Here is a 288358-nt window from a genome sequence, read left to right as displayed (position 1 = left end):
CAAGCACATATTTTTCGCAGAAGATTTCCGCTAGTCTCGTGAAGGTTACTGCTAGTCACGAGGAGCAAACATCACCATGAAGGATTTTAGTGCTTTTCTAGATACGAGGAGATGCAAGAGTTGGGCTCATAAAGTCTTCTCCTGAAAATATCTAACTATCTGAAGACATGTTCTGCCAGTTTTTCCCAGAGCACAGAGCGCCTCATTCCTAATCTCCACCCTGAACTCCTTTCAGGGGGTGTCAATGGTCAGCAGCTGCAGCAGCTCGTAATTCGATCCTTGTAGAGGTAGAGGGCAAGTGCCAATTTGTAGGTGACAGGTGGTTGCCTTAGGCAAGTCAGACTGGGAGTCAGGGAGAGAGAAGATACATCTTTATCAGTACTTTTCTGGGGTGTTTAAACTTCTTGCTATGTGCATTCATCCCTTTTGTAATAAAAACTAGTGTACAGAAGCTGTCGATGCATTGCCCGTGCGCCTTTCCCTCGGACTGTATCTTTCATCATGCTGCTGACTTCTTCCATCAGCCAGGAGGATCTGCGTCTCTGTGCTTCGTCCCGAAGGCTGCTCTGCTGGGTCAGGCCAGAAGTGCCAGGAAACGAACAGCCCCCCGACAGCCCTCAACCAACGGCTAATTAAAGTGAGTGTCTAACCACCATCCCAGGTCCCTAACTCCCTGGTCGGAATAGCTCTAGGGAGCGTGTTCTCCGCTCTCTGCCAATCGTTGCCCTGTTTCCCAATCAGTCACTGGCTTGACAACACACACTTCTGGCTGCCTGCCCTTCTCGCCTGTGTCTGCCTCTCCTGAATAAACTACATACTCCCAAACCCTTGTCCCAGGGTTTGTATTTGGGAGAATACAAACCAAGTCAACTAGTTTAGATGACAAATAATAAATAAATAAATAAAGGAGAAATGACTTGTTCTAGGAAATCAGATGGACCTGGATTTGATCCCAGCCTCCTCGGTTTCTGGTTGTGTGGTGCTGGAGGAGGCTAATTGAGTTCTCGGGCCTCAGTTACCACATCTGTAAAATGAGCATAATGAAAGTACCTATATCATGGGTCGGCTGTGAGTATTAAACAGGCATGGGAATGCATGGGAAGCATTTAGCTGAATGCCTGGCCCATAGTAAAGGCTGCGGGCAGGCTTAAGTTTAGGCAGGAGGCAGAGAAGCTGAAGCTGGTCTTGCTGTGGCCAGGGCGCCCTGCTAATACTTCTATGGCCACTCCAGTTGCTCTGTGCCCCCTGCTTCCTCCTGTCTCATTTCTCTGGTGGCCATTAAATGCCTCTGGAGAAAGGAGGCATTGATTGGAGTGCTGATCACGGGGCACCTGAACTGTCCACCAGAAGTCCTGTCCTGCCTTGGCCCGATCTTGCTTTGGGATGCGAGCCTTGGACGTGGATGGCCAGTCTGTGTGTGGGGAGGTGACACCTCCTGCCCTGGTTCTGGGCGGACCACCAGCACAATGACAATGCACTGAGTCACCCACAGTCTTTCTCAAGGTACCTTGAGATATTCTGGAGATGGAGGGGTGCCGGAAGCTGCTGTGGTCAGGGAGGGACCAGGCTTAGTTTGTGGCCACGTTAAGCCAGAGTTGGTCTGTGTTTGGGACAGTGCTTCCACCCCGGACAAAACCTGTCCTATGACTCACTGAAACTGAGTTAATAAGCTCTGCTATAGCCCACGGCTGGTATATCAAAAAGTACAATCATAACCCAAGGGTGGGAGAGGAAGCAAGCACAGGTGAGCCCTTGAGTCCAAGGGGTGGGAGGAGGAACAAAGGAGACCCACAGAACAGCAGTTCTCAACCCTAGCAGGGCTTTAGAATCAGAATCTGACTTAAAATGCAGATTCCTGGGCCCTCCCCATACGTGATGACTCTGCTGGGATGGGGCCCAGAAATCTGCATTCTTGAAGAAGTTGCCCCAGTTGGCGCAGCCACTATGGAAAACTGTACGGAGCTTTCTCAAAAATGTAAAAACAGAACTGCCATACGATCCAGCAATTCTACTTCTGGGTATTTATCAGAAAGAAATGAAAACACTTACTTGAAAAGCTATTTGCACCCCAACGTTCATTGCAGCGTTATTTAAAACAGCCAAGACATGGAAGCAGCCTAAGTGTCCACTGGAGGATGAATGGATAAAGAAAAAAATACACATACACGCGGTGGAATGTTACTCAGCCATAAAAAAGAATGGAATCTTGCCATTTGCGACAACATGGATGGACCTTGAGGGCATTGTGCTGAGCGAAATAAGATAGACAGAGAAAGACAAATGCCATCTGATCTCATTTATATGTGGAATCTAAAACACAATAAAACAAAAAATCCCAGACTCATAGATACGGAGAACAGATCGGTGCTTGCCAGAGGCAGGGGCTAGGGGTTGGGCAAGATGGGTGAAGGGGGTCAAAGGTACAAATTTCCAGTTATAAGATGAATAAGCCCTGGAGATATATAATGTACAGCATGGTGACTGTAGTTAACAATACTGTATTGTATATTTGAAAGTTGCTAAGACAGTAGATCTTAAAAGTTCTGCTCACAAGAAAAAAAAAATTGTAACTCTGTGTGGTGATGGATGTTAACTTATTGTGGCAATCATTTCACAGTGTATACATATATCAAATTATTGTGTCGTACACCTAAAATGAATACGTTATACGTCAATTGTATTGCAATTAAAAAAAAAGTAGTCCAGGTGATTGTCACGGCCAGCCAGGTTGACAGACTTTATCTACCACTCTGGCAGACAAGGGACCGGGGAGGAGAGAGGGACCTTGGGCTTCATCTGGCACAGGAGGGCCAGTTGGGAAGTGCTGACCTGGGTTAAGTGACTCAGGACCCCTGCTTGGGGGCAGGGGCAGCTGATGAGCAGAGTCTGGTCTCAGCCACCTCTCCTTCCAGGTGGCAGCTGGAGTGGCAAAATAATGTTGGGGTCATCATAAAGTCTTTTTTTTTTTAATTGAGGTATAGTTTATGTACAATATTATATAAGTTTCAAGTGTACAACATAGTGATTCACTTTTTAAAGGTTATATTCCATTTATAGTTATTTTAAAATGTTGGCTACATTCTCTGTCTTGTACAGTATGTCTTTGTAACTTATTTATTTTACACATAGTACTTTGTACCCCTTAATCCCCTACCCCTATATTTCCCCTCCCCCCTTCCCTCGTCCCACTAGTAATTACTAGTTTGTTCTCTATATCTTTGAATCTGTTTCTTTTTTGTTATATTCACTAGTTTGTTTTATTTTTAATTTATTTTTAATTTTTTATTGAAGTATAGTTGATGTACAATATTATATAAGTTACAGGTGTACAATACAGAAATTCACAAGTTTTAAAGGTTATACTCCAATTATAGTTACTATAAAATATTGGCCATATTCCCTGTGTTGTACAATATATCTTTGCAGCTTATTTTTGTTACACATAGTAGTTTGTACTCTTAATTCCCTATGCCTATATTGCACCTTTCCCTGTCCCTCTCCCCACTGGTAACCACTAGTTTGTTCTCTAAATCTGTGAGTCTGTTTCTCTTTTGTTATATTCACTAGTTTATTTTTTAGATTCCACATATAAGTGATATCATACAGTAATTATCTTTCTCTGACTTATTTCACTTAATATAATACCCCCAAGTCCTTCTATGTTGTTGTAAATGGCAAAATTTCATTCTTTTTATGGCTTAGTATTCCATTCCATTGTATGTGTGTGTGTGTGTATATATATATATATATATATATATATATATATATATTCCATTGTATATATATATATATGTATCACATCTTCTTTGTACATTCATCTGTTGATGGACACTTAGGTTGCTTCCATATCTTGGCTATTGTAAATAGTGCTGCCATGAACATTGGTGTGCATGTATCTTTTCAAATTAGTGTTTTCTTTTTTTTTCGGCTCTATATCCAGGAGTGGAATTGCTGGGTTATATGGTAGTTCTATTTTTAGTTTTTTGAGAGACCTCCATACTGTTTTCTGCAGTGGCTGCACCAATTTAAATTCCTACCAACAGTGTACAAGGGTTCCCTTTTCTCCACATCCTCACCAACATTTGTTATTTGTGTTCTTTTTGATGATAGCCATTCTGACAAATGTGAGGCGATATCTCATCGTGGTTATAATTTGCGTTTCTCTGATGATTAACAGTGTTGAACATTTTTTCATGTGCCTGTTAGCCATCTGTATGTCTTCTTTGGAAAAATGTCTGTTCAAGTCTTCTGCCCATTTTTTTTTTTTTTTTAATAAGGTCCGCGCCTGCTTGTCGGCCAATTTTTTTTTTTTTAATTTATTTATTTTTTGGCTGTGTTGGGTCTTCGTTTCTGTGCGAGGGCCCTCTCTAGTTGCGGTGAGCGGGGGCCACTCTTCATCATGGTGCACGGACCTCTCACTATTGCGGCCTCTCTTGTTGCGGGGCACAGGCTCCAGACGTGCAGGCTCAGTAGTTGTGGCTCACGGGCCTAGTAGCTCCGCGGCATGTGGGATCCTCCCAGACCAGGGCTTGAACCCGTGTCCCCTGCATTGGCAGGCAGATTCTCAACCACTGCGCCACCAGGGAAGCCCTGCCCATTTTTTAATTGGGTTGTTTTTTTGATGTTGGATTGTATGCGCTGTTTATGTATTTTTGGATATTAACCCCTTATTGGTCATATCATTTGCAAATATTTTCTTCCATTCAATAAGTTGGCTTTTCAATTTGTTGATGGTTTCCTTTGCTGTGCAAAAGCTTTTAAGTTTAATTAGGTCCCATTTGTTTATTTTTGCTTTTATTTCCTTTGTTTTAGGAGACAGATCCAGAAAAATATTGCTATGATGTCAAAGAGTGTTCCGTTTCTATTTTCTTCTAGGAGTTTTATGGTTTCTGGTCTTACATTTAGGTCTTTAACCCATTTTTAGTTTATTTTTGTATATGGTATTAGAGAATGTTGTAATTTTATTCTTTTACATGTAGCTCTCCAGTTTTCCCAGCACTACTTATTGAAGAGGCTGTCTTTTCTCCATTATATATTCTTGCCTCCTTTGTCATAGACTAATTAACCATAAGTATGTGGGCTGTCTGTTCTGTTCTGTTGATTTATGTGTCTGTTTTTATGCCAGAACCATACTGTTTTGATTACTGTCACTTTGTAGTAATGAAACAGGAGGGAAGGGGGCAGGGCACAACCTTTAAAAGAATGACATAGCCCGAGGACACAACATAAACTGATTAGAACGAAATAGGTTCAAGATGACGGATGAGTCGACTTCCACTAGACCTTGAGCCTCATTGTAACACATCAGCAAGCTAAATGACACACCCACAGGTGCCATGACAGTTCCTAGGCTGACCATAAAAGGTCCAAAAGTGGGTGGTGGCCCAGTTCCTGGAAATCCCCACCCCTTCCCCCAAATATCTGGAATACTCCCCCCACTCATTAGGCTATGAAATTACCCACCCCTATAAAAACTGACAACCCCATACGCTGGTGCCTTTCTCACCTTCTGAGGTGGTCCACACTCTGTCTGTGGAGTGTGTTTCTCTCTAAATAAATCCACTTCTTACCCATCACTTTGTCTCTCACTGAATTCTTTCTGCGATGAGACATCAAGAACCTGAGCTTCATTAAGTCCTGAGACCAAGTGTGTGATCTCAGTTAAAAGACCATGGGTTCAAATCCCAATCTGGGTTTTGGCTGGGTTCAAGTCCCGGCACATGGGTTCAAGTCCCAATCTGAGTTGCACGGTTTCAATGTAGTCTGAAGTCAGGGAGTGTGATTCCTCCAGCTCTGTTCTTTCTCAAGATTGTTTTGCCTATTCAGGGTCTTTTGTGTTTCCATACAAATTTTAAAACAATTTGTTCTAGTTTTGTGAAAAACGCCCTTGGTATTTTGATAGGGATTGCACTGAATCTATAGACTGCCAAGGGTAGTATGGTCATTTTAACAATGTTAATTCTTCCAAATCCACATCATAAAGTCTTATACTTGCTTAAAGCCTTCGAACTTTTCAGAGCTTCATCCCCTCCCTTCTCCTCCTCTCCCACTTCTCTTTCTTCTCCTCCTCCCTGGGTTTTCTCCTCTCTCCCACCAGCCAGTCTTCCTACTGGGTTCAGCAAGGCTCCACCCACCTATTGAGAGGACAACCATGTGACCATGCGAGTCCCTGCACAGCTGTCCCCCCGGTGATTGGTTCCCTCGGAGAGGCAGCCTCTCTCTCCTTCCCCATTCCCACTTCTTTCTTGGAAACAGATGTGCTGGGAGAGGTTATTGGCAAGAGGCTTGTTTGGCAGAGGAAGATGTTTTGCTGTCAGAACTTCTGGACCCATTGCAGATCTAAGTCTCAACTCTTGCAAAGCTATTTGTTCCAAAGAATTCCACAGGCTTGTTTCTCCAAGGCCTTGTTAAAAGGCAGTTATCTGGGAATTCCTTGGCCACCCAGTGGTTAGGACTCTGCACTTCCACTGCCAGGGGCCCAGGTTCAATCCCTGGTCAGGGAATTAAGATCCTGCAAGCTGAGCCGGCCAAAGAAAAAATTTAAATCTAAATTCCCAGAATTACAGGCTTATCAGTTTCCAGGAAATCCCTTCAGAATATATGCAGCATTTGCTCTCCTAAAGCTGTGTGCCTGGGTCTTTCAACCCAGCATTCCACCCAGGACACAGGCAAGACTCGGAGGAAAACGGCACTGCGAAATGACCCCAGACACCCTCCCCACCTCGACTCCTGACCAATCCCGTTTCTACTCTTGCTGCCCCTTCTTTTTTTTTTTTAATACATCTTTATTGGTGTATAATTGCTTCACAATGCTGTGTTAGTTTCTGTTGTACAACAAAGTGAATCAGCCATATGTATACATGTATCCCCATATCCCCACCCTCTTGAGCCTCCCTCCCATCCTCCCTATCCCACCCCTCTAGGTCGTTGCAAAGCACCGAGCTGATCTCCCTGTGCTATGCTGCTGCTTCCCACTTTGCCAAGGGGCATAACCACTTTCAAGAAAGCTTTTTTTGGCCTCTACATTTCCTGATTCTAGAGAAAAAATATCTTGTGACTGGCTTTCCCTGGAAATCTCACCATTCTTCTCCTGGCTTTCTAAATTCAGAATAATGATAAGCCCTATGGAAAAAGCACTTCTTGTCAGGATGCTGTGGGTATGGCCCCATCGAGATATCACCCAGTGACCGCTTTCCAAGAGTCACCTGGAGAAACTTCTCTCGGGCCTCAGAATTGGGAAGAGCTGCATGAATCCCACGCAACCAGCGGTTCATTTTCATGGTTGTTTATGTTGTGAATCTTGGGACTGATTGCACTTTCCATTCTGTATTGGCTCATTGAAAGTTTGCCAGCCCTTGCAGCCTGACACCTGCACCTGCACCTTATCTATCCAGTGCTTATTAGCCCTTTGCTTTGATGTCCTGCTTAATTGCGGGGTCATTTGGCTCCAGGACAGAGCCTGAAGCAAGTTAACCTTAAGGCCCTTTCTCAGGGTAAGGGCCCAGGGGACAGGACCCTAAGACACTCAGAGGCACAAGGCACAGGCATAAGACAGACCTGGCTTTGAACCTTGGCTCTGTCACCTGCTAGCTCTGTGACCTTGAACAAATCACTTCCCCTCTCTGAACCTCAGTTTCTTTGGATGAAAAGGAAGGATAAGAAAACCTCCCTCACAGAACTGCCATGAAGATAGATGGAGTAACTGGTAACAAACCAAAAAAGGTTTGTCTTTTTCCAATTCCTGGAAACATGTTTTCTTTTCTTGATTCCATCCTGCTTCTATTAGATCCAAACTAGGACATTTCCTACCTCCTGGGGGAGCTTCTCAGCCCTGGGGAAACCCTCCTAACACACTGTGCCTCCTTCTGGCCTCTCCCCCTCCCTGATCGAGGTCCCACTGCAACAGCAGGTGGGGGGTTCACGTCCATTTACTCAGCTTTGGTAAGGACGGGGCTGGGGTCTTGTCCACCATGCACCTCCAGAGCCTTTGACAGCACCTGGGCCCCTGGTAAGAACTAAACAAACGTTTGTGCAATAAATGGGTTCCAGACTCTGTGCTGAAGGCTTGTGAAGACAAACAAGGAGGCTTCTTACTGGTCTTCCACGTCCCCCCTTTTCCCTCTCTAGTGCATCTTCCATACAACAGCCAGGGGAGTCTTTATAAATCCCTCCTCTAACCTTATCCCCTGCTTTAAACTCCTTAATATCTCCCCATAGTGTTTAGGATAAAGAGGAAAATGCTCAACCCATGCTCTGTACAGGAGGCAGTAGAATGCAGTCAGAGGGGACTCACCACGAGGTTCTGCAGCTTTGACCTCGGGCCCCTCACTTGCAGGGTCCCTTCGAGAGCCCTGCACCTCATTTGGTAGCATTGTGTCTTTTTTAAAAAAAGAGGGCCACCAAATTGTATAAGCATTAGTTTCCACCAAACCCAGATCCGCCCCTAAGCCTGGAGGTGAAGAGCACGAGTTTTGGAGCCAGACTACCTGCATTCACATCGTGGTGTCACCACTTACAGGTGTGCCGCAGTTTCCTCGCCCGTAAAAAGAGAATACGTAGTAACAAATCTGCCATATAGGGCTGTGTTAGGAGCTCACTGGGTGAAGCACTGTAGGACAGTACCTGGCATGTAGTCAGCCCCAAGGGTTCACTGCTGATAAACAGGGTCCTGCATGATTCAATTCAATCCATGGAGAGACACAGGTCACTGCCAAGGCTATGGCCGGGCAGGGAGAGAGCAGGATGAGCAGGACCCAGGAGGCAGTCAGAGGGCCAGGAAGCTTGAAGATGCAGTCCACGGAGGTCAACCCCAAGCGCTGAGCAGGGCAGAGGAGGGTAGAGAATCATGCATGGCAGGGGCAGAGTGTGTGTGGGTGCACGCGTGTGCGCGCACGTGCTCGCAAACACGGGTGCGTGCATGCAATTGGAGAATAAGCAGCATGCTGTCCTTCAGGGTTAAGTTGCAAAGGCCACTTTCTTTAAAGGAAGAGTTTCTGACTCCCTAGCCTGGTTCACATTCCCTTAGTCTACACTCTTAAAGCTCCCTGGGCTTCTCCATCCAGGTAGCATTAAAAATCTATTGAGCAATTGTTTTCTGCTCAGTCTAGCCCCTCCACTAGAATATACACTCCCCGACAGCAAGGACGGTGTCTGCCTTGTTCACCTCTGGATCTCAGCATCTAGCATAGTGCAGAGATCACAAAAAATTTGTTGAATGAAAGAGTCAGTGATGAAACGAATGGAAAGAATTCACTGGCCAGGAAGGAGGGCAGATAAAAAGGCTAGTGAGTGTGCAAGGGATGACGATGGTGTCTGTGATTCAACGCAGCACAGTGTTCTCTGGAAACCAGGGGAGGGCTACCCGGTCCAGCTTGGAATGGAGGATGGAGGAAAGCTTCTGTGAGTTGGTGACATAGGTCATAGGTACAGAGGGGTGAAGTCTTTGCAGACACAGAATGGGGCATTCTGCCCCCAGTGGAAGGATATTTGGTCCCTACCCATGAGTCCACATGTAGCAGATACTGGGGGTGCCCAGCCCACATCCTTCAGCACCCACCCTCCCATTCTCACTGTTCCTTCTGTCCTCCATCAGCACACACCTGAGGTGCTCCACCTGAGGGCTCCCTCTTGGCCCATGTGCAGGGCTGGCCCAAGTGCCCCCAGCCAGTGGCGATGGGTGGGAAGGCTGCAACTTCCTTGCCCTCAACTGCAAGGACTCTGGTTGTAATTCAGAGGTCTGACTGAGCCCCAGTTGCCTACAAGGAACATGCTTGATAAAGTGTCCTTTCTTTATCAGCTGCCCTCCCATCTCTGTCTCACTTCCCCACACCCCGGCTGGCATTTCCTGAAATTTCCACCCCAGTATGTTTGCACTCAAATTCTTGTCTCAGGATCTGCCTCTGGGAGAACCCAACCCTAGAAACAAGGAGGAGGGGAGAAGCCTTCACTGAAGCGTGAGGCTGTGTCACTCAGCTCGGGCTGCTGTGACAAAATACCACAGGCTGGGCAGCTTAAACAATAGACATTTATTTTCTCACGGTTTTAGAGGCTGGGAATCCAAGGTGTCAGCAGGATTGGTTTCTCTGAGGCCTCTCTCCTTGACTTGTAGACAGCTGTCTTCTCCCGGTGTCCTCATATCATCTTGTTTCTGTGCACGCACATCCCTGGTGTCTCCTCCACTTCTTATAAGGACACTAGTCCTATTGGATCAGGGCCCCAACCTTATGACCTCATTTGACCTTAACTACTTCTTTGAAGACCCTATCTCCAAGTGTAGTCACATTGGGGGTTAGGGCTTCAACATATGGATTTGAGGGGAACACAATTCAGTCCATAAAGAGGGGAACTAGGAAGAAGCAACTCAGCTGAGAAAGGAGGGCCTAGAGAGGCAGCCCTCTTTCCTTCAGAGAGGCTGCTGAAGCCCAGTGCCCATGACAACAGAACAGTAGGCCTGATTCTAAAAGAGTGTCCATAGCAGTGGAAATGCAGATGACATTTCAGAACTTGGGAACCACATGGGATGGGGGCTCTGAGAAATCCCTACATATGTGCTGGGAGCCCAGCCAGCAGGTTGGAAGGTAGGGGCAGAGGCTTCAGCCATAGGAAAGGGACTTGGAGGAACAGTGGGATCCAGGGCCACCAGTCTTGGGCTGGCATTAAGGACATACTCAAGGCCCTGGCCAGATGGGCCTGTTACACAAGTACCAAGGAGGAGGGGTTTCAGCAGAAGTCCACTTATAGACATGCTCCTTGGCTGAAGGGACCCAAATGTCTCATAAATACATAATTACTAACCATAAAGCGGGAAAGTTGATAAATTGGACTACATTGAAATTTGGAACTTATATTCATTAGAAGACACCAATAAGAGAGTGAAAAAGCAATCTGCAGGCCCACAGAAGATTTTTGCAATACATCTGTACTAGGTTGAATCATACCCCTGCCCCAAATTCACATCTACTCAGAACCTCAGAAGGTGACCTTATCTGGAAATAGGGGTTTTTGCAGATATAATTATTTAAGCTAAGAAGAGGTCTTAACTTGGACTCCTGGGGTGCCCCAGATCCAGGGACTATGGCAGCAAAGGCAAACTCTAGAGGACAAGCAGGAGTCTAGAAGTTGCAGTTGAGCCATGACTCTTGGAATGGACTCTGCCAGGTTGGGGAGAGTCAGGGTTTGGAAGAAGAAAGCAGAAACAGTGCAAACAAGATGCAGACTGATGTGACAGCCAGCCAGCACTTTTCTTTGAAATGAGGAACATTCTGAATACAAAAGAAGGAGGAGGAAGGAAGAGAAATGAGAAGGTCATGACTCTGATAAAACAGTTTCTTCATTGCATAGTGATCTGTTTTATTTGCAATATCATTTCCTTTCCCTTCACTAATTTATTGAAATATAACACATGAATCCTAAGGGTACAGCTCAATGAATTTTCACAAGGATAAAAGGGTCCACTAGCACCCAGATCAAGGAACAGAGCGTACCAGCCCCCTAGAGCTCCCCCTTGGACCTTCCTTTCTTCTAGTCACTATGCCCAAGGGGTAACCCTATTCTGACTTCCATCATTATAGGTTAGTTTTGCTTATTTGGTACTTTATATACATGGAACCCTACAATATTTCTCTTTCATGTCTGGTTTCTTTTCCTCAGCATTAGGTCATGAGATACATCCACATGGTTTTGTGTAATTGTAGTTCATTCTCATTGTTGTACAGTATTGTATTACATCAATAAACCACAATTTATTTTCCATTCTATGTTGACAGATATTCAGGTAGTTTCCAGCTTGAGGCTATTACAAACAATGTCTTTTGGTGCACGTATGTACACTCTTCTGATGGGTATACACCTAGGAGTAGAATTGCTAGATTGTGGAATATATGTATGTTCAGTTTTAGTAACTACTGCCAAGAGTTTTCCACTCCCGCCAGCAGTATGTGAGTTTCCTATGTGCCATATTCTCATTGCCATTTAGTATTTTCCATCTTTTTCATTTTAGTCATTCTGGTGGGTGTGTAAGTAATATCACATTACAGTTTAAGTTTGCATTTCTCTGATGACTCATCCAATCAAGCCCCTTTCCCTTCATCAATGTTGTTTCCTCTTCCATAAAATGTTTGAGTTTTGGCCACTTTTTTTCTACTGGGTTGTCCGTCTTTTTCTTGTTGATTTTTAGTGTTCCTTATATATTCTGAACTCTCGTCCTTTTACAGATAATATGTTGCGTTCATTTCTTAGGGCTTCTGAAACAAATGACCACAAACCGGGTGGCTTAAAACAACAGAGATTTATTCTCTCATGTTTCTGGAGGCTAGAAGTCCAAAATCAAGGTGTCAGGAGGGCCACACTCCCTCTGAAGGCTCTAGGGAAGGATCCTTCCTTGCTTCTTCTCATCTTTTGGAAGATCCTGGGCGTTCCTGGGCTTGTAGCTGCATCAATCCAAACTTTGCCTTTGTCATCACGTGGGCTTCTTCCCTGTGTGTCCCTCTGCCTCTTCACGTGGCCTTCCTATAAGGACACCAGTCATTGGATTTAGAGCTGACAGGGGAAAATACTCTCTGTTTCCTGTCTACTCACTACAGCACTCTACTCTCAATACTTCACTTCTGACCAGATGTGGGAGGGTTTTCCTCACACCCGGAAATTCTCAGACACCAGCTGAGTATCCTACAATTTAACTCAATTCCGATACTATCCACACGAAGATAGTGTCAGATCTCACAGGCTAAGGGCTCAGTCCCACAAGATTGCCCCCACTTCAGATGCCCATCGAAAGCCCAGGTTGCCACCTTGTAACTGAGCAGGACCCTATGGGTCCTTCCCGGGACAGACCCACCCCACCCCTATCCTCCGCCAGCCTCTCATTTGTAGAAAAACTTTAGCCTTCTAGGCCTTCCCTGAGTGCCAAAGAATAAATTTAATCAGAGAAATGAAAAAATGCAGAAAGAAAGGAAAACAGTCAAGCAAGACAAAATAATAACAGTTCAGCCATTAAACAAAGTCAAGGACTTTTAGTTCCTCCTCAAGGTCTAAAGATAATATTCTGAGCCATATCCTTTGAGCTATTTTGCAGATACTGAGACCTCCACCAGGTGGAAGAAGTTAACTGTATGCTGCCCACAAGCACATAGACCCCACACCTGTTGGAAGCAGAAGGACTAGCTGACCAGAGATTTATGGCTCAGATAATGTTCCAAACACAAGTGAGACATGACAGCTACTTGGAACCGTGTGATAGGGACAATCATCTCTGAAAATAGAAGATTACCCCCTCCTCAGCACATAGCCCCTTCCTCTTTTTCATATATAATCTCCGAGCAAAACCTGGGGAGCTGGGAGGTGGTTCTTTGGGACATGAGTCCTCCTTCTCCCCAGGATTGCCAGCTTCCTCAATAAAGCTATCTTTCCTTTTACCCAACACTTGTCTCTCAGTATTGGATTCTTGAGTGACGAGCAGCCGAACCTGAGTTTGGAAACACCTGTGCTTCTTACAGACCAACTACAGATCAGAGAGCTTCCCATGACCCCCTCCTTGGGATTAATAATTTACGGGAGTGGCTCACAGAACTCAGGAAAACTAGATTTACTTACTAGATTACCACTTTATTATAAAGGATACACCTCAGGAACAGCCCAGTGGAAGAGATACATAAGGTAAATTATGGGAAGGGGCACAGATCTTCAGGCATGCCATCTTCCCAGCACCTCTACGCGTTCACCAACCCAGAAACTCTCCAAACCCTGTTCTTGGGGGATTTTTATGGAGACTTTATTGTGTAGGCATAATTCATTAAGTCATTGGCCACTGGGGATTAATTCAACCTCTAGCTTCTCTCCCTCCCTGGATATTGGAGAGTGGGGCTGACAGTTCCAACCCTGTAATCAATCACATGGTTGGTTCCCTTGGCAACCAGCCCCCATCCTCTGGTTATCTAGGGGGTTTTCCAAAATCACATCATTAACATAAACTCAGGTGTGGTTGAAAGGGGCTTTTTGTGAATAACGACACTCCTTTCACCTTTTTGCTCTGGAGCTACTTCAAGAACTGAGGACAAAAGACCCAATACCAAATCAAAAGATGCTCCCATTCCTCTTATTGCTTAGAAAATTACAAGGGTTTTAGAAGCTGTGTGCCAGGAGATGTAGACTAAATATTTATTTATTATTATAAATCACAATATCACAAGAATCGCCTCACACTGGTCAGAATGGCCATTATCAAAAAATCTACAAACAATAGAAGCTGGAGAGGGTGTGGAGAAAAGGGAACCCTTTTGCACTGTTGGTGGGAATGTAAATTGATACAGCCACTGTGGAGAACAGTATGGAGGTTCCTCAAAAAACTAAAAATAGAACTACCATAAGACCCAGCAATCCCACTACTGGGCATATACCCTGAGAAGACCATAATTCAAAAAGAGTCATGTACCACAATGTTCATTGCAGCACTATTTACAATAGCCAGGACATGAAAACAACCTAAATGTCCAACAACAGATGAATGGATAAAGAAGATGTGGTACATATATACAATGGAGTATTACTCAGCCATAAAAAGGAATGAAATTGGGTCATTTGTAGAGATGTGGATGGACCTAGAGTCTGTCATACAGAGTGATGTAAGCCAGAAAGAGAAAACCAAATATCGTATATTAATGCGTAAATGCGGAATCTAGAAAAATGGTACAGATGAACCTACATCCAGGGCAGGAATGGAGATGCAGATGTAGCGAATGGACATGTGGACACAGGGGGGGAAGGGGAGGGTGGGACGAATTGGGACATTAGGATTGACATATATACACTATCATCTGTAAAATAGATAGCTAGTGGGAACCTGCTATAAAGCACAGGAAGCTCAGCTTGGTGCTCTGTGATGACCTAGAGGGGTGGGATGGGGGTGGGGTGGGAGGGAGGTCCAAGAGGGAGAGGATATATGTATACATATAGCTGATTCTCTTCATTGCACAGCAGAAACTAACACAACATTGTAAAGCAATTATGCTCCAATAAAAAAAAGAAAACAATATCACAAGAGCCCACTCTAATCCAACATGATCGCCTCTTAACTAATTACAACTGCAAAGACCCTATTTTCCAATAAGGTCACATTCTGAAGTTCTGGGTTGATGTGAATTTTGAAGGGGACACTGTTCAACCCAGTACAGATGTATTGCAAAAATCTCCCCCCTTGCAGATTGCTTTTCACTCTCTTATTGGTGTCTTCTAATGAATAAAATTTCCAAATTCGAATATTGTCCAATTTATCAATGATTTATCAACCCCTTATGGTTAGTGTTTATTGTGTTCCATTTATGCAATATTTGGGTCCCCAGCACACAGTAGCTGTTCATTAACATAGAAACTGGTGTGTGAAGGTGGCCTTCACATAGGATGGTGTGGGGCAAATTGAAGGCGTAGGGGAGCTTAGTGTAGAGAAGAGGACATTTAGGGGGCAAACACTGTAATGGTCATAGCAGGTGTCATTGGGGCCCCGCCTATACCCCCTCATCATTCAACATCTGTGAGCCAAAGACTCCTCACTGGGGACACCTGCAACTCTGCCAGAGGGCCTTTTCTCTGATCACAGAGCGCGCTCAGCTTGCTCATAGGACGAGCTGGGAGTGGAGTGTGGGACAGAGCCCTTAACCAAAGACATGCAGAGAACATCCCCGCTTCCTCACCCCGCAGTTGGGCCAACCCCGGCTTATTCTGCACCCGCTCCCAGAATCCCCCAGTAGAACCGAGCTTCAGCTGCCTGTGGCCGTAACCTGTTGACCACCTGCCCCACACTGGCACCCTCCCTTCCCCGCCTCGCTTCCCCCCTCCTTGACTGGTGTCTTCCGGAATCACCTCCTGCGTGAATTACTTGCACTGGAATCCTTAGCTCAGGGTCTGCTTTAGAGGAACCCAAACAAAAGCAATGACAATCAATTTCCTCACCTTCCAAAAGAAGAGGAGAAATGAGGCATTTTTGTATAGAACTGGGTCAAAAGGTAGAAACAAAAGAAGTAAAGATTTCAGCCAAATTGTAAAAAGAACTTAAAAGGACTTTGTCACAGGGAGAGCTGTGTTAGGTTGAGGAGTTCAGTGGTGAGTTCCCCATCACTCAGAGTGGTCAAAACAGGCTGGATGGCTCTGAGGGGGTGTTTTAAAGGGTTGGGCTAGGTGAGATGTAAGGTCCCAGCTAGCCCTGAAAAACTCTATAGTTCTAGATGGGTTTTTTATAAAAGCTTAAATTCAAAATTTTAAAGCCGGGGGGCATATCAGGGGGTGAGAATGACCGAGCATGGGGTTATGAAACATGGATCTGAAAGTCCCCTGCTTCCCACTAGCTATCTATTTTACATTTGGCAGTGTATATATGTTCATGCCACTCTCTCACTTTGTCCCAGCTTACCCTTCCCCCTCCCCATATCCTCAAGTCCATTCTCTAGTAGGTCTGCGTCTTTATTCCCGTCTTGCCCCTAGGTTCTTCAGGACCATTTTTTCCCCCTTAGATTCCATATATATGTGTTAGCATACGGTATTTGTTTTTCTCTTTCTGACTTACTTCACTCTGAATGACAGACTCTAGGTCCATCCACCTCACTACAAATAACTCAATTTCGTTTCTTTTTATGGCTGAGTAATATTCCATTGTATATATGTGTCACATTTTCTTTATCCATTCATCTGTTGATGGACACTTAGGTTGCTTCCATGTCCTGGCTACTGTAAGTAGAGCTGCAATGAACATTGTGGTACATGACTCTTTTTGAATTATGGTTTTCTCAGGGTATATGCCCAGTAGTGGGATTGCTGGGTCATATGGTAGTTCTATTTTTAGTGTTTTAAGAAACCTCCATGCTGTTCTCCATAGTGGCTGTACAAATTTACATTCCCACCAACAGTGCAAGAGGGTTCCCTTTTCTCCACACCCTCTCCAGCATTTATTGTTTGTAGATTTTTTGATGATGGCCATTCTGACCAGTGTGAGATGATATCTCATTGTAGTTTTGATTTTCATTTCTCTAATGATTAATGATGTTGAGCATTCTTTCATGTGTTTGTTGGCAATCTGTATATTTTCTTTGGAGAAATGTCTATTTAGGTCTTCTGCCCATTTTGGGATTGGGTTGTTTGTTATTTTGATACTGAGCTGCATGGGCTGCTTGTAAATTTTGGAGATTAATTCTTTGTCAGTTGCTTCATTTGCAAATATTTTCTCCCATTCTGAGGGTTGTCTTTTCGTCTTGTTTATGGTTTCCTTTGCTGTGCAAAAGCTTTTAAGTTTCATGAGGTCCCATTTGTTTATTTTTGTTTTTATTTCCATTTCTCTAGGAGATGGGTCAGAAAGGAACTTGCTGTGATTTATGTCATGGAGTGTTCTGCCTATGTTTTCCTCTAAGAGTTTTATAGTGTCTGGCCTTACATTTAGGGCTTTAATCCACTTTGAGTTTATTTTTGTGTATGGTGTTAGGGAGTGTTCTAATTTCATTCTTTTACATGTAGCTGTCCAATTTTCCCAGCACCACTTATTGAAGAGGCTGTCTTTTCTCCATTGTATATCTTTGCCTCCTTTGTCATAGATTAGTTGACCAAAGGTGCATGGGTTTATCTCTGGGCTTTCTATCCTGTTCCATTGATCTATATTTCTGTTTTTGGGCCAGTACAATACTGTCTTGATTACTGTAGCTTTGTAGTATAGTCTGAAGTCAGGGAGCCTAATTCCTCCAGCTCCGTTTTTCTTTCTCAAGAGTGCTTTGGCTATTCGGGGTCTTTCGTGTTTCCATACAAATTGTGAGATTTTTTGCTCTAGTTCTGTGAAAAATGCCAGTGGTAGTTTGATGGGGATTGCATTGAATCTGTAGATAGCTTTGGGTAGTATAGTCATTTTCACAATGTTGATTCTTCCAAGAACATGGTATATCTTTCCATCTGTTGGTATCATCTTTAATTTCTTTCATCAGTGTCTTATAATTTTCTGCATACAGGTCTTTTGTCTCCTTAGGTAGGTTTATTCCTAGATATTTTATTTTTTTTGTTGCAGTGGTAAATGGGAGTGTTTTCTTAATTTCACTTTCAGATTTTTCATCATTAGTGTATAGGAATGCAAGAGATTTCTGTGCATTAATTTTGTATCCTGTTACTTTACCAAATTCATTGATTAGCTCTAGTAGTTTTCTGGTAGCATCTTTAGGATTCTCTATGTATAGTATCGTGTCATCTGCAAACAGTGACAGCTTTACTTCTTCTTTTCTGATTTGGATTCCTTTTATTTCTTTTTCTTCTCTGATTGCTGTGGCTAAAACTTCCAAAACTATGTTGAATAGTAGTGGTGAGAGTGGGCAACCTTGTCTTGTTTCTGATCTTAGTGGAAATGGTTTCAGTTTTTCACCACTGAGGATGATGTTGGCTGTGGGTTTGTCATATATGGCCTTTATTATGTTGAGGTAAGTTCCCCCATGCCTACTTTCTGGAGGGTTTTTATCATAAATGGGTGTTGAATTTTGTCGAAAGCTTTCTCTGCATCTACTGAGATGATCATATGGTTTTTATGCTTCAATTTGTTAATATGCCGTATCACATTGATTGATTTGCGTATATTGAAGAATCCTTGCATTCCTGGGATAAATCCCATTTGATCATGGTGTATGATCCTTTTAATGTGCTGTTGGATTCTGTTTGCTAGTATTTTGTTGAGGATTTTTGCATCTATGTTCATCAGTGATATTGGGCTGTAGTTTTCTTTCTTTGTGACATTTTTGTCTGGTTTTGGTATCAGGGTGATGGTGGCCTCGTAGAATGAGTTTGGGAGTGTTCCTCCCTCTGCTATATTTTGGAAGAGTTTGAGAAGGATAGGTGTTAGTTCTTCTCTAAATGTTTGATAGAATTCGCCTGTGAAGCCATCTGGTCCTGGGCTTTTGTTTGTTGGAAGATTTTTTTTTTTAATTTTATTTTTATTTATTTATTTATTTTTGGCTGTGTTGGGTCTTCGTTTCTGTGTGAGGGCTTTCTCTAGTTGCGGCGAGCGGGGGCCACTCTTCATCGCGGTGCGCGGGACTTTCACTGCCGCGGCCTCTGTTGTTGCAGGGCACAGGCTCCAGACGCGCAGGCTCAGTAGTTGTGGCTCACGGGCCCAGTTGCTCCGCAGCACGTGGGATCCTCCCAGACCAGGGCTCGAACCCGTGTCCCCTGCACTGGCAGGCAGACTCTCAACCACTGCGCCACCAGGGAAGCCCTGTTGGAAGATTTTTAATCACAGTTTCAATTTCAGTGCTTGTGATTGGTCTGTTCATATTTTCTATTTCTTCCTGGTTCAGTCTCGGAAGGTTGTGCATTTCTACAAATTTGTCCATTTCTTCCAGGTTGTCCATTTTATTGGGATATACTTGCTTGTAGTAATCTCTCAAGATCCTTTGTATTTCTGCAGTGTCAGTTGTTACTTCTCCTTTTTCATTTCTAATTCTATTGATTTGAATCTTCTCCCTTTTTTTCTTGATGAGTCTGGCTAATGGTTTATCAATTTTGTTTATCTTCTCAAAGAACCAGCTATTAGTTTTACTGATCTTTGCTATAGTTTCCTTCATTTCTTTTTCATTTATTTCTGATCTGATCTTTATGATTTCTTTCCTCTGCTAACTTTGGGGTTTTTTTGTTCTTCTTTCTCTAATTGCTTTAGGTGTAAGGTTAGGTTGTTTATTTGAGATGTTTCTTGTTTCTTAAAGTAGGATTGTATTGCTATAAACTTCCCTTTTAGAACTGCTTTTGCTGCATCCCATAAGTATTGGGTTTTCATGTTCTTATTGTCATTTGTTTCTAGGTATTTTTTGATTTCCTCTTTGATTTCTTCAGTGATCTCTTGGTTATTAAGTAGTGTATTGTTTAGCCTCCATGTGTTTGTATTTTTTACAGATTTTTTCCTGTAATTGATATCTAGTCTCATAGCATTGTGGTCGGAAAAGATGCTTGATATGATTTCAATTTTCTTAAATTTACCAAGGCTTGATTTGTGACCCAAGATATGATCTATCCTGGAGAATGTTCCATGAGCACTTGAGAAGAAAGTGTATTCTGTTTTTTTGAATGGAATGTCCTACAAATATCAGTTAAGTCCATCTTGTTTAATGTATCATTTAAAGCTTGTGTTTTCTTATTTATTTTCATTTTGGATGACCTGTCCATTGGTGAAAGTGGGGTGTTAAAGTCCCCTACTATGATTGTGTTACTGTCAATTTCCCCTTTTATGGCTGTTAGTATTTGCCTTATGTATTGAGGTGCTCCTATGTTGGGTGCATAAATATTTATAATTGTTATATCTTCTTCTTGGATTGATCCCTTGATCGTTATGTAGTGTCCTTCTTTGTCTCTTGTAATAGTCTTTGTTTTAAAGTCTATTTTGTCTGATATGAGAATTGCTACTCCAGCTTTCTTTTGATTTCCACTTGCATGGAATATCTTTTTCCATCCTCTCTCTTTCAGTCTGTATGTGTCCCTAGGTCTGAAGTGGGTCTCTTGTAGACAGCATATATACGGCTCTTCTTTTTGTATCCATTCAGCCAGTCTATGTCTTTTGGTTGGAGCATTTAATCCATTTACATTTAAGGTAATTATCGATATGTATGTTCCTATTACCATTTTCTTAATTGTTTTGGGTTTGTTATTGTAGGTCTTTTCCTTCTCTTGTGTTTCCTGCTTAGAGAAGTTCCTTTAGCATTTGTTGTAAAGCTGGTTTGGTGGTGCTGAATTCTGTTAGCTTTTGCTTGTCTGTAAAGGTTTTAATTTCTCTGTCAAATCTGAATGACATCCTTGCTGGGTAGAGTAATCTTAGTTGTGGGTTTTTCCCCTTCATCTCTTTAAACATGTCCTGCCACTCCCTTCTGACTTGCAGAGTTTCTGCTGAAAGATCAGCTGTTAACCTTATGGGGATTCCCTTGTATGTTATTTGTTGTTTTTCCCTTGCTGCTTTTAATATTTTTTCTTTGTATTTAATTTTTGATAGTTTGATTACTATGTGTATTGGAGTGTTTCTCCTTGGATTTATCCTGTATGGGACTCTCTGTGCTTCCTGGACTTGATTAACTATTTCCTTTCCCATATTAGGGAAGTTTTCGACTATAATCTCTTCAAATATTTTCTCAGTCCCTTTCTTTTTCTCTTCTTCTTCTGGGACACCTATAATTCGAATGTTGGTGTGTTTAATGTTGTCCCAGAGGTCTCTGAGACTGTCCTCAATTCTTTTCATTTTTTTTTTCTTTATTCTGCTCTGCAGTAATTATTTCCACTATTTTATCCTCCAGGTCACTTATCCGTTCTTCTGCCTCAGTTATTCTGCTATTGATCCCTTCTAGAGAATTTTTAATTTCATTTATTGTGTTGTTCATCACTGTTTGTTTGCTCTTTAGTTCTTCTAGGTCCTTGTTAAACGTTTGTTGTATTTTCTCCTTTCTATTTCCAAGATTTTGGATCATCTTTACTATCATTATTCTGAATTCTTTTTCAGGTAGACTGCCTATTTCCTCTTCATTTGTTAGGTCTGGTGGGTTTCTGCCTTGCTCCTTCATCTGCTGTGTGTTCCTCTGTCTTCTCATTTTGCTTAACTTACTGTGTTTGGGTTCTCCTTTATGCAGGCTGCAGGTTCGTAGTTCCCGTTGTTTTTGGTGTCTGCCCCCAGTGGCTAAGGTTGGTTCAGTGGGTTGTGTAGGCTTCCTGGTGGAGGGGACTAGTGCCTGTGTTCTGGTGGATGAGGCTGGATCTTGTCTTTCTGGTGGGCAGGTCCACGTCTGGTGGTGTGTTTTGGGGTGTGTGTGGCCTTATTATGATTTTAGGCAGCCTCTCTCTAATGGGTGGGGTTGTGTTCCTGTCTTGCTAGTTGTTTGGCATAGGGTGTCCAGCACTGGAGCTTGCTGGTCGTTGAGTGGAGCTGGGTCTTGGTGTTGAGATGGAGATCTCTGGGAGATTTTCGCTGTTTGATATTACGTGGAGCTGGGAGGTCTCTTGTGGACCAATGTCCTGAACTTGGCTCTTCCACCTCAGAGGCACAGCCCTGATGCCTGGCTGGAACTCCAAGAGCCTGTCATCCACACGGCTCAGAATAAAAGGTAGAAAAAAAAGAAAGAAAGAAAGAAGAAGATAAAATAACATAAAATAAATAAAGTTATTAAAATAAAAAATAATTATTAAAAAATTTTTTAAAAATAAAAAAAAAGAAAGAAAGAAGAGAGCAACCAAACCAAAAAACAAATCCACCAATGATAACAAGTGCTAAAAACTATACTAAGAAATAAAAAAAAAAAAGGACAGACAGAACCCTAGGACAAATGGTAAAAGCAAAGCTATACAGACAAAAATCACACACAGAAGCATACACATACACACTCACAAAACGAGAAAAAAGGAAAAAAAAATATATCATTGCTCCCAAAGTCCACCTCCTCAATTTGGGATGATTCGTTGTCTGTTCAGGTATTCCACAGATGCAGGCACATCAAGTTGTTTGTGGAGTTTTAATCCGCTGCTTCTGAGGCTGCTGGGAGAGATTTCCCTTTCTCTTCTTTGTTCGCACAGCTCCTGGGGTTCAGCTCTGGATTTGGCCCCGCCTCTGCGTGTAGGTCGCCTGAGGGCGTCTGTTCTTCGCTCACACAGAACGGGGTTAAAGGAGCAGCTGCTTCGGGGGCTCTGGCTCACTCAGGCCGGGGGGAGGGAGCGGTACGGAGGAGGCGGGGCGAGCCTGCGGCGGCAGAGGCGTCGTGACGTTGCACCAGCCCGAGGCGCGCCGTGCGTTCTCCCGGGGAAGTTGTCCCCGGATCACAGGACCCTGGCAGTGGCGGGCTGCACAGGCTCCCGGGAGGGGCGGTGTGGAGAGTGACCTGTGCTCACACACAGGCTTCTTGGTGGCGGCAGCTGCAGCCTTAGCGTCCCATGCCCGTCTCTGGGGTCCGCGCTGATCGCCGCGGCTCGCGCCCGTCTCTGGAGCTCGTTTAGGCGGCGCTCTGAATCCCCTCTCCTTGCGCGCCGTGAAACAAAGAGGCAAGACAAAGTCTCTTGCGTCTTCGGTAGCTGCAGACCTTTTCCCGGACTCCCTCCCGGCTAGCTGTGGTGCGCTAACCCCTTCAGGCTGTGTTCACACCGCCAACCCCAGTCCTCTCCCTGGGATCCGACCTCTGAAGCCCGAGCCTCAGCTCCCAGCCCCGCCCGCCCCGGCGGGTGAGCAGACAAGCCTCTCGGGCTGGTGAGTGCTGCTCGGCACCGATCCTCCGTGCGGGAATCTCTCCGCTTTGCCCTCCGCACCCCTGTGGCTGCGCTCTCCTCCGTGGCTCCGAAGCTCCCTCCCTCCGCCCCCCACAGTCTCCACCCGCGAAGGCGCTTCCTAGTGTGTGGAGACCTTTCCTCCTTCACGGCTCCCTCCCACTGGTGCAGGTCCCATCCCTATTCTTTTGTCTCTGTTTTTTCTTTTTTCTTTTGCCCTACTCAGGTACGTGGGGAGTTTCTTGCCTTTTGGGAGGTCTGAGGTCTTCTGCCAGCCTTCAGCAGGTGTTCGGTAGGGGTTGTTCCACATGTAGATGTATTTCTGATGTATTTGTGGGGAGGAAGGTGATCTTCACGTCTTACTCTTCTGCCATCTTGAAGCTTCTCCCCAGGAGCGTCATTCTAGAACATCCATTGTGTGGTCAGGCTGCTCTATGCTCCTGTCCTGAGACTGTCCAGACCTCACCAAGAGATAAACAATGTTTAGAAAACCAAGAAAGGGGACTTCCCTGGTGGCAGTGGTTAGGACACTGTGCTTCCAATGTGGGGACACAGGTTCGATCCCTGGTCAGGGAACTAGGATCCTACATGCCATGCGGCCAAAAAAAGAAAAGAAAAGAAAAGAAAACTCTGGCCAAGAGCCAGGAATCTATCTGCAACAACTAAGGTCAATTCTCTGGAATTCTTATTTCATTTCCTCTCCTTCTGCTTTTCAAACAATCAAGCATTGCCTCAGACCATTGCACTGGCTGGGAGACTCTCAGGGGTGTGCTGGCTCCACCTCTTCCCGCCCCACGACACCGCCTCACTTTCCAATCTCCTTTTCATGGGTATCAGGTTGCTTCCCCGCTGTAGTACAAAAGAGCTGTTTTTGTGCTCTACCATAAAATTCTCTGGAATTATCTTCAGGGACCACTCAGCCCCATAAAAGAGGGCACTGCTGAGACTGGAGGAATTAGCAAGAAGGCTGTGAAGGACCCAGCTTGTAGCACCATGAAGAGCTTCCGCATGGCTTTCCCTCTTTTCCTGGTTTTTATCCTGAGTGTTCATCTCGGAGCTGCTGCACGTACGGCGCTGTCCAACTCCCTTCCCAGGCTGACTAGGGATGGAAGCAAAGGCAAAGGGACATGTCCAAGCTCCTTTCTCTCCCTGTTTCTTTAGGTGGCAGTGATGTGGCTAAGTTCTGCTGCTTTCAATACACCCACAAGATCCCTCCCTGGAGGTGGGTGAGTAGCTATGAATTCACCAGAAACAGCTGCTCCCAGCAGGCTGTGATGTGAGTATTTCTCCTTTGGGCTTTTAGGGTCCCTTACCTTTCATGTTGTTGGATGGATGCTGGGAAGACCCCCACAGTGCCAGGATGAGCCTCAAGATGGGAACCCGGTGACTTGGGTTATCACCTTACCTCGGGCATTAAGAAGCGTAACCCTGAGCTTGGTTTCCTAGCTTGCAGACCATGAGCCCAGCGCCTGCCAGGCACTGTGCTAAGTGCTGGGTATAAAAGAATAAACAGCCCTTACAGACCTTACATCTAGCATAAGAAAGAGGGCATTAAAAGACATTTGCACAAAATAGATAATCAAGATTGTGATGAGTGCTTGAAAAAGACAGCGGGAAAGAGAGCAGGAGGGAGCATATTGTAGGGCAGGCAAAACTTTCTCTCTACCCTCTTAGGGGCTCCAGCTGGGCTTGAGAATTAAATCGACATAAGACATTAACAAGAGGAAAACATATAGCTTTTTACACGCACACAGGAGCCTCACGGGAAGATGAAGACCCAAAGAAGTGGCAAAAGCTACGTGCTTTTATACAAAACCTACATGCTTTTGAACAAGGAAGGAACTGTGGAAAAGTAATTAAAATATATGTGGGTAGGGAAAGTTAAAGATTGATAAGAGTTATCTTAACAAGGTCTGTTTTTACAGAGTTCTCTTGGCCTTGACTCTATCTCTGGCGTTAAGAATATTTCTTTCCTCCTGGTACAAGGAGGACATTTTTCACATGGGAGTTTTATCTCCTGCTTTCAGGGAAAAAAGGGGAGGTCAGAACGCTCTTCTTGCCCCTGCTGGGGTTTTTCTGTTTTGTTTTGTTTCACTGGGGTTTTTTTTTTAGTGTCTTTCGTTCAAAATAATCCTCACGTCAAAGTGGCATATTTGGGGGCGGCATATTCGGCCACCCTTCATCACAGTCACAGGAGGACCTAACTTAGTGTTGGGAGGGTCTCCTGGAGGGAGTGACATTTATACTGAGACCCCCCCCCCCAAGGCTAAGTGGGAGTGGCCCAGGGGAAGGGGGCAGGCAGAAGCATGGTGGAGGGGAGAAGGATTAACGTATTACTGACTAGGCAGACAGGTAGACAGGAGGCATGTCATGCCAAGCTCATCGGTAGCAGGAGAGATGACACAACACCTGGAAGGGTCCCTGGCAGGACTAAGTGAGGCTAGTATATGCAAAGAATTTAGCACTGAGCCTGCACACAGTAAACGTTCAGCAAATGGAAGCGATCTTTAAGTGCAAAAACACAATCAGGGGACCTTGGGTTCCTGAGCATGAGAGAACGGTGCGGAAAGGGAGAAAATGGGCTCCAGGGACAAAGCTGAATGTTATCATTTTGAGACAGTTAAGGACGGGAAAGAGGCACTCAAGTGCCTAGATATGGAGGGGCATGCTCCAGGGCTCAGGATGTCCTGGGTCTTCTCCTTTGTGTCTTGATTGGCTTTCTGGAGTTTTAAAGACACCAACACTTAACCAACAGCTGGCAAAGAGCCCTGAGCTGAGCTCAAAGCAGTGGCTCTTTCACTTATAAGCTGTGTGCCCTTGGGCAAGTCAAGTTTCCTCATTTGTAGAAGGAAGGTGAGGGGCCTATATCAGTCAACTATTGCTGTATAACCAACCACCCAAAGCTTAGTGGCTTAATCCAACAATGATCATCTTCTTATCTCTCGTGGTTTCCATGGGTCTGGAATTCCAGGAGGGCTTGGCTGCAGGGTTCTGGATAGGCGTCTCTTGTGTGGTTGCAGACAGATGGTGCTGGAGCTGGCACAGCTCAGGGGGCTGGAGGCATCTCCCTCCAGGGCCCTTCTGTCTGGTCTCTCTGTTGGGCTAGTTTGGGCTTCCTCATACTATGGCGAGCTGGGGTGGTAGGACTCCTTACGAGGAAGTCCAAAGCTCCTGCGTAAGTGCTCAGTGAACCAGGCAGAAGCTCTACGACCTTCTATGACTTAGCTACCAAATCACATAGCGTCACTTTTGCCATTCTCTATTAGTCAACCAGTCCTTAAGACTGGCCTAAATTCAAGGGGTGGGGACATAGACTCCCATCTCTCAATGGGAGCAATGTCACATGGATGTTCAAACACCCACAAAGCCCTTCCTCTCTCTTATTTCCCCATCCTTTTGGCTCTTCTCCCCTGCTCCAGGTTAGAGCACCCCCTGACCTAGGCTCTTGTCACTTCCGAGTACTCTCAGGGAGTAAAGGCTGGAAGCCATTCAGGGACATCAACCACAAGCCCCAGTCTTAATGAGCTCACAGTGTGGTCAGGAAGGCAGGAATCATATCCATATAAGCAGCCGTGGCTAACAACCCATGATAATGTGATTAAGAATTAAGTGGCACAATACATAAGAGGTTCCTTTGCGGGGCAATACAAATGTTATAAAATTGATCGTGGTGACGGTTGCATCATCTATCGATATACTAAAACCATTGAATTATGATTACACACTTTAAGTGGGCAAATTAGTGACTTATATCCCAACAAAACTGTTATATTAAAACGGAAGAGTTAAGAGGCGCGGTGCAGATTACCTGCTTCAGAGCAGAGCTGTTGTTACATCTTTCCTGGTGAAGGTGGGCCAGGAAGTATGGTTTCCAGTGGAAAACAGGGTAGCAGAGAAGAGGGAGGTCAAGGGCCAGAAGAGGGAGCAGGGACAGTGCGACAGGGGTACCGCAAAGCAAGCAAGAAGATCGGGGTGGGGGCCTGCCCCTCCCTTTCCATCCCTTTCCGGGAGGCAAAATTTTTTAGCATTGACTGTCAGCATCTCTTTTCCATAGATTTACCACCAAAAGAGGCCAGAAACTCTGTGCAACACCGAAGGAAGCATGGGTGCAAAAATACATTTCTTTACTAAGAGCCCGGCAACAACAGTGACTGCTGAATTCTCAGTCCAAAACGCCTGGATCCTGCTCTGCTCTTGGCTCTGCCCCCCTTGGTGGAGCCTGAAGAATTTCTCCAACAGAAGGCTGCATGGGTCTGGTGGGGAGGAGAGGCTATTTTTCACCAGTCTTTTTTCTTTTTTAAATAAAGATTTCATTTGCTCAATAAACATTCTTATTCAATAAAAACTGAGTTTTCTTCAAAGAAAATAAAGCAGTCGATATTTGCAGCTGACTGCCTGGCAAGTCCCCAATCCCTGAACTGACCCTGGTATTGAATTCTGCCTTATGTTTTTGTTTGGGCAAAAAAAGCAGGGACAATGTTAATATATTTTGGCAAAATGCCCATGAAATGTGTTAACATTATTTAGAGAGATAAGTTTATGTTGTATGGAAAATTAAACTCTGTACAATACCTCATAGCCTGTTGGTGCAGGGTATATGAAATGCATCCATATTGGGCAGTGTTTTCTCATAAGGCATTAATTAATAAGCATGAGTATTGTCTACCTACCAATCCTAAGATGCCTATGTCTATATAGCCTAAAGAACTTTAAAAAAAAATAATTATAGATTCACCAGAAGTTGCAAAAACAATACAAGGAAGTCAGGGGTACCTTTTACCCAGTTGTCCCCAATAGTCACATCTTACATAATTACAGTACAATATTACACCTAGGAAATTGACATTGGTACAAAGTGTCTGTATCATTCTGTTACTTTATCACGTGTACATTCGTGTAGCCACCATTGCAACCAAGATACAGATCTTTTCCGTCAACACAAAGATCTCACCAGTGTTCTCTCTTCAGTCACATCTCCCCTCCCCCACCATCCTTAAACCTTAGCAACCACTAATCTATTCTTCTCCATAATTTTGTCATTTCGAGAAGGTGATACAAACAATCATATCATATCATACGTGACCTTTTGAGATTGTTTTTTTTTTTTTAACTTCACACAATGCTCTTGAGATACATCCAAGTTGTTGTGGGTTTCAATAGTTTATTCTTTTTTACTGTTAACTAGTATTCCATGGAGTGACACACTGCAGTTTATTTAACCACTACCCTCTTGTAGGTTTTCATTTTGGGGCTATTACAAATAAAGCTAATAAGAACAATCATGCACACAGATGTTTTCATGTGGACATAGGTTTTGATTTCTCTGAGATAAACGCCCAGGCATGCAATTAACTGCTGGGGTCATAAATTAAATATATGTTTAGTTTTTTTAAAGAAACTGCCAAGCTATTTTCCAGAGTGACTGTGTAATTTGACCTTTCCTCCAGTAATGTATGTTTCCACCAGTTTTCTGTGCATCTGGGCTAGCATTGGTATTATCACGTGTTTTTCATTTTAGCTGTTCTAATAGGTGTGTAGCGATATTGTAACCGAAAGTGGGGTCCAGCTGCTCATGGCTCAAAAGCCAATAAAGAGGCCAAGTAGGTGGAAAGGAAAGTTTGCTTTATTTTGGATGCTGGCAGCGGGGGTGGGGGAGGGCGGACGCCTGTCCAAAGGCCGACTCCCCCCACTGACAATCAGGGGGCAAGAGCTTTTATAGGCGGAGGGAGGGGGCTCCATGCAGAAACAGCACAGTCAGCTCTGACAGTCCTCTTGAAATTAATCATGAAGTGGTCTGACCAGCGTCATCTTGATTGTTTTAAGTACAGTTAGTCTTCAGTTCAGGGTCGGTTTGTTCGCATTTCCTTGAGGCCAGTTCTCGGAACTGTGGCAGCTTACGTCATGGCTACAGTCTGGTCATCATGTAGTTAACTTCTTCCACCTGGTGCGGGTTTCAGTATCTACAAAACAGCTTACAGGATATGGCTCAGAATATTATCTGTAGCCTGTGGGGAGGAACTAAAGGTCCTTGACTATGCTTAGTGACTAAACTATTATTATTTGGTCTCCTTTGACTGTTTTCCTTTGTTTCTGCATTTTCTCATTTCTCTGATTAAACTTTTCTTTGGCTAAAGTTTTTCCACAGACAAAAGGCAGGCGGAGGACATGGGGGGGCAAGGACCATAGGGCCCTGCTCCATTTCAAAATCTCATTGTGGTATTAATTTTCACTTCCTGAATGGTTATCACTATTCATGTGCTTATTTGCCATCCATATATCCTCTTTGGTGAAATGTTTCTTGTGTTTTTTCTCTACTTTCTAATTAGAGTGCTTGTTTTCACTGTTGAGGTTTTTTTTTTTTTAATTTTATTTAATTTTTTTTTATACAGCAGGTTCTTGTTAGTTATCTATTTTACACATATTAGTGTATATATGTCAATCCCAATCTCCCAATTCATCCCACCACCACCACCCCCCACTGCTTTCCCCCCTTGGTGTCCATACGTTTGTTCTCTACATCTGTGTCTCTATTTCTGCCCTGCAAACCGGTTCATCTGTACCATTTTTCTAGGTTCCACACATATGCGTTAATATACGATATTTGTTTTTCTCTTTCGGACTTACTTCACTCTGTATGACAGTCTCTAGATCCATCCACGTCTCTACAAATGACCCAACTTCGTTCCTTTTTATGGCTGAGTAATATTCCATTGTATATATGTACTACGTCTTCTTTATCCATTCGTCTGTCGATGGGCATTTAGGTTGCTTCCATGACCTGGCTATTGTAAATAGCACTGTTGAGTTTTGATATGAGTCCTTTATCAGATAAATTTCAGATATGTGTCCTTTGTCAGATACGTGGTTTGCAAATACTTTTTCTCAGTCTGTAACCTGTCTTTTCATCTTCTTAACAGCGTCTTTCACAGAGTTAAAGATTTAATTTTTTTTTTTTTTGGCCACACTGTGCGGCATGCAGGATCCCCAACCAGGGATCAAACTCGTGCCCCGTGTAGTGGAAGTGGGGAGTCTTAACCGCTGGACCGCCAGGTAAGCCTCAAGGATTTAATTTTGATGAAGTCTAATTAATTGATTTTCTCCTTTTATGGAGAATGATTTTGGTGTCATCCCAAAGAACTCATCACCAAGCCCCAGGTCCCAAACATTTTTTTTCTATGTTTTCTCCTTAAAGTTTTATAGTTTTATAATTTTACATTTACATTTGAACCTAGGGTGGATTGGGTGTTAGTTTTTATATAGGTGTGAGGTTTAGGTCAAGGTTGACTGGTTGGTTGGTTGGCTGATTGATTTACATACCTACTACCTACCAACTCAATTGCTCCAGCACCGTTTAATGAAAAGACTCTTCTTCCCCCATTGAATTGCTTTTGCCCTTCAGTTCTTGTGTGGAGCTATGTCTGGGCTCTATGTTCTGTCTCATCTGTTTCATAAATACAATCAATTTTTTAAATTTATTTTTTTGAGATTAATTTACACACCATAAAATTCACCATTTAGAAGTGTACAATTCAGTGATTTTTAGTATATTCACAAAGTGCTGCAACCATCATCACTACTAATTCCAGAATATTTTCATCACTTCCCTAAAGAAAGCCCATACCTGTTAGTATTCACTCCCTAACAGCCCTGGCAACCTCTTCCCCCACCCCCCCAGCCCTGGCAACCACTAATCTACTTCTGTCTCTATAGATTTTCCTATTCTGAACATTTCATATAAATGGGATCATACAATATGTGGCCTTTTGCATCTGGCTTCTTCACTTGGCATATATTTTCAAGTTTCATTCCTGTTGTAGCATATATCAGTATTTTGTTCCTTTTTATGGCTGAATAATATTCCATTGCATGGATATACCACATTTTGTTTATCCATTCATTAGTTGAAGGACATTTGGTCTGTTTCCACTTTTTTGGCTATTATGAATGATGGTGTACACTGGCGTACAAATTTTTATGAACATATATTTTCATTTCTCTTGTGTATACATGTACAGATGAAACTGTTGGGTATATGGTAACTCTATGTTTAACTTTTTGAGAAACTGTAGAACTGCTTTCCACAGCAGCTGCATCAATTTACATTCCCACCATCAGTGTATGAGGATTCTAATTTCTCCATATCCTTGCCAACCCTGTCTGTCCTTTTGACGATAGCCATCCTAGTAAATGGAAATTGGTATCTCATTGTGGTTTTGATTTGTATGTCCCTTATGACTAATGATGTTGAGCATCTTTTCATGTGCTTATTGGCCATTTGTACATCTTTGGAGAAATGTCTATTCAAATCCTTTGTCTTTTCACTGTTGAGTTGTAAGAGGTATTTATATATTCTAAATACTGGAACCTTATTAGATATTAGAACTTCTAAGCAGGCAGTTGTGTCAACTACAGACAGGGGCAGTTTTATTTCTTTCTTTTTGATCTGTATGCCTTTTATTTCCTTTTCTTGACTTCCTGCACTAGCTAGAACTTCAAGTACTTTGTTGAATAAGAGTGGTGAGAGTAGACATCCTTGCTTTGTTCCCAATCTCAGGGAGAAAGCAATCTTTCACTGTTAAGGCTGATGTTAGTTCTAGTTGTTTAGGTTTTTTTTTTTGCTCATAATTGAGAAGGTTCCCCACTATGCCTATTTTGGGGAGTTTTTATCATGAATAAGTGTTCAATTTTGTCAAATGCTTTTTTGGATTAACACGATTATGTGATTTTTCTCCTTTAGTCTGTTAATATGATGGATTACATTGATTGATTTTCAAATATTGAGCCAGTCTTGCATCCCTGGAAGAAACCTCACTTGTTATGGTGTATATATTGCTGAATTCTATTTGAAAGATTTTGTTAAGGATTTCTGTGTCTATAGTCATGAGAGATATTGGTCTGTAGTCCTCTCTCTCTCTCTCTCTCTCTCTCTCTCGGTACTGTCTGTCTGGTTTTGGTATCAGAGTAGTTCTAGATAAAATTAATTGGGAAGTGCTCCTTCCATTTCTACTTTCTATGAGAGATTGTGTAGAATTGACATTTATTCCTCTTTAAATGCTTGGCAAAATTCTCCAATGAAAACATCTGGGCCTGGAGATTTCTTTTTTAGGAGTTTTAAATTACAAACTCAATTTCCTTAATAGTTGCAGGGCTATTCAAATTATCTATTTCATATTGTTGTTTAGATGTGATAGTTTGTAGTTTTTGAGGAACTGGTTCATTTCATCTTTGTCGAATTCGTACGTGTAGATGTTCTACACGTAGATGTTCCAAGTGTTCTTTTATTAAACTTTTGAAGTCTGCAGGGTCTATAGTGGTTTCCTCCATGTCATCCCTGAATTTTGTAATTTGCATTTTCTCTCTTTTTTTCTTTGTCATTCTTTCTAGAGGTTTGTCAACTGCATTGATATTTTCAAAGAATCAGCTTTTGGTTTCTTTTATTTTCTCTATTGTTTTTCTGTTTTCAATCTTCATTGATTTCTACTTCTTATAATTTCTTCCCTTTTGTTTGCTTTGGGTTTATTCTCTTATTTTTCGAATATCTTAAGGTAGGAGCTTAGATGATTGATCTGAGACTGTTTCTTTTTCCTAATGTCAGCATTTAGTGCTATAAGTTTTCCTCTTAGCTGTGCTTTAGCTGTGTCTCACACATTTTAATATGTTGTAGTTTCACTCAATATATTTTTAAAATTTCCCTTGAGACTTCCTCTTTGAACCATGGATTATTTTAAGTCTGTTGTTTAGTATCCAAGTATTTGTTCCAAGTGTTTGTTATCCTTCTGTTATTGGTTTCTAGTTTTATTCCAGTGTGGTCAGAGAACACACTCTGTATGATTTCAATTCTTTTTGAGCTGAGGTTTGTTTTATGGCTCAGAATATGAGTGTATCTTGATGTATGTTTCTCAGGTATTTGAAAGGAATGTGTATTCTGCTGTTGATGGGTGGAGCCCTCTATAAACATCAATTAAATCCTATTGGTTGATGGTGTTGTTGAATTCTTCTATATCTTTGCTGATTTTCTGTACAGTTGTTCTATCAGTTTTTGAGAGAGGGGTGTTGAGACCTCCAAGTATAATTGTGGATTTGTCTATTTCTCCTTTCATTTCTATCAGTTTTTGCTTCACATGTTTTGAAACTCTGCTGTTTGGTGCATACACTTTGCAGGTCTGCTGTTTAGGATTTCTATGCCTTCTTAGTAGATTGACCCCTTTGTTATTTTGTAATGTCTCTCTCTGTCCTCGGTAATTTTTCTTCTCTGAAGTCTACTTTATCTGATATTAATATAGCCCTGGCTGCTTTCTCTTGATTAATATTTGCATGCTAGACCTTTTTCCATCCCTTTACTTTTAACCTACCTGTATCATTATATTTGAATTGAGTTTCTTATAGACAGACAGCATATAGTTTGGTCATTAAAAAAATCTATTCTGGGGAGTTCCCTGGTGGTCCAGTGGTTAGGACTCAGCGCTTTCACTGCCATGGCCCGTGTTCAATCCCTGGTCGGGGAGCTAAGATCCTGCAAACCGTGCAGTACAGCCAAAAAAAAAAAAAAAAATCTGTTCTGCCAATCTTTTTCTTTTAACTGGTACATTTAATCCATTAACAGTAGGGAGCAATACCTAATAACTGCTGGGAGGGGGTGAAAGTCCTGGCTCCCTGCCTTAAAAGAATGGCTAAAGGAAGTTCTTTAAACAGAAGGGAAATGATAAAAGAAGGAATCTTGGAAATTTGTGACCAATAGTAGATGAAAAAATGCAGCATTCCATCAGGCTGAGTTAGATCTTCAAAGTAAGGGCAGAGATTAGGATGTGTTCATTCTTGGGTCACTGTATAGCAGTATGTGCCCAGCTAAGTGCAGACTGGCTGGGAGAGCCCCACAGCCACAAGAGAGAATGTGGAGGAGAGGATGGCAGTTTATAAGACACTATCTGCAAATAATGTGCAAGGTCTAATGGGAGAACCGACACGCCAACAAATAATCACAGTGCAATTTGTACGGTGCAATGAGATAAGGATTGTCAAACTAATTAACATGGGGACTTCCCTGGTGGCACAGTGGTTGGGAATCCACCTGCCAATTCAGGGTACACGGGTTGGAGCCCTTGTCCAGGAAGATCCCACATGCCACAGAGCAATGAAGCCCGTGCACCACAACTACTGAGCCTGCACTCTAGAGCCCACGAGCCGCAACTACTGAGCCCGTGTGCCGCAACTACTGAAGCCCGCGTGCCTAGAGCCTGTGCTCCACAACAAGAGAAGCCACCGCAATGAGAAGCCTGCGCACAGCAACCAAGTGTAGCCCCCGCTCGCCACAACTAGAAAACAAAAAAAAAAGTCAGTGCACAGCATCGAAGACCCAACACAGACAAATAAAATTTTTTTAAAAAAATTAAAAATAAATAAAAGAAAAGCTACTTTAAAAAAAAATTAACATTTATATTATGACTTGGCATTAAGGAAGCACTTATTGCTTGAAGTCCAATCGTCTTAACTTACATCCCAGGTCTTCCATGATGTTTTAGATTGACTTTCCCTGGAAACAGGCCTTGAGATAAAAAATTTGAAAGTATATAATATATTGTGGAAGTGATCTGAGGAGACACCGGTGAGAAATGGGGAAGTGAGACAGGGAAGGGAAGGCAACAAATAAGGGTGTTTTATTAGGCAAGTTGCCACTGTGGGCAACTGAGCTTAGTCCTGTTGGGGGACCTCTAGGAAGTGATGGTTGAACGTATGTCTCAGAGTTAACCCAACACAAGGGGCAAGGGAGCAGGGGTATTTATATACCAATTCCAGTCAGTCATGGGCTAATGGATGCTGGGGTACGGGAGGGATGCCCTTCCTCTCTGCTGTGTATAAGGGCAGAGTGGGCCACCAGAGAGACCCTTCAAGAGATGCAGATGCTGGCAGGCTGGGATACAATGGTAAGGCCTGAGGGCTTATGAGTGGGGCACTGACAACATCAGCTTCACTGGACCAGGTTGCAGCCTATTTTTCCAGCCGACTTACCCAACCAAACACACTGGGCCACTCTGTGCTTTCCTGAATAACGTAAGAGACAATCCCTAGCTCACTTCAGGCCGTCAAGTGGTAATTTCCTTCCATCTCCTCAATGCTGTTTCCTCTACAAAAGCATCCCTCTCTGTCCCAGTCTATCCCTTCAAAATTCTATTTGCCAAATGAGACCCCAAATGCCAAAATGCTTCTTCCCTTTGGTGAGAATGTTGAGATTTTCCATGGGGTGTTGGTGATTTCCTCCATGCTCCCAAACAGTAGCAGACCACCCCTGCCTTTGGAGGACACTGGCATATTTTGTTTGTTCCCCTACGGTACTCGTTTACAATTGTAACATATTTACTGATGTTCTTAGCTCTCTACAGGACTGTAGGCTCCTGGAGGTCAGGAGTTAAGTGTAAATATCTTTGCAGAAGTGAAGGACTCAGCAAACATTTGTGGACTATGGCACGAACGTTGCCAGACACCCTTTGCCTAGGCTCCAGTAACAGTGGTATATATACAGGAAGAGGGCAAGACATGCAAGCCTGCAGGACTTTTGTCTGTAGTTCCACATAGCTACCAGCAGATGGCAACAGTCACTTACCATCTTTCCAAGACTCTTGTTACCTCTTCCCTGCCAAGGGGCCAATTTGCAGAGAAGTCCATTCTATGAGTCTTTACTGAGGATCTACCTGAGATCCAGGGTCACACACAGGCACTGGAGGAGGAAGGCAAAGGAGAGATATGAGAAAAGGAAGACTTGGCTCAGTCTTCAGAGGGTACAGTTCAGGGATTGGGGGTCTGGGGAGGGTGGGAAGGAAATGCACACAAAGCAATTAAGACCGCCTACAAGATACGGGACCTGTGGGAGCTTGAGTGGAGACACAATCTCCTTGGGCCTCAGTTTCTTCATTCATAAAATCAGAAGGTTAGAATAGATGCTAAAAGAGAGATCACCATGTGCAGATCTAGCTCTGCAAGGTTTCGTGAAGGAGACTGGGGCTGGGTCCAGAAAGATGGGCAGGGTTTGGTAAGGGAGAGGCAATTGTAGAAATAAACATCTTTGTCCATGCTGCACCTGGTTCTTTCCATTCAGTCCTTTCTTCTTCTCAGCCACTTTCACAGGCTCTGTGCTAGACACTCTGCTAGGTGCTGGGGGCCCTGAGGCGGGGGAGGGGTGACACATAAAAGTGGCAAAGACTTTCCCTGATTCCTAGGAGTTCATGGTCTAACAGAGGACTGACATGCCAACAAATATTTACAGTGAAATTTGTACAGTACCATGTGATGAGAATTGTCAAAATAGCTAACATTGATATACCTATTGCCTTATCATTTAAAAAACACATCTAGAGTATTCCTCAATCCTGTGAGGTGAGGAAGACAAGGATTCCCATTTTCAAGGAAGCAGAAGTAGAAACATGAAGTACTGGGGTTGAGGTCACACTTCTGGGAGTGGTGGAGCGCAGGCTATCACCAGTTTCTCCAGATCCATATCCTGTGGTTTTGTCTACTTCCTCATGCTGCAATAAGACCCCCCGCTGGTCAGCTACAAAATCGAAAATCTTGGCTCTCAGACCAGAACATCAGAAATATCCTCCTTTACTCTTTACTAATTAGGGAACAAACAAACCTCTTGGTCCCTTGAGGGAAATCCTGGGCTACTTGGGTAACACATACTCCCAGAGTGACTGCCAGGGGCTGGTGTCCTTGCCCTGTCCCATGGTTACTGGTTCTCCAGGGACCCTCAAACTCATCCCAGGCTGATGGGAATCTCATGAGACACTTGCCCCCCCCCCTGCTGAGCCCCTGACATCAGCAGTGAGTCACTCAGTCTCCAGTTCCATTTGGTCAAAAAAGGAGTATACTCATGTAGGACCCTGGAGATCCAATGGTTGATGCCCCCAAAGAGACTTCCAGAAGGCCTCTCAGGTCCCCTTCTACGCTGAACTTTTAAGTCTCAAAATCTCAAGTTTTAGTCCTGGTTTGAGCTCAGTCACTCCATCTTTGGGGACCTTTAATTTATAACTTAGTTTTTAAATTTATAATAATCCCTCTCATTTGCATGTAATTTTAAAACCGATAACATGTTCCCACATCCTCATGATATTTTTTCATTCTTTACAACTTTGTTAGGAAATTTTTCCCTCTAATTTAGAGATAAAAAAAACTAAGGCTCCAAAAATTTATAACTAGCTCAAGTGGCAGAGCTTGAATTCAACAGATACTTGATTTATTCAATCAGTAAATATTTATTACGAACCACTGGATGACCAGGTGCTATTTGAGAATATGGAGGCCAACAAATTATGCTCCCTAGCCTGTGGCAATCATGTTCTAGCAAAAAATTTAGACACAGTAATATATTATTATGTCGCAATGTAATAAGTGCTACAGTGGAATGTTAAGGAAAGTAAGAACAGTGATTGGGTAGCTTCTATATGCTAAGCCCTGCATAAAGGGCTTGGTCACAACGTCCTTTGAGATCAGACAGGATAAATTAAGTTATGCTGCAGAACAAGTAAGCCCAAATCTCAGTTTATGTCCCACTCTAACATGGGTGGTCAAGAAGCTTTGCTCACATGGTCACTCAGGGATCCAGGCCAACTGAAGTTCCATCTTGAGCACGCTTTTGTGATTGCAACAACAGGATAAAATGAACTCTGAACCAGCAGCTAAATGTTGTGGCCCATAGTGACACCTGTCCATTCATTGTACAGATCTCCCTACAAGACCTCAGTCAACCATAAGGGGGCCTGGAAGTTGTCTTCCTTGTGCCCAGAAAGAAAGGAAAAAAATATTGGTGAGGACTGAAGTCAAATAGAGAAAGCAATGCAGTATCTATAGCATACCATTCGCTCTATCAGATTCTGATTCTATGGGAACTCTTTTACAACTCTGCAAGGTGCAGGTAACTGATAGACACGTGAATTCTGTTCCATCCGACAGAAGTTCAATTAAGCGCACTCTCTCTTTGTGGAAAAACCAGTTTGCCTCTATTTGCATATTCATTTCAATATTCTTGATCTGTAAAGGTGTCTGTTTCTCTTTTGAACCAGTCATAACATCTGCCTGGTTCCCTTATTATGAGTAAAATAAAATCTTTACCGTGTGTTCATTTTTATACCTGTATGAAGCCATGATTTTGCCTTTTTCTGAAAATTATCTTTCAGTAATATACTTTAGAGATGAGGAAAGAGGTTCAGAGAGGTTAAGAAACTTGCCCAAATTCACCAGCTAACAAGTGACAGAGGTGGGAATTCCTATCCCTTCTGTCTATCCCCAGAACCAGGACATGGCAGAAGGTAGGGTTCATTCACTATCAGGATTGAAGAAGACTGGTGTTTACACTGCGTCTTGGCAAGCAGAGAAGAGCACATGCAGAAACATCGGGAGCTGGGAAGGGCAGGGTGTGTTTGGAAAACACACAGAGCACCACAAGGGGAGGTTGCAGGGGAGCAGAAAGCGTAGGCTGGAATTGTGAAAAGACTCAAACACCCAGGTCAGGTCTGGACTCGACTGTGTGAACCACAGGGAGCATTTTGTGGATTTTAAGTAGGAGAGTAAATGATCAAATCTGTATTTTAGGAAATCGTGCCTGACGTTCGTATGGAGAACAGGCTGGGAACACGATCAAAAGCAGGGATGCACCCGTGTTCATAAGAACATCATTCACAATAGCCAAAAGGTGGAAATGACCCAGATGCCCATCAACCACTGAATGGATACCCAAAATGTGGAATATACACGCAATAGAATATCATTCAGCCTTAAAAGGGCCACATGCTGATACATGCTACAACATGGAGAAGCATTATGGCAAATGAAAGAAGCCAGACAGAAAAGGATAAATATTGTATGATTGACTTATATAAGGTACCTAGAAGAGGCAAATTCATAGAGATGGAAAGTAGAAGAGAGGTTACTGAGGACCAGGAGGGAGGAGTAGTGAGTTATTGTTTAATGGGTTCAGAGTTTCTGTTTGGCTTGCTGGAAAAGTTCTGGAAATGGATAGTGGTGGTGGTCACATGACATTGTGAAGGTACTTAATGCCACTGAATTGTACCCTTAAAAATGGTTAAAATGGTACATTTTATGTTATGTAACATATTTTACCACAATGAAAAATCATTTTTTAAAACTTGAGGGGACTTCCCTGGTGGCGCAGTGGTTAAGAATCCTCCTGGCAATGCAGGGGACACGGGTTCGAGCCCTGGTCCGGGAAGATCCCACATGCCGCGGAGCAAGCAAGCCCGTGCACCACAACTACTGAGCCTGTGCTCGAGACCCCACGAGCCACAACTACTGAGCCCTCATGCCACAACTACTGAAGCCCGTGCACCTAGAGCCCGTGCTCCACAACAAGAGAAGCCACTGCAAGGAGAAGCCCGCGCACTGCAAGGAAGAGTAGCCCCTGCTCTCCACAGCTAGAGAAAGCTCACGCGCAGCAATGCAGACCCAATGCAGCCAAAAATAAATAAATAAATTTATATTTTTAAAAAAATGGTGGGGAGACTGCTACAGAGTCCACGTGAGAAATGCCGAGGGCCGCACACAGGCAGGACGGCGGGGGGCGGGGGGCGGTATGGGGAGAGATAAACTCCCGAATCACCCAGAGCTCAGATCCAGAGGCTGCTGTTCCCATCTGGATCCTCTTCAGGGTTCACACGCTTTGATTCTATTCTAAAATTGTCTGCTTCTGTTATGCTACTGCTATGAATTATCTAATACATCTTTTTTTTTTAACATCTTTATTGGAGTATAATTACTTTACAATGGTGTGTTAGTTTCTGCTTTATAACAAATTGAATCAGTTATACATATACATATGTCCCCATATCTCTTCCCTCTTGCATCTCCCTCCCTCCCACCCTCCCTATCCCACCCCTCTAGGTGGTCACAAAGCACTGAGCTGATCTCCCTGTGCTATGCAGCTGCTTCCCACTAGCTATCTATTTTACGTTTGGTAGTGTTTATATGTCCATGCCACTCTCTCACTTTGTCCCAGCTTACCCTTCCCCCTCCCCGTGTCCTCAAGTCCATTCTCTAGTAGGTCTGCATCTTTATTCCCATCCTGCACCTAGGTTCTTCATGACCTTTTTTTTTTTTTTAGATTCCATATATATGTGTTAGCATACGGTATTTGTTTTTCTCTTTCTGACTTATTTCACTCTGTATGACAGTCTCTAAGTCCATCCACCTCACTACAAATAACCCAGTTTTGTTCCTTTTTATGGCTGAGTAATATTCCATTGTATATATGTGCCACATCTTCTTTATCCATTCATCTGTTGATGGACACTTAGGTTTCTTCCATGTCCTGGCTATTGTAAATAGAGCTGCAATGAACATTTTGGTACATGACTCTTTTTGACCTATGGTTTTCTCAGGGTATATGCCCAGTAGTTGGATTGCTGGGTCATATGGTAGTTCTATTTTTAGTTTTTTAAGGAACCTCCATACTGTTCTCCATAGTGGCTGTATCAATTTACATTCCCACCAACAGTGCAACAGGGTTCCCTTTTCTCCACACCCTCTCCAGCATTTATTGTTTGTAGATTTTTTGATGATGGCCATTATGACCAGTGTGAGATGATACCTCATTGTAGTTTTGATTTGCATTTCTCTAATGATTAATGATGAGCATTCTTTCATGTGTTTGTTGGCAATCTGTGTATCTTCTTTGGAGAAATGTCTATTTAGGTCTTCTGCCGATTTTTGGATTGGGTTGTTTTTTTGAGATTGAGCTGCATGAGCTGCTTGTAAATTTTGGAGATTAATCCTTTGTCAGTTGCTTCATTTGCAAATATTTTCTCCCATTCTGAGGGTTGCCTTCTCGTCTTGTTTATGGTTACCTTTGCTGTGCAAAAGCTTTTAAGTTTAATTAGATCCCATTTGTTTATTTTTGTTTTTATTTGCATTTCTCTAGGAGGTGGGTCAAAAAGGATCTTGCTGTGACTTATGTCATAGAGTGTTCTGCCTACGCTCTCCTCTAAGAGTTTGATGGTGTCTGGCCTTACATTTCGGCCTTTAATCCATTTTGAGTTTATTTTTGTGTATGTTGTTAGGGAGTGTTCTAATTTCATTCTTTTACATGTAGCTGTCCAATTATCTAATACATCTTTGATATAGTGCCTCGGCTAATGTCTGACATACAGTAAATACTTAATACCAATGTATTGTAGGAAGGAAAGAAGGAATAAAAAAACCAGAACTCCACAGCAGTGGCTCTCAGCAGACGCGGCAGAGAGGGGGTGGCATCATAGAATCACAGGGAAGCTTTTACTACATAAACTTGCTCCTGCCCTTCAAGGAATCCTGTCCCAGCACCACGCCCAAATTCCAATGCAGTCTCAGGTGGGATGGAGGCTGGGGGATAAGCAATCAGGTGAGGTGGACTCCTGGCAGGTGACAAACCCAGGCATACAGATGGATTGGGGCCTTGGTAGACACTGGGACCCTGAAACAGAGAAGAGAGAAGCTGTGGATGGAGAGATAGGAGCCCAGGATTGGCCAGAGTGGGGTTGGATCCTTAGAAGCCAATCACAGTTCTTCTTTCCTCTACCTCCCTGCTCTGGTCCTTAATGACCTTGCCTCCTCCATTATTAGCCACTGTTTCAGCTGAAGTTGTGACTCTGCAGGTCCATTAAGGCTCTCCTGGGGCTGTCAGGCTCCACCAAGTGCATTAGAGTGGAGAGGGTGCGGGCAGAGAGGCACCACTCACCCACCCGCCTGCCCGTCCGCTCCCCACCCCTCCCCCCAACCAGGAACCCCAGCAAATTCAAGGAGCTTGACTAAGGACGTCTGCACCAAGCAGGTTCCCAGCGTCCTACATAATAATTCCTCCCGCGCGTGAAGCAGTTTTCTCATTCCGGGACGTTCTGCACGTGATCTGCATGTTGCAGGCAGCAGAGCCGGTGGCTGGGAGCTCGGGCTTGGACTTAGGCTGCCTGGCTCGGAGCCCAGCACCACCACTTATCACTTTGCGGATCTAAGATAAGTTCCTGAACCTGAACTCTCCATTAACCCCGGTTTCCTTACCAGGAAAGTGGAGATTGTAGTGATACTAAGCTCAAGGGGTCGCCCTGAGGTCTAAATGAGGTAATGCATTAAAAGCTGAGAGCGCAGGGCCGGGTCTATGGTCAGTGATTAACTATGTCAGTTGCTGCAGCGGGGTCTTCTGTTGTCTTTATTATTGTTACAATGAGGAAGTTGGACAAGATGATCTCAGGGGCTAATATTCTGTTCATTCATTAAATGTTTATTGAGCATGTATTGTATGCAAAGCACTCTTCTAGAGGCTGAGGATACAGCTGTGAAAGAGAAAAATCTCTGCCTTCATGTTTGTAGGGGGAGGGGAGCTATATGATAAGCAATAAACATAATAAATAAGTAAACTAGATAGTACATTGGAAGGTAAGAGCTCTGAAAGAGTAGAAGTGGTGGGAGGTGCTCAGCAAAAGCCTCAATGAGAAGGTGACCTCTGAGCAAAGACTTGAAGGAGGTGAGGGCATGAGCTCTGCAGGTATCTGAAGGAAAAATGTTCCAGGGATGGGCAATAGCCAGTGCAAAGGGCCTGAGGTAGAAGTGTGCCTGGCTTTGTTAGAGGAGATAGTATAATGAAAGAGAAGTGAATGAAGTGAAGAAGAATAGCAGGTGATATCAGAGAGATAATGGGGGACAAAGCATGTAGGGTCTTGTGGCTTATTGTCAAGACCTTGGCTCTTACTGTGCACTGGTATGAAATTGAATCTGAGAGACAGTTTTGGGTGAAGCAGAAAAGAATAGCTTTATTGCTGTACCAGGCAAAGGGGGCCACAGTAGGCTAATGCCCGCAAAACTGTGTGTCTGTTGCAACCTGGGGATGAGGGTGGGGGGTGTGTGTGTGAGGAGTCTTATAGCCCAGGGGCGGGGTTGTTGATAAGGATCAACAACCTTGTGTTGTGTGCCTGCAGGGCCCACATTCCTTCAATCCAGAGATCACCTGGCATCAGTTGGTGATGGGCAAACTGTGACCTTCTCTCTGGAGTGAAGAATGCTTCATCTAGTAGCTAACATCTTCCATTTGTTGGGGGTTTTAGTTCTGCATAAGAGCTCAAAGATATTGTTATGTGTATCCCTTGAGGGGGAACCAGGACCCTGCCCCAACGCTGCACTATTGTATCTTGACTTCTCCTCCCTTGTCTCTGCATCACCTCCCTTCCCTGTTTAGCAACTGTTTGAACCTGCCCTTTGGAACTCAGGGAAGGTCGTGGAGGCTGAATGAAGTCTATTTCCTACACACAAGAAACAGGGGACACAGGAAGCCTTTTGTGCCCAGGAGCCCCACAGTGTCCTGCTCGGTTTCATTGCTAAGAGAGGAATGGGGGACTGTGGCAGCGGGGGCAATGAAGAGGTGGTAGACTCAAAGGATTGCAGACCCCACGGAACTGGAGTCAGGTTCTAGAGGCGGAAGGTGGAAGGATAAGAGGTGGTGGTCAGTGAGTGGAAAGCACAGAATCGAGTGATTGATATCTATGAAGTCAAGGGTATGAACTTGGGAATGGGTGGCTGGGATTGGGTGGAGGACAAGGAACTGAGAACCGGGGATGCGGGAGGATGATTTGCGTGCAAACGGAAATCACCAGGAATCAAGACGGAGTAATGTTGGTGAGAGTGACAGTGAGCCAGGAAGCTAGAATCATCAATGTTTTAAAATGCAGGTTTTATTATTACTCAGGTATGGCAAAGCTGACAGATCGGGAGACGACTGCCATTGAAAAAGTAGTTTGTTATACTCACAGATCCCATCAGGAGGCAGAGGGAGAAAGGAAAATGGCAAGAGCCTTTGTTGTGGTTTTAATGGGCGAGGCAGGGTCAATAGGTTTAGGATTGGCTCCTTTGGATAATTTCAGTGGGCTCTGGGGTATGATAGGGCCATCTCTAGTTGTCTGGTACCTGGCCCAGGGGTGATTAGGGCAGGTGGGTAGTGGCCTGGAATGAGCACTCCATAAAGAAGGTGGTTAAGGTTTGCATATGAAAGGTACACTCCCAGGGAAGTTGCCATCTCTAGGAATTAGCTGACCTGGGACGGGTGGTCCCAAGGGAAGTTTCCAGACCCAACATCTCCTTCCTTGTATGCTACAGATGCCTGAAACTCCTTTAAGAGAGGACAGAACCTCCCATCCCACAGCCATCATGAAAGCAAGGACTCTCCCTTGATGCTCATTGGCCACTTTTATTGTGAGTCCTCTTTCATGTGGAATTCCCTGGAGGTCCAGTGGTTACGACGCCAAGCTTCCACTGCAGGGGGCCTGGGTTCGATCCCTGATTGGGGAACTAAGATCCTGCAAGCCACCAGGTGTGGCCAAAAAAAAAAAAAAAAAAAAGAATCTGATCTGAGTTCCCTAAGTAGAACTAGCAGACATTTGTTGTACCTGGGCCCTTTTCTCTTCCCAACAGCACCCCTCTCCCAATAAGGACAACCTCAGAGGGAGGGTAAACCCAAAGTACCTGCCCATTAAGACAGAAAACTGTCAAAGGGACACCTTTGACATCCTTTCTCTAACTATCCTGCTCAGCCTGACCTAAGCTCAGATACTCTCTCCCAAGATTTTGAATCTTGAGCAAGTGCTTGAAGGCTGAAGAAGAAAGGGATGGATCCACCAGAAAGGTCTACTATAAGACCTATCATGTAGCTCCAGCTTCTGTGCTGTGTTGGTTGTCTACTGCTGTGTAACAAATTGCCCCAAAAAGTAGTGACAGAAACAGTAAATACTCATTATCTCACAGTTGGGAATTCAGGAGTAGATTAGCTAGGTGTTTCCAGCTTACGGTTTCCCATGGTTTCATCCAACGTGCCCCCAGGGGCTGCAGTCATCTGAAAGCTCGAATGCAGCTGCAGGATGGGCTCCCAAGGTGATTCATTCACACATGTGGCTATTGGCAGAAGTCCTTAGTTCCTTGCCTTGTGGGCCTCTCCCTGGGCCGTTTGAATGTCCTCATGTCATGGCAGCTGGCTTCCCTGCAGTGAGCTGCAGTGCCTTTCACCACCTAGTCCCCAAATTCACACTCTGTCACTTCTGCTTTGTTCTATTCATTAGAAGCCAATCACTATGTCCAGCCCACATTCAAGAGGAGGAGAATTAGGCTCCACCCCTTAAAGTGTGGATTAAAGATTTTGTGAACATAACTTGAAGTCACTGATGAGTCCTTTGTAGCTGTCATGGTTTTCCCATTTGCAAGCCTTATTCTCCTGCCTGCCCTGCCTGCATAGCAGGGCTGGCTTTGCTTCATGGACCTATGACCTGTGTGTGCAGTTTTACAAGGCTTTGCACTTGGAAGGGACCCCTACTTGGTTCAATGCTCTGCTGTTGTCTTGAAATTCTTGATACTTTTTGAAAAAGGGACCCTGCGTTTTCATTTGGCACTGGCCTCTCCAAATTATGTAACTAGTCCTGCCAGATAGTCTTCCTATAAATTCCCTTGTGTTTGAATGAGCCAGAATTATTAACTCTTTCCTTCTTTCTTCTTCCTCCCTCCCTCTTTCTTTCCTTCTTTCTTCCTTTCTTTCTTTCTTCCTTCGTTTTTCTTTCTTTCTTTCTCTTTCTTTTCTTTCTTTCCTTCCTTCATTCCTTCCTTCCCCCTCCCTCCCTCCTTTCCTCCTTCTTTCCTCTTTTTCTTTCTTTCTTTCTTTCTTTCTTTCTTTCTTTCTTTCTTTCCTTCTTTCTTTCTTTCTTTCTTTCTTTCTTTCTACTAAAGCTCTATGATAGAGTAACTTTTCCCATTCATATTTGTATGCAGTCTAGACCAGCATGTAGAGACACTGAGCCAGTGTTTCTTGATGAATACAAACTGACAGAAATGTAAATTATATATCAGATCCTAAGAACAGTTTCTGATTATGTTTTTCTTAAGGGGAAAGATAGTGTCTTCTGTGGTCATCCCTATGTCTCTGGACATGGATAGCAAGTGGTCATTAAATATTTAACTGAAAAAAAGAACAGACAAGAAAGGAAAATGAAAACCCAGATATGTCTAACTCCAAAGCTCATGCTCTTTTCTCTATACCATTCTATTTCAAGTGATTCATATTGCTTTAGAATCTGTGGCATTTGTGTGTCTATGGCCCTGTATTATTTGTCAGGCTGACAATACCTTGCCACCAGACTGCAAGTTCCATGCAGGCAAGGACCACATCTGTCTCTCTGCCTGTGTAGTCCTCCTGCACAAAATCAGCCATGGACATTAGCTGAATGAATGAGAAATGGGATTGGAGCCACAGGATAAGAGGCAATATGAAAACACAAGCAAAGTTCTGTTCTCCTGAGTTTCTCAACTGAACATATTTTTACAGGTATGTAAGTCCCTGGAAAGGAGGTTATATCCTCACATTAGAGGGAGAGGGTTAAGTGTTCTGAGTAGCAGGTGTGTTAGTCTACTCAGGCTGCCATAACAAAGTGCCACAGACCTGGTGGCTTAAACAACACAAATTTATGTTCTCACAGTTCTGGAGACTAAAAGTTCAAGATCAAGGTGTCAGCAAGTTGGTTCCTTTTGACACCTCTCTCCTTGGCTTGTAGATGGTCACTTCCTCCTTGTGTCCTCACATGGCCTTCCCTCTATGTATGTTTCGGTGTCCTAATCACCTCTTCTTATAAGGACAACTGTCATTGGATTAAGGCCCACCCCAATGACCTCATTTAATTTAATTACCTCTCTAAAGACCCTTATCTCCAAATACAGTTACATTCTAAGGAACTGAGGGTTTGGACTTTAACACATGAATTTGGGTGGACGCATTTAGCCCATAACAGCCCATTGCTGCTAAATGATGGAGAGATGGGTGGGGGCAAAGGCTGCCAAACAGGTCCTGTCATATGGTCAGGAGCACAGAGATGTGGTCCTGGAAAGGACAAAAGAGTCTTTCAAGGAAATGGTTTTGTAGGGGAACTTGCTTCATCCCAGAGTGTAACTGAGAACTTGGGATCACCCTTGGCCCTATTTTCCATGTGCCCTGCCACCCACCATGGCCCTGCTTACTGCCGCCTATAGAAGCCCTCCACCCTCTCTTACTCACTACTGCTGGAGTCTGGCTGGCTCCTTCAGTTCTTCCTGAAAATGACCTTAGCAGCCCTTTTTATTGATTGGAGACCATTAGAAACTACAGAGAAAAAAGTGTTACTCAAGAAAGGCTATGTTTCCCCATAATCAAGAAAACTGATGGGTATTGTAAAATGGAACCCTGGGCAAATAAGGATGGAAGTTTGGTCCAAACACCGTATCAGAAAGAAGTCTTTCCCTAGTCTACACGTGTTAGGTATCCAGATTGCAAAATTCACAGTCAGATGAAATGTACCTGTTTTTCCATAAGCGAGCTGGAGTTCTCCTTTGAGCTCCTGGTCTTCCAGAGGGCAGAGCCCATCTCCAGCAGTTCAGGGTCTCATGGTGCCTTTCTCCAGGGGACCTTATAGTGCTAAGGAATGGGGGGGGGGGAGCCATCAGGTCCTTGGTTGTCAGCATCTGTCCACACTGACACCCCCAAGACATCCTTGTGAGCTCTGTGCCCTCAAAGCACGGTCCCCACAAGTCGATGCCAGCTCCCTGGGCCACTGCCCACAGCTCTTGGGTTCATGGGAGACGTTCTGACTTCTCTGGTTTGAGGATGGGAAAGGCTGATCCTTCCTCTGTTCTTTCCTGTCTACTGTTTATGGCATAACTGTGCCCTTCCAGGCTTTGGAAACTCAAACTCTAGGCTTCTGTAACCCCAAAGCATTTCTTTCTGCTTTTCTGCTGTATCTCTCTTCCCCTGAGGCAGTAAATGCCACTGGGTAAGGGGCAAGGGAATATACTGTGGGAAGCGTGGTGAGGGAGGAGCAGACCTCAGTGATGTATTGCAAAAATATTGGGTTGGTCAAGAAGTTCGTTCAGGTTTTAACATCTAACGGAAAAACCTGAACAAATTTTTGGCCAACTCAGTATTATCCTGCCACACCCCTAGTCACAGATTTCTCCCTTCACGGAATTTTTCTTCTGATTTTGCTCTAGGCTATCTCACGTCCAGTGTGAATGGCCCCATCAACTCTCACCCCCAGTTCTTTGTCTCCTCCTTTCCCGGAGGTGATACCCGGTCCCACTTTAGAATCTCACTGCCAGATGGGGAACCTCATCTTCCCTGCAGAAATCCTTTCCCAATCCTACCCTTCTCTGGACACAACCTAAGTGTCTTCCACCTGTCTCCTCTCTCATGGCCTTGGACTCCACTCTGTGCTTTCGTGGCAGCCTGCATCTCTGCATTCCTGTAGCCCCTCGTCATCTTTCCATTTTTCTGCTCCTCCCCATTTCTCCACCTTCATTTTTCCTGACACATGATTTGGATTAGTGCCATAGAGCCACAGTGACAACTTCCCCTGCTCGTGTTTAGTTCACTTCTCAACTCACTGCAAGTTAGCATCTGTGTCGTAAAGCATTGACCTTACCCAAGGAGAGGGCTGGCTTTGCCTTCAGCTCCTGGGTGGTGATCTCAAAGCCCTTTGAGCATTCTGTCTGATAAGAGCATCTCTGTTTACCTGGGGTCCTTGGCCACACTGGACAGTCTAACAGTGTGATTTATCATGGGGGCTTGGGGCCACACAGTATCAGCTTGACCTTTGGAGGGGATGGAGACTAAAGGGCAACCACCATGTCTATGTGATGGAACTTCATTAAAATTCCACACACAAGGCTTGGGGATGGGGGGCTTCCCTGGTTGGCGATACTCCATGCATATTGTCACATGTCATTGCTGGAAGAAGTTAGCACTGCCCACACCTCCACTGGGAGGGAAAACTGGAAGCTCCAAGTGCAGAGCCCTCCTGATTTCGATCTGTGTCCTTTCACTGTAATAAACTGTAACCACAAGTCTAACAGCTTTCAGTGAATTCCGTGAGTCTTTCCAGTGAATTATCAAACCTTGGGGACCCCTGAACATTGCAGCATCCATACACGTACGCAAACTGCTGCATCAGAGGCACAACTTTCCACTTTCGAGGGCCTCTCCCATTCATCCTCTGTGACCTTTGACACTTTTATTGGACCGCTTTTTTCTTGCAATACTCTCCTGCCTGGGCTCTGATGGCACTGAGATCTGCTGGCCTCCCTTCTACTTCTCCATCCTCATTTTCTCAGTCTCCTTTTCCTTGACCATTTCTTGAGGATGCTTCTTATCACTTGTCCAAGTGATAACTAAACACGGTGGGGTGGAAGCTCAGACCCAGATCCTTGTTGTTGCAAATCCCTGACTTGGTCCCCTGCACTGTCCCCTTGCTCCTTAGTCATCCTGACCTGTGTGAATAATTTAAAACCAGGTAAACTTTAAATATGTATACTTAGTATATTCTAGATACATGTCCTTTATTGGATAAATGTTTTGAAAATATTTTCTCCCAGTGTGTGACTTGCTCCAAGTTTCTCTCTGTATCCTCCTCTCTTCTCTCATCCAGGCCCACAGCTTCCCCTCTCATCTCTATGAGGGTGACACTCAGCTTACATCTACAGCTCTGACAGCCCTTCTGAGGTTCCAATAGCCTGATGGACATCTCTGTGTGGCATTTGAACCCCGGAGTGTCCACAAGTGAACTCATTATCTTTCCCTGAATGTATTCCTCATCTCAGTCAATGGCATTATTTTGCCAGTGCAGGAGAAGATCAGCTTGCCCTGCAGACACCTGACCCTGGTCCATCACTGGGGTCAATTCAGCACTGTCCCCCCACTCCTGGTTTGCAGGCTGCTTGTCCGGCTTTAGCTGGGGTTCCCATTTTGGCTTAATTCCTGTCTCCCTGGCTTCTGACTTGACACAGCCCCAGGCTCCAGGATCAGGTTCTGCCTTAGCTCCTGATTCAACCAGGATAGGTGCCCCATTCCAGCTTACCTGGCCTGGTCAGGTGTGGGGCACCCCAGACCATTCCTGGTAGGTCTCTGCTGTCCTGTTACTGGTCACCACCCTTCTCTCCAATCTACCCTGACTCCCCTACAATACACACACACACACACACACACACACACACACACACACACACACATACACAGAGTTAACATTTTGAGTACCGGCATGAACATTTCAAGATCTGGCAAAGCCTTTGGATGATAAAGTATAAGTCACCCCTGCATAACTAAGGAAAGTTTTCAGTCTTGGAGCTCCTACTGTGCACCAGCTGGTAATAAGCTGAGAGTCTGTTTTAACCAACATTAAAAGCACTTCTTGGGGTGTGTTTTGTTGTTTCTGTGTTTATCAACTATTATGTTTACATTTTCTTAATTTTATTTTCTAAATTAAAAGATCCATAAAAGCAATAATCTCTATCTCTATAAAACCCTATCTCCGGGACTTCCCTGGTGGCACAGTGGTTGAGAATCCGCCTGCCAATGCAGGGAACATGGGTTCGAGCCCTGGTCCAGGATGGTCCCCCATGCTGCGGAGCAGCTAAGCCTGTGCGCCGCAACTACTGAGCCTGTGCTCTAGAGCCCATGAGCCACAACTACTGAGCCCCCGCCTGCCACAACCACTGAAGCCCGCGTGCCTAGAGCCCGTGCTCCACAACAAAGACAAGCCACTGCTATGAGAAGCCTGCGCGCTGCAATGAAGAGTAGCCCCCGCTCACCGCAACTAGAGAAAGCCCACGTGCAACAACAAAGACCCAATGCAGCCAAAAATAAAATAAATAAACGTGTAAATGTATAAATAAATAATAATACTTTTTTTTTTAAAAACCCTATCTCCATCTCATAACAAGTATTAGCAGCCTGGATTATGTCGTTTCATACCATTTTCTGTGTTCATTCACATACAAAAGCTTATCTACAGCTCTATGCAAATTTTGTTTGCTTGTTTCTACCAAAGTAGAATCATTCTATACATATTACTTTGCAGCTTGCTTCTTCTCTTCCTCTTGACAATTTAACACAGACATTCTTATAATTCAGTAAATACAGATCTAACTCTACCTTTTTTTCTTATGTGTTCATGCACACATATGCACACATAGAGAGATATACGTTTTACGTTTGCATAAATGGGATACAAGGGATTGAAACTGGGCCCTCGGCAGTGAAAGCGCAGAGTCCTAACCACTAGACCGCCAGGGAATTCCTTCCAATTCTTCTTCAATCCCACAAATATCTGGAGAAATGTGGCACTCTCCTACCTCTATTCTATACCTTGCCTCCTTGTGTAGGATGTGTTTTTATTAACGTGTGTATCCATAACCAAACAGTAAATTTATAACCCCATTAGTCCTGTGCCTTCTCCAGACTAGGAGCTCAACCAACGTCTGCTGAGTGAATGAAAGCTATATTGTTATTCTTCCTGGTTTACGCTGGGTTAAGAGGCTCAGAGCATTAGGTATCTTGCTCAAGAACCCACAATTAAAATTCAGTGGAACCACATGTAAAATAGATGGCTAGTGGGAAGCAGCCGCATAGCACAGGGAGATCAGCTCGGTGCTTTGTGACCACCTAGAGGGGTGGGATACGGAGGGTGGGAGGGAGACGCAAGACGGAGGAGATATGGGGATACATGTATATGTATAGCTGATTCACTTTGTTATGGAGCAGAAACTAACACACCACCGTAAAGCAATTATACTCAATAAAGATGTTAAAAAAAAAAAAATTCAGTGGAACAGCATCTCAGACTCAGATCCCTGTCATTGTAAAGTCTGTATGTCGTTCCCTACACTGTCTTCTTGTGCCTGGGTCACCCTGATCTGTGTGAACAATTTAAAATCCAAGCCATGCAAACTTTAAAAATATATACTTGATATATTCTAGTTACAAATTCTTTGTTGGATGAATGTTTTACAAATATCTTTTCCCAGTCTGTGCCTTCCTTTTCATTTTCATAGCTGTCTTTTGAAGAGCGTAAGTTTTTCATTTTGATGAAGTCCTTTTTATTGATTTTTTTTTTTTCTCTTTTTGTACTCCATGCTTTTGGTGTTGCAGTTAGCAAAGCTTTGCCAAACCTAAGGTCACTATGATTTTCTCCTGTTTTCTTGTATAAGTTTTAAGTCTTAGTTTTCAGACTTATGTCTGTGATCCACCTGGAGTTAATTTTTGTATTGATATATGGTGTGAGGAAAGGACTGAAGTATTCGGATTTTTTTTTTTAATGGTTATCCAATTGTTCTAGCACCATTTGTTAAAATAGATTATCTTTCTTCCATTGAATTTCCTGGTACCTTTTTGGAAAATCAACTGACTGTATATGTGTGGGTCTATTTCTGGGCTCTCTAATCTGTTCTATTGATTGATATATCTACCTTTTCACCAATACCACACTGTTTTGACTATTGTAGCCTTATAAGTCTTGATCTTGTAATGTAAATAGTGGAAATGTGTTCTGTTTCAAAGTCATTTTGGATAGTCTAGATCCTTTACCTTTCCATATAAATTTTAGAATCACCTTACTAGCTTTTACAAAAAAGCTGCTGGAAATTTAATCAGAACTGCATCAAATCTGTAAGTCAATTTGGGAAGAACTGGCACCTTAACAAAATTGAGTCTCAGACCCATGACCATGGTGTAGCTCTCCATTATTTAAGTCTTCTTTATGTCTTTCAGGAATGTCTTAGTTTTCAGCGTACATGACTTTCATGTCTTTTGTCAAATTTATCCCTAAGTACTTCATATTTTTGATACTCTTCTATATGGTATTGTTTTTAAATTTCTGATTGTTAACTGCTAGTGTACAGAAATACAATTGAATTTTGTATACTGACTCTGATTCCTTCAGCCTTGCTAAACTCACTTATTCATTCAGTAAAAAGACAAACAACCCATTTAAAAGATGGGCAAAAAATTTAAGGAGAAGCAGCGTATTGGCATAGCCTCAAAGTAGCTCCCCCCAACTTTTATTTATTACAAAGGGAAAAAGAGTAACTTCACAGTGGAGAAAAATGATAGACACCACCACCATCCTGCAACTCTGTCTATTCTTATTTCAATACAAAAAGGTTTTTATAATGGGCAAAAGATTTAAATAAACACTTTACCAGAAAGAATATACAGATGTCAAATAAGTATCTGAAAAGACAATCAACATCATTAGTTATTGGGGAAATGCAAATTTAAAAACCAATAAGATATCACCACACACTCATTAGAACGGCTAAAATCTAAAAGTCTATCATATCAAGTGTTGACAAGGATGTGAAGCAACTGGAACTCTCTGATGGTGGGAATGTAAAATGGCACAACCATTTTGGAAAACAATTTGGCAATTTTTTAAAAAGTTAAACATACATACAACCCAGACATTTGTTGCTAGATACTCACCCAAGAGAAATGAAAGCATATGTTCATACAAAGACTTGTACACAACTGTTCATAGCATTTTTCGGGGAGAAGGGTAATAGTCAGAAACTGGAAAGAATCCAAATGTCCATCAGCAGGTTAAGAGATAAACAAATTGTGGACTATCCACACACTGGAATACTACTCAGCAATTAAGAGGAACAAACTATTGATACATGTAACAACATACATAAATTTCAAATTAACGATTCTTGGTGAAAAAAGGGAGACAAAAAAGAGTACATCCTGTATGATTCTATTTATATAAAATTCTAGAAAATGCAACTAATCTATAGTAGAAGAAAGCAGATCAGTAATTGCCTAAGTACAGAGGTTTGGGAGGAAGTAAGACTGGATTGCAAAAGGGCATGAGGAAACGTTTGGGGTTGATGGATATGTTCTTGATGTGGTGATGTTTTCATGAGTGTATATATGTATGTCAAACCTCATCAGATTGTGTATTTTAAATATATGCAGTTTAATATATATTAATTATATCTCATCAAGCTATCGACATATGTATACTTGGGCTCCAGGAACCCGTAGGAACAGTGTGGTCAGCTTATGTATCATAAGATATTAAATCAGATCCAAACTAGGTGTGGGGTAGGGCAGATTTCACCAGTTGTGGAGAGGCAGGTAACAAGACAGTTTTGATCCCCCTATGGGTTTCCCAGAGATAGATTCCATGTCTGGAAATGGCATCCCCAGAACGTATAAGACAAGTGGTTTCAACGTTGCTGGGAGAGATGCTAAGAGTTGAAGGAAGCAGGCAGAATCCTGTAGTTTACCTCCCGGGGGAGGGTTTCCCTCCACCCTTGGCAAAGGGTTTTGCTGCTGCGGCAAGTGGGAAATCTTATTTTTAACTCACTCTTGAGTTTCACAGTGGAAGGTAACTCGCTTGAATCTTTCTCCACAGGGTGCCTCCAAACCACAAATTCCTGACTCCTACTCTGGTTGATTCTAATAAGAAGTAGGCTGATCCCTTAATCCCTGTTTAAAGGGCCGCTGTTTATTGAAGCCATAAACTCAGGGCAAAGGATCATAAATCACTCTTTAGCTGGGTCCAGAGCAGGAGGTGGGTACAGGACAGAATGGGCACAGAGAAGTAAAGCTTAGGAAGCTTGTCTGTTTTCCTTGTAGGTACACTCTTGTGAGCCCCTCCCCACCCCCACCCCAGGCTAGGAACCTCCAGATCCAGCCTCCGCTCTTCTCCACTCTGCTCTGAGCCTGCAAGGAGGGGAGGGGGCAGTACCTGACCCATCACCCTTAGCCCTCCTGCCTCCAGCTGGGTTTGGCCAGGGGGAGGCACTAGTAGGAAATGAGAGGAGGGGAAAGACAGAGACTGCGGTCTCCCGGTGACTGGTTTTCTACCTTAGGTCACAATTCTTGTCAGGTGCCTCCTCTCCCATGACTAGAGCAAAGAACCCAAAACTAGGTGACAGCTAACCCCATCCCAGAGAAACCCAAGGAGAGCCACTCCTAAGGCCTCCCCTAAAAACACAGTCTAAGAGAAGGCGAAACCAGGGTTCTTGCTATGCAAATGTAGCCTCAATGCAATTCCCCTCCATCACGATGCCACCCTTAAATCCTTCTTCTACAGAAATTCTGGCCCCGACACTCCCTCCCCGCATTCCCTTTGTCCAAACCTATTCACAGAACCTCCCACAGGACCGAACTCTCTCCGCTCCTCGCTAGTGGAGGCCCCTCGTTGTCTCACCTACTGCTGGAGTCTCCGCATTGGTTCCCTCCCTTCCCTCTCGCCCCCATAATCCCGTCCACACAATGCCAGCTGGCAAAGCCTTCAGTAGCTCCCTAGTGCCTACCGAGGCCCACCCCCTCTTCCACTTCTCTATTGAATGTGCAAATTTTTATCAAAAGCTTTTAGTTTTTTTTTAAAAAGTAACGGCTTTCTTTGAGTTTCAAAAGCATTTATTTTTAAAACACCAAAATTGGCATTGAACGGAAAACTTTTAACTTTCTTCAGCATCTCCGCTAAGGATCACACTTCCCTCCGCCTGTCGGTACCCTGGCTGACGACTGAGCAGGACGGGAGGGGTGTCCCAGAGCCGGGGATAAATATAAAGTGTCTGAATACGTTCTGGCCAGATCCAGATGATGAGAGGTTTGGAAAGGTGTCGAGAAGTTTCCACTGACCCGACCCAGCCCAGCGCTCCCTAGTCTGCGAACATTACAAAAGGGATGGGCAGGGATTCGAGGCAGGGGGAGGATAAGGGAGGAAGCAGAGGGAGCTGGGCGGGAGTCGCTACCCATGGCGGCCAGGTCTGCAACAAGCTGACCCGACCTGCGCAAGCCGGGCCTCGAGGCAGCGCATCTTGGGATTCCGGCCGCCGAGCCGGTCCAACGCGCGCTCTCTCGTCCCCGGCCCGAAAGGAGTAAATAGGCCAGTCCCAAGCGGGCCCGGATTCCCTGCGGGCGGTCCGACTCCCCGCCAGCTTGACCCCCACCCACCAAGCCGGGATCTCGCAGCGGCCCCGACACTGGGAGAGCGCTGGTCGCGGGGAAGACTCGGGCGCCGGCAGGGCGGGGAGAGCGGTGCGCGGGGCGTCGGGGGAGACGAGGGCGAGGGCAGGTCAGGACCGCCCCAAGCCCCGCCCCAGGCCCGCCCCCGCCAGGGGAGGCGGGGTCCGGTGACGGACAGGCCTCCGGACCGGTCACGGCGCGCCTCACCGTCCCTAGGGCCCAGCCGGGTAGGGCGAGTCAAGGGGCTCTGGAGAGGGCGGGGGCGGACGGGGAAGCCTCTGGGCGGGGGCGGGGCCTCAGGAGAGTAGCAGTGCTCTCAGCCAATGGGAGGCGGGAGCCGTCCCGTTAGCGCCGGATCCCAGTCGGTAGGGCGGGGCGGGCGGCGCAGTGGGGATCCCGGGGCTGCCGAGGGCCCCTCACTCGGCTCCGCTGGCGACATGGACCGGATGACTAGCTCCATGAAGCAAGTACCCAACCCCCTGCCAAAGGTGCTGAGCCGACGTGGGGTCGGCGCGGGGATGGAGGCGGCGGAGCGGGAGAGCTTCGAGCGGACTCAGGTGAGGACCGGGGGACCCCGGCTCGCGCGTGGCTTGGGGCATCCCGAGAGACGCCGTGTCCTGGAGCGGACTTGAAGGGAGTAGGGATCTTGCAGACCCAGGAAAGGACAGAGCAAGGGGGCCGCGAGAGAGGGCATCTGGTGCGCAGGTCAGGGCGGTCAGGGAAGGTCGGGGATCCCGGGGACACCCGGCTGGCCTGGGGAAGAGGGCAGGGCGGCTCCGAGGAGCTGACAGGATCCGTGCGGCGCCTTCTGAGGGGAGCCCACCCCGGCGGGGCAAGGCACGGGTCACAGGGGCGGTGAGAGGGGAAGGAACCCGAGAAGGAGCCGAATGGAAGGCTTGCCCCTAGGCTGGGGAAGCTCACTTGGGGGAGTACTGAGGGTCGCAAGTGTGGCGGCCGAGAGTGGGGCGCTGGGTCGGGGATGTGAAGGGTGGGGAGCCCTTTCCTCCCCTCTCGACCGCTTCAGGGTTGCGCTGACATTCCCCCCACCCCTAGCACCCCCTTCCTTGTGCCTCTTGCTTGGCTCACACCACCCCCAGCTGTCGGTCTCCGAGGGCCCGGCTGAAGGGGTCTGAGCGGTGAGAAGGAATGTGGGAAATGTGATGTGTGGCCGAGTTTGGAAGATGACTGGGGGCTGGAGGAGGGGGCCGGCCCGGGGGCAGGAATTGAGGCTTTTGGACCAGTGGCCCCATGCTGGTCAAGTTGAGCTGCCCTGGGGTGCCCAGAACCCTGAATTGGGGTTTTGGTTTCATCCCCCAAGATGTGCCGGACAACTAACAGGCAGACTGCCCCATTTGTCCAGCCTGAGCAGGGCTGGGGGCCAAAATTCCTCGCTGGCATCAACAAAAAGCCACAATCCATTTTTACCTCAGAGTTTTAGTGCCTTGTGTATTGACTGGACTGAATAAAGCTGACATGTTTATGGTGTTCATTGGCTCGTTTGTATGCAAAATCCATTTCCAAGGGCACAGCACCTCTTTTAATCCCAGGGCCAAAACTGTATGGGCACATTTTTTCTTCACTCTTGCTCTCAGAGTGGAACCTTCGAAGATCCAGTGGGACCTCCACTGCCAGAGGCTGGTTCTCCTGCTGTGTTCTGCTTCCCCCCACCCCCAAATACAGTACCGTGTGAGGGAAGGGCTTTGGGGTTGTAGATACAGATGGTGAGGTCCTGACTTGAGTGTTCTATATGGAGAATCTTGCAAAGAATGAAGCTTTTCATCCCAGGGGACTTCCTCCTCTTCTTTTTCCAGGCCCTTCGCAGGTGTGTCTGGGTGATGTAAAGTAGGGAGTGTCCCCTTCCTAGGTCATCATCCTACCCCAGGTGGGATGGGAGAGACGGCTGTTCACTTCTGTCTCTCAGGGCCCAGCTGGGTTTAAGGTTTATTCTCTGACTTTGTGGATTGGACCCCAGAAAAGAAGGAAGCTACCTGTCTGCTGTGGGCATTATGGCCTCAACTAGCTGCCTGGGCACATGAGGGTTCTTGCTCCAGGAAACGGTGTGAATCTTTTTTTTTTTAACGGCAAAGGAAAATAAATGGTAATTCATTCCTTCTAGAGTCTCAAATAAGTAAAAACTGGAGCAATAGAGAAATACACCTAAGACTTTGACCCATTATAGTGATAGAAATTAGGTTTATGAAAGTTTCTCTAGCTATCCAGGGACAGCCCAATAAGGAGAGTCTAGGTCAGTGTTTGCCAGTATTTTACATTCTATGGAACACTGATAATTGGCCAGATTTGACCTAGTGGCGTGTGTGTGTGTGTGTGTGTGCACGTGCATGTGTGTGTGCATGTGCGCGCGTGCGTGTGTGTGTCTGTGTGTGTGTAGTGTGGAGGGGAGGTAGAATGAATCAGGAAAAGAGAGTTTCTCTATTGTTGAAACTATTAGGGGAGTAGGAGAGTGAAGAAAAGGAAAGAGGATAATCCTAAAACCTCACCTTAGGCTGCAAAAATGTATTTTGTTTAATGACTACCTATGAAATGTATTATGAGATATAAACATGAGTTGGAAAAAAAATTTTTAATGAGTTAAGAGACCATGAGAATTAGCGGCGGTAGAATAATTGTAACTAATTATTGTGTTTGGCACTATTCTAAGTACTTTATTATATTTCCTTCTTTAATCTCAGTAAGGTCCTGTGAGGTGGTATCGATAAGGACCTATGAGGTGGGTATCAGCCACATTTTACCTGGATGAAATTGAGGCACAGAGAAGTTAAGTAACTTGCCCAAGGTCACACAGCTGGAATTGATCCCAGCCTTTAACTACTACCTTGTGTGGCCTTAACTACTACCTTGTGTGGCCTCTGAGTACTGGGCAGAGCACTGGCATGGGAGCTAGAAGAGGTTGGAGTTTGATTGCCAGGCACGTGGGTGGGTGGTGTGGCCCCAGGCAAGTTGTCTAACCTTTCTTTTTAATTAATTAATTAATTTATTTATTTATTTATTTTTTGGCTGCATCGGGTCTTAGTTGCAGCACATGGGATCTTTGTTGCGGCGTGTGGGCTTCTCTCTAGTTGTGGCGCGTGGGCTCTGTAGTTTGCGGCACTCAGGCTTAGTTGCCCCGCAGCATGTGGGATCTTAGTTCCCCGACCAGGGATCGAACCCACGTCCCCTGCATTGGAAGGCGGATTCTTTACCACTGGACCACCAGGGAAGTCCCTGTCTAACCTTTCTAAGCCTCAGTTTCCTTGTTGTAAAATAAGGATACTACTTACGTCACAGGTTGATTGTGGGGAATTCAATTAAATAATATGCGTGAAGGCATTTTGTAAACTGAGGAGCACTGTTGCAGTGATGATTGCTGTACTCTGAGGGGGAGAGGGGACCTGAAAAAAAGCCCAAGGGTAAGTACTGGGGCGGGCTGTGATTAACTCTTCAGTAAAAGGACAGAAGTGTTACTAGTTAGTGCAATAATTACTAAGAGTGTGTGCTTAAAGTACAGGCTATGGGGGTGGGAAGGGGGTGGCAAGGGGGTGGGAGCCCTCTGAGGTCTGAACCCCACCCTTCAGCCTGAGCTAGCACTTGCTGGGTGGAGAGGAGGGACAGGGGCATTCCAGGAATGGGGAATGGTCTGGAGATGGGTGTGGATGAGACTTACTGGCTGAGTGGAGACAGGAGCAGAATTGGTCCCTTCCACCTCTGAACGCCTCGCACCTGCTACCTGTCCTGTCCCCATTTCTCTGTGGCCCTCAGTAAACTGTGAGCTTCCTGAGGGCGGGACTGTGTCTTGTTGCTCTTGCCTCTGTCCTCACATGCCTGAGGCTCATGTGAGTGGTGAAGTGGCTGTAGTCAAGGGTACAGAGTGACTGGTTGGTCCCACAGGGAGGCCTGGCCTGGATGGGGAACTCAGCTCTGGGCTGCAGGGAACATCTGTAATTACTTGATGTTCTTTCCTAATGGCCCCAAGTTCCCTCCTGGTCCTGCCTTGTCTCTACAGTCTCAGTCGGGAGCCCTGCCCCAGGCCTATCAGGGGACTCTGATTTCTCTGCTTTCCTTCCGGTCAGGCCCGTTCCCCAGCTGCCTGTGCCCTCAGACCCGCCTTGTTTCCCCACCACTGCCAGCCTCTTCCGGGAAGCCTTCCCTCCTCGACTCTCCTGGGATCATCCTCACACTTCACGTGGCCAGTGTCCCTGCCGGAGTGGGGACCCCTGCCCTGCCTGCCTCAGTCCCCATCTGCAACCAGACCCCTGGTGTGTCTCCCACCCAGCCCATCACAAGCAACCTTCAGGCTCTAGGGAAATAAAAAGTAGTTCCCGCCCTCAAAAAAGCTGCAGTAATAATGGTACGTTGCCTGGAGTACTTTACAGTTTATAGATCAGGTTTTAGCGATCCTTGGGGTTGCACTGTGGTTGGGTGTTATCACCCTCATTTTATGGATGAGAGCTTGGTAACTTGCCCAGGGCCTCTGGTTGGTGAGTGAAAGGGTCAGGATTCAAACCCAGGACTCCGGGTTCCAGGTCTCAGGCCCACCACACTGTCCTCAAGTCGGGCAAGAGGGCAATTCTGGAATGAATCAGGAGGGTTTCCACTCACAAACAAAATACCCTGTCTGTATTTACTTAGCTGGAAAATGGTTTTCTCTATGGTTTACTTGTTTTTTCAACATCCATTTAGTGAGTACATACCATGAAGGGAACTCAGAGATGAGTAATGTAAAGAGAGTGGCCCCAGAGGAGCTCCTGAGTCAGCAGGGAGGTGGACCGGCCACTGCGGGCCTTCTCTGCAAGGGGGACAGAGGACCCGTCGCACCGGCATCCCTGGAGCCGTTAGCAAGGCAGGACCTGCTGCATCAGAGCCTGCATTTCAATCAGACACGGAAGTTTGAGCAGCTCTGCTCTGCGGCAGGTGAATGCTGGGATCAGAGGAGAGGATGGGGCTCTGGAAACACAGGGGAAGGAACAAACCCTTAGTCACAATCTCTTGGATGGAACCCACGATGGAGTAAAGGACCTAACCAATCATACACTGGAAAGAGCCAGGAACAGAAACAAATATTTATGCAGGGCCTGCTGGGTCCTAGGAGCATGCTAGGGGATTTGTAGCCTTTAACCTATTTCATAGCTCAGGCTCAGAGAGGCCAAGTGACTTTTCCAAGGCCACATAGCAAGTAGACAGACAAGCCAGGGCTTCAAAATCAGATGACAAGTCCTCTTCTCCACGTTTAAGTCAGGGGGTGTTTCTGCCATCTCGTTCATGATCTTCAGAAGATGTTCAACCTTCGATTAACCAGCTGAAAAATTTTAGGGTTGGGCTAGAGGGATCAGTGGGTCTCAACCCTGGCTACACAGGAATGGTTTCTAACATAAAAGGTGCTGTACCCCTCCTGTCCCCTGCTTGCTCCCTTAGTTGGTATTGAAAACTAGAAAGGATGCCGAGAGCTTTCTTTGGGTCTGTGATTTTGTCCTCTTCTGGTTTCCTCCCACTGATACTAATGAGAAAAGCCTGCACTTATCACACTTACCCTTGTGCAAGTGTAAGGGCCTTGCACAAATCTCCCCTTTCAAGTCTTACAACAAACTTACAGGTTATAAACCCTATTTTACAGATGAGGCAATTGAGGCTGAGAGGTGTTAATAACCAGCTCAAGGTTCTGAAGTGAGTAAGTGACAGCTGGGACTCAAACCCAGGAAAACTGGCCCCGATTGCCATCCCTGTGGCACTGCCTGGCCCCCTCCAGCTCTCGTCCTCCTTCCTCCCCTAACACTTGGGGTCCCCAAGGCTCTGTCCTCACCCCACTTCTCTTTTTCCTCCTGTCCACTTCCTCTGCCCTCACTTCCATAGGATGGTTTCTGTTCTCACCTCAGTGACGCCGACTCTCTGACTTCCTGGCCTGTGTGACCACTTCGCATTGGATGTCTGCCCCCTGATAAACCACACATGCCCCAGACTCTACTTGGGCCTCCCCAGCCTGTGAACGCCTGTGCCTGGTCCCCATCAGGCCCATCATCTCCTGGGCATCAGCTCTGAGCCCTCCCCGCCTCTTGCCCTCACAGCCACACTCTGTTCTGTGATGTTTCTCTTGTCCTTCCCTCCTTTGCTTCTCGCTGTCGCTGCCCTTATTTCCTCCTTTGCCTGCATCGTTGTAATCCCATCCTCCCTGCCTCCCAAAGCGCCTGATGCCAGATGGATTGTCTCTAAAGCCCAGCACTGCCCGTATAACTCCCTTTTTCCAGGAACCTTTGCTGGCTGCCCAGAGACCCCACATGATATGGCACCATCATGGTCCCTAGTCCCTGTCGTTTGCAGACCTTAACTTACAGGGCCTCCCTCCACCAGGCAGCCCCTGCCGTCTGGTTCAGGTGAGCAGGGTCCCTTAGCTACTGTATGTCCCTCCCATTCATCCACACGCACATCTTGGCTTCCCTTCCAGACTGGAAGGTCTTGAGGGCAGGGTCTGGGTTTCAGTGCCCAGTGGGCCCTTGCATGAGGCAGGCACTGGGGCCTGTTTGCCAAACATGTGAACATACAACAGTCGGAGGATCTACAGCAGCCTGGGGGCCGCAGGCAGACCTCCACTTGCAGAGTGCTTTTCCTTTGCACATTTTGGAGAGTCTCCCTCTGTCTCCTTTGATTTCCCCAATGAGCATATCTCACTAAGTGCCTGCCCTGTGTGCCAGGCCTGGGCACCCAGGGTACCATGGAAGTACATGGCCCTCTAGGTTGGAGACTTCACTTAGGAAAGAGCCTGCAGGGGCTGGAAACAGAATTAGGGCTCAAGGTTGACGGTTTGAATTTCCGTCAGGTTCAGAACACTTGATAAACATTCCCAAACTGTGGTCTTGGACTTCCCAGGGCTTCATTCTGCTTCAGGTCAGATCTTTCTGAGCTAGAAGAGGTTACAGGGTAGGGGGAGAAACTGGCCTAGTGTCCCGGGCACCTGGACGTGGCTGATGGCAGTGGCCTGCGTGCAGGTGCTGGAGTTTGCAGCAGGGCATAAGGGAGGTTAGGACAGATTTCCTGTCTCTGCCCCTGCATCTCTCATTTCAAAATGAGGAGGCTGGAAAAGATTTCTGAGGGTCCTTCCAGCTCTCAAATATTTCAGCTTATAAAACTCCTGTAAGCAGCCTTTGCCCTTAGAATAAGGACACACATTTCTTCTGAGCTCTCAATTGTTCTCTTGAAAGGGGTTTCCAGTTGCCCCCTGTATGTGGAATGGGGCCCAGGTACCAGTGACGTGGGGCTCATGAAAGGATGCTAGTGCACCTTGGGAAGGGATAGGGTGTGTCCGTGTGGTCCAGGAGAGCAGATTCCCAGCCCCACTTGGGCACTGAAAGCGTTCCTTGCTTGTGAGGCACTGATGAGGCCCGTTTTATGCTCCCCATGCATGGGCCCACTTATTCCACTACCTCGGGACAAAGTGTGGGAGTGACCTGGGCGGGGCGTAGGGCACAGCTTGGTGCAGTGGTGCCACAGGCCAGCGGCCAGTGCTTCTCCTGCATCCAGAAGGGTTGATGTCCTGGAGAGATGCCCACCTGGAGAGGGAAGTAGTCAGCCCCACCTCCTGGCAGGGTGGGGACTGCTTCCTGTTTTCCTGCCTGGGCAGGCAGGGAGGAGCCCTGTCCCAGGCTGTGGGCAGTACAGTCTGACACTGCGGGGAGAGAGCTGGGGATTGAAGGTTCCTCTGGCTTAGCCCGCGGGAAAGAGAGAAGGGATCTTCTTGGATCTGAAAGGTGGCTGCTGCCACCTCTGCTCTTAGTGCTGGGACACAGCTCAGGAAGCTGGTCGGGCCGTTCAGGAAGCCAGTGTGGCCAGTTGCTTCTGATTTAACAACAGCTACCACCATGTGCAGTTTTTAAAGTACGTTTACACATAACCTCTGTTCAGCCACAGAACAACCGTGCAGGAGGTAATTTTGGTCAGTTCTCAAGTGTGGACACTTGAGGCCCAGAGAGCTCTGTGACTTGCCCAAGAGCGCTCAGGACGTGGCCTGAGGAGCTGAGGCTTGAACCTGGTGGGTCTGATCTCAAATTGTACGCTTTCCTTTCCATACTCCCCTTTAAAACTGAAGCCTGGCCTGGGGCTGGTAACTTAGAAAAGGTACAGAGATTTCTTTTTTTTTCCCCCTAGGTCTTTTCCAAATTGACTTATTTGGACATTTGAAATTCCTCCCAGAAGATTTTTTGCAACACACGTAACTATCGAAGGACCTTTATCCAGAATATGTAAAAAAAACTTAAAAGAAAAAAAAAAGGACAACCTAATAGAAAAACAGGCAGGAGGTGCTTCACAAAAGAGGATAAGCAAATGGCCAGTAACCGTATGAAAAAGTGTGCAACTTCGTTATAAATCAGGGAAGTGAAAATTAAAATTACAGTGAGATACAGGATGGCTGAAATAAAAATGAAAAAAAAATTGACAGTGCCAAGTGTTGGCAAGCATGTGAAGCAGTGAAAGCACTCATGCACTGCTGAGGGGGGGCGTACACTGGTGCAACTGCATTGGAAAACAGCCTGGTATTATCCCAAAATTGAAGATAAGCACACTTAATAACCCAGCAAGTCCACAGCAAGCTATATACCCAACAGAAATGCATGCACATGCACCAAAAGATATTTAGAAGACTATTCATAATCATGTCTTGTAATAACCCCAAACTGGAAACAGTCCAAAAGCCCATCAGCAGTAGATGGATAAATAAATTGTGATCTAGTCTCTCATTGGGATACTATACAGCAGTGAAGATGAACAAACTGTAGTTTCCCTCAACAACACGGGTGACTCTTGCAAACATAACGTTGAGGGGGAAAAAAGGCAGACCCCAAAGGACAACTCTGAAGGCTTCCATTTATATTAAGTTCAAAAAACAGGCAAAACAAAACTGGGATTTAGGGGTGCTTGCTTAGATGATAAAACTGAAAAGAAAAAAAAGGGAGTGATTATTATAAAAGTCCAGATAAAGGTCATCCCTGGTGCAGGAGAGGTTAGTGATGGTAGGATGTTCAGAACAGGGGAGCTTCTGAGGTCCTGCCATCCATCTGTTTATTGGCCTGGGTGGTGGTTTATGATAATTCATTAAGCTGTCCATTTTTGCTTCATGCAGTTTTCTCTATTTATATATTTCAGAATGCAGAGGATTATAAAAAGGTTCCTCCCAGGGAGTAGGAGAATGTCTTAAGGAGGCTAAGTAAGAACCTGCCATTTAGATATCCACCCACCCTTTGAGGTCTCTCTCAAACACAGCCTCCCCCGTGAAAGCACTTCTGATGCTGCCCTAGAACTGGGAAATGTTTGATTTATGAATCACGCATATACAAGCAGCACACCCTGAGCCCTGCTGTAACACGTAGCCGGGAAGTTGACACCTATCATTAGCCCACACTTAGCATGGTGCCCTTGGCTCCCGTTCATGTGTGTCTTGTGTCTACCTTCCTTCGTGGCAGACGGGCCCTCATTTCTTTTTTTTTTTAATTTTAATTATTTAATTATTTATTTTTGGCTGCGTTGGATCTTCGTTGCTGCACACGGGCTTTCTCTAGTTGCGGCGACTGGGGGCTACTCTTCATTGCGGTGGCTTCTCTTGTTGTGGAGCATGGGCTCTAGAGCGCAGGCTCAGTAGTTGTGGCTCACGGGCTTAGTTGCTCTGCAGCATGTGGGATCTTCCCGGACCAGGGCTCGAACCCATGTCCCCTGCATTGGCAGGCGGATTCTTAACCGCTGCGCCACCAGGGAAGTCCCGGGCCCTCGTTTCTCACTCATCTTTTGGTGAGTTGCCCCAGTGTCTAGCAGAGGGCTTTACACCAGCGAAAGCTCAGGAGGTCTGTTAAATACGAAATAAATTAGGTGGTGAGAAGTTCTCAAAGGAGAGAATGAGAGAAAAAAGGGTGCCTCTAGGCTCAAAAGAAGCACATTTGAATAAACCAAAGACCCGGGTGATAGGCTTCTGAAACACAGAACAGGCTTGGCTCCTGTTCCAAAGATTTAGATCAAGCCAGGCACGATGAGCCACTGTGAGAATCTGGGAGCTTGGAGAATGTCACCTGGGAACATGGCAGAAACGCTGACCTTCTAACAGTGGTTCTTTGAGGTCTCCGTCTGGCTGTGTGGTCCCTGGGGCCAGACCATGGTGACAGTTCTTAGGCTAGACAGTTACTGTGTGTGTTATTATATCTTACTAGGCTGTCACGTGTCCCCTCTCCCATACTGGCCTGGAAGCAGATACCTTCTCTGTTCGGTTTTCCTTGGATCTGGCTTAACTGTTGCTATATTCTTCCCTCCCATTTCCCATAATCCTTCAGAGACAGGCATGAGCTCTGTGGTTTCCTCTCCGAGCAAGATCCAGATCAGCTTCCCTTGGAGTCACAGGTCATCCCAGGGCTCCACCTCTCTGGGCTTGGCACATGGTAGAAATTCAAAAAATATATATGTTGAGTGCCTTTTCTTTGTCAGCTCAAGTTCTTGGCTCAGTGTCTGGCCCCAAGCAACTCGTTTTTTTTAATAAATTTATTTATTTATTATTTATTTTTGGCTGTGTTGGGTCTTCGTTTCTGTGCGAGGGCTTTCTCTAGTTGCGGCGAGCGGGGGCCACTCTTCATCGCAGTGCGCGGGCCTCTCACTGTCACGGCCTCTCTTGTCGTGGAGCACAGGCTCCAGACGCGCAGGCTCAGTAGTTGTGGCTCACGGGCCCAGCCGCTCCGCGGCATGTGGGATCTTCCCAGACCAGGGCTCGAACCTGTTTCCCCTGCATTGGCAGGCAGATTCTCAACCACTGCGCCACCAGGGAAGCCCTCGAGCGACTCTTGATAAGGGTTTGTGGAATGAAGGATAAAATATTTTGGGTGAAGGACTGAATGGGCATCAACCATTTTTGGTCCCAGTTCTAAAATGTGAACCCTGATTTGTGAACCCTGAATCTGGGGTCACATGAGCACAATTGGAGCCACCAAGAGGATCCCTGAAGACACCGTCTCTCTGATGTAACCGTGGGTCGTCCTTGGGGACTTCCTATTGAATGTCAACTCCCTGACTCATGCTCGACAGTGACTTGCGATCTCCTGCTTCCCTTGAGACCCTTATTCCAGGATGGGATCTCCCTGTACAGCCAAGGCCTTGTTACTGCTGATAAGAAAAATCCGACTCAAAAAAGAAAAAAAGAAAAAAAAAAAAAAAAAGAAAGAAAAACCCAACCACCTAAACTTGGTCTCCATCTCCTGCCACAGACTTGCTCATTCTCCTTTGTTCACGGTTTCAGAGAGTCTCAGTTTATAAACCATCTCAGGCTGTTCCACCTGAAATTCTGCCAGTCATCCCAGGAGACCCCTCTGTTCTGCACCCCTGCAGCTAGTCACGGAGGCCTGTTGTTCCTGCCTCCTTGATTGCACGCCGTATCGCCCCAACTTCTCCACCACCGCCTCCGCCTTCACCTTAGTTCAGGCCTTCATCTCAAGCCCGAGCTATTTATTGCATGGCCCACCCGGCCCTCCGGCCCTCCTGCCCTCCAGTCTCGACCCTCATGAGATCTACCCTCTCCTTGGCCGTCAGAGTTTGGTTTTAAGAGGTCCAACTGTTTGTATCACTCCAGGTTTTAACAACCTCTGTTTGTTATGCGTTACTCTAAGCTGAAACCCAAGCTCCTTGTCACGCACACAGCCCAGCTTGGCCAGCCTTAATGTTAACACCCGCAGCCCTACCAAGCGCCTTAGCGCTTTCCCAGCACAGCCCACGGCTGCTTCGTTCCTGGGTTTTTCCAGGTGGCAGCATTCTCCTCTGCCTAGAACGCCTCTCCCACTTCATCCACCTGCCAAACTCTTTTCATCCATTAAGTCCCACCCTCGATGGCCCCTCCTCTGGGAAGTCTCCCTCCACCCCCACCCAGGCAGGTTTACTGACTGCTATTTCTGTGTGTTCTGTGCTACCGTGTTTATCTGGGTGTCTGTCCCACACTGGACCGTGAGCTTCCTTTTAGCTTAGCCTGCTCTGTAGGCCTCCCCACCCTGAGCAAAGGGCTCAGTGCCCAGTAGGACCTCAGCAGATGTTTGTCAAATGAACTAATGATGCATCTTAAGGACCTAATTGTATTTGATTGTTGCTGTAACGGAAAAGGGAATGGGCCCAGTTCCCACCCCAAGGCAGGTGCTTAACACCGAGGTGAACGCATCTGATCTGTGTCACATTGGACTGAAACGAAAGTTTTGGCAACACTGGTGGGTTCAAGGTGAGTGTTTTAGGAGTGGAAAATTCAGTGGGAGGGACAGATTTACAGAGGTGACTTCCGTGTGCAGGCATGGTACACCTAGAGCCAGCGGACTAGGAGCCTGATTTATGTTCTGTTGGTGGACTGATAGGTGTTGTTTCTGCAGCTCAGAAATGTGAAGTGAAATGTGGTAGGTAGAATAACGTCCCCACCATCAACATATCCACCTGTGACTATGTTCTGTTACCTGGCGAAAGGGACTCTGCAGATGTAATGAAGGACCTCAAGATATGGAGAGGAGCCTGGAGTATCCAGGTGGGCCCAGTCTAATCACACATGCCCTTAAAAGCAGAGAATCTTCTCTGGCTGCCAAGCAGAAGAGAGACATGGCAGAAGGGGAAGTCAGAGGGATTCCAAGTGAGAGAAGGATTCAATGTGCCATTGCTGGCTCTGAGATGGAGGGGCCGACGTGCAGGGACCCAAGGGAAGCCTCCAGAAGCTCAGAGTGGCCCCTGGCCGACAGCCAGCAAGGACACGGGGACCTCGGGTCTCGAATAGCAAGGAGTTGAATTCTACCAACAACTGGAGTGAGCTTCAAAGCAAATTTTCCCCAGAGCTTCCAGCAAGGAATGCAGCCTGCGGACACCTTGATTTTAGCCCAGTGAGACCTTGTTGGACTTCTGACCTATGGAACTGTGAGATGGTGAATGGGTGTTGTTTTAAGCTGCTAAGTTTGTGATAATTTGTTACAGCAGTGATAAAAGCTAATACAGGGTGGTAACAGGTAACACACGCTCCAGGGCAAGAAGCCCAGTGGAGCCCAGGCCTCGCTGCACAGACAGGCCACGCTTTTAAACCTAGAGGAACACTTGTTATTTCATCCATGCTTGTTGTGGCTATAGATAAAACATTGGGTTTCCACGCTTGGCACTTATTCACAGGTGCTTTATCCTGGAAAAAACAATTCAGCAGCCTGTTCAAAACATTCTTTCCTGCGGGGCCATGGAGTTCTCTGGTGCAATTCCAAGTTTGAGGATCATAGATGTAAGTTATTTAGCCTTAAAAAAATTTTTTTTTGATCAAGTGCTGTGCTGTCTATTAAAAAAAAAAAAAGGCAGGTGGGAAATCCCACTGTTACTATAGGATCCTGATGGTGTCTTTGCTTGAGGGAACTGACTTAAAGGCAGGAAGCACAGGTGGGAATAAATGAAGGGCTTCCCTCAGGGTGGGCCTGCTGTGTCCTGAGACTTACTCAGGTTCGCTGGTAGTCTGGAATGTTCCCGTATCCTTGGGCTTAGCTGCAGAGCAGCCAGGAGGTCCTGGAGCTCTGGATTAAGAATTGGGAAGCCTGGCCTCTCCTGGCTGTGGTTCTCTCTGTTCTGCCATGTTCCCTACCCTCTATAGGTCTGTGAAGTGAGGGGGTTGGATGAGATTGCCCCAAAGGCTTAGAAAATAGGGATTCCTTGCAAGTGTAGTTACTGAAGCAACAGCCATGTCAGAATTGGCTGCCTTCTAACAACACCTGGCCATTGTTACCCCAGCTTTTGGTTCTCAGCTTCAGACACTGAATTCTGTTTGGCTTTTCTCTCTGTGTGAGACCTTTCCTCCTGGATAACCCTGGCTGCACTTAGTTTCTATGGGTAACTTCTTCTGCGTTGGTCAGATGGGCCTGTCCCCCCACCAAAAGAACTGGCCTCCCAAAGTCACTCAGAAAACACCCAGTGAGAAGCCCTTTGCAATTGGTCACTTCTGCCCAGGCACCATCTTCTGTCTTCTGCTTAGAACTGCCAGATGCATCTGCCCAGGCTGAGCACTGCACAACTTTGGAAGTGTCTTTTGATTTTCACCTTCCCAGTGGTAGCCCATCAGGCCTAACTTTGTAGCATAAATTTTTTTTCCAGAAAAACTCTTTGACACTGAATCAGAGGCCACATGGAGTGTCTGTCATGATGCCATTGCAGTGAACTTGAGGCCCGACCTATCAAATCTATTCGATTTAGAGAATGTTAGAGCCAGACAGGATGTGCGAGATTCAAGCTAGCAGCTACAGATGTGTTTCTTTAAATTTTACAAATAAACCTGAAACCTGTGGCCAGGGCATAAACACTGATTTTCCACAGTCTCCACCACTCCCTGTTGTCTTCTGCCAGCCTGCTTCATGCTCTGACCTTACCTCCCTGGTTCCTGTTGTTATATAGATATGACCTCTGATTCAATCCAGTTTCCTAAAGGGAAATGAAGATTAGAAAAGAAAAATAGAGTCCATACTGCAAGTCACTGCCCAAATTTGAGGCAGACCCAGTTGTGTCTGGGTCTGGGTTGTGCCCCAAGACTCTGTAGACGTGATGAGCATGGGCTTTAGAGCCAGACAGTTTACCTGCCTGGGGTCCCAGGCAGCCCGCTTTACAGAGATGCTGGTGGGCATAGGTTAATCTGGATCAATGAAGTAGAGATTTGTTGAAAGAGCATCTACAGTAATAAAAATACCTACCTCATAGGGTTGTTGAAAGGATCAAATGGCATAATACATAAAAGATGCTCAATGCATTGCCTTCCACGTGGTGAGCACTCGGAAATATCAGCTCTTATAATTATTCTCTTACTTGTACTTAGTAACATCTGAGTTTGGGGGTTAGTGCACTATTTGGCACAGAGTGTAGGCACGTGGCTGTTGGATAAGTAAATGGATGGGTCTTGGTCTGGTTTGTCTGCTCCCTGATGAGGCCCGGGTTGAGGTTCATCTAGACAAGAACCTACACAGGGAAGACCCCGGGTTTTCAGGGGTGCCGTTTCAGAGGGTAGTGTGCAGAACCACAGGAGGAATTACCCGGAGATCTCGGGAGGTGTTTTCCTGGACCATGACCTGAACACATGGGCCTGCCTTTGCACAGGATCTCGGGTGAACCGCCTGCTTGGAGGAATCTGCATTTCTGGTTCTAAGGCCACAGGAAAGACATTGAGGCACAAAGCTGGCTCAGAGGTGACAGTTAAGGTGACAGAGGGCATGCAGTGAGAACTGCCCAGTCTGGAAAGACAGAGGCTGAAGCAAGGATGCAGACGGGAACGAACACAGGCCCCCAGGGCAGGGCATGGGGTTTGTGTCGAGGCTCTACCCATGACTAGTTGTGTGATTTTATTTTCCTTAAAGGTATACACATACAGGAGGTAAGGGTCAGTTCCACAGGCTTGTTACCAAAAACCAGCAGTCTCCTGGCCCAGTTCTTTCTCCCTCCCCAACTATTTCCTGCTTAAACTGCTTTCATTATAGCCATTAGTATGAACCTGCCATTACATAAGAGAAAGATCTCACTTTCATTAATGTAGGTGCCTTCCATCCCCTGACAATCACTTTCCCTTCATTATCCCCCCAGAGTTTTAACTCTGTATTCAGTGTCAACTTTATCATGACCCTGTACATGCTAGGGACAGCTAAGCCCCTCCTATATATGCATATTTTTATTAATTAATTTATTTTTATTTTTGGCTACATTGGGTCTTTGTTGCTGTGCGCAGGCTTTCTCTAGTTGCGGCGAGTGGGGGCTACTCTTCGTTGCGGTGCGCGGGCTTTTCATTGAGGTGGCTTCTCTTTGTTGCAGAGCACGGGCTCTAGGCATGCGGGCTTCAGTAGTTGTGGCACGCGGGCTCACTAGTTGTGGCGCACGGGCTTAGTTGCTCTGCAGCATGTGGGATCTTCCCAGACCAGGGCTCGAACCCATGTCTCGTGCACTGGCAGGCAGATTCTTAACCACTGCGCCACCCGGGAAGCTCCCCCTCCTATATTTTGATATACATTCCTGCATGCATTTTTGTTATTCCTGGAGTAATGAATTGTCTTTGTTTGCTTGGGTTCATCACTGATTTATCTAGGACCGTCCCTCCAGTGTGTAAATCACCACCTACTTAATACAGTATGTATTGTCAGTTTCATCATCCTAGGGTCAAGTGAGAATGCGGATGGGCAGGGGCTTGGTAAGGAGTCAGGAATCATGAAGATGACCTAGACTGGGGATAATGGCTGCAGTCCGGAACTTTCTTCGCAAACCTCCAAACTGGACAGTAATTATAGGGCAAATGAAAGGATACCTCCCTGTGAAAACAGTGGGGACTAAGGCACATCCAACCCAAGAGGCAAAATAGGCTACACGTGTTTCCAGGTCCATGAGGAGTTTGGATCAAGTCATAGATGATGTAGCTGGGACTTATGAAGGAAAGTCTGAGCGATTAAGCGTGTCCTTATGTCGTTGAGAACAACCTGCATCTCTCCCAGACCCCTGCTCCAGGAACAGCTGAGCCTAGGAGTTTTGAAAATTTATTTTCATTTATTCTGAGTGCCAGTTGAGTATATTTAGAATGTGTTTTGTCATGGAAAACGGGGAATAAAAACCAAGTGATAGGAGAGAGTCTTAAATGTCAGGGGAATTAGGCCTCAGAGTGAGGGGGCAGGCCTGGGTAATGACTGGCTGTGAGACCCCCTAAAGCTCTGTTTCCTCATTTGCAAGTTACTTTACATAATAGAACAGGCCTGCAGTCTGTTATCCCCACAAAATCCCAGAGGCTCTGGAAACCTAAAGTTCTTTTCAAAGTTTGGTACCCAACCTGTTCTTGTCTGGGCCTATTTATAGTCTGTTATTTGCCCATCTTAGAATGGATGGTCATATGATACACTGCAAAGATGTTACTGTGTTTAATTAGAAGGTGTTACCTAGACCCCCAAATTCCCAAACACACCTGGCCCCCAAGAGTTTGGGATAAGGGATTGTGCCCTGGAGTGCCCACTCCATCGTGTTGTTGGAAGGATCTGAATACGATACCTTAGATAGAAAAGATGAAGCACTATGCCGGGCAAATAGTAGGTGCTCAATAAGTAAATGTTAGCTGTTATCCTTATTATTCATTGGTTTTAGAATCACACTTGTAGAACTAGGAATAATTATATTAACATCCAAGTCCAACTTCCTATATTCAGTCAAGGTCATGATGAATTATTTTAAACTAGAAAGACTTGAAGTAGCAGCTTGGTGTGTAATAGCATGATCCAAAGACAGAACTGAGTTCAGATCCTGTCTCTGTTACTTACCACCTCTGTGACCTTGGGCAAATGCCTTAACTTCTTTGCCTCAGTTTTCCCATCTATCTAGTGGGGGTAGTAATACCTCTCGAATGGGTTTGCCCTGAGGATACAGAGAAAGTCAGAGAGGGCAGTGTATTGAAATGAATGACGGTGTAGACTGACCTGGGCACATCACCTGTGTGGCTTTCTTGCCAAAAGTGCATAACCTCAATTTAATCATGAGAAAACATCAGACAAACCCAAATTGAGGGATGTTCTACAAAATAACTGACCAGTCCTCTTCAAACATGTCAAGGTCATGAAAGACCAGGAATGACTAAGGATATGTGACAATTAATACAAGCTGGGATCCTGGATTGGATCCTGAAATAGAAAGAGGACACCGAGGGGTGGGAGAGAGGGATAAAATAGGAGTTTGGGATTAACATATACACTACTATATATAAAATAGATAACCAACAAGGACCTACTGTATAGCACAGGGAACTATGCTCAATATTCTTTTTTTTATATATATAAATTTATTTATTTATTTTTGGCTGTGTTGGGTCTTCGTTACTGTGCACGGGCTTTCTCTAGTTGTGGCGAGCTGGGGCTACTCTTCGTTGCGGTGCGCAGGCTTCTCACTGTGGTGGCCTCTCGTTGCGGAGCACGGGCTCTAGGCACACGGGCTTCAGTAGTTGTGGCTCACGGGCTCTAGAGCGCAGGCTCACTAGTTGTGACGCATGGGCTTAGTTGCTTCACAGCATGTGGGATCTTCCCGGACCAGGGCTTGAACCCATGTCCCCTGCATTGGCAGGCGGATTCTTAACCACTGCACCACCAGGGAAGTCCCAATATACTCAATATTCTGTAATAACCTATAATGGAAAATAATCTGAAAAAGAATATATATGTGCATATATATATATATATATATATATATATATATATATATATATATAAAATAACTGAATCACTTTGCTGTACACCTGAAACTAACACAACATTGTAAATCAACTATACTTCAATTAAAAAAAAAGAGGATAGGGCTTCCCTGGTGGCGCAGTGGTTGAGAATCTGCCTGCCAATGCAGGGGACACGGGTTCGAGCCCTGGTCTGGGAAGATCCCACATGCGGTGGAGCAGCTAGGCCCGTGAGCCACAATTACTGAGCCTGCACGTCTGGAGCCTGTGCTCCGCAACAAGAGAGGCCGCGATAGTGAGAGGCCTGCGCACCGCGATGAAGAGTGGCCCCCACTTGCCGGAACTAGAAAAAGCCCTCGCACAGAAACGGAGACCCAACACAGCCAAAAATAAATAAATAAATAAATAAAATTAAAAAAATTAAAAAAAAAGAGGATATTAATGGAAAAACTGGAGAAATCCAAATTAATTTTGTAATATAGTTAATAATATTGTACCAAAGTGAATTTCTTCATTTTGATGATTTTTCCTAAGATTATATAAGATGTTAGTTAATATAAGGGGAAGCCAGGCAAAGATGTACAGGAACTTTGTACTATTTTTGCAATTCTTCTGAAAATCTAAAATTATCTCAAACTAAAATGTTAAAAAAAAAAAAAAAGAATGGCATGTTGCTTGGCAAACGTTAGTCAGGACTAAGTAAGTGTGCATTCCTCTACTCCCTTGGGTCATCGTGGAGACCCCGGAGACCCCACGCGCAGAGGGACAGGACAGTGGTGTCTGAGGAGGGAAAGTGTGGAAAGTCTAGGTTGCATTGGAGGAGGGAGCAGATCTGGTGCCTTTTCCAGAGAGGAGCCGCTTTGAGTGCCCCAGGTCTTCAAGGGAGAAATGGCGTAAGACCTTTGTCTGCAGTCTGGCAGATGTACTTCTATTGGCCTCCTTCTGCTGCAGACGGCCTGGCCCACGTAGTTAAGCACTTAGCAGTCAAACAACCTTAGCTCCAGCTGCAGTTTGGTTACTTATCTTGGGGGGGGCCTTGGGAAAACTCCTCATCTGGAATATGGGGTAACGTACTGACATCTGGGCTCAGTGAGTGGGTTGAATGAGAGGGCCCGGAGCAGTAGCCAGTGCTGGTGGTGGTTTCTCCTCCCCATGAAGCCTTCCTGAGCGGCCCCCGTGGAAGTGCCCATCGCCCTCCAGGTCCCCCACAGCAGTCACTTTGTGTCCCTCCAAGGGCCCTTTCTAGGGACACCCTTCTAAGTCCCATGGATTGTGTATCTTGTTTGCCCCATGACTTAGAGCTTTGTAAACCAATGGGCTTTGCACGTGGGGAAATGCACAAATGTGGTTAGTAAATGAGTGGGTGAGTGAGTGAATGAATGAATGAGTATATGAATGAGTCACTGAATGAATGAGTGAATGAGTGAGTGAGTGAGTGAATGAATGAGTAAACTGATCTCCCTCCTGCCTCTCTGAAAGAGGACCATGTACCACATTCAATTATCGGCCCAAATACTTGCCTGGTGTCAGGCTGTTCTCTTGAACGACTTTGGTGGTGTTCAGAGCGAACACCCTTTTATTATGGTTTTTCTCCCTCTATCTTGGATGCCAGTCATCGCTCCAGAAAAAGCAGTCAACTCCTTTCTTACACTGTTTGAACATCTCCAGCTTTAAAGCTGTTTGTCAGTACTTCAGAATTCTCCAGGCCTCTCTCCTTGTTGCTGAGAACTTTTTGACACAGGAAATCAGGCTCATTTTAAGGGCCAAACAGTCACTAAATATAGCCTCCTGGCACAGATATTTAAAGAGCTGCGTTGATGATGTTATGTCTGAAGAGAGAAGACAGAGAAGAAAATAACTTTTTTTTTCTTGATAGAAGAGTGAAGTCATACCAGCTTTTCTGTGGGTCCACAGGGAGCAGAGTGCCAGTGTGGTGTCGGTGTCTTAATTATGAAATCACCGGCTTAGTGCTTGGGGCCAGGGAGTCATTTCTTGTTAATTCCTTCTCGTCTGTATTTAAAACTACCTCCTGTCCTGGAGAGTTACCTCGGACGAGTGTGCCCTCCCTGTCAAGCCCGGCATGGCGCGGGGGGCGGGGGGAGGTGGAGTGCACAGGGAGGTGTAAGAGCTGCTCTGCCCACTCCTGGGACCAGCATTTTTCCACGGACGGTGCGGGGGGATGGTTCAGGCATAATGCGAGCGATGGGGAGCGATGGGGAGCGATGGGGAGCGGCAGAGGAAGCTTCACTCGCTCGCCCGCCACCCACCTCCTGCTATGTGGCCCGGTTCCTAACAGGCCACGGGATACCGGTCCGTGGCCCAGGGGGTGGGGACCCCTGCCTCATAGCACATATCTGGTGTGTTTATCCCGTAGCATGTGGCTTCAAATCTCATTTGCCACGGTAGCTTTCTGGTACCTGGAGATGCTTTCAAGTTCATTTCCATGTTAATGATATTTTTTTAATGTGTTTTTCTCTAGTATGTCTACATATTGTTGGGGAGAGGTCATATGTATGGCAGCTCAGTCTGCTCTTTTTATCTGAGTCTTAGTCCCCTATTATTCATCTTCTGCAGCATAGCCAGAAGCTTAAAATTAAAAAACAAAACAAAACATAAATCAGATTATTTCACTGTCCTGCTTAAAACCTTCCAGGGGCTTCCTGATTGCTTAGAATAAAATCCACCTTCGTTAACTGAACTGTAAGGTCCTCTGTAAGCTGCCCACACCCTCACCAGCCTCAGCTTGCTTACCATGTGTCAGCCTCTTGCTCCTGTCTTAGAAACTTTGCATCTGCTCTTTGCTTTCCATCCAGTTGCTGCCTCTTTAAAGGGGCTTCTTCTGACTCCCCAGAAAGCTGTACCCACTCACTGTCTCATCAGCTCATTGTATTTTCTTCATGACACTTACCACTGGGTAGAGTCACCTTGTTTATTTGTTTTCGGGTTTCATCATTTGTCTCCCTCCCACTACCAATGCCAGAATGGGGGCTTCATGAGCAACAGAAGGATCTGTGTCGCTTGCAGTTACAACCTCAGTCTCTACCACAGTGCAGTGGGACAGCAGTTAACCCCGGGCTTCTCCTCTGCAGGTCAGATCAGTCAAACCCCTGCCACCTCTCTTCAGAATTCCTACCTGGAATCTCCCAGGAAAGAACGGCGGAGGTAGAGTCAAAGTCCAGTGTCCCAGTTCTGGCTGCAGGGCACGCTCCCCGTGTGATCGTGGACGAGTCACTTAACTTCTCCCAGTCTCCATTTTCTCATCTCTCAAGTGAGGACCACCGTACAAGACAGAGTTTTTGCTAGAATAAAATGTGAATGTTCGCACAGCCTTGGGAGGGGCGAAGGCAATCATTCTCATTTAGGGGCAGAAGTATTCACGTCTCAGTGAGGGGCTCCATGGGTGCTCCAGGGTCATGAAGCCCCGTGAGACTTTTCTCACCCCCTTCTTATTGGTGTCCCTCATACATCGTTTTTTTTTTTTTTTGTCTCTGGGTGGCTGTACAGGCGGTAAGCATCATGTCGGCCAGCCAATAAATACATTTCTGAGGGCTTGCTCTACGTGACAGGTGTAAAAACCAGATCCCACCCTCATGGAGGCTCTGCCTGGTCCCTGGAGGACAGGGGTGCCGTCATCCTCTTTGGCTTGCTCTACAAAGTTCCATCAGGGTTTTGGATGCGTGGGTTAGTTGGAACGCCTGCCAAGAGGAAGACCTGCCCGACGGCCTTCGTCACTCAGCAGACAAGGTTTCCCAAGCGCCTGCAATGCCAGGCGCCAGGCGTCATGCATGAATCAGACTTGATTGCTGAGTTTAAGTTGCTCCTAGACCCCAGGAAGAATGGGTGGGCTGAACGGTCACTGTGATCTGATCCGCTAACCCCAGAAGCAGAGGATGCTGGCAAGGGTGGGAGGAGCCCAGCAAGGCAGGATTAACTGTCTCAAGTTGCTTATTAAAGAGCCCGGGGCCACACTGAGTCTTGCCGTGATTCTAAAAGTGGTTCTAAACCTGACAGCTGTGGACAAGAGTAGAAAGCTCCATGCAGACTGGAGGAGCTGGGGAGGCCTGGGGGCAGGTGGGTCTGGAGGAAGACTTTGGAAAATGCCGTGGGGCGAGGCGGGGGTGGGGGGTGGGGGGGGAGGCATGGGGACGGTGTAGCTGAGGGGAAGAGGGAGGGGGAAAGCATGAGTGAACAGGGAATACTGCAAGCAAAGCAGAGGCCGCAGACTGGCAGCCCAAGGGCTGGATTCTTTTGTGGGCTTGTTTCGTTTGGCCCACACAGTGTTTTTTTAAAAATGGAACTCAGTGTCTTTACATGGAAAACACACTCTTTCCTTTACCACCATCCTTACCGTTCCTCGTTTTCATCCCTGGCCTGTCTGAACACATTTATGGACCTGCCCTGTTCACTGAAAACCCAGAAGAACCAATGGAAAAGGGTCTTAGAATTAATAAGCAAGTTCACTATAAGGAATAAAAGTGTTAGGAGTGAGATTATAAAAATGAATAATATATTTCCCTATATATTAGCAAGCAGCTTGAAACTATACTATAAAACAGATCCTATTCAGAGAAGCAGCAAGACCATAAAATATCTTTGTAAGAATCTATATAATCGTTAATCCTTCACTTATAATATATTTATTGAGTGTCTGCTATGTATTTTATTTTAAATTAAAATTTTTTAAATTTACTTGATCTTGAGGAAGTAATATACTTACTTGATTAAAAAAAAAAAGCAAAAAGTCTCCCTCCCACTCCTGTCCCCCTACTGCCTAGTTTCTGCTCAACTCCAAGAGAGAGAACCGCTCACTTACTAATTTCTTTTTGTGTCCATTCAAATATTTTATTTTTATGTATAAGCAAATATACATATACTGGAATATTACCCTCTTCCCCACTTTTTATATGAATGATAGTTCAGAATCACTTTTTCGCTTAACCAACTATCTTGGCAGTTTTTATATATCAGCAAATAAAAGGCTTCCTCATTCTATTTCACAGCTGAATAGTAAAAATATTGATTTGAGATAAGACCATGGGCTCCAGAGTAAAATTGCTTAGATTTGAACCTGGTTCTGTCTCTATGACCTTGAACTAATTATCTCTCTGTGTCTTAGTTGTTTTCATATGTAAGTGGAAATGATAGGTACCAACTCATACTGGTGCAAGAATTTAGTGAGATGATGCTTATAAAAGGGATTAGAACAATGTCTGGCATCTAGTGAGCCCCCTAAATATTAGCTGCTTTTCTTATTCTTCTTATAATGATGAATATACTATACATGCAGGGTAAGGTAAAGGAATAAGGAGTGACTTTGGGGGGGGAGGGTATATGTGATAGAGGGGTCCTGATGAAAATTATAAGACTTTACTGAGAGATATAAAGCAGATGTGCTAGTGGAGAGACGTACTTTGTTTCCAGATGGAAACTATGGAATTTGTAGAGAGGTCATCTCTTCCTAGTGTAATTTATACTTGTCTGATTTGTAACCAAAACCCCAGTAGAATTTATTTTGGAACTTCAGTTTTTCTAAAATTTATCAGGAAGAATAAATAAGAAAAATTTTAAGGGCTTCCCTGGTGGCGCAGTGGTTAAGAACCCACCTGCCAACACAGGGGACACGGGTTCAATCCCTGGTCCGGGAAGATCCCACATGCCGTGGACCAACTAAGCCCATGCGCCACAACTACTGAGCCTGTGCTCTAGAGCCCGCGAGCCACAACTACTGAGCCTGTGAGCCACAACTACTGAAGCCCACGTGCCTAGAGCCCATGCTCCGCAACAAGAGAAGCCACCGCAATGAGAAGCCAGCGCACCGCAATGAAGAGTAGCCCCCGCTCACCACAACTAGAAGAAGCCCGCGTGCAGCAACAAAGACCCAACACAACCAAAAATAAATAAATGAAGTAAATAAATTTAGAAAAAAAAAGAAAAATGTTAAAACTTTGAAAAAGATTGCAGTGAGGAGAAACTTTCCCTACTAAATATCAAAACACATTTTAATGATTAAAATAGTGACTTACTCGTTTAAGAATAAGTAGATCAGTAGAATAGTATAAACAGCCCAGAAACATACTTTATACACATGTAAATTAATTTTATGTCAAAGGTAACCTCACAAGTCAATAGGAATGGAAGGATTATTTAATAAATTAGGTGGGGCTCGTTTGGGAGAAGAGGATGTTTTTGATTCTCACCTCAAGCTGCATGCCTGTATAAATTCCAAACAGATAAAAACGTTAAATTTGAGGGGGAAAAAAATCAAACCATTAGAAAAACACTTGAAGAAGGTAGAAGGAAGTTCGGGGTAGAGGAGGACCTTTGAGTTTTAAAGCAGTCAAAAATATCACAGTGAGGACTTCCCTGGTGGCACAGTGATTAAGAATCCACCTGCCAATGCAGGGGACACGGGTCCGATCCCTGGTCCGGGAAGATCCCATATGCCGCAGACCAACTAAGCCCATGTGCCACAACTACCGAGCCTGTGCTCTAGAGCCCATGAGCCACAACTAAGCCCGTGTGCCACAACTACTGAGCCCACGTGCCACAACTACTGAAGCCTGCGTGCCTAGAGCCCATGCTCCGCAACGAGAAGCCACCGCAATGAGAAGCCTGCGCACCACAGTGAAGAGTAACCCCCGGTCGCCACAACTAGAGAAAGCCTGCGTGAAGCAACGAAGACCCAACACAGTCAAAAACAAGAAAAACAAGAAAAACACAGTGAAAACAACGCTGATTCATGCGATCACAAAAAGTTAAGGGTTCTGTATTAGTTTTCTAGGTTGGCTGTAGTAAAGTGCCATACACTAGGTGGCTTAAAACAACAGATATTTATTGTTTCACTGTTCTGGAGGCTAGAAGTCCAAAATCAAGCTGTTGGCAGGACCATGCTCCCTCTGAAACCTCCAGGAAGAAATCCTTCCTTGCCTCTTAGTTTCTGGTTGCTGGCACTCCTTGGTAGCCTGTGGCTTGTAGGCGCGTCACTCCAGCCTCTGTCTCCGTGTTCCTGTAGAGTTCTCCCTGTGGGTCTCTGTGTCTCTCTCTTCTTATAAGGACACCAGTCATATTGGGTTAAGGGCCCATCCTTAACCAGTGTGATCTTATCTCAACTAATTACACATGCAACAAGCCTATTTCCAAATAAGGTCACATTCTGCAGTACTAGGGTTTAGGACTTCAACATATCTTTTTGGGGGGACGTCATTTAACCCATCACTGGCTTCGTATGTCAAAGCACAACACAGGACTTCAGCTAAAGTAGCGGATTGGCTGCACACCTTCATCTCCCAAGATTTGCTACAATAATAGTGAAAATAAGAATGATGAAGACCCACCAAGACAAAGAATGAGAAAGGGATCATTATTAAATGAGATACTTAACACAGTTTGGAGAGGATGGAAGAGATGATGACAGGAGGAGGGCAGATGTGTTCTGCTGGGTGCAGAGGCGCTTGAGCTTGGAGACATCATGGTGGGGATGGGGGTCAGGGGGGAGGCGGGACTGAAGTCAGGTGGAGAGGATGTCCGTCTGTAAGAACTGACCACCCCCCCTGCCGCCCCCGCTGTATTCAAGCAGGCAGGCATTTATACTGCAGCTGTGGACCAGGTGGGAGAAACTGACCCAGGGGAGATCCTCACTCAGAAACTCCTTGTTGGGAATTCCCTGGCGGTCCAGTAGTTAGGACTCTGCACTTCCACTGCAGGGGGCACGGGTTCGATTCCTGGTCGAGGAACTAAGATCCTGCTAGCCCGCAGCGCAGCCACACACACACACACACACACACACACCCCAAAAAAAGAGAAAAAAAAAAGAAAAGAAACTCCATGTGGCAGAGGGTATTGAAAACAAGGGATTAGCCTGGAACCTTCACACCATCCAGATGAGTCAAGTACATCCACCTCCCAGGCAGGTGATCAGAAGGTGCTTCTCTGGAGAAATTCAAGTCCTCAGAGCAGAACTCTCCCCAGCCTGATCTCTGGGAGGCCCGGAGGGGGGCTGGCTCCCTGTGCACCCTCCCTAAAACGAAATTTGCCAGTTGGTACATTACACCCCCCGGAACTTCCACATGAAACTTCCAATCAACTTTTTAGAGCCACACAGCTAATAGAAACAGCTAATCAAGGATTAGCCATTGGGGACTTCCCTGGTGGCGCAGTGGTTAAGAATCTGCCTGCCAATGCAGTGGACACGGGTTCGAGCCCTGGTCCGGGAAGATCCCACATGCCGCGGAGCAACTAAGCCCGTGCACCACAACTACTGAGCCTGCGCTCTAGAGCCCATGAGCCACAACTACTGAGCCCGCATGCCACAACTGAAGCCCTCGCGCCTAGAGCCCATGCTCCTCAACAAGAGAAGCCACCGCAATGAGAAGCCCATGCACCACAACAAAGAGTAGCCCCCGCTCACCACAGCTAGAGAAAGCCCACGCACAGCAATGAAGACCCAACGCAGCCAAAAATAATTTAATTAATTAATTAATTAATTATTTTAAAAAAGGATTAGCTGTCGGATAAGGAAAGGCAAGCCCCTGCATGAACAAAAGAACTTAACAATCAGGAAAGAGCAATCTATAAAAAACAAAGACAATGCCAGTTCAGAAGAAAACTTCAGGAACTTCCAAGTAGTATTCTCATAGAGTTCAAGAGGGCAGTGAACTCAAAATTTCAGTAGAAGATAGAGGAGCTAAAGCTGAAGAAATCTTTCACAAAGTAGCAAAAAAGGACAAGGAGTTGAGAAGTACAGAGAACAGATGAGAGTCATGGAGAATCAATCCAGAATGTTCAATATAAACACACTTAGAGTTCTGGAAAGAGACACAGAGGCAACAGAGGTGAGGAAATCAGAGAATTTGTACAAGGAACATAATTGCAGACCACCAGTTGCCAGCATAATAAAAGACACGCCAAGGCATAACGTAGTGAAATTTTAGAACACCAGGTGTAACGAGGTTCTACAAGCTTCCAGAGAGGAAAAACAGGCATCAGGCCAAGGAATGAGAGTTGGATGGGACCAAATTTTTTCAAGAGTGACTCTGGAGGCTAGGTGTTGCATGCCCCCCGGGGTTGTGGGGGAAGAGGATTTCCTATCAATTTCATACCCAGCCAAGTGACTAACAATAAAGTGTGAAAGCAGAACAAAGATATTTCCAGATAATCTAGGATGCAAAAAATGTATCTCTGGGAATCCTTTTACTGGAGGGTGGACTTCAGCAAGACAAGAGGAAGGGGGAACGTGAGATTCAGGAAAAGTGGATCCAGCACAGGCAAGTGGCAAAGGATGCTGAGGGTTGCCTCCTGGAGATGAGACACCCCACACACTATCCGACACAGCAGAGCAGTTGGGAAACTTTCAGAACGTGTATGTAGGAAATTATGCAACTAAAAGAACAGAGGAATTGTTAACTCCCAGAAAAGTAAAAAATTGAGCAAGAATGGAAATGTAATCATCCCTTTCCACTTGAATCTGTGCTGAGTGACATTTCTTTTTTTAAATTTATTTTATTTATTTATTTTTGGCTGCGTTGGGTCTTCATTGCTGGGCGTGGGCTTTCTCTAGTTGCAGAGAGCGGGGGCTACTCTTCATTGCGGTGCCCGAGCTTCTCATTGCGGTGGCTTCTCTTGTTGCGGAGCACGGGCTCTAGGTGCGCGGGCTTCAATAGTTGTGGCTCGCGGGCTCTAGAGCGCAGGCTCAGTAGTTGTGGCTCAGGGGCTTAGTTGCTCCGCGGCATGTGGGATCTTCCCTGACCAGGGCTCGAACCTGTGTCCCCTGCATTGGCAGGCGGATTCTTAACTACTGCACCACCAGGGAAGCCCTGAGTGACATTTCTCTGTAGTCATCATTTAAACACTGATTATTTCACTAATATATTTGTATAACTATGATGAGAAGATGAGGAAGGAGAGGTGGTGGGAGGGCTAAGGGAATTATATCTTATCTGTCATAATAGGAAGTCATTAGGTAACATTTAAAATTAGTAATTGAAGAAATGGCAGCCTAAGTATATTAATTGGACATCTCGAATTCATTATGAGAAGGGAAAAGAGATCAAAAGCATGACTGCCTTTGGGAAGTAGAATTGGGAGGATGGAACAGATGATGGCTTGTTGATGATTACAAGCTGTCCTTACCACTTGATTTTGGTGGTGGTGGTGTAAAATTTCACATAACATAAAATGAACCATTAACCATTTGAAAGTATACACTTCAGTAGCATTTAGTACATTCACAGTGTTGTGCAGCCTCTACCCCTGTCTAGTTTTAAGACATTTTCATGCCCCCCTGCAAAGGAAACCACATACCCATCAAGCAGCCCCTCCCCACCCCCTGTCTCTTTCCCCCCACCCTCCAGCTCCTGGCAACCACTAATCTGCCTTCTGTCTCTACTGATTTACCTATTCTGGAAGTTTGATTTCAGTGGAATCACGCAGTATGTGACCTTTTGTGTCGGCATCTTTCATTTAGCATGATGTTTTTGAGGTTCACCCGTGTTGTAACATGTCTCAGTATTTCATGCCTTTTTATGGCTGAATAATATTTTCTTGCGTGAATAATACCAGCTTTGTTTGTTTATCCATTCAGTAACTGAAGGACATTGGGGTTATTTCCACTTGGGGCTGTTGTGAATGGTGAGGCTATGAACATTCATTGTTCAAGTATTTGTTTGAATACCTGTTTTCAATTCTTAGGGTATAAACCTAGGAGTGGAATTGCTGGGTCATGTGGTAATTCTATATTTAACTTTCTGAGGAATTCGCAAACTCTTCCACTGAAGTTACACCATTTTACATTTCCCACCAGCAGTGTATGAGGGTTCCAGTTTCTCTACATCCTTGCCAACATCTGTTATTTTCTGTTTTGTTTTTGTTTTTTTTAATAGCCACCCTAGTGGGTGTGAAGTAGTATCTTGTGATTTTGATTTGCATTTCCTTAATGACTAATGATGTTGAGTATCTTTTCAGGTGCTTTTTAGCTACTTGTATATTTTCTTTAGATAAATGTTCATTCGTGTCCTTTACCTATTTTTAAACTGGATTGTTTTTCTTGTTGCTGAGTTGTAAGTGTGCTTTATATATTCTGGATACTAGACTCTGATCAGATATATGATTTGCAAATATTGTCTCCCATTCTGTTGGTTGTCTTTTCACTTTCTTGATAGTGTTACCATCTGATTTTAAAACTATATTCATGGGTGATTTTGATGATCTTTATTAAAAAAATTAAAATTAGTAAAAGAATAAAATCATAGATATTATTTTTTAAAGATAATGTTTAAAAATGATAGCGTAACTATCTTAGTATACAAAAAACTTATACAGACCTCTAAGAAAGACACAGACTCCGATAGATAACTGGACATGAATAGATGACTCACAAAGGAAGAAAAAAATTTTAAAACACAGGAAAAATTAGTAAGAGATACAAATTAATCTAATATGATATTTGTACTTTTTTTCCTAGTGACAAAATTGAATAATGTCAGGATATACAAAATAGATACTCTTCTGATAAAGAAAGTACAAATTGGTATGCCTTATTGTTTTTTAAATATTTATTTATTTATTTGGCTGCAGCGGGTCTTCGTTGAGGCATGCGGGCTCTCAGTTGCGGCATGTGGAATCTAGTTCCCTGACCAGGGATCGAACCTGGGCCCCCAGCCCCCTGCATTGGGAGCATGGAGTTTTGACCACTGGACACCAGGGAAGTCCCTGGTACCCTTTTTGGAAAGCAATTTGGCACAATGTATTGAGAATCTTAACAATATTGTTACTCTTTGACCCAGTAATTCAACTTCTAAGAATCTACCCTTAGAAAATAACTTGAAATATAAAAACCCTCTTACATACAAAGATGTTTATCACAGTGTTAGTTTAAGAATGAAAAATTGCAAACAACCTAAACATTCAACAGATGGTAGATGAGTAATTTCTGATACACCCAGTGCTTGAAAATGCCTACCACATAGTAGGCATAAAATAAGTAGTTGCTGAATGAACCAAAACATCCATAGGATGAGATATTATGCAATCTTGTAAAATTGTATTTATATTATTTTTAATAATATGAAATTCTTAAACTTCAAGGCAAAAATGACATTTAAAAGTTTATCTGGAATATGGTCCAACCATCTCTTTTTTTTTTAATTTAATTTAAATTATTTTTTTATATAGCAGGTCCTTATTACTCACCAATTTTATGCACATCAGTGTATACATGTCAATCCCAATCGCCCAATTCATCACACCACCACCCCCACCACCCCCCCACTTTCCCCCCTTGGTGTCCATACGTTTGTTCTCTACATCTGTGACTCAATTTCTGCCCTGCAAACCAGTTCATCTGTACCATTTTTCTAGGTTCCACATATATGCGTTAATATATGATATTTGTTTTTCTCTTTCTGACTTACTTCACTCTGTGTGACAGTCTCTAGATCCATCCATGTCTCTACAAATGACCCAATTTTGTTCCTTCTTATGGCTGAGTAATATTCCATTGTATATATGTACCACACCTTCTTTATCCATTCGTCTGTCGATGGGCATTTAGGTTGCTTCCATGACCTGGCTATTGTAAATAGTGCTGCAGTGAACATTGGGGTGCATGTGTCTTTTTGAATTATGGTTTTCTCTGGGTATATGCCCAGTAGTGGGATTGCTGGATCATATGGTAATTCTATTTTTAGGTTTTTAAGGAACCTCCATACTGTTCTCCATAGTGGCTGTATCAATTTACATTCCCACCAACAGTGCAAGAGGGTTCCCTTTTCTCCACATCCTCTCCAGCATTTGTTGTTTATAGATTTTCTGATGATGCCCGTTCTAACTGGTGTGAGGTGATACCTCATTGTAGTTTTGATTTGCATTTCTCTAATAATTAGTGATGTTGAGCAGCTTTTCATGTGCTTCTTGGCCATCTGTATGTCTTCTTTGGAGAAATGTCTATTTAGGTCTTCTGCCCATTTTTGGATTGGGTTGTTTGTTTCTTTAATATTGAGCTGTTTATATATCTTGGAGATTAATCCTTTGTCCGTTGATTCGTTTGCAAATATTTTCTCCCATTCTGAGGGTTGTCTTTTCGTCTTGTTTATGGTTTCCTTTGCTGTGCAAAAGCTTTGAAGTTTCATTAGGTCCCATTTGTTTATTTTTGTTTTTATTTCCATTACTCTAGGAGGTGGATCAAAAAAGATCTTGGCTGTGATTTATGTCAAAGAGTGTTCTTCCTATGTTTTCCTCTAAGTTTAATAGTGTCTGGTCTTACATTTAGGTCTCTAATCCATTTTGAGTTTATTTTTGTATATGGTGTTAGGGAGTGTTCTAATTTCATTCTTTTACATGTAGCTGTCCAGTTTTCCCAGCACCACTTATTGAAGACACTGTCTTTTCTCCATTGTATACCCTTGCCTCCTCTGTCATAGATTAGTTGGCCACAGGTGCATGGGTTTATCTCTGGGCTTTCTATCTTGTTCCATTGATCTATGTTTCTGTTTTTGTGCCAGTACCATATTGTCTTGATTACTGTAGCTTTGTAGTATAGTCTGAAGTCAGGGAGTCTGATTCCTCCAGCTCCGTTTTTTTCCCTCAAGACTGCTTTGGCTATTCGGGGTCTTTTGTGTCTCCATACAAATTTTAAGACTTTTTGTTCTAGTTCCGTAAGAAATGCCATTGGTAATTTGATAGGGATTGCATTGAATCTGTAGATTGCTTTGGGTAGTATAGTCATTTTCACAATATTGATTCTTCCAATCCAAGAACATGGTATATCTCTCCATCTGTTGGTATCATCTTTAATTTCTTTCATCAGTGTCTTATAGTTTTCTGCATACAGGTCTTTTGTCTCCCTAAGTAGGTTTATTCCTAGGTATTTTATTCTTTTTGTTGCAGTGGTAAATGGGAGTGTTTCCTTAATTTCTCTTTCAGATTTTTCATCATTAGGGTATAGGAATGCAAGAGATTTCTGTGCATTAATTTTGTATCCTGCAACTTTACCAAATTCATTGATTAGCTCTAGTAGTTTTCTGGTGGCATCTTTAGGATTCTCTATGTATAGTATCATGTCATCTGCAAACAGTGACAGTTTTACTTCTTCTTTTCCAATTTGTATTCCTTTTATTTCTTTTTCTTCTCTGATTGCCGTAGCTAGGACTTCCAAAACTATGTTGAATAATAGTGGCAAGAGTGGATATCCTTGTCTTGTTCCTGATCTTAGAGGAAATGCTTTCACTTTTTCACCATTGAGAATGATGTTTGCTGTGGGTTTGTTGTATATGGCCTTTATTATGTTGAGGTAGGTTCCCTCTATGCCCACTTTCTGGAGAGTTTTTATCATAAATGGGTGTTGAATTTTGTCAAAAGCTTTTTCTGCATCTATTGAGATGATCATATGGTTTTTATTCTTCCATTTGTTAATATGGTTTATCACATTGATTGATTTACGTATATTGAAGAATCCTTGCATCCCTGGGATAAATCCCACTTGATCATGGTGTATGATCCTTTTAATGTGTTGTTGGATTCTGTTTGCTAGTATTTTGTTGAGGATTTTTGCATCTGTATTCATTGGTGATATTGGTCTGTAATTTTCTTTTTTTGTAGTATCTTTGTCTGGTTTGGTATCAGGGTGATGGTGGCCTCATAGAATGAGTTTGGGAGTGTTCCTTCCTCTGCAATTTTTTGGAACAGTTTGAGAAGGATGGGTGTTAGCTCTTCTCTAAACGTTTGATAGAATTCACCTGTGAAGCCATCTGGTCCTGGACTTTTGTTTGTTGCAAGATTTTTAACCACAGTTTCAATTTCGTTACTTGTGATTGGTCTGTTCATATTTTCTATTTCTTCCTGATTTAGTCTTGGAAGGTTATACCTTTCTAAAAATTTGTCCATTTCTTCCAGGTTATCCATTTTATTGGCATAGAGTTGCTTGTAGTAGTCTCTTAGGATGATTTGTATTTCTGTGGTGTCTGTTGTAACTTCTCCTTTTTCATTTCTAAGTTTATTGATTTGAGTCCTCTCCCTCTTTTTCTTGATGAGTCTGGCTAATGGTTTATCAATTTTGTTTATCTTCTCAAAGAACCAGCTTTTAGTTTTATTGATCTTTGCTATTGTTTTCTTTGTATCTATTTCATTTATTTCTGCTCTGATCTTTATGGTTTCTTTCCTTCTGCTAACTTTGTGTTTTGTTTGTTCTTCTTTCTCTAGTTCTTTTAGGTGTAAGGTTAGATTGTTTATTTGAGATTTTTCTTGTTTCTTGAGGTAGGCTTGTACAGCTATAAACTTCCCTCTTAGAACTGCTTTTGCTGCATCCCATAGGTTTTGGATCGTCGTGTTTTCATTGTCATTTGCCTCTAGGTATTTTTTGATTTCCTCTTTGATTTCTTCAGTGATCTCTTGGTTATTTAGTAACATATTGTTTAGCCTCCATGTGTTTGTGTTTTTTACGTTTTTTTCCCTGTAATTCATTTCTAATCTCACAGCGTTGTGGTCAGAAAAGATGCTTGATATGATTTCAGTTTTCTTAAATTTACTGTGGCTTGATCTGTGACCCAAGATGTGATCTATCCTGGAGAATGTTCCATGCGCACTTGAGAAGAAAGTGTAATCTATTGTTTCCGGATGGAATGTCTTATAAATATCAATTAAATCTATCTAGTCTATTGTGTCATTTAAAGCTTCTGTTTCCTTATTTATTTTCATTTTGGATGATCTGTCCATTGGTGTAAGTGAGGTGTTAAAGTCCCCCACTATTATTGTGTTACTGTTGATTTCCTCTTTTATAGCTGTTAGCAGTTGCCTTATGTATTGAGGTGCTCCTATGTTGGGTGCATATATATTTATAATTGTTATATCTTCTTCTTGGATTGATCCCTGGATCATTATGTAGTGTCCTTCCTTGTGTCTTCTAACATCCTTTATTTTAAAGTCTATTTTATCTGATGTGAGTATTGCTACTCCAGCTTTCTTTTGATTTCCATTTGCATGGAGTATCTTTTTCCATCCCCTCACTTTCAGTCTGTATGTGTCCCTAGATCTGAAGTGGGTCTATTGTAGACAGCATATATATGGGTCTTGTTTTTGTGTCCATTCAGCAAGCCTGTGTCTTTTGGTTGGAGCATTTAATCCATTCACGCTTAAGGTAATTATCGATATGTATGTTCCTATGACCATTTTCTTAATTGTTTTGGGTTTTTTTTGTAGGTCCTTTTCTCCTCTTGTGTTTCCCACTTAGAGAAGTTCCTTTAGAACTTGTTGTAGAGCTAGTTTGGTGGTGCTGAATTCTCTTAGCTTTTGCTTGTCTGTAAAGCTTTTGATTTCTCCATCGAATCTGAATGAGATCCTTGCCGGGTAGAGTAATCTTGGTTGTAGGTTCTTCCCTTTCATCACTTTAAGTATATCATGCCACTCCCTTCTGGCTTGTAGAGTTTCTGCTGAGAAATCAGCTGTTAACCTTATGGGAGTTCCCTTGTATGTTATTTGTCATTTTTCCCTTGCTGCTTTCAATAATTTTTCTTTGTCTTTGATTTTTGCCAGTTTGATTACTGTGTGTCTCGACGTGTTTCTCCTTGGGTTTATCCTGTATGGGACTCTCTGTGCTTCCTGGACTTGGGTGGCTATTTCCTTTCCCATGTTAGGGAAGTTTTCGACTATAATCTCTTCAAATATTTTCTCGGGTCCTTCCTCTCTCTCTTCTGCTTCTGGGACCACTATAATACGAATGTTGTTGCATTTAATGTTGTCCCAGAGATCTCTTAGGCTGTCTTCATTTCTTTTCATTCTTTTTTCTTTTTTCTATTCCGCAGCAGTGAATTCCACCATTCTGTCTTCCAGGTCACTTATCCGTTCTTCTGCCTCAGTTATTCTGCTATTGATTCCTTCTAGTGTAGTTTTCATTTCAGTTATTGTATTGTTCATCTCTGTTTGTTTGTTCTTTAATTCTTCTAGGTCTTTGTTAAACATTTCTTGCATCTTGTCGATCTTTGCCTCCATTCTTTTTCCGAGGTCCTGGATCATCTTCACTATCATTATTCTGAATTCTTTTTCTGGAAGGTTGCCTATCTCCACTTCATTTAGTTGTTTTTCTGGGGTTTTATCTTGTTCCTTCATCTCGTACATAGCCCTCTGCCTTTTCATCTTGTCTATCTTTCTGTGAATGTGGTTTTTGTTCCACAGGCTGCAGGATTGTAGTTCTTCTTGCTTCTGCTGTCTGCCCTCTGGTGGATGAGGCTATCTAAGAGGCTTGTGCAAGTTTCCTGATGGGAGGGACTGGTGGTGGGTAGAGCTGACTGTTGCTCTGGTGGGCAGAGCTCAGTAAAACTTTAATCCGCCTGTCTGCTGATGGGTGGGGCTGGGTTCCCTCCCTGTTGGTTTTTTGGCCTGAGGCAACCCAACACTGGAGCCTACCTGGGCTCTTTGGTGTGGCTAATGGCGGACTCTGGGAGGGCTCAGGCCAATGATTACTTCCCAGAACTTCTCCTGCCAGTGTCCTTGTCCTCACGGTGAGCCACAGGCACCCCCCGCCTCTGCAGGAGACCCTCCAACACTAGCAGGTAGGTCTGGTTCAGTCTACTATGGGGTCACTGCTCCTTCCCCTGGGTCCCAATGCTCACACTACTTTGTGTGTGCCCTCCAAGAGTGGAGTCTCTGTTTCCCCCAGTCCTGTCGAAGTCCTGCAATCAAATCCCACTAGCCTTCAAGGTCTGATTCTCTAGGAATTCCTCCTCCCATTGCCAGACGCCCAGGTTGGGAAGCCTGACGTGGGGCTCAGAACCTTCACTCCAGTGGGTGGACTTCTGTGGTATAAGTGTTCTCCAGTCTGTGAGTCACCCACCCAGCAGTTACGGGATTTGATTTTACTGTGATTGCACCCCTCCTACCGTCTCATTATGGCTTCTCCTTTGTCTTTGGATGTGGGGTATCTTTTTTGGTGAGTTCCAGTGTCTTCCAGTCGATGATTGTCCAGCAGCTAGTTTTGATTCTGGTGTTCTCACAAGAGGGAGTGAGAGCACGTCCTTCTACTCCGCCATCTTGGTTCCTAATCTCCCAACCATCTTTTTTTTTAAAGATTTTATTTATTGGTAAAAATAAAGATGAAAAGATAGCATAGGGAAAAGAAGGAAGTAAATAAAAATGTTACCTCTGGGTGGTGGGATATTAAATAATCAAAAATACACCATCTCCTTAGCTTTTGCACAATCATCCAACCTGTCTCAGCTAGGACAGTTTTCCCAGGATTTCGTCACCTGGGGTGGGGGGAGAGAATGATCAGAAAGTGGAGACTACAGCTTGGGCTGGGCTCTCGCTGCCCCTGTGTGATTATTTACGTAAAGGTTTCTGCCTTCTTTGGGGCTGGGGCGTCTGACTCTGAGCATGCTGGGAAATGCAAAATGCATGAAATTTATTCTATAGCTCTTACCAGCACCTGTTTTGCACCAGGGACCAAGGACACAAAGTTCAAGAAACCTCTCACACCAGGGAGTTCACATTCAAGATCAGATAAAATCCATCAGGGCTCCAGACCATCTTCCGTACATGCACCTGTCACAACCCACTCAGCTGACATCTCTCTACTTGCAGCCGTTTCTAAGATACCTGAGTGTTCATTTTGTTGACAGTCGTCACCCTCTATTTATTCTCGTGGTCTGTGGCCTGGGCTCCTCGTGGAAACACAGACGCAGTCACTGACTGTACTCCAAGGAGGCTGACTGCCCCCCAGTGCCATGGCACAGCCAAAATTTGTATTTATAGTATCCATTCCTATATGTATGTGTATACATAAATTTATACATTCATGCATCTATACATGTATACATAATTTTGTACAATGAGCGGGTATTGCCTTTATAAAAAATTTAAAAAGAGTCTGCTCCGCATTTCTCTTTAGGATTTCCTTCTGGGTGTTTGCTTTGTTGTCCTGCTGTCTGGGTTGGCTGCAGGCTGTCCAGAAGGCTCTGCAGAGGGAGAACAGGGGTCCCAGGCATAGCCACAGTGTGGAGCTGAGCCAGGGGAGCTCACAGAAGAGGAAGGGGGCCTTGAAGAGAGCCTCTGGTCAACCAGTCAGCTGGAAGCACCTGTCTTTTGCTTGTCACTCAAGTTGAGGACACCAGGTGCCATGGGGCCACTCTCTGCCACTGGCTGCCAGGGAGGATCCAGCAATTTGAAGGTTGCTCTTCGGACCCCGAGCTGGGAGGCCTGTGATAAACCCCCTTCCGCCTGCTGCTGCAGTGCAGCTGTCCCCGGGAGAGGACCAGAGGCCCCCGAGGGAGGGAGGGAGCAAAGGAGGGAGGGTGGCAGCTGCCGGTGGCGGGCACAGGGCCAGGCCTGGGAGAACCAGGCAGACGGAGGATTTGCGTGGAGCCTGACAGGTGGAGCTTTGTGTCCCGGGTGCCCTCATCTGGAGGGGTGGCCAAGCACATCTCCCCTCAACCCAGCTCCCTCTCTTCCAGGCCGCACCTGGCCGCCTTCCAGCCACTCACCCCTTGAGGGTCTCTGTCAAGAGCCCCTCCCCACCCCCCTCCTACAGACCCAGGAAGGTGGGCACCCCTTTGAAACCCGGGCTCCACATTCTGTGGGTCCACGCAGCATTGCCCACTCATTGTGGGACTGAGAGCCTTCTGTTTTCATGGTGGTGGGGGTCTCACTCTCCGATCACAGAAAGTTCTGTGAGGTCCCACCCGGCTCAAGGCAAGGAAGCCCTGGTGGGTTTGCAGACAGTACCTCTGGGATTGTGGCTCACAGGGTGGGGCACCAGCAGCCTGGGCACGTGCTGTTTTGGGTCCAGGATGGAGGAAAGACCCCAGCATTGCATACAGTTTCTTGTGGAGGAAAGACCCCAGCATTGCATACAGTTTCTTGGAGGAGAGACTCATCCCCAGCTAGAGTGAGTGTGCTAGCTGAGGGATGTAGGGATGCTCTAGGGGCGCTAGGAGGGACGCGAAGGACTCTTAATAGATGGGGAGGATAAGCTTACAGAGGAGGTAACCCTTGAGCCATGCCTTGAAGAAGTCTTACCGCTGAGGGCACCAAAGAAAAACTTCAATGAAGAAAACATGATGTGGAAAGACCCAGAGGTATGAAAGAGATCAGTGTTCTGGGATCAAGGAGAGTTTGGGGATACAGGTTGGGAAGGGAGTGAGGCACAGAGGAAATGAAGCTGGGAAGGAAGGTTGGGCCCAGATGGTGTGTGTTTGTCACCTTAGATTTTAAAGGTGTGGTGTGAGGGAGCAGATATGAGGCGCCAGCTGGGCTCCTGGGGAGAGGTCCTGGAGCTGCTGGAGACTTTTGGTTATAGCCTCAGAGTGGACCAGACAACCTGAAAACCCTGATGCCACAAACACTTAGAAATGTGAAATAAAGAGAACAAATATCCTTTCACGTGCATAGAAGTGCTTATCCGATAGTAAGAGAAATTCCTCATCTCACCCTCCTGACCCCCTGCCCCAGGGTTGCCTGGGGCCCCTCCCAAGTAAACTGTCTGCTCTAGAATCCTCTTCTCTTTGGAGTCTGCTTCTGTGGGAACCCAAACTAAGATGGATTCTTCAATAAATGATGCCAAAGCAACTGGTTTTCCATAGGAGAAACATAAAATAAGATTAGAATCTTACTTTATATCCAAACTAAAAAATAAATTCGAAGTATATTAAAGGCCTAACTGTAAAACCCAAGACTTTAAAACTTTTAGAGGAAACTATGAGAGAGTCTCTTTACGATCTTAGAGCAGGGGGAAAATGCTTAAATATGACACCAAAAGTGCAAAAATAAAGGAAAATATCAAAGAAAATTGTCAAGTTCGTCCACAAAAGATGCCATTATAAATAAAAAGACCGTTCACAGGCCGAAGGCGGTATTTGTAGAAATACCTGTAGAAAACTGGCAGGGAACTAGTAATGAGAAGATATAAAGAACTAGTACCGATCTACACGAAAGGAGACAGGCAACGCTGTAGAAAAGTGGACAAACGTAAATAGGTGTTTCACGGAAGAGGAAATGTGTACGGCCAACGAACATAAGAAAAACCATTTCACACCCATCAGATTGGCAAAAATCGAAAAGTCTGAGAACACAAATGATGGCAAGTAGATGGGCCCCCTGGGGCACTGTCTCCTGGTGGTGGTAGTGTGCATTGTCACCACTGTGGAGATCCGTTTGGGAATAGAGTTTAAAATTTGCGTGCCCTGAGCCCCAGCAATTTCACTTCTAGGCAGTCCACTCACGTACCGCTGAGCCTCTTTGAAACTCTTGAAGCACCACATCACCACGGTGCCCTGGAAGGAGCAGTGTCATGCATGTAGCCGTGAGACTCCCGGGGAACCACTTAACCTCTCTGTGCAGCAGTTTCAAGTGGCGAATGGGGATAATACCAATTTGCAAAGTTGTTTTGAGGACTACATAATAATACGAACGATCAACAGCACGTGTACAGTGCTTCCTGGCACCAGATGCTGTGCTGTACTTTACCGGATGTAATCAGCAACCCACAAGGTGGTTAGAGGTGATCTCTAACCCTTACTTAGAGATGGGGAAACTGAGGCTCGGGGGAGTAGTTGGTCCAAGTTCACGAGCTGGTTGGCTGCAGAGCTGGGATTTGACTCAAGCCGCACTGCCTCCCATTATGGAATAATGCCCACGAAAGGGTTTTTTAAACTGTGAAGGGCTGTACAAATGGTCCTTTGTCTCTCGTTCCTCCCTGATGAACTTCAGAGACCAGAAGAGACCCTTTAACAAATGGGGACCAGGTGCTCTTTTCTCCCAGTGCCACGTGGGCAGGGGCAGGGTCAGGATACATAGATGCCCACGAGCTCTGAGCCTCCACGAGCTGCACTTCCAGGGGCTTAGAGCCTCAAGATGCCTCTCTCCTCCATGCCTGAAAAGTAGAGGCCCCAAGTGGTCTCATTTCTTCCTCCAAGCTTGTTTTCCTCCTGCCCCTACGGCTTCCCTGAGGCACATCCACACACATGCGTGTGCACACACGCACACACATGCACATGCACACGCCCTGCTGTCCTATGCGTCTCTGCCACAAGCCTGAAGGAAAGCCTGTGCCTCCTGCCAGGCCACCTCTCTTCCAGCGTGTACACAGCTACCAAAACCATCTTCCTCACTCTGTTCCGATCAGTTCCAGCCCAGGAACCTCACAGGAACAGCCTTTTGGGGTCCAAAGGGACCTTCATAGCTCATTTGGTCAAACAATCTCATCTGATGCATGCTTAGATCCTCTCCGCAGTGCCCCACTCCCGGCACCTCCCAGTCCTTCATAAATCTTACGTGGATGATGAATCCTAATGTTTGCCGCTTGGAGTTCATTTAAATCCTCCAGCCTCACTCCTGAAGTCCTTGAATAGCATGCCGCATCCCAGGTACCTTGGCCTTGCCTGACCAGCAGAGCAAGAATGGATTAGCAGCAGATGCCTCTAGGGCAGCAGTTGGGGACACATTAGCAAGGAGGAGGTGGGTGCATGGTCAGAACAGTTTGCTTCTGTTTATGAGTTTTGTAGCAGGTGTGTTTTGGAATGTTCCAGTGTGTGTATATATGTATTTGTCAATGCCTCCTTAAGCATTCCAAGGTCAAAGGCCTGCAGAAACAACTAAAACTCTTGTGTCCTGGAAAACAGGAATATTAATTCCCTCTGGGCTACAGGATTTTTTTGTTTGTTTGTATTGGGCTGTGTGTGTGTGTGTGTGTGTGTGTGTGTGTGTGTGTGTGTGTGTGTGTGAAATGAGGATATTGATCTAGATAAACAGCTTTCAAGCCTTTTAAATTTATTTATTTAACAGGCATTTATTGCTTGCTTGCTATGTGCAGGCATTGTGCCAGCCTTGCTGGCACCTATGGTGGGTGGACAAGGCAGGACCAGGTGCCACCTTCATGGGTCTGGTGGGTGGACAGATGTTCAACATGTAATGACAAACATGTGTGGCCATAAAGAAGAACAGGTGCTATGGCGTGAATAATAGGAAAACCACCCTGGTCTGGGGATGGCAGGAAGGGAGATTCAGGCCAAGATCTGAAGGAAGAGCAGGAATTAGCTGGAAGAAAAGGTCAAGAAAATTCCAGGGTGCGAAGGCCAGAGGGTTAGGAAGATGCTGCTCATTCCAGGAATGGTGTGGCATGCCTGCAGGGTAGACAAGGAGGGGTTAAGGGGCTTAAGGTAGGGATGAAGAGACAGGACAGATGCACAGGGCCTTGAAGCTGTGTTGAGAGTGTTATATTTCATCCTAAGGACAATGGAAAACCTTCAAGGCAAAATAATGTCATGATTGCCCCTGCACTTTTTAAAGATCCTTTTGGCATATAGTTGCGACCCTATAAATTTTTGAATGAGGTGGTCGGACAGGATGAAAGGAAGGCCTCATTGTGAAGAATGGGATGGTGGGGCAAAGGGTCAGTTAGGAGGATGATGGTGGTAAACATGGACACAGAGAGACATGGACTGGAGGGGGGGGCTGCATTAAAAGACTGAATTGCCAGGACTCGGTCACTGGTTAAGGATTATCCTCAGGATTCTGGTTTTGGCCACAACTGAAAGCACAATGGTGTTGTTAGATTTGCAGGGATGGTCAGGGTGGATTTGTGACGTGTTAAGTCTGAGGTCACTGTGGCATTGCTAAGATCTGGAGATCAGCAAGATGGAAGTTATGCTGGTGTATGGGTGGTAATTGGAGGCATGGGGGTGGATGAGGCCCCTGAAGGAGAGAGTGCAGAGGGCTAAGGGGGTCTGCAACTGCCCTGAGGACCCCAACATTTAACACACAGGTTGAGAAGAAGCCAGCCAAGGAAATGAAAATGAAGAGAGAAAGGAGGGAAACCAGGAAAGCTTGGTACCATGGAGACCAAGGGAAGAGAGTTTCATGGAGGTCAGAGTGACAAGCTCTAGTTAGGTGGAACTAAAAAAAAGTGTCCTTTGGATTTTGCAGATGGAACTTATTGTTGACCTAGCAAGAGCAAGAGGAGTTCTTGAAATGAAGACAGTGAATGAATGCAGGTCTTTCAAGAAGCTTGACTAGGAAAGGGAGGAGGGGTTGTTCAAGGAGGGAATTAATTTTTTTAATTGGGGAACTTTTTTAAAAAAAAGATAGGGATAAATTAATAGAGAATGGTTGAAGTTATAGGACAGAGGAGGCGTATCAGGTAGGTTCAATCAGAGAAGCAGATTAGAGATACCTGTAATAAGAGATCTATCATAAAGATTTGACCTTGTGCAGCTGTGGGAGCCCATTACCCTGTCATTGAGAAGTTGTTGTCTCTGTGTCTGGTGCTGGACCTTGAAGGCCACAGGGACCTTGAAGGCCATAGGCCAGTTGGGAAGGGAAGAGGGATGTGAAGTGGAGAAAGCAAGAAAAAGCTGGATACCTTACAGGCTGAGCTGGGACCCGCAGAGATAGCCTGGAACCCTTGTCAATTTCTCCTTGACTCCATTCCTCCAACTTGGATAATGAGGGTGTCGTGTGGGGTACTGGTGTTTGTCACAGAGCTAAACATGCACCTGGCCCAGGAGTTAGAGAAGCTAGGGCTGGAGAGGAGCTGTAGGCCCAGCTGCTGCTCCAGGGCAGCCAGATGACCCTGGCAATGTGCATGAGCTGCAGCCGTGCCTGGTGCCCTGCACCAACTTATGAGCATAAAGGAGCATGGTCGCTCCTTCATGGCTGCCTTCCAAACCTTGGGCAAAGTCTCATACTAATTTGGAACTATACAAGGAAAGTGTAGTTCAGTTTTGCTAATCTGACAGAATACAAGTCCATCCTAGGAGGTGACTTTATTTTTACGCAAGTATTTGTTTATTAGTGGATCCAGGCACAGTTCTAGGAGCTGGGGATACAATGTAAGTTAGACAGAGTTTGTCCTCATAGAACTGAGGTTCCAACGGGAAAATCAGACAATAGCAAGTGCATACGTGATATGATGCCTGATTGTGAAAAGTACTATTTGGAAAAAAAAGAGAGAGAGAGAATAGTGAGTGTTGGAGGTGGGGGTTGGGTAAGAAGGAGGTTATACTAGAGAGGGTAGTTGGAAAACCACCTTGATGAAGTACCACTTACCCACAGACCATAATGAAGTGATGGAACCAGCCAAGCAGAGAGCCCGGGAAAGAGTTTTGCAGGCAGCAGAAACAGTACATGCAAAGGTCCTGAGGCAGGAACAAGCTTGTTCAAGAAACTGCAAGAATGCCTGAGTATCTAGAACAGAGTGAGTGAGGCAGAGAAGGATAGGAGATGAAGTTGAAAGTTAGGCAGCAGCAGCCAGATCATGCAGAATAGTCATTATTTGACCTGACTAGTGCTTCCCTTGAAGACCTCACTTGGAAGGCTTGTCCTTTTTTGACCTTACTTGAACTGTCCCAATGCTAAAAGCCTTTCCTGGGAACATTTGTCAAGGATTTTGACATCACAGCTGCCTGAGGCAATGGATAACAGTTGGCGTAAACAATAGACTAACATAAAACTAAAAAGGAAAGGCTGAGGAATGAAGTGTCCATAGGGGGCTTTAAAAAGCTCTGACATATTCCTGGAATCTATGTGCATGTGATGGCCGTGTGCTTGGGAAGGCAATAATCTGTCACCTCTGAATCCCCTTGAAGCTCTGTGCAAGCAGGACATGAAAGTTGAGGCAGAGTTATAAACTGCCTGGCTGAGTGTTAAAGGTATGTCCCAACACACATACGGAACTCCTCAGTGAAGAGTGGGCAATTTATTGTTTCCAGGAGGTTAAGGAAATATCTGCCTCATCATTCGCTGACCACTCAAGTTAACTGAGCAAAGACTTCAGTAGGTACACCTGACACAGAATACAGACTTTGCAGAATTACTTAAGGAAAGTCACTAAACAAACAACAACTGCAATAAGAAGCAACAACAAACCCTGTGGAGGGGGCAGAATCTGATTTCAGAGTTGTCACATTATATTATTTGAAATGTCCATCTTTCAACAAAAGTTATGAAACATGCAAAGAAACAACAAGGAAATATGATCCATACACAGGAGGGAAAAAAGGCAATTAATTGAAACTGATCCTGAGGAAGCCCAGAAGCTGGAATTACAAGACAAATACTTTAAATCAGCTATTTTAAATCTGTTCAAAGAACTAAAGGAAACCATATGTAAACAATGAAAGTAAAGTATGAAAATGGAGTCTCACATAGAGACAATCAACAGACAGAAATTACAAAAAGGAACCAAAGAGAAAATTAAGGAATTGAAAAGTATAATTATTCAAACAAAAATATTCACTGGAGGGGCTCAACAGCAGATTTGAGGAGGCAGAAGAAAGAATCAGTGAACTTGAAGATAGGTCAATTGAGATTATCCAGTCTGAAGAACAGAAAGAAAAAGAATGAAGATAAATGAACTTGTGGGACAGACTATGGGACACCATCAAGTGACCTGACATATGCATAATGGAAATCCCATAAAGAGAAGGGGGGCTGGGCAGATAGACTATTTGAAAAGATAACAGCTGAAAACATGCAAAATTTGATGAAAAAACATTCATCTACACATCTAAGACACTCAACGAACTCCAAGTAGGGTAAATTTAAAGAGATCCCCACCTACATGCATCATAATCACACTATCAAAAGCCGAAGACAAAGAGAGAAAGCAGCAAGAGGAAGGTGACTCATCATGTACAGGGATCCTCAGTAAGATTAACAGCTGATTTCTCATTAAAAAACAAGACAAAACACAGAGGCCAGAAGGCAGTGGGATGACGTATTCAAAGTGATGAAAGGAGAAAAAGAACTGCCAATCAAAAATTCTATATTTGGTAAAAACTATTCTTCAAAACTGAAGGAGAAATTAAGGTATTCTTCAGCCTGAGAAAAGGCACCTACAAAAACCCCACAACTAACATCATACTTAATAGTGAAAGACTGAAGGTTTTCCCCCTAAGATGAGGAATAAAGCGAGGATGTCTGTTTCTACACTTCTGTTCAAGATTGTACTGGAGGTCGTAATGAGGGCAGTTAGGCAAGAAAAAGAAATAAAAATCATCCAGGTTGGCAAAGAAGAAGTGAAACTATCTCTTTTGGTTGATGACATAATCTTACATGTATAGAAAACTCTAAAGAGTCCAGCAATGACAACAACCAAAAAAGGAAGAAAACTATTTGATTAATAAATGAATCAAACAAGGTTACAGGATACAAGATCAATATTTTAAAAATCAGTTGGATTTCTATACACTAGTTACAAAAAATCCAAAAATGAAATAAAGGATATAATTCCTTTTATAATAGCATCAAAAAGAATAAAATAGGAATACATTTAACCAAAGATGTGCAAGATTTCTACACTAAAAACTATGAAACATTGTTAAAGAAATTAAAGAAGACTTAAATAAAGAAAAGACATCCCATGATCGTGGGTCAGAAGACTTAATATTGTTAACATGGCAGTACTCCCTTAACTGATCTACAGATTCAATGCAATCCTTACCAAAATTTCAATGCCTTTTTGTAGAAATAGACAAGCTGATACAGAAATTCATATGGAAACTCAAAGGACCCCCAGTAGCCAAAACAATCTTGAAAAAGAAAAACAAAGTTGGTGGGCTCATACTGCCCAATTTCAAAACTTACTACAAAGCTATAGTAATCAAAATAGTGTGGTACTGGCATAAGAACAGAAATACAGATCAGTATTGGGTGTCCAGAAAGAAACCCATATGTCTATGGTCAGTTTATTTTCAACAAGGGTACCAAGACCATTCAATGGGGAAAGAATAGTCTTTTCAACAGACAGTGCTGGGACAACTGGATATTCATATGCAGAAGATGAAGTTGGACCCCTACGTCATGCTTTATACAAAAATGAACTCCAAATGGATCAAAGACCTAAATGTCAGAGCTAAGCCTATAAAACTCTTAGAAGGAAATGTAGATGTTTTAATGCCATCATCCTTTTGGCCTAGCATTCCCATCAAGGAAATTGGAATCCTCATACTTTGGGAATATAAAATGGTGAATTTTATGGTATCTGAATTATATCTCAACTTTTAACAAAAGATTATTCTGGCTGCATATAGGGATGGACCGTAGGCAACTGAGAGTGGGAACTGGAAGGTTGTTGTAGTCTAGTCTAGTGGTGAGCTGATGGTGCTCTAAGGCCAAGGGCGCGATGGCTTTAAAAGATAGGAAAGCTCAGGACAGGAATCCTTTGGAGAGGCTGGCTTCAGCAGGAAGAGGGACAACTCCCAACACCAAAGTAAGAGGGAAGAAGCGATGTAGACACAGGGGTAGGCATTCTAGAAAATTGAATCTGTCTTTTGGTTTGGTACAGAAAGGGTTATGAGCCATTGTGGGCAGAGGATGCCTGGAAGCTTGAAACAGCTGTGGGCAAGCGGAGAACATGGCCTTGGCTTCCAGGAAGATCGGGACCCCTGAGACTGGGTATACGGGGCTGCGTGTCAAGGAAGCAGTCCTCTTGGACCTAACAATGATTTCTGAGCTAGAATAAGAGGAAACTTCAACAGGGGGATACCTAGAGATGATCATATTAAGTGAAGTAAGTCAGGCAGAGAAAGGCAAATATCATATGATATCACTTATATGTGGAATCTAAAAAATTGATAAAAATGAACTTATTTACAAAACAGAAATAGACTCACAGATATAGAAAACAAACTTATGGTTACCAGAGGGGATGGGGGTAGGGGGGAGATAAATTATGAGTTTGGGATTAACATATACACAGTACTATGTATAAAATAGAGAAAGAAGGACCTACTGTATAGCATATGGAACTATATTTAATGTCTTGTAATAACCTATAATGGAAAAGAATCTGAAAAAGAATCTGAATCACTTTGCTGTACACCTGAAGCTAACACAACATTATAAATTAACTATACTTCAATTTTTAAAAATGTTTAAAAAAAGAATAAGAGGAAACTTGAGATATTCTATAATTATGGCTCAATAATACAACCCATAGCCTGATTTTAATGTCCATTTTATGAAATCAAAGTGACTGATTAGTCAAGAATAGGCCTTGTATTTTTACAATCACAGTTTAATTTTTTTGTTTAATTTTTTTTATTGTTGGCTGTGTTGGGTCTTCATTGCTGCATGCGGGCCTTCTCTAGTTGTGGTGAGCAGGGCTACTCTTTGTCTCTACAACAACCACGTAAAGCAAGTTTTATTATTTTCACACTTATTTTACATAAGGAAATGGAGGCTTAGGGAGTTAACACTTTTCTAAGTCGTCTGAATCCAGGTCTTCTAAATCTCACGTTCTTTCCACTATTACCCCATGAATCAAGAAGAGTCCTTCTTTTTTTGTCTATTCAAATTCTCAGGGTATGTTGCCAGGGTATCTTTTTCCAGAAAGCCTATTTTTGTAAAATGTCTTTAATGCTTGCCCACTCCAGTGATTATTTCCAATAACATTTCTTTTCTGTTAATAATATTAATGGTAACTGTAGAAAATCTAGAAAAACTTGTTTTTAATCCCACACAGATAACTACTGTTAAAAATTTAGTGTATTTCTTTCCAGTATCTGCCTATAAATAAATATACTGCCTATAAATATGTACACACATATATATACATACACACATATATATACACATACATATATATTGATAATTTTTTTTACAAAATTGTACTCATACTATAAACAGTGTTGTGTCTTGCTTTTTCACATAGTATGATGTTGTGAGACGTGGCATGGCCTTGTGGTGAAGGTTAATTAGGCCCTGAAGCCAGAATGTAATGGGCCTGTTAGCTGTGCGCCCTTGTCAATGCTGCTTAGCCTTTTTGTACCTTAGAACAATATTAGCTATTACAAACCTTAGTGCAAAATATGGTCTATCCCATGCACTCTCCTCTCAGACCAGGTGATCTCTGTTCCTGGGTTCAGGAACTGCTCTGTGTCTGAAACACATCCTCTCCCCTTCCCCTTGGCCAGCAGCGTCCTTGCTGTCGGTTCATCTTGCTCATACCCTCCGATCTGTTGCGCACCCCCCGCCCTGTGACCTCCGTAACATCCACTCCAACCAGTTGACTCCCCAGAGGCAGCTCCCTTACAGTCTCTGGACGATCTCCCTGAGACAGTCTGTGCGTCTGCAAGCTTATCGTCAACGTGGACTTGCTATTTCACTTAACAATATACATCTTGGATGTCATTTATATCAGCACATAGGGCACTGCCTTGCTTTTGTTTTGTTTGTTTATTTCGTTTTGTTTGTTTTAAATTGCCATATGGGGGAAGGCTTTTTCAAGGCATGCCATGAAACCTAGAAGCTATGAAGGAGAAGTTGATTGATCTGGCTACGTAAAAATTAGAAGCTTCCGTGTAGGAAAACATACCATAAGCAAAGTCAAAAGGCAAAACAGCCTCTACGTTCAACTGGGGCTCTAACACTGCTCCGTGACTCTCTCGTTTGCTCGGCTTGTACTTTACACAGAAAACCGAAGTCATCAGGTGCAAATGTTCTCTGCTTCCACCACCAGACCTCAAAATGTATTTGAACTCAAACCCATCCATTCCACCTCTCACCTGTTAAAACAGAAGGTGTCTCCCCTCCTGTCTGAAGCTAACGCCACCTCTGTGCTGGAATCCCATCCCATCTTGCTCTAGTAGGACCGTGGCTCTGTTAACTGCCCAAGTCAGCCTGCCCTCCCTGCTGCTCCCAGCCTGTGTATTACCCCGGCCCACTGGGTTTTACCTTCTAGATATGTCTTGTCTCTGCCCTCTGCTCGCTTGTCTCCCTCCACTGCTCCGGGACAGGCCTTATCGTTTCACGCCTGGACCGTTGCAGTAGCTCCCTCATTGGTCTCTTTCAACCTGGCCATCCTTGCTTTTTTGGCTGCGCCTCGTGGCTTGTGGGATCCTAGTTCCCTGACCAGGGATTGAACCCAGGCCCGCAGCAGAGAAAGCGTGGAGTCCTAACCACTGGACCACCATCAACCTGGCCATCCTTGATGCTGTCCCCCACACAGGTGCCAGCGGAGCATCTAAAACCCGGGCCTACTCTCGTCCCCTGCCATAGGTCAGTCTCATCTGCTGTAGCCTGGGGGTCAGAGCGGTGTGGAAGGAATCCCCTTGTTGGTGAGGGAACACCTATAATTTGGAGAAAAGCCTCCCATGCCATTCAAGTCCCAGACCTTGATAGCTTGCCATTGCAAAGCCCTCTCCTCCATTACCCCTAACTGCCCAGCTCCCCAGATTCACCTTCCTTGGACTTTAAGTCTTAGTGACACCAACGTGCCACACACCTACCCCACTCCTTCCAAGAACACGCTTACTGCCCTACTTCACCCGGCGGCTCAGCCATCCTCGGCCCTGGGTCCCAGGCTGGGGACGTGACCTCCCTCCTCCAGGTAATCCTAGCATCCTGCACATTCCTAAGTGGTTTGTTGAGCAGCCTGCTGGTCTGGATGCCTCTTAGGAGGCTGGGTGGGAGCTGACTCTAGCATATAGAGCTCATATCACCGCTTGAACCTCAGCTTTGGGTCCCAGCAGCCAATTCTAGGGCAATGGGAACCGTCCCACTTCCTTCCTTCATAGCCTCTGTCACGATATTGAAACTGTATTAAAATGGTCTGTCTTTGTGTTTGTCCCCACACTACACTATATGCATCTTGAGAGCAAGGATAGTGTCTTGCTTTTCACATGGCCTGGCACATACCCAGTGCTACAGCTGAACTGAAAAGGGACTTGGCAAACCACAGACCGAGTTTAATGTTTTCTTGGTCATTGTACTGGAACAGATGGTCATAAAGACAATTTATGAAATGTCATTAGGATAAGTGTAAATTCCTGTAGTTACATCCAAAAGTAACAAGCGTGCGCATTTTGGGTGGACCACCATGGCTTTGCAGCAGTTCATGTGATAAGAGGTGGGGATTTTCACTGGGGAAGCAGCCTCGACGTGGGTCGCCAGTGTGGCGAGGCTGCAGGACGCTGCTGGGACGCTGGCCTGCCCAGCTGGTGTCCCGGAGACGTTGCTCTGTCATTGTCCCCATTCTCTCATTCTTCAGTAATTTTCCCTCCCATCCGTCCTTTCAGCCTGTAAGCATGCCCATGTGTCCCCCAACCTTTAAAACCCACTTTCCCACCCTGCCTCTTCCTCAGGGTGCCCCCCTCCCCGTCCTTTCCTTTCACACTCTCAAAAGAAGAGATCCTCACCGCCTCCCCCTCCTCACCATCCCCTTGCTTACTATCCGAAAACCCTTTTCCCACCTTTGATTCCAGGACACCACGTTCTCTTGGTTCTTCCTTCCTTCCAGAAGCTAACTTAGCCTTATGGGAAAGATGGAGACCCTCCAATGCAAACTGCTTCCCCATTTCTGATTTTTTCCACCATGACGTCGTCAGATACACCCCGCCCTCCCCACCTCTCCCCGACCATGCTTCACTGACTCCCTGGTTCCCTTGAGCTCGCCTCCTCCTTGCTCGGTCGTCCATCTCTCTTCTGTTGCACTTCTTGCCCATTCCTTCCATTATGCCCACGAGCAGGTACAGATCTTCCCCTTCCTTACACACCCTACTGCCTTCTCAGGAATTTTCCATCCCCTTAGGAACTTCCTGGGATTCTCTGCCCTTCACCACTAGCCTTTTCCAAAGAGAAGGCCACTTCCCTGCCTCCCCCTTTCCCCTCTCCCCAGATGTTCAACATCTCACAGTCTGACTTAGGCCTGAATTCCTCTGCTGCGGCTGCTCCCCAGATGGCATCAGAGACCTAGCCAGCGTCTCTCTCTTTTTTTGGCCATGCCACACGGCTTGCAGGATCTTAGTTCCCCGACCAGGGATTGAACCCCAGTCCTCAGCAGTGAAAGCGTGGAGTCCTAACCACTGGACCACCACGGAATTCCCAGCATCTTTAATTTAGTGCCTTGCCTTCCCCTCTCCCCCTGGTTCCCATCCTCAGGGATCTCCCTGAAGGATTTGGCCAACTCCTCTTTCTAGGGCAGCCCCCGGTCCTCATCTTCTCCTACCGCGTTGTCTGCACTTTCTTGGGCTCCTGCAGTGGCCGCTCCTCGCATCCTAGATGGAGACTTTCCCCAATGCTCTGTCCTCGGTCTTTTCTCTTCTTCACACTTTCTCCATTATCTATAGTAATAAACAAGGAGATGAAGAGAGGTGCTGAGAAGACTTTGAGGATAGGGGGAGTTCTTTGAGTTGGTTTGGTGGTACTGCTGGGTTTTTGTTGGCTTTTTATTGGGGGGGAGGTTTGGGCAGAATGGCATGAGGGATTCCTTAGGGTACAGCAAAAAGGGTTGGAAGAAGACCAGCAAGCCACATGTCTGTTTTGCTATTTTCTGGACGTGCCCCAAACTTTCTTTGCCTCGTGGTCTTTCTCTACCTGTTGTGTCTTACCCCCCTGCTCATGACCTTTGTAAGATTCTGGTCATACTTCTCTTACCAGTCAAATATGGCATTGTAGTCATTTTACCACGTACTGTAGCTCATACTCTCCATGAGTTCACTTAGGTTGTCTGGAGATCAGGACTTGACTTATTTTAACTCTGGAACATGTAACAGAGACGCTTGCACACAGCGGGTACTCAGTGTTCCTCAGGAGCGTCAGCTAACGGGAAGGGCATGAGTCTTAGATGTAAACAGACCCAGATTCTGATGCTGATCCTGGCCTTGATCCTTGTTCATTGTGTGACCTCGGGCACATTGCTTACCTTTCTAATTACAGTCATCGTGAGGATGAAATGTGATATTGGATGCTCAAGAAGTGTGAGTCCCCTCCCCTTCCTGAGATGAAAGGAGCTGGGAAAAATGGAGTGGGCTGGGCACCAGCGTGGGGGACGCTAGGACACCCAGTGAGACCAAAGCCAAGCATTTTTGCAGGCTTCGAGGGAAAGCCATCTGCGAGACTGCCCTCGTTTACCATAACCCAGGATCCTCCATGAATGATCTACAGTTTCAGCCCTGGAAGTGGCCAGAAGTAGGAGGAGACAAAATGACCTAAAGCATCATCTGAGGACATGCTGATATCACAGGATGTGTCTCCACCCATAAATGACGGGCCAGTGGTTAGAATATTACTGCACTTGGTATGGCCCTTTTGGCCTTCACACCGGCTTGCCTTAGTTTGCTTTCTGGCTGTTTTTATCGTTTTTTCTCTGCGTTCCTCCCTCCCTTGGCCCCCACTACATGCGTGAATACCAGTACCCAATCCAGGTGCCCCTTTCCTTACTTTCCCTCCCTCAGAGTTCAGCTGCTAGGGTAGGACGTTCCAAGGTCTTATCACAAGTCTGACAACTCTTCAAATAGCATCACACAGTGTCATCGTGGAGCTGGACAGATGTGTATTCCACCTGCAAAATTCTTTGAAAATGAGGAAGAAGCTGGTAAGCCAGCAAGCAGATCCATTTGGAGTGATCCAGGGTATCTTTCTCTTTCTTTCTTTTTTTTTTGAGATTTTTTTTCTGTTAGCATTTTTAGATCAACCTAGTTCTTTTTGGTTACTGCATAGTATTCCTTAGAATTAACGTGCCCTAGTTTGTTTGAACTTTCTGCTCTTGTGGAAACATTTAAGTTGTTTTTGCTTTTTCCCTAGGAACAATGTTTCAGGGAATGCCCTTGAACACGGCTCATGGGAGCATTTTTCTAGGACAGATGCCCAGGGGTTACATGATATATATATTTATATGTACTTGAAATTTTATTAGATCCTGCCAGATTGTCCAGATCAAAGACTGTACTACCACAGGAAAAATGTTTTCTTTTTTGGTGTCATCATTTCATGTCTTGCATAAGAAGGTCTTCTCATTGCTAAAGGTATAAACAGATTTTTCTGTATTTTTATTCAAAGTCTGTAGTTTTGCTTTTTACATTTGGCTCCACACACCCCGCCCTGGGGAGGGGGACTTTTTCCATTGTATTGGTACCACCTGAATAGTCCGCTTTGTTTTTAGACTTGCTGTTCTATTTCACTGACCCATATGTTTGCTCCTGTACTACTGCAATCATGTTTTGAGTGTGTTTGTCCTTTAAAAAAAAAATTGTGGTTATATATAAATATATATAAAATCATAAAATTTTTCATTTTAACCAGTTTTAAGTATACAGTTTGGTGGCATTAATCACATTCATAATGTTGTACAACAATCATCACTATTTCCAGAATTTTTCATCAGTCCAAATAGAAACTCTCTACCCATTACACAATAGCTCCCTTTCCCCCTCCAACCCTGTGCCCTGTAACATCTACCCTACTTTCTGTGTCTGTGAATTTCCAAATTCTAGATTTCACATAAGTGAAAATGTGTCTGGCTTCTGTGTCTGGCTTATTTCACTTAGAATAAGTTTGCAAGGTTCATCCACGTTGTATCATATATCAGAACTTCATTTCTTTTTATAGCTGAAGAATATTCCATTGTATGGATATACTCCATTTTATACATCCGTTCATCTGTTGGCGGGCAACTTGGGTTGTTCCACCTTTCGGCTATTGTGAATAATGCTGCTCTGAACACTGGCGTACACTTACCTGAGTCCCTGTTTTTAATGCTCTTGGGTGTATACCCAGGAGTGGAACTGCTTGGGTCCTATGGTAATTCTGTGTTTAACTCTTTTCCTTGGTGGCCACAGAGGAGATGTCATTTCCTTCACTGTTAGTAGAAAGATCAGTCCCTGAGTCCTGTTCTTACTCCATTTTTACATTCACCTGCCCACATTTCCCCCCACCCCTGGAGCCAAGCACAGAACTTGGCACATGGTGGTACCAAGTAAAGGCCGGCCTGGGTGGGTGGGTGGATGGACAGATGAACTCCAGGCCACTGGAAGAGCAAGATTTTCCCTGACTGTATAACGGGACAGCAAGAAGCAATGGAAAGAGCCTGCAGCCATACTATTGGTGCATGCATCCAACAAGAGACCTGAGTTCTGTTTCTTACATGAGCCCTTAGTTTCTGTGTGTCTTGTTTAGCTCATCTGTGAAAGGCAACTGCACTCCTGCTGTACAGGATGTTGAGACATGAGATCTGGGTATGAAAGCCCTTTGCTGACGTCAAAGGCACTCACTAGCGGGAGGGATCGCAGAGTCCCGTGTGTACCCCACACTCAGAATAGAGCCTGGCACATCGGTGAACTGATTTCTTGCATGCATTCATTCCTACATCCAACCACTATCTACTGAGTGCCTGCTCTGTGCCAGGCAGTGTTCTGGAGGCTGGGCTTCAGCCATGAGCAAGAGAGACAAAAAGGCCCTGGCCTCATCAATCTGCTCAAGAACAAGATCCAAGAACAAACCCCAAGAGTCCTAACTGCCTTCCCAATGCTTTTGGTACCAACTCTAGACTTTTTAAAAACACAGCAAGAAATGCCAGTGGAGAGCTTGTATTTTAAGGAGGTGTCTCCAGCTTTAAGGAGAAAAATGGATTTGAAAATGTAAAACAAAGAATAGGCCAGGTACTTGGCAAATCAAGCAGCTTGAAATGCCATGAGGGAGGGGAACTTTTGGGGGTTTCTGTGTGAAGCAAAGGGAGAGAAAAGATTCCAGATACTCCCCTGACTGCCACCCACAGGAAAAATGTGAGAGCCTCCAAGCCTCTTCTTGCAGGAGTTTAGGGGTGGGAATCAGGGCGACTGTCACCAGGCTCTCTGCAACACTAGGTCTGCCTAGGAATGTTGCTGGTGACACTTTGGCCCTGTTTGGCCCCATGGGAGACAGAGGTTTGCTTATCTGGTTTGTTCACTGAGCCCTGCCCCTCAGGAGCCCTTGGAGGTGGCCCAAGAGCTCATGGCCACTGAGCACACATCCCATGCACTGCATATCACATTCCTGTAGGAAGATGTCCCTGGCCTTCTGCCCCTTCCCCCACCTGCCTCCAGCCTCTGCTTGGTGCTCCCTGGCCACCTGCACTGTCTTCTTGTGCAGGTAACCCTCACATGGGCTTGAAATGATCTGCGGGCTGAGACCCTGGCTTTATTTGTCTCAGTAGTCATGGCACTTAGCCCAGTGCCTTGCATATAGTAGACACTCAATAAAGGTTTACTGAATGGAACTAGAAGGGAGAGGTTAGTAAAAGCTGGGTTAACATGTAAGGGGTGTTGAGGGCAGAAGGAGCCACAAGTGAGGCAGGTGGGTGTCGGGGAGGGGGCAGGTGGAGGGTGGCCCGTGCAAATAAGGGTGACGGCTGGCAGAGAGAGGCCAGATGTGGGTCTGATTGAGTGGGCAGCCAGAGAAACAACACACACACACACACACACACACACACACACACACACACACACACACACACACACACACTGATTGATTGATTGATTATAGGAAATTGGCTCACGCTACCATCTGCAAGCTAAACACCCCAGGAAAGCCAGTGGTGTAATTCAGTCTAAGTCCAAAGGCCTGAGAACCAGGGGAGCCAGTGGTGTAAGTTCCAGGCCTAACTGATATCCCAGCTCATGCGATCAGGCAGAAAAAGAACTGAAATCTCCCTTCTTCTGCCTTTTTGGTCTATTCAAGCCTTCAACCTTGGATGATGCCCACGCACTTTGGGAAGGGCCATCTTCTGTACTCAGTCTCCTGATTCAAATGTTAATCTCTTCCTGAAACACCTTCACAGACACACCCAGAAATAACGTTTAGCCAAGTATCTGGGCACCCTGTGACCCAGTCAAGTTGACACAAAATCAGCCATCACAGCAGGCTAGGTGATTTCAGAGTCAACTAGCATTACCAAGCAGCCCCCTGTGGCCGTGCTATGTGCATCCATTTGCCCTCCAAGAGTGGGTACTACCCTACATACAAGAAGAGAAGCTAAGTCTCAGCATTCACACCTAAACAGAGCAAAGCCTCTTCCCATCCTTGGCAGGCGTTGGGTCATGACTACAACTTGCTGCAACTTTACCTCTTCCACCTCAGACCTTCTGTGGCTTCATACTCCATCCTGCTCCAATGTACTATTTCAATGATTATTATTACTGACAGCGATAACTAACATATGTGTGGTGCTGTAATAGAAACGACAGCTAACTCTTACATAACATTGGATATACCAGGCAATTCTCTGTGTTTTACCTACATTAACTAGCCTCCTTTCATCAATGGGGAAATTGAGGCACAGAGAGGTTGAGTGACTTGCCCAAGGCCACATGTGGCCAGGGTTGCAGCCCAGGGTCTTATCTGACTTTCCCAGTAAGCTGCCCAAGGCCATATGGCAAGAGAAAGCTGGAGATTGGACTTGAACCTGGGAATTTGGATTTAAAAACCTTTATTCATCCAGACTTCTGACTCTGCCTTCAGAATCCTGGGATGTTTTTACTGTGAGGGGGTCCTCGAAGACCCTCTCACTTTCCCTCCTTCTCCCGCAGGCCCTGTGCTCACAGGTGTCCCCTGCCCCATCTGCCTGTGTGAGCAACTGCCTTCTGCTAAATGGCTTTTGTACAGAGCCCATGTCCTGGCTCTTGAAAAGGAATGTGTGGGATGAATAAGCACCTAAAAATAACTCCGGATCAATTTTTTGGGCGGGGTGGGTTGGGGTGGGGAGAGGGCTGTTTTCCTTTCTCTCCTCTCCCTCCCTCCTTCTGCCCCCAAGGCCCATAAACTGCTGCTGGCTGACAGCTGGGCCAGGCTGGCTTCCTGTAAGGCTGTAATAACACAGAATTAGCCTGGCGGCTGCCCTCTCCAACACAAAAATGCCAGTGCTTGGTCACTACAGACGTCTCCGAGTTGCTGCCTTCCTGCCCTGGTCCATGCTCCCGGGACAGGTCCTTGTTCATCAGATAACTGGGCGAGACAGATCCCTGGACTTGTCCTCCCCATGGAGGAGCAGTGGAAAAACCCCTCCAAGTAAGAGGCTGGTAGCTTCTGGGCTGGGCCATTTGAGGGAGCCCCAAATTCCTGCCTCCAGGGAGGAGCCTGGAGGGCAGGAGTGGAGTGCTTTCTGGCAGCCTGGGCCCCCGCATCGAGGTTTCCAGGCCGTCTGCTGACTCAGGGCCTTGGCTGAGTGGCTCGCATCTGTCTCTGTGCTTCTAACAGGCCCCTTACCCCCACCAGCCACCCACAGGCCGCCTGGAGAGGATTTAGAAATCCAGCAGATCTTTGCTGCCCACAACCCGCCAGCTAAAAGCGGCATCCTGAGAGTGGGCTACGTTTCTTCCTCGGCGGAAGTCTTGCAGAATGGATTGGTTCTGGGGGTATGCCAGGCATTTTTGTACAGCTCAGCCGTGCTTGGAGTCTCTTTCGCCTGTGATATCAAATATGTAGAAAGGGACACTGGTGTGTAATATGGCAGGGGTGGGGGGGGGGAATGGAATGGCAATGTAAGGAGGGAAAAGAAACCTACCAGGGGCAAAGGGTTCAGAGGTCCCCGCTTATGCTGAACCTTGGCCAAGGGATGGAAAATTCCAGGTGGAAGCTCAGAAATTCCCAGTGTAGAAGTGCTAAGGGAAGTGCCACACCTCCTAGTCTCCTGCATCCCTCGGCTTCAGCCAGGACTGGGGCGGGGCTTCCTGTGCCCCAGCTATGTGGTTGGTTGGTGGTTCAGTTGTTCCCGGTCTCGGGTGCACATCAGCACATCCTGGGGGAGCTTGAAAATGCCAGTGCCCAGGCTCTGTCCCCAGGCCAGTTATATCAGCATCCCTGGGGTGGGGCCCCACCTTCCCAGGTGATGGCAGCGTGCAGCGGGGGTGGTGAGCCACCGCTGGCAATACCCTGTTTTCCTCCACCCTCCGCCTTGCTTCTCAGCTTCTGATTTCTCAAATTCAGAGGTGGGCACTGCCACACCAAGCATCATGTCCTACGTAACGGGCTGGGTAAATAATGTTGAGGGCTGCTGTCCCGTTGATGATGATGATGATGACGATGATGATGACAATTTAGGCCACACTCTAGGGACTAGAAGCATTCGAAAAGTCCTTTGCTGTGACTTCATTACAAAGAGTCCCCTATAAATACCGAAGGGAAAAGATCAGTTTGAAAGTTGTACTTAAGGTCCCAAAGGGCTCTTTTTTTTTTTTTTTTTTTTAATTTTTTGGCCACAGTGCACTTGGCATGAGGGATCTTAGTTCCCCAGGGATCAAACCCGTGCCCCCTGCAGTGGAAGTGCAGAGTCTTAACCACTGGGCCACCAGGGAAGTCCCCCAAGGGGCTTAGAAACAAAGGTTCCCCTTAGCCCACAGCCAGCAAATGACCCATCCTCTGAGAGCTTTACTGCCTTCACCTGGGCCTGGCCTGAGTTGGGTTCTCTTGTCCTGAGGACCAAGCGAGCCTCCCACATGGCCCTCCTGGCTCCCTTGACTCCCGGGAGACTCCTGGATCTGCGTCTCTGAGCCCCACCTACTCAAACTGCAGCGTGGCCAGAGGCCCTCCCTGGGAACATGGCCAGCCAGCAGGGCGGACTTAATGCAGTGACGACCACGTTCCTCCCCGCAATGCCCCGGAAAGCAGGGCCCTTGTCCTAATTCCTCCTGATTCCTCTTTACAGGACCACTTGCCCCCAGCCCCCAGGGTCAGATCTTCCTCTGCCCCGCCTTCATCCTGCAGCCGTTCCCCTTTCCCGATTGTTCCCTTCTTGAAGCCCTGTCTTCCTGGCTCCCCACTGCTGCCCTTGACCACCTGCAGCTTCCAGCCTGTCTCCTCCCTGGAGCTTCCCAGGTAGCACTCCCAGCGGCTGGCCTCAAACACAGTGGGGCAAGAGAGAATCTACAGGCTGGAGGGGCAGCAGGAGCCATCACTCAGCCCACCCTCTATGGCCCGACTCCCCTCCACCTTCACCAGGGGCTCCAGCCAGCCTCAGCCCAGCTCCGAAAGCCGAGGGTCACTAGCCCCGCTTTACCTCTTGAGTCTGTGTCTGGCTCTTCGTACACAGCAGCCTGTCTGTCTTTCTGCTGCCTACACATGAGCCTGAGTGTCCTAGCTGGGAGTCCCTCTCCCTCCCCGTGGACCTGCCGCTTCCACACAGATGCACATGGCCTGTTTCACTCGCCATGCTTGGTCACGCTACCCTCCTGCTCAGCCCTGCCGCCCAGTCTTCCTGCACGTGCTCCGATTTTCCCCAGCTGCCCGTCTCCCGCCACAGTTCCATCCACACGCTCCTTCCCCGGACCCCACAGGAGGAAAGTTCAAGTGCGCTGGCAGTTGAAATGGGGTGTAGGGCAGTCCCTGTCCGTGCAGATGCACGAGCTGCTCCAGGATTGGCAGGGGCCTGGTAGCAGCCCTGCACAGTCCTCTTGAATTGCCTGAGAGCTTCTGGTTTTCTCGATTTGAAACTGCTGTCTGGCCCACTCATACCCCAGCCCATTTATGTGTATCATTTCTCTGGAGGGAAGCACATTTCCCGGATGCTTTAGCAGCTGCAGCAACTGAAGTCCCAAAGGGAGCCACTGGTAAGCAGGACTGGAAATAGAATTCTAGATCTGGAGGTTCGCAGATGATAAAACCAGGGCTTAGGCACTCAGGCTCATGCACACTTAGTGCCAGAGTGAGAGGGGTACCCCAGACCACTGGCCCTTCCTCCTAGGAAGGCCCTTTCCCTGACCAGGAGGGGACATTTCCAGGAGCTGCACCCCTGGGCTCCCGGGTATGCGCCCGCAACTCCCATGGTCCTGGAGGGGGCTGATGATAGCAGAGCCCTTGACCTTTCCCAACTCTAAGTGGCACTTCAGGCCTCTTCTCATTACTCATTTATGCTGAGGGTCCCCAGGGGTAGCTGTGACATCTCCAGCAGTCCCAGCAGGGGCAGACACATCCCAGCTGATAGAGGGGCTTCCATGGCCTCGCTCCTGGAAGGCTGACAAGCTGTCAGCAGACAGTGATCTGAGCCCCAGCAGTGCCTGAGTTTACCCTGGGAAAGTGGGCTGTGGATACAGAGGGAAAGCAGGGAATTTGCAGGCAGACAACCTGTCATAGTCACATCTATGGGACCTTGGGAAGACACTGGCCTCTCTGTAGCTCATCATCCATATCTGTAGAACTGTGAGCTGGGGGGATGAGACAGGACAGGGTAGGCAGAGCATCTGGTCTGGTGCCTGGCATGTTGCAGGTGAGTTCCTTGCTCCCATGGACCCTGTGATGGGCAGGCCACTCACAGATGTTTATTACTTTTAATGCAGGCTCAACACTGCCCTTCAGTAGCTAAACCTTTATTGAGCGGCTGCTCAGAGGCCAGGCCAGAGCCCTTGTGCCAATTTGGTGGCACTACCTGCTCAGTGCACAAAATGGAGATTTATGGAGATTACCACCCATGCTCCTGTTTGGGCCTCTTGTGAACATCAACACACCTGAGGCTGGTCCAGGTGAGGAGGGCTGGTGGCCTGTCCACAAGGAAGCCAGGGGTTCCTGCAGACCCGGTACCTGGCTGTGGCGTGAGCTCGGGACTCCAATCAGATGAGTTAAGCTTCTGACAACCTGGCCCTTCAGGACCACAAAGGATGAGGCTTCTGGGGGCAGCTGTGGCAACTCATTGAGCTGAGTTGTTTCACACGGATGCCCACCGAGATCCAGGGCTCGGCAGAAACGTCCAGGTGGGGAACCTTTTTGCCACCAACTGCCCCTGCCAGCCGAAGGCCTCCCCAAGAGAGTTATCAGCTTCACATTTTATTGTCACCATGTCACCAGCACCTGGGTATTGCTGAGAGGTTCCTATAGAATGAAATTTGCATGTTGAAAGCAAATAACTAGGATTCCATATAAATTAGAGGTATGCTCCAAGAGGTCATGGGAAAGACTTCCCACTGGTTCCAGCTGAGAGGTTTTGGCAAGATAATGTGGGGATGGAGGCTGATTCCCTTTGTAACCTCCAGATGCTGGGGTAACATTTGTAACCACCAAGGAGGTGGGAATTTTAGTCCCTACCTAGCAGTTCACTCTCTTTTCTAGTACTTTCTTAACTCTGGGGTCTCCCTTCTGCATTCTCTGCTTTTCTTTTACTTCCCCTCATTCCCCTATGGTTAAGGGATTTTCTCGGTCATGCCCAGATATCTCATTCATTGATTAGTTTCCTGCCTAAGCTGCAATCATTTTCTCTCTCCCTGGCCTGTTATAGTCAATATTTATTTTAACTTCAGTTTCAGAATTTGGGACAATGCCAGGTATCTCTAAGATATAGGCCTGTTTAGTGTGTTCAGGGGAAATGTTTCAACTGCTTAAGGAGTCATTTCTTAGGACCCATCCTTGCATATCCACAGCAGATAAGCCTATTATACAGCAGCACACACAGCGAAGGGAGAGGGAATAAGGGTTGAAGTCCAAGAGGCAGCTAGCAGGCCCTGCATTTGAATCACTGATGCTCGGTACCTGGCACTGGGGATTTATGCCAATCACTTAGGGGAAGGAGGGGAAGGCAGCCGAATTCAGTGTAATTAATATATAATTAATAAACAAGGTTTTAAAATGAAGAAAAACAACCCCGTAAATTAAAATACATACTAACAATAACATAGTTCACACTTCCTGCCAACCCCAGTGAGGGCAGGTTTCCCACAGGTAGGGCAGTGCCAGGTGCCCAGGATGCTGCCCAGTGTGATTCAGCATGAACCCGCAATAGGGGCTACGAGCGGAGTAGGGTCTACGAGCTGGGGCTCTGGAATACACTGCCTGCGTTCAACCCTGGCTCCCCTGCCTGTTAGCTATGGGGCCCTGGGAAAGGCACTTAACCTCTCTGGGTCTCCTTCCTTATCTGTAAAATAAGGATAATAATAGTAACGCTTAGCATACAGGGTTGTTGTGGGGACTAAAAGAAATAACGCCTGTAAAGTACTTGTCATAGTGCCTGGCACCTGGTAAGAACTCAGGAGACGTTATCAGTTGCTATTATTATTCACAGCATGACACAGTGCCCCCACCTCACCTCCCACCTCCGCTGCCAGCAGCACCCCACTTCCCACTCGCCTTGTGATGCCCTGCCCTTCAGGTATCCCGAGATACGTACTAGGTCAGGGGACTCTTTATGCATCTTGAGGTTTTTTTCTTTTTCAACTTTTAAGGGTAATCATGTCCCTGCAGAGAGAGGCAGCGGAAGGCTTTTCCCACTGGGGTCCGAGTGACTCGTTGAAAAGGCCAAGTTCTGTCCAAAGAAAGACCCGTGGAAATCCTCCATGACGGAGCCACCAGGATCACAGGCAGTGCTGGGATCGAAGTCACCCTGGCCAAGCCTCTGTTTGCAGATGTGCCCGCACGGGAAGATTAGGAGCTACTCAGCTGGTGGCTGCTGGCTAATGTCCTCTGTGGCTCGGCTGGGTATAGTGGCTGTAGTTCTATATTTTTTCTCCCTACAAACCTATTAACTTACTGTCATTTAAATCAGAATGACTACTGTTATCCTTGGCTTTTTTTGTTGTTGTTTCTTTTTTCTTATGAGTTCAGCTTTTTAAGAAGAAAATATCTAGAACTTTTCAGGAACTAGCCACCAAGGAAATGGGGAGATGGGTGTGCTAAAGCCAAGCCTGAGGCCAGCCCCCCACGGTGCTGTGTGCTTTACAGGCACTGGTTTGCTTTAACTCTCAACATTGGTCCTGGGAGGTAGAATATTTATTTCTTTTCAGGGAAGAAGACTAAAATTCAGAGAGGTTAAGGAACTTACCCATATCTAGAAAGTCATGCAGCCAGATTTCAACTTGAGGTCTGTCTCACTCCGGAGCCTACATTTTCGAGAAAGAAATGTAACAGCCACCGTTTAATTTAACAGCCACCGTTATGATGCAGGTAAAATATTTCATTACATTCTCCTTATGAAATGCTAAAACACGTTAGGCAAAGCTAAAGAAGCTTTGCACCTCCCCTCCCCATCTCAGTGCCTTTTCCGGCTTTCTTTCTTCTACAACACCTCACGTGCAAAATAAGTGTTGTAATAATCATAATACCTATTCTATCTGCCTTACCTGAGTTGAATGAGATAATGGGCAAAAAGGCATTTTATAAACTTTGCAGCCCTCTGTATATGCTTACTGTTAGTGGTAGCAGGTAGCATAGTAACATACATTATATAAGGCCATTTTGTAGGGAGTATTGTTTAGTTGTTTTTTGTTTTTTAAATATTTATTTATTGATTTAGGCTGCGCTGGTCTTAGTTGAGGCACACGGGATCTTCGTTGCGGCATGCGGGATCTTTTAGTTGCGGCATGTGGAATTCTTAGTTGCAGCATGCGGAATCTTTAGTTGAGGCTTGTGCACTCTTAGTTGCGGCATGCATGTGGGATCTAGTTCCCCAACCAGGGATTGAACCTGGGCTCCCTGCATGGGGAGGGCGGAGTCTTACCCATTGGACCACCAGGGAAGTCCCTATTGTTTAGTTTAAACCTCATTACTGGGAATTAATGGAATCTCATGCCTCAGAGTACTCGAAGGCCCAGCCCTGAGCCTCTCAGTGGGGTCTTCAGTGTGGTAGTTGTAGGGCTAGGCGGCAGAATCACGGTTCTCCAGGAGGTGTCACCCTCCACCAGGACACATCCTCTGCACCTTCTGTACTGGCTTCCTGGGTCCATTTAGCACTTCTTAGTTGAAGTTAGGTGGAGCAGTGATTCCGGTGTGGAATTTGGGTTGACAAGAGGCCTGGGGCAGGTAAGTAAGTATGGGGTGGGGCACTCAGGGAGGCTCAGCCTCTGCCTGAGGGAACTCACAGGTGAGCAGAGAGAGCCCAGGGCAAGGACCACCCCCATCCAAGGTTGATGCAGGCTATACCCAGAGGCTGTCCATTGCAGGAAGGGACTCTGAGTGACTGGCTATGTCTGGATGGGTCTTTGTAGAGAAGGTGATGTTTGAGATGGGTTCTAAAAGGTGAGAAAGAATCTTCCAGGCTGAGGAGGTGGGAAGGGCATTCCAGGAGTGTCCTGAGGTGGGCCAGGACTTCACTGATGGGGTGGACAGGAAAGGATGGGAGAAGGTGGCTAGAATGGAGGGGGATGAGGCCAGGTTAGTAAGGACCTTGAGGGCCAGATGAACTGTGGAAGGGTTTTTTGTTTCATTTTGTTTTTGTTTCCATTTGGGGTCAGCCAGTAAGGAGTCACAGCTAAAGGTGTAGAAGATGAACTGGACATGTAGCGACTGGAGGCAGGGAGGCCGGTTAGGAGGCTGTGGTTTAAAGTCTTATCCAGTGCAGGAGCAATTAGTATGGGGAGGGAAGACATAGACTGGAAACTGTTGGCAAGAAAGAACTGCATGGACACGGGAACTGATTAGATGGGCTGAGAGTGGCGGTTGTCAATGGAGGAATTGAGGCTGACCTTGATGTTTCTAGCCTGATGAACTAAGTGGATGTGGAACCATTAGTGAAGACAGAAAACAGGAGCAGGAGCAGATTGTGAAAACAGAGGGAAAAGAAAATCTTATCTTTGGATTCCTTGAGTATGAGGTACCTGTGAGACTTTCCCAGGTGTTGATGTCCGGTAGACAGTTGAATATAGTGACCTGGAGCTGATGAAGAAAGGACAGCAGCCTGAGGGGCACAGCATTCTTATTTTGACCTACTGTTTCTCTTTCTATTCAGTTTATTCAAAAGAGACTCCTCCAGCCTGAGCTGGGTTTCATGCACATTTCAAATTGCTTCTCTCTGTAGTGGCACAATTAGAAATGTCTTTCCTTAAAAACCTGAGACCACAGGATGCCTCGTGGCACAGACGCTGTGGAATGGGGAATGCAAAGCCCCCATCTTTTCACTTCTTCTCTAAGTCTGAACCTGTCACCCCAAGAAGAGTTGCAGGAAAGGCAGGCACCCAAAGATGTTTGTGTGTTGGGCAGGCCTAGCAGGTGATGGGTTAGCCAAGGCAAAGAAGCCCAGGCTCTCTTAAGAAGCTGTTTGCTCCTTCCCTGTATTTGTATGTTGTGTGCGCACGTGCATCCATATGCTTGCCTGTAGGTACTTTCTTATTTGCCGGGGTGCCCCCCCCTGCCCCCCAAATGGAGCAGGAGAGGAACAGCCCTATTCGTGGCTCCTGCTGGCCTCTCTTTCACAAGAGCAGCTCCCCAGCAAAGAAGTCCAGCAGAGAGAGCAGCCCTGAGGCAGGTGCCTGTCTGGAGCGGTGACACTGGCCCTCACTGCCTTTGGGCAGTATGTTAGTTTCCTGTGTCCGCTGTAACAAATTGTCATCAACTTGGTAGCTAAAACAACGGAAATTGATTCTCTCCTGGTTCTGGAGGCCGGAAGTCCGAAGTCACATCACTGGGCCAAGATCAAGGTTTTGACGGGGCCCACTCTTTCCACAGGCTCTAGGAGAGAATCTCTTCCTTGCCTGTTGCAGCTTCTGGTGGCTGACAGCACTTCTTAGCTTGTGGCCGCATCACTCTAATCTCCACATCCTCTGTGTGTCATATCTCCCTTTTACAAGGATGCCCAAGACTGCATCGAAGGTCTACGCAGATAATCCAGGGTCTTCTTCCCACCTCAGGAGCCTTGGCTTAATCATATGTGCACATGATCTTTGCCACGTAGAGTAGTATTTACAGGTTCCAGGAATTAGGACCTGATATCTTTGGTGGTGTGTGTGTGGCGGCGGGTGGGGCGGGGGGGGGCATCATTCAACCTACTACAGGTAAGGTTTGGGAAAGATCTTTCATTCAACCCTTAACACCTGTGTGTGAAGCAGGTGTCACTATCCCCATTTTAGCAATGAGAAAATGGGCTTTGCCAGCTAAGATGTCAAGATCTATTGGGAGACCTTGATCAACCCCAGGCCTAAGGGTTCATAATATTTTTATTTTCATTTTTTCATTTATTATTATTATTATTTTGGCCACGAGGCACAGCATATGGGATCTTAGTTCCCTGACCAGGGATTGAACCCGTGGCCCCTGCATTGGAAGTGCAGAGTCTTAACCACTGGACCGCCAGGGAAGTCCCGGGTTCATAATATTTTTAAAACATGAAATCTTTTATTTTTTTTAAAGAAAAAAGGTGGTTGTCCATTTAAACAACCAGCAGATAATCCAAAACTCATTTCTGCGTTGGGTGACTCCTGCTGGCTCACCTGGCCCTGACCTCCCTCGGGTGTCCGGGTTGGAGGATGAGGAAGTGGTGGCATGCTTCCCTCCTGCCTCGTACCTCATTTGGGTTGACTCTTGTAGACGAGAGTCAGTAGCAGGGTCTATGGAGCCCAGAATACCAGAACTGACCAGGGCACCCTCCTGCCTTCCCTGGCTGGGGCACAGTGCTGGAAGAGCTGGGCTTGCCAGGGGCAGCCCTGGAGTGGGGCGGGAGAGTCAGTGTGCGGTCCAGACTCAGGGTTAGACAGAGAGACCTGGGCCCGGAGAGCCCTTTCCTGAAGCTGAGGGACCCTGGACTGGGCTCCGGAGCTGGGAAGTAAAAATAACCACCACGACAAAAAGCCCCTGACCTTCCTGTACTTCTGCTTTTATATCTTATTTATATCATCTTTTATATCATGGGGTTCTCACAACCCCCTAGAAGGCAGGCAGAGAAACAGCCCCTATGACATAGATCAAGAACTCAGCTTTGAAGGGGAGGGTGCTGTCCTAGTCAGCCCAGCAGGCCCTGGGGCCAGGATGGGGGACTTACCAGTGCTGCCTCCCCAGCCCCTTGGTGTGGGTCAGAGGGCCAGCGTTGTGGATGCATCCTGTCACCTGTTTATAAGAACGGATTTCACTCCGTGGCAGCACGAGAAGCTCTTTTGGGCTTGGGCTGCACTGTCCTTAGTGAGGTTTCTTCTGCCCTCATTTCTTGCCAGGTGTGTGACCTGGGGCAAATCACTCCCCTTCTCTGGGCCTCAGTTTCCTTACCCTGTAAAGCAGCCTTGGTGTAAGTGGACTGGGGTCCGTGCTGACTCGGCTGACCTGGAAGGCTGCTTCTTCCTGCTTCTCCGAGGATGTGAGGCAGCCTGTGTTGAAACCATAGGCTTGGGCCTCCAGCCTTTTTCTGGAGACCGTGCCCCAAAAGAGCATTTGCCAGGAGCCCTTTTCCGCCACCAGCCGCATCTCCTTGCAGAGAGGAGTCTCTCCCATTTCTCTTAGGCAGACTAGGCATTGAGTAAGGGAGTCTGGCTTGAGAGAAAGGGGCTCTGAGCTCAGGGCAGACATCATTTAGAAGCCAGTAGGCAGGTTGGCTCTGGGCTCCCTTGCGGGGGACCTCGGAGCCTTCCGGGGATACCTGTACCACTTCCTGCTATTCGTCCATCTGTTTGCGGACCCTAGACTCTTCTGGGCGTCCCCTCCGGATTAGCCACAGGCGGCTAACCACTGGGTCTGAATTCCGCCTTTGTCCAGTGAAGCCAAGTGGGGAGGGGCCGAGCAGACCCCCTGCCCCCACTGGAATGTCGGCTCGGTGCGCCCCCCAGCTCTCCCCGCTTTTCAGCCGCCTCCGCCGCTCACTTCCTGAGTCCCACTGATCCCAGCACCCAAACGCGCACACCCGCGCACACACTCACACTCACACTCACTCCCCGGCAGCCTTGCTGCGGGCTCAGCGATCCTGGCCGCGGGCCTCGGGGAGAAGCGACCTTTTGTTATTCAAATCACACCCTCGCCGCGCGCCCGGGCCGCAGGCTCCGGCCCCGGGAATCCTTCCATTGATCCCACCCCGCCCGGCATCCCCGCACCGCCACCACCGTCACCGCCACCGCCGCGGCGGCTCGGGCGCCTGCAGCAGATTTCGGGATTCCCCGGCCCCCGGGCGCTCCACCTCGCCGGGCCGCGCCTCCCCCGCCCCCGGTGCGCGCTGCGGCTCGGCGCGCGGCCCCCTCCCCTTCCCCGACTCCCCTCCCCCTCCCCTTCCTTTCTCCGGACCAGCCTCGGTCCTGCCGCCGCCGCCGCCGCCGCCGCCGCCTTCCCCGGTCCGCGGGGGCCCTGCCGGCCGCCCTCCCCGCAGCATGGCACCATCCGGGCTGAATTAGCCGTGAGCAACGTTCGGGGCACGCGGGATCTCCAAGGGCGGGGGGGTGCCCTGCAGCCTCGGTCATGGATGTGAGCAAGATGGTAAGTGAAGAGCGGGGGCTCTGCCCTGGAACCTCCGCGTCCGCGTCCCCGTCCCTCCCCGCGTCCCTCTCTCCCTCCCAGTCGGCTTGATCCATTGAAAGTTTCTGGATGGTTGATCCTGCCTGTTGGCCCCAACTCCAGGCGTGCTGGAGGAGGGAGCGGGGCCAGGATTCTGGAGGCGGGTGGCCGACACAGCTGGGCTTCCCGGTTTCCCGCCGCGCTGCCGCCAGGGCTGCCCCGGAGAGCTCGCTAGACACCAGGGAGAGAGGGCTGTTGAGCTCGCCTCCCACACTGGGGAACCAGCCTGGTGGAGGGAGGGCAGGGTTGCGGGAAGGGGGCTCGTCCTATCTCCTCCAGAGCCCTTGCTCTCACACGTATTTGAGATTTATGGGAAGATTTTTGGACTGAGCCAGTGGGCAGGAGGGCACAGGTGGGTGGCCTGGGAGAGCAGTGAGGAGAAGCCAGGGCTTTAACCATCCTACAGGGTGAGGGGACAGGGATGGACCCCTTGGCATAGAATCCTTGGAGGGGTGTTCTAAATTTACCACTTGTAGACCCCCAACTGCCTTGGCTTAGGGGGCAGCAGACACCATTGACTCTTAAGCATCTAATTCTCTGGAGGGAGCTGATTCTTCCCCCAGGGCAGCCCTCCACTCCCCCAGGGTCACAGTAGGAGCTGAATACAGTGTTGTTCATTGATTGATTGAGGAGCAGCCCTGGGGGTTGGGGTGGGAGTAGCGGTGGGATGTGATTTGGGGGACTCTGAAGGGAGGGGTTCTCTGGGAGCACTTGGAGACCTGGGGCAGGTTTGTCTAGGAGTTCTGATTGGCTCCCACTCTGAATGAAGATTTAAAGGTGTCCTTGAGCTCACTACCACCCTGACCCTGGCTTTAGACCCACACCCCAGCCTTACAACCTTTGAGGGCCGGTGCCTCAGGTTGGAGAGGTACCCCATGATGGCCTGTGCTTCATGGGGGCCCCAGGGCTTCAGAGGAAAAGACCTGGGTTGGGGGTGTGTCTGGGGAAGGGGGGCTCTGGATCTGCCTATACCTTAGGGAAGGGAAGGTACTGGAATTTCAGTTGGTCTTGTACAGAATTAGGCTAGTTTTTCCCAGAAAGTGTCCTTTGGAAGTAGCCATCTCTTTGGAGAAGACCAGTAAGCTCCGGGCCCTGCCAGGCCTTTGGCATTCTGTCTTGGGTAGGCGACAGTGGGATAGGGAGCAGAGGATGGGTGAGAGTCATTCCTTCCCGTGGCAGGAGACCACTCTCAAACTGAGTGCTGCCCCTGGGGCGAGGGGCCTCACTGGCTCTCATCTTTGTCTGAGGACACAAACCTGCCCATGGTTGGGCAATGCCAAGAGGCTGGACCACCATTCCCTATGTGTGTATCATGAAAGCTTATTTTCTCTGGGTAGCTTTTAGAAATACCCCTCAAAAAAGTCATCTATGCATCTGTGGGGGTGGGAAGGTGGAAAGCTGAGCAGCAGCCAGACCCTTTCCAAGAGATGTCTTAGCAAGACAAGAGTCACCTGTCTAGGCTATGGGGGAGGGCGGGTGGGAGGGACAGGGATCCTGAAGTTCTAGTCCAATGGCTGCCAAACCAGGTCACCTCTGAGCTTCCTTCTGTCCCTGAGCTTAGATTCTTTCCAAAGCCTGGTCTGTGAGGACCAGCTTACAGGGTTTAGGGACCTCTGTCTCTAGAGATCTGGTCCACTTCTGACACTACCACCTCCCTGCATCCATCCCCTCTTTAACTCAACAGTGTTTATTTAATTCCTGTCATTTCTATAGCAAGTGCTGTGTGAAGGACACAGAAACGTAACGTATGGCCTCCTTGCTCCTCAGGCCCTTAGCATCTGGGTGAGGCGTCCAGAGAGATGCAGGCCAACCTAACAGCTATTAGTGCAGGCCCCGATCAGAAGGCTGTGGGGTCTGCGAAGGGATGGGCTGCAGAGTTCAGAAGAAAGACGAGGCCCTAGGCTGGGTCTTCAAGGCTGAGTGGAGTCGGCTCTGCTGAGAGCAGTGAGGGGCATTGCCTGTTGGGAGTCGCAGAAAGACAAATGGGCAGAACCCATTGGGTGAGGCTGAGGATGTCTGGCTGGGACAGAAGTTTGAGATCAGAAAATGTTAAGATCGCCGGTTGGGGCCCAACCAGAAAGGCCTTGAACGCCAGCCAAGGCGTTCCGACTTTGGCCTGTAGGCAGTGGGTAACCTTCAGGGAATTTTGGACACAGGAGAGGCACATGTGTTGCCTCTTTCCTCTTTTAGCTTGGGGTCCAAACAAAAGTGATATTAGATTCTCATTAATCATTGAGCAGCCAAGCTTCCAGCCCAGAAACAATTGTTCTCAGCTCTTTGTAAAGAGCACAGACCCTGGACTGTGTAGCAACGAGAACCTTACCCACCCCAGGGAATTGGCATCTGCTTCCTATTCCTGCAAAAGGCCGAAGTTACTTTCTGTTCTGACCATGAAAGCCCCATCTCCGGTTTAAAGTCCTCATTCTGGGGGCCCTTGGCTCCAGGGTAGACCTCAAACCCAGCATTTCAGTCACATCTTTGGCAAAGCCCAACACCAGCCTTGGGGTTTCACTTGCTTATTGCTGAATGAGAAAAAGCAGATTATAGTTTATCCCTTTGAGCATGTTTCTTAACCTTTTAGCCTCGTGCGTAAAATGAGCCTTGAGCATCCTCATCAAGGTTGGAAATAATTCTTTAAGGCACAGGACCTAGCATAGTAAGTCCTCCATACATGGTGGCTATTATGATAATGATGGTCCCCAAAGTCTGATCTAAGATGACTCTGATCTCCCCGACACACACACAACCACACACACATCCTTTATTTTCTTGATTGGCCTAAAGAGCTGAACTTAGGCTGTATTTCAGTTGACTGCTTTGGGGACCAATTCTCCCAAGTCTAGTTATCTTTCTGAATGAAGGTACAAATGAGTGGAGACAATGGATTCGCCAGCTGCTGTGACCCAATGAATTTTTGATGACATCAGATATCTGCCCAAGGGAGAGCTGGTTTAACCCGGCACTCAGGGGTAAAGTGCAGATGCCTTTTGCGGGTTGATGATGGGGGTCTGTGCCTTTACTGAATACAGAGCATGAATGCACCGTGCTGTAATTAGGGGATCAGAGTCATCGCTGTCATTTCTTAGCAAAAGGACGTATAGTTTATGTAACGATTTATATTTACATAGTGCTTTACAGGTTACAATGCATTTCACACCTGTTCCTGTCCACCACAACCCCCTGAGAAAAGCAGGGCAGAAAGAATTAGCCACATTTTACAGATAAGAAAACTGAAGTTCAGAAAAGTGTAATCCTGGAGCAAGATGTGGTATCCCCAGTTCTCCACATCACCAAAATTATGACAAAGCCAATAAAGGGTACGGGAAAAGATTTAGTGAACAGATTCTAGGATGGACAGAAGCTGATCTAAAACGATGAGCTGGAGGTGGTGGCCTTTGGCCTCTGGGTCCCCCAGGGGAGAAGATTCAAGGAGAAGGGATTAGCATCCATCTATGCGGACTACGCCCCTCGTCAGTCATCTACAACTGTTTTTAATGCTTGGGGTTTCTTTATGAATCTCGGCTGCCTGCCTCAAGTGTGAGACTTCTGACCCCTGGGATCTTCCAGCTTACACAGCAGGAAGATGGGAAGAGGTCAGGAAAAAAGCAGAGAAAAGCATCTCAGGTGTTCTGAGTAAATGATGTTGATGGTGGGGCAGGAAGAAGCTTCAGGCCAGCCTGCCGCCTGCTGAGGTTCTGTCTGCTGAGGTTCGTGTGTATTTGCTGGGTCGAGGAGAGGCGTGGTAGAGGGAAACGCGAAGCCAGAGAGATCCCAGGGTAGAATGATGCCCAGGACTCTACCCACAGCTTGCATCAGCTAAGCCATGTGGAAAGGAAGGCTTAGTGTCTGAGCTAAATAACCAGTCAAAGCTGGACATGGATGACCGGCTTGGTGAAACCAGAGCAGTGTTTTCAGTTCTGGGTCACAAAATATCCGTTTAGTGGGTTGCAGCTAAGCATTTGAAAGAGTGAAACAGACTAGAAAGCATCCAAGTATATTCCATGTAAGAAGGTTCATGAAATTGGTTTGGTTGTATATACACGCGCTCACAAGCATGGACTGGCCTTGTAAGATGTGCTTTTTACCGTGGTCAGAGTCAAAGAAGATTTGAAGCCTCTGACTAGAGGCTGTCCAGAGAGCGGTGAGGAGGATGTCAGCCTCATAAAATGAGTAGTTCAGTCTGTGGAAGGGAAGACTGCAGAGAGGCTGATTGACAGCTGAGGGCTGTGGGGAGGAAGAGGTAGTTTATGTACTGGGGTAGGGGGGGCCTCTGGGAGGTGGCGCTTTGGCTGGCCAGGACCGCCCCACAGCAGAGCATCCTATGGCAGAATCAACTCCCTGAAGAGGGAGAGCACCTCCCTGGCCATTGGAGCTGCCCAGGGACCCTGGAGGAGCATGGCCTCCGAGTCCTTGCCAACCTAGAGACTCTGGCTCAGTGCTCAGACTTCGGGAACAGCCCTCAGAGACCTGTCATTCCTCGGCTAAGGTGTGGCTGGCCCCAGGTGAAAGGCAGCTCCTTTTCACACTGGGGAGCAGTTCCAGAGAAGTGAGCTTCATGCATCACCAAGCACAGTTTCTCAAACTGAGCAGAGCATCACGGACCAGCCACCTTCCCCAAACAGCCCGTGGAATAAGGTCAGGGATCAGAGATGACATTGGCCTCAGCCAAGTGCCAGTGGGGAAGGAAATCTGTTATTTGCCTCTTTTTAAAATGCTTACGAAAAAAAGAGTTTTTGATTTACCATCTGATTGCTGTCTCTTGTTGTCACTGAACACTAAGATTTTATCCTACCCGGATGAGGTTCCGTTCAATTCAGACGCATGTTGAATCCTCACTGTATGCTCAGGCCCCTGGGGGGTGAGTGTTAAGATGTTGGGGACCCAGAGCTGAGGATGGCCGAGTTGTCTCTTGAAAGGCTTAGAGTCAAGAGAGGGAGACAGATTTCCTTGAAATGCTTTGAGTGGGAGGACTCATAGACATTTGTAGTTGACAGAACACTCCCACCCGGATTATTTGCTCCCTCAAAATAGCCTTGAGAAAGAAACAGGATTTAGTGTCCTAAGTTCAGATGCACATGTAGGTTTTAAGACAACCCAGCCCACAGATGACCAATCCTCCCTGCCGACCGACCCTCCCTGCCGTCTTCCCCCTACTCCACTCCCCTCACCCCAAACCCCATCCCCCCAGACACAGCTCGGTGATTTTTTTGAAGAGCATGTCCAGGGGCTGTTTCCGCTCTACATTTGTCTTGTTTCTTGCCCTAGAGGTCCCAGTCCAAAGCCAGACAGGCACGTGGTCTGGCAGCTGCCCCTGAACCAAAGGATTTTCGCAGTCAGACAAAATTCATGTTCCCCGGGCCACCAAAGAAATTAAGCCATTTTAAGAAAAAAAAAAAAAAAATCTCCGTGTCTCCTCTAGATTCCTTAAATCCTAGTGAGTCTTTGATCTGGAGGTGATTGCTTGTGAGCAAATAGGACAGGGATTACAGGGTGGGAGGCATATTTATAAATGTGAGTGGGAGCCAGCACCGCCCCCTGCACACAGAGGATCAGGAGGTGACTTCTGTGTCCTGAGACTGCCCTACTTGCTGACCAGGGGCTTTGGAGTCACAAAGGCCAGAGGCTAAATCCTGATGCCACCACTTGCCACTCTAGGACCACGGACAGGTTAGCTGACCTTGCTATACATCAGCTAACTTTCTCAGATCGATTGGTGTCTGCCAGCTTGTGAGAGGCTGAGATGGCCTGTTTACAGTTCTTGGCACATGGAGGGGTTTCGTAAGCCATGGCTATAATTATTAGTATTTTTGCTTATTCATTTAGGCAACAAATAAAATCTTTTTTTTTTTTTTTGGATTTACAAGCAATCCTTTTGTTAATACTTTAAAAATTTATTATGTTATGGTCTCAACATGGTGTGTATAATGTTGATTCTCTGGCATTTACTGAATCTTCCTTTATGGCCTAATCCATGTTTAATTTTTGTGAATGATCTATGTGCACCCAAAAAGGATGTCTGTTCTCTGTTGGGTGAATTCTCCATATATTTATTAGTTTAACCTTAATACATCTCTTTATCTTTGTATTTTGCTTTTTGTGTTGTTTAAGCCATCATTTTCCAAGAGGGACCAAATAAAATCTTGAAACTTTAGGTGAAGGAGTAGAACAGTCCTTCTTTAGGGACCACCCCTCTGCTGGTAATCAGGGCAATCAGACATGTTATAAGTAATTACAATACATGTGATAAAATGCACAGGGTACTTTTGAGGGATGTGCTAGGGTGGGAGAGGGTGGGCTTAACTGCCTGGCACTAGAGGAAGGGGCTCACTGAGAAAACTGGAGGAGGAGGGGGAAGGAATTTGCCTAGAGGGTAAGGAAGGTAAGAGCATTCCAGGCAGAGAAAGCCACACATGCAAAAGCACAAGGTCACAAGACCACGGGATGGGTTCAGGACCCACCTGTTCTTTATACCAGAAGATTAGGTGTAGTCCCTGTTTCCGTGGGACTAGCAAAGTTCCCAGGACACGGGGTCTAAATCTTTATACCTCGGTGTTGTGTTTCCTGGAAAAAGGTGGTGTTTAAGCTGTGTTTTGAGTCTGGGGAGTGGTGATTTCATTGATGAAAATACATGACGCACAGTAGGTGCTGATTGAATGGGTGATGAAGTGATGAGAAGACATTCCGGTTAGGAGAGTGGCGCTGTGTGCAGGTGAACGGATGTTGAGTAGGTTTGTCAGGAGCAGGGCCAGAGGAATGAGAGAGGAGAGATGAGTGGGAGCAGGGAGTGAGGGTCCAAGTTAAAAATAATCAGCAGGTGTTGCATAAGTGAGGCAGTCTCCACTGAACAGTCAGACCCGAAAGTGCTATTCTGGCCAACAGGCTTACACCTGCTTCTGGTCCCAGTGCCTGGAGGTGGCCCTTGCTGGTGCCAGGATACGCGGGGGAGCTGCACACCATGGGTGGGGGAAAGTTTTTTGGAGATGAGCATTTCATCAACTTTCTATCATGACCTCTCTTTGGAGCATGAGTTCAGCCTCATTTTCTGGGACCTAAAATAGCTTTCTTTTGCTGGATTTCTCCCAGGCTGGATTCTTAGGGAAGTAGTCTTACCAAGTCACTGCCTCCTTGGCCCCCCTAGCTCAAAGATCCGTGTCAGCAGTTTTAGTGCTGGACGGCGATTTTCCCAGTGCTGTCAGCTAGGGTCCTGGCTATCATCCTTTTTGTCCTGTGCGTATGTCAGCATTGTCCCCTGAGTCAGCAGACTCTGAGTTCTTTCTGTGACAACTTTCTGCCTATGCTTTGACTTCTCAGCTCCCGAGGGGAGATGGCCATGAGTGTACTGGCCTCGGATGCTGTAATTTAGGAGGGCTGGGCTCCTGCACTTTCGGTACATTTTAATCTCACATAGCTGTAGTCATCAGCAGCTGTGGTGAGGAAACAGGTAACCCACAGGAAAACATTTAACTTATGCTAGTTTTCAGAAAATATGAAAAAGTGTAAAAAAAAAAAAAAAAAAGCAAGATCAGGCATACTCCCACCATCCAAAACTACTAATAATTTGGTATAGATCCTTACAGACTTTTTTATTCATGGGTGTGAATGTGTACACACCAACACACATGCACGTGTGCTAGGTTGAACCATATGAAAGGGCAAAGAACTTTTTAGAAGTCAAAAATGGCCAAATGTTCATTTGATTTAACAAAATACAAGCATATACACATAGACAAATACATATTTAAACAAAATGGGGCCATGTCATAATACAGTTTTGTAAACTTGTATTTTAGCTTTCACTACACTTTAGATCTAGAAACAGTTATATCAGAGTGGTGAAGGGCATCGGTCCTGGAGTTCAAATTCCGTAGCCACCACTTACTCACTGGGGCAGGGGACCGAGGCTCCCTGAGCCACAGTTTTCCCACTTGTGTAGTGGGATAATCACAGTAACCTCCGTATAGTGTTGTTGTGAAGGCAGATTCAGCAGCTGTTAGCAATTCATACTTCCAGATGAGTAGAGCCATGTATCATTTCATTGTAATCACTCTCCCACTAATAGACATTTAGCTGTATCCGTTTTCCACAGTTGAGGTAAGATCCTTATACACATATCTAAGTGTGTCTATCTGGTCACTGCTTTACACTTTAATAACTTGGACTTTAAGATTTGGGCTTGGGACTTCCCTGGTGGCGCAGTGGTTAAGAATCCGTCTGCCAATGCAGGGGACACGGGCTCAAGCCCTGGTCCAGGAAGATCCCACATGCCATGAAGCACCTAAGCCTGTCCTCCACAACTACTGAGGCTGCGCTCTAGAGCCCCAAGCCACAACTACTGAAGCCTGTGCGCCTAGACCCCGTGCTCCCCAACAAGAGAAGCCACCGCAATGAGAAGCCTGCGCGCCACAGTCAAGAGTAGCTCCCGGGGCTTCCCTGGTGGCGCAGTGGTTGAGAGTCTGCCTGCTAATGCAGGGGACACGGGTTCGAGCCCTGGTCTGGGAAGATCCCACATGCCGCGGAGCAACTGGGCCCGTGAGCCACGATTACTGAGCCTGCGCGTCTGGAGCCTGTGCTCCGCAGCAAGAGAGGCCGCGATGGTGAGAGGCCCGCGCACCGCGATGAAGAGTGGCCCCCGCTTGCCACAACTAGAGAAAGCCCTCGCACAGAAACGAAGACCCAACACAGCCATAAATAAATAAAAATAAATAAATTTTCAAAAAAAAAAAAAAAAAGAGTAGCTCCCACTCTCGGCAACTAGAGAAAGCCCGCATGCAGCAACAAAGACCCAAAGCAGCCAAAAATAAATTAATTAATTTAAAAAAAAAAAAGATTTGGGCTTTTCAGAATTTTTTTTAATTGGTGTGTTTTGGGCTGAGTGGTGCTTACAGGGAAAGTTGCTTGGACGGTTCTCTCTTCCGTTGCCCTATAACTGTACGCTAGGCTCTCTGGGTCCAGCCTCCTCTTCTCTTTTTCACACTCCGGCAACACTGCCATTGGGCACTGGCCCCCACTTTTGTGCCGGGTGCTGGCCTCTCCCCTGAATGCCCCTACAGACCCCTTCTCTAGGCCGGCTCACTGGGTCCCAGGGAAGGGCCGCCGGGTCTGACCCGTTCAGCCTGGTTCCATGCTCACCCCACCCTCCCTACAACCTGCACCCACCAACCCCTCCTCCCACGGGCTGTGTACACAATGCCACCATCTTTCTCCCCACCTAGATCACTCTCTTTGAAGCCAGAACTTAAGTCTCACTCATCTGTGAGTTAACTTAGTACAGCACCTGACATAGGTGCTCAGTATTTGTTTGGTGGCTGAATTTATTGAATGAATACAATCATGACTGACTAATTAATGGCAGGACTTAAATAAACAGAGGTGGTTTGGGGAGGATGGGGTTAATCTAGGTTATAGGGGTGGCTTGAAGCAAAGGCTTGGGGTGCAGCTGTGAGCCCCTGGATGTGTCTGGCATCGCTGGAGCTGTGCTTTATTTTTATTTATTTATTTATTTATTTATTTGACCGTGCCATGCGGCATGCGGGGTCTTAGTTCCCTGACCAGGGATCGAACCCGTGCCTCCTGCGGTGGAAGCACAGAGTCTTAATCACTGGACCGCCAGAGAAGTCCAGGAGCTGTGCTTTAGAAAGAGAGGTCTGGCCATGTCATGACCACCAGGTGCTGGTAGCCCAGAAACCAGCAGGATGTCAGGCCTGGGTGCCCAACGGGGGTTCACCCTGCCTGGGCCCTTTGGGTGTCTCCCTCTACACCCCTACACTTATCCTGAACCTTGTGGCTTTTCCCCTGAGGAAGGGCTCTCCTTCACCCCTCGAGAAACAGAAGTGAGAGTTTCTGGCTGCTCTGATTTCTGAGGAAGTCACATCGCAGCCCTACAGCTGATGACGAAATCCACCTACAGAATTAGCAACCACCCGTCTCTCCACTTTAGAAAACCGTTTAGCAAATCCACCCCAGCTCGTTATTACTCCCTGGGTCCGGGGCTGGAAATATCCTTCGGGTTTCTGCCTGCCAGCTGGGATAGTTGATGGCCTTCCGGGGGGTAACCAGATCCTGCCCTACTCACTCCACTCTCTTCTCGTTGGGTCTGACCTGAGTTCAGTGAGCCAGTGCTTTAGTTATATGTTAATAAGGACTTCGGTTCCTGGAACCTTGGGCTTGACGTTGACCTGTGTGTTCTCAGTGGAAATGAGTCAGAATGATCCTTCCCAGGCCTGGAACGATGTTGCTGGGATGGATGGGCCTGAAATTGGAGTGAGATCTTGGTTCAAATCCTGGCTCTGCTACTTACCAGCCAGGTCATCTAGCTAGTCAGGCATCACAACCAGCTGGACAAGTCACTTAACCATTCTTGAGTCTCAGTTACCCCATCTAGTCAATGGAGGTAGCAGTCTCAGTGTTACTCTAAGGGTTACATGAAAGAAGGCGTGCAAATGAATCTGGGATCTATTACAGGCCAGGAGAGGTTACTTGAAATAGAGAATTAGCACCTGAGCCACAGTGAGGTAAGTGACTCTTTAGTCTGTGTTTTTAGATAAGAAAATTGAGAACCAAAAGGAGGGAGGGGGTGACAGGAGAGAAGGAAGGAAGGTGAGAGAACTGAGGAGGGAGTCTGGATGGGTTTTTTTTTTCTTCTTTTAAAAATTGAAGTATAGTTGATTTACAATATTGTGTTAGTTTCAGGTGTACAGCAAAGTGATTTGGTTATATATAGATATATGTATATATCTATTTTTTTTCTTTTTTTAAATTTATTTTATTTTTATTTTATTTTTGGCTGCATTGGGTCTTTGTTGCTGCGCACGGGCTTTCTCTAGTTGTGGCAAGCGGGGGCCACTCTTCGTTGCAGTACGCGGGCTTCTCATTGTGGTGGCTTCTCTTGTTGTGGAGCACGGGCTGTAGGCTCCCAGGCTCAGTAGTTGTGGTGCACGGGCTTAGTTGCTCCACAACATGTGGGATCTTCCCGGACCAGGGCTCGAACCCGTGTCCCCTGCTCAGGCAGGCGGATTCTTAACCACTGTGCCACCAGGGAAGCCCTATATCTATTTTTTAAATTCTTTTCCATTATAGTTTATTACAAGATATTGAATATAGGTCCCTGTGCTATACAGTAGGTCCTTGTTTATCTATCTTATATATAGTAGTGTACATCTTTTAACCCCATGCTCCCAATTTATCCCTCTCCTCCCTTCCCCTTTGGTAACTGTAAGTTTGTTTTCTAGGTCTGTGAGTCTGTTTCTATTTTGTAAATAAGTTCATTTGTATCTTTTCTTTAGATTCCACATAAAAGTGATATCATATAATATTTATCTTTTTCTATCTGACTTACTTCACTTAGTATGATAATCTCTGGGTCCATCCATGTTGCTGTAAATGGCATTATTTCATTCTTTTTTTTTATGGCTGAGTAATATTTCATTGTATATATGTACCACATCTTCTTCATTCATCTGTTGATGGACACTTAGGTTGCTTCCATGTCTTGGCTATTGTAAATAGTGTGGCTATGAACCTTGGAGTGCATGTATCTTTTCGAATTAGAGCTTTCATCTCTTCTGGATATATGCCCAGGAGTGGGATTGCTGGATCATATGGTAACTCTATTCTGAGTTTTTTAAAGAACCTCCATACTGTTTTCCATAGTGGCTGCACCAGTTTACATTCCCACCAACAGTGTAGGATGGTTCTCTTTTCTCCACACCCTCTCCAGCATTTATTATATGTAGACTTTTTGATAGTGGCCATTCTGACCGGTGTGAGGTGATACCTCATTATAGTTTTTTTTGTTTTTTTTTTTTTTTTTTAATTTTTATTTTTAGTTGTCTTGGGTCTTCGTTTCTGTGCGAGGGCTTTCTCTAGTTGGGGCGAGTGGGGGCCACTCTTCATCGCGGTGCGCGGGTCTCTCATTATCGCGGCCTCTCTTGCTGCGGAGCACAGGCTCCAGACGCGCAGGCTCAATAATTGTGGCTCACGGGCCCGGTTACTCCGCGGCATGTGGGATCTTCCCAGACCAGGGCTCGAACCGGCGTCCCCTGCATTGACAGGCAGACTCTCAACCACTGCGCCACAAGGGAAGCCCCTCATTATAGTTTTGATTTGCGTTTTTCTCTAATAATTAGCAGCATGGAGCATCTTTTCATCTGCCTTTTGGCCAGATGGTCTTCTTTAGAGAAATGTCTGTTTGGGTCTTCTGCCCATGTTTTGATTGGGTTATTTGGTTTTTTGTTATTGAGTTGTATGAGCTGTTTGTACATCTTGGAAATTAAGCCCTTGTCGGTCGCATCATTTGCAAATATTTTCTCCCAGTCCCTAGACTGTCTTTTCGTTTTATGATTTCTTCTGCTGTGCAAAAGCTTGTAAGTTTGATTAGGTCCCATTTGTTTATTTTTGCTATTGCCTTGGGAGACTGACCTAAGAAAACATTGCTAAGATTTATGTCAGAAAATGTTTTGTGTATGTTCTCTTCTAGGAGTTTTATGGCATCATGTCTTATATTTAAGTCTTTAAGCCATTTTGAGTTTATTTTTCTGAATGGTGTGAGGGTGTGTTCTAACTTCATTGATACACATGCGGCTGTCCAGCTTTCCCAGCATCACTTGCTGAAGAGATTGTCATTTCCCCATTGTATATTCTTGCCTTCTTTGTTGAAGATTAACTGACCATAGGTGTGTGGGTTTATTTCTTGGCTCTCTATTCTGTTCCATTGATCTCTATGTCTGTTTTTGTGCTAATACCATGCTGTTTTGGTCACTGTAGCTTTGTAGTATTGTCTTAAGTCTGGGAGCGTTATGCCTCCAGCTTTGTTCTTTTTCCTCAGCATTGCTTTGGCAGTTCTGGGTCTTCTGTGGTCCCATATAAATTTTAGGATTATTTGTTCTAGTTCTGTGAAAAACATCATGGGTAATTTGATAGGAATTGCATCAAATCTGTAGATTGCTTTGGGTAGTTTGGCCATTTTAACTATATTAATTCTTCCATTCCAAAAGCATGGGATAGCTTTCCATTTCCTTGGATCATCTTCGATTTCCTTTATAGTTTTATAGTTCTCAGCATTTAAGTCTTTCACCTCCTTGTTTAGGTTTATTCCTAGGTTTTTTGTTTTTTGTTTTTTTGATGTGATTTTAAATGGGATTTTTTTTTACTTTCTGTTATTTCATTGTTAGCATAAATAAAGGCAACAGATTTCTGTATATTAATCTTGTATTCTGCTACCTTGCTGAACTCATTTATCAGTTCTAATAGTTTTTGTGTAGAGTCTTTAGGGTTTTCTACATAGAGTATCATGTCATCTGCATATAATGACTGTTTTACCTCTTCCTTTCTGATTTGGATACCTTTTATTTCTTTTTCTTGTCTGATTGCTGTGGCTAGAACTTCCAATACTATGTTGAATAGAAGTGGTGAGAGTGGGCATCCTTGTCATGTTCCAGAATTTAGTGAGAAAGATTTCAGCTTTTCACTGTTTAGTATTATGTTGGCTGTGGGTTTGTCATAAGTAGCTTTTATGTTGAGATATGTTCCCTCTATGGCCACTTTGGCAAGAGTTTTTATCATGACTGGATGTTGAATTTTATCAGATGCTTTTTCAGCATCTGAGATGATCATGTAGTTTCTATCTTTTCTTTTGTTGATGTGATGGGAGTCTGGATGTTTTGTCCTTATACTTCCCTTGCTTCCCCCAGACTCCTGCCCCCACCTCATCCCCCGAAAACAAACACATCGACCACCAAGTCCCTGGTGCCCATGTTCCGAAAGCAAGCACAGGTCAACCCCACCTCTCCTTCCTGCAAGGCCTCAGTGAAGAAGAAGAAGAAGAAGGGCACCAAAGTGACCAAGTATATCTGAGTACTGAGTCCATCAAGGTCCAAACTGTTTTAAATCTGGAAAGGCAAAGAGAAGGAGGAGAAGAGTTGGTGTGAGGAAAAGTGAAAGGGATGGAGGAGAATTGGCTGGGAGAAGAGGAGGCAGAGGGCCAGCTGAATTTCCTTCCTCGATGGGTGCTGGTGCTGCTTCCAGAGGCCTGTGCGTCCCTGCAGCCTAAGCAGCCCTCCACTTTCCTCAACGGTACTTCCTGCCTTCTCCTCTGCTGCCCTCATGCTGAGCCCTTGACCTCGCTTCCTAGTTCACTGTGAAAGGAGATGCAATCCCAAGAGAGCTCACACAAGCTGTCTCCAGCGCAGCTGCCTACCCCTGTGTCTGTACTCTGTGACCTGGCCTGTTACTCTAACAGGGTGGCTGCCTCCTGTTGTGCATTGGACCCCTTCCCCATCCCAGCGACCCTCTCCCTTCTCTCCCCTCACGCCTATACAGACAGTTTATACCTTCTCCCATTTAAAACAAGGAAACCTAGACCCTACCTTCTTCTTTCTCTGCCCCCCTTACCAGCACTTGCTGCCTCCAGTGCCCCTGTTACCCCTTTTCTCCTGAATCCCCCATCAGGCTCTCTCTTCCACTCCACCAAAAAGCCCTGGTGAAGGTCACCATGATGTTCAAGCCACTGGTCAGTTTTCAGCTCTCATCCTGTTTGATCTATCAGCAACGTCCAACACCACTGAAGTTCAAGTATGTTTCTTCATGCAGTTCCAGGAGGCCACACCCTCTCCTGGTTGCTTTTCTGTTTCCTTTACTCATTCCCTCATGTTTGTCTTTCTTGAGTTTTGGGTGTACTCAGGCTGTCCCCAAACTTCTCATCTGGACTTACTCCTTGGTGATCTTATCCATTCTTAAATCCCATCTCTATATGTGCTGATGACTATCAAATTGATGCATCTAGCATGAACCTCTCCCGAATTCCAGGCTTGCACATCCCCCGGCTCATTTACAGCTCTGTCTGGATATCCAATGGACATCTCTTATTTAACATGTCCAAAAACAAGCTCCAATCTGCCCCGCCCCAAGCCTGTCCTCCCGTGATTCTTTCCATCTTGTTCATGGCAACTCGGGCCCTCTCTTTACTCTGGCAAATAATTATGGTGCCTTCCTTGACTCCTTCCTTCCTCATACCCCACGTCCAAACAGCAGCAAATCCTGTCAGCTCTACCTTCAAAATGTATCCGAATCCCACCACATCTCAGCACCTCCACTGCTGCCAGCCGCATCTGAGCCACCATCATCTCTGGCCCGAATTAAAGCAGCAGCGTCTTAATCATCCCCCCTCCCCGCTTGCAGGCTGGTCCCTGCAGCCTCTTCTCAGCACAGCAGCCAGAGGGATCCTCTAAAACACTGAGTCCGATAATGTCACCCTTTTGCTCAAAAAGAAAAAAAAGTGAGGGGGACTCCCCTGGTGGTCCAGTGGTAAAGAATCCGCCTTCCAATGCAGGGGACGTGGGTTCAATCCCTGGTCGGGGAACTAAGATCTCAGGTGCCGCGGGGCAACTAAGCCCACGTGCCGCAACTACTGAGCTCCGCGCCTCAACGAGAGAGCCCGCGTGCCGCAAACTACAGAGCCCACGCGCTCTGGAGCCCACGCGCCACAACGAGAGAGAAGCCCGCGCACTGCAACTAGAGAGAAACCGGAGAAGACCCTGCGCCGGAACGAAAGAGATCCCATGTGCCGCAACTAAGACCTGACGCAGCCAAAAAAAAAAAAAAAAAAAGGAAAATAAATAAATAAAATAAATAAATGTTAAAAGAAAAAGAGAATTGTCTCGCTTTAATGTGAAACCAATAGGAAAGAATCTTAAAAAAAAAACAAAAACCTCCCAGTGGCTCCTGTCTCTCTCAGAAAAAAGGCTGGTCCTTAAAGTAGCCCCTTGTGATCTGGCCCCTCCCACCTCTGACCTCTCAGCGCCAGCCACGCTTAACCTCTAGCTGTTCCTCATACCTGCCAGGTGGGCTCTGCCTGCAGCTGTTCCCCCAGGTGTCTGCCGGGCTTGCTTCCTCATCACCTACAAATGCAGCCCTTTGTCTCCTAGTACAGCCTTCCCTGATGACCCTGTGTAAGGTGCTAACACCAGCCTAGTATGCGCCAGCCTCATTGTCGGCCTTATTTTTCTTCCATAGAGCACCATCTCACGTACTGTGTATTGTAATTATTTACCCTCTCTCTCCCACTAAAATATGAGATCCACAGGACCAGAGACATCATTTTTTGTTCACGGCTGTACCCCTAGAGTAGTGCCCATGATAGGCCTTCAAGAAATATGTGTTTAATGAATGAGTATGAAAAGAATTCAGAGCAGTTGCTCCCTGAGTTTAGGGAAGACTGGAAGAATCCAGTGGCCCTTAGGAATCAATGAACCATAATCAGGTAAAACAGAGAAATAGGTGACAGAGAGCAGGGCTGGGTATCTGTCTTTTGGAAGAAAAGAGGTGACCATCTGTACTGGGCCAGTTCTATAGTTAGCCGGAGTATATGGCAGGAGAGCTCTTTTTCTGAGGTTTATGCAACAGATGTGGTTTTGTATAAATCACACTTCTGTAAAAGGAATCCTATTTTAAATGTACTAGCGGAGACTGCTATTTAAAGGAATCTGATGTCAAATTCCTTTGTAAAATGACTAATCTCCTGATTTGTCCTTAGTGTCAATTCATATTTTCCGGGAAAAAAAATTATATTTACTTAAATCAAGGTATGCTTGTCTGAGCTGAGGAAATCTCTTCATTTTCCATTTTTCCACTTTATTATTATAGAAGTAAATATTATAATATAAAGTCTTTATTATTCCCTTTTTCTTTGCTCCTGCCATTCTTCCCCCTCTTCATTCCTGCTTTTCCTTTAGCTGAGCTTTTTTCCTCCCTTAGACTCTGACATAGAATGTTCTTCTGTAACACGGCCGGATTTAGAGTGTAATGAACAGTGGCCCTTTCTCAGACCAGATGAGTCCAATCCTGGGTGGAGCAAAGGAATCTGCTAGGGGTGGGTGAATGCATACGGGGGGTACAGGGGTCAGTTCTTAGGTGATATTCAGGTACAGCCAGATTGGAGAACCACTGACCGAAAAAACACTGTGTTGCTATTTGAGGCTGCTGAATGAGGCTGGACGGGCATCCCCTATGGGGCTTTTTTTAAAAATAAATTTATTTATTTATTTATTTTTGCTGTGTAGGGTCTTCGTTTCTGTGCGAGGGCTTTCTCTAGTTGCGGCGAGTGGGGGCCACTCTTCATCGCGGTGCGCAGGCCTCTCACTGTTGCGGCCTCTCTTGTTGCGGAGCACAGGCTCCAGACGCGCAGGCTCAGTAGTTGTGGCTCACGGGCCCATTTGCTCCGCGGCATGTGGGATCTTCCCAGACCAGGGCTTGAACCCGTGTGCCCTGCATTGGCAGGCAGATTCTCAACCACTGCGCCACCAGGGTAGCCCCCCTATGGGGCTTTGCAGAAGGTGCTTGATGTGAATTCGACCATAGACTGTGACCGGACTGGCTGATTTGTCTGGGGGCTGGAGTTCAGGGCTCCGGACTGTCCCCTCTCGGTACGTCACCCACCTGCGGAAATCTCAGAGGAGAGCGAGCTCCTGGGACCTCTGCCTGATGGAGTTTAGTCCAGGTGCTCTCAACAGTGTCTGCCTGCAGTGACCTTGGACTTCACAGGCCCAACATCCAATCTGTCTCCCTTCAGACTGGAACAGGTTCTTCCCGAGAAAGAATAAAACTGTGTATTATGGGGGTTTGGTGGGAGGTGTGCGAGCAACTAAGACCAGAACCTGCTTCCATGACAATAGTACAAGCTGATTTGCTTAGAGGTTGTTTGACCTCAGGGATGGTCTTCTTCAGGTACCCACGCTAGGTTTTCTGAAAAACTTTCTCCTTTTGATTCACATCAGAGGTCAGAGCAGGGGTTTAGTAAACAAGTTGGCTCTGGCTAAGAGTTCAGTTGTAACCATATAGGTTGTAGAGTGTAGAGCATGTGCCCGACTGGTGTGGCTGGACCTCTCCAAGCCCACTTGTTTACCCATAAAGTGTGCCCAGGTCTCTCACCAGGGTTTCTCAGCATCAGTCAGACTGCAAATGAAAGCTCTTTGCAGAATGTGAAGGGCTAGACAATAAAGGAGAAATGCTCTTGTCATTATTTTCCATGCACACCTTGTCTTCACACATTTGAATGAGCCAAACAGGTGAATTGGGAAGATCTAAGGTTACCGAATTCATTGTTGGAGTCAAGTAACATATCTTCCCGCAGCCGCCCTCTTGTGTAAAATGGGACCCTATTTATTTATAAATTGCATTTCTGGAAAACTGGGTCACAGTCTTGTGAAGACCACCATCTGAAGTGAGAAGTGAAGCTGAAGAAGGAGATGCGAGGGGTGTCGCTGAAGCCACGTGGGAGAGTTTGGATTTCATGAGATCAGGGACCCCTGGCTTTCTCAGCTGGGAGAACTCAGGAGGAAAGGTATTCTTGCTGCTTTATTTGGGTCCGTAGTGGTGGAGAGTAGAGGTAGGGGGTCAGTTATATAGTAATATGGGGGTGAGTTTGCTGTAGAAATAGATGGTAAAACAGAGGTTTGGGGGGCGGGAAGTGGCAGGCACTGGCATTGTCTGGGTCTCTCAAGTGCCTCCCGGCTCATTCATTTGACACGGAGACACTGTTAGGAATGGGGTCTGGGAGAGGCACGGAGCTGAGGAAGGGTGGGTCCTATGGTGTGCCACCGCCTCCCCCCTGTGTCTTGAGAGAGTCAGAGCAAAGTTGCTCTGTGCTGCTGAAAGAGAAGAAACAAAACTAACCTCCCCATTAGAAATCTGGGAGGTGGAGAGTGCTGGAGAGCATGGTGGGGGGAGGAGAGGAAGTTGAGCAATGCTGGTGATTTGGGGAAAGACACAGCTCAGGGTTTCCACTCTTGCAGACCAGCTGTCTATCTGGAAACCAAGGCCATTGCGAAAGGCCACTCGAGCTTGGCTCGGTGCCTCCTGAATGATCAAGATGCGTCTGATGGGCCTGCCCCAGCATCACTTTCTAGGCAGAGGCCTGGCCCTAAGAAGGACTCTAATGAGTTCTTGGTGCAGCCCCTGTGAATGTGGCAGTGCAGTTTGGGTCACTAGGAAGGCAGAACCAAGGCTTCCTCTGTGACAAGAGAAACAGAACGGTGGGGGCCAGGGCATGCCTGTCTGAAGCCACAGCCGCCTGCAGGTGGGGAAGAGGGAAGATGGGCCAGCATCTCCTTTCCCCTGAGACCCGGCGTCTCAGTATCTAACCCTCATGCCCTACATCCTGGGACCTTCTGAAGGCCCACGTGGGTACCCTGTGGTTGTCACAGACGCTCTCCCTTGGGGGGAGGCTGCTGGTGTGCACAGTGGCTGAGACCCACAGGAGACACTGGGCTGCTCAAGTTGGTGGGTGACCTGAGCTTGGGTTACATCGGGGGACAAAGTGCAGGGAAGATGCTGATCTTTGCCTGAGGATATGCAGGATGACCTGGCTGAAGGGGACTCTTCGGTAGTCCTGATAAATGAGGAAGGGAAGACGGAGCTCGTTGGCTTCTTCTCCGGGTCAGGAGGACACGATGGGGTCCCCCTTTCTGTAATCAGTTGCCCCTGTGCTGGATGGTCTGATTCAGAGTCTGTAGGAAATTTCTGGGGACCTTTGGGGATGCAGAGCTGGGGGGTCTCTCCCAGCATAGTGGCAGAGAAAACAAGAGGACGAGGGCTGCACGACAGCAAGGGGCCCGGGTTGCCCTGGGAAGGCCTCTCAGAGGCTTGAAGGTACAGGAGGGAGGCTGCTCCCGTCGGCTCTCTCACTCTGTCCCCACAGAAGCTGGAACCGTGGCTGAAGAGGAGCCTTGGGAACTGGTAATGAGGAGGCAGGTGGGAGAGGGGTCTTGTCGTGTAGAAAGGGAGGTCACTTCTCTGGGGATTTATGAGCATCCTGGATAGCTTTCAGAGAAGGAAATATAGGTATTTGTCTCTGGAAAAAGAGTGTTCTTTGCAGCCTCTCTACACCCGTTCTAGAAAGATTGCAGACGGGGAGTCTGTATTTCTTGTCTATGTGACCCCATCAGGGGATGGAGAACCAGCCAGGGAGCTGGTTCTAAATAGGGTCACTGGTGGGGGAGGGGGGACCTGGAGTTGAGGGGCTGTTCATACACCCCAAGAGCCCCAGCGCTGAGCCCCGGGCCCTGGGAGGGGAGGAGACGTCCGTTCTGTCCCCACTGTCTCCCACTCCTCCTCCTCCCGTTCTCTGCTCACCTCCCCACCCCCCTGCAGCGTTTCTTGCCCAGGTCACCCGTGACATCCTTGTCGTGTGCAGTGGCTAATTCTTAGTCCTGGTGCCCCCGCCCCTTCAGCAGGGGTCAACACAATTGAAGCTCCCTCTAAGCTGCCTCACTTTCTTCCTCCGGGAGAGAGGTCACCTGCTGCCTCCATTCCCCTCCTGCCTGGCTTGCTGCTTCATCTCCCTCTCCTTCCCTGGTTCCTCCTCATCTCCCCGATGCGGATGGAATGGCCCAGGGCTCCATCTGGGCCTCTTTTCCTTTTCAAAAACAGAATCAGATCCTGTTCCTCCTCTGCTTAAAGTCCTTAATGGCCTTCAAGGCCCTGCCTGGTCTGGCTGCTTCCTGCCCTCCTCTCGCTCTGCTCCAGCCTTACCAGCCTTCTTGCTGTTCCCCAGACACACCAACCACACTGGCTTCTTTCACTTCACATAATACTTTTAAGATTCATCCTATAGTTGGCATGAATCAGTAGTTTTTTCCTTTTATTTCTGAGTAGCTTTGCGTGGTGTAGCTATACCGCAGTTTGTCCCCTCGTGGAAGGACATTGGGATTGTTCCCAGTTTGGGAAGGTGATGAAGACAGAACCTGGCTTCTTTTCATCCTCACTCAAGGGTCCCCATCTGGCCCTGAGACCTTCCGTTTCACGGGTGTTGGGAACTAATATATTTGAAGACACCTGTGCCCTTTCTTCCCCACCACCACTTTCCCTGATTTCTGTTCTCTCATCTGACCTTCTGTGGTCCACCATCCTAGTTGGTTTCCTTTGCACACGCCCACTTGATCTGTAATTCTCTTAGAACGGGGTGCCCGGAGCTGAACGCATTATTCACTGCCCAGCAGCCTCTCCGCACGTGGTAGGATGAATCAGTACTCCAGGTGAGGTGGAAAGCTGTAAAACCAAGGATTGGCTCTTGTTCTAGATCTTATAATTCTGTTGATGTAGCTCAAAATGAAATTACCTTCTTAAATTTTATTTTATTATGGTGGCCACATCGTACTGTTAACGAACTTACCGGGAATGAGTTCGGTCCTTTTCACCTGGTTTGCTGTTCGCCCGTATGTACTAGGATTCTGGGCCCAGGAATAATCTGTTTTGTTGTTTTTCGCCCATGGTCATGGTCTGCCAGTATCATCCAAATGCATTTACTCCCAACATCAAGATGACGGTAGCCAACAACCAGCACCTGTAAGGGCAGACATCTACCCTCATGGACCTCCCTGTCTAGCTCAGGGGACGCCAAACTTTTTCTGCCAAGGGCCAGATAGGAAATAGTCTTGGCTTTGTGGCCAGCTTCTCCTGCAGCTGTTGTTCCTCCCCCCTCCTCCACCTCCTCCTCCTCTTTCCTCCTCCACCTCCTCTGCTTCCTTTAAAAATGTAAAAACCAGGGGAATTCCCTGGCGGCTCAGTGGTTAGGACTACGCACTTTCACTGCCGGCGGCCCTAGTCGGGTAACCAAGATCCCACAACCAATCCCAGCTCATAGGTTATTCTCAGGCTGCAGGTCAGGTTTGGCTGGCAGTCAGTAGTTTCGACCCCCAGTAGCCCCTGTTCTTTCTCATCCTTGTCAATGAGATGTTATAAGAGACTGGTAAGCACCTTGATGATGGAAAATCAGACACACACGTTGATGTTTTCCTGAAACGGTGGCCTAGAGTTTTAACCAGGAAACGAGGTCATTCGGGCCTGACTTGCTTCCCTGAACGTAAGTTGGTGCCTGGTGAGCGGCGCCGCCTTTCCTTTTGGGAATCTCTCATGAATAACAGGTGGAATTTTGCCTTCTTCTCTTTCGGTAAATCATGATTATCTTCACCCATGCGTGGTCTTTGGGCACCACTCCATTTCCCCACAATCTCACCACGCGTGTTACTCCTAATCCCTGGTCTAGGTACAAGGATCATCCCTCACAGTCTGGGAGAGGCCCACCTGGAGTTGTGTAGCATAGTCCTATAGCCTAGATGGTGGCCCTGCCCTGCAAGAAGTAGGTATTCAGTCAGAATCATAATTCCTCCGTGGTTTCCACCTTTAAAAAAAAAAATTGTTTTACACATAACATAAAATTCACCATCTCAGCCAATATAAAGTATATAATTCTGTAGCATTTAGTACATTCATGATGTTGTGCCACCAATCACAACTATCTAACTTCAGCACATTTTTATCATCGCCCCAAGAGGAAACCCTGTACCCATCAAGCAGTCACTCCCCATTCCCCCTCCTACCTGAATCTGGCAACTAGCAATCTGCTTTCTGTCTCTTATGGATTTGCCTATCCTGGGTATTTCGTATAAATGGAATCATACAATATGTGACATTTTGTGTCTGGCTTCTTAGCATCATGTTTTTGAGATTGATCCCTGTTGTCGCATAATCAGTTCCTCCTTTTTGTGTGTGGGTGTGTGTTTTTATCGTGGTAAAAATGTACATACCATAAAATTTACCATTTTAATCACTTATAAGTGTACAGTTCAGTGGCATTGAGTACTTCCACATTGCTGTATGACCATCACCACCATCCATCTCCAGAACTTTTTCATCTTCCCAAACTGAAACTCTGTCCCCATTAAACAATAACTCTCCACTTGCCCCTCCTCCCAGCCCCTGGCAAACACCATTCTACCTCTGTCTCTCTGAATGTGACTGCTCTAGGTACCTCATATAAGTGGAATCCAACAGGGTCTGTCTTTTTGTGACGGGCCTATCTCACTCAGCATAATGTCCTCCAGGTTCAGCCATGTTGTAGCAGGTGTCAGGATTTCCTTCCTTTCAGGGCTGAATAATATTCCATTGTGTGGATAGACCATGTTCTGTGTACCCATTCCTCTGTGGATGGACACTTGTATGGCTTCCCCCAGTGTTTTCCACTTTGGATGCTTGTTTCTTCAGTTGTCCTGGGTGCTTCACAGTCCTGGCCACCCTGCTCCCAACACAGGTTTGTACACCTATTACAGAGTTGATTGACATTTTTTAATCTTCTCAACTTTCTTACTCCATCTTCCCCTCCAGATCAGACTGCAGAAGAGCGAGTGCCTTTCCTTTTGCTAAACCCTTCGAAATCTGCATGACCCAGATAATTGGATTACTCACCACCTCTCCAGAAGCCAGAGGATGGTTGGGGGCTTTAGAGTGGGAGGGGAGGGGGAGATGTGATCCTAATTTCAATAGTCCTCAGCTTATGAAGTAGATAAGACTCACAAAATACTAAAAAAAAAAGAGAAAAAAATACTCTTAGTCTGTTCAGGCTGCCATAATAAAATATCATAGACTGGGTAGCTTAAACAATAGGAATTTATTTCTCACAGTTTTGGAGGCTGGGAAGTCTAAGAGCAAGGTGCTGGCTGATTTGGATCTCCATGAGGGCTCCCTTCGTGACTTGTAGACGGCCACCTTCTTGTTGTGTCCTCACATAGTGGAGAAAAAGAGAGCAAGAGAAAGGGAGCCTGCTCTGGTGTCTCTTTTTTAAGGTCACTAATCTCATCATGGGGGCCCCATCCTCATGACCTCATCTAACCCTAAGTACTGCCCAAAGGCTCCAGGTACCATCACACTGGAGGTTAAGGTTTCAACATACAAATTTGGGGGGCACACAATTCAGTCTATAGCACATGCCTTTTATAAAAGCATTTAAATGAGGCAAAGTATTTAGCCATATGGAGCCTAGCTAAGTTCTAAAGGATTGTAAGAAAGGATAACTGGATATCATTAGTTAAGACAGTTTATATTTAAATATCAGCAAGATTTTTCGTTGGAGAGAAAGAAATGTGACTTGGGAAGGGGAAGATGGAGGTTCCTAGACAGGTGAGTGGAACAAACAAGGTATCACGTGCTGATGAGGATGTCTTCTTGGAGAGGGCTGGGCCGAGCAGCCTTCTTCCTCTGTCAGCCCATCCATGTGTCAGGCACAGTGTGTCCACTGGGGGGGAACAGCAGGATCACACGGTCCCTGCCAGCACAGAGTTCACTGTCTAGTGGTGATACCGACCACAAGCAAAGGAACCAACAAGGGGATTTCAGGTTGAGATAAGAGCCTCTACAGGAAATGACCAGGATGGTTGTGTCATGATAAAGAGGTAATGCAGGCCAAGGGGTGGGGAGATGCTTTAGATTAGAGAGGCTGCCTAGGAGGTGGTATTTGAACAGCCTGGAAAAGAAGGAACATCCAGCCTTGCAAAGAATGGGAGGCAAAAATCTGACCATTCCAGGCATAAGGAGCATCAGAGACAGAAAGAATTTTAAATGTTTGAAGAACAAAGAGGCAGCCCATGTGGTCGGGGTATAACAAGTAAGAGGGCGAATGGGAGTTGATGCCGGTGTAGGGCTTTGTCCGCCGTGTGGGAGGGCGGGCTTCATTGGTGGTGGTGGGCGCTGCTCCAGGTGGCGTGATCTCAGGTGTGGTTTATCAAGATCACTCTGGCTGCTGGGCAGAGAGCCGCTTGGGGAGGGCTAATCCACTTGGGAAGCTATTTCAGTGGTCCAGTGGGGACATGATAGAGGTTTGGGCTTGGCTGGAGGCAGAGGAGATGGAGAGATAACAGAGGGATTTGGGAGGCGGAAAGGCAGCATTGCTGAAGGGTTGGATGGGAGCATTGAGACAAAGGCAGCAGTTAAGGGTGACTTCTAGGGAGACTGGGAGAGGAATAGTGGGGCATGTTGGCAGAAATGAAGAGTTCAAAGCCATGGGCCTGGTTGAGATCACTCAGGAGCAGTAGAGATCTGGGGCGCAGCTGCCGTTGGGTAGAAAGCAAGGCAGGGGACTTCCCTGGAGGTCCGGGGGTTAGGACTCCACGCTTCCACTGCAGGGGGCTCGGGTTCGATCCCTGGTCAGGGAACTAAGATCCCGCATGCCACACGGTGTAGCCAAAGAGTAAGAAAAAAAAAGAAAGAGAGAAAATCAGGCAGGTGGATGGCATTGAGGCTGCCGAGTTGCTGAAGGTAGCACAGTGTGTGTGGGGAGAGGGACCTGGGTTTGAATTCTGGCTCCACCCACGGCTGCCTGTGCTGCTTTGGGCAACCTGACTTGGAAAATGGGTCAGATTGCCTGCCCTCCAGGGGAGGGAGGATCAGAAGCAAATCCCCAAGTGCAGCGCCTGATAGAGGCTCAGCTGCTACCACTAATCAATCCGGTGACAACAATGACGACATTCTATTATTATTATTTCTGATCAAGAGAAGAATTCAAAAGACTTGATGTCGGACATCCACTTCCAAGTATCACGACCAAGACCAGACCAGTCTCACTCAGTGCTGAAGGCTATGTTCGGCCTTCTGTGCCTCGCTTGTCTCTTCCCCGAGACTCATGTGACTGCGACTCGGTTCTGAATCTGTCATCCTCTCAGGCTGCCCCCACCTTTACCATGACGTGCCCCAGCAGTCTTTTGAGTCTGTCTCTCTCCGGCATCACAGCCCACCCTCCCCCATCGCCAGCCTTGTTCCTCTCCAGGAGGAGCCGACGGCCCGAAGCATCCCTTTCTGCCCTGCGCAGCAGGTATTAACAGGAGCACCTGCCTCATCTGTTTACCCCAAGCCTCCAAACCTGACGTGGTGCGGGATGCAGCGTGCAGCCCCCGTGCTGGGCAGCATTACCAGGGCCATCGGTGGTGGCCACTTCTGCCTTTGCTGAGCAAATGCCTCCCGCCCACTGATGCGCTTTTCATTCCTTCTGTGTCCTTTCTAGCCTACTCCCTCCTTTCTCCTTCTGCCCAGCCTGGTCGCAGGTTTTCCTACACTTGGCCCGGGCACTGGGCTCTCCGGTCCCTGGCTTTGGGACCTGCCTCCCACACCGGGCACATCCTCCGTGCCTGCCCCTGCCATGGAACCTTTGCGAGCCAGCCTGGCCTTGGCAGCCCAAGCGCTGGTCCCTGCCAGCAGCTGTGTGCGTGATCTGACTGTGGCCAGCTGCCCCCGCAGCACGGGCCCAGGCCTGGCCCCCCGCAGAAGCAAGGCCCGAAGTTTTCCCATTGGCTGCAGCCTGGCTGAGGCTGTCCTGAGGGAGCAGAGGACAGGGACGGGGGTGGGGGGGGGGAGGGGGGAGCGGAAAGCCGCCCTTCCTACGGTGCCTGCTGATAATTGGCCCTCCGGAACCAGCCTGGGACACGAGGGCCAGCTGGGTCAGGAAGTGGTGTACAATGCTGCTCTTTCAGGGGGGACACTGCACGGTCTGAGGTCCTGTGTGACTCCGGCGAAATCTGTAGAACAGCCTGTTCTCAGAGGATGCTCTCTAACGTAGGCCGGAGGTGAGCAGTGGAGCCCCGAATTTCCCACCCTCTGCCCTGGGAGCGTCCCCCCAGGCATCGCCCAGCCCCGAACCCAATTATTTACTTCAGAGAGAGTCTGGGGAGGGGAGGGGAAGAGAGCAGATTTTCTCAAGACACCATGAATCAAATACCTGGTGCTTTTTAGAGGCAGGCGCACTGGGAAGCAGTCATTAAGTCCTTAATGATTTAATAATTTATTAAGACTCTGCCCAGCCTTAGCAGCTGCGGGCCCACAAGGGCAGAAGGCAGGGTCCTCGCCCTTGGGATTTTAATCTTGATGGGGAGGTAAGACAATATACTTGTTGTCAAACACACGAAGAGAAATAGGAATTTAAAAAGAAAGAAGACGGGGCAGCATTTGGGATGCAGAAGGAAGTGAGGGGCGTGTGACGCGGGGTGGCATCCCAGGCACCGAGCATTGCACAAGTACAGGAAACTCAGCCTGGCGTGGTACTTCCGCCCTGGATGTGTCCGGTGTCTGAGATTCCGAGGACCCTGGAGGACCACAGCCTGCCTTTACGGACCCAGAGGCTCAGCCCTGCCTCTGAGCCCAAAAAGCCTTGCTACAGAAACCGGGCGGTGGGCCTGCAGCTGTGGGCTGGACCCTGCCCAACTTCTCGGTAGGGAAGCATTGGTTGGAGAACTTTGGGCATGTTGGCTGCAGTAGGTGGGCACTCCCAGGAGCCTGCCAGAGCTGCAAGAGAAGGGTCTGGGGCAGTCCTGACCGGGGCAGACAAGGCTTGCAGGTGTCTTGTAGCTATTGATTTGGGTAGAGACTTCGTTCTATAGCCCAGTGCTAGGCTAGGTGCTGTGTTGGGGTCCTGGGCTCGTACTGGGGCTGTGACCCTGAATGTCCACACACAAGTTGTTTTCACACTTTCCTTTTTCAGGGCACTGAAAAGGTAACTCCTCAAACTCAGGAGGATGGAGGGGCGTTTGTATCCGGTCCCTCCCCTGCTCAAGAGCCTTCTGTTGGGACTTCCCTGGTGGTCCAGTGGTTAGGACTCCGTGCTTCCACTGCAGGGGACACGGGTTCGATCCCTGGTCAGGGAACTAAGATACCGCATGCCACAGCACAGCCAAAAATAAAAAACATAAAAACAGAAGAGCCTTCTGGGCATCTCAGTGTCCACCAGTTCACAATTTCTTGCCCTTATATCCAAAGCCCTCCATCATCTGAAGGACGTTTACAGAGTCTAACAGTGAGAAGGAACCTAAAAATCACCTAATCCAGCCTGAGCCTGTAAATCTTTTTCACAGTAACTCTAAGGAGACGTTGCCATGCCTCTGCCTGTATACTTCTAATAATGGGGAATTCTCTCTTTCATGAGACAGCTTTAAGTTTATCCGGAAACGGCCTGACTGTACTTCTACCCGTTGGTCTAGTTTTTTTTTTTTTTTTAAGTTTAATTTTTATTTATTTATTTATTTATTTATGGCTGTGTTGGGTCTTCGTTTCTGTGCGAGGGCTTTCTCTAGTTGCGGCAAGCGGGGGCCACTCTTCATCGCGGTGCGCGGGCCTCTCATTATCGCGGCCTCTTGTTGAGGAGCACAGGCTCCAGATGCGCGGGCTCAATAGTTGTGGCTCACAGGCCTAGTTGCTCCGCGGCATGTGGGATCTTCCCAGGCCAGGGCTCGAACCCATGTCCCCTGCATTGGCAGGCAGATTCTCAACCACTGCGCCACCAGGGAAGCCCCCGTTGGTCTGGTTTTGATCCCTGGAGTTATTCCTCCTTCCACATGACCACCTTTAAGAATATTGATATTCCTCTAAGTTTTCTTCAGGCCCCAGGCTTATCCCAGTCCAGGTCACTCTCTTTTAGAAGCAGTCTAGTTTGTTTGTTTCCTTCATAATGTAGAAGGTCTAAAACTGAATAGTGTTTTACCTGTGAATTTATCTTCATAGAGAATTAGAACCATCCCCTCCCTCATTCTGAACACGGTATTCCTTTTAATACATCCAGAGCTCAGACCTGCATTTTGATCAGCCACATCACAGTGATGCTTATATTAAGTTGGCAGCCAAATAAAACACCTAAATCATTTTCACAAGTGCTGCTTTGACTCATATCTCCCCTGTGCCAGCGAGTTTAGACCTAAGTATAGGAAGCTTCCTTTATACCTGCTGGATTGCATCCAGTGAAGTTTCACCCATTTTTCCAGTCTGTGGAAATCATTTGGACTCTGGTTCTGTGTCTCTGGGGTGTGGAGGGCCATGTCTCACGTGGGGATTGTGATCCAGAGCCTGAGCTGTGGAGCCCCACTTCCGAGTCTGAGTTCCAGCTCTACACTGGCTGGTAGAGCAGCCTTGGGCAATTTACATAGCCTTTCAAAGCCTTGGTTTCCTCATCTGTAAAATGAAGGTGATTGATACTAATACTCACTCGTAGGATGTAGAGTTATAAGACTTTAATGAGATAATTCATACAAAATACTTATTAACGCAGGGCTGGGTAGTAAGCACTCATTAGCTGCCATTATCTTCATGATTATAACCACTGCTACTGCTAGTTTACTTCTTCAATCTTTTAAAAATGACTGTTTCTCACCCCAAGCCCCCCCAGCCTCATTGTCCTTTGCTTACAATGTCCCCTCAGCCCCAGATGCCTGCCTCTGTTCTGCCACCTGCCCAGCTTCAAAACCTCTGCAGCACCATTGATTCTTCCCTCTGTTGTGTTCCCTGTAACTGGGAGCTCCTACTGGCCAATCCTATTGGAATTGCTTCATAGCCCACCTTGTGTCGGGTTCTTTCCATTTCACTTCCATCTTTTAGATTAAGGCCTTTATTCCTTCACTTCTCTGCTATTAATAGCTGCCTCCTTCAACTCTCTTCCCTTCAGCTGCTTCCATCCTTTCCCGCCCCCTCCGAAACCCACTGGCCCCCCGCACCCAGCGCTACCTCCCTTTCTGCCTTCATCCCCCGTTCTGCCCTTGCACACACGTGGCCCTGCAGTAGAACCGGCCCTCGTGTTCCAAGCCTTTCCAGAGCTGGGCTCGAGGATCCGGCCACCCGAATAGTATGACCTTGGGCAAGTGGCTTAGCCTTTCTGTGCGACAACCATAAGTGCCCCTCGAATCTGTAGGCAGTGTCACTGAGAGAAGTCAGTCAATGGCAGGGGAAGCACCGGGGACAGACGGGTGACCCCTTTCTTCCTTCGACAAAGTTTCCCTGAGCAGTATCGCAGTTTCACAGGATCTCTGCTTCCTTTCAACATGTAGAGTACAGGATATTTTCAGTTTTCAGACACACACACACACACACACAGTCTACAGTTACAAACTCATGGTATATTATTTTATGTGGCTTAAGGGAATTTTAAGGATTTTTTGTTTGTTTTTGTAAGCAAGGCTCATACTGACCACAGGCTTGGGCAATTGGTCTTTGGTCCATCAGTATAAATAGATATTTGTGGACCAAGTCTAAACCCCACCCATCACTGTCCTCCCTCAAGGCCCTGACGCAGTTTCTAGCACTTCCGGCCAACATGGATTTCTCTTTTTCCATCACAGCCTGTGCTACTGGCTGTCTCTACCAACCCCCTAGAACTTGACCACATCCAGTTCGCACCTTACTGGATTTGCATCTCTTGGTGTCATCTTACATACTTAGGTCCCTTATAACTCCTTATGAACGCAGGCAACCTTTAAAGGCTCGGCAAATGTGGTCACTTGGCCCAGAGGTCTGTCTGCAGCCAGGATCCCATCATTTTTCTAGAGCCAGGAGAGAAACATAGTTGAAAGCGTGTAACTCACCTGAGGAAATCTGAAGGAAAGAGGATGACGTGGGACAGGCCTGGAAGCAGAAGCTGAGAAACAAGGTCCAAGGAAGGACTTGTGAAGAGGAAGCTGGAAGCACTGGGTCTCCACAGGACACAAGTGCTGCCTCACTGGGAGATTTTAGGGGGATAAACTTTTTACTTCTTTCTTGCAGCATCTCTTATATGAGATTCCTTCTGGACTGGTCTTACCGTTGCACTGACAGCCAACAGCTGTGCTCAGTGGAGCCCCCTGCGTGTGCTGTAGGGAAGAGGGAAAGGAGTATCTGCCCTCTCCTTGTCTTCGGAGGTGACTGAGCATGATGGGGAAAGGACCCTGTGTTAGTCTCCTGGAGCTGCCATAACGAATTACCACATAGTGTGTGGCTTAAAACGACAGAAATTTGTTCTCTCCCAGTTCTGGAGGCTAGAAGGTCAAAATAAGGGTGTCAGCAGGGCCATGTTCCCTTTGGAGGCTCTAGGGAAGAATCCATCCTTGCCTCTTCCTAACTGCTGGTGGTTGCTGGCCATCTTTCGCATTCCTTGGCTTGTAGACACATCACTTTAGTGTCAGCTTCCATCTTCACATGGCTGTCTTCTTCCTGAGTGTCTGTGTCCCTGTGTCTTCATCTGGCCTTCCTATAAGGGCACCAGTCATACTGGATTTAGGACTCACCCTAATCCAGTATGACATCATCTTAACTAATTACATCTGCAAAGACCCTGTTTCCAAATGAGATCACATTCACAGGCGCTGGGGGATTTGAACTTGAACGTGTCTTTTTTGGGAAGACACAGTTCAACCCACAACAGAGCTTATGCTATTAAAGAAGTTGAGTCTGGCTCACAGACATAGAAAACAAACTTATGGGGGAGGGAGGTAGATAAATTAGGAGTTTGGGATTAACGTATACACACTACTATATATTGGGTTGGCCAAAAGGTTCGTTCGGTTAGTGAATACGTTGTTCAATAAAGTTCTTCGTGAAAATGAAAAACGTCTTTTATTTGTACTTAAGACCAAACGAATTTTTTGGCGAACCCAAATATAAAATAGGTAAACAACAAGGATCTACTGTAGAGTATAAGGAACTATACTCAATATCTTATAATAACCTACATGGGAAAAGAATCTGAAAAGGAATATATATATATGTATAACTGAATCACTTTGCTGTATACTTGAAACTAACACAACATTGTAAATTAACTATATCTCAATTAAAAAAAAAAGAGTTGGGCTTCCCTGGTGGCGCAGTGGTTGAGAATCTGCCTGCCAATGCAGGGGACACAGGTTCGAGCCCTGGTCTGGGAAGATCCCACATGCCGCGGAGCAACTGGGCCCGTGAGCCACAACCACTGAGCCTGAGCATCTGGAGCCTCTGCTCCGCAACAAGAGAGGCCGCGATAGTGAGAGGCCCGCGCACCGCGATGAAGAGTGGCCCCCACTCGCCGCAACTGGAGAAAGCCCTCACACAGAAACGAAGACCCAACACAGCCAAAAATAAACATAATAAATAAATAATAAATAAAATTTAAAAAAAAAAAGTTGATTCTGGTAGAGGAAAAAAAAATACGTGCAATAGTGGACTTAAAGAACACACCTAGAAGTTATGTAAACCAGATATAAAAGACCATATCTTGGTATAACCTATTTTGTACCAAATATACTCATACACATATACATGTACATATACATATATGACATATACATAAGTATGTATTTTTTCCAGATGAAGATTCAAACACAAACAATAAAATACAAACAATAAAACACTTAGAGGAAAACGTAAGAGTCTACCAGTATAAACATGGGGCAGGAGAAACCGTAAGTAAACATAGAAGCTATAAAAGATAAGATGAACATACTTCACTAGGTAAGGCAATCAACAACCATGAGAACATATAAGAAAATACTCAAAACTTACTAGCAGTCAGGAAATTACAAGTTCATGATGAAATGTCGCTATACCCGTAAGACCAGCAAAAATGAAAAGAAGTGATAACCCCTGTTGGAGGGGGTACTTTTGATCATCGCCAGTGGAAATGTGAATTGTTGTAGCCTGTTTACAAAGCCTGATGGCCGCCTTGTTTAGATCCTGATTAGAACAGCTGCAAGAAAGTTGTTTGTTTGTTTTTTTTAACACAAGAGAGAAATGTGAACACTAACCATTTGATGACATTAAGAAATTATCCTTAAAATTTTAGGTGTGATCATAGTATGGTTAAATTTTAAAGAGTCTTTTTTTTTTTTTTTCTTAGAAGTTCATACTGAAATATTTACTGGTAAAATGGTATAACGCCTAGAATTTACTTCAGATAATCCAGGGAGCAAGGGCATCAGTGACCAATGGTATAAAGCAAGGGTCAGCACAGTAGAGGTGCAGACCAAATCCAGACCACCTCCTGGTTTTGTAAATAAAGTTTTATTGGAATTCAGCCACAGTCTTTCAGTTCCGTATTCATTTAGTATCGCTGAGGCTGCTTTTTCCCTCCAGCAGCAGAGCTGAATAGTTGTGATGGAGACCATGTGACCTGCAAAGCCTGAAATATTTACTAACTGGCTCTACAGAAAATGTTTGTGACCCCTCACCCATAAGGATGCATGTTTGGCTGCAAGTTCATAATAATTGGTGCTGGGGACTGACTATATGAGGGCTTATTAGACTAATCATCATATTTGTGTGTGCTTGGACTTCTCCATAATGAAAAGTTTAAAAAAAAAAAAAAGTGGACCCAGTAATCTCACTCCTAGTACTCTATCCCTTGGAAACGAAAGCCTCAATTAATAAGGATATATGTATAAGGATGTTTACTAAAATAGTTTACTGGAAATAAATTGCCTCCCAATACAGGATGCTATAAATCACATCCGCCCACGCCTTGGAATATTATGTTATCTTTTTAAAGAATGAACTAGCGTTTTACCAGTTCACTTGGAGAATGTTTCATGGGATATTTTCAAGTGAGAAGAGCAAGATGTAAAAAAGTCTGTGCATGACAGTCCCAGTTTTATAGAACAGTGACAAAAATAACCCCTTCGGAACGTAGGGGGGTGTGTGTGTGTGTGTGTGCACGTGCACGCGTGCAGGATGCATAACAAGTTGCTAACATGGGTTGGGGTAGAATGATGTCTGTGGAAGGAAGCAAAGCAAAACAGAAAAAGGCTATATTTCAAAAAACAGCCTACATGATACGATCCCATGTATGTGTGTGTGTAAGTTATATTTACATGTATAACGTGCTTTGCTTACTTCAAAAGAGAGTTACGATTTTTAAAAGGACCAGAAAGGGGTGAATATTCGTCATGTCCTGTGATAGAAGTAAGAAAATAAAAGGGAATTTGGTTAGGAGCTGGAAGGTGCCCAAGAGCAGGGAAACAAGAGAGGAGAGTGACCACTGTCAACCCCGGGCCAGCTAGGGTAGGCTCCATGGAAGGTTCTAGCTGTGAGAGAGGGGTGGCCGGACCGTCTTTGAGCCACAGCCCCTCCCTGATCTCAGCGCCTCTTCCTCCTGCTCCCGGAGAAATAATGTTTCCCTGGGGGATGAAAGGCATCCCTTTGTGCAGGCTTTAATTGCCATGTTGGGCCAAGTGAATGAGTGGCATGCGGGTGCAGCAGCTGGGCACAGCCAATGCCAGGCAGCAAAGCCCGCTGCCTTAGGACAGCCCGGGCCAGCTGGCCTGGGAGTGCTGCCCACCTCTAACCCCCGCAGGGGGCCCTGCAAGGGGACAGTGGAGCAGAGGGGTCTGCGGAGGGAGGGGAAGGGGCGGGGCGTCTGAGAGGGTCCCAGCCACTGTCAGAAGCTTATTCATCTCATCCTCCTTCCCCTCCCCCCTCCCTCTTGTTTTTCAGACTGTCAGCATCAATAAGGCCATTAATACGCAGGAAGTGGCTGTAAAGGAAAAACACGCCAGAAATATCCTTTTGGATGTTGCTCGGAGGACCGACCCCAAGGGGGGTCAAATGGCGGGGGGCGGGGGGTGGGAATGAGGTCGGGGCGAGGCATCCTTGCTCAGCTTCAGGAAGGAGAACCGCCCCCCACCGGCCAGGCCCCAGCAGGGTCTGAACAGTGTGGGTTGGCAACAGCTGGCCTCAGAGCCCACAGCCCGTTGGGGTGGCAGGGACCAAAGCGGCCATCTAGCCCAGTCTCGCCTCTCTCCTGGGACTTAGCTTTTCAGAACTGCCGAGTCCTTTGAATTTACTCTCCTTTGAGAGATTTCCTCGGGGCACTGGAGGGGTTTTCACCTGTATCATCAAAGCGCTCTGGCCCTGCACCTTGCCACACTGACCACCCCCTTGGGGACATGATCAGATGCCCTTCTCTGAACATGAAAGCAAAATAGAGACCTTGGCGGCAGCGGTTGGCCTTAAGCCGACGCAAGGGCTCTACCATGGAAATAAGAGCCACTTGTGTGAACTGGTTCACCCCAAACCAGAGGGAAGAAGATGAGAAGGTCAGGGTAGACTAGGGAACTGACGATTTGAAGATTTTCGCCAAGCCCCCCACGCCAAGTTGGTGGAGGTCCTGGGCGGCCACCGTCATGGGTCTGTGGCTTTGGAGGGAAGTGCAGGCAGACTGGCCGATGGATCCCTCGGGACCTGCCCTTGAGGTCAAGTCCAGGTGCTCGAGGGCTAATCCCCAAAGCCTGGAGGAGAGGCTGCCAGTGGGCCAAGGCTTTGTCTCTGTGTGTGCTGGGGCCAAGCACAGGGCAAGGGGAGGCTGGGCTTCTGTCTGCAATGGGAAGGTCCTTCCCAGCCAGTCGGGTTGGAACAACCCGTCTTGAAGCCATCCCACCCCCGCCCCTCCATGGAGGAGACCCTCCAGGTTAGAAGGCCATGGAAGCCCGGCACTGCCAGTGCGATGCCCAGAACAGGTCAGGCCCTCCGGAACTGTTGCTAACAGCATGTACCGCTCTGCACTGGAAGGAAAGCAGCTTGTCTTTAGCAGAATATGCTTTGGTTGGAATTAGGGCTTTGCTGCAAGATGGGGCTTTAGAACCTCTACCGGGTACCCCAGAAGCCTGGCCCAACCGTGAGCCTAGCCAGACCTTGCCTTTTTATTCCCTTGATGCTTTACTGAGTCAAGAAAACCAAACCAAGAAAAGCCCTCATTATTAGTGGCCCAATTGATTTTCGCAGGGAGTTACCCAGTCTTGACCCTTCCCTGCTAAGAATACTGATCAGTCAGTCTGGTGCAAGATATGAAGTAAGAGAGACAGTTGTCACAGGGCAGTGTGCTCCTCTGGACGGGTGTGAGCAGAGAGGGCCAGGCCTGTAGTGGCCGACCCAGGTCACGCCTTGCCAGGGAGGCTCCCTGGGGCGATGGAACAGACCTGGAAGGACATTCCGAAATCTCATCTCTGGAGCTCTCTGACTTCCTCTGGGACCTCGAGTGGGCCCAGTGGGACCTCTGTGAGCCTTGATTCCCTTGTCTGTCAAATGAAAGTGTTGGCCAAAGAAGCTTTCAAAGGCCTAACATTCCAGCTCTGACATTCTGGGAGTCTCTCTGCCTCACAATTTCTAAGGGGTGGATAAATGTTGAAAAGATCCGCTCCATACAGTAGGGTTTTAAAGCCTAAAGATCTCACAGAACATTTATTCTTTATCAATACTTTTAAAGATCATCAGCTACCCTCACTACCAACTGAATGAGCATTTGGAAACCTGGCTTCATTTAGAAATGCTGTTCAGACAACCATTTATCCCGGGTGCCTGACTGGTAAACAGGTTGACACCCCCGACCGTGGTATCCGCTCCTGAAGGGCTGAGGACTGAAGTCTTATTTTCTTTATATCCCCAAGTGCCTGACACGAATTGGGTGCGTTAAAATGCTTAGAAAATTAAAGAAAGACAGAAAGGTCTGCTTGCCTCTTTCCAAGCCAGGGTGCCCAGCCAGCTCCACACGTCCCTGGCTACTGTTTCAGTAGATTGCTCTGCGGTAAAGGAGCCACAATCTGCCGTGAGAAATCATCTCAGTTGAGGGTAGGGGGCTGTCCATCTCTCCTCTCGGCTTCCTTCGAGTCCCAGGGGGCTGTGCTTGAGGTGAAACCATAAGTTATTTCAGAATCACTCGAAGACCAAAAGCTGATTTCAGCTTCTAGACCCAAAAGTCCGTGTTCAAGGCAGCCCCTCTCAAAATGCAAATTTCAGTCCAGGGAGGGAACTTTACCACACTTTCCAGCTCAGAAGCAAAACAACACGTCTTTTGGGTGAGTCCCATAGTTTCTAACCTGAGGCAAGTCTTTCCTACATGGTGCGGTGCTTCTTACCTGAGCCTGGATTAAAAAGCCGAAAGTTCAGAGGACATTGCCATACTTGGGGTTAATGGTGCCCAGTTACCGAGTGTGTGAAGCCTGTGTAAGCATCCATTACAAAGGAAATGTGGAAATCCTCTACTTGCCTCAAAAAGGGCTCCCTTAGGTCATTTCAGAGAGGGCTGATGGGACTAAATCCAGGAGCTCTTAACACTGTGACCTGTGACCAAAGATTGAGTTCTCTATTGGATATCATATTAATAGTAACTTGATAGTGCTATGTTTTCCTGATGGAGATACAAGCCACTCATCCATGACTGGTGATGTGGGAAAGTAAAAATAAATGTAAATGTCTTCCATGTTAAAAAAAAAAGTAGGGGGGGGGGCTCCCTAATTACGGAGGTCTGGAGCTCTGTTAAAGTCACTCGAGGCCAGAAGGACATTTATTACACGCAAAGCGTGGCAGCCGCTCCATGTGGCGGGTGTGTTTGGAATTGGATCTCAGGAGCAAGTGGCCCCAGGAGTCCGCATACAGGGAATTCAAGGTGTTGGGAAATGAAGGCACCCCTGAACGAGGCCAGGAAGGTTTTTAGAAGAGGTGGAGTGAAAGCGTCATTTTTTTAATTAATTAATTAATCAATTTATTTATTTATTTATTTATTTATGGCTGTGTTGGGTCTTCGTTGCTGCGTGCGGGCTTTCTCTAGTTGCGGTGAGCGGGGGCTACTCTTCACTGCGGTCCGCGGGCTTCTCACTGCGGTGGCTTCTCGTTGCTGAGCACGGGCTCTAGGCGTGCGGGCTTCAGTAGTTGTGGCTCACGGACTCTAGAGCGCAGGCTCAGTAGTTGTGGTGCACGGGCTCAGTAGTTGTGGTGCACGGGCTCAGTAGTTGTGGTGCACGGCACGTGGGATCTTCCCGGCCCACGGCTCTAACCCGTGTCCCCTGCATTAGCAGGCGGATTCTTAACCACTGCGCCACCAGGGAAGCCCCGAAAGCGTCATTTTAAATTTAGGGAAAATACATTTTAAACAAAGACTGCCGCTTTCAGGGTAAGAGCACAGTGTCTAATGGGAGAGGAGTCAGATGCTACCTGGAAGAGGAGCCAAGGGTGTCAGTAGCCAGGGGGTAGGGTCCCCAGCAGGGGCCGGGGCACTTGAAGAGCTGAAGCACACCCTTGCTTTGGAATAGTGCATAAGAAAGAATTTTGAGAGGCTGTATTGTGTTGTTAAAATGTTAGCTGTAATTATAAACACACACCACACCCTCCACCCACCTCCCCACAAAGGCCCCACCACAAACTCAGCAAACCTAGAGGAAGGGCAGAGTCTGTCTTCCCACAGCAAAGCCCTAATTCCAACCGAAGCATCTTCCCACTAAGGCCAACCAGAGTCGCTGCTGGCCCAGAACGCACTTGTGCAAACTAGGAAAAGACACCCCTCCCAAAAGACATTGCTGTCTCTTTGGAAATCGTCTAATAAAATGGATTTTATTAGAAGGAGGCACTTTTTTGCCATCTGTCAGAAAACTGCCAGGATACTTATACAGATCTGTGGCGCCTTCATTATAAGCGGTGCCCTCTGACGGGTAGTGCCAGGCGCCATGAACAACACACAGCCCCCATGGTGGCCTTTAGAGGCTTCATCCCAGGGTTGGTTGTCTTTGTTTTCCATGACCTTCCCTCACCGTGCATACTGGGCACCCACCATGAAAAGGGGGCACAGACCTTTTGGTCTGTTGTCAACCGGCTGCCCCTCTCCAGCAACGCTGTGCTCTGCTGGAAGTTCTGCCACGTGTTCCACAAACTCCTCCGGGATGGACACCCAAATGTGAGTTCCTGGGGCTGCAGGGGATGGGCAGGGATCCAGGGACCCACGTGGGGAAAGTGCAGTTGCCTGAGTCCCAAGAGCCACTATCCACTCTCGCACAGGGGATGGCATCTGCCCGCATCTCCTGGCCTGTTGGGTACCAATTTCAGAGACGGCTTCGTCTCTCTCCCATCACCCTCTCTACTCCACCCCAGACCCATGTTTCACCATCCTCTGTCTCCTCTCCTTCTCTCTCCAGGTCCTGAAGGACTCTCTGAGATACAAAAACGAACTGAGTGACATGAGCAGGATGTGGGTGAGTTTGGACACGCACCCAGGGGCCACCTGTGCCACCTTATCCTTTCCCAGAGGCCACAGAACAAGGACTGTGGAATGGAACAAATTCATCTCTTTCAGCTTGTTTAGCATTTCTCTCATGAACATCAGGGAGGGAGTCAAAGATGCCCCCAAATGGAACCATGATATCCACAGTCTTACCTGGGGTCCCTGAAAGCTGTAGGGAAGTTCTAGGGCCTGGGAGTTTCTCCTGCCGATGGAAGCTCATGTCATAATGCTCTCTGGGCATTGGGATCCTTCCGCAGTGACACTGTCACAGTTCCTACTTCTTTCCTTCTACTGGTCCCATTGGGGTCACAGTACATTGAGAACTGGCATTCCCAATCCTTAATGCCAGTGGTTTTTCTTTACTGTCTAGGGATTCTTAGTGCCTTAGGAAGAGGGAGGAGGTAGGTGGCAATATCAGAATACATTGAAAAGAGTGGTTTTGTACACATACCGGAATCCCTCTAGATTCAAGGAGTATGTGTATGGACAGGAGGTAATCTGCCTTTTGAAGAATCTCCCCAGGTGATTCTGATGTGTCATTTTGCCCCACTGGTTAAGAACTACTATGTTAGCCCTTTCCTTCAAATTCTTACCTGTGTCTGTCTGAACTCACAAAATGTTAGCAATTATGTTGTCCAATCTAAGCATTATAGATGAGAAATACAGGCCCAGAGAGGGAAGCAGCTTTTCCTATGTCACAAGACTAGCTAACCTAAACAAAGCAGAGGTTTGTCCCCAAAACTCCCAACTGTATGCTAGAGAGCTTTCTATTACATTTCTGTAACATGGAAAGCTTAGGTCTTTTTCCTTTTTTTGCTAGAATTTATCTGGTATATCTTTTTTCATCCTTTTACTTTTGACTTTTCTATATTCTTTTTAATATTTTTTACATATATATTTATTGCAGTGTGGCCAGAGAATCAATATGATACTGATTTTCAAAGTTTTTTTGAGACTTGCTGTGTGAGCTAGTTCATGGTCAGTTTTTGTTTAAAATTGAAGTATAGTTGATTTATAATACTATATTAGTTTCAGATGTACAGCATAGTGATTGACTGATTGACTTTTCTGTATTCTTTTGTCTTAGAAATATACTTGTCAATAGCATTTAGTTGGATTTTTTTTAAAATTCAAGATAGCAGTCTTTGTCTTAACTGGACGTTTACTCTGTTTACATTTATTATAATTCATAATATGTTTAGATATATATCTCCCATCTTATTTTATGCTATTTGTCCCATCTGTTCTGTTTCTATTTCTCTCATTGTTTGCCTTCTTTTGGATTGATTGGGTATTTTCTTTCTCATTCAATTTCCCCCTCATTACTAGTGGGAAGATAAAAAATAAAAGCAGAGGTTTTGTTTTTTTTTTTAATTTTTTGATAATGTTATCTAACAATTACAAAGTGCATGCTTAGGTTATCAATGTCTAAAATTCATATCAATGTCTAAATATCATATCTTTTTCCAGTATAGCACAAAGACCTTAGAATATTTTAACCCCATTCACTCCCTTGTATGTTGTTGTCATGCATTTTCATTTTTGTTGCTTTTAGACCCTAGAAGATATTTTATTTTAATTGTTTTCTTCTGCACTCTTCATTTCCTCTTACATCTCAGGCCATCCATTTGGGATCTCTTTCTTTCTGCCTGAGTTATTTCCTTTAGAACTTCCTTTAGTGAGAGTCTGCTGGTGACAAACAACCACTTTTACCTGATGGAGAATGTCTTTATTTCACCCTCATTCATGGAAGATATTTTCTCTGACTTTAGAATTCTGGGGTAATAGTTCTTTTCTTTCAGCACATGGAAGATATTAGTCAAGATGTCCTTCCACTGACTTCAGGCTTCCATCATTTTTATGAAGTCTGCTGTCAGACTTACCATTGCTTCTTTGAAGCTAATCTGTGTTTGTTTCTTTGTTTTTAAGTCCTTAGTATTTATCTAGGTGTGAATTTATTCTAGATTCTTTGGACTTTTTAAATCTGTAGATTATTATATTTTATCAGTTATGAAAAATTCTCATTGTCTCTAAATATTGATTTGCTTCATTCTTTGTTTTCCTCTGAGACTTTGGTTAGCAGTATTTTAGACTTTCTCACTCTATTCCCCATGTCTTTAAACCACCATTTCATTTTTTTCTACCTGTTTGTCTCTATACTGCATTCTGGATGATTTCAGTAGATCTAGCTTTCAGTTCACTTATTCCCTCTTCAGCTGGGTCTAATCTGTTGCTAAACCTCTCCATAAGGTTTTCAATTTTAGTATCATTCTCATTTCTTGGAATTTTAGGTTTGGTTTGGTTTGGTTTTTTCTAATCTGCTCGGCATTCTTTATAATTTATTGTGCCCTGCATGTATTTTGAAACAGTCTCTAATTTTTTTAGGCTTGTTAAATATAGTGGTTTTATATATCACTTTTTATAATTCTAGTATCTAAAGCCCTTAGAGGTCTGTTTCTGCCATCTGTTGTTTTGATGAATTTTGCTCCTGCTATGTAGTTTCTTTTTGTATTTAGTTACTTTTCTACTGTGAGCTGCTCATTTTCCTGGAGATTTTTTTGGTGGGAATTCTTTGAATTCTAACAAAGGCAGCTTCCTCCAGAGGGAATTGGCACTTGCATCCATTAAGATCACTCTAAATTAAATTCTCAGCTTAAAAGTTTTGTGAATTCTGAGCAGATCCCCTTGAGGACTGGCTCACCGGTCCAATTCTCAGCAGTAGTTTTTTCCGCCCTCTGATCACAACAGTGGTTTAAGGCAGTAGATTTTCTTTGCAGTCCTCAGGGGGGACTCCTTCAGTGTAGGAGTACATGTGTGTTATTTCCAATTGACCCTTAATTCCCCTGCACCGAGGAGGAAGTCTTTTGGCTCTTCCACTAGACTCCTCAAGTTGGGCAGGTGAGAGCCCTGCCTCCTGTTCACCACCTGGGCCTTAAGGCCCAGAAAACCAAAACTCAGGTTCACTTGGTGTGGCAAAGTGCCCCCTCCCCACCATTCCCTGACCCCGTCAAGTCATCTGCTCTCTGAATATCTGAATTACTCAGTTCCTGGTCTGAGGATTCCTTACTCTCTTGCAAGTTCATTAATGCCTTTAAAGCATTTTTAATATTTCACTCAATATTGTTAGTAGTTTTCAGTGGGAAGGTCAACCCAGGTACCTAGCCTGCCTGCCTTGTTATCCAAAATAGAATTCTTTTAGGTCTTTTTTCCTGTGTAGTCTGTCTCTTCCATTTGACTAAGAGTTTCTGAAGTTAGAAACTTCTTTTACTTTTTTTTTAAAAATTAAGACCTTATTTTTTTTAAGAGCAGTTTTAGGTTCACTGAAAAATTGAGTGGAAAGTACAGAGTTTCCATATACCTGCCCTGCCCCCAAACATGCGTAGCCTCCCCTAATGGATGAACCTACTGACACATCCATCACAATCACCAAAGTCCATAGTTTACATTACAGCTCACTTGTGGTGTTGTGCATTCTGTGGGTTTGGACAAATGTATCCATCATACAGAATATTTTCACCAACTTAAAAATCCTCTGTGCTCTACCTGTTCATCCCACCCCACCCCCCCAACTCTTGGCAACCACTGATCGTTTTACAGTCTCCATAGTTTTACCTTTTCCAGATGTCGTATAGTTGGAATCATATAGTATGTAGTCTTTTCAGACTGGCTTCTTTCACTTAGTAATATTCAATTAAGTTTCCTCCACGTCTTTTCATGGCTTGATAGCTCATTTCTTTTTACTGCTCGGTAATATTCCACTGTTTGGATGCATCACAGCTTATGTATCCATTCACCTACTGAAGGTCATCCTGGTTGCTTCCAAGTTTTGGTAATTATGAGTAAAGCTGCTAAAAACATCCATGTGCAGGTTTTTGTGTGGACTTAAGTTTTCAACTCCTTTGGGTGAAAACCAGGGAGCTCCATAGTTGAATCCTATGGTAATAGTATGTTTAGTTTTGTAAGAAACTACCAAACTGTTTTCCAAAGTGGCTGTATCACTCTGCATTCCCACCAGCAGTGAATGAGAGTTCCTGTTGCTCTGCATCCTCATCAGTATTTGGTGTTGTCAGTGTTCTGGGTTTTGGCCATTCTAATAGGTATGTAGTGGTATTTCACTGTTTTAATTTGCATTTCCCTGTTGACATAGGATGTGGAGCATCTTTTCATATGCTTATTGACCATCTAAACATCTTCTCTCATCAGGTTTCTGTGAAGGTCTTAGGCCCATTTTTTAGCTGGATTGTTTGTTTTCTTATTGTTGAGTTTTAGGAGTATATTTATATGTTTTAGATAACTGTCCTTTACCAGATATGTCTTTTGAAAATATTTTCTCCCAGTCTGTGGCTTATCTTCTCATTCTCTTGACAATGTCTTTTGCAGAGTAGAAGTTTTTGTTTGTTTGTTTGTTTGTTTGTTTTTGCTATGTTGGGTCTTCGTTGCTGCACGCGGGCTTTCTCCAGTCGCGGCGAGTGGGGGCTACTCTTCTTTGTGGTGCATGGGCTACTCACTGCCGTGGCTTCTCTTGTTGCGGAGCACGGGCCCTAGAGCGTGCAGGCTTCAGTAGTTGCGGTATGTGGGCTCAGTAGTTGTGGCTCATGGGCTTAGTTGCTCTGCAACATGTGGGATCTTCCCAGACCAGGGCTTGGACCCATGTCCCCTGCATTGGCAGGTGGATTCTTAACCACTGTGCCACCAGGGAAGTCCCAGAGTAGAAGTTTTTAATTTTAATGAAGCCCAGCTTATCAATTATTTTCTTTCATGGATTGTGCCTTTGGTGTTGTATCTAGAGTCATCACCATACTCAAGGTCATCGAGGTTTTCTCCTTTGTGATCTTCTAGGAGATTTATAGTTTTACATTTTACATTTAAGTCTTTGATCCATTCACCTTTTACTTTTTTTTTAATATAATCCATTTTTAAACTTTTATTCATTTTACTTATTTATTTTTGGTTGTGCCAGGTCTTAGTTGTGGCTGGTGGGCTCCTTAGTTGCAGCCAGCGGGCTCCTTAGTTGTGGCATGGGAGCTCTTAGTTGCAGCATGCATGTGGGATCTAGTTCCCTGACCAGGGATCGAACCCGCATACCCTGCATTGGGAGGTGAATTCTTAACCACTGCACCACCAGGGAAGTCCCCACCTTTTTGATCCTTATACATTTTCACATGAAGTATAGTTGTCTTTGATGATGAGCGTATTTTTGCTTTTTCTACTTCTCACTACTTTCTGATTTTTCTATAATGAACAAGTATATCATAAAATACGAATTTTCATAGAAAATTAATACATTATGAAATACTGTCATCTCTGGCATTGATGTTTTTAAACTCCTTTGATTACTCAACTCTCTTTGGTGCCCCTTGAGGCATCTTTCAAAGGGATTCCTCTACGCTAGAGGATGTAGATGCACTTAGAAGAAAATGTGGAAGTCAAGACTCACGTGGGAGCCACAGTTATTCAGTTTAAGGTTCTTTGTGCCATGGTTCTTAACCATTTCTTAAGTGTACAGTTGAGTGGTATTAAGTACGTTCATATTGTTGTATAATCATCACACCATCCATCTCTGAAACTTTTCATCTTGTAAAACTGGAAATCTATATCCATTAAACAATAACTCCCCGTTCCCCTCCCCACCTCCAGCCCCTAGAAATCACCATTTTACTTTCTGTCTCAAGATTTTTTACTAATCTAAATACCTCATATAAATGGAATCATACACTCTTTGTCTTTTTGTGACTGGATTATTTCACTTAACATAATGTACTCAAGATTCATTCATGTTGTAGTACGTGTCAGAATTTCCTTTTTAAGACTGAATAATATTCCGTTGTATGGGTATATCACATTCTGTTTATTCATTCATCAGTCGATGTACACTTTGGTTGCCTCCATGTTTTAGCTATTGTAAATAATGCTTCTATGAACATGGATGTGCAAATATTTTCAAGATCCTTCTTTCAATTCATTTGAGTATATACTGAGAGGTGGAATTTCAGGATCATATGGTAATTCTATTTGTAATTTTTTGAGGAGCTGCCATACTGTTTTCCACAGTTGCTGTACCATTTTACATCCCCACTAACTGTGTCCAAGGGTACCAATTTCTCCACATCCTCCCCAGCACTTTTTTTTTTTTGATATTAGCTTTCCTAATAGATGTGAGGTGGTATCTCATTGTAGTTCTTTTTTTTAATTTTTGTTGGAGTATAGTTGCTTTACAATATTGTGTTAGTTTCTACTGTACAGTAAAGTGAATCAGCAATATGTATACATACATCCCCTCTTTCTTGGATTTCCTTCCCATTTAAGTCACCACAGAGCATTGAGTAGAGTTCCCTGTGCTATATAGTAGGTTCTCATTAGTTATCTATCGTATACATAGTATCAATAGTATATATATGATTATATCTGGTGGTTAGGTTAAGGGTGATTTGTTTGCATATGTACTTTTTTACGTTTTCCAAATTTTCAACAGTGGATGTATGTAATTTTCATACTCAGAAAAAATATATATTCTTTCAAAAAGAAATCCTGGCTGTAGATCTTTTAACCCAGTGTTCTTCGTGTTGACACCCTGCTTTCTTTCCTTATCCTGAAAGGGCCACCTGAGTGAGGGGTATGGGCAGCTTTGCAGCATCTACCTCAAACTGCTGAGAACGAAGATGGAGTACCACACCAAAGTGAGTCTTTGCGACAATCCTGCTGCCACTGCCAGCCATGCACTCCCCCCGCCCCCGCTTCCCCCACCTCCCCGCCCTGTCCCCTCACACCTGGCTGGGCTTAATTGTCAGGTTTTCCAGGTAATGAGACAGCCTGGCTTCTCAGGGAGTGTTCACACCATATCCCAGCTATGTAAGAGGAAACATTTTATAGAGTGACTACAGTCAGGCCCCTGGGATGTGACAAGGGGCCTGGGATTTTGGCCCAGGTCTTCTGCACCTTTTGTTCCCCATTTTGCAAATAGAAAGAGGAACCCAATCCACCAGGTGACCTCATAAAAATACTTCAGAAGCACTGACTTGACTGTTAATAGAAACAACGCCTTCCATTTATTTATTTATTTATTTATTTATTATTTTTTTTTAATTTATTTATTTACTTATTTATTTTTGACTGTGTTGGGTCTTCGTTTCTGTGCGTGGGCTTTCTCTAGTTGCGGCGAGCAGGGGCTACTCTTCATCGCGGTGCGCGGGCTTCTCATTGTCGTGGCTTCTCTTATTGCGGAGCAAAGGTTCTAGACGCGCAGGCTCAGAAGTTGTGCCTCACGGGCTTAGTTGCTCCGCGGTATGTGGGATCTTCCCAGACCAGGGCACGAACCCGTGTCTCCTGCATTGGCAGGCAGACTCTTAACCACTGCGCCACCAGGGAAGCCCCACGCCTTCCACTTATATAGTAAGTTTCCACACAGGACCTTCTAATCAAGATATGACTTTAGCTGATATTTCTTCTTTATATATTTAAGATTTTTTTATATTTATTTTATTTATTATTATTTATTTTTGGCCACGTTGGGTCTTCTTTGCTGCACGCGGGCTTTCTCTAATTGTGGCGAGCGGGGGCTACTCTTCGTTGCAGTGTGCAGGCTTCTCACTGCGGTGGCTTCTTCTGTTGCGGAGCACAGGCTCTAGGCATGCGGGCTTCAGTAGTTGTGGCTCGCAGGCTCTAGAGCGCAGGCTCAGTAGTTGTGGCTCGCGGGCTTAGTTGCTCTGTGGCACATGGGATCTTCCCGAACCAGGGCTTGAACCCGTGTCCCCTGCATTATTGGCAGGTGGATTCTTAACCCCTGCGCCACCAGGGAAGCCCTAGCTGGTATTTCTTACACATTTAATGCATGTAAAACTGTGTGCCAAGTGGCATATAAGAATAAGAAAAAAGGGTCTACTCTTTAGGCGTTTACAGATCTGTTGGGGAGAGAAGCTTATACACTTGCAGTAGCTGTGTAATAGTGCCGGGCAGGTATGTGTGCCTGCAGAAAAGTGCCAGGGATGTTTTGAAATGATGGAGGGATATGGTATCCTAAAGGGCAGAATGAAGGAAGTGGGTCTTGAGGTGGTCCTTGAAGGGTGGGTATGAGGCAGATAGGAGGTAAGGAAGAATGGCATGCCAGGTGGGAGGGAAAATGGCCAGAATTAGGGAGCTGGCGGTGGAAATGGAGAAGGGGACCAGGTCATCATAATGTCCAGACTGAGTGAGGAAGTAAATGCGACCAGAAGGATAAAGGAACCGGCCTGAGTCTCTGAGGCAGAGGAGCAGGGGTGGTGGGCCTGAGGGCAGGAAGGGGCTGTAAGGGCAGAGCGCTGGGTGTTACAGCCAGAAAGGGAGGTGCCGGAGTGGAGGATTTCTGTCTTCAGAGCCTGAAGAACTCACACTGGCATTCAGAGCCCCCTTGGTGGCCTGGCCACCCATCTCTCTGTGCTCCCCTCCACCTGCCCCGCTGCCCTGTGTTCCACCCGCTCTAGACAGACCACACCGAGAAAGAGAGCAGGATACAGATAGTCGACAACAGATGATCCCACATAATTTCCCCTGACCGTGCGGGTGCTTGATGTAATATTTTCCAGCCTTCAAGTTTATTTTACTAATTATGTTTTGCTAAAGTTAATACGAGAATGGGTTTGCCTGCCCTGAGCTCACAATAGCAGCTTCAGGAAATGGCCAGAGGGCAGCGGGAAGCCTAGATAGTATTCAGAACATATTGGAAACAAGCAAAGGCTGCACTGCCTGCATGGTGTGGGTGTCAAGTTGAAGACCGACCACTCTCACACGCTCGGTGTCATTGCACCACAGAGAAGATGTCCGCGGCACAGGCTGTGAGAGAGCGGCCCTCCGCTGGGTCCCAGGGTTGGGATGAAGCCTTCCCTTGTGATGATGGGCAGTGGGTGTTCTTTGCCGTGAACCAATCGCAGGACCTGTGTGTGCATGTGTGAGGCTGTGAGCGCTGCCACACCTCCCCAGGGAGCATGCAGGCACCTGCGCCAAGCAGAATCCACCTGCTGAGGCCCGAGCTCAGCGGGGCTGGCTTGCTTGATGCCGACTTAGTTGGTCTGTATAGAGAGCTCTTGAGGTGCCCTGTTCTGACTTCCTCTGCCTCCCTTCCAGAATCCTAGGTTCCCAGGCAACCTTCAGATGAGTGACCGGCAGCTGGACGAGGCCGGAGAGAGTGATGTTAACAACTTGTAAGTGGCTGTCCTCACATTCTGGACTCGATGGGAGAGAAAGCTTGGGTAGATGCTCTCACTTCCGGTTAGGGTCACAGAGGGCCTGAGGGCAAGGGCAGTGGCTGGGGTGGGGACTAAAGCCCCTGAGTGACTTGACCTTGGGGCCACTTACTCCTGGCGCCTCCTCAAGAACCCTTCCAGGGCGCCTCCCACTCCAGGCCTCCCTTCTCTGTGCCCCTCTGCCCTCTTTCTTTGCTGCTGTCACTGTTGAATTCGCCCTACTTGATCCTCCAATGGCCTTAATACCCACTTAGGTCGGGGCTAAGAACTGAAGCTGGTGTGTGTGTGTGTGTGTGCACGTGTACATTGGCGGCAGTACAGGGCTTGGGGGCAGGGACAGGTGGAGCGCTGGCCTCGGGCTGTGGAGTCTAAGCTCTCTTTCCTCTTGGGTCCAGTTTCCAGCTGACAGTGGAAATGTTCGACTACCTGGAGTGTGAACTTAACCTCTTCCAAACTGGTGAGTCTCTCCCTCCCGTCCGGCCCAGGCTTTCCTGGGCATCACCTAACCCTCAGCCTGGTTCCCTGCTTGGACCAGCTGGCCTAGCCCCCGTCTCCATACAAGTTGTGCAGCTCAGGGCCAGGGAGATGGAGCTGCCCACACCGTGCCTGTTCTCTTGGCCCTGGTGCAGGGAGGGGCTGAAGCCCAAGGGCATTTTCACATGAGCGGAAAGACTGCGATCCCCGCCCTGCTGGCCTCCCCGCTAAGCCCAGGCCTCCAAGAGTCCAAAGACAGTTCCGGCCTCTGACAAACCCTGGACTGTGGCCCCAGCACTGGCTGGTCCTTTGGCCCAGGCCTGTCTGCTGCCCAGCTGGGCTGGCCCTCAGGGTGTATTTCTGCCTAGGTGGCCTACGCAGTCACCCTTTCTGCCCCGGCATCCCATGATACCCGGCTCTGTTTCCATATGCATTGATCACTTGGGTTATTAGCAATAGACGCTGAGCTCCTCCTCAAAAATCAGGAACCATGCCTGCTCACCTCTGTTCCAGCCCCATGCCTGGCATATAGCAAGTGCTCGACAACCAAGTTTAGAATGCTTGCTTTCTGGATGAACAGCAGTGAAGAAACAACAGGTGGACAGAGTTCATAAAATGTTGTCAACGGGCTTCCCTGGTGGTTCAGGGGTTAAGAATCTGCCTGCCAATGCAGGGGACACGGGTTCGAGCCCTGGTCCAGGAAGATCCCACATGCCGCAGAGCAACTAAGCCCGTGCGCCACAACTACTGAGCCTGCGCTCTAGAGCCAGCGAGCCACAAGTACTGAGCCTGTGCTCTAGAGCCCGCGAGCCACAACTACTGAAGCCCACACGCCTAGAGCCCATGCTCTGCAACAAGAGAAGCCACTGCAATGAGAAGCCCACACACCGCAACGCAGAGTAGCCCCCGTGCGCAGCAACAAAGACCCAACTCAGCCAAAAATAAATAGATAAATAAATTTATTTTTAAAAAAATACTGTCAACATCCAGCTGAATGGTCTGGAATTATCTGGGGAGAATTAGCTAGAGTTTTCTAGAGAGAACTCCCCCAAGTCTTCGCACAAACCCTTCCATGGTTAAATGGCGGTGGTTTTCTCATCCCCCAGAGAGCAGTGATTTGGAATCAAGAGCGTCCTCTGCACGTTTCCCCACCCGCGCCCCATCCTCAGTCACCTCTTGTGAGCCACAGAAGTCGAGAGAGCTGGTATTAGAAGAAGTCTGTCCAGCTTCTGAGTCCTAGTCTGTGACCCTGTAAGGTTGGGACCAGAACCTTCGGAAGAAGGCCCTGCGTTTTCAACTGTGGGAAACGTGGGCCAATTACAATTAACATTTGTTTGGTGCACTTGCAGTGATTCTCGAAGTGTGGTCCCTGGACCAGCAACAGCGGCATCACCTGAGAACGTATTAGAAATGCACATTCTCGGGTCCCACCCCAGACCTTCTGAATTAGAATCTCTGCCGGTGGGGCCCAGCCATCTGTTTTAACAAACTCCCCAAGTCTGCACTGTCCAACAGGGTAGCCACTGGCCACGTGTGACTGTTTAAATTAATTACAATTAAGTAACATTCAAAAGTCAGGGCCTCAGTTGCACTCACCACATTGCAGGCACTCAGCAGCCACACACGGCTAGCATATTGGACACACGTACAGAGCCCTTCCATCATCACAGAATTCTAATGGAGTGATCCTGTGGGGGGATTCTGATGCATGCTACAGTTTGAGAAGCACTGAGCTAGAAAATAGCTTTCAACCCTGGCTGCATATTAGAATCACCTGGGGGGCTTTTGAAACCCACTAATGGCTCAACCCTACCCCAGACCAATTAAAAAAGAAGGAGGCATGGAGGAGTTGCAGGCAGACATTAGTAGTTTTCAAATTTCCCCAGGTGATTTTAATCAATCTCAAAGCAAATGGGAAGGACCACTGCACGTTGCCATGAACTTTATAGGACATTCTCATTTAATCCTTACGAGACCTCCTTACAAGACCTTTAAGAGGTATGTGCTATTAGAACCATCTGCATCTTACAGAAAAGCATCTGGAGGCACAGAGAGGTTGAGTAACTTGCCCACGGTCACACAGCTCTAGATGCCAAGAGGCATTCCTGGAAAGCGGCAGGCAGGCCAGGAGATGGAGCAGCCTGGGATTCCTTGCCAGCGTGGAACCTAAGGAAGCCAGGAGATTTGGGGATGGCCGCCTCGCAGTGACAGCTGCTTTTAATTTGTGTCAAGAAGAAAAGCTGCCTTTTAATTAGAACCGTTGGGTTGTTTTTTTTTTTATTTCACTTGCCAGACTAAGCCTGTTAACAGGGACTAGTACAGCCAGGGAAGGCCGAACACACTGGCTCTGGGCTTTTCTCCGGGGCAGTCCCACTCGCTGAGGGACTGCAGGGAAAGTCTTTCGGTGCCGGCCACGTGCAGGGACTCTGGAGGTGGTGGGCAGCCTCTGCAGGGAGGAAATCAGCCCTGGCCAGTGGTGTGCACTCAGGGTCCACGGCCAGGCATCTAGTTGCTTGGTTCAGGAGCGAGGGGCAGGGGGTTAACGTGGAGGGGTCTGTGGGAGCAGCTTGCTCTCTGGAGCCCGGGAGAGTGGAGGGCAGTACTTCCGTTGACCGGCTCCCCCAAGGACCTCCGTCAGCCTTGATCCTGATGGTTCGTCCTCTTGCTGGCTCCTTGCCCTGGGTCCTCGCAGCCTCTCCTCCAATTGTCCACCAGGGTTCCTGCATTTCCCCCCTTGTGGTGTTCCAAGAACCCTGTGACAAGCCAGCAGGAAGCCAAGGCTGAATTATTTCCTTCTTCGTGTTCTGATCAATGTTTGGTAGTTTCCCCACATTTCACCTGTTTGTGACACACAGAGCATCTTGGCTGCCAGGGCCACAGGCTCCTGGTCTAGCCGTCGCTGGCCACAGGGGCTCTGGCTTTTAACTCACCATCTCTCAGCAAAACCGCTTCTTGGCTTTGTGACCACCTTCAAGTTACTTACCTTCAGTTTCCTCCCCTGTATGATGGGGATACTCTTAGCTACCCCATAGGAGTGTTGAAAGGGTTAAATGCATTACATGAGATCATGATTGCACAGAATAGGTCCTCGTGTGTTAGACTCCTGCCTTCTGCCGTCTGAGAAGGTCGCCTCTAATTTCCTAGCTCTGCTGCCTCTCCCCTTTCTGTCCCCTAGTGTTCAACTCCCTGGACATGTCCCGTTCCGTGTCAGTGACGACAGCTGGGCAGTGCCGCCTCGCCCCACTGATCCAGGTCATCTTGGACTGCAGCCACCTCTATGATTACACTGTCAAACTTCTCTTCAAACTCCACTCCTGTGAGTATACCGGCCTTGATCTCCGGAAGCTTCTGGCCGGAAGGAGGTTCACAGCCTGAGGCTGTCCCTGGAGGGAAGCAGCTCCCCCCCCCCAGTGCCCTTGGCTTTCTGCTCCTGATCCAGGAGGTCCTGGAGCTCCCGGCCGTCTTGAGAATAGAAGAGCAGGGCCAAGCCTTGCTGCGCTCAGGGAAGCACCTGGCCTGCCAGAGCAGTGACTCAGGATGGCCCTCACCCTCCACCTCCAGGTTGACCACGTCTCCATCCATATGTGTCATGTACTCTCCAGACCACACAGATGAGAACAGACCTGGCCTAGACCCACAGGAGCAAAGGCAGCAGTTTCCAAAGAGTTCATCAACGCAGCCTCTTCGTACAAGTGGGTTTTTGTGGAGAAATGTAAAATATGAAACAGGGCTGCTCAAAGAAATGGAAGGCCATACCTTCCCTGGCCACAGATCCTTGGGATAGTTTCGCGGAATGTATTTTGGAAACTACTGGTCTTGTGGAAGTTCTTATCCGTTTATGTGCTTCTTATTGAAAACGATGTGCGTGGGTGCGGCTTCCTCAGGGTCTGCATTGTTAAACCATATCCCAGATGAATCTGATGTGGGTGGTCCCTGGGTCACACTGTGAGGTGGCCATCGTGAAGGGTCTACACATTCAGAGTGCATGGATGATGGAAAACCGAGAAAAAATCAAGACTCAAATGGATATTAGCAAGGTTTTATTGCAGAAGTCTAGGACACGGGGTGCTCTGGAACAGGTCACTGACAAGGAGTAGATCTGGTTATTTAGACCAGAACAAGGGAAGCAGCGCCACAGTCATTAATCTAGGAGGGTTTCGTGGGAGGGAGGTTGGAATTCTATGTTCAAGGGTTAGAAGGGTTTTGGAGCAGGGGGGCGTGCCGGAAGGAAGCAGAGAGGGTAGACTAAATCCCAAGAAAAGAAGGCAGGCAGTTGCGTAGAAGCGCTGAATACAGATGAACTTGTTCCTAAGATACTACAGAACCAGTTGCACACTAGGACATCCCCACTTCCTTCTATAAAGTGGTGAGTTGTGATAAGAGACAGGTAATTATTTGGGTTTAAAGGCCTTCTTTAAAGGCAGAGCAATACACAAGACCTTCGAGAACTGTGTGGTCAGGGAAAAAGGGGTGCTCCACACAGTATATGCTTTTCTGAAAATAAACGTTTTCTTTTAGAATAGATTTAGATCTACAGAAAAGTTGCAGAGATAGTTCAGAGAGTTCCCATATACCCCTGAACCCAAGGGTCTCAGTCCTGCGGTCTTTGCCTGTCTCTGGCAGGCTCTCTGGATCTCTCCCAGACTCATGTCTGTGCTGGGCCTCACCCAGTGTGCTCAGTGCACACAACCCCTGGGAGAGAGCCCCGCTCTGGGGCCTGCCGTGGTCCACCCTGCTGCTTGGGTCAGGTCACCGCTGCCGTAGTCAGGGACGTAACTTCCATCCTGCTCTGCCGAGAGTGGCTTGCAGTCCAGGAGCAAACAGAAGGAAAGATTTGACTGATAAGTAGCCCCAGAGTCCCTGCTGGCCCCACTGGGCCCTCTTGGTTACCAGCCCCAGGGCAACTCTAGGTCAAGAATGCCTTCCTGCAGGGCTGGCCCCCAGCCCCAGGAGGGATGGTCCCTTCCCGCTGTGTCTTGCCTGCCCTCTGGTCCTCCTATTCCCTCTCAGTCTTTTCCAATTTCTTCCAGGTCTTCCAGCCGACACCCTGCAAGGCCACCGGGACCGCTTCATGGAGCAGTTCACAAAGTAAGAGGCTTAAGTGAGAGAAAGGAAGGCGAATCTAAAAGTGCTATAAAGTCAATTAATCCATGCAGGAAGCACTTGCTTTTAAATCATCGAGGGGTGAGGGTTTCTGCTTTAATGCTTTAAAAAGCGAAGGAAAAGAAGATGGCAGCAAACCTACCAATGGCTGGGGAAGCTATTGGTTCTCTAATAAATCTCACAGAGAAAGACAGTTTCATTCATTCAGTCATCCTGCTTTATTCCCAGGGCTTCATCCTCTTCCGTCTTTCTTCTCCCTAAGTTCTCATGGTTTTATACCGTATACATGCTGACAGCTCCCAAAGATACAACTCCAGCCGAACCTTACCTCTGAATTCCAGGTTCACATCCCCAGTGGTCTATTTGACATCACTATACCAAACTTACATCTCAAACTAAACTCTAAGTTTTCTTCAAAAACCTTTTTCTTTCCCTTCTATCTCGATAAATGCTGCCCACCATCCACTTAGGACAGAGATCCGGAACTCACCATTTTCCTCACTCCCCATGTCCAATCTATTAGCAAGTTCAGGTGATAATTGACAAAGAGATCTTGTCTCTGGTCATACCTCCCATCTCTTCAACTTCCATTGCTGTCTACCAGGACTCTCCGATATGGACGGGATGCTCCGGATTTCAGCTCCTGCCCCCTGCAATCCTGTCCCCACCCAGCAGTTGTAAAAACATAAATCCCTTGCTTACAACCTTTCAATGGCTTCTGATTACACTGAGAATCAAATGGAAGCTCCTCTCTGTGGCCTGCAAGGCCCCTACATGATCTGGCCCCTGCCCGCCATCTGTGACCTTGTCTCCAGTTCTCCAAGTGTTTCAGCCACATAAGGTCCTCTTCCAGTTCCCGGAACATAGCCTGCGCTCAGAGGCTTAGCACTTGCTGTTCCCTGTCTTCAGGATGCTCTTCTCCCAGCCTGGCCAGCTCCATCCAGGTCATCTTCAGTCACCTCCACACAAAGGCAGTCTCTGGCCCCTCATTTGGGGTCTTTTTCCCTACCTTCTGCTCCTCCAACCCCACCCTCATATTCTCCATCACAGCACCCTGTTTATTTCCTTCCTAGTTCTTAGCATGACTTTATTTTTGTTTGACTGTCTTGCCCATTATTGTATCTCTAGCACCTGATTCACAGCAGTCAATTAAGCCTATAGTGTTCAATCATGTTTGAATGAATTAAAAAGCTAATCAGCTAGTCTAGAAGAGGAAGAGCTTGTCTGACAAAAGGGCAAATTATTCTGGTGCATTTGGGAAAGAAAATTGGTGACGAGATGAGACTTCCAGCTCATCTTTCAATTAAGCATGCCCCAAGAAGAAGGGACGGAATGAAGGGAGAGACAGGAGGACTGCGGGGGGTGGGGGGGGGGGCCGGGAAAAGCATTAGCATGATGTTTTCCTTGTTAATTTCTTCACCCTTGACTGCAGGAAAAGCATCGCCCCCCCACCCCCACCCCCCGGATCCCAGGCTTAGGCTTCTTTTGCTGGTTCCTGAGCAACAATCAGAGAGGGCAAGTTCGGGGTTGTGCTATCCTCCCGGTTTCCTTGTTCCGTTTGAAAAGCCTCGTATGTTTATTCTATAATAAATGACTTATTAAATGCTAGGAGACAGGCCCTGGGGCTGATTTCCTGGAATGTTAAATTCCAGTAGCTTAGGAAAGCAGCAGAGCCTATTACTGTTGGCTCCAGCCCAGAAAGCGGGGAACGTATGGTCAGGTGATTCTATTTCCTTTCATTTTTTGAGCTTATAAAAGCATTTCCCATGAGTGCCGCCTCACCTTCTCTTCCACAGACACGGCGGCTGAGGCCTCAATGTCCCCGAATTCGGGGAAAGCAACAGTGATGTCACAGGAACAGTCCTAACCTTGGGGTCTGAAGGGTTATCGTGAGACCCCAGGAGTTTCGTTTATCGGGCTGAGCTGGAGAAAATTCTGTGCTGCAGAGAGCGGGTGCTGAGATCCCTGACCCTCTTTTATTACATCTCAGAAAATATGTCTGGTGCCCTCAGTTTTGTTGGCCTTCAGCGTTTAGATTCAAAATGGAGACTTGAGGAAGAGAAAAAATTGGGGTTTCTTTATTCCCATATTCATCCAAGATTAGGACACAGTATAAATGGTTTTTCTTCAACCAATGTTGCTGAGTAATTCCTCCATGCCTGGTACTACTTTATTTTTATTTTTTAATTAATTTTTATTGGAGTATGGCTGCTTTACAATGTTATGTTAGCCTCCACTGCACAACAAAATGAATCAGCCACACATACAGATATACCCTCCCTTTGGACTTCCCTCCCATTTTACCACAGTGCATTAAGTAGAGTTCCCTGTGCTATACAGTATGTTCCCATCAGTTGTCTATTTTATACATAGTATCAATAATGTATATGTGTCGATCCCAGTCTCCCAATTCCTCCCTCCCCTCCCCTTTCCCCCTTGGTATCCATACATTTGTTCTCTACGTCTATGTCTCTATTTCTGCTTTGCAAATAAGATCATCTACACCATTTTTCTAGATTCCACATGTATGCGTTAATATACGATATTTGCTTTTCTCTTTCTGACTTACTTCACTCTGTATGACACTCTCTGGGTCTATCCACGTCTCTACTAATGACCCAATTTCGTTCCTTTTTATGGCTGGCCCGGTACTATTTTAAACCTAGCTCAGCAGGGCCCAGTCTCTGCCTTCTAGAAGCTTATAGTCTAGTTGAGGAGATAACAAATAGCGCTCAAATAAGGGGAATTCATTAAAAAGAGATCTACCCTAGTAATTAAGTTCCCTTCCCTCTTCGTATCATTAGTTGGTTTATCCTCAGAAATTTATTTTAATATTACTCTAAGCCAAACATTCCTAGGAAGATACATCTGCCAAGCAACAGCATATATTCTACAGTGATGCAGAAATTAGTTTTTGGACTGTCTACTCTTCCAAAGGATTTTGTGGTTTGAATTACTCTCTCCTCAGTGAGGACTGGCTATAAATAATCTCTCCCTGCAGCATCATAATTGCATCCTAGCACCATGGAGGCCATCTCCTTGGCAGCCTGTGCCCGGGGGCTGGGCAGGCAGTAGGAAAGCAGGGTGTCCCCTCCTCGGGGCTGGTGAAGGCCCCCAGCAGCCCTCAGGCCTTTCTCCACCCTTAGGTTGAAAGATCTCTTCTACCGCTCCAGCAACCTTCAGTACTTCAAGCGGCTCATTCAGATCCCTCAGCTGCCAGACGTAAGTGTGCCCGGCCACACCCAGGGAGCTGCTGAGTCCTGGAGGCTGTCTTAGAGGCTGGCAGGTGGGCAGGGTTTGAGGATGCGTCTTCCCTTTTCAGAACCCACCCAACTTCCTACGAGCCTCCGCCCTGTCAGAGCACATCAGCCCCGTGGTGGTGATCCCAGCCGAGGCCTCGTCCCCCGACAGTGAGCCAGTCTTAGAGAAGGATGACCTCATGGACATGGATGCGTCCCAGCAGGTGAGGACCACTTAGGAGGAAGCTCAGGCCTTCCCGTTGCCCCCGGGGAGGGCGGGAGGACCCGGGACAAGTTCAGCCACCTTCTAACCCAAGCGCTGACCTAGGCTGATCACACTGCCCTGCGGTCCCTAGGAGGCGCCGTAAGTGGACCTGAACCAGATTAAGAAAGCATCCGTTCCCACGTGTCGCTCGTGAGACCCACGCAGACCTCTCTGGGTCTCTAACCTTGTCCTTACTCCTTTCTGGTCGCCGCAGAATTCATACGACAGCAAGTTCGATGACATCTTTGGCAGCTCCTCCAGCAGCGATCCCTTCAATTTCAACAGTCAGAACGGCGTGAACAAGGACGAGAAGTGAGTCCGGGCTGTGGAGTTAAAGCACATGGTGCAAAAGCTAAATTAAGCCATGATCTCACTTGCCACACCCAACCAAAGAGGAATTCTTGGGCTTCTTCGATAAATGTCTTGACCTTCGAATACTGGCCCCTTTAAAATCCCAGAGGAAAATCGAATGAGGCTGAAATACCCATGGACCTGTGGGTGGTAGATTAGTATCTGGAAACACTGACGGTCTTAGAGTATAACTTACAGGATTTCAAAGAATTGTTCCCAAATTAACATCGGCTTTTAACCTCCTCCCTGGGTCTCCTAGCTCGCATTTAAAAGGCAAGGGATAGAAGCACAGTGGAAGCAAACTCGCTCTCCTTCTGTTCCCAGGGATCACTTAATTGATCAACTGTACGGAGAGATCAGTGGGCTGAAAGCACAGCTGGAAAACATGAAGACTGAGGTATGAATTGGGCTCTGATCCGCAGCTGGGCTTCACCGGAACATGACAGCTTTTAATATAACATTTGCTTCACATCCACCCTTGTTGGGCGACACATCTTCACCAGGTCGTTATGCATTTCCAGTGCACTTACCCTTGAGAGCAGCATTTAAGCCACGCTCCAGGGGCCCTGTGATAGTGAGAGATAATTGTGATCACCAGCTGGCTATGAAGCTGTGCGGTGAGGGACCTATTCTTCTCACTTGGCGGTGAGAAGGTCTGACTTGTAGCTCTGCTGGCAGTTTGCAGTGTCTGGTGCTGAGGCTTTACCCTGGGACTGGCAAATGTCCTCTCCTTCTTCGTTCCAGCTGGTCCATCACCGCTCCCAGGCCCCTCTAACAGGACCGGAACTCCCCTGCCGTCGCCCCCAGTTGTTGTTGGGTGGGTGGCTTGTTGTGACCAGAGGGGTCCACTCTCGAGAGGCCTTGGGAGTGGGCTTGTTAGGAAGACCGAGGTGTTGATGCGGCTGGCGCTGGAGACGTGGCAGGTCGGCCCCACTCGGCCTGCCCAGCGCTCATCCCCGGGCCCTCCCGCAGAGCCACCGAGCCATGCTGCAGCTGAAGGGCCGCATCAGCGAGCTGGAGGCCGAGCTGGCCGAGCAGCAGCACCTGCGGCAGCAGGCGGCCGACGAGAGCGAGTTCCTCCGGGCCGAGCTGGACGAGCTCAAGAAGAAGCGAGAGGACACGGAGAAGGCTCAGCGGAGCCTGACGGAGATCGAGAGTGAGGGGCTGCCACTGGGCTGGGCGTGAGGGTGGGGCCGGGGAGGGCGGAGCCCAGCGAGACCCCGGGTGGAGGCCGAGGCCCGGCACCAGAGCCCCCGCCTCGAGTCTGTCCGGGAGGCTGTCGTGAATGCCAGTGTCACCAGTCAGAAGGACAGATTGGCGTCCGGCAGGTTGAGAGCCCCACTTGAGGCCCTGCTGGGAACACGGAGATGGGGATACAGAGGATGACGAAGGAGAGGGAGCCTAAGAAAATTCGTGGCATAAAAACCAAAAACTCTGATAAAGTAAATGCCGAGCATGAAATGCTCAGGGCGTTCATCAGTGGAGGGATTTGAATTAGGTGAATTGTTCATTAAAGAAGACTTCCCAGAGGACTTTATTTCAGTAGGGTTTTTGAGGAAGAAGGAGGTATATATGCTTGTGAAAAGGAGGGACGATCTTCTAGGGGTTCTGCCTTATTGGAAGGAGGGCAGAGGGTCCCCACCAGTGTAGACCCCTCACCTTGGTCCTTGACAATACAGGGAAAGCCCAAGCCAACGAGCAGCGCTACAGCAAGCTAAAGGAGAAGTACAGCGAGCTGGTGCAGAACCACGCCGACCTGCTGCGGAAGGTAGGACCCTCACCGCCCCCATCGGCACGCGCAGGCCCCACTGCACGGGGGAGACGGTGACTTGGGCCACGTGGCTTCTCCAGGGCTGGCGCCCCCACCGCTTCTTGGAAACCGCAGCTCCCTGGCCTCCTGTATCTCGAGCTCCACCTTAGGTGCCAGCCCCACTAGCATTAGCATTATCCCCCGTCTTTATCATTTTGGCAAATAGTTGAGAGTTGAGCATCTGAAGGTGACAGCTTCCTTCTAGGTGGGAAAGTGATGTCTGTGTCCGACTCTAGGGCACTCATGGTCTGAATGCCGTCATTTGTTCCGGAAGGAAGATGGCCTTTATGCTGGAGATAAGCTAGTTCGAGACACTGTTCTTCTCTTACAGAATGCAGAGGTGACCAAACAGGTGTCCGTGGCCAGACAAGCCCAAGTGGATTTGGAACGAGAGAAAAAAGAGCTAGAGGATTCTTTCCAGCGCATAAGCGACCAGGCCCAGCGAAAGGTGAGTACAAGTAGGTGGGAACTGGTGGGGGGGAGGGTGTCTGTCTGAGATGGAGGTGGGCCTTGAGCACTGCACAGATTGAAAGACCTCGTCGTCTGCTTCACGAGCAGGTAGAGCCCTGTGGGAGGGTGACAAGGGACCGTATAGGACAGGACGTGGTTACCCATGTGTAAGGGGTTAGAGGCATGACGTGCTGAAGGGTCTGAAGTTGAGTGGGGCTCATCAGCTAGGACGAGTCTCGAGGTTTTGAAGTGGAAGCAGGTGGATGTCAGAGAGGAGTGGCATTTATAAAGACCCACAGCCAGAACTCCCATGAGTTGGGATGGGGTTGGCGGCAGGTCCGACTGGAGTAAAGAGATGTCGGGTGGATAAAATGGAATGCCTTACACTTAGAGTAGTGGCTTTCACGCTTTCCTGTGACCCGAAGTGAAAAATACATCTAATGGAAATCAAAGTTTCACAGAGCAATACTTATCCTTATTATGTGAATGCATGTGGATTTTTTTGGCGGGGGAAGCTCTGTTTACTGCATTCTTTTAAAAATGTTAGCTGTGAATTCTTACTCATGGGTCACAACCCGCTCTTTGAAAAACACCACTTAGAAATCAAAGAAGGGAAATTGTTTCAAGACGGTGGGATGGGGTGAGTCAGCAATATACCTACCACCGGGTGTTGTGATGCCTGAATTAAAGATCTGGTTCTGCTTTAATTAGTATTATGGGCTCAAGCATGACATTTGGGAAATGTCCCTAAAACTCCCCCCTGCCCCCCGCTCCCTTGACATTTCCTGAAGCTGGAAAAAGAATTTTTGGAACATTCTAAGCTCTCACCTTCCCCCTGCTTTTTTGTCAGGGTAAAATTTGCTTCTATATAAAAGAGTATACAAATCTCACAAGTATAGCTTGGGAATTTTTACACGTGTTTATCCCGTGAAATCACCACCCAGGTCGGAGCGCTCCTGTTTTTCTTCTCTTTCAGACGCAAGAACAGACGGAAGTACTAGAGAGTTTGAAGCAAGAACTTGCCACCAGCAAACAGGAACTCCAGATTGTCCAAGGCAGCCTGGAAAGTTCTGCCCAGGTAAGCGTCATCTGTCTTTCCCTTCCTCATTCCTTTCCATCTCTGGCTTTGATGTTGCTGGCACCCGGCATCCATCACCATCAGCACATGGCCCACCTTGGTCCCATCTGGTATCGGTGTGTCCTTGGGAAGGGGCAGATTCCTTGTGGCCTAGTGGTGGGTTTGGACCTCTGGAAAGGGGACAGTTTAATTCTCCCAGCAACTCCCTCTTCCCACTCGGTCGCCCTGCAGTCAGAAGTAAAATGGACCGCCCAGATCGCCAAGCTGGAGAAGGAGCGGGGCAGCCTGGTGGATGCCGTGGCTTGTCGAGAGGAGGAACTGTCCACTCTTCGGGAACAGTTGGAATACACTCAGATCAAACTGTCCAGCACACAGGCAAGTAACGGACGCCCACTGGGGCTGACCAAGTCCAATTTCATACCCATGGACCTCGGCAGTGTATGCGTGGAGGCAGGGGGACTGTGAAAGGGGTTTGGGGCCTTTGGCCGGATCGCGAAGACGAATATTCTGTGGGCATAGCTCCTAATGCCAGCACACAGAGCAGATGAGAAGGGATGCACCTGGCACTCTCTCCCCAAAGGTGGAGGACGGGCTGCCGTGGTCCATCCCCATAGCCTCCTGTGCTCGGTGGCACACACCTGTGGACAAAGTTAAAGGCTTTTTCTCTGTGTCAAGCTAACTGGCTTTGGCCTCATTAGCAGCAGCTCGAGCTAAGGTGCCAGGAATCCCAGCTGTGTCACAGGTGGCTGCTGCATGGAGGCTCATTAGGGGGCCTATGGCCGACTCTCACTTCCCTGGACCATCTCTAGGAATCTGTATGCCGGCTCGCGAAGGACCAACGAAAAATGCTTCTGGCGGAGTCGAGGAGGGCTGCCGAGCAGGTGGTGCAGGAGGCCCTGAGGCGGTTTGAGGAGCCCACTCTCTTCAGCTGCGCCGGATCTGCAGGTGCCCTTCCCCTTGCCCGGCTTGCAGCTGCCAGATCCTTACAGCCCAATGCTCTTCGGCGTCGGCCTTGAATCCCGTGAGACCCTGATCTCAGGGGTTCCCAGCCCAGCTGCATGTCAGTATCACCTGGAGATGCCCAGGGCCCCCCCCGCCTAAGTTCTATTCAGTCGGCAGCTCTGCAGCACAGGGCCTGCGCAGTAGTATTTTCCAACACCCCCCCCACCCCGCCCAGCCCTCACCCCTCACCCCCGGGTGTGATAACTACTGCTTTGGTCGTGGATCACGCTGATGAAATGCATCCTGGGAGCTGAGGCCTGATAACAATTCTGAATGCCGGGAGGAGGAGGAACAGACGGGCCTCTGTGTCTCTGAGGAGAACAGTGTGGTCTGAATCCAGAGGCGGCTGCCATGAGCTTCAAATCTAGACAGGGAGTCATCATCCTTAAGCACGGAGAGGCAGAAACGATAAAATCCCCACAGGGTCCCGGGCACGAGCAAGGGCCCACTCTGCGTGCCCCAGAGTCCTCAGGGCGTGTGGTGAAGTCAGAGGAGCCCCCGTGATGAGAGGAGGGCCTTGGTGCACAGTAGATGGGAGAGCATCCAGGCCCGGGACATTTGTGAAGTCGTGGACGTAGCCGTGAACAGATCTCATTACAGCTCATTTTCGAGCAGAGGGGACAGTCTTGAGAGGTCCCGTTCAGAACAAGGCAGACGGGAGGAAACAGCTGACGGGTGATTTTTATTATCAGCTAGAAAGGTCTCGATTCAGTGAAGTGTTTCAGGAAGGACTGTGATATCTTGTTCAGCGGGGAACCCGTCTGTAGGGAAATCCAACAGTTGCAAATGAAGTAGCACACTGGGTACCTCATGTACTGCGAGAACACCAGGACATGGGGCAGCTGTGGGCGGATTCCACAGAGATGGTATGAGCTGGGTTTTGAAGGAAGAGGAGAGACATAAAGCCGTGGAGAGGAACAAGAGTGGGGAATAATAGTCATAAAAACAGCTGACATTTACCGAGTGCTTGCAATATGCCAGGCACGATTGTACGCGCTTTATGTGCCTTGGCCCAGCAATCTCACTGTGATGCCGGGAGGTGGTACTATTATTCCTCCTTTGTCGGATGAGGAAGCAGGCGCATGTGGCCTGAGAACACAGCCAGTAGTGATAGAGCCAGGAGCTACAACACGTATGCCACGAGACGCAAGAGCCCATACTTTAACTCCTGTGCGTGCGATTCAGTCTCCGTGGACCAGTGCACAGAGGCACAGCAGTGGGAATGACGGTGTTGTGGGCAGAACGTGAGTGTAGATTAGCCCTCATGGAGCCAGGGGTCTGAGCCCAAGAGTAATGAGAGTCCAAGGGCCTTGAAAGACTTAACAGGAAGGCCTGGATTTGATTCAGTGGGCAGTGATGGGAAATGAGGGGCAGAAGCTAGACCGTGATGCCATTGCCGTGGTTCTTGGCTAAAGGACCAGGTAGACTCAGAAGTACAGCCTTTGATGCTACAGTAAGAGAATCACGTACCAGCATGGCCATCGATCTCTCCTCCCTCCCGCTTCTTAGGGAAGCTCCTGCAGGGCTGGGGCCCCCCACTGGGAAGGCCATCCGTCAGGCAGCTTAACTAACAGGGATGAAGCGAGCTGAGACAACTCTGACTCTGACTTTGCCCTGTCTTCCCTCTCACAGATCACCTACTCTCCACGGTCAGGTCTGTTTCCAGCTGCATCGAGCAACTGGAAAAATGCTGGAGCCAGTATCTGGCCTGCCCAGAAGGTAAGAGAGGTGAAGGATAGGGTCTGTCGCTAGTGACAGCTGGGCAGGGGTCCGAAACGCTGGAACGTGGCAATGGCGACCAGTTCCTAGGCACCCAGAAAGGAGCGTGTGTGTCTAACTTGCAAAGCGGGGAGGAAGGAGGTATGAAAGTGACCGCCCCCCCCCCCCACCCCTCCAGCAGGACTGAGAAAGTTTCCTTTAAACTCCTGGCAGATATCAGTGGGCTTCTCCAGTCGGTAACCCTCTTGGCCCACTTGACCAGTGACACCATTGTTCATGGCAGCACCACCTGCCTTAGAGCCCCGCCAGAGCCTGCCGACTGTAAGTACCAGGGTGAGGGGTCACCACCACAGCACGGGGAGCAGGGGGCCTTTAAAAGTCTCTGTCGCCTTGCCTCTGCAGCTCTGACCGAGGCCTGTAAGCAGTATGGCAGGGAGACCCTCACCTATCTGTCTTTCCTGGAGGAAGAAGGAATCGTCGAGAATGCCGACAGCACAGCCATGAGGAGCTGCCTCGCCAGGATCACAGCCATTGGCGAGGTATCATCAGTGTTATCCCTGGGAAGGTCGTTTTTTGGTATGAGCGCTTGGGGATTTCTTCAGGGATCAGTGATGTTCTAAGCCAGTTCTTTCTGTACTTTAAACTTGACTGTGGAAAAGTAGAGTTAGAACTGTAAAACTTGACCTTCTGAATGACTTTCCAGTTATATTTAATTCACTGGATATTATTAATTGAGAGTCTTCTGTGTGATCATCACTGTGCTAGGCAGTGTCAAAGAAGGATGAGCACAGTTTTCCTGTTTTTAAGGGTTTTTATCTAGCTGGGCAGGTAACACCTAAAATGAAGATAATATATTTATTCATTCAATAACGATGTAGTGACTATGACCTGTGTACAGTGAATTGTGCCAGGTGTAGTTCTACAGGAACGAATAAGGCATGGCCTCCCTGGGGAAGAAAAATAAGGAAATCAACCTTTTTTTTTTTTTTTTTTCTTATTTTTGGCTGTGTTGAGTCTTAGTTGCGGGATCTTCGTTGCAGCATGCAGGATCTTTCATTGCGGCACGTGGGCTCTTCGTTGCAGCACACAGGCTTCTCTCTAGTTGTGGCACATGGGCTCCAGAGCATGTGGGCTCTGTAGTTTGTGGCACACGGGCTCTCCAGTTGTAGTGCGCGGGCTCAGTAGTTGTGGCACGTGGGCTTAGTTGCCCCGTGGCGTGTGGGATCTTAGTTCCCTGACCAGGGATTGAACCTGGGTCCCTTGCATTGAAAGGCGGATTCTTAACCACTGGACCATCAGGGGAGTCCTGGAAATCAACCATTTCTATACAGTGTGATACAGATCTATTTAAGGAGTACAGTGCAAGGCAGCTTCTAATTCCTAGAATAGTAGGAATATTGCCACCTAAAATAATGGGAATGATAAATTCAGAGAAGGAAGAGACCAGGGCCAGAGGTCATATCCTCATCATCTCTCATTCGAACTCCGCCGAGTGGCTTGCAGGATCTTAGTTCACCAACCAGGGATCCAACCCCTGGCAATGAAAACGCAGAGTTCTAACCACTGGACTGCCAGGGAATTCCCTCATCTGAATTTTTTTATTTATTTATTTATTTTCTTTTTGGCTGCGTCGGGTCTTCGTTGCTGCACGCGGGCTTTCTCTAGTTGCAGCGAGCAGGGGCTACTCTTCGTTGCAGTGCGCAGGCTTCTCATTGCGGTGGCTTCCCTTGTTGCAGAGCACGGGCTCTAGGCGCATGGGCTTCAGTAGTTGTAGCACGTGGGCTCAGTAGTTGTGGCTCGCGGGCTCTAGAGTGCAGGCTAAGTAGTTGTGGTGCACGGGCTTAGTTGCTCCGCGACACGTGGGATCTTCCCGGACCAGGGCTCGAACCCGTGTCCCCTGGATTGGCAGGTAGATTCTTAACCACTGCGCCACCAGGGAAGCCCTGAAGGTGTTTTTAAAGTACCTCCCAAGCAGCAAATACAGTCAGTGCTGCACAATGGTGGGGTCAGGGTCTGAGCGGCTGCAACTGAATGGCCTTGTGGGGTTCGACAGGGATGGCCTTCTGGAAAGAGGTGGGTTCTGAGTGAGAATAGAGGCGGGAGGAGCGTGGAGTTGCAGAGCTCATGTGGTAGAGAGTTACAGACAAGTCCCACCACGGCGTGCAGAAGTGTGTTACGTGGTGGGACCCTCCTACCTTCTGCCGTCATGTGGGGGTTACCTGTCCACCACAGGAGGGTAGAGAGGGGGTCAAAGGGTCATTTCCGCCTTCGTGATGCTGTTCACAGGAGCTCCTGCCCAGAGGCCTGGACATCAAACAGGAGGAACTGGGGGACCTGGTGGACAAAGAGATGGCTGCCACTTCCGCTGCCATTGAAACCGCTACGGCCAGAATAGAGGTATGGAAGTCTCTGCAGGATCACCTGAAGTGATGCTATGCAGCTACCTTTCGGCAGCATTGCCCGCTGGGTATATCTCAGCCGTTCTCTGCAGAGCCCCCTGTAAAACAAACCAAAACCCAAATCCTCTGGGATCGCTGAGGTACAGAAAATAGAAAGTTCTCCAAGGGAAAATGAGCAGTTTCCTCAAGGATCACATACTTTGGTGTCAGGCCATCCTACATTCGAGTTCCAGACTGACCGCTAAGTTACGTTAACCCCGCTAAGATTCGGCTTCCGTTTCTATATGATGGTGATGTTAACAGTACCTTCCTCAGAGGGGTGTTGTAAAGAGCTCAATGAGGTAATGCACATGGATCTCAGTGCCAGGCACTCAGTAAACCAGCGGTAACTGTTGTCTCAGGGAAAAGCTGAGCGGGCACCGTTGGAAAGGTCACGTATTACTCCTTTGATGGAAGACTCAGGCACCTGCCTTGGTGTGCTGCCTGCCTCGAGGACCTGGTAGCAGCTGCCCCTGTTGGCATGGTGCCGTAGCTCTCAGAGTTCTGTGCACATCAGCCCAGGTGCCAAAATGTCAAGACACAGACTGTAGCTCCAGCTGCCTCCCACTGAGTAGATCGGAGGTCTGGGTTCTTTTCCTGACTCTCACGAGGACATGGGTGGGCACTTCTAGGTTTCTCAGCTACAGCAGGATGTTGGACCCCAGGTGTAGCAGGACACCAGTGGGTTCTCAGTACCTGTGATGTACTGAGAAACTCTGCTTCTTTTTTAATAGGAGATGCTCAGCAAATCCCGAGCTGGAGACACAGGAGTTAAATTGGAGGTGAATGAAAGGTCAGTCTGAGCGTCGTGACACCTAGGTGGTCAGGATCCGTCTTTCCTGCACTGGATCATACTGATTAGAATAGAACATTAGCCGCCACAGGGAAGGGAAGGGCTGAGTCTATGGAATTGTCAGTATCAGTATTAATGATGACCATGATATCAATATTGCATTATAGGGGAAAGAAACCCCAAGAGTCACTACTTACCTATTCCTTATGAAGAAGATCCACAATCAAGTCTCCTCTCTCACCCACCTTTCCTTCAGAGCTTCACCTCCAGAATATTCCCTGCCTTTTTTCCCATCCCAAGTTTGCCTGTGTTCAGGAGAGAAAAAGAAAACAAGTCTTCCGCATTGTTTTTGGTATCTGTTTTGTGTCCCTGACTTTTTTGTTGTTGTTTTTGCTTATTGCAGGATCCTTGGCTCCTGTACCAGCCTAATGCAGGCTATTCAGGTCCTGATCGTGGCCTCAAAGGAGCTCCAGAGAGAGATAGTGGAGAGTGGCCGGGTAAGCGTGGGTGAGGGCCCTAGACACAGCAAACATCGGTTACTGATTCCCAGCTCAGTGAGAGGTGGAGTCTACTTGATACACATTCAATGAGGTCTAGGTGTGCTGCCATCCAGCCGTGTGTGTCCACCTGAGGGCACAGCTGCCACTCCCATGGATGTCAACAAATGCTATGGAAAGAAGCTGGGGTATGGCCAGGTCCCCAGAGGGCAGTCAGCCAGAGCCTCCAGCGGCAGGCTCATTCACCCCGGTGGACGTCACTGGAACCTGCCATGGAAGCCCAGTGTGCATTGCAAGTCTGGGCTCTCGGAGGAGGGAGTGAGGACTTTTAAAACCAGGCAAATCAGCAATGCCAACCTGGTGCTGACTCTCCACTGTAGGCTCTGCCCATGTCTCTTTCTGTGCATGCGGGATCTTGGTTCCCCGACCAGGGATCGAACCCACACCCCCTGCAGTGGAAGCACAGGATCTTAACCACCGGACCGCCAGGGAAGTCCCTGCCGTCTCTTTCCAACAACAGTTAACTCGCAATGATTCAGACAGACTCTGCCTCCGTCCCTTGTTGACATCATCACTTCAGTTATCTTGCTTCTTTGCTGGCGTCATCAGCCTCTTTTTTCCTTTCTCACATCCCTTTTTGCGGCTGCAGCTCAGGAGACAAAGGTCCAGAGAGGGGGCTATGAACCTAAAAACAACCTATAAAGAAGGAAGGTATACCATTTACCACGTGATGTTACAGTGAAATGACTGACAGCTTTCTAGGAAGCAGGGTCTCATCAAAAGTAAAATCTGCCAGCACCCTGAGTTTGAACTTGTCAGATTCCAGAACTGTTTAATATTTTGATGAGTAAAATGTTTCTGGCTCATCATAAATGTATGGTGGAGTAGAAGGACGTGCTCTCACTCCCTCTTGTGAGAATACCAGAATCACAACTAGCTGCTGGACAATCATGGACAGGAAGACACTGGAACTCACCAGAAAAGATACCCCACATCCAAAGACAAAGGAGAAGCCACAATGAGACGGTAGGAGGGGCGCAATCACAGTAAAATCAAATCCCATAACTGCTGGGTGGGTGACTCACAGACTGGAGAACACTTATACCACAGAAGTCCACCCACTGGAGTGAAGGTTCTGAGCCCCACGTCAGGCTTCCCAACCTGGGCGTCTGGCAACAGGAGGAGGAATTCCTAGAGAATCAGACCTTGAAGGCTAGTGGGATTTGACTGCAGGACTTCGACAGGACTGGGGGAAACAGAGACTCCACTCTTGGAGGGCACACACAAAGTAGTGTGTGCATCAGGACCCAGGGGAAGGAGCAGTGACCCCAGGGGAGACTGAATCAGACCTACCTGCTAGTGTTGGAGGGTCTTCTGCAGAGGCGGGGGGTGGCTGTGGCTCACCTTGGGGACAAGGACACTGGCAGCAGAAGTTCGGGGAAGTACTCCTTGACGTGAGCCCTCCCAGAGTCTGTCATTAGCCCCAACAAAGAGCCCAGGTAGGCTCCAGTGTTGGGTTGCCTCAGGCCAAACAACCAACAGGGAGGGAACCCAGCCCCACCCATCAGCACTCAATTGGATTAAAGTTTTACTGAGCTCTGCCCACCAGAGCAACAGTCAGCCATACCCACCACCAGTCCCTCCCATCAAGCCTCTTAGATAGCCTCATCCACCAGAGGGCAGACAGCAGAAGCAAGAAGAACTACAGTCCTGCAGCCTGTGGAACAAAAACCACATTCACGGAAAGATAGACAATATGAAAAGGCAGAGGGCTATGTACCAGATGGAGGAACAGCTCTACAACAAATGCTAGAGGAACGTCTCTAAGTGGGAAACACAAGAGAAGAAAAGGACCTACAAAAACAAACCCAAAACAATTAAGAAAATGGTCATAGGAACATACATATCAATAATTACCTTAAACGTGAATGGATTAAATGCTCCAACCAAAAGACACAGGCTTGATGAATGGAAACAAAAACAAGACCCATATATATGCTGTCTACAAGAGACCCACTTCAGACCTAGGGACACATACAGACTGAAAGTGAGGGGATGGAAGAAGATATTCCATGCAAATGGAAATCAAAAGAAAGCTGGAGTAGCAATACTCATATCAGATAAAATAGACTTTAAAACAAAGAATGTTACAAGAGACAAGGAAGGACACTACATGATGATCAAGGGATCAATCCAAGAAGCAGATATAACAATTATAAATATATATGCACCCAACATAGGAGCACCTCAATACATAAGGCAACTGCTAACAGCTATAAAAGAGGAAATCAACAGTAACACAATAATAGTGGGGGACTTTAACACCTCACTTACACCAAGGGACAGATCATCCAAAATGAAAATAAATAAGGAAACAGAAGCTTTAAATGACACAATAGACTAGATAGATTTAGTTGATATTTATAAGACATTCCATCCGGAAACAATAGATTACACTTTCTTCTCAAGTGCGCTTGGAACATTCTCCAGGATAGATCACATCTTGGGTCACAGATCAAGCCACAGTAAATTTAAGAAAACTGAAATCATATCAAGCATCTTTTCTGACCACAACGCTGTGAGATTAGAAATGAATTACAGGGAAAAAAACGTAAAAAACACAAACACATGGAGGCTAAACAATATGTTACTAAATAACCAAGAGATCACTGAAGAAATCAAAGAGGAAATCAAAAAATACCTAGAGGCAAATGACAATGAAAACACGACGATCCAAAACCTATGGGATGCAGCAAAAGCAGTTCTAAGAGGGAAGTTTATAGCTGTACAAGCCTACCTCAAGAAACAAGAAAAATCTCAAATAAACAATCTAACCTTACACCTAAAAGAACTAGAGAAAGAAGAACAAACAAAACACAAAGTTAGCAGAAGGAAAGAAACCATAAAGATCAGAGCAGAAATAAATGAAATAGAAACAAAGAAAACAATAGCAAAGATCAATAAAACTAAAAGCTGGTTCTTTGAGAAGATAAACAAAATTGATAAGCCATTAGCCAGACTCATCAAGAAAAAGAGGGAGAGGACTCAAATCAATAAAATCAGAAATGAAAAAGGAGAAGTTACAACAGACGCCGCAGAAATACAGCGCATCCTAAGAGACTACTACAAGCAACTCTATGCCAATAAAATGGACAACCTAGAAGAAATGGACAAATGGACAAAGAAAAGTATAACCTTCCAAGACTGAACCAGGAAGAAATAGAAAATATGAACAGACCAATCACCCATCCTTCTCAAACTCTTCCAAAAAATTGCAGAGGAAGGAACACTCCCAAACTCATTCTATGAGGCCACCATCACCCTGATACCAAAACCAGACAAAGACACTACAAAAAAAGATAATTACAGACCAATATCACTGACGAATATAGATGCAAAAATCCTCAACAAAATACTAGCAAACAGAATCCAACAACACATTAAAAGGATCATACACCACGATCAAGTGGGATTTATCCCAGGGATGCAAGGATTCTTCAATGTACGCAAATCAATCAATGTGATACACCATATTAACAAACTGAAGCATAAAAACCATATGATCATCTCAATAGATGCAGAAAAAGCTTTTGACAAAATTCAACACCCATTTATGATAAAAACTCTCTAGAAAGTGGGCATAGAGGGAACCTACCTCAGCATAATAAAGGCCATATACGACAAACCCACAGCAAACATCATTCTCAATGGTGAAAAAGTGAAAGCATTTCCTCTAAGATCAGGAACAAGACAAGGATGTCCACTCTTGCCACTATTATTCAACATAGTTTTGGAAGTCCTAGCCACGGCAATCAGAGAAGAAAAAGAAATAAAAGGAATACAAATTGGAAAAGAAGAAGTAAAACTGTCACTGATTGCAGATGACACGATACTATACATAGAGAATCCTAAAAATGCCACCAGAAAACTACTGGAGCTAATCAATGAATTTGGGAAAGTTGCAGGATACAAAATTAATGCACAGAAATCTCTTGCATTCCTATACACTAATGATGAAAAATCTGAAAGAGAAAATAAGGAAACACTCCCATTTACCACTGCAATAAAAAGAATAAAATACCTAGGAATAAACCTACCTAGGGAGACAAAAGACCTGTATGCAGAAAACTATAAGACACTGATGAAAGAAATTAAAGATGATACCAACAGATGGAGAGATATACCACGTTCTTGGATTGGAAGAATCAATATTGTGAAAATGACTATACTACCCAAAGCAATCTACAGATTCAATGCAATCCCTATCAAATTGCCAATGACATTTTTTACAGAACTAGAACAAAAAGTCTTAAAATTTGTATGGAGACACAAAAGACCCCGAATAGCCAAAGCAGTCTTGAGGGAAAAAAACGGAGCTGGAGGAATCAGACTCCCTGACTTCAGACTATACTACAAAGCTACAGTAATGAAGACAATATGGTACTGGCACAAAAACAGGAACATAGATCAATGGAACACGATAGAAAACCCAGAGATAAACCCACGCACCTATGCTCAACTAATCTATGACCAAGGAGGCAAGGATATACAATGGAGAAAAGACAGTCTCTTCAATAAGTGGTGCTGGGAAAACTGGACAGCTACATGTAAAAGAATGAAATTAGAACACACCCTGACACCATACACAAAAATAAACTCAAAATGGATTCGAGACCTAAATGTAAGACCAGACACTATAAAACTCTTAGAGGAAAACATAGGAAGAACACTCTTTGACATAAATCACAGCAAGATCTTTTTTGATCCACCTCCTAGAGCAATGGAAATAAAAACAAAAATAAACAAATGGGACCTAATGAAACTTAAAAAGCTTTTGCACAGCAAAGGAAACCATAAACAAGACAAAAAGACAACCCTCAGAATGGGAGAAAATATTTTCAAACGAATCAACAGACAAAGGATTAATCTCCAAAATATATAAACAGCTCATGCAGCTCAATATTAAAGAAACAAACAACCCAATCCAAAAATGGGCAGAAGACCTAAATAGACATTTCTCCAAAGAAGACATACAGATGGCCAAGAAGCACATGAAAAGCTGCTCAACATCACTAATTATTAGAGAAATGCAAGTCAAAACTACAATGAGGTATCACCTCACACCAGTTAGAATGGGCATCATCAGAAAATCTACAAACATCAAATGCTGGAGAGGGTATGGAGAAAAGTGAAGCCTCTTGCACTGTTGGTGGGAATGTAAATTGATACAGCCACTATGGAGAACAGTATGGAGGTTCCTTAAAAAACTAAAAGTAGAATTACCATATGATCCAGCAATCCCACTACTGGGCATATACCCAGAGAAAACCATAATTTAAAAAGACACATGCACCCCAGTGTTCATTGCAGCACTATTTACAATAGCCAGGTCATGGAAGCAACCTAAATGCCCATCGACAGACGAATGGATAAAGAAGGTGTGGTACATATATACAATGGAATATTACTCAGCCATAAAAAGGAACGAAATTGGGTCATTTGTTGAGATGTGGATGGATCTAGAGACTGTCATACAGAGTGAAGTAAGTCAGAAAGAGAAAAACAAATATCGTATATTAATGCATATATGTGGAACCTAGAAAAATGGTACAGATGAACCGGTTTGCAGGGCAGAAGTTGAGACACAGATGTAGGGAACAAACATATGGACACCAAGAGGGGAAAGCTGCGGGGGTGTGGGGATGGTGGTGTGATGAATTGAGCGATTGGGATTGACACTGATGTGGATAAAATTGATGACTAATAACCTGCTGTATAAAAAAATAAATAAAATTCAAAAAAAAAAAAGAACAAAGCTATATCTGCTTTGGTGGCGCTTTTTATCAGTCTGAGAGGTGATGTTTTCTGCCCCCAAAATAGAAAGAGGGACTGAGCAAGGAGTATCTGTAGATTCTCAGACTGTCAGGTACTTCTGAAGCATAAAAGCATTTTAAAATTCCAAGTAGGAATTACTATATTTTTCTTTCAGTTTTATTGAGATACAATTGACACACAGCGCTGTATCAGTTTAAGGTGTACAACATAATGCTTTGACTTACGCATATGAAGCAATTATCCCAGTAAGTTTAGTGAACAACTGTCATCTCTTATAGATACAAAATGAAAGAAACAAAAAAAGTTTTTTCCTTGTGATGAGAACTCTTAGGATTTAGTCTCAGTATCTTTCATGTATAACATACAGCAGTGTTCATTATATTTATCACGTTGTACATTACATCCCTAGTACTTATTTATGTTATAACTGGAAGTTACACCTTTTGGCTCCCTTCCTCCAATTCCCTCCCCCACCCCTCAGCAATTATTTTTTTAATCACTCACTGTGTTCTCACTGTCCTCTTTTGGCAAATCACAGAGAGCGGCTAGACTCCCCTCAGATCATAAGTTATTTGTATATATATATATAAATAATATATATATTCTTATATATACAATATAGAGATATTGGGATGTGATAGAAATGCTATAGGCTTTGGAGTCAGAAAAGCCTAGGATTTATTTCCATTTATTTCCTGCATGTCCTTAGGGAAAGTATTTTTGCCACTCTGAATGTTAGTTTTCTCATCTGTAAAAATGGGAATAATAATGCTCACCCCTCGAGGTTACTGTGAAGACTGCATGGGATAATATATATAAAAGCACCTGGCACATAGTAGGCACACAATAAAAGATAGCTAATAGTATTTTTCACTTCCCTAGGGTACAGCATCCCCTAAAGAGTTTTATGCCAAGAATTCTCGATGGACGGAAGGACTTATCTCAGCCTCTAAAGCTGTGGGCTGGGGAGCCACTGTCATGGTGTAAGTATCCATCCGTCCCAAGGCTCCTCACCTTCACCCTGCTTTCCAGTGATCCACCCCAGAGAACAACTAAGGGGAAAAATCTGCCCCCTAGAAATGAACTGTTGATAGGGAAGTTAATAGGACTGAAAGTTTAAAAGGGAGTCTGGGTCTGAATATAAGAAGAAGTGGTACATATATACAATGGAATATTACTCAGCCATAAAAAGGAGCAAAACTGGGTCATTTGTAGAGACGTGGATGGACCTAGAGACTGTCATACAGAGTGAAGTAAGTCAGAAAGAGAAAAACAAATATTGTATATTAACGCATATATGTGGAATCTAGAAAAATGGTACAAATGAACCGGTTTGCAAGGCAGAAATAGAGACACAGATGTAGAGAACAAACGTATGGACACCAAGGGGGGAAAGCGGGGGGTGGTGGTGGTGGTATGAATTGGGCGATTGGGATTGACATGTATGCACTAATATGTATAAAATAGATAACTAATAAGAACCTGCTGTATAAAAAAAATTTAAATAAATTTCAAAAAAAAAAAGGAGTCTGGGTCTCCTGGAGCAACACAGGGGGTGGGGCAGGCAGGCTGGGCTCCCTGTCTGCCAGGGTGATGAGAGTGGTCTAAAGGTGAGATCATTAGGGGTTGCAGCTGTCAGTTGCATAACCCGTCTGGTTGTCTCCTGACTCTCAGGGATGCAGCTGATCTGGTGGTACAAGGCCGAGGGAAATTCGAGGAGCTGATGGTCTGTTCGCATGAAATTGCTGCTAGCACCGCCCAGCTTGTGGCCGCATCCAAGGTAGGACCTGTGTTGGGCTCTCCAGGACACTGTAAGTTCTGACTGGGTTAGAAAATATACCTGGACCATGGCACTGGCCCCAAGAACTGATTATTTATCCAGCATCCAGGTAAGTTGAGTCCCAGATAAAAATTCTGTCTCCAAGGGTCCCCTAAAAGCCTTTCGGCAGGGAGCCCCTCTAACCCACCTCTCCATGTGCATGCCTTTTGGCGTCATCATTTTTATTGCAAGTGGCCTTTAAGGGTCCAGCCATGCCGACCTCTGATGAGCAATCGTACATTCAAGGAGCGCTCAAATAAGGAAAATGCCGGCCCAGTAAGCTGGTTACCTGGCTTGGCTCTGCAGTCCCACAATTAATGTCTGCCTCTCTTCAAAAGGGTCCAAATTTGAACCATTGCTCCAGCTAATCCTAATGCAAAGCTCATCACCAAAATCCATGAGTTGTAGAGTTCCCCCGGGAGTGTCCTTTTACTGTCCTTATTTATTGTTGTCCCAAAATAAGTGATAAAGCTAGAGTTCGAGGCCACCAAGCAAATAAGCCAGGAATGATTTTTTTTTTAATTTATTTATTTAATTTATTTATTATTTTTGGCTGCGTTGGGTCTTCTTTGCTGCGTGCGGGCTTTCTCTAGTTGCAGTGAGCAGGGGCTACTCTTCGTTGCGGTGCACAGGCTTCTTATTGCAGTAGCTTCTCTTGTTGCGGAGCACAGGCTCTAGGCACGCGGGCTTCAGTAGTTGTGGCTCATGGGCTCAGTAGCTGTGGCTCGTGGGCTCTAGAGCGCAGGCTCAGTAGTTGTGGCGCACGGGCTTAGTTGCTCCATGACATGTGGGATCTTCCTGGACCAGGGCTCAAACCCGTGTTCCCTGCATTGGCAGGCGGATTCTTAACCACTGCGCCACCAGGGAAGCCCCAGGAATGATTTTTGATGTTAGAGAGAGATGCCAGGAGTTGACCCCCTAGGTAGCGATTTTTGAGAAGTTGATTGGTGACCACAGCAGAGCCCATATATTTGTCAAGAGCCATCAGACCGACTATCTGATTCCATCCTTGCTGCTCTATGTTGTGTGACCCTAAATCTGCTTGGTCCTGGCAGGTGAAAGCAGATAAGGACAGCCCAAACCTGACCCAGCTGCAGCAGGCCTCTCGGGGCGTGAACCAGGCCACCGCCGCAGTTGTGGCCTCAACCATTTCCGGCAAATCACAGATCGAGGACACAGGTAGCCTTTCAGAAGCAATGCTTTTCTCATCCATCCTATGTGGCTGCTCATTACATTCTTCTCCACGATTCCGATTTCCCACAGTCCTGTTCCCAAATTCTCTCTTATTTTTCATCTTTGTACATTCAAACTTACCTTCTCAAAAGTTGAGACACCACATAAGCATGCTATTGATGACTCTGGGGACAGGCCTTAGCTAGATTTTCCATTTGGCTATTTCTCTGAATTCAGAGAAATGACTCCACAGGCCTGATTGTCCACTGGGGTGGGGTCTGACCCTAGTTACCCTGTCATTGCCTTCCTCCCTCTCCACCCCTCACTTACATTCACACGTGTGTTGGTAAATGACAAACCAAGCATTTCAGCAGAGCGTTGGCACCGGCCGCCTCTCAGGTAAGTGTCAGCTGGGGTGTCATTCGACAAGACCCTCCTATTTCCATCATTGCAGACAGCATGGACTTCTCAAGCATGACGCTGACCCAGATCAAACGCCAGGAGATGGATTCCCAGGTAGGAACTCCATCTCTAAGTCTGGTCAGACTCTACTGCCTATAACACTGACCCCAAATATTATTCCCATGGGGAGAAGTCAGAGAGAAACTCGCGGGGGAAATGAACACAGAGGTACATTGCACCCCAAGAATGAACGTAAGTGATGCTGGAAGAAACAGCGGAGGTGGACAGAGGTGATTAGTAAAGATCAGAATCTTAACTCTTGCCCACCCGTCTTGGTCTGGCATCCCTCAAAATGTTATCAGCTCTCTCCTAAGCAGACCATAAACTGGTATTTAATAGTCTTATATTGACAATTTTTTGAAAACTTTCAATATGAATTATTTGTATATGACCTTCAGGGTTTTTTTTTTAAAAAGTCAGTCCACTGTTAACCCATCAAAGGCAACGCCATTTCTCAGTTTTAGTAAAGTTATGCCATGCAAAATAGGATCCTGGAAAATACCTGACATCCTTGTTCTAGAATTTCTGGTCACAGGCCTGGGGTAAAGTCCAGATTGAGACTGGTGAAGTCTATAGGTGGGTCACTCAGGACTTTTAGGAAAAGTCATGTGCCAGATGTCTGTAGACACTGAAAGAACTGGGCTCAGGCCTGAGTCTCCTCCGCCTACACCCTCCTGCTTACTGTTCTCATCCCATCCCTCTTGACTTTAAATACCATCTATATGCCGACAAATACCCCATTCTTCTCCCCAACTTAGGTCCCCACGTTCTTCTCTTTGAGCTCTGTACTTGCTCAATTGCCTACGTGATGTCTCCACTTCATGCCCAAGAAGTACAGGCATCCAGACTTAATGTGTCCAAAACAGGTCTCTTGGTTTCCCTCTCACCCACATCTGTCCCTCCCCTGGTTTTCTCCATCGCAGTAAATGGCACCACCACCACCCACCTGGGTGCTGAGCCCCAAACCTGGGAGTCGTCCTTGGTTCCTCTCCCTCCCCCTCCACATGCAACCTACCAGCAAGTCCTGTCAACTCTCAGTCTCTAAAACATAGCCTTAACCTTTCCACTCTTCCATCTCCCTAACCTAGTCTAAGCCACTTGTCTCTGCTGAGCTACTGCAGAAGCAGCTTACCTATATTGTATGCAAGTGTGTGTTTTACAATTATCCCGTGGTGGGGCAGGGAGAACAGGAAAGAGTATTGCTGAGACAAGTCTGGCCACGAGTTGGTAGTTGATGGAATAACATGAAAGGCACATGGTGGGGTTCACTGTACCAGTCTCCATCCTTCTGTGTATGTTTTACATTTTCCATAATAAAAAGTTTAAAAAGCAAAAAATACGAGCCACCTTACTGAGTCTAGTTGCTTCCACTCTGCCCATCTTCAATGCATTCAGCCTCGACATATTGTAAAAACGTAAATGACGACGTGTCAGTTCCGCATCTTCCACTGGCTTCCTTTGGACTTGGAGTAATACCCAGACTCCTTCCCCTGGCCCGTGGGCCGCAGGCGTAATGGTCCTTGCCTGTTTCTCCAACCTCGCCTCATGACTCTCTCCCGGTCGAAAGTTACTTCCTGAGAGTAGCCTTGGCTGCTCACCCTTAGTCTTTATCACTAAGTCGCCCTGTGTCATTTGCTTTATGATCAGGTCTTTTCTTGTTCATTAGTTTGTCTCTTCCCCCCATGAGGTAAGCAGGGACCTTGTCTGTCCGTGCACCACTGTGTCCCCAGCACCTGCAACAGAGCCTGGGGTCCATTATGGGTACTCAGCAAATATTTCTTGCAATAATAAATAAAATAATTAATGAGGAGGAGGAATAGCCAAGAACCAACCCTTCCTTTAGCGAGATTGTACCTTTTCCTGCACAATAATAACCCTAAGTTATACCAACCCCTCAAAAATGCCAGAACCATTGTACTTGGTTCCTGCCTAGACTTCCAGAGAACTGGGGTTGACGGAGATGGGTTACAACTGGATTAGAATGTATCATATAGATAGACTAAACATGAGAGTTGTCCTTTTCTTTCCATTTTTTCTCTTTTTATTTATTGAAATAGAGTTGACATACACTGTTAGATTAGTTTCAGGTGTACTACATAGTGATTTGACATTTGCATACATCACAAAATGATCATCACAATAAGTCTAGTAATCATCTGTCTCCATACAAAGCTATTACAATAATACTGACCATATTCCTTATGCTGTATATTATATCCTGTGACTTATTTATTTTATAATTGGAGGTTTGTACCTCTTAACCCCCTTCACATATTTCACCCCCCACAACCTCCCCTCCACTCTGTCAACTACCTGTTTATTCTCTGTATCTGTGAGTCTCTTTTCATGTTATTTTGTTTGTTTTGTTTTTTAGATTCCACATTTAGGTGAGATCATATGGTATTTGTCTTTCTATGACTTACATCACTTTTCAAAATACCTTCTAGATCCATCCATGTTGTTGCAAATGGCAAGATTTTTGGTTTTTTTTTAATAGCTGAGTAGTATGTTTTTAGTTAGTGATTTATCAGAGGAACGTAAGATAAGCCCTACTCCCATTTAGGCATTTGGACTGTAAGTATCATTCATTTCCAGTAGAGGGTCCCAGTGAGAAAGCATAAAAGCCATTGGGATAGATGGATGAACGAGAGGATGGAGAAATTAGAGCAAAGACAAGGGTGAAAATTGAGGACTGGGTAAACTATGGATAACATAGACAATGAGTCCTGGACCACAGAGGAAAGGGATTAGGTCGACATGAGACCGTTCTCAGGTCCCTGCTCAAAGCAAAGGCCACTTTCCCCACAGGTTAGGGTGCTGGAGCTAGAAAACGAACTGCAAAAGGAGCGTCAAAAACTGGGAGAGCTTCGGAAAAAGCATTATGAGCTCGCTGGTGTCGCCGAGGGCTGGGAGGAAGGTGAGCCTGGCCGAGGACTGGCACAGCCCCCAGGGAGGGAGGTGGGGGGATGCTGTGTGACGAGGGCCTCCCCCTCCCATACAGCGGAACCAGGAACTTCTCCCTCCTCCCTTCTATTCACAGGGCATCTTTTTTCTCCAGTGGTGAATAACCCGTAAGCCCCAAACTGGGGTACATTGTGGTGAATAGAAAGCTTTTGTGGTCATCTTTCAAGACCTGAATGTTGACCAGTAGACTGAACGGTCACTCACTCACACCATTGCCTTCCAGACCCAGTTAGCCTGGTTTTTCTCCCCAGGAGTTTAGTTTCAGGCCAGCATCAAGTTGAGTAGTGAATGAATGAATAGTGGTCAGTGAAGGTCCAGCAGACAGGGCAAGTGAAATCCAAGCTTCTGGCTGCCTAGAGCCAGCGATGGGTAGCAATGGCGAGAGATAGAAAGGGTCAGGAGCTAGACACAGTGTGGAGTGGAGTAAGGTTCACCCCACCAGCCCAGGGACTCTTGGTCGCCCGGAGTCTGTGCGGGCTGCTTTTCTGAACATCCAAAGGGGCCAACTTGATCACAAGCAAGATCGTGATTCTCATTGGGCTCACTGACTCTGGGAACCCAGAACAGATGCCGCCCAGACATTCCTGGACACCTGACCCAGGAATAGGTGGTTATGATTATGTATTTTAGAGCCCAACCTGGCGGCCGTTTCTGTTGGCTAGATGAGTGCGTGCGTGCACCAAACACTATGAAACATAAGTGACTGTTGTCTTTTAGGAACAGAAGCATCACCACCTACGCTGCAAGAAGCGATCACCGAAAAAGAATAGAGTCACACCGACGTCCCACAGGTCAGAGTGTAAATCCTTGCTGCCCATCTGTGTGTGTGTGTGACTCCCCCAGTCACGGGCCAGACCCTGGGGGTCCACACCACGCCCGTCATCCAGTGCCTGAGGACCTGCCCGGCCTTCCAGAGACTCCCTCCACAGCCCATGTTCTGTGTTCTTTCACTACCCCCCCCCCGACCGCCAAGAAGAGGGGAGCCCAGGGCCACCCTGACAGAGGGGACCTCCTTCCAGGTCCTGCCTGTTTTACCCCCAACAGTTGGTGTCCTTGTTGGGGGGTGGGGTGGGAGGCTTGTTGCTACCGCTGTTGAGCTGGAGAGCGAAGATCTTACGCGTTTTCTTTTCTGTTTTCTTCTCAGCCTTTTCCGTTTCATCATTTGCACAAACTTGTGAACAGTGGGGGACTGGTGGATTCCAAACCGTGACCCGACCCTGAGGCTGCACGGAGTCGGAAGAAGAGCAGGAGTGTCCTGGCTGAGAACGCCAAGGCAGTGCCCCCCTCTTTTGGCAGTTCCATGGATTCCCACTGCTTCTTATGGTGGTCGGGTCTTTTTTTCCCAAGTTTCACTCACATAGCCAACACTCCCAGGGGATCGCCCCTGAAGCCCTGAGCTATTGGGGGCCCCTAACCACAGCAGCTCACAGCAATGGTGCTGCCTAGGCTTCGCCACGGTGCTCCCCGCCGGCCCCCCGAGCCAAGTGTCCTGCTGAGCGAGTATGGGTCGGCCGAGGCCACTCCCCGGGGTCGGGCGGAAGGAGAGCGAGTGCCTTGCCTTCTAAAGCTGGAGCTCAGCCGAAAGCCTCTGCCCACCTTCACAAGTGAGGGGCGACAGAGAGAGGGAGAGGAAGGGTGCACACAGCCCAGGTCTTCAGGAGACCACCTTTCTTGGAAACTCCTTGTGACCGGGCTGAAAAGCCTTATCCCATGCTTGAACCCAGCCGGTGAGAGTAGCCACACTCCCTCCCCCCAGAAGGAATCTTCCATGGCCCGTCAAGTTGACACCTCCCTTCATACCCAGGCAGGGCCCTAAGAGGGAACACGTGAGGGGTTTCCAATCCCTTTCTCCAAATGTCTGCCTTGGCATCCTCTTGAATCTCAAGAAGATAGTTCCATGTTCTACCTAATCGACAGACCCAGAAGATCAGGCCAACTTGCTCCCAGCAGGAAAGACCCTGGGCTTGGTTTGGTACCTTGAATATTATGACTAATCCCCATCAGCAGCAGTGCTGGCAGCAACCAGGATTTCAGGTGTGACTATGGCTAGGCTTGCGTTGCTGCCTGAGTACATCCGCCTTCAAGAATCGGAAACAAGACCTAGAGGCCATCCCGATCTGTTGTTGCCGGTTTGGATCTTGAAGCAAGAAAGTTCCTCAGGGCATCTGGGTCAGGGAAAACAAGAGAGGGGGACTACTGGCTCTGACCCCTTCCAACCACACATCCTGGGCCCTGGCTGCCTTGTGGACAGGATGAGGACAGAAGGAGCATGAACGATGTCCTGGAGATGGGCGGCCCGCCAGCACTTCTTCACCTCCAGATGGACCCCAGCATTTAAGTGACCTTCCCATCTTGGACAAACAATGTCTTCCTTTATCTGTAGCGATTCATAGGTAGTAGCCAACAAGCACTTCCCAGGACCTGTCCCCAGGGACCATTGCTGAGTGTCGCTACGTGACAGGTTGTGAGACTCTCGTTTGATCACTGTGAATCAACTCTCTCTCCTTCCTAAGCCCCCACCGCCAACTCCCTTTCTCTGCAATTTCTAACTAGGGCACTCAAAAAGCTGCGTCCCATTAGCTCAGATTATGAGACTCAGATGTGTGATCTCCATACTGGGCTAACGAGATAGCAGCAGTAGAAATTGACTGGTCTTACGTTTACTGCTTCTTTGTGCTCAACTATTTTTCCACCCAAGCCTCAGAAGGAATGATGTGTAGCACCCCTGGCCCAGCTGTGCCAGTTAAGCCAATTGGTGTGTTCTCAGAGTGGGTCAACATTTCCAAAGGTGGCTGGTCCTCACTTCCAGAATCTCAGCCATTCAGACTATTGTGCTCCAAATTACCAATGGGGGAAAAATCTAGTATATGGGACCAGATTAGGATTCCCTGAGTAACGCTCCCTCTAAAAAGAAGCCACAGTCATTTTTAAAACCTTCATGGGCTTCTCCGGAGTAATAAAACAGTTAAGAAAGCACTTAAACAGGAACACAGGCTAATTCAGTCTCACATGAGGAAATATATGTCAGAATTAGTATAATTACTTTCATAATCGCTTGACTTAGAAGCTAGTCCGTTCTCTAGCGCAAATCAAAATGTCGTACCTTGGCTACTCTAAAAATGAGTGTGCTATCCTGGGTGTGAAATGCCTTGGTTAAAACAGGAATCACATCCTCAGGCTAAAAATGAACCTCACAGCCTTTTAAATTAGTCACTGAGCATCATTCGTGACTTGAGTCTCATGGGTCAGTGTAAATGGGTCAGAGCAAGGCAGGACAACAGTGAAGTGATGGCTTAGGGTTGACGAGAGGCCAAAATACAGCCGTATCCAGTATTTTAATTGTGTAGCACAGTGTCTCATATCTCTAGAGTAAGGAAGGATATGAGTGTACATAATAAGGAACAAAAATTGAAGGAAAGACCTACCTTTGTGGGGTTATTTATATCTGAGCACGGAGTTTCAATGAGACTCGAATTTAGATTGTTTGCTGATTCTGCTGCCCACAGCAGGATCCCTAGGATCCTACCTGAATTTGAGTCCCTGACCCAGTGGCTGGAAGAACCATTGTCCAGAGCATCCTTTCTTGGAAGTGTCTGAGCTGCCAAGGCAGACAGCAGGGTTTACACCGGGTACCACGGGGATCACGAGTGCGTGTCTCCAGGCCGGTTGGTTTGCTTCGGCCTCTCACTGAGAAGCCGGTTCTGGGCTCGCACCTGGGTGCTGCTGCCTGCTTCTTGGGCAGCTCCTTAGTCTGGATCTCCTGGCTCCACTTACCTTGGTCTTTACCAAGTGGTGATATTCTCGCTACCTTCTACCACCTTTCTGCGTCTCTGGAAATCCTTTCTGCCAGTGAAAGCCTTCAGTCCTGGCATTGGCCTTCCAACCAGCCTGGCTTTGCCCTCTCTCCACCATCCTGGGTCCTCCAGAGACCGCGCTGCCTGTTGCATAGAAAACCACCACCTCGGGCCTGCCAGCCATCAGCACAGCAAACCGGGCCAGCTGTCTACTGCTCACATCTCCCAGGTCCAGACCAAATACAGGATTAGCAACCCACAGTGGCAACTTGGCCTCTCACCCCAGGAGCCAAAGCAACATGAAACAATTGGTCAAACATCGTTGGGTCCGATTCTGAGAGTAGGTGATTTCCAGACATGTCTTTCAGGTGACCCTCAACTACCTCAGGTTTGAAGGCCCTAAATTAGGCTGATTACTACTCACAGGGACAAACTGAGGGGGTTCAGATAAATCTTGGTGATAATGCAATTGTCTCAAACTTACAACAAACTCTCACATTTAGGTTTTCAGGGATGGGATTGGGTTTTTTCTTCTGTTTTTAACCTTTTCCCCAGTTTTCCATTAGAATAGTTCCTATAAATGAATTTCATTTTTCACTGAGTGCCTACCTTCCCAGGGCAGGTAGCCACTGGCTTTGTTTCCTTCCAACAGTACTTTTATTATGGTATTAAGACTTTTCTTTGTATAATACATTGCATCTGTGTTTTCAATTTTTCAATAAATATTTCAACCTGGCAATGGAGAGTAGTGGTGATAACTGACCAATCAAAGTGGTCTTGAGGTCTGGGGTTTCAGTGAAAAGCCTACATTTATATCCCAAGGTTCACTGAATCCATTTAGCTCTGCACCTCTGGGAATATGTCTTAAAAACAGGACATTTTCTGAAGCGTAAAACTATTGCATTTCCCTTGCTACTCTAGAAAAAAGAAACATTAGTTTGCACCCCTTAGCACTTTTCCATCCTCTGTACACTCTCTTGTCCTTGGGAGTGATCAAACAGACAGTGTCTAAGTGTTCAATATAGTACTGTAATTTATCTAGAAGGCCAGGTCACTGCATGAAATCTGGGGTCTTGAGCTATGGATATTCCCTTCTCCACCCTAAAGATGTAAAAATAATCTGCCATCTTAAAAATGCATGGGGCAAATTCTGCTCAGGGCCAGAAGCTGCCAATCATAAGGGGATTCGGAGCAAGCCAGTCACAGCTACCAGAGGATTTGCAGAGGGAGCTGACAGAATGGGGCCGGCTGCACGGTGACTTTCCCTGGCAGGATCGTCTGTAACCTCATGCTGCCAGTGTGTTAAGCCCAGGGGACCTGCAAGGGAGGAAGGGAGATGGGGAAGGCCTGGGGTTGGCAATCAGGAGAATTGCCCAAATGACTCATAAAGGACAGAGAGCATGAAGCAAGCCATCGGTAGAGTCTATAACTAAGGAGGTCAAATAACCAGGAAAACTGAAGGAAAATAGTGTTGAAAGTGCCCAGTGGGGAAGATGATCTGGATGAATACAGAAAATGGGAAACACTTGCCTACAGCTGTGCTTTTCTGCTCTCTCTAGCAGGATACAAAGGTGAGCCCACTCCATTTGAAGCCCCGCTGATAGAATGGACGGTTCTTGCTCACAGCCCTCTTGCATGTCACTCCTGGAGCTTGAGTGTGAAACTGAGAGGTCCAGAAAGCCAAGCAGAGGACTACCTGGAGAAAACAGGGGCCCCAGGCTTTGAAGTGCCTTCTCCCGAAACCTGCACGTGACGTTGACCAGATGCCCCAGAGGCTCTGGTACTTACCCCCTTAGGGGTCTTCCCGGGGCCCTGTGGCCAGGCCCCAGTTCTAAGAGGGCAGCCTGGGTGGCTGGTCACTCTGGCCAGTGGAGTATTTCTTGCGGGGAATCGTGAGATCAGGCCACCAGAATGTTTTATGGCTAACAAGCCATAGAGAAGGAAGGAGGGGGAGTTAGGGTTTATACAGACAGGAGCCACATTTGTTTGGGACCCAGGGGTGGCCCTGGCAAAGTGAAAATGAACAAAGGGTTGAAATGGGCAAGTGGGAGGGTAGCCTAGATGAAATTGAAGCCAAGGGCATATAGCCAAAATATCCTACCTACTATACTGTTGTGATTTAAAGCCAGTGAGGTTTAACCTTGCTCACCATGGCTGTACTCAGCCTCTAACACATTACCCAACGTACGTTTAAACATTTTGGAGTGAATGAACTCTTTTTACACCACATGCTTAGTTATACACATATTTTATGCATCCGTTCATTGCGCAGGCTCTGAAATTTCCAGTGAAGCCTTTCCGTTCCCTGTCCTTACATTAACATATTCATTAGTCGTTGTTAAGTGTCTACTCTACCAGGCACTGGGAACACGGTGGAGAGCAAAAATAGACGTGGTCCCGCCCTTCTGGAGCTTACAGGCTACAGGAGGAGACAAACAGGATAATCAAATAATCACAGTAACAAGTGTGTAACGACAACTGGAGGAAGTGCAGTAAAGGAACGGGACAGAGTTCTCTGAGAGCATGTAAGGATGCCACTTGGGTGGGGTACAAAGGGAATTTCGTTTTTACCTGGACTGTTTTCTTTTGATGGGGTTCAGGACATGCTACCCCCAAATATAGCACTTTGGCCTATGGAATATTTGAAACTGAAGGAAACTGAGAATGGCATACGGAGGAGGGACTTTCTGACCTTCCTCTGAAGCGGATCATGTGAGAGGTGCCCTCCTTGTACCCAGAGGAAAGGAACCTCCTTATCTCCACGTGAGGGATGCCGAGAGGAATCTGAGCAGACCTCGCTGTTTCCCCAGTTTCCTACGCTCAGCTCATGTCCTTTCGTCCTCTCCCATTTTCCCTTAATTCTCCGCTCTTTATCCAATCGAGCATAAAAACACTCAGGTGTGATTACCTCTTTAGGTCTTCATTCCCTTATGAAGGCTCCCACATCACATAGAACTTACATCAAAGACATTTGTGTGCTTTTTCTCTTGTTAGACTTTTGTTACAAGGGCCCCAGCTGCGAACGTAGAAGGGTAAAGGGAAATGACCTTTTCCCTCTGTTATAGTTTCTGGCAACCACAGAGGGATGGCTGGGACACCTCATTGGCTCTGGGGCCTGTATATAGGATCCTGGGAAAACTAACCAAAACCAGTGAAAGGTAAGAATGTACTACCAAAGTCAGCTCTCCCGGATCTCCATCTGTAGGGCCCAGTTGAGAGAGGAAGGTAAAAAATATCTCCTTGTCCCTTCCTTTTCAAATTCAGATTAGCACGAGAAAAACATTTGTCAAAATTAATTATTTGGATTGTGGGACTTCCCTTGGGGTCCAGTGGTTAAGACTCTACACTCCCAATGCAGGGGGCCCGGGTTCGATTCCTGGTCAGGGAACTAGATCCCACATGCATAACCCCAACTAAGAAGTCCGCATGCCGCAACTAAAGATCCCACGGGCCGCAACGAAGATCCCATGTGCCACAGCTAAGACCAGGCACAGCCAAAATAAATAAATAAATAAATATTTTAAAAAAATTATTTGGATTGTGACTCTGGTTAAATTTGGTTTTGGGGGGCCCATTGGTTATTGATCCTGCTCTCCTGTTTGTCAGCTCCTGCTTTCCTGTTGGTCTTGTTTTGTGTCCTGGGGGCTTGTCTTGGCTTTCCTCCTGCCAAAGCATGAAAATTGTCAGTTCTTGCCTGTGCAGGAGGCCAACCAGCGGGTAGGGTCCCCAAGAATATGGCTGCACAGAAATGTGGGCTGCACCTCATTTGCAGCTAACATCCTGCCAATTGTTCCCAGCTCTCTGGGGGAAACAGTGATCTTTCTTTCTTTCTTTTGGCTCTCTTTGGGAGTGGCTCCAGATCATAGGAGGACTGCACACTTGCACCCTCTGTGCGGAGGCCTCTTGTGTCCTCTGTTAAGTCATAAACAGCTTTTACTGGTTTTGGTTTTGAGTCAGTTGGCATAGGTATGACTTTGGTTTTAAAAAAGAAAAAAAGGAGGGGGTAGTCAACACTGCCAGGAATATTTGTTGTTTATCTCAGCTGATGATAAGATATTTGAAAGAATTTTTTTCGAGGGGAGTTCCCTGGCGGCTTCGTGGTTAGGACTCGGTGATTTCATTGCCATGGCCTGGGGTCAATCCCTGGTTGGGGAACTAAGATTCCTGCAAGCCGCGCCAAAAAAAAAATTTTTTTTTAACGAGCTCTGTTGTCAGAAGTTGTCTCAATTGGAAGCTGATATTCAGACCCTGATAGGAGCTGTTTTTTAAGGCGTCTCTTGTTTGTGTGGCCCTGCTGCTCCATGGGAACTGCTGTCAACTGAAACCCCCTTCTCGAGCCCCTGCCAACTGTATGGTGCACCAGACCTGTCTTCCTCCTTCTTTTTTTTTAATGTTTTATTTATTTTATTTTATTTATTTATTTGTGGCTGCATTGGGTCTTCGTTGCTGCGCGCGGGCTTTCTTCTAGTTGCGGCGAGTGGGGGCTGCTCTTCGTTGGGGTGCGTGGGCTTCTCATTGCGGTGGCTCCTCTTGTTGTGGAGCACCGGCTCTACCCGCACAGGCTTCAGTAGTTGTGGCTCGCGGGCTCTAGAGCGCAGGCTCAGTAGTTGTGGCGCACGGGCTTAGTTGCTCCACGGCATGTGGGGTCTTCCCGGACCAGGGCTCGAACCCGTGTCCCCTGCATTGGCTGGCGGATTCTTAACCACTGTGCCACCAGGGAAGCCCTGTCTTCCTCCTTCTTGTTGACATGATGCTGCTGAGGATAATTGGATCGTCACTGGATTCTTTGGGAAACATAAGATCTTCCCGAACTGGCCCCTCTTCAACCTCTCCCTTGCCATTGCTTCTGCTTCTTTTTCCCCTGTGCCTTCTTTGATCTTCCATCACTTCCCTTGAGTCCTCTGCTGTGACTCCCTTCAAGCCCCTGGCTCCTCCATCCTTCTGTCCACCTCTGCCAGACCTTGTTATACACCAGCCCCTCAGCCACTTGAACTTTAGGTCCCTGCTCTCAAGGGACTGAGGGTCCCCCAGTAGCAACTACCTGAGGCTGAAAAGGAAAAAGGCTAATTGCAAAAAGGCTGAATATTTTATCCACTCAGATGAGCTTTGGAGACATCCAGACAGCCGCTAGATGTCTCCTCAGTCACTCACCTAAGACGTAGTTCTCAGCCTCCATAAGATTACCTGTCAGGTCAAGTGAAAATCCTAGAAACTTGCTCCACAAATATTGATAAAAAGAATTAGCCCTCATATTGAGCAGATAACCTCAACTTGTCCCATTTGCCAGAAACGCAATTTGGTTAAAAACATAAAGTAGGTATAGGGACTTCCCTGGTGGTCCAGTGGTTAAGAATCCACCTTCCAATGCAGGGAACGTGGGTTCGATCCCTGGAACTAAGATCCCACATGCTGTGGGGTAACTAAGCCCGTGCACTCTAGAGCCTGCGCACCACGACTAGAGAGAAGCCTGTGCGTCACAACAAAGATCCTGCGTGCCGCAACTAAGATCCAACTCAGCCAAATAAATATTTTAAAATATATATATAAAGTAGGTATAAACCAGTGAGTGTGTATTACTAAGTTTTACTGACTCATGCTTAAAATTATAAAATGAAAGCTCTAGGATCACTGCGTTTGTCTGTATGTGTATGTCTATGCATGTATGTTATGTATAGGTGATATTTTTCGACCTTTGGATGGTATTACCAAATTAGTTATAAAATCCATTAAAGAAGTTCTATTTGAATTGGCTTAGAGATAAATGAGTGAGAAGTATAGAAACTAACCCAATTTTTTTTTTAAGTTCACATGATCTGGGATAAATATTTGGTAAATAAAGCTAGTCTTAAAATTGTTGGCAAAATAAAAATGGGCATGTCTTTGGAGTTGTCAGCATTAAATATAATGCAGACATACAATTTTTTCCTACCTAGGTTTATACTAAGTCAAACAAGCTTAAGTTATCTCTACTAGATACTTAAGATTATAAAACTATAAATCCAACCTACGAACAATATTCACAATAGAAATGAATTGCTTGATGTGTCAAGCATGGCAATTTAAAAAAAATTATGTTTAACTTTGAAGGCTCTTTGCTTCTGCGATATTTTTGATACGTGCCTGATTTGTCAACAAGAAAAATAACTTGAGATGATGGCTAGCTTTGTTTATTGTCTCATGACATTTTCACAAGCAAGTCAAGCATTGCTAATTCAAAAGTGTTAAGAACAAGAGAATTAAATAGACACGAATGAAAAAGGTTTATAAATAAACTTTTCAACAATAATTTTGTTTTCTAATATGTCTACTTAAAAATAGGTTCAAAAACCTTTTGACAACTTGAAACCTTAAAGCTGTTCTAAGTTAAGTGATATTCAAGGAATATCTAGATCATTTCCAAATAAGGTAAAATACTGAAACATTAATTGCTGACCATAAGTTTATATATTTGGGGCTTCTTAAATTCTACAGAGACAAAAGATATTCGGGTTTATTAGTGAACATGAATTTTGCCACATGGAAAATTGTACTGTGACAACAAGATCCTACTGTATGGCACAAGGAACTATCTTCAGTATCCTGTAATAAACCATAATGGAAAAGAATAGGAAAAAGAATATGTATATATACGTATAACTGAATCACTTTGCTGTACACCAGAAACTAAGACAACATTGTAAATCAACTATACTTCAATTTTTAAAAATTGAAAATTGTACTATAAGGAAGCATATACCCATAAAAAATTATGAGAGTATATTTGTAAAATGTATTAATCTTCTACAGAATGATAGTATGTGGCAGACAGTTCACAATTGCTTACTTCCTAGTGTTCACAGAAAAATAAAGATTATTAATGGGTAAAAATTATAATCAACATATGTAAATGAAACTACTGGAAACCATAAGGATGAAGTGAAACAGCTATATATGCCAAACATGCAAAGTATGAAGGGCATATTTTTGTTAAGGGAAAAAGAGAAATTCTGTCCTAAAATAGAATGACTGGTTGTTCTAGAATGAGGTGGAGGAAAAGAGTAGGACAAAACCTAAATGGATTTTTTTTTTAATTGTTGAAGATTTGTGGAAAAGGAATCTTATTTTGTGTGGTCAAAGCTGGCTAAGATTGGACAGATTTATTTATAAGGTTTCTTTTTTTTTAATTAGCTTTAGTGTTAATTGTACACTGATACACACCTAAAATTTGGTTTTCTCTCTCTGTTAAAATGACAGATTTCGTAGATTATTGGTCTGTTCTTAATAAGAAATTGTAAAAAAAAAAAAAGAAAAGAAAAGAAAAGAAAAAAGATTTATCTTTTAAGTAATCTGCCTGGGAAACCAGATTTTGTGTTTTGTAATTATTTTCTGTGCTTCATGTTGTCTTTATCAGGTCTTTGATTGAGTCTTCTCAGTATCAAAAGAGCTAAGTTTTGTTCACACCCATGTGACCTTCTGTATTTGCCTTTAAAATCTTTTATTGTCACTTTGGTTAAATAGATGACTAAGGGACATCCCTGGTGGTGCAGTGGTTAAGAATCCGCCTGCCAATGCAGGGGACACGGGTTTGAGCCCTGGTCCGGGAAGATCCCACATGCCATGGAGCAACTAAGCCCGTGTGCCACGACTACTGAGCCTGCACTCTAGAGCCCGCGAGCCACACCTACTGAAGCCCGCGTGCCACAACTACTGAAACCCGTGCACCTAGAGCCTGTGCTCCGCAACAAGAGAAGCCACCTCAGTGAGAAAGCCCGCGCGCAGCAACGAAGAGCCAATGCAGCCAAAAGTAAATAAATAAATAAATTTATATATATATTAAAAAAATACAGATGCAAAGCAGATGTAGGTGAGATCAGTTACCAAAAGTAGAGTGGGATTGAGTGGAAAGTTTGTGGCAGACCATAGGAAGTTTGGGGGAAATGTAGTTAATAGGACAGCAAGGTCACAAGAATGGATAAAAGAACTTCCAGTCTACAGTAGGAAGGAGCACAAAGCTGTGAGAAAGCACACATTTGTGGAGGAGTGAGAGCACCGTTCTTTGCTTTTCACCAGCCATGTTTGGAATCTCTGCAGCCAGACTGGAGAAAGCACACAGCCTGGTTTAGCGAGGGATGGAAACTGGCAAAAAGGGCAAAGTGAAAAATCACTGAGGTGAGAGTTGAAATAATTGGTCATAATATCCAAGCTACTCGGGGACAGAAGAGAAGCCCAGAATGCTGCTGGTTAGAGCAAGAGCGCCCTACAGGCTGGATTAAGGATGAAAGTGTATTTGAAGTAGAACTGGAGGAATGTGAACTATTCTCAATAAAATGAAGGCGCGGGAGGAGTGACAGAATCAGAGTTTGAAGGAATTTCAGAGTTTGAAAGCCACCAAAAGGGCTTTTCTTTAACCCTCAGACTAGTAGAACAGGTATTAGCTGTTCAGTTTGGGCTAGATCTTGTAATAGAACTATTGTAATGGAGGAAATCCTCTTAGCAGTTGTTTAAATAAGTGCCGGTTCTAAATGCACCGTTTTCCAGGCAGTCTTTATAACGATCTGAGTAGCTTACAAAGAACAAAACAAAATCCAGCCAGCCAACCATGGGGAATCTCCAGCTGTGTGCGGGTGCTCTCTTCCTGGCGGGGGTGGGGTGGGGTGGGGGGTTGTCCCAGAAAAACCTTGCACCTGCAAAGGGCAGAGCAGAGAGGGGATTAGGGCTCTCAAAGAGCCACAGCCTTGGAGGAACTCACACTGTAGGGAGCGTGGGTTACTGGGACTGAGTAGATGCCCGCTCCTGTAGAAAAGAGTCACTGAATAGGATTCCCCCGGTCTGCAACGTGGTGATGCAGCGAGCCTCACCAAGCGCTCTTCCGGCTTCCACCTAAGACTCTGCCCGCCCACGGCGGGCAGAGAGTGGCCTACCCCGTTGCCTGGCAACCGGCTGCGTCTCGCCCCTCAGGCGGGAGTCGCCCACAGTGACGTATGATGCGCGCAGAGCATGCTGGGACCACGCGGTTTCGGGCTGCCTCTGGGCGGTTTGGTCCCGGAGGCCGGGGACAGGTCCTCGCGGCCCAGACTGGCACACGTCGGGCCCTCGCGGGCCGCAGCCGCCTGGGCTGCCCTGTTGCGGGAGCCGTGGCCCGGCCATCACCTGGAGGTGCGCAGTCGGGTAAGCCCCTTACACGCCCTCAGGCCGCCTAGGCCCTGGGCGTCTCCCAGGCTCCTCTCTGAGCTGGTCACCCGCGGCTTCCGACTCCGACGAGGTGGTGGACGCAGAGCCGTGTGTGTGGGGGGGGGGTGGGGGGGGGAGTGGTGAAGCACGTCAAATTTACAAGGCAGTTCAGCGCGTAGTCGGTGCACAGCATTTGTTGCTTAGTGATCGCCCCAGCCGTTCTTTCTTGGTCTTCGTCACTGGTTTCCATGCTCCCGCCTTGTGGGTCCCAAGATGGTGCTCCTGGAAGACATTCAGTCTTCTGTGCTTGCTGCTCCTTCCCTGATATCTGCTCCTCAGCTCGGCAACATGTCTCTGTTCAGGGTTCTGTTCTTGGCCCTCTTTTAACAGATGATGGTCTCATGTAACATCTCCTCAATTACCAGGGTGATTTAGATGGTTCCTTAAGCGCTCTCAACTAACAGGACTTCTAAGCTCTAGGACTGCATTTTATCTGTCTGTAAGGCAGCTTTGTGTGCCTTTTTTCATACCTCAGACTCCTAAAATCTGAAGTCACAATGTTCGCTTTCTGTCCCTATCTCCCACCTCTTGTGTGTTCACTAAACTCACCACAGTCACTAAAGCACGAAACTGTCAGATTTTACTCTTAACCACCCTTGTAGCCCCATCATTCTGTGAGGTGCCAGATCCTATACAGCTGTCTCCATCGTTCTGTTCTTTGCATTCTTACTGCTCTCCCACAGGTACCCCAGGCTCTGTTTGGTTTCTTAATTTAGTTTTCTTTCTGCTCCTCAGGCTGGATAATTTCAAAGGACCTGTCTTCAAGTCTTCTGGTCTTTTATTTCTCAAATCTGCTGGTGAACCCCTCTAGTGAATTTTTCATTTCAGTTAATGTACTTTTCAGTCCAGAATATTTGGTTGTTTCCTTTCTATAATTTTTGTAATAGATATTCTCATTTTGTTCATCTTTTATGTTCCTGATTTCCTTTAGTTTCTTTGTCCATGGTTTCCTAAGCTCATTGAGCATGTTTAAGATGGTCGATTTAAAGTTTTTGTTTAGGGACTTGCCTGGTGGCACAGTGGTTAAGAATCCGCCTGCCAATGCAGGGGACATGGGTTCGAGCCCTGGTCCGGGAAGATCCCACATGCCACGGAGCAACTGAGCCCGTGTGCCACAACTATTGAGCCTGCGTTCTGGAGCCTGAGAGCCACAACTACTACTACTGAGCCCACGTGCCACAACTACTGAAGCCCGCGCGCCTAGACCCTGTGCTCCACAAGAGAAGCCACCGCAGTGAGAAGCCCGCGCACCGCAACAAAGAGTAGCCCCTGCTCGCCGCAACTAGAGAAAGCCCGTGCACAGCAGCGAAGACCCAATGCAGCCAAAAATAAATAAATAAAATAAACTTATATTTAAAAAAATAAAGTTTTTGTTTAGTTAGTCCATTGTCTGGGCTTCCTTAGGGATGGTTTCTGTCAAATTGTTTTTTTCCTTTGAATGGTCCATACTTTTCTGTTTTTTTGTTTTAAAATTTTTTGTTGAGAACTGTACATTCTAAGTGTTATAATGTGGTAACTCTCAAAATATGATTCTTACTCATTAGGGATTGCTAGTTTTTGCTTGTTGAGGGTTGGAGCTGTTACTTTTACAAACTGTTTCTGCAAAGTGTGTATTCCTTGTTTTTCTGGGGTCACTGAAGTTTCTGTTCCATTTTCTCTGCAGTTAGTCAGTGACCTGACATAGATTTCCTTAAATGTTTGACTCTAAATAGGGAGGTAGGAGAGGGGTATTCTGTCTCTTTAAATCTGATAGATGCCCCCGGGAAAGGCAAAGCTGCCAGTAGGGTCACATCCAAGGCAAGCATCTGTGCTGATCGACCTGTGTAACCGCAAACTTTTTCTTTTTTTTTTGGCCCCGCGGCGTGGCATGTGGGATCTTAGTTCCCTGATCAGGGATGGAACCGGCGGCTAGTTCCCTGATCAGGGATGGAACCGGCGGTGCCCCCTGCAGTGGGAACGCGGAGTCTTAACCACTGGACCACGAGGGAGGTCCCTGTAAGCCCAAACTTTTGGAGGACAGTGATTCCACCGTCTACTCTGGCATCAGCCAGCTTCTTCAGGAATGCAGGCTGCTATCCTGACAGCTGCAGCACGTCTGAGGAATGAGGGATATTGACTAGTTTGCACATGCTGCTCACTTGTGGAAGATCAGCAACCTTTCCCTTCATTGTTATAAGGACTCCTCTGGTTAAAAGTTTCTGGTCATGTTCCAAGTTCCAAAATAGTTGATTTCAGTCTTTCTTTGTAGCTCAATGACTGCTTTGGTGAAGGGACAAAGCCCTAGTTCCTACTCTGCCATTTTGTGTGACATCACTCTGAGTCATATTTTAAAAAATACATATTCTGATAATCTCTTTTTTCTTAATTGGTCTGTTTAGATGATTTACATTTAATATACTTTTTGATTGGCTAGGATTTAAGTCTGCCATTTTACTTATTTTCTGTTTATTCCCTCTTTTTTTGTGCCTCCTTTTCCCTTTTCTTGCCTTCTTATGGGATACTTGAACATTTTTTAGTATGTCATTTTAAGATGGCTATAGATTTTTAAAATATAGCTCTCTTTGTATAGGTTTTCAGTGGTTGCTGTTGAGATTATATTACACATACTTATGATAGGTTACTAGTATCAACCTTTTACCAGCTTAAGTGAATGTAGAAACTTTACCACCTTTAGGTCCCTTTTTTCTTCCTTTACGACATGATTGTCTTAAATTTTACCTCTACATACATTGAGAACCACGTGAGACAATGTTATAAGTTTGCTTTCATCCATCAAACATAACTTTAAACATTCAAGAGATTATATCCACACAGATATTTACCCTAAAAATTGCTTTCTCTTCATTTCTGATGTTTCAAGCTGCTGTTATTTTCTTTTCATTTGGAGAACTTTTCCTTTATCACTTCTTTCAGGGCAGATCTGATAGTGGCAAATCACTTCATTTCCTTCATCTCTTAATATCTTTATTTCACCTTCATTCCTGAAAGATATTTTCACTGGATACAGAATTATGAGTTGTCATTCTTTTCTTTCAGCACTTTAGAACTGTTTGGCCACTTTCCTCTCTCCTCCATGGTTTCTGATGGGGAATCTGTAGTTTTTCAAAATTTTCCTTCTCTGTAGGTAATACTTCGTTTCTCTCCAGCTGCTTTCAAGATTTTTCCTTTATTTTTAATTTTCAGACATTTGATTATGATGTATCTGGGTGTTGATTTATTTGAGTTTATTCTTTTAGGGTTTGCTCAGAATTTTGAATTGGTAGGTTTATGTCTTTTGCCAAATTTGGGAAGTTTTCAGCCATTATTTCTTCAAATATTTTTTGTGCACTGCACTCTTTTTCCTCTCCTTCTGGGACTCCGGTAACATGAGTGTTAGATCTTTTGTTATTGTACCATAGGTACTTATTCTTTTTTTTTTCTGTTTTGTCTCTTTTGTTCAGATTGGATCATTTCTACTGATACATCTTTAGGTTCACTGATTCTTTCCTCTTAAATCTCCATTTTGCTATTGAGTCCATCCAGTAAATTTTTTACTTATTTTAATTTTTCGTTCTGAAATTTCCATCTGGGTTGTTAGATATTTTTCTTTGATGAGACTTTCTATTTTTCAGTATGTTTCAAGAGCGTTCATAATTATTTCTTGGAATATTTTTATGACAGCTGCTCTAAAATCCTTGTTCAATAATTCCAATATCTTTTTCACCTTGCAGGTGGCATTTGTTGATTGTCTTTTCTCATTTGAGTTGTTTTTCTTGGTTCTTAGTATGAGGAGTAATTTTTTATTTTATCATGGACATTTTGAATATTATGTTATGAGGCTCTAGTTTTTATGTAAATCTTCTATTTTAGCAGGAAGTCAATATCAATATGTTTATATTCAGAATGCACACTCTGGTCCAATTTTGTGGGCTCTGGTTTGAAGATCAATTTCGTTTTCATAGCCTTTGCAGAGCGGTTCTGGCCTGCCCCACTTGCGTGCTACCTCGAGGCGGATTTGAAACCGCAGAGTATTCCACATTGTAGTTCAATTCCCAGAGCTTTTTCTGTGTTGACACTAGTTGGTTTCACACATGCACTGCTTGGGAAGGCATGACCAGTACTTCATACACATATTTAGAGAATCCCTTTTTCTAGCTCCCTACTCTCTATTTGAGAGGGGATGAGGTGCCACTTTTTCCAGTTATTCAATTAGTGCAGGTTGTGGATAGTCAACAGGGCTCCTCCCCACAGTCTCCAGTACCTGGTGGGGAGGGGAGAGATGCCACCTCTGCTTTGCTGGTACAAGATGGGGATGGTCAACAGGGCTTTGCCCCACAGTCTCTACAGTACCAGGTGGGGAGGAAGAAAGGTATGGGTTCTTTTGGGGTGTTTGCCTAGAGTAGGGTGGCTGTAAGCATCCTGCAGAGCTACCCTCCTCATGGTCATTTGCTGGAGAGAGTGGGCTTTTTTTTTTTAATATTTGTTGATTGATTGATTGATTGATTGATTTAGCTGCGCTGGGTCTTAGTGATGGCACTCGGGATCTTCGTTGCTACGTGCGAGATCTTCGTTGTGTCATGCAGGATCTTTAGTTGCGGCATGTGGGATCTAGTTCCCTGACCAGGGATCAAACCTGGGCCCCCTGCATTGGGAGTGCAGAGTCTTAACCATTGGACCACCAGGGAAGTCCCAGAATGGGCTTTTTTTAGAGCTTGGTTTTTATGGTTTGTTTTGTTTTGTTTTGTTTCGGGAGGGGCTTGTTGGCATTTTTCTAGTTGCAGACTTCTCTAACACCCAAGCCAAAATATATAGGAGGCAAAACAAACAAACAGACCACCCAGGGAACTCACCACTGAGTTGTCCCTTGAGGCCCCAGCCAGTCTGCCTTCTTTTCTCCACCTTTTGAGAGGTTTTTTGATAGTTGTATCATGTATTTTGAACAGGAATTTTGGTTGTAATTAGCAAGAGGAAGATGATGGAATGTGCATACTCCATCTTCTGTGGAACTGGAAACAACATAAAGCATTTAAAATTGTTTTCTTGATAAGTTTTAGAGCGTAACTTCTCATTTTAGTAACAGTACATTTGTTCCTGTGTAATGAAGAATCGTACCCATTTTGTGTATTGTGTCTCATGGTCTCATACTGCAGTAGCCAGTAAAAACCTAACTCCAGTATACAGCCCAGACCATCTTCCTAAAGAACTCTACTCTTCAGCCCCTCTGCCTTGGTACTCTGGGCTCATGAGACCTCTCCAGATCTTCTTCCTCGTTTCATCTGTCCATTTGGGCCCTCTTCTCCAGGTGGCCAGCTGTAGCCTTTCAACCCTTGATGAACTTATGGTAGGACTGTTGGGAAGATTAAATAAACTAATACATGTCAAGCACTTAAAGCAGCAGCAAGCATAGAATAAGCAGTCCTTAAATCATAGTAGTGGTTGTTATACCCTCAATTTGGCATAGCCTCAGCTTTAAGAAACCCAAACTGTCTATGGTGTCCCACCAAAGTAGGGAAGTCAGATTCTTGTCAGCTTCAGTTTGAGGATGAAATTCACTCATGCAAACATTTATTGAATGCTCACCATGTTGAGTATCAAAAGATGAACAAATAAGACACAATCCCTGTCTTCAAAGAGCCCAGAGACTAGAGTGGGGAGTAATGTATATGTGAATGAGCACAATTATGTGAATGAGCACAATTAAATAAATAAATGCAATGAGGGTCTTCCCTGGTGGTGCAGTGGTTGGGAATCCACCTGCCAATGCAGGGGACACAGGTTCAAGCCCTGGTCTGGGAAGATCCCACATGACGCAGAGCAACTAAGCCCGTGTGCCACAAGTACTGAGCCTGCGCTCTAGAGCCTGTGAAGCCACAACTACAGAGCCGCGTGCCACAGCTACTGAAGCCTGGGCGCCTAGAGCCCATGCTCCGCAACAAGAGAAGCCACCGCAATGAGAAGCCCGCGCACTGCAAAAAAGAGTAGCCCCCATCGCCGCAACTAGAGAAAGCTGGTGCGCAAGCCCGCACGCAGCAATGAAGACCCAATGCAGCCAAAAATAAATAAAAATAAATAAATTTATATAAAAAAATAAATGCAGTGAAAATAGTCTGTGCAAGATAATGGGGACACCAGGGTGGGAGTGGCCATGTGTTTGGGGCTGAGGAAGGGTTCACAGAGGTGGTAACACTTAGGCTGAATCTTGGAAGGTAAGTAGATTTTGCCTGGGTGAATAAAGGCATTTCATGCATAAGCAGGAGGAACAAAATTTCAGAAGCTTAAATCAGTGTGGCTGGTGGTTTAGTACCCACATAATCTGTCATATGTCTGCAGTTGGATTGAAATTGTGCGTTTAGAGAAGCACACAAGACAGACTCTAACCTGATTTACAGTGTCCTTCATGATCTAGTCCCTACTTAATTTGCTAGCTTTTTTTTAATCTATTCTTTTTGTTTTTCTTCAATTGAAGTATAGTTGATTTACAATGTTATGTTAGTTTCAGGTGTACAGCAAAGTGATTCAGTTTTACATATATATATATATATATATATCCTTTTTTAGATTCTATTTCAGATAGTTCCCTATGCTATACAGTAGGTCCTTGTTGGTTATCTATTTCATATATATCTAGCTTTTTCTCTTGTCATGTGCATACAGATATTTATAATTTCATCTGATATAATGTATTAATACCTGCACAGTGATACACAGTGTCCATTCTTTACAAACCTCTTGGATCTGACTCTTGAGACAAGACCAGCAGCTGGAAACACATTCAATCCAAAGTATAAAATGAGAAAAAATAAATAAAACATTCAGTCATTGATCTGAATTGAGGACGAGGGGAAAGAGTACGGGGCAGCAGATGCTTATGGGATGGCAACTTAAGTCTTTAACGGTAGTCTTGCTGGATTTCCCCACCTCCATTGTGTTGTTGACATGCCCTGTGCGGTCTCTTTTTATCCACAGATACCTCAGGCATAGTTATTTCTACAGACTTCCCTTACTTTATCTGTATGAGACTTGGGCAGATTCAATTTTATTTTCCATGATGGGGCTGCTGGGGTAGGATAGTTACTAAAGCATGCAGCTTTTCCCCACTTTTCACCAGTTTGGGAGCAGCCAATGCCTGCTCTGTCCTCTCCAGTCTTTTTCCTAAGACACTGCTGACTGGAGGCTGCTTCTCTTCTCAGGGGATCCAGCACGGAGGGCATGAGCCAAGGCACATGGTATCTCCTGTCTGTATCCTCCCCTGCAGCACTTTTCCCTTGCCCTCCAGGCTCTCATCACTCCAAAACGCAGCATTCAAACACACCAGCCTCTTTGGACTGCAACCTTTACACCTGTTGATTCCTCTACCTAAAGCTCTTTCCAAGGCTCCTCTTAGCACTTCACCCCCTCAGCCAAAGACAAGACTTCCTCACAGAGGCCTTTGCTGACTGACCCCCTAGGCTAAGTTATACCCCCTTCCTATGCTATCATGACAGCCTGTGGCAGATTGAATTTTCTGAAGATGGCCACAGTAATATTTCCCATCACACATGCTCATCTTACAATATAACCTTAGAGCTTCTTCCATCGAGTGGTGGGAGGTATGTCTCTTCCCCCTGAACCTATGCAGATCTTTATGATTGCCTTAACCAAGTAAGGTAGGACAGAAGTGACTCTATGGTACTTCCCTGGCTAGGTCATCAAAATGCTGTGCACTTCCAGTTTTCTATCTGGGAATGCTGGCTCTTAGAACTAAGCTGCCATACTCCAGGGAAGCCCAAACTAACCCACGTGGAGAGACAGCATGGAGAAGAAATGTGTACATGTTCCCGGCCCACAGTTCAGCAGATGTCCCAGCTGACAGCCATTACCTATGTGAGTGAAGATGCCTCTAAGTGATTCCAACCCCCTACCATCAATCACCCCTAGCCTTTGAGTCTTCCTAGTTGAGCTCTCAGATGTTGCGGAGCAGAAACAAGCTAGAATCAAAGAGTCTCTGAGGATAATAAAATGATTGTTTTATGCCACTGCATTCTTTATTGGTTTCTTATGCTATTAGTAACCGAAACAGTCTTTACTACTTTGGTAGTTTCAGTGCTTTTCTAACTATTTGTTTAATGTCTGACTTCCCTGTCAAAGTACATCCTCCTTGAGGGCTGGTACTATGTCTGTAGCCCTCATTGCTGTATCCTGTGTAGTGCAAAGTAGGTAGTGGGTGCACAGTAAATAGTGGACTAATGACTAGAAGGTATGTGTTTCTTCTCTTCCTGTGGCAGACACCAGGCACGTGTTTCTGCTCCCAGAATTGCTTCTGGCCTGCGGTTCTGTGCTTACCAGGTTGATCCATCCCTCCCCGGGAATCACTTCTTTCTCCCCACCCTGACTGATCTATTGGTGAGAGATGCACCTGATTGTTTCAGCCACATTTTTAACTTACAGGTGGTGCCTATAATGGTTCACGCCACCTCTGCAGGGAACAGGATGGAAATGGTGAAGAAACAGGAGGCTAGGAGTTCCAACGACAAACTTGATGCATTTTTTAATTCTGTTAACAACAGTCTTGAGAGAATAAATACAGCTCTTATGTAGTTTGGTATTTTGTCCTTTCTGACAGTTCTTCACTGATAGTACTGTTGGTGGAGTTAACACGACTTCTGCGCCATTGTGGACGAGCTTCAGGCTGCCCTCTAGTGGGAAGCAGCACAATAAAGTCCTATATGTATTGCACCCTGAGGCAACCTGGACCTCTGCAGTGAAGAAAATTAGTGTAGGAACCAGCTCTGTCTTGTTGACTATATATAATCAGCACTTAATGATATTACTTGGCGTTTAGTAGGAGCTCAACTAATATTTATTGAACAAACTAACCAACACGCACTGTTTATGAGCACTAGCACGTTTCTTGAGAGCCTACTATGTTTAAGACATTAAGCCAAGCACTGTAGATGATGTAAATCAGGGCCAGGTAATAAATATTTTAGGCTTAGAGGCCATGTGGTCTCTATCACAACTACTCCACTCTGCTCTTGTGGTGGAAAAGCAGCCACAGACAATACAAAATCTAATGAGTGTGTCTTGGTTCCAATGAAACTTGATTTTTAATGAGTAGAATATGATAGAAATGGTGGTGTGAGACACAAGATTAAGGCCTAAAAGGCACTGTGGCTTCCCCCTTTCTTGCTCTCCCTTGGATTACTTGCTCCGTGGGAAGCCAGCTGCCATGTGGTGAGGACACTTAAACAATCCTATGGATAGGTCCATGTAGTGGGGAACTGAGGCCTTCCGCCAACAGCTGGCAAGGAACTGAGGCCTCCTCCAAATAACCAGGCGAGTGAGCTGTCTTGGAAGCAGATCCTACACGTGGCTGCGGCCCTCACTGATGTCCTGACGGCCGCCTCATCATCCTGAGCTAGAACCACCCACTTAGGCCACTCCCAAATTCCTGGCTCTGTAAGAAAGGTTTGTTGATTTAAGCTACTAAATTGTGGGGTAATTTGCTATGCAGTGACAGATAAATACACCCAGTGTTCCAGCATCTTCCCCATTGGATTACAGTGGTGCCACTATAGAACATCAGTTGACCACATGTCTTTTTCTGGATATTCTCTTCTGTTCCATTAAGCTATATGTCTGTGGGGTTTTTTTCTGTTTTTTTTCTTTTTTTTTTAATTGGAGTATAATTGCTTTACAATGTCGTGTTAGTTTCTGCTGTTCAACCAAGTATATCAGCTATATGTATACCTATATCCCCTCCCTCTTGGACCTCCCTCCTGCCGCCCCCCGCCCCCATCGCACCCATCTAGGTCATCACAGAGCATTGAGCTGAGCTCCCTGTGCTATACAGCAAGTTCCCACTAGCCATCTGTTTTACACATGGTAGTGTATTTATCTCAAACCTAATTTCCCAATTCGTCCCACCCTCCCCTTTCCCCCCGTGTCCACATGTCCATTCTCTACGTCTACATTCCTGCCCTACAAATGGATTCATCTGTACCATTTTTCTAGATTCCACATATATGCATCAATATACGATAATTTGTTTTTCTCTTTCTGGCTTACTTCACTCTGTATGACAGACTCTTGTTTATGCCAACATACTGTCTTGATTACTGTAACTTTTGCTGTAGTCTTGAAGTCAGGTAGTGTAATTCCTCCAATTTTGTTATTATTGTTTCTTTTGTCAAAATTGACTTGGCTATTCTGGGTTCTTGGCATATCCATATAAATTTTAAATCAGCCTGTCAATTTCTAGTTAAAAAACCTACTGAGATTTTCATTGGGATTGTACTGAATCTATAGATCAATATGAGGAAAATGGCTATCTTCATGTTGAATATTCCAATCCATGAACATGTATCTCTCCATTTATTTAGATCTTCTTTAATGTCTCTAAAAAATTATTTGCAGATTTACTGTAATGTTTTAGTGCAGAAGTCTTGCACATATATTGTTAAATTTATCTCTAAATACTTCATGTTTTATTGCTATTATAAGTTGCTATCAAATATTGGCTATATTCCACGTGCTGTACAACATATCCTTGTAGCTTATTTATTTATTTTAATTTATTTTATTTATTTATTTTCGGCTGCGTTGGGTCTTTGTTGCTGCACGCGGGCTTTCTCTAGTTGCGGCGAGTGGGGGCTACTCTTCGGTGCGGTGCGTGGGCTTCTCATTGGGGTGGCTTCTCTTGTTGCGGAGCACAGTCTCTAGGCACAGGCTTCAGTAGTTGTGGCGCGTGGGCTCAGTAGTTGTGGCTCATGGGCTCTAGAGTGCAGGCTCAGTAGTTGTGGCACATGGGTTTAGTTGCTTCGCGGCATGTGGGATCTTCCCGGACCAGGGCTCAAACCCATGTCCCCTGCATTGGCAAACGGATTCTTAATCACTGTGCCACCAGGGAAGCCAGTAGCTTATTTATTTTATACATAGTAGTTTGTACCTCTTAATCTCCTACCCCATCTTGCCCCTCTCCCCACTGGTAACCACTAGTTTGTTCTCTATATATGTGTATCTGTTTCTGTTTTTGTCAGGTATTTTCTGAGCATGTGTCTTGCCCTGGGCATTCACGTGGCCTTCTAAATTCTCTCTTATACATAGATGATTATAAATGCTCTGATTACCCAAAGAAACTCTCCCCAGCTTTTCCTCCCAGACTTTAAGCAGTCTGCATTAATCTGTTAGGGGGTTGCCATAACAAAATACCAGAGACTGAGTGGCCTACACAATAGAAATTTATTTTCTCACAGTCCTGGATGATGGAAATCCAAGATCAAAGTGTTGGTAGGGCTGGTTTCTCCTGAGTCCTCTCTTCTTGGTTTACAGATGACCACCTTCTTGCTGTATATTCACATGGCCTTTTCCCCGTACACACGCATCCCTGGTGTCTCTACCTCTTCTTGTAAGGACACTAGTCATATTGGATTAGGGCCCCACTCATATGGCCTCATTTAACCTTAATTACATCTTTAAAGGCCCTATCTCCAAATACAATTACATTGGGGATTGGGGTTCAATATTCACATTTTGGGGGAACACAATTCAGTCCATAACAGCAGTCCATTCTGTGTCTCAACTGTCATATTTTGCCCCAGGCATCTGTGGTTTGTTCACCTTGTGATATTTTCAAGCAATGCCCACTACTTTTCTGGCCTGAGTTCCAAGTTCCGCAAAACAGAGATGAGTGCCTGCATTATTCCTTCAGGTAGCTTCCATACAGGTTGGAGCAGAAATACATGATAATTTGCAAATAAGGTATGCTCTGCTCCCTATGGAACCAGGGATCAGGTTCCCACACTGGGAATGCAGGTTTCTGTCTTCAAGATTGCTGCCAAGCCTGGGAATGGGTGGGAGAAAAGCAAGTAAAAATGCCACAAAGCTTTCTAACACTTTTAAATTGCTATTTTTTTTGATATAGCATTTGTTTGGTTTTTGTAAACTTTTGTTTTCCAGAGTTCTGATAAAGTTGGATTCTAACAGTCACTGCTTTGTTTTTTGATGTTTCTGGGGGGGTGGGGATGGGAGCTTGAAGCTGCCTACTCTGCTGTTTTGTTTTGTTCAATCATGTTTTTAAAAGATTTAAATAATAAGAAAAAAAGTCATAAATATTTACCTTTGTAGTTACCATTTCCAGTGCTCTTCATTCCTTTGTGCAGATGGAGATTTCCATATGGGATCATTTCCTTCTGCCTGAAGGACATTCTTTAACATTTCTTGTAGTTAGTCTGGTGGTGATGAATTCTTTTAGCTTTTGTATGTCTGAAGACACCTTATTAAAAGATATTTTTTGCTGGGATATAATTCTAGATTTACACGTTTTTTTTTACTTTCAGTACTTTAAAGTTCTTACTCTACTGTTTTCTCACTTGCATTGTTTACAACAAGAAATTTGGTATCATGTTTATCTTCTAGTCCAAGTCCAAGTCTAAAAGCAGGAAAAGACTGATGTCCCGGCTCAAAGACAAGCAGAGAGAGAGAATTCCTACTTATCCCTTTTGTTCTATTCAGCCCTTCAATGGATTGGTTGAGGCCCACCCACTGTGGAAAGAGCAATCTTCCTTACTCAGTCTACCAATTCAAGTGTTTATTTCATCCAGAAAACACTCTCACAGTAGTTGCATCTTAAATTTTTGTCCATTTGTATAGTTGTTTATGGCAGGAGGACTAGTCTGGTATCACTTAATCATGGCTAGATAGGCTGTTAATTTTCAGCTGCTTTTATAGTATTTTATTATATGAATTATACCACTGTTCATCCATTCTTGTGTTGGTAGACGTTAGACATTTAGATGTATTCAAATTGTCAATTATACAAATGCTGCTGCAATGACTATCTTTGTACCTACAGGGTTATGAGATACATTATTTCTTCAACTTTGTGATATTGCCAAATTGCTCTCCAAATTATATCATTTTACATATCCACATACAGCACACGAATTCCAGTTGTTCCACATCCTTGCCAAAATTTGATCTTGTTGAACTATTACATTTTTCTACTTGTGCAAATGAATGCAAAATGTTATCTTGTTACATCGATAAACCATTCCTAGATTACTGGTGAGGTTAAAATATATATGTATGTGTATGTACATATATATATACACACATGCATATACATACACAATTCTTAACAATTGGGTCATCTTTTTGTTATTAATTCTTAGGAGTTCCTAATAAATTCTAGTTACTAATCCTTTTTTGGTTAGATGAGTTAGAATCGTGTTTTCCCGGTCTTGGCTTATCTTTTAGCAGCCTGTGTTGTCTTTTCCCATACAGAAGTGTTAAATTTTAATGTAGTCATATTTATCTTTGTTTTGCTAAATGATTTGTGCTTTTTCTGCATCCATTTCTTTGACCTCTAAACACTGAGTGCCCCATGGCTCAGGCCTTGGACCTCTTTAACTACACTAATTCCCAAGAAATCTTACTTAGTCTTGTGGCATCTGTACACTGATGGCTTTTACATCTAGCTCCTCTCTTGAACACCAGTAGTATATGATTATTTAAAGGACCCTTGCTGAGCAAGATACTATCTTCTTTCTTCCCTTATTGAAGTTTCTTGAATGGTACGTCCACAGCCGCTGCCTCCATTTCCTCATCTTCTATTCACTCTTTAACCCATTGCACCTTGGCTTTGTCCCACTATTCCACTGATACCAGTACTGTTTGAGATTTTTTTTTTTTTTTTTGACTGCGCCGCGCAGCTTGCAGGATCTTCGTTCCTTGATGAGGGATCGAACCCAGCCCACGGCAGTGAAAGTGCAGAGTCCTAACCACTGGACTGCCAGGGAATTCCCAAGATTTTTTTCTTAAGGAACACAGCCCATACCCTTTCCTTTTCGAATGAAGTTTGATATGAAATTACAGTCTATTGAACAGATAGAAGCAGAATTGCCCTGGCAATGTGTTGGGGAAGAGAAGAACTGTTTGTTTTTCTCATCTCTCCCAGTTGCTCCAGAGGCATCTTTTTCTGAGCCTTTCCTATCTTTCCAACCTCCCTATTCCACCAAACATCCTAATCTCCAGCCATATCGAACTGTTTGCAGACTCTTGTGTCATACTCCTTTCCATCTCTGTGCTTCTGCAAAATCCTTCTTCATCTGCCTTGAACCTGCTTTAAGCCAGTTCTCTTAGCTCAAGTAGCATCTCCCAGCCCATCTTCCCCTTTATCATTCCTTCCCTTTTTGTGCCTCTGTTATCACAGTTAACACGATGAATTGTAACTTTCTATTTACACATCTTTCTTCCCTACTAAACTCAGGGCTTCTAGAGATCAGAGACCCTGTGTTTTCCCCCATTACTCTCTTTAATGTGTATCAGTAATAGAATGAGTAAATCAATGAATGAATGGCCAAGGAAGCTGAGCTAGGCCAAAGCCTGAATTAGCAGACCACCAAGTTTTTTTTTAAACAGTTTTATTAAGATATAATTCAAATACCATACAATTTCATAGGGTTGTGCAACAGTCACCATAATCTAATTTTTAAACATTTTTGTCCCGGCCGAAAGTAAACTCTACCCTTTAGCAGTCACTCTCCATCCCCCGATGCCCAACACACTCCCCGGACCTAGACAAACACTAATCTACTTTCTCAGGCCACCAAACTTAACAAAGGTAAATTGATCACAAATCCTAAAAATCTACCCGATTCTGGAGCATAATGTGAAATTTGGTAGATAATTGCCCCCCTTTATCAATGTGTACTGCAGAAACGCAAACTTCTATTGCAGCTTCAGGTCTGATCTGCAGTTTATTAGACTATTAGGCAGTTTGATAGGGAATTTATTAGTACCAGATCCACATTTAATGAGGGTGGATAGTTTGGGTTGGTCTTGATTTTTACTATTGCTGTTGAAGTCAACTCCCTTTAGCAGTTTATAGTTTGGCAGAAAACAGAGTAACAAAAAACTCGCAGCCTCAGGTAGCAATTGTGAAAGTGCCTGATAATCTCTTCTAGGGTGTTTAGCCCCCTAGAAAATAAGCATTACGTGAGTAGTCGCTTTCCGGAGCTTTTATTTCTAACGCGATTCTTCCAAGAGGCTCACCTCTGGATGGGTGCTGTGCGGGTGTACACGCGGGACAAGAATCACAACTCGGCGTTTAGCGAGGCGGCATTTTCTGAAAGGGGTCGGGTCTAGCGCGTCGCCAGGTAGTAGCGTTTCCCTTCGCTGTCGCGCGTACGAGTCGCTTTGCGCAGTGACGCAGTCGGCGCGCGGCGACGCGGCGCGCGGCGCGGTGCACGCTGGGATATTTAAGTCTTCTCCGCGGCGCGGAGCCGCGATGTCTCCGCCGGCTTCGGCGGCTGGAGGAGGTGACCGGCGGCGGCCGTTAGCGAGTGTCAGGGACGGCCGGGGCCGGGGCTGGGGCTGCGGCGGGCCGGCTGGGGCGGCGCTTCTCGTCCTGTCGCTGCTCGGCCTCGTGCTGTACCTGGTGCCGGCGGCGGCTGCGCTGGCCTGGCTGGCTGTGGGGGCTACCGCGGCCTGGTGGGGACTGAGCCGCGAACCCCGGGGTTCGCGCGCCTTCTCGCTGGTTCGGAACGCCAGGCGTCAGCGAACACTGCTCGCCTCGCCTCCGGCCAAGTCGGCAGTAAACGGAAATCTTCTAGAGCCGCGGAGCCTGCTGGAAGGACCCGACCCCGCTGAACTGCTCCTCTTGGGCAGTTACCTGGGCAAGCCTGGCCCCCCGCAGCCTGCCCCCGCCCCGGAGAGCAGGGACCTGCGGGAGAGGCCGGGCCGACGCCCACCCGCCCGCACCGCGCCGCCCGCTCAGTCGGCGCATCCCCGTGGCGTTCAAGTTCACCCCTTCCTCCCCACTCCTCTCCTCCGATCCTCTAGGAGGCCTTCCCACCGGTAAGATAACCGTGATCTTTCCCACACCCTTCTCTCTGTCGACGGGCTTTGAATTGAGGACTTGACTTTCAAATCCGATTTTCTTTTTCATTAAGTCCAAAGTGGATTCTGTGTCGTTTTGTCATCTTAAACACCTTGATCCGTGTCAGTCGTCTCCTGCCCCCCTTTACGCTTTGGAATGAGATGTGATGCCACAGCTGTTCCCTTCCTTTTAGTTCTTAAACCTGTCCGAATTTTCATACAGTATAGATTTAGCAGAATACTTGATAAACCATTAAGTATCCCTACTTCTAGTGAAAATGTCTTTATCTTTCGAGTGTAGTCATAGAGTATGTTTTGTTAGATTTTTTTTCTTTGGACCACTAAGAGAAATTCTATGGTTAGCTGAGCTCAAAGAGGTGTTCCCAGGAAACACCTCTTTGATTGATAAAACTTGGTAGATAAAGATGATCAAATCAAAGAGACAGTTTCATTTAGTCCCAATAGCTGAGTGATACAAAAGAATACAAAAATTTGGTGAAAATATTAGATTCTTGAAAAGTACATTTATTTGAGAAGATGAATGTTTAGGTGTTATTAGGTGTTAAAAATGTTTAACTTTGAGTGTATGGTACTGATGGATTAGCATACAAGAGTGAAGCATTCTTGAAAAGTTTCTCCTTACACATCCTAACACACACTTTTCTTCCATCGTAGTTTACTTGTGTGGGCAAGGTTTTCAATTTCCCTCTCAAATTGTTGAAGTCCATTGTAGGGACAGCTGTTAAGCAGCTGTCACTTTCTGCCCTTAGACGAAATGGGGGAAAGTTGCCATAAAAATACCATGTGTTCTTTGTTGCTTAGAAAGAGGTTTAAACTCTCTGGAAAATATCTGAACCCACGTGGTTCTTTAGTCATTTAAATTTTCTGACATTCCTTTAAGCTTCTTTGGTATCTCCCATTCTTCACAGGGATTGTGGGACTTTATCACATCGGTTTGTAATAACACCTCGAAGAAGATATCCAATTCAACAGACCCAATACTCCTTGCTGGGGGTGCTTCCCACTGTATGCTGGAATGGTTATCACAAGAAGACTGTGCTGTCTGCTCGTAATTCCAAAATGGTGTGCAGTCCAGTGACAGTGAGGATTGCTCCTCCAGATAGCAAACTGACTCGTTCTCCGATGTGAGTATTGTCGTTAAAAGAATAGACTCCTGTTTGTCCACTTTATCCTTTGGTTATTCCTGTGACAAAGCAGAAAAAGAAGTAGCTGTTTATTTGAATGAGAAATCCCAAATTCTAGTAATTGAACCATCTTTTTGTTTTGTTTGCTTTGGACTGTAGCTTTAATTGCAAAGGGCGATTTCTGTGAGTGTATAAATTATACTTTTGCTTGTTGGTTGGCTTCTGATGTCCAGTGACTGAAGTCTGTGCTGTATGGCATGGTAATTAAAATATCTTGATGCCGGAATCTTATCTTTCATTGTAGACGAGAGCAAGTTATCAACTCAACACTGTCCTCACCATCAACTAGTGCCCCAGACCCATGTGCAAAGGAGACCGTACTGAATGCCCTCAAAGAGAGGAAGAAAAGGACAGTGGAGGAGGAAGACCAAATATTTGCTGATGGCCAGGAAAATAAAAGAAGGTAACAGTCCCAACAGTAATAACAGGCCTCTCACGTGGGCTCCTGGGATTTGTTGAAATATAGATCACTCTCCAAAAGATGTAGAGGCCAGCTCCAGTTTGTGACCCTTAGTAGGTCCTGTTCTTTGGCTTTCATGGAAGAGCTTGGTAACAAGGGTTTTAATGCTGTTCATTTCCTAAGACACATGTTAGATAAATTTTGTAATTTACCTTTTCCATAAGTACTAGAGATACGCCAATAACTATTAGCCATGTTAGCTTCATACTTTTGATACAAACGTGTTAAATTTTATTTGTGAGAGAGCATGCTTAAAGTCTTCCCCTCACAGTCTCGTGTTGTTTAATTATTTGGGTGACCACCAGCTGCAGTATTGTGATCGTGCTGAGGGGAGTGCTTGGCAAAGAAAAGTGAGGACTAGGGTACGGTAGACTTATCAGTAATGAGAGTAAAACCAATTTCATTATTTTGTTTTCGATAACTTAATGAAAATGGGTGTTAAGGCTTTAACAGGCTGCAAAGGAGTCAGTTAAGGAGTCCAGTCATTTTTCTGATTCAATAAATTGAGTACCCACTATGTGCCAGAGCCTATTCTAGGTACAGCGGAGAGAGCTTTGAACAAGACGCAGTCCTCATGGGACTTGTTTGAGGAAAAGAGACCAAAAAATAAGGATAACAAAATAAGCAAGATAATTATCAATTATAAGTGTATAGAGATAAAAAACAGAGTGATATAACAGAGGGTAATGAGAAGGGGGCTTCTTTATATAAGGTGGGCAAAGAAGTGCTCTCTGAGGAGACAGTGGACCCCACACGTAAAATCACTGGCCCCATTACCTAGAGAAGATTGTTCATATCCTATAGGTTCAAAATTGGTCAGCTTTGATACTGTAGGTGACACAATTGAGTAGGGAAATGTTAATCAGTGCGAGTGCATGTATGTAACGGGAAGATCACGTAATCATGACTAGAGATAGGATTGACAAGTGAGCAATTTGAGCTGATGTCAACTAGCTAAGTAGGAGTGGCAGGGGGTGGGGAGGTGTGGAGGTGGGAGAAGAAATAACTATTTTTATGGTGCAGATAGGTTTCTCATGTTCTGCAGGGTGGTAATTTTGCTTGACCCCAGTGAGCCTATAACTGAGGATTCTGTACTATCTTTCCCATGATGGGAATAAGCAATGATTATGTGCACCATGCATAGGCCCTTCTTGTATGTGATATGTAAAGTTTTTCCTTAATAGACTTGCCATATTAACCTCTAGAGCACTATAGGATGTGTGGGTTAATCCCTAAAGTGTTGTTTTTGTTTTCAATTTGGGGATGGTAGGATGTTAAATTTGTGATTCTGATACTTTGGTGAGAAGTTAGCAAGTAATTGATACACCTGAAGAGTTCAAAAGGTCTTGAAGTATTTTCATACTTTTCTTATTGCCTGGACGCTCTTAGCGTAAATTTACCTTTTGGAATCTTTGGAGTTGAAGCATCCCTCTTCTTGTCTAGCATGGAACCTGTGTTCCATAGGAAGAGTATAGGGTCCCAAGAATATGGGAGTGTGATTTAAGGGGAAAGAAAGTAGCTTCATTTAATTGAGAGTTTTTTGATTTGTCTAGGCGCCATGATAGCAGTGGGAGCGGACATTCAGCATTTGAGCCCCTGGTGGCCAATGGAGCCCCTGCTTCTTTTGTGCCTAAGTAAGTGAGAATCCATGGGTGAGATACAGACTGTTGGAAAAGGGAATTATCAGAGTTACTGTCCTGTAGGCTTTCTTTGCTTTTCTGCGTTGCTTTATTAGTTCAGGTTCAGATCTTTGAAGTCAGAGAGGAACATTTTGAGTAACTTGCCACAATAACTATCTTCTAATTCCTTTTAATATTTTTTCATTAATGTGGATAAAACACACTAAGGCTAAGAGGGTTTATAAATATGTTTAATAACCAAGTATATAAACAGAAAGATCACAAGGTTTGTGCAATGGATAAAATGCAACAATATGAAATTTAAGATAAATATTAAATCGCTACATTTGAGGAGGAATTGGCTGGGAGGAAAAGTGGCTCAGAAATATGTGTGAAAAGCCTTGTGGTAACGTATATGCTTAATTTGAGTCAGCAGTATGATATGGCTGCCCAAACAGCTAATGTGCTCCTAGTCTGTGCTGATGAAGAACAAAGACTAGAACGAGGCCGGCGAGTGGCAGTCTTGCTCCTCTTAGTTCTTCTCAGATTGTCTGTGGCGTGCGTTTGGTTTGGTGTACTACACGGTAAGGGATGTACACAAACTGAAATTCATTCTCAGTGGAGCAGCTAAGATTTTATGGGCTGGTGGTGGGTAAGGCAGTTTTGAAGGGGTATGAATACTAGCCCAGAGGAGGAAAATCTCAAGGAGAATAAGGAAATTTGGATAATGGTCTCCAAAATATGGAAGGACTGTCACGTGAAAAAAGAAAAACAATTTGCTCAAGTTTGGCTCCAGATAGTATCCATGGGTGAAAGTTAGAGGAAATACATTTTCATCCAGTATAAGAATAAACTGGTCTGTTGTTGAGTATCATAACAGGGGTTGGATGTCTTTTTCTACAGGAAAGATGTACAGGGAATTTCTGTTTCAGTTGGAAGCCGAGAAAAAATGGTTGGTTTCTCTTAACTCTGATTTTTTTTAAAAACAGTTGTATTGAGGTATAATTGGCGAATAATAAACTGCCTGTTTAAAGTGTACAATTTGATAAGTTTTGACTTGCATACACCTGTGAAACCATCACTACAGTCAAGATAATGAATGTAAATATCACCTCCAAAAGTTTCCCCATGCCCCTTAGTAATACCTCCCTCCATCCTGTCCCCATCTCCAGGTATCTGCTGATCTGTTTTCTGTCACTGTAGATTAGTGTGCATTTTCTAGAATATTATATCAGTGGACTCATATATTTGATTTTTAAAATATTTGGCTTTCTCTTCCTGACTGTCAGATATATTTAGCCAAACTGTTAATAATAAAATTAAGAGCATTATGCTCTTTTATTAAGTTTTTTTTTTTTTTAAGAAAGATTTTGTGTCCATGGACGAAGCCTTAAAAGAATGTCTTTAATAATACATCTAACTGTCTTTTCCCCTTTTTATTAGGCCTGGGTCTCTGAAGAGAGGTCTCAATTCCCAGAGCTCAGATGATCACTCGAATAAGAGATCCCGCACCTCTTCTATGAGCTCCTTGACAAGCACGTACACAGGTGGCATCCCTAGCTCCAGCCGCAATGCCATTACCAGTTCCTACAGTTCTACTCGAGGTCTCTCTCAGGTACATTTGTCTTGCGCTGTGGGAGAAATGGGTTCCTAGCATTAATTAATCGATCAGCCAGTGTTTACTACCTGGTTATCTGTAGATACCGTCTATCTGTCAGATATTGGGATTATCACTAACAGAAGATACAAACCCTTAAGTGATAACTATAGCCCAGTGGAACAGAATAGAAAGCCCAAAAAGTAAAGCAATCATATGTGGGAACCTGATACAAGACAGAGGCATTTTTGCAGATAAATGGGCAAAGGACGAATAATTCAGTAAATGATATTAATTTAATCAAAAGGTAGATTGAGTCCAGATTGCATTGGATCATAAAAGAAATTTATCCTATAGGCATTGAGAATTTAATGAAAGTTTTTAAAATAAGAAGTGGTTGTAATTCATTTTTAGAAAGAGGATGTAGTATAGCCTAGGGAACAGAGCAAGCTTTGCTACAAGACAGATGTGGGTTCCAGTCTTGGCTCTGACACCTAGTAGCTCTGGGGCCTTGGGCAAGTAAATCACTTAAACTCTCTTTGTCTCATTTCTAAATCATTATTGTAAAGACTGAAGGTAGTGTTTGAAAAGTACCCATTACAGTGCCTGTTAATAAGTGGGTACCCAATATATAGTAGCTAGGAAAAAATAAAGCATGTGTGGAGGAAGATTTTCGAGGGGAGAAAAATTTTGAGATAAGTTAATCAATCCAGAAGGCTCTTACAGTAATATAAATGAAAGATGAGTTTGATAGGTGAGGAATAGTATTTAATTTGTGTCTCTTATGAGTGAGTTTGAGCAGTTTTTCATATACAGTACTAGAGAAACATATTCCAAATGAACTAAAGATTTAAATGTAAAATAGAAACCATAAAAATAAATGTTTGCAAAAGCAGGCTTCTTGGAATTCCCTGGTGGTCCAGTGGTTAGGACTCGGCCCTTTCACTGCCGGGGGCCCTGGGTTGGATCCCTGGTGGGGGAACTAAGGTCTCACAAGCCGTGCAACCCGCAGCAAAAAAAAAAAAAAAAAAAAAAAAAAGATGCTAGTGGGAGCATCAGTTGGTACAGTTCCCTAGAGGGCAGTGTGGCCATTGTTATTCGCGTTAGAGATGCACATGCCCTTTGATCCAGCAGGTTTACTTTTAGGAATTAACCCTACACATATACTCAAAGACATACAAGGATGTTGATTGTAGCATTATTTTTGCAGAAGCTTGGAAACAATGTAAACATACCTTTTTAGGGGGCTGGTTGAATGACTTACAGTATTTCCATAAGTTGAAATACTGTGTAACTGTTAAAAAGAGCAAGGCAGCTTTAATAGGCACTGATGTGAATGAGCTCAAAATATTATATTTAAAAAGCATGGTACAGAACTGTGTGTATAGTGTCCTCTATTCATGCTGCTGGTTTCTTTAATCTTTTGATGTGCATAGAATAATGTTGACAGGATATATTAGAAACTGTAATAACTATTGGATAGGAAGGAAACTTTTTACTGAATTCTTGTTGGAATTTTGTAAACATGTGCTACAATATTACCTTTCCTGGCTTCAGAATCTTTTTTAAGTATAGATAACTGTTAAGTAAAAATTCCCCTGTCCTGGCTGTCTCAGTGTCCATCCCATAGGTACCTATTGTTAACATTCCTACTATGTATGCAAACACAGATGATACACAAGATTTCTGGTCTGTTTAACAAAATGGAATCATAGCATATATGGTTTTTCTGCATCTTTTTTAATCATTATATATTGTATAGCATTCGATGTCATGTAATCTATCTAATGGCTGTTTGAAAATTAGAGTATAATGTGCAGAAAAACAAATATAGATGTACAGCTCCATGTAACCACCACCCAGGTCAAGTAATAAATCATTTTCAACATGCAGAAGCCCCTCTCATACCCACTCACAGTCACTACTTCTTCCCTCCTTCCTTCCTCAATATTAGCATCATATATAGTTTTCCCTGTTTTTGAATTTTATATAAATGGAAACAGAATATGCTTTCTTTTGTGTTTGGCTTCTTTCATTCAACATTTTACCTGTGAGATTCATTCATGTTGTTGCATGTGGTCGTAGGTCTTTCATTTTCATTGCTGAATACTGTTCCATTATATGAATATACCACAATTAATTTATCCATTCTACCATTGGACATTTGAGTTTCCTGTTGGGAGCTGTTATGCATAATGCCGCTATGGACATTCTTATATGTCTTTTTTTTTTTTTTTAATTTAAGCATAGTTGATTTACAATGTTGTGTTAATTACTGCTACACAGCAAAGTGATGATTATACATACATATACATCCTTTTTTAAAAAAATTCTTTTTTTGTTATGGTTTATCATAGAATATTGAATATAGTTCTCTGTGCTATACAGTAGGACCTTGTTGTTTATCCATCCTGTATATAAAAGCTTCCATCTGCTAACCCCAATCTCCCACTCCATCCCTCCCCCAACCTCCTCCCCCTTGGCAACCACCAGTCTGTTCTCTGTTTGTGATTCTGTTTCTGTTTCATAGATAGGTTCATTTGTGTCATATTTTAGATTCCACATGTAAGTGGTATCATATGGTATTTGTCTTTCTGACTTCACTTAGTATGATAATCTCTAGTTGCATCCATGTTGCTACAAATGGTATTATTTCGTTCTTTTTTATGGTTGAGTAGTGTTCCGTTGTATGTATGTACCACATCTTCTTTATCCATTCATCTGTTGGTGGACATTTAGGTTGTTTCCATGTCTTGGCTGTTGTGAATAGTGCTGGTTTGTATAAGTCTTTTTTTTTTTTTCCCCGTACTGCACAGTTTGTGGGATCTTAGTTTCCCGACCAGGAATCGAACCTGTGCCCCCTGCACTGGAAGCACAGAGTCCTAACCACTGGACCACCAGTGGTCTAGGGTTATTCCCTGTATAATTCTTTTTAAGGTGATGTTTCAGTTGATTCTCCTACCAGTGCAGTATGAGATTTTGTTCCTGTGTTTATACATCTTCACTAACACTTGGTGTTGCCTATCTCTTTAATTACCCATTCCAGTGAGTGTGAAGTAGTAGTAGTAGTAATTTGTATTTCTCTGATTAATAGTGAAATAGAGGTGTGAACTGTTCATTGGCCATTTGTATGTCCTTTTTTATGAAGGGCCTGTTCAAGTTTCTTGGCTCTTTTCTATTAGGTTGTCTGTCTTTTTCTTACTGATTTATGTAAGGTCTTTATATATTCTAGATACAAGGTCTCTGTGAATTATATGTGTTGCAACAAGTAAGTGTCCTACTCTGTGGCTCACCATTTCATTCTTTTCACTCTTTTCACTTATGGTTAGTGTATTTTGTGTACTGTTGAGGAAGTCTTTGCCTGCCTAAGGTCATGATGATATTCTCTTATGCTACCTTCTAGAAGCTTTATTATTTTTCCTTTTTACATTTAGATCTATAATCCTCTTGAAATTGATTTTTGTGTATGATATAAGGTAGGGATCAAAATTAGTATTTTTCCATCTAAATATCCATTTGACTCAGCAGCGTTTATTGAAAGGCCCGTCCTTTTCCTATTGCTCTGCAGCACCACCTTTGTCATAATGTGTCAGTATATCTGTAGATCCATTTCTGTTGATAGATTCTGTTTTGTTGCACTGGTCTCTTTTTCTGCCCTGTGCCACACAGTCTTTAAGTTTTGATATCTAGTAGAGTAAGTCATCCAACTTTCTCATTTCTCTCATTCCTCTTCAGAATTGTCTTGGATCTTGGCCCTTTGCATTTCTATATAATTTTATCATCTTGTCAATTTCCACACCAAAAAATTTGCTAAGGTATTGACTGGGATTGCCTTTAATCTGCCAGTTATTTTGGAGAGAGCTGACGTTTACAATATTGAATCTTCCAGTCCATGCACATGGGGTGGTCTTCAGTTATTTACATCATCTTTATCTGTGCAGTGGTTTTACATATTTTTTATTACATTTATTCCTAGGTACATGTTTTTGATGCTATTATAAATAGCATATTAGAAATTTGTTACTGATGTATAGTAATACAACTGATTTTTGTATTCAGAAAATTTGCTAAATTCTGAATATTCATCTGTATATTCTTTAGGATTTTTGTATGTACATCATGTTGTCTACAATAATAACAGTTTTTTTCTTTCTTTTTAATTCTAGTATTGTTTTTTTCTTTTTAGTTTTTTAGAAATTAATTTTTTAAATTTATTTATTTTTGGCTGTGTTCGGTCTTTGTTGCTGCACGCGGGCTTTCTCTAGTTGCCGTGAGCGGGGGCCACTCTTCGTTTTGGTACACGGGCTTCTCATTGCGTTGGTTTTTCTTGTTGTGGAGCGCGGGCTCTAGGCATGTGGGCTTCAGTAGGTGTGGCACGTGGGCTCTAGAGCGCAGGCTCAGTAGTTGTGGCGCACGGGCTTAGTTGCTCCGCGGCATGTGGTATCTTCCTGGACCAGGGCTTTCACCCATGTCCCCTGCATTGGCAGGCAGATTCTTAACCACTGCGCCACCAGGGAAGTCCTTGAATATTATCTTCTTACATACGTTTTTGTTGTTTTGTTTTACTGTCAGACATTGGGGGGGTGGGGGGACAATGACTTGAAGCTCTGAATGGTAGTATCTTCCTCCAGAGAGGTCTGTCTTTTGCCTCTGGCAGGCAGCTAGGATAGGGACAGATTACCCCTGTACAGTTGGAATTGACATGATTCTGAGTTGGTTGTCAGTTCTTGTGAGGGCTGGTTTATTTCTGATTTGCCCTGTACCCTACTGTGTAGCCTTTGGGATTCCAACCAAAAGCCTCAGGTGTATATTAGGGCCCCTCTACTTTGGAAAGCCCTGAATTCCGGTTTTTGTCTTCCCAGCCCTACAGGGCTGCCAAAAGCTTTTCTCAGCCTCTCAACTGCAGCTTTTACTTTTGGAATGGGCAGTCGCCCTGAGGCTTCTCACCTACTGGCTCCTCTTCTCTGTCTTACCTCCACAGTGTCTCACTGCCTTGGTAGCTCTCCATACCACCGTACCTTCAAACATATGTATTTTATATTTTCTTCAGCACTTTTTATTTGTCCTCCACAGCAGGGTTGGTCTGAAACAACGTAGTCAATATGTAATAACCTATAATGGAAAAGAATCTGAAAAAGAATGTATACACACACATATATGTATGTATAACTGAATCACTTTGCTATACACCTGAAACATTATAAATCAACTATATATCAATAAAAAATAAATAAATGGTGCTTATGCATTAAAAAAACAAACAAACCCATAGCCTGAAACATGGTCAGATTTTGTTTTTAAGCACCCTCACCCCTGGTAGAGCCTGTGACCTACGGCAAGTAATATACTCACTGACACTAATAGCTTCTGGGTGTTTTATTGTAAGTAGTTACCAGTCCCGTTTGTGTGTGATATTTAAATATATAATGCTCTCAGAAGGAGAAGTTCTAGAACGGAGAGCATAGTGTACTTTCAGTTTTGATCATAATTATCTTTGAAATGGTCCATGGCATGAGTTATTTTAAATTATCAGGAAAGTAAGGAAGTCTTTGGAAGCGGAGATTAGAGTAATATGAAAGTTCTTTATGTTGAAACTTCTCTTTCAAAGAAATGTGTACTGAAGCAGTAAACATCCCGAGTAGTCAATAGAGATGACAGCCCTTCTGTTTGGTGCAAGTGGTAGTAGAGATATTTGACTTAATTGTATTTTTCCAGAGGAGCAGTAGTATATACCCAACGCACAGCTGCCCAAACTAGAAGTTCTAGCTTTGATATTATAAAATCATTACAAATATTAGACTGGTGGCAATTAGAGAAAGTGAACTGTCCTTAGATCTCGTTGTGCGTGACATTGATATCTTCATAAGTCTTATATAAGACTTGTCATTTTCCAAAGTAGGAATAGTAACCCTGGCCTTCAAAACCTCAAAACCCTAGCTTGCATTTCTGACCCTGTCCCTTATTATTCCTTTACAGATACCCTATATTTAAGCCAAAGCAGCGTATTTGTTATCTTGTAAGAGTACCTAATTCCTTCCTGCTTTGTTTCCTTTTCTTGTTCTGTTCTCCACCCGGAATCATGTGTCCATCCTACTGCAAGCCTATAAAGTTTGTCTTTCTTCAGGTGTTTTTGTCAGATGATGAAGGACCATCACAAATGTCACCTTCATCCTTTATTATTCTTCTAACCGAACTCTGCATAATCTCTCTCTTCTTGGACTCCTTTTTAGAGACTTCGTTCATCTCTTGTCTATTATAGTCAATTTGTGTATCGTCCTGTCTCTTTTCTAGATTGTAAATGTCTTGATGATGGGAATGGTCTTGCTTATCCTTGTGTTCTTTGTAAAGTATAAAGGATAGTACCTTTATGAAGTAGGAACTTGACAAAAATTGAATTACAGTGCAGAACTAAATTGACTGCTGGATACATAGATTGACTGTTTCTTTTTATGACTTGCCTTGGTATATAGCCTTTGCCCACTTCTCATTTGATATGTTTATTATGTTTATATGGAATTGCAAGACTTTCACTTTTACATGTTAAGGATATTAACTTATCACTTTAGTTGAATATATCTACCTTTTAATTTTGTTTCTAGTTATGTTTTTGTTTCATTTTGGAGTGTTTTTGTTTCCTGTCCACATACATTTTATTTCTGGTTTATGGAAACATTACTGTGGTTGAAAATTCAGATGGTACAGAGTATATAGTAAAGTCTCCTTCCCACATGGAGACATTTTTATTTAGAGAGGTTCTTAGTGGTCCTATGACAGTCTGTCAGTTTTCTTTCCTTTGTTTCTGGAATAGAAAGTCTTTTCCCTACCCCAAGCTATTTAAGAGCTCATTTGGTTTTTTCAGTAGTTCTTTATGACACCTGGACTGTGTGTGTGTTTAGTCTGTGACGTGGACATAGAGCGTGTTCCTCCCGATTGTTGAACCAGGTTGTCTTCCACCCCGGCTAAAGGTTAGAATCACCTTTGGCACTTCATTAAAAATACAGGTGTGAGGCCTAAGCATTTGTTGTTTTTTCAGATGGCTGTCCTTTCTCGTTATTTACCTGAGCATAACATAAAAAACTATTATTGATTTCAGCTTTTTTCTCAAGCTCATTCTGAGTCTTGGTTTCCTGACATTAGTCTTATGGAACTATTCTACTGCTTTACCACCTGTCTTTGATTTAAAACCCTCTTTACCTTTTTAAAATTTTTATTAAGCATTGTTGCCTCCCTGTTTGTGCTATATGATGCAGTTTTACTGAGTAAGAAATCACTAGAAGCTTCTCAATAGGAAAAATGCCTATGGTGATAGTTCAGTATCTTTGTAAATAGGCCAGAGACAGTGAACCTATTTGCAGAGAGCTTGCTCTTTGTCAAGTACTTTGCTGCTAGGCCCCTTCGAAGGAGGCAGAGATGAAAACAGACTACCTTTGCTATCAGGGGACTCCACTTGGTGAAGAGACAGATGCATGGATAATTATAACGATAAACACCACTGGTGCTGCAAAAGTCATAGATGTCATGATCGTATATTTTAAAAAAATAAAGTTAATAAAGTAAAACTGAAAATTTAGTGAGAGCAAAACTAAATTAGTTTACTGGCTTATCTCCATTGGAACAGTTTAGTTTACTTTTATCATTTCCACAGACAATATAGAGTAAACATATATGCACATCATAGCTCTAAACCATTACTGAATGTGACAGTCCACTTTTTAATATACGCCAAAAGTACATTCATTCCTTCTACATTTATTAGTTAGCATTCCATTAGTTTTTCAGACTTTTTCTCCTGTAGTTAATACTGGCAATTGACTTTCTTTTTAGGAGCCTTCCTTCACAAAGAAGTATTTTTTTAGTTACCTAAAAGGAGATTTTATATGCAGTGATGAATAGAACCACAACATTATATTGAAGGTCAGATGATAAACTATCAGCTAGGGTCAGTCATGTTACTTCTGTTTGACTTTTAGCTGTGGAAGAGGAGTGGTCCCAGTTCATCTCCCTTCTCTAGCCCAGCCTCATCCCGCTCCCAGACACCAGAGAGGCCAGCAAAGAAAATAAGGTAATCCATTATTGTTTGCTGTGTGGATTAATGAGAGGTCAGGAAAAGAGGGACATTTACTTGGCTCTTAGGCTTTCTGCAACTCTGATTTGGAGGATCAAAGAAATTAACATCTAGAGGACAGTGAAGTGCCCACCTGAATCGCTCTGATCTCTTACAGTTCTTTTGTACCAACTGTAGAGGCCTCTGGCTCTCTTCCTCACACTGTAGCGTGAGTGACGGGGGTGCAAGAGTAGGGGCCACACACAATAGAATGAACAGAGTGAATGATGTCATCGGGCAGCGGACCTCATGTTTTTGACTCCAGCTGACCTTCTAGGTGCCTACAGTCAAGTTGAATGTCATTCTGTTAGGGATCAGATCTGTGACTAGAACTTTCAGGAACTTGGTGGGTTGTAAGTAAGGTTTTGAAGATTATTGATCTGTGCTTGTTGTAAGACAAAGGTTTCTCCTTGGTTTCCATGAACTGCCTCCATTCTTTTCTGTTGGAATTTTCTTTTGACTTCTTTTATTTTTTGTCCTGGCATACTGAGGTCTTATATCATGGTTGTTCTAGACCAGTTGGTAGGTAAGCAGGTACAAGAAGTTACCCAGTACTTTTTGCCAGCAAGTCTTCCTTAAACTTAATTCTGCCTTTTCCTCCTACAGAGAAGAGGAGCTTTCTCATCATTCTAGTTCTTCAACTCCATTGGTAACAGACAAGGAGTCCCAGGGAGAAAAGGGTAAGTTGATGAATGCACTAGAGTGGCTTTTGGTGGTGGAAGTGTTGAGCATTGTCTTGTGAAGGGCCTGTTAGATACAGAGATAGGAGTTTCTGTCCTTCAGAAATTTATAGTCAGGTAAGGGAGAAGGGTGACACAGACAGGTACAGTATAACGTGTGGTAACAGTGGGCTACAGACAAGCTTAGGCTGAGGTATCTGTGACCAATCCGGGTAATTATTGTCCAGCAAGCAGTTGTATACCTGCATTTGGAGCAATTCTGCCTTTATATCCTCTTGACTATATAATCTTGCAGATACCATCCAAGAGCCCAAATCACGGAAGATCGAATCTTTCAGAGATAACCCAGTGAAAACTCAATGTTAAAAACGGGATAGACAAACCTATCCATTTCTGGCAGAGAGGAGGAAGAAAACAAGTCTTTCTTTTTTTAGTTGCAGATAAAACCACATGGAAGAAACAGAACTCGTGGAATTCCCCATCAACACCTGGCAGCTCTGGGCAGCGTAAACGGAAGGTTCAGTTGCTGCCCTCCAGGCGAGGGGACCAGCTGACCTTGGTATGGTCTTGTCCATCTACCTCTGCCCACCCCAGCTTAACTCTGTCTTAGGAAGGCTAAATATAGGATTCTTCCAGTTTCTCCTGATTGACAACTTCTTTTTCTCTTTGGTAGCCTCCACCTCCCCAGCTTGGTTATTCAATCACTGCTGAAGACTTAGACTTGGAAAAGAAAGCTTCTTTACAGTGGTTTAACAAGGTCTTGGAGGATAAGACCGGTAAGGAATGTAGATCAGTTTCACACCCCAGAGAGGGTTTGTTTCCTTTGGTTTTATTTTGGTCTTTCTCATCTGGGAAATCCATTTGGGTCCTCAGTGGAATCTGGAGAACAGTGAGCATTGAGATTGAAGGGAAGCCTTTCTAAATGAGTTGTCCTGAGGCCCTGAACTCCCCATGCTCCATGATATGCCACTGGAAAGGATTCCCAAACAAGGGAGGACAATGTCATCTTTTCTTTCTTCCCTAGATGCTGCCTCAGACTCTGTCACGGAGAACCCACCTACCAGTCAGTCTTCTTTCACTTTTACCCTGCCTGCTGCTGGGACTGCTTCATCCCCAACCTCCCTCCCAGCCCCAAGCACGAACCCACTGCTGGAGAGCTTGAAGAAGATGCAGAATTCCCCGGGCCTAACATCCCTCCCCGGTGAGTGGGAGAGCTTACTTTGGAGCACGTAATGACATCAGCCTTTGTTTAGGTGGAAGTAAAAGCACCATGCCCATCAGTTGCTGGAAATTGCCGTAAAGATTGAACCTATTCTAACTTCCCAAGCCTGAGCTGGTGCAAGCTTAAGAGCTTTAGAAATCTGTAATCAGGACATTTTAGGGAAGGGCTGCAACACTTAAAGCTGGGGAAGGCAGCTTAGCTTTGGTAGTCAAACAGCTCTTGATTTGAAACCCAGTCCCTCAGCTGCCCTGAGCCTTATTGTCTTCATCTGTAAAATACGAACAGTGCTCACCTCATGAGGTGTCCCTGAAGTATAAACGGTCGCGTGGTTAAGGTGTCTTGTCATATGCTTGCTAGACCGCAGGCACAAGGTAACAGGCTTCCAAGGACCTGCCGGCTGTTCCAGCGCCTTTGCCTTCTTGGCACTGCATACATACACACTCCTCTACCACGCTTCATCCTAGTGTAGAAAATATTAGGTACTCAGCCTCTCCCAGGCCTCATGGGCAGAGGCCATTCATTCATGGTCATATGCTCTGTACTCAGCGCCTGGTGGGTGAATGCCATATAGTACATCTTTGTTAGATGAATAAGGTATATCTACATAATTAATTGGACTTGAGTTCAGGTAATTGGATTTTTCTTAGTTTCTACACATTTAACCCCCAACTGGGCCAAGTTTTATCCTCGTCTATCTTTCTTATGAGCTGTGAAGGGTAGAAATTATGAACACTTCCTTGACTTTCAGGAATGAACAGTTTAAAGGCCTGTGATATAGATTTAGTCATAATTGTTGACTGTTGAATCCCTAGCACTGTGCTAGGCATTGAACACTGCATCACGTTTGAGATATTCCAAATTCACCTTCTCTACTCTTCTTCCCAGAATCTGCTGGCGTGGCAACCACTGTGGCCCATTCGCCTCCGAAGACACCCAGCCCTCTGGCCCCTCCGGGCTCTTCAGAGTCAGCACCCCTTCCAGGCACCTCCTCAGACTCCAAATCCACCACCACTTTCTTGGGGCTGACCCCTGCTTCTTCCCCAGGACCAGTCACTGACGCCACCAAGTCACCTCCAGACCCTCAGGCTGAGACATCTGCCAAATCCCAAGCCCCGTCCGCCCCGTCTCCCAGCCCCAAGCAGAGTATTCTGTTTGGAATGCTGAGCACCCCACCTGCTAACCCTCCTGCCTCTGTGGCCCCTGCTGTGTCTTCAGCATCTCCCATGTTCAAGCCCATTTTTGTGGTCCCACCTAAAAGCGAGAATGAGGGCCCCTTGCCCTCTAGCCCTTCCAAGGTCACAGCCGCAGCATCTTCCAGCTCAGCCATCCCCACGACGACCAGCAGCCCACCCCTCACTTTCAAGCCTATCTTTAGCAACATGGGGCCGCCTGCATCCATGCCCATGTTAACACCCTTCTTCAAGCAAACAGCTACTCCAGCCACTAGCACGAGCGCCCCTCTCTTCAGCGGCCAGGCCAGCGCCACCTCCGCAGTGGTGTCCATGACCACAGCCAGCACCTCCGCGGACTCCGCTCCGAAGCCCGCGTTCAGCTTCGGTGTGTGCACCGTGACCAGCACCCTGGGCAGTGTGACTAGCACCACCGCTTCCGCCTCCCAGCCCTTCCTCTTTGGGACTCCCCCTGCTTCCGGTGCCAGCTTCGCCCCCGCCGTGGGCCCCATATTCCAATTTGGCAAGCCTCCCGCCATGCCCGCTTCAACAGCAGTCGCCACCTTTGGCCAGTCCCTTCCCAGTGCCGCCCAGACAGCCCCCAGCGGCGGCAGCAGCAGCACGTCCAGCTTTAGTGGCTTTGGCGGCACCCTCACCGCCTCAGCCCCGGTCACCGGCAGCCAGTCCACGCTGACGTTCAGTAGCACCACCGCCCCAGCGTTCAACATTCCCTTCGGCTCGAGCGCCAAGCCGCCTCTCCCGTCCTACCCAGGAGCCGACCCCCAACCCGCCTTCGGGGCTGTGGAGGGGCAGCAGCAGGGGGCTGCCAAGTCGGCGCTCGTCCCCAGCTTCGGCAGCTCTTTCACTTTTGGAAACTCTGCAGCCCCGGCCCCGACTGCGGCCCCAGCGCCAACCCTGGCCCAGCCAGCCTTTGGCGGCACCGCGCAGTCGGCCTTCAGTGGTCTGAAGGGCACGGCCTCTGCCTTCGGCACCCCTGCCAGCACCCAGCCAGCCTTTGGCGGCACCACAGCTGCCTTCTCCTTCGGTGCAGCCACCACCTCTGGCTTTGGCGCTACAACCCAGACCGCCAGCAGTGGGACCAGTAGCTCAGTGTTCGGCAGCACGACACCATCGCCCTTCACGTTTGGGGGATCGGCAGCCCCAGCCGGCGGCGGGGGCTTTGGGGTCAGTGCGGCCACCCCAGGCACCAGCTCTGCCTCTGGAGCGTTCGGCTTTGGAGCAGGACAGAGTGGGACCACTGGCAGCACGACCCCTTTCGGGGGAGGCTTGAGTCAGAACAGCTTGGGCGCGCCCAGCCAGAGCACACCCTTTGCCTTCAACGTGGCCAGCACGCCGGACAGCAAACCTGTGTTTGGAGGTAAGGTCAGGGGTTGACTTGGTCTGCTGTGCAGCGTCTGCTCTTGTGGAGCTTTACATTGTGGTAGTGAAGAAACAGGTATTAAATGTGTAAATAGAGTGTCAGGTAGCAATAAATGTCTTGATAAAGTATGTGATTAGTGACCGTGGAGGAATGCCTTTCTGAGGAAGTAACAAATTTAATCTCCGAGACTGTTTGTGACAAGAAGAGTTTGGGGTGTGGCTGCGGGGAGGTGTGTGAGTGGGCACCGCAGGGCCTGTTGAAAGTAGTCGCTTTGGAGCTGGGGAGAAGATGGGATGGGATCGCAGGCAGCTTTGAGGCTGGAAAAGTGTGCTTGTGAAGTTACAGTGAGGCTAGTCAGCCCTGTTCTTTTTCCCCAGCGACGTTCAGTTACGAGATACAGGCCTAAAATAAGTGGTAGCCGGCAAGGCCAGCCTGTTGAAACTCACCAAGTAAAGCAGGAGGGGCAGTGGCCGGGAGGTCCTCTGAGGCTGAGGAAAAGCAGAAGCAGGAGCCGGAGTTGCAGCGATGGCGAGCGGGGAGCCAGTGTAGTGCCTGCAGGGGAGGTGGGGGAGCTGGCGCGGCTGTGGGGACGAGGCGGGAGTGGGGAGTAGAGCGAGAGACGGGGGGCAAGGCCGGGCCCCAGGAAGCGAGAAAGATGCCTGCCCCACCCTGGCCCCCGGGACGAGGAAGAGCCGTGAGAGAAGGCAGCCCTCCCCGCGGGGCTGCGGCGGGCACAATGGCAGCACTCAGTGAGGGCAGGGCGTTTGCCCCGGGGGGAGATCAGGGGACCCACAGGGTGGAAGGGAGGAGACAGGTGAACAAGGAGAAGAGGCATAACGCTTCTAGGCCTGGTGGAAGGGAGGTAACCCGGTCAGGCTAGAGGTGGCGGTCCACTGATGGTCATCTGCTGCTGTGTTTGGTGGCCAAGGGAATGCAGAGGCCCTACTCCGTAGGTGGTCAGAAGGCAACCTGAGGGGCTTGTCTCCACTGCGGCACAGCTGTTAGCAGGCTGGGAGGCCCACCTGGGGCAACGCGTGTTAAGGCCTCCTTCCGGGGGGCTGAATGGGAGCTAAGGGGTCCTGCGGGGAAGGCCCTGCCGGGAGCGGACCTCCCCACTAGGCTCATTACCCTCTGCTTTGAGGCCCTCTGCTCTCCAGCCTGGTGTCTACAGTTCTCTGCTGTCTCTTCTTCCTAGGCACCTCCACACCCGCCTTTGGTCAGAACACCCCTGCCCCTGGGGTGGGCGCATCAGGCAGCAGCCTCTCCTTTGGGGCGTCCTCAACACCCGCCCAAGGCTTTGTCGGAGTTGGACCTTTCGGTAAGCGGCCAGTCTCCTTGTTGCCAGTGTGACCTGCGTGTCTCCTCTCTGAAGAGGGGTGGGGTGGGCTGGCAGCTCCGGCTCTCCGAGGCCCGTCTGGGAGTCCAGCACAAGCCAGGTTTGGAGTTGGGCAGCGGAGACGAGAAGGAGCCAGACTGCTGGGACGCCAGGTAAACATGCTTTCCTGGGCCTTGCTCCCAGCCTATCTGTGGTCTTGGGATTTTGCCTTTTTAATCAGCCCTCCCCTGGAAGGACTGCTAGAGCTTGGCGAGGCTTTCTCCCAGCACCCGGTGTTCTTTAGAGACTGCTCTCAGGTAGCAGCTACCCTGATGAGATCTTGTTGAATCTTTCCAGGATCGGCGGCCCCCTCCTTTTCCATTGGTGCGGGATCCAAGACCCCAGGGGCTCGACAGCGACTGCAGGCCCGAAGGCAGCACACCCGCAAGAAATAGCGTTTGCCCCTGCCCCCCACACCCCCGCCACCCTTGCCCAAATCTGGACCTCAGCACCTGCTAGGAAGAGCCTCTGACCCTTCCAGTTCCGTAACGCAGACCTGCCCCAGACCTCTGGCTTCGGCCACCAGGGAGGTGGTGGCAGCCCCAGGGGCTGTTTCCCTCTTCCAGGAAGCAGAAGCCTCTGGCCTCTCGAGGGAGGGGGAGGCAGGATGTGGCAGGGCAGAAGCCTATTACTACCTTACTTGAACAGTTCCACTGGTGAGGCTGGAGAGAACTAAAGAAACATCTGTACATATCGTCCACTGCCTTCCCTGACTCTCGTTTAGTGTATGAGCTTGGTCAGGCGGCCTCCCTTCCCGCCTTTTCCCTGAGAGCCATCTTTGCCGGAGGGTAGCAGGAGGAGCCCTCGCCCACTTGCATCTCTGATATGCATTTGATGGGATTGGGGGATGGATTATCCCTAAAACTTCACCTTGCTTGGCTTGGCTATAAAAAGTGGTTCTCCCCCTCTGGTCCCGTTAGGGGACCCTGTTTCCCCATTTCTTGCTGCTTCATCCCTTACTGGTTCCTCGCAGGGTCGATTCCTTTTAAACTGATCCTGACTCTGGCTTTGCCTTTGGAGGCCCCAGCGGGTGCTGCTCCTGCCGTTCCACTTCCTCCCGCCAAGTCCGAGCCGGTGTTTCCTCCCCGACCCTCTGCCAGTTTGGCCCCTAAAAGCTTGGTGGCTCAAGACTGTTAGCCTGGCAGACCCAGGGGTGATACCTTCCCCAGGAGAGGGAAGCTCCTGGAGCAGGCAGGATGCCCCCGCTGCTTTCAGCTGCCTCCTCGCCCACCGCCCCCGTTGGCCTCATTGGGCTCGTCTGCCTCTCCGGGATTGTATGTCTAAAGCCTTGTCCTGTGTTATTTTGTCTGATGCTCGCGTCTGTCTATTGCTCTTTGAATCGAGTTTGGAGGAAGAACTGAATTGTATGAGTGGCGGCATGTTGGTAGTGCCGGACTTAACTGTTTCTCAAGTTCCTGGGGCCTCGCTAATTGAATGTGGAAAAGTAGCACCACTTTACGGCTACAAGTGCCGAGTCTTGAATTTTCAAATGGTGTTTTGACTTTAAGGGCTGGCAGCCCGAGGAGGATGGGTCTGAGGGAAAGCAAAGGCCTCTTCCCTCTGCTGTTTGTTTCCCACCTGCCTAACTTCGCTGTAGGCTAGATCACTTGTAGTGTATGTTAGAAAACCTAAATTAATGAACCACATTTTAAAATTGTATCTTACTTGCTCCACCCCTTCCTTCCTTCTTCCTCAGTTCCAAAACCACATACCCCAGGCCCAAAAGCCTTGCTGCCATGCCCATCCTCTTTGGAAGAAGTGTGAATGCGTGTGTCTAAATTAAAAGGAAAAATATTTAAACATTTTTTAACAAAATAAAAATTTATTTTTGTATTTAAGCTAAATTGCCTTTTAAATTCCTTCAAGCTTGGTTCATTGAGGTGGTTAAGTGTAAATGCTATTGACTAGAAATTTAGCTGTATAGTTAAGTTATGCCTGTGTGAAGAAGAGGCTCAAATGCTGTCCCAGGCAGCTTTCCTGAGGGACTAGAGCTCCTTCCGGAAACACAAAATGTAATTCTTATTTTATAAATAACGTGATGTAGATGTAACTAGTCCCCCTCCCCTTGGTGAACGAGGGTGAATGTTTTGTGGCAGGGACTGCGCCCCACCCCCGCCCCAAAGGAGAGCTCTGTTAGTACTTAACTGTTGTGTGTGGAGCTGAGGAGGGACCCAAGCCTCAGATACCTGCTGGGATTGGAGGGGGGTGGGGCGCGGGTCTAGAAATCAAGCTTCTACCTATACCTTACGTAAGGTAGCCCCTCTCAGCTTAGTACTCGCAGCTAGTTTACCTCAGTTCCACAGGCAGGACAGTTGATCCAGGAGGCCCCTGAAGCGGGCGTCCTGGCGCAGCCTGAGTGTGAGCGCATGAGTGCGGGTGTGGACGTGTACGTGCACTGGACAGGGACGGGAGGCTGGGACTTTCCATTACAAATAAAGACTGAATTCCTGTGAGTCTAGTTGGAATTTTTAGTATGAACGTGAGATTGTTCTCACGTATGAACGTGAGATTGTTCTCCTTGCTTGTGTCATTAAAAAAAACTGTGATCCATCGTAGACCATGTCCTGCCTTTTATTTTTGTGGGAAGCAGTGCGTCTCACCAGCAAGAACAGAGCCCAGGGAAGGGACCCACAGCACAGGGATATCCGCTTTTTCCAGCTGGAGAAACGGGGTTACTGGTTTTCTTTCTCCAGCCATAAAAAGAGCCCTTTCAAAAAAAACTGCTGCCTGGGGCTGAGGGCCCGAGACTAAGCTTGAGAGGAGGACCTGAGGAGTCAAAGCTCCGAGCACCTGCTACATGTCAGGCTGTGAGCTGGGGGCAGCTGTTGCCTTTCGCCGCCTCTTCTTTCTCTTTGGGGCTGGGTTGGGTGTAACTTCTGGGGCCGATGCTTCAGCCTGTGAGACGGAGCTGGAAGAAAAGAAGAGTGAGTTAGATGTGCCCCAATCCTCCAGCGTCTTCCAAGCAGGCCCCCTGCTCACTCACCTTGGCACCTCTACCCGTTCCAGTACAGCAACGAAGAAGCCGCCAGTGAGCGTGGTCTCAGGGGAGGCCCGGAGGCAGTGCTCAGCGCCTGGAAAAGTGCCAAGGCCTCGGTGCGGCCAGGAGGGGAGGACAGGAGCCAGCCTGCAGAGAGGAAATGGAACGGGCTTCTCGGTAAGAGGGCGGCCCCCGGCCCAGACCCTGGTGGACACCCACTACCTGAAGGCTGCCGGGCTCCGCTGCAGGGCGGCTCGCACCACGTCTTCGTTCTCCTCCTGGTAGAGCGAGCACGTGGAGTAGACGAGGCGCCGCAGGGCGGGGAACGTGAGCGCGTGGCTCAGCGCCCGCTGCTGGAAGGCGGCCAGCGCTCGCAGGCGCTCCTGGCTCGGTACGCCGGGCCCGGGCTCCTCCAGCTGTCTGGTCAGCATCCCTAGGGAAGAGTGCTTTCACCACACGCTGCCTGACTTCGTATGAAATCCCCACATACAGATGAGCACGTCTGACCATTCACAGGATAGTCTGAGCCAGAACCAAACCCGAGGCCAAAACGAACGACGACCGCCACACGCCCCCATCCCCGCTCTAAGGCTGCTCTGGATCTGTGGGGCCCTCGGCCGCGTTTTCCCCCATCTCACCAGAGCCACTACAAGAAGGATCCAGCAAGATGTACTGGACCCGACGATAACGCTGGTCTGAGGGCGAGACCTCCAGGAAGTCCCGCTCAGCCAGCTCGCAGCAAGAAACCCCGGCCCGGGCCAGCAGGGTAGCCGTAGAAGCCAGCCGCTTGGCATCCAGGTCAAAGGCAAAGATCTTCCTAGAGAGGAGGGCAGAGTTGAGGTGAACTGAGAATTTACGCAACACGTTAAGAGCCCACAGGTCTGACACAGTAACACGTACTTGAAGTCAGGACACACAGAAAATCATACTTAAATGTCTTTAAATTCTCAATTAATATTTAAAAGGGTCAGTGGGGGGCTTCCCTGGCAGTCCAGTGGTAAAGATTCCACCTTCCAATGCAGGGGACGTGGGTTCGATCCGGGGTCAGGGAACTAAGGTCGCACATGCTGCGGGGCAACTAAGCTCGCGCACCTCAACGAGAGCCCGCGTGCCTCACACTGCAGAGCCCGCGCTGCAACGAAAGATCCTGCACGCCTCAACCAAGACCCCGTGTGCCGCAACTAAGACCCGACACAGCCAAAAATAAATTAAAAAAAAAAAAAAAATTAAAGTGAGTCACGTGAAGTTTAAAACAAAGTTAAAAAAAATAAAGGTCAGTGGTTAGAAATAACCGCCCAGGGCAGTGTGCCCCAAAGGGCTAAGGGATTCACATCTCACACGTGTAACCCACTGGGAAGCTTAGGGAACTGCCCTAGGTCCAGGAGGAAATATTTAAAGGGGAGGCCTCCTTTCAGCCTTCGTGACCTACTGGAGTTAAGAGTTCCTTATTTCTTCTTACAAAATATAGGGTCAGACCCCACCCCACTCCTCTGTCTGACCATGGCACTCACCCTTGGTTCTTCAGAAGAGCAGCCAAGTGACTGGTCTTATTGCCTGGGGCAGCGCATGCGTCGATGACATGGGAACCTGGAGGTGGAGCCAGCAGCATGGCCGGGAGAGAGCTCGCCTGGCGGCGCAGAGCACAGGGGCTGGCTGAAAGGGACCCCAGGCTGATCACTCGCCTCCCGCTCCTCCCTTTTCTACCCATCCACCCTACCTTGTCTTGTAGGATGAGGTGACCAGCTTGGTACAGTGGGTGTTCATGCAGATCTGTTCGGGCAGGAAACACAAGCAACTCCGGCAGCAAGGAATCCAGAAGAAAACACTTCCCTTTGAGGGCCCTTATGTCCTCGAGGCTGCCAGGGAATAAGAACTGTTCATTCCACATTTTCTGAATCCCTCCATGCCAGGCAGCAAGCCAGACATTTCACATGTCACCTAACTGCTTATTTATGCAACAAACGGTTAAAAAACTGCTATGAGTAAATTAACAAGCTGATAAGATAGAGGCAGCAGTTAAGAGAACAGGCTTCTCAGGCCAGACTCTAGGTTCAGGATCCCACCTCCATCATTTACCAGTGGCGGGAGCATTGGCACTTCAGCCTCTGTCTACACTTCTGGAAAACGGTAGATGTGAGGATTAAATGACATGCAAAATACTTAGGAAAATATTTTGCACAAATTAGACACGCACTAGCCAGTACTATTAAAACATAACCCTGGGGAGAGGGGCCTGGTTCAGGGAGGTAAATGCTGAGCTGATTCCTGATGGATGAATAAGTAACCTGAGGAGGTGAGGTGAAAACTGTATTCTCCACACTGCAAAGGAGCATTGTTCATTCACATGACCCACGTAGAAAACAGGCCTAGAGAATAACAACTCAGAAAGCTATGAAGTAGCAGAGCTGGAATTCAAACCCAAACACAACCATTCTCTACCACCCTGGTCACTAAGCAGCATGCTAGAGGCAGTTGGGGGAGCATCTACTACAGATGGAGAGAAAGGGAGGGAGAAGAGGCAGCTTCCCAGAGCTGTCAAAGGACAGACCAGGAGGTAGGTGAGTGCAGGGAAGCCTGGCGTGAGGAGCAGCAACCACTGTGATAACACAGGTGCACAGAGTGCATGGCAGATGGGCCTGGAAAGGAAGCAGGGGGCACGGCACAATGGAGAGCCAAGGGTTTTCAGTAGGGTAGTAAAGCATCAGATCTGGTTGCAGATCTCTCTGCAGCCAACACAAGGAGGACAAACATGACAAGAAAGTCTGGAAGCGGGGAGACCAGTTTAGGAGATTCTTCTGCCAATCATGATAGGATATGATGCTTAAACCCAGGCAGTATCCAGGAGGACAAAAGGAAAGATGCCGAAGGCACAGTAGTAAATCACTGGAAGGAGAGGAGGGAAGCATCTATGATGACTCAGTTTCTGCCTTGACCAAATGGGTGCATAATGGTGATTATCTGTTAGGTTAAAACAGGGAATGCACAAGATGCCAATGTCAGGGATGCAAGGATGGTTCAACACCCACAAAGTAATCAATGCGATATACACAATTAACAAAAAGGATAAAAATCACATGACCATCTCAACAGATGCAGAAAAAGCATTTGAAAAAATTCAACATCCACTCATAAAAACTCTCAACAAACTGGGTATAGAGGGAACGCACCTCAACATAATACAGGCCATATATGACAAGTCCACAGCTAAAATCATACTCAGTGGTGAAAAGCTGAAAGCTTTTCCTCTAAGATCAAACACAAGGCAAGGATGCCCACTCTCGCCACTTTCATTCAACCTAGTATTGGAAGTCCTAGTCAGAGCAGTCAGGCAATAAAAATAAAAAGCATCCAAATTGGAAAGGAAGAAGTAAAACTGTCACTATATGCAGATGACATGATTTTATATAAAGAATCCACCAAAAAACTATTAGAACTAATAAATTCAGTAAGGCTGCAGGATACAAAATCAATATACAGGGAATTCCATGGCAGACCAGTAATTAGGACTCCGCGCTTTCACTGCCAAGGGCGCGGGTTCAATCCCTGGTCAGGGAACTAAGATCCCACAAGCCATGTGGCTTGGCCCCAAAAAAAAAAAATCAATATACAAAAATCTGTTACATTTCTATACACTAATAATGAACTATCAGAAAAAAAAATTAAGAAAACAATCCCATTTACAATTGCATCAAAAAGAAAAAAATACCTAAGAATAAATTTAACCAAGGAGGTGAAAGACCTGCACACTGAAAACTATAAGACATTAATGAAAAAAAAAAAAACTGAAGATAACACAAATAAATGGAAAGATATTCTGTGCTCATGGATTGGAAGAATACTCTTAAAATGTCCATACTACCCAAAGAAATCTACAGATTCAACACAATCCCTATCAAAATTCCAATAGCACTTTTCACAGAAACAGAACAAACAATCCTAAAATTTGTATGGAAGCCCAAAAGACCGTGAATAGCCAAGGCAATCTTGAGAAAGGAAGAAAAAAGCTGAAGCATCATGCTCCCTGATTTCAAACTATATTGCAAAACCTATACTGCAAAACCACAGTAATCAAAACAGTATGGCATCAAGGAGAAGATCAAGGTGGCAGAGTAGGAGGACGCTGAGCTCACCTCCCCCGCAATGAACATATCAAAACTACATCTACAATGTGGAGCAATTCCCACTGACAACAAACTGGAGACTGGCAGAAAGACTCTTATACAACCAAGGGTGTAAAGAAAAATCCACATGGAATATGGGTAGGAAGAGAAGCAACCAGATCAGGACCTGTGCCCCTAGGAGGGGACAAAGAAGAGAGGGATTACACAATCCTCCTTGGGTTTCAGGATGCTGGCACCATCTGGGTGGCATCACCTGAAGGACCACATGGAAACTGATTCCCCGCCACAGACACCCTCACTATTCATTACCAAGAGGAACTCCTATTGATACTGTGGTGTAATACTTGTAGACTTTTAAAAAATCAGTATTTATTAACAACCAGGGAAAAAATGGAGCTCATACTTAACATATGACTCCATGACTTGTTTTCCCATTTGCTATATTGTCAATAAACATTCACACCATCAATGTAAGCAGCTCCCTGATATTTCACAGTCTGGATAAAACCAAAATTTACTGAACCAAATACATATTGTTGGGATATTTTAGAATAAATGTAGATTGATCCCAATTTTCCCCTATTCAAAACAAAATTATGAAGAACATTTCAGAAGCGCAATCTAACGATAAATGACTAAAAGCAAAATTGCTCAAAAAGGGCACACAGGGCTTCCCTGGTGGCGCAGTGGTTAAGAATCTGCCTGCCAATGCAGGGGACACGGGTTCAAGCCCTGGTCCGGGAAGATCCCACATGCCGCGGAGCAACTAAGCCCGTGTGCCACAAATACTGAGCCTGTGCTCTAGAGCCCGCGAGCCACAACTACTGAGCCCACATGCCACAACTACTAAAGCCTGTGTGCCTAGAGCCCGTGCTCTGCAACAAGAGAAGCCACCACAATGAGAAGCCCGCGCACCAGAACGAAGAGTAGCCCCCCCCACTCACCACAACTAGAGAAAGCCCGTGCGCAGCAACAAAGACCAAACGCAGCCAAAAATAAATTAATTAATTAATTAAATTTTAAAAAAGAAAGGGTGCACAGGTGAGTGGTTCAAACCACATTATTAGGCACCGCAGCCCTAGGGTCTGACACCAGGAAGATGAATCCCCTTAGCTGGTTTGAAAACCAGTAGGACTTAGAGAACAGCTGTTAGAAGCCTAGATTCCACTCATGAAAAACAAGCACATGCTTGCTTACTCCAGGGAACAAGGTGCAGGAAGCTGACTGAAACAGCCTGGGACTCTGGCTGGTTTCCTGCAAATGCCCCAGCCCAGTGCACACCCCAGCCCACGTCAAGCAGCTGCACTGATTCCCTGGCTCTGGCACAGCTCCACTCTAGGGAGAAGGCTGCTGGTGCCAAGGAGAGTGCACAGTTTGGGGGTGGTGGGGGTGGGGATGAAGCCAGCTCAGACCTGGCATGGCATCCAGTTGGGGCAAGGGCGGCCATTACTGGCATTCGCAGAAGCAACAGATCAGGAGTGGTCTGGAGCTCTGACTGGCGTGCCAGGACTGCCCCAGAGTGTGCCCCAGCCCATGCCAAGCACCCACTCCAGCCCCTCTTGCTCCAGCACTGCCCCCTCTGGGGCAAAGGTGCCATTGCTGGGAGCAGGGTAGAAAGCACACTTAGAGGAAACAGAACCAGCTCAGACCCAAACCTCGGCTTCTGCTCCAGTATCCTGGGACCAGACGCCACTCTCAGTAGGGCAGTGACAGCCACTGAGAATAGGAGAAGCCCTGGCTCACACCTGGCTCTGGCTCTAGCTCTAGCCCCTCCACCTCCAGCCCCACCTCCCACCAAGGTGATAGCTGCCAGCACACCCTGGGGAAAGATGACCTGTGCTTACTTTAGATCCAGCTCTCCCACCAAAGGCACTGGGCACACAGAGACTGCATAGTGATGCTCCCACACAAGGACACCCCTTCAAGACTGGGATAGGTAACTTTTTCACCTAATTTCATAGAGATGAAATCAAGCAAAATAAGCAGAGGAATTTGTTCCAAACAAAAAAACCAGGGAGAAAACCTGAAAAAAACAACTAATGAAACAGATAAATAATTTACTAGAGGGCTTCCCTGGTGGCGCAGTGGTTGAGAATCTGCCTGCTAATGCAGGGGACACGGGTTCGAGCCCTGGTCTGGGAAGATCCCACATGCCGTGGAGCAGCTGGGCCCGTGAGCCACAACTACTGAGCCTGCGCGTCTGGAGCCTGTGCTCCGCAACAAGAGAGGCCGCGATAGTGAGAGGCCCGCGCACCGCGATGAAGAGTGGCCCCCGCTTGCCACAACTAGAGAAAGCCCTCGCACAGAAACGAAGACCCAACACAGCCAAAAATAAATAAATAAATAAATATTTAAAAAAAAAAAAATTTACTAGATGAAGTGTTCAAAGCATTAGTAGTAAGAGTGCTAACTGAACTAGGGGAAATAGACGGACACAGTGAAAATTTTTACAAGGAACTAGAAAATATAAAAAAGAACCAAGTCAATGCTGAAGAATACAGTAAGTGAAATGAAAAACACACTAGAAGGAATTAACATCAGATCAAGTGATACAGAAGAACACACATTTGATCTGGAAAACAGAATAATGGAAACTACCCAATCAGAACAACAAAAAAATCTTAAAAAAATGAGACCAAGGGATCTCTGGGACAACATCAAGTGTACTAATATTCACATTATAGCGGTCCCAGAAGGAGGGGAGAGAGAGAGAAGTCAAAAATGTATTTGGTGAAATTATGGTTGAAAACTTCCCAAACCCGAAGAAGGCAACAAATATCCAGGTATAGGAATCCCAGAGAGTCCCAAACAAGATGAACCCAAAGAGACCCACACCAAGACATCATAATTAAAATGGCAAAAGTTAAAGATAAAGAGAGAATTCTAAAGGCAGCAAGAGAAAAACAAAGAGCGACATACAAGGGAATACCCAGAAGGCTACCAGCTGATTTCTCTGCAGAAACTTTGCAGGCAAGAATGGAGTGGCATGATATATTTAAGGTGCTGAAAGGGAAAAACCTACAACCTAGGATACTCTATCCACCAAGATTATCATTTAGAATTAAAGAAGAGAGAAAGAACCTCTCAGAGAAGCAAAAACTAAAAGAGCTCATCACTACTAAACCAACTCTAAAAGAAATGTTAAAAGGTTTTCTCTAAGTGGAAAAGAAAAGGCTATAACAAGAAGTAAGAATTTATAGGAAAGGAAAAATCTCGCTCGTAAGGACAAATATATAGTAAAGATTGTGGATCAACCACTTAAATAAGCCAGTATGAAGATTAAAAGACAAAAATTGTAAAATCAACTATAACTACAATAAACAGTTAAAGGATAAACATGAAGATATAAAACATGACATCAAAAACACAAAACATAGGGGAGAACAGTGAAAAAACGTACATCTTTTAGAATGTGTCTGACCTTAAAGGGCTATCAGTTTAAAACAAGTAGATACAGTTACAGATCAACATATATGAACCCCATGGTAACTACAAATCAAAACCTACAGTAGATACACAAAAATCAGAGAGAAAGGAGCACAAGCGTACCACTTAAGAAAAATCATCAAACCACAAGGGAAGAAACTAAGAACAGAGAAGAACTACAAAAACACCCAGAAAGCAAGCAACAAAATGGTACATACCTATCAACAATCACTTTAAATGTCAATGGACTAAATGCCTCAATCAAAAGACATAAGGTAGCTGACTGGATTTAAAAAAAATAAGACCCATCTAAATGCTGCTTACAAGAGACTCACTTCAGAGCTAAAGACACACACAGACAAGTGAGGGGATGAAAAAAGGTATTTCATGTAAATGGAAATGACAAGGAAGCTGGGATAGCAATATTCGTATCAGACAAAGTAGACTTTAAAACAGTCTGTAGGGCTTCCCTGGTGGCGCAGTGGTTGAGAGTCTGCCTGCCAATGCAGGGGACACGGGTTCGAGCCCTGGTCTGGGAGGATCCCACATGCCGCGGAGCGGCTGGGTCCGTGAGCCACAAATACTGAGCCTGCGCGTCTGGAGCCTGTGCTCCGCAACGGGAGAGGCCGCGATAGTGAGAGGCCCGCGCACGGCGATGAAGAGTGGCCCCTGCTTGCCACAACTGGAGAAAGCCCTCGCACAGAAACGAAGACCCAACAGAGCCATAAATAAATAAATAAATAAATTTAAGAATGGTCCACATCAAAAAAATTTTTTAAAAAACCAGTCTGTAACAAAACACAAAGAAGGGCATTATATAATGATGAAGGGATCAATAAGAGAATATTGCACTCAATAACATATATGTATCTAATATAGAAGCATCTAAATATATAAAGCAAATATTAACAAACATAAAGGGAGAAACAGACAGTAATACAACAACAGTAGGAAACTTTAGCACCACACTTACATCAAGGGACATATTGTCCAGACAGACAGAAAATCAATAAAGAAACAGTGGTCTTCAATTACACATTAGACCAGTTGGACTTAATCGATATCTACAGGACGTTTCATCCCAGAACAGCAGAATACACATTCTTTTCAAGTGCACATGGAATATTCTCCAGATAAATCACATGCTAGGCCACAAAACAAGTCTCACCAAATTTAAGAGACTATATCAAACATTTTTTCCAACTACAACAGTATGACACTAGAAATCAATCACAGGAAGAAAAATGGGAAAAACACAAACACATGGAAACTAAACAATACACTACAAAAAAGCCCCAATGGGTCAATGAAGAACTCAAAAAGGAAATCAGAAAATACCTTAAGACAAACAAAAATAAAAACGCAACTTTCCAAAACCTACGGGATGCAGCAAAAGCAGTTCTAAGAGAGCAGTTTATAGCAATACAGGCCTACCTCAAGAAACAAGAAAACTTTCAAATGATCAACCTAACCTATCATCTAAAAGAATCAGAAAAAGAAGAACAAAGCCCAATGTAAGCAGAAAGAAGAAAATAATAAAGAGAAGAAATAAAATAGAGACCAAAAAACAAACAAAAAAAAGTAGAAAAGATCAATGAAACCAAAACCTGATTTTTTTTTTTGAAAGGATAAAATTGATAAGCCTTTAACCAGGCTCACCAAGAAAAAAAGAGAGCAGACCCAAATAAAAGAAATGAAAAAGGAAATATTACAACCAATATCATAGAGATTAAAAAAATTTAAGATCCCATTTGTTCATTTTTAATTTTCATTACTCTAGGAGGTGGGTCAAAAAAGATGTTGCTGTGATTGATGTCATAGAGTGTTCTGCCTGTTTGCCTCTAAGAGTTTTATAGTATCTGGCCTTACATTTAGGTCTTTAATCCATTTTGAGTTTATTTTTGTGTTGTGGTGTTAGGGAGTGTTCCAATCTCATTCTTTTACATGCAGCTGTCCAGTTTTCCCAGCACCACTTATTGAAGAGGCTATCTTTGCTCTATTGTATATTCTGGCCTCCTCTGTCGTAGATTAGGTGACCACGGGTGTGTGTGTTTATCTCTGGGCTACCCTTTTCCATTGATCTATATTTCTGTTTTTGTGCCAGTACCATACTGTCTTGATTACTGTAGCTTTGTAGTATAGTCTGAAGTCAGGGAGCCTGATTCCTCCAGCTCCATTTTTGTTTCTCAAGATTGCTTTGGCTATTCGAGGTCTCAAAGGAAACCATAAATAAGACGAGAAGACAACCCTCAGAATGGGAGAAAATATTTGCAAGTGAAGCAACTGACAAAGGACTGCTCTCTAAAATATACACGCAGCTCATACAACTCAATATCAAAAAAACAAACAACCCAATCAAAAAATGGGCAGAAGACCTAAATAGACATTTTTCTAAAGAAGACATACAGATGGCCAACAAACACATGAAAAGACGCTCAACATCACTATTAGAGAAATGCAAATCAAAACTACGAGGTACCACCTCACACTGGTCAGAATGGCCATCATCAAAAAACCTACAAACAATAAATGCTGGAGAGGGTGTTGAGAAAAGGGAACCCTCATGCACTGTTGTTGGGAATGTAAATTGATTCAGCCACAATGGAAAACAGTATGGAGTTTCCTTAAAAAACTAAAAACAGAACTATCATATGACCCAACAATCCCACTACTGGGCATATACCCACAGAAAACCGTAATTCAAAAAAACATATGCACCCCAATGTTCACTTCAGCACTATTTACAACAGCCAGGACATGGACGCAACCTAAATGTCCATCAACAGAGGAAAGGATAAAGAAGATGTGGTACATATATACAATGGAATATTACTCAGCCATAAAAAGGAATGAAATTGGGTCATTTGTAGAGACGTGGATGGACCTAGAGAATGTCATACAGAGTGAAGTCAGAAAGAGAAAACCAAATATCTTATAATAACGCATATATGTGGGATCTAGAAAATGGTATAGGTGCTTGCAAAGCAGAAATAGAGACACAGACGTTGAGAACAAATGTATGGATAGCAAGGGGGAAAGGGGTGGGGTGGGAGGAAGTGAGAGACTGGGATTGACACATATACATTATTGATACTATGTATAAAACAGACAACTGGTGAGAACATACTGTATAGCACAAGGAACTCTACCTAATGCACTGTGGTAACCTAAATGGGAAGGAAGTCCAAAGGGAGGGGATATCTGTATGTGTATGGCTGATTTCATTCTGTTGTGCAGTGGAGGCTAACACACATTGTAAAGCAACTATACCCCAATAAAAACTAATTTTAAAAAATCAATCTGAAAAAACAACATAAGAGAATACTATGAACAAACAGTTACATGCCAACAAAAGACAACCTAGAAGAAATGGATAAACTTCTAAAAACATACAATCCTACAAGACTGAATCAGGAAGAAACAGACAATCTGAAGAGACCAATCACCAGTAGTAAAATTGAATCAGTAATCAAAAAACTCCCAGCAAACAAAAGTCCAGGACCAGATGGTTTCACAGGGGAATTCTACCAAATATATAAGGAAGAGCTAATACCTATCCTTCTCAAACTATTACGAAAAACTGAAGACAGAACACTCCCATATTCATTCTACAAGGTCACCATTACCCTGCTACCAAAACCAGACAAAGAAACACTCCAAAAAAAAGAGAAAATTACAGGCCAATATCTCTGATTAATATGGATGCAAAAATCCTCAACAAAATATTCGCAAGCTGAATTCAACAATATATAAAAAGGATCATACACCATAATCAAGTGGTATTTATTCCAGGGATGGTTCAATATCCCCAAATCAATCAATGTGATACACCACATCAACAAAAGGAAGGATAAAAATCACAAGACCATCTCAATAAATGCAGAAAAAGCATCTGAAAAAATTCAACATCTATTCATGATGAAAACTCTCATCAAAGTTGGTATTAAAGGAACATATCTCAACATAACAAAGTCTGTATATGACAAACCCATTGAGTATATCATACTCAATGGGGAAAAGCTGAAAGCTTTTCCTCTAAAATCAGGAATAAGACAAGGATGCCCACTCTAGCCACTTCTATTTAACACAGTACTGGAAGTCCTATCCAAAGCAATCAGACAAGAAAAAGAAATAAAAATGCATCCAAATTGGAAGGGAAGTAAAACTATCACTATTTACAGATGACAAGATAAAGAAAACCCTAAAGTTGCCACAAAAAAACTATTCATTAGAACTAAATAATGAATCCAGTAAAGTTGCAGGGTATAAGATTATCATTATACACTTTTCTGTGCACTAATAATGAACTATTAGAAAGAGAAAGCAAGAAAACAATCCTGTTCAAAAGTGCATCAAAAAGAATTAAATACCTAGGAATAAACTTAACCACAGAGGTAAAAGACCTATACTGTGAAAACTATGACACTGATGAAGGAAACTGAGATGACACAAAGAAATGGAAAGATACCCATACTAAGGGATTGGAAGAATTAAAATTGTTAAAATGTCCAGACTATCCAAAACAATCTCCAGATTTAATGCAATCCCTATCAAAATACCCATGACATTTTTCATAGAACTAGAACAAATAATCTTAAAATTTATATGGAACCACAAAAGACCCTGAATAGCCAAAGCAATCTTGAGAAAAAAGAACAAAGCTGGAGATATGAAGCTCCCAGACTTCAGACTCTACTACAAAGCTACACTAAGCAAAACAGTAAGGTACTGGCCAAAAAACAGACACATAGATCAATGAAACAGAACAGAGAGCCCAGAAATAAACCCACAAACTTATGGTCAATTAATCTATGACAACAGAGGCAAGAATATACAAAAGGGAAAAGACAAAGTCTCTTCAATAGGTGGTGCTAGGAAAACCAGACAGCTATATGTAAAAGAATGAAATTAGAACATTTTCTCACACCATATACAAAAATAAACTCAAATCAATTAAAGACCTACATGTAAGACGAGAAACCAAAAAACTCCTAGAAGAAAACATAGGCAGAACACTCTTTGACATAAATTGTAGGGGAATTTGCTGGCGGTCCAGTGGTTAGGACTCTGTCCTTCCACTGCAGGGGGCACGGGTTCAATCCCTGGTCAGGGGACAAACAAAGATTCTACAAGCTGCGTAGCACAGCCAAAAAAAACAAAAAAAAAAACAAAAAAACAACTAGCAATTTTTTTTTTTTGATCTGTCTCCTACGGCAAAGGAAACAAAATAAAAAATAAATAAACAGGACTAGTTAAACTTAAAAGCTTTGGCACAGCAAAGGAAACCACTGACAAAATGAAAAGACAACCTACTGAATGACAGAAAATATTCACAAATGATATGACTGATAGGGATTAATATCCAAAAACATATAAACAGCTAAGACAACTCAACATCAAAAATACAAACAACCCGATTAAAAAAACGGGGAGAAGGCATGAATAGACATTTTTCCAAAGAAGACATACAGATGGCCAACAGGCATATGAAAAGATGCTCAACATTGCTAATCAGAGACATGCAAATCAAAACCACAATGAGATATCACCTCACACCCATCAGCCGTCAGAAAGGCCATCATCAAAAAGAACACAAATAACAAATGTTGGCAAGGATGTGGAGAAAAGGGAACTCTAGTACACTGCTGGTGGGAATGTAAATTGGTGCAGCCACTATGGAAAAACAGTATGAAGGTCACTCAAAAAACTAAAAATATAACTACCATATGATCCAGCAATTCTACTCCTGGGTATATATGTGAAGAAAATGAAGTAACACTAATTTGAAAAGATATGTGCACTCCAATGTTCATAGCAGCATTATTTACAATAGCCAAGATACTGAAGCAACCTCAGTGTCCATCGATAGATGAATGGATAAAGAAAATGTGGCATACATACACAATGGACTATTACTCTGCCATAAAGAATGAAATTCTGCCATTTGCAACAACGTGGACAAACTTGGAGGGTATTATGCTTAGTGAAATAGAGAAAGACAAATTCTGTATGTTATCACTTACATGTGGAATGTGAAAATAAATTAACAAATACAACAAAACAGAAACAGATTCACAGATATAGAGAACACCACAGTGGTTACCAGTGGGGAGGGGGAAGGAGGGAGGGGCAAGATAGAGGTAGGGGATTAAGAGGTACGGTACAGATAATGTAGCCAATATTTTATAATAACTTTAAATGGAGTATAATCTATAAAAATATTGAATCACTATGTTGTGTATCTGAAACTAATATAATATTGTAAATTGACTACACTTCAACTTAGGAAAAAAAAACCAGTACGGTATTGGCATGAATACAGACACAGATCAACGAATCAGAATAGAGAACCCAGAAATTAACCCACAAATATATGGTCAAGTATACAGTTAAGGAGCCAAGAATATACAATGAGGAAAGGACAGTCTCCTCAATAGATGGCATTGAGAAAACTGGACAGCTGCAAATAAAAGAATGAAACTGGACCACTATCTTACACCGCACACAATAAACTAACTCAAAATGGATTAAAGACTTGAATGTATGCAGCATATTACTCAGCTATAAAAAAGAATGAAATCTTGCCATTTGTTGACAACATGGATGGACCTAGGGGTTATTATACTAAGTGAAATAAGTCAGACAGAGAAAGAAAAATACCATATGATTTCACTTATATGTGGAATGTAGAAAAAAAACCAAATGAATAAACATAACAAAACAGAAACAGAGTTACAGATACCGAGAACAGGTGATTGCCAGAGGGGAGGAGGGTGGCAGGGAGGAGAGAAATAGGTGAGGGAGATTAAGAGGTACAAGCTTCCAGTTACAAAAAAAATGAGTCGGTCTTCCCTGGTGGCACAGTGGTTAAGAATCCGCCTGCCAATGCAGGGGACACGGGTTCGAGCCCTGGTCCGGGAAGATCCCACACGCCGTGGTGCAACTAAGCCTGTGTGCCACAACTACTGAGCCTGCACTTTAGAGCCCACGAGCCACAACTACTGAGCCCACATGCCACAACTACTGAAGCCCGCGTGCCTTGAGCCCATGCTCCACAACAAGAGAAGCCACTGCAACAAGAAGCCCGTGCACCGCAACGAAGAGTAGCCCCTGCTTGCTGCAACTAGAGAAAGCCCGCGTGCAGCAACGAAGACCCAATGCAGCCAAAAATAAATAAATTAAATAAATAAATTTTTTTAAAAAATGAGTCATGGGTATGAAATGTACAGTATGGGAAATATAGTCAATAACTATGTAATATCTTTGTATGGTGATGGATGGTAACTAGACTTATCAATTGTGGTGATCGTTTTGAAATGTATAGAAATATCAAATCACTATGCTGTGTAACATGAATTACACGTGTTTTTGAATTACTTCAAAAACAAACAAACCAACTCATAGAAAATGAGATCAGATTTGCGGTTACCAGAGATGAGGGGGAACTGGATGAAGGTAGTCAAAAGGTACAAACTTCCAGTTATACAATAAATAAAGTATTAGGAACGTAACATACACCATGATAAATATAACTAATACTGATATATGTTATATATGAAAGTTGTTAAGAGAATAAATCCTAAGAGTTCTCATCACAAGGAAAAATATATTTCTTTTCCATCTCTTTCATTCTGTATCTATGTGAGATGATAGATGTTCACTAAACTTGCTGTGGTCACCATTTCATGATGTATATAAGTGAAATCATTATGCTGTACACCTCAGACTTCTACTGTGCTGTATGTCAATCACATCTCAATAAAACTGAAAGGAAAATAAAAGACTTGTATGTAAAACCTGAAACCATAAAATGCCTAGAAGAAAACAGGTGTAAGCTCCTTTACATCATTCTTGGCAATGATTTCTTGGATTTGACACCAAAAGCAAAGGCAACAAAAGCAAACAAAACAAACACAAAAACCAAGTGACACTACCTCAAAGCTTCTGCACAGCAAAGGAAACCATCAACAAAATGAAAAGGCAATCTATGGAATGGGGGAAAATATTTGCAAATCATATATCTGATAAGGGCTTAATATCCAAAATACACAGCGAACTCATACAACTCAATAGTTTATAAAAAACACCCAATTAAAAAATGGGCAGAGCCTCTAAAGAGACATTTTTCCAAAGAAGACATACAGATGGCCAACAGGTACACTGTATGGTTGTTAGCTTAAGTGACACCATCATAAGTCAGGACAGTCTCTCCTGTCCTGCTGACTACTCAGGACTATACTGTGCAGTAAATCTTCTCTGCCGTCAAGGGCTTTGTAGTTAATAGATAGTGTTTAATAATCATTAGGACCAGGTGGCCTCTATGCTCTGTTAGTCCCCAAACAATGATGAAAACCTTCGCTGGTGTATTCCCAGCACCCGTGAGACTCGTTAACGATTTGTAAATCTTGACTTAGGAATGCACGCCCTGTTTCCAAGGACCTACCCGCATACCCTAGGTTAACTATAAAATTGTCCCACTGGCCCCTCTGCTGTGCAGAGTGCAGCAACGAATGCTTCCAGATTGTTGTCTGACCAATCCCACCCTGTAAGTTACCCTATAATAAACTGATCCATTGATTATCTAGACCTGCCGGCCTCATTTTTTGGCCTCAAGATGCCTTCTCAGTTCAGTGGGCACTTTTCATTCCCTCCATCCTCCAACAATTGGCAAGCCAGTCAGGAAACTGAAAACGACACAGGAATGGGTAAAGAGGCAGTAAAGCCCATTGATGGTAGGGGAAATCCCAGTCTGGCCAGCCACTTCCACGTGCAGTGATCTGGCTAGGCTTAGGGAACACTTCCAGCCAGTGTGAGCACAGGGATGCCCCCCAAACACCAGAGGGCTTATTAGATGTATCAGCTGAAGCGGTGGGAAAGCAAAAAGTGGAAAAACAAAGTAAGCTATTGCATTGCATGACCTTTGTTATGCACTCTAAGGATTGGCACAGAAAAAGAATTACAGCTCAACAGGGAACTAAAGACTAAAGAGGCGCCGGCATTAGAAAGGGATGTCCAGATGGCATGTTCCACCACTTCAGACATATGTTAAAGAAAATACAACAGGAAGAACATGTTGAAGTGATAACACGTAAGATGCCTAAAATGCAGGGCCACAGGCTGCTCCATTCAAACGTGAGGACCTTTTCACAGGAGAACTGGGACTCCAAGAGGTGGGATCCTTGGGATAACTACATGTCAGAAGATGTGGACATAACTCTAGAGGAGGAAGACCTGCAGGCACAATCTCTGATCCAAACTACAACACAGGCCACTAGGGAGCCAGGAGATAACCGAGAGGAGATCCCTAGAAGCCAAGACACAACTGTGCGGGGATATTTCTCCACTGAGTTAGAATTCACTGGCAGGTTTAAACAAAAGAGTAGGAAAGGAATTGCAGCCTGGGTGCTCTGCTCATGGGATACTGGGAGAAATGGTATTATGTTAAATGAGTCAGAAATGTCAAAAATGGCCTTGGTCACAGCACAGCCCACCCTCCAGCAACATCTGTGTGCAGCTGGGTTGGGAGAAACCCAAGGGTGGCTATAGCCACCTTGATTGACTAGATACATGCAGGTATACACAAGGCTGGGCCAAATGAGGGGGATGTGCCGTCCCCACCCTGAAGATGGGCATCTACGCAAGAGTTACAAGAAATAGCGAGGGGAATTGGGAACAAAGCATGCTATCTATGCTCCTAATTTCCGAGAACTTGATGAGGAGTTATTTACAACAGGCATAAAGGATGGTATCCTGCAGTCTACTCTAGGAGCTTGGTACGGGACCTTAGTTTCAGTTTTGGCCCCAATGGTGAATCGACTCATTCAGACGGGGCGGCCATGATAGCTGATCTAAGCAAAACTGAAAAGATCTGGCATAAGGGAAATAGAAGGGGAGATAAAGGCAAAGAGAAAAAAACCAAAAAGTGAGGAAACAAAGGGGCCCAACTAGAATTTCCCACAATTATGGCAAGACCTGGTACTAGTGGAACCCCTAAGGAGAATATAGATAACCTAATCCGATCCTTTTAACCTCATGGAAAGCATTACTATTCTGACAGCAAAAGAAAAAGAGGAACAGGCTTAAGCCTATGCTCCACAGGGGCAGGAAGATAAAGAACAGGGGTGCATACCCCCCACTCCTAGGGGTTAGGGGTGAAGTCAAGGTTGCTCCTTGGTGCAGGCCACAGGGGGCAACTGGAGGTCCCATATTGAACTATTTATTAGTCCCGCACCAATAAACAGACTGTCCTGGCTTTAACAGACACTGTGCCAAGTGCACCCTGATTTATGGGAATCCATCCAAGTTCCAAGGGGAAATAACGAGCCACTGATAGATATGGAGGCCAGAGGTGAGGATGAAACAAGTGAGCCTGTATCTATAAACTGGAAGACCCCCCACCCCCCGGACCCTGCTCGTCCCTTTCTGGTTTATATTTTCCCCATACCCGAGTATATTTTGGGTGTGGACGCCCTACAGGACCTGGACCTCATAACCACCATGAGCGAGTTCCACTTATGGATCCTAGCAGTCAAGCATGCAATGGTGGATCACGGTAAACGGGACCCTGTAAAGTTGCCTATCCCGTGGAGAGTGGTGGCAATAAAACAATACCACCTACCTGAGGGACAGGAAAAAATAACAGCTACCATCAAGGAATTAGGGAAGGTGGAGGTTAAAAGACCGGCACAAAGCCCGCTAAATAGCCCCATGTGGCTGGTGGAAAAACCAAACCTGGCGCATGATAGTAGATTACAGAGAATTAAACAAGGCAACACCCCCCTATCTATGCAGCAGTTCCAAACAGCCCAACTCCTGGATCCAATTCCTCTTCCCTTTAGACAGATCACTGTGTCTTAGGTTTGTCTAATACCTTTTTCAGCACACCCTTAGATAAGGAGTCCCAGGACCAGTTCGCCTTCACGTGGGATGGGAGACAACAGACTTTTACTGTCTTACCCCAAGGTTGTCTGCATCGTCCTGCTGTATGTCATGGGATGGTGGCCTGGGATTTGGAGAACTGGGCTTTCCCTCCCTCTTTAGTTCTCTATCATTACATCGATGACATGTCAAGCTGTGATGTCTTGCGCTCTCTTCCCCAAGCCACTACGCCTCTTCAGGAACATTTAAAAGCACAGGGATGGGAGGCAGATGCCAACAAGGTGCAAAGACGGAGACAGTCAGTAAAGCTCTTAGGAGTTACCTGGTCTGGCAAGACTAAAGTGATGCCTAAGGCTGTTTTGATAAAACACAGGTGTATCCCATGCCCTGACATGTAAAAGAACTACAGGTCTTTATAGGTCTGCTAGGGTACTGGCACCCTTCTATTCCCCACCTTGCCCAGATATTAAAACCACTATATGCTTTAATGAAAAAGAGAACAATCTGGGACTGGAATACCCCACAAGAGGCTTCTGCAAAGGCCAAGCTGATTGTCCAAGGACTGAGGGTGTTAATGCCAGATGCAAGTTGCGAATTGGATTTAAGTATATATCCAGATGGGTTTGGGTGGAGGCTCTGACAGCAACAAAATGGGAAATAAGTCCCACTAGGAGTTTGGTCTCAATAACGGAAAGGGGCAGAGAACCGGTATGGTCCTAAAGAAAAACAACTGTCAGCAGTTTATCTAGCCTTACGACAAACCAAGGGTCTGACCACCGACCTACCGGCTGACATACAGAATTCCTGCCTGTGTGCGACTGAGCACCTTACAAAGTGCAAGGCTACCTTCAGCAGAAAAGCACCCTCTCCCGGGAGGTGCATGCCTGATTAGGGCCAGTGACCTACAGCGACCCACCAAAGACCCCCGCAACATCACCTGCTGCACCCCCTCTACCACAGGTACAGGGAGATACCGGGATGCCCCCTGCTAATACATGATACACGATGTCAGCTGTAGGGCCGAACCACTCGGTGGTCCTCCACAGCTGTTTGTTTGGCTCCGGATGTCATCTGGTTCAAGACACTGAACAAAGTAGTCAGTGGGCAGAACCCAGAGCCGCGTGGCTGGTGATTACCCACAAACCCATGCCCCTCAAGCTTGCCACTTGGCATAAAAATAATCGGAAAATATTAAATAAACCTCTGTGGGGGGCTGAATTGAGGGCTGATATCTGGACTGCCTGCGTGCAACCAGGTGCCAGTGTGACCTTATGGCACTCGTCAACTCGGCCTGGTCATCACGAAGCAGCTGCATTAGCAAGAGCTTTGTTGCTGGAAGAATTACAGACCCCCTCTGACATGGCGGACTGGCTCCATCGAAAGTCGGGACACAGAGGCCCCAAAACTTGGGAAATAGTAAAAAAGCGGCATTTGCCTCTCCAATACACGGACCTCCAAGTCACAGATAAGGATGGCCCTCAGTGTCCTTTGAAGTGCCACCCTCTTCAACACACCCCAGGGTACACTGGACTCTCTGACCGTCCAGTTACCAGATGACAAGCGGACTACATAGGGCCTTTGCCAGTGTCAGAAGGACATAAATATACTCCAACCTGTGCTGACACAGCCACTGGATTGATGCAAACCTTTACCAGTAAGAAAACCTACTAGGCTGCAATAATCAAAGGCCTGTCAAAATTGGAAGTTATGTATGGAACACCAGCCCAAACTGACATGAACAAGGAATCATTTCACTGGACGTGAAATACAAGAGTGGGCAGAAACCCCGAGAAATACTTTGAATTTTCCATCTACCATACAATCCCACCGCAGCTGGCCTTACAGAGCATGTCAATGACATGTCAGAAGCCACGTTAAAAGCCCCATCTCCTGACTGCACGTGAAGAGGTTGGTCCCTCCCCACCCCCTCCACGTTGAGGTCTGAAACTATCAGACGATTAAATGCTGCCCCCAGGATGACAACCTGCAGATGAATGGCTACCTGACCAGAAGCCAAGAGCCTGAGAGTGCAGGCTCAGCAGGGAGGCCTTAAGCCTACCCTGGAGGAAGGTCTCCTTTCGCCACTGCCACAGGACCTCTAACCTAGTGTTACTGTAATTCATTAGCATTTAAATTGGCCTCCCCCTCCCAGGTGGCTTGGTATCCTAATCCCTTGGGGCATGGGACTTGCCTGGGTATTGCCTTCCTTCAATCACGCCTTTTATATGGGAATGGGCCCCACACAGACCCAAATCTCCTCTCCAAAGCATTAGCACAATGAGCTGAAGTGGGTTTGCTCATGTGGGTTCCTGCTGAGGCCCCAGGTACTGAAGACATTAAAGGACAAAATGTGTCATACCACCTGCCAGGAAAAAGGCCAAAACCAGGGGTGGTTTTGGCCAATGGTGATCAAACAGCTACAGTGCTACTCACAAATGAGGATCTGCCTACCTTTCACCCCTGAAACATCTGTCTTATCACTCATAGTGTTTGCCTCATAGACTCCCTGGATCTGGTTACCGGAAATGTCCTCCTCTCCTGGGCCTCAGCATATGCGAAGGTCCACAATCGCTCTGAGTGCTGGGTCTGCGGCCTGTCTCCAATGCAGAGGAGATGCTGCGGACAGTTCATCTGTGCCACAGGACGGTACAATGGCTCGGTGACCAAAAATCCCCTTGGTGATCCGGTTCCTATACATGAAAGTTCCTTTTGATTATAGTGACTCTAAACAATATGTTTTTTCCCTGGTGCAAAACCGGTCAAGTAATCCCTGGATTCCCACAGCTTATATTGGGATGGCTTAGTGTGGCTGGGAGCTGCACACAGAGTCTTGATGTCCAGAGCCCCCACCTGCATAGGAAGGACCAACCACACCCAAACAAATCACAGACGTATGGGGGGCTTCCCTTTTAAGTCTGCTGAGGAACTCACAACATATCAAATGATGAATGGACAGGAATGGAAGCAGCTTCCTACAGAACAGGCGACTTCACGGCTCCCAAACAAGGGATCTGGAAATGTGGAGCTTATTTGTGGCCTTACTTGCCCTATGAGTGAACGGGCCAATGCGCCTTCCCTTCTGGGCCGTACGTACACCTCTTTACCAGGAGTTCCCTATAACCTTCCTGCTATTAAGTCCAGGTGGTGGGCCCATCATAGTATGTCATGGTGGGAATAGCAGACAAACAAGAAAACCAGTGTAAGTGCTAAACTAGAAACCCAGGTGTTAGCAATTTACCCCATCAGCTTTGAATGACTCCCATCTCTCCCTGAAACCAGGAAACCACTCAAACGAGAAAGGTGGTGCTACAAAACCATATGGCCTTAGATATGCTGACAGCCTCACAGGGAAGGACATGCACCTTAACTGGGCAGGAATGCTGCATTTACACCTTCACTTGAATCCAACATAACTGATTAACACTCCCATATGAAAATAGTCATTAATCGAATGGATGAAATCCCCTTTGCTGATGCTTTACCCACTGGCTTACTTCTCTCCCAGGTAAATGGAGAACCATAGTTCTTAGTATACTTTTGTTTATTAGGAACCCTTTGTTCTTGCTACTTCTTATACTGTTGCTTTGGGCTAGGGATACAAAAGCCACCTCTCGATATCTAGCCCTAGGGTCTACGCGGAAAAATGAAGGACAAGATTATACAGGCCGTCAAGATGTCAGGGGTGGAGTATATGGCGGTTAACATAACGGCCACAATCTTGGGCCCTTACAGTTTCTCCTGTCCTTCAGCTGATCCTACCCAGAACTGTACTGTGCAGTAGATCACTTCTATGTCATCAAGGCCTTTGCAGTCAATAGTGTTAATCATCATTAGGACCAGGTGGCCTCCGTGCTCTGTGAGTCCCCAACGATGAAAACCTTCACTGACATATTCCCAGTGCCCACAGGACTAGTTACCCGTTCATAAATCTTGACGTAAGAACGCACGTCCTGCCTCCAAGCACCTACCCCCATACCCTAAGTTAACTATAAAATTGTCCCAATGGCCCCTCGGTGGTGCACAGTACAGGTGTGAATGCTCTCGGATCGCTGTCTGCCTGATCCAGATCCCATCCTATGAGTAAGTTACCCTATAATAAACTGATCCATTGATTATCTGGAGCTGCCTGCCTCGTTTTCAGTCTCAAGATGCCTTCTCAGTTTGGCGGGCGCTTTTTGTTCCCTCTGTCCTCCAACATATGTGAAAAGATATTCTACATCACTAATCATCAGGGAAATGCAAATCAAAACCAAAATATCGGAGAGGAACTAAGGTGGTGGAGTAGAAGGACGTGCTCTCACTCCCTCTTGTGAGAACACCAGAATCACAACTAGCTGCTGGACAATCATGGACAGGAAGACACTGGAACTCACCAGAAAAGATACCCCACATCCAAAGACAAAGGAGAAGCCACAATGAGATGGTAGGAGGGGCGCAATCACAGTAAAATCAAATCCCATAACTGCTGGGTGGGTGACTCACAGACTGGAGAACACTTATACCACAGAAGTCCACCCACTGGAGTGAAGGTTCTGAGCCCCACGTCAGGCTTCCCAACCTGGGGGTCCAGCAACGGGAGGAGGAATTCCTAGAGAGTCAGACTTTGAAACCTAGTGGGATTTGACTGCAGGACTTCGACAGGACTGGGGGAAAGAAGAGACTCCACACTTGGAGGGCACACACAAAGTAGTGTGAGCATCAGGACCCAGGGGCAGGAGCAGTGACCCCATAGGAGACTGAACCAGACCTACCTGCTAGTGTTGGAGGGTCTCCTGCAGAGGCGGGAGGTGCCTGTGGCTCACCTGGGGACAAGGACACTGGCAGCAGAAGTTCTGGGAAGTAATCCTTGGCCTGAGCCCTCCCAGAGTCTGTCATTAGCCCCACCAAAGAGCCCAGGTAGGCTCCAGTATTGGGTTGCCTCAGGCCAAACAACCAACAGGGAAGGAACCCAGCCCCACCCATCAGCAGTCAAGTGGATTAAAGTTTTATTGAGCTCTGCCCACCAGAGCAACAGTCAGCTCTACCCACCACCAGTCCCTCCCATCAGGAAACTTGCACAAGCCTCTTAGATAGCCTCATCCACCAGAGGGCAGACAGCAGAAGCAAGAAGAACTACAATCCTGCAGCCTGTGGAACAAAAACCACATTCACAGAAAGACAGACAAGAAGAAAAGGCAGAGGGCTATGTACCAGATGAAGGAACAAGATAAAAGCCCAGATAAACAACTAAATGAAGTGGGGATAGACAACCTTCCAGAAAAAGAATTCAGAATAATGATAGTGAAGATGATCCAGGACCTCGGAAAAACAATGGAGGCAAAGATCGAGAAGATGCAAGAAATGTTTAACAAAGACCTAGAAGAATTAAAGAACAAACAAACAGAGATGAACAATACAATAACCGAAATGAAAACTACACTAGAAGTAATCAATAGCAGAATAACGGAGGCAGAAGAACGGATAAGTGACCTGGAAGACAGAATGGTGGAATTCACTGCTGCAGAACAGAATAAAGAAAAAAGAATGAAAAGAAATGAAGACAGCCTAAGAGACCTCTGGGACAACATTAAACGCAACAACATTCGCATTATAGGGGTCCCAGAAGGAGAAGAGAGAGAGAAGGGTCCAGAGAAAATATTTGAAGAGATTATAGTCGAAAACTTCCCTAACATGGGAAAGGAAATAACCACCCAAGTCCAGGAAGTGCAGCAAGTCCCATACAGGATAAGCCCAAAGAGAAACACACCGAGACACATAGTGATCAAATTGGCAAACATTAAAGACAAAGAAAAATTAGTGAAAGCAGCAAGGGAAAAACGACAAATAACATACAAGGGAACTCCCATAAGGTTAACAGCTGATTTCTCAGCAGAAACTCTACAAGCCAGAAGGGAGTGGCATGATATACGTAAAGTGATGAAAGGGAAGAACGTACAACCAAGATTACTCTACCCAGCAAGGATCTCATTCAGATTCCATGGAGAAATCAAAACAGACAAGCAAAGGCTAAGAGAATTCAACACCACCAAACCAGCTCTACAACAAATGCTAAAGGAACTTCTCTAAGTGGGAAACACAAGAGAAGAAAAGGACCTACAGAAACAAACCCAAAACAATTAAGAAAATGGTCATAGGAACATACATATCGATAATTACCTTAAACATGAATGGATTAAATGCTCCAACCAAAAGACACAGGCTTGATGAATGGATACAAAAACAAGACCCATACATATGCTGTCTACCAGAGACCCACTTCAGACCTAGGGACACATACAGACTGAAAGTGAGGGGATGGAAAAAGATATGCCATGCAAATGGAAATCAAAAGAAAGCTGGAGTAGCAATACTCATATCAGATAAAATAGACTTTAAAATAAAAAATGTTATAAGAGACAAGGAAGGACACTACATAATGTTCAAGGAATCGATCCAAGAAGAAGAGATAACAATTATAAATATATATGCACCCAACATAGAAGCACCTCAATACATAAGGCAACTTGCTAACAGCTATAAAAGAGGACGTTGACAGTAACACAATAATAGTGGGGGACTTTAACACCTCACTTACACCAATGGACAGATCATCCAAAATGAAAATAAATAAGGAAACAGAAGCTTTAAATGACACAACAGACCAGATAGATTTAACTGCTATTTATAGGACATTCCATCCAAAAACAGCAGATTACAATTTCTTCTCAAGTGCACATGCAACATTCTCCAGGACAGATCACATCTTGGGTCACAAAACAAGCCTCAGTAAATTTAAGAAAACTTAAATCATATCACGCATCTTTTCTGACCACAATGGTATGAGATTAGAAATGAATTACGAGAAAAAAACGTAAAAAACACAAACACATGGAGGCTAAACAATACATTACTAAATAACCACGAGATCACTGAAGAAACCAAAGAGGAAATCAAAAAATACCTAGAAACAAATGACAATGAAAACACAACAATCCAAAACCTATGGGATGCAGCAAAACCAGTTCTAAGAGGGAAGTTTATAGCTATACAAGCTTACCTCACGAAACAAGAAAAACCTCAAATAAACAATCTAACCTTACACCTAAGGAACTAGAGAAAGAAGAACAAACAAAACCCAAAGTTAGCAGAAGGAAAAAAATCATAAAGATCAGAGCACAAATAAATGAAATAGAAACAGAAAATAATAGCAAAGATCAATAAAACTAAAAGCTGGTTCTTTGAGAAGATAAACAAAATTGATAAACCATTAGCCATACTCATCAAGAAAAAGAGGGAGAGGACTCAAATCAATAAAATTAGAAATGAAAAAGGAGAAGTTACAACAGACACCGCAGAAATACAAAGCATCCTAAGAGACTACTACAAGCAACTCTATGCCAATAAAATGGACAACCTGGAAGAAATGGACAAATTCTTAGAAAGATATAACCTTCCAAGACTGAACCAGGAAGAAGTAGAAAATATGAACAGACCAATCACAAGTAATAAAATTGAAACTGTGGTTAAAAATCTTCCAACAAACAAAAGTCCAGGACCAGATGGCTTCACAGGTGAATTCTATCAAACATTTAGAGAAGAGCTAATACCCATCCTTCTCAAACTCCTCCAAAAAATTGCAGAGGAAGGAACACTCCCAAACTCATTCTATGAGGCCACCATCACCCTGATACCAAAAACAGACAAAGATACTACAAAAAAAGAAAATTACAGACCAATATCACTGATGAATATAGATGCAAAAATCCTCAACAAAATACTAGCAAACAGAATCCAACAACACATTAAAAGGATCATACACCACGATCAAGTGGGATTTATCCCAGGGATGCAAGGATTCTTCAATATACGCAAATCAATCAATGTGATACACCATATTAACAAACTGAAGCATAAAAACCATATGATCATCTCAATAGATGCAGAAAAAGCTTTTGACAAAATTCAACACCCATTTATGATATAAACTCTCCAGAAAGTGGGCATAGAGGGAACCTACCTCAACATAATAAAGGCCGCCATATACGACAAACCCACAGCAAACATCATTCTCAATGGTGAAAAAGTGAAAGCATTTCCTCTAAGATCAGGAACAAGACAAGGATGTCCACTCTTGCCACTATTATTCAACATAGTTTTGGAAGTCCTAGCCACGTCAATCAGAGAAGAAGAAGAAATAAAAGGAATACAAATTGGAAAAGAAGAAGTAAAACTGTCACTGTTTCCAGATGACATGATACTATACATAGCGAATCCTAAAAATGCCACCAGAAAACTACTGGAGCTAATCAATGAATTTGGGAAAGTTGCAGGATACAAAATTAATGCACAGAAATCTCTTGCATTCCTATACACTAATGATGAAAAATCTGAAAGAGAAAATAAGGAAACACTCCCATTTACCATTGCAATAAAAAGAATAAAATACCTAGGAATAAACCTACCTAGGGAGACAAAAGACCTGTATGCAGAAAACTATAAGACACTGATGAAAGAAATTAAAGATGATACCAACAGATGGAGAGATATACCACGTTCTTGGATTGGAAGAATCAATATTGTGAAAATGACTATACTACCCAAAGCAATCTACAGATTCAATGCAATCCCTATCAAATTACCAATGGCATTTTTTACAGAACTAGAACAAAAAGTCTTAAAATTTGTATGGAGATACAAAAGACCCTGAAAAGCCAAAGCAGTCTTGAGGGAAAAAAACAGAGCTGGAAGAATCAGACTCCCTGACTTCAGACTATACTACAAAGCTACAGTAATCAAGACAATATGGTACTGGCACAAAAACAGAAACACAGATCAATGGAACAAGATAGAAAGCCCAGAGATATACCCACGCACCTATGGTCAACTAATCTATGACAAAGGAGGCAAGGATAGACGATGGAGAAAAGACAGTCTCTTCAATAAGTGGTGCTGGGAAAACTGGACAGCTACATGTAAAAGAATGAAATTAGAACACGCCCTAACACCATACACAAAAATAAACTCAAAATGGATTCAAGGCCTAAATGTAAGACCAGACACTATAAAACTCTTAGAGGAAAACATAGGAAGAACACTCTTTGACATAAATCACAGCAAGATCTTTTTTGACCCACCTCCTAGAGTAATGAAAATAAAAACAAAACCAAAAATAAACAAATGGGACCTAATTAAACGTAAAAGCTTTTGCACAGCAAAGGAAACCATAAACAAGATGAAAAGACAACCCTCAGAATGGGAGAAAATATTTGCAAACGAAGCAACGGACAAAGGATTAATCTCCAAAATATATAAACAGCTCATGCAGCTCAATATTAAAGAAACAAACAACCCAATCCAAAAATGGGCAGAAGACCTAAATAGACATTTCTCCAAAGAAGACATACAGATGGCCAAGAAGCACATGAAAAGCTGCTCAACATCACTAATTATTAGAGAAATGCAAGTCAAAACTACAATGAGGTATCATCTCACACCAGTTAGAATGGGCATCATCAGAAAATCTACAAACAACAAATGCTGGAGAGGGTGTGGAGAAAAGGGAACTCTCTTGCAATGTTGTTGGGAATGTAAATTGATACAGCCACTATGGAGAACAGTATGGAGGTTCCTTAAAAAACTAAAAATAGAATTACCATATGATCCAGCAATCCCACTACTGGGCATATACCCAGAGAAAACCATAATTCAAAAAGACACATGCACCCCAATGCTCATTGCAGCACTATTTACAATAGCCAGGTCATGGAAGCAACCTAAATGCCCATCGACAGACAAATGGATAAAGAAGGTGTAGTACATATATACAACGGAATATTACTCAGCCATAAAAAGGAACGAAATTGGGTCATCTGTAGAGACGTGGATGGATCTAGAGACTGTCATACAGAGTGAAGTAAGTCAGAAAAAGAAAAACAAATATCATATATTAACACATATATGTGGAACCTAGAAAAATGGTACAGATGAACCAGTTTGCAGGGCAGAAATTGAGACACAGATGTAGAGAACAAACGTATGGACATCAAGGGGGGAAAGTGGCGTGGGGGGGGGATGTGATGAATTGGGAGATTGGGATTGACATATATACACTAGTATGTATAAAACAGATAACTAATAAGAACCTGCTGTATAAAAACAACAACAACAAAAAAAACCCCAAAATATCACTTCACATCTGTTAGAATGGCTATTACCGAAAGATAAGAAATAACAAGTGTTGGCAAAGATGTAGAGAAAAGGGAACACTTGTGCACTGTTGGTTAGAACATAAATTCGTACAGCCACTATGGAAAACAGTATGGAGGCGCCTTAAAAATTAAAAATAGAACTACCATACAATCCATCAATTCTACTTCTGGGTGTTTATCCAAAGAACACAAAAACACTCAAAGAGATACATGCATCCCCATGTTCACTGCAGCATTATTTACAACAGCCAAGTCATGGAAATAACATAAGTGTCCATCAATGGAAGAAGTGGATAAAGAAATTGATACATATACACAACAAAATATTATTTAGCCATTAAAAAGAATAAAATCTTGCCATTTGCGACAACATGGATGGACCCTGACGGCATTATGCTAAATGAAATAAGTCACACACAGAGAGACATACATTGTATGATCTCACTTTTATGTGGAATCTAAAACAAAAACAAAAAACCAAGCTCATAAATACAGAGAACAGACTTGTGGTCACCAGAGACAGGGGGTGGGGTACAGGTGAGTGAAATGGGTAAAGGTTGTCACAGGGTACAAATTTCCAGTTATAAAATATGTCCCGGGAATGTAATGTACAGCATGGTGACTACAGTTAATAATATTTAAAAGCTGCTAAGAGAATAAATGTTAAAAGTGCTCATCCAAAGGAAAAAAAATTTGCAACTATGTATGGTGACGGACGCTAACTAGGCTTGTTCTACTGACCATTACGCAATACGTGCAAATATCAAGTCATCACATTGTACACCTGAAACTAATAACGTGTTATATGTCAATTTTAAAAAAGGATGCTGCAAAATAATCCAATAATGCATTTAAGCACACTGTTTTGGCAGCATTTCTCTTAAATCTTAAATTTTGAATGAATAACTTAACGTTAAAAAAAAAACAGTGCAGAGTTCAAAAGAAAGATGAATTTGGTTTGACACGTGCTGCGACTGTGTTGTCTGTGAAGCAGTAACATGAACCTGAGAGGAGAAAAATAGGAGAGAAATCTAGACTGGGAGATAGAATGATCAGGTGAGAAGTAGGAGTCAGAGCCAGAGAAGAAATTGAGGGATACATTTAGAAAAATGTATCAGTAAAACAGGGCTCCTAAGAGAACCACTGTTTAAAGGGTGAAGGAAGACAGGCCTTGAAAGGAAATGGAGAAACTGCTGGAAAAGTAGGAAGAAAACCTGGGCGCAGTCACAACCACCCTGACTCTCTCCCCACCGACCCCTTTCCCCAGGCTCCTTCCTAGATGAGGGCAGCCAGTCACGGTTCTAAACTCACCTGGAAGCCCGACCCTGGTAGGAGAAACCTTGTCTCTTAAAATAATCAACTGCATCCTCCGAGCAGGTCTTCAGAGTGTTCACTCGCACAAATCGAGGCACCTGGGAGGCTAGGAAACCATCAGCAGTGAGTGGGCAGGAACATGGATGGCCCTCTCCTGAGGGCCCGATGGCTATCTCCACCTCCACAACTCCTTCCAGCTCACCTGGGCCAGGTTTGGATCCCCCTTCCAACAGGTCCTCATTCTGGCTCACACCTCGGCGAACCTTGAGCCGGGCCAACTCGGCCTTCAGCCTTGCCTGGTGCCGGTCCAGCAGAGGCTTCCATCGGCCCCCGCGCCCTTTAAAGCCTCTTCCCAGCAATAACTCATATACTAGCACCTGGGGATGGGGAAAGGAAGACAGAAAACCTTGAGCATGAATATCTTGGAACGCCACGGTGCTGGAACTGGAAGAGCTAAACAGACCACCTGTCAAGACGGTAACAGGTAAAAGTGAGATACCTTATTCAAGGTCACACAAGAAATTAACGGCAGATACATGATTTGAACCTGATGCCTTGCTTCCCAGTCCTGAACCCTTTCCCCATGGCTTCTCACCAGGAAAGCTCTGGATCCCAACCCTCCTCCCTGGTCAACATCACCGTTTTGTTTTACCTAGAGAGTCCGTACCGCCGCTACTTTGCACTTCCGTTCTTTACCTTTCACACAAGGCTCGAAGGCAAAGCATGTTCATCTCACCTCAATTCATAACCCAGCGAGGGGCTGCGCCTCCTCATTTCAGAGGAGCGACTTGACAGAGTCACACCGCGCACGGTGGCGGAGCTGGGACCGGGTTAGGAGGGGCTCACCCCGCCCGCCCCGCCCGTCACCTTGGCCAGGTGCGGCCGCAGCTTCTTCTCGGCGCGGAGGAGGCCGGCGCTGGCGATCACGGCGTCCAGCACGGCGGAGTAGCGCTGCGTCTCGCACACCAGCGCGTACAGCTGTTTCACGTTCTGCGCGCGGCCGAGAGAACCCAGATGAGGCGGGGGCCGGGCCGGGGGAGGCCCCCGCCAGGCTCCCCTCCCGGGCCCGAACTCTGAACCCCGTACCCCGCTACCTGGAAGCTGCTGCCGTACACCAGCCCCTTGAGGGAGCCCTGGCGACTCTCCACCCCGGCCAGTACGGCCGCCGCCGCCGCGTACAGCGCCATACTCCGCACCCACGCGTGCGCCTTTACGGCTCTGTCGCAAAGCGCGCCCGTCTCCGCGCCGCCCATCCCGCCCGGACTTCCGGGGTCAAAGGGCACGGAGGTTCCGGATCCGGGAGCCACAGTGCCCATCCAGGTATCCCCAGGGCGTGTGCCAGGTGCCTGGCAGGGAGTGGAGGCCGACGCTGGGAGTCCGGTTCACCACTTCTTAGTAGCTCTTCTCTTTTTTCTTTCAATCTTTGCCGATTTCACAGGCAAACAATGAGATTTTATTGATGTTTTAATTTCTGGGATTGAGGTTGAATATTTTCATATATTATTGGTCATTTGTATTTCTGTTGTGACATGTAGATGTTTTTTGTTCATTCTTCTTCCATCTTTCCCTTGGTGCTCTTTATGTATTAACAATATATACCTCTTATCTTAGGTTTTGCCATTTTGTCCAATTTATTGTTGCTTTTTTTTGTTTTCTGGCCATGCAGCGCAGCCTGCGGGATCCTAGTTCCCCAACCAGGGATGGAACCCGCACACCCTGCAGTGGAAGCACAGAGTCTAACCACTGGACCGCCAGGGAAGTCCCTATTGTTGCTTTTTAATGTGGTTTATAGTTGTTTTGGGCAACATAGAGTTCTCATTTTTAAGATACTTACCTTTATGGTTTCTGCCTTTGGTGTCATGCTTGAAAACTGCTTCACACTGCTACAATATAGAAATCATTGGCTTCATCATTTCACACTTAAATCCATTTAGAATTAGGTTTGGCACGTGATGTGAGAAATGGCTCCTTGTTTCCCAATGGCTAGCCTTTTATGCAATCCTTGTGAGGATTCATCTATAGGAACGTTTCCCCAGCCTCACCCCTGGGAGGACAGGGATTGTGTGGTATTTGGGTCTACAGCACCCATGTGGTTACTGGTTACATAATGGGTTGATTGAGAAGAAAAAAAACCAAAAAACAAAAAAACAGTACACCTGTATCTCAAGCATTCAAGTAGACAGGACTCCATGAACTAGAATATTCCAGCCTGTATATTCTCTGTATTACTAATAGCACATAAGCAAGCGTTTTGCAAGAAGGTTGACTCTAGTCTACAATAAAATCATTGAGTCACTTAAAGGTTTAACGCACTCCTGTAACTCTAGGTTGGTTCATAAGTGATCTTTTAGTGGAACTCTCCTCCTCCCCCATCAAATTACATCATCTGTTTTCTTCATAGCACCTATTCCATATGTGGTTATGATTTATTCTCTATCTCTCCATCTGGCTCCATGAGGGCAAATCCTTGTCTGTCTTGACACTCATCTACCTTTAGCTCCAAGACCAGTGTCTTTCTCACAGTATGGACTTAATAAATATCTGTTGAATGAATGAAGGAGTGAATGGATGAACAGAGCACAAATGATGTGGTTCTGGACAACCAGCTGTACTAGAGTTGACCCATCCTAAAACAATCCCCCCTGCTTCAGGTGAGTGGGTAACAGGTACATCAATATTGATACAAGTCCACAGTTTATTCAGATTTCCTTAGTTTTTACCTGATGTCCTTTCTGTCCCTGAATCTCATCCAGGACACCACTTTACATTTAGTCATGTCTCTCAAGGCTCCTTCTGTCTGTGACAGTTTCTCAGACTTTCCTTGTTTGTGGTTACCTTGATTACCTTAAGGAGTCCTGGTCAGTATTTTGTAGAATGTTCCTCACTTGGAACTTGTCTGATGTTTTTCTCATGATGAGACTAGGGTTATGAGTTTTGGGGAGAAAGACCACAGGTAAAGGAACATTTTCATTACATCAGAGCAAGGGCACATAGTACCAAAGTGACATCACTGTTGATGTTAACCTTGATCACCTGGCCGAGGGAGTGTTTGTCCAGTTTCTCCACTGTAAAGCTACTCTGTAACCCTCTGTCCTCTCTGGGAAGAAGTCACTATGTGTAGCCCACATCTAAGGAGCAGGGGGATTATGCTCCCCCTCCTTGAGGGTGGAGTCGCTATGTAAATTCCTGGGAATTCTTCTGCACAGATTTATCTCTTCTCCCCCATTTAATTAAACAATCATTTATTTATATCAGTATGGATTCAGGGATATTTATTTTATACTGTGGACTGTAATCCAAAATATTTCGTTGCTCAAATTATTCTTGTTTTGGCCACTGGAAGTGCTTTCAGTTGGCTCCTATATCCTTTTCACAGGGCTCTACTACTTTTTTTTTTTTTTTCATGTTTGTCTGGTTTTGAGCATTTCCTTGCCTTCTGGCACTACAAGATACTAAAGGCTCATTTGGTGTATTTCCTGTTCTAGTCCCAGAATCAGCCAGTTCTCCAAGGAGCTCTCATTCCTTTTATTGTAGAATGGTATTAAGAAATCAAGATCTGAGTGCTAGCTGACCTGGGTCTTTTAATTTTTTTTTTTAATATTTTACTTATTTTATTTGTTTATTTTTGCCTGTGTTGGGTCTTCATTGCTATGTGCGGGCTTTCTTCTAGTTGTGGCGAGCAGGGGCTGCTCTTTGTTGCAGTGCATTGGCTTCTCATTGCAGTGGCTTCTCTTGTTGTACAGCATGGGCTCTAGGTGCGCAGGCTTCAGTAGTTGTGGCACATGGGCTCAGTAGTTATGGCTCACGGGCTCTAGAGCACAGGCAGGCTCAGTAGTTGTGGCACACGGGCTTAGTTGCTCCGCAACATGTGGAATCTTCCTGGACCAGGGCTCAAACCCACGTCCCCTGCACTGGCAGGCGGATTCTTTTTTTTTTTTTTTTTTTTAATAAACTTATTTATTTTATTTATTTTTGGCTGTGTCGGGTCTTCGCCGCTGTGCGCAGGCTTTCTCTAGTTGTGGTGCACGGACTTAGTTGCTCCGCGGCATGTGGGACCCTCCAGAGCCAGGGCTCGAACCCGTGTCCCCTGCATTGGCAGGCGGATTCTTAACCACTGCGCCACCAGGGAAGCCCTGGCAGGCGGATTCTTAACCACTACGCCACCAGGGAAGCCCTGAGTCTTTTAATTTTTAAAATGTGACCATTAGAAAACATAAACCTACATATGTGGCTCATATACTTCTGCTGGACGGCACTGACTCTGTCCTAAAAATGCCTTCTCTTAATCCCACCTTCTCCCAAACTCTTGACCCAGTTTACTTTTTCCCTTCACTATCAAACTTTTTTTTTAAATTTATTTTTGTCTGTGTTGGGTCTTCATTGCTGCGTGTGGGCTTTCTCTAGTTGTGGCGAGCGGGGACTACTCTTTGTTGTGATGCATGTTCTTCTCATTATGGTGGCTTCTCTTGTTGCGGAGCACAGGCT

At 45.7% G+C, this 288358-nt stretch overlaps 4 protein-coding genes and 1 non-coding gene across 5 annotated transcripts; 3 read left to right on the top strand and 2 right to left on the bottom strand.

Annotated features, from left to right (window-relative positions):
- Nucleotides 1–24175: 24175 nt before the first annotated feature.
- On the top strand, nt 24176–27486 carry CCL26 (C-C motif chemokine ligand 26). The gene is made up of 3 exons (XM_068525075.1): nt 24176–24295; nt 24391–24505; nt 27284–27486. Exons 1-3 carry the CDS (start codon nt 24223–24225, stop codon nt 27378–27380), a joined length of 285 nt encoding a protein of 94 aa, XP_068381176.1. The 5' UTR covers nt 24176–24222; the 3' UTR covers nt 27381–27486.
- A 28894-nt stretch (nt 27487–56380) lies between these two features.
- On the top strand, nt 56381–207850 carry HIP1 (huntingtin interacting protein 1). Its single transcript, XM_068565612.1, has 32 exons — nt 56381–56571; nt 158079–158142; nt 162164–162306; nt 162545–162601; nt 169227–169307; nt 171727–171803; nt 172241–172302; nt 175495–175635; nt 177350–177407; nt 180569–180644; nt 180745–180885; nt 181141–181238; nt 181602–181674; nt 182250–182433; nt 182957–183045; nt 183419–183535; nt 184514–184615; nt 184847–184990; nt 185425–185560; nt 187250–187336; nt 187550–187657; nt 187739–187875; nt 189623–189733; nt 190509–190567; nt 190971–191064; nt 197782–197882; nt 198574–198679; nt 199774–199897; nt 200346–200407; nt 203162–203270; nt 204035–204108; nt 204462–207850. The coding sequence occupies exons 1-31, from the start codon at nt 56452–56454 to the stop codon at nt 204085–204087; spliced, it is 3114 nt and encodes a 1037-aa protein (XP_068421713.1). The 5' UTR covers nt 56381–56451; the 3' UTR covers nt 204088–204108; nt 204462–207850.
- Nucleotides 207851–220912: 13062 nt separating this feature from the next.
- TRNAG-CCC (transfer RNA glycine (anticodon CCC)) lies at nt 220913–220985 on the bottom strand. Its single transcript has one exon. It is a non-coding gene; the product is annotated as a tRNA-Gly (tRNA).
- A 10552-nt stretch (nt 220986–231537) lies between these two features.
- On the top strand, nt 231538–253525 carry POM121C (POM121 transmembrane nucleoporin C). The gene is made up of 13 exons (XM_068565572.1): nt 231538–232137; nt 233088–233303; nt 233608–233766; nt 235377–235457; nt 236886–237057; nt 245010–245101; nt 245750–245823; nt 246258–246382; nt 246497–246599; nt 246848–247024; nt 247931–249592; nt 250791–250913; nt 251268–253525. Exons 1-13 carry the CDS (start codon nt 231569–231571, stop codon nt 251363–251365), a joined length of 3651 nt encoding a protein of 1216 aa, XP_068421673.1. The 5' UTR covers nt 231538–231568; the 3' UTR covers nt 251366–253525.
- Nucleotides 253524–285078, bottom strand: NSUN5 (NOP2/Sun RNA methyltransferase 5). The gene is made up of 10 exons (XM_068565573.1): nt 284968–285078; nt 284741–284863; nt 284076–284250; nt 283871–283979; nt 255665–255803; nt 255459–255574; nt 254586–254764; nt 254170–254380; nt 253954–254094; nt 253524–253878 (listed from the first exon to the last, which is right to left on the bottom strand). Exons 1-10 carry the CDS (start codon nt 285058–285060, stop codon nt 253764–253766), a joined length of 1401 nt encoding a protein of 466 aa, XP_068421674.1. The 5' UTR covers nt 285061–285078; the 3' UTR covers nt 253524–253763.
- Nucleotides 285079–288358: the final 3280 nt, after the last annotated feature.

The sequence above is a fragment of the Eschrichtius robustus genome, chromosome 16 (genome assembly GCF_028021215.1).
Source record: "Eschrichtius robustus isolate mEscRob2 chromosome 16, mEscRob2.pri, whole genome shotgun sequence".
Lineage (NCBI taxonomy): Eukaryota > Metazoa > Chordata > Mammalia > Artiodactyla > Eschrichtiidae > Eschrichtius > Eschrichtius robustus.
This window is presented reverse-complemented; position numbering and strand designations above follow the sequence as displayed.

Coding starts and splice junctions, on each gene's coding strand:
- CCL26 (XM_068525075.1), top strand. CDS start 24,223: ATGAAGAGCTTCCGCATGGCTTTCCCTCTTTTCCTGGTTTTTATCCTG. Junction 24,296..24,390: donor TCATCTCGGAGCTGCTGCAC/GTACGGCGCTGT, acceptor CTGTTTCTTTAG/GTGGCAGTGATGTGGCTAAG. Junction 24,506..27,283: donor TGCTCCCAGCAGGCTGTGAT/GTGAGTATTTCT, acceptor TCTTTTCCATAG/ATTTACCACCAAAAGAGGCC.
- HIP1 (XM_068565612.1), top strand. CDS start 56,452: ATGGACCGGATGACTAGCTCCATGAAGCAAGTACCCAACCCCCTGCCA. Junction 158,143..162,163: donor AAAGGAAAAACACGCCAGAA/ATATCCTTTTGG, acceptor ACCTTCCCTCAC/CGTGCATACTGGGCACCCAC. Junction 180,645..180,744: donor AGATCCCTCAGCTGCCAGAC/GTAAGTGTGCCC, acceptor TTCCCTTTTCAG/AACCCACCCAACTTCCTACG.
- POM121C (XM_068565572.1), top strand. CDS start 231,569: ATGTCTCCGCCGGCTTCGGCGGCTGGAGGAGGTGACCGGCGGCGGCCG. Junction 232,138..233,087: donor TCTAGGAGGCCTTCCCACCG/GTAAGATAACCG, acceptor CATTCTTCACAG/GGATTGTGGGACTTTATCAC. Junction 250,914..251,267: donor TGTCGGAGTTGGACCTTTCG/GTAAGCGGCCAG, acceptor GAATCTTTCCAG/GATCGGCGGCCCCCTCCTTT.
- NSUN5 (XM_068565573.1), bottom strand. CDS start 285,060: ATGGCGCTGTACGCGGCGGCGGCGGCCGTACTGGCCGGGGTGGAGAGT. Junction 255,804..283,870: donor TACCAGGGTCGGGCTTCCAG/GTGAGTTTAGAA, acceptor ATTCCCTGGCAG/CCTCGAGGACATAAGGGCCC. Junction 255,575..255,664: donor ACCTCATCCTACAAGACAAG/GTAGGGTGGATG, acceptor CTGCGCCGCCAG/GCGAGCTCTCTCCCGGCCAT.